We start from the raw sequence: 258,780 nt of genomic DNA, 5'->3' as shown, positions 1-258,780 counted from the left end.
TGAGACTACCCTTGGTTATACAGCTCAAGTTTGACCGAAACATCATTACGTGGTGCATGACTATGTATATATTGCTAGGATGAAAATTAAGGCAAAAGATCACAAATCAATTACCTAACTACATGTTAAGGAACTAGAAAAAGAAGAGCAAAATAACCAAAGAGAGCAGAAGCTAGGAAATAAAAATTAAAGCATAGATAAACAAAATAAGGAATGGAAAAAAATAGAAAATCGATAAAACCAGGAGTTGGTTCTTTTAAAAGATCAACAAAATTGATAAACCTTTAGCTAGTCTGAGAAAAATAAAGAAGTACAAATAACTAAAATAAGAAATGAAAGTACCAGCCTGGGCAACATAGAAAGACCCCATTTCCGCAATTTTTTATTTTGTTTGTTTAATCATCCAGGCCTTGTGGCACACATCTGTGGTCCTAGCTACTTGGAAGGCTAAGGCAGGAGGAGCACTTGAGCCCAGGAGTTCAAGGCTGCAGCATCACACCACTGCACTCCAGCCTGGGTGACAGAATGAGACTCTGTCTGGAAAGAAAGAGAGAAAGAGAGAGGAAAGGAGAGAGGGAGGGAGGGAGGGAGGGAGGGAGGAAGGCAGGCAGGAAGGAAGGAGAGAAGAAAGATTAAAATGAAACATTACTACTGACCTTACAGAAATTAAAATGATTGAAAGAAAATACTTTGGAACACTGTATGCCAACAAATTAGATAATCTAGATGAAATGGACAAATTCCTAGGACACACTTATTGCCAAAACTGTTTCAACAACATGTTTGTAACAAGAGATTGAATCAGTAACCAAAAATCTCACAACAAAAAAGAGTTCAAGGCCAGATAGCTTCACTGGTGAATTCTACCAAATACTAAAAAGACAACACCAATCTTACTTAAACTCTTTCAAAATATAGAAGAGGAGGAAAACACTTTGTGTGTTTGGGGGGGTTGGGTTTCATTTTTTGGAGGTGGAGTCTTGCTCCGTCACCCAGGCTGGAGGGCAGCGGCATCATCTTGACTCACTGCAACCTCCGCCTCCTGGGTTTAAGCGAGATTCTCTGCCTCAGTTTCCTGAGTAGTTGGGATTATAGGCGCATGTCACCACACCCGGATAATTTTTGTATTTTTAGTGGAGACAGGGTTTCATCACGTTGGCCAGGCTGGTCTCAAACTTGTGACCCCAAGTGATTCACCTGCCTCAGCCTCCCAAAGCGATGGGGTCACAGGCATGAGCCACCATGCCTGGCCAAAACAGTTTCTAACACAAGGCCAGTATTTTCTTGATGCCAAAGACAGAGATACCACAAGCAAAGAAAACTACAGACTATTTTTTGTTTGTTTGTTTGGAGACAGAGTCTCGCTCCATCACCCAGGCTGGAGTGCAGTGGCGCGATCTTGGCTCACTGCAACCTCCACCTCCCGGGTTCAAGCAATTCTCCTGCCTCAGCCTTCCAAGTAGCTGAGATTATAGACACCTACTACCACGCCTGGCAAATTTTCGTATTTTTAGTAGAGACAGGTTTTCACCATGTTGGCCAGGCTGGTCTCTAACTCCTGACCTCAGGTGATCCACCAGCCTCGACCTCTCAAAGTGCTGGGATTACAGGCATGAGCCACCACGCCCAGCCTAACTATAGACTATTTTTTATAAATATGAATGTGAAAGTTCTCAACAAAATACTAGCAAATTGAATTCAAAAGCACATTAAAAGGATTATACACAATACCCAGTGGGATTTATCTCAGAAATGCAAATGTGGCTTAAAATAAGACAATCAATCAATGTAATATACCACATCAATAGAACAAAGAGGAAAAACACATGATTATCTCAATAGATGCAGAAAAATCATTTAACAAAATCAAACATCCTTTCACAATAAGTTCATTCAGCAAAATTGGAATGAAGGGAAACTTCCTTTAATGATAAAAAACATTAATGAGAGGACGAGGCGGGTGGATCACAAGGTCAAGAGATCGAGACCATCCTGATCAACATGGTGAAACCCCGTCTCTACTAAAAACACAAAAAATTAGCTGGGCATGGTGGTGCGTGCCTGTAATCCCAGCTACTCAGGAGGCTGAGGCAGGAGAATTGCCTGAACCCAGGAGGCGGAGGTTGCAGTGAGCCGAGATCGCGCCATTGCACTCAGCCTGGGTAACAAGAGCGAAATTCCGTCTCAAAAAAAAAAAAAAATTAATGAGAAACACAGAGCTAACATCATATTCAATAATGAAGGACTGAAAGCTATTTCTTTAAGATCAGAAACAATCTAGGATGTCACTTTTTTTTTTCTTTTTCTTTTTGAGACAGAGTCTCAGCTGGGCACGGTGGCTCACGCCTGTAATCCCAGCACTTTGGGAGGCCAAGGCGGGTGGATTACCTGAGTTCGAGACCGGTCTGACGAACATGGTGAAACCCCATCTCAAGAAAAGAAAAAAAAAAAAGAAAAGAAAAAATGACAGAGTCTCACTCTGTCATCTAGGCTGGAGTGCAATGGTAAGATCTCAGCTCACTGCAACCTCTGCCTCCAGGGTTCAAGTGATTCTCCTGCCCCAACCTCCCAAGTAACTTGGATTACAGGTGCCTACCACCATGCCCAGCTAATTTCTGTATTTTTAGTATAGGCAGGGTTTCACCATATTGGTCAGGCAGGTCTCGAACTCCTGGCCTCAGGTGATCCACCAGCTTTGGCCTTCCAAAGTGCTGGGATTACAGGAGTAAGCCACCATGCCCAGCCTAAGGATGCCACTTTTACCACTTCTATTTACTACTGTATCATAAGTTTTAGCCAGAGAAACTAGGCAAGAAAAATAAATAAATAAAGGCATCTAATTTGGAAAGGAAGAAGTAAAACTGTATTTGCATATGATATGATTCTATAAATAGAAAATCTCATCGAATTCACAAAAACACTATTAGGGATAATAAATAAATCAGGCAGTGTCAGACTATAAGATCAACACACAAAAATTAGTTGTTTCTGTGCAACAGCAATTTAAAATCCAGAAAGGAAATTATGAAAATAAATCCATTTACATGTTTCAAAAAGAATAAAATCCGTTGGAATACAATTACCAAAGAGGTTAAAGCCTTATAAAATGAAAACTGGCCGGGCGCGGTGGCTCACGCCTATAATTCCAGCACTTTGGGAGGCTGGGGCAGGTGGATCACGAGGTCAAGAGATCGAGACCATCCTGGTCAACAAGGTGAAACCCCGTCTCTACTAAAAATACAAAAATTAGCTGGGCATGGTGGTGCGCGTCTGTAGTCCCAGCTACTCGGGAGGCTGAGGCAGGAGAATTGCTTGAACCCAGAAGGCGGAGGTTGTGGTGAGCCGAGATCGCGCCATTGCACTCCAGCCTGGGTAACAAGAGCGAAACTCCGTCTCAAAAAAAAGAAAAAAGAAAACTAGAAAAGAAAAAAAGAAAAAAAAAAAAAACAATAAATGAAAACTAGAAAACGTTGCTGAAATAAATTAAAGAAGACCTAAATAAATGGAAAGACATCCCTTCAATATTTATGCATTGGATGACTTAATATTGACACAGAAAAATTGCATAGAATTAGTGCCCAGAAATAACCCAACATCTATAACTGATTGATTTTTGATAAGAAAGCCAAGATCATTCAGTGGAAAAAAAGAAATAATCTTCAAAAATAATGCTGAGACAACTGGATAACTAATATGCAGAAAAAATGACATTGGACCCCTACCTCTCTCCATATACAAAAATTAACTCATAATAGATTAACAACCTAAATATTAGAGCTAAGCTATGGAACTATTAGAAGAAACCCTAGGGATTAATCTTCATGACCTCTGATTTGGCAATGAACTCTTAGATGTGACTTCAAAAGCATTAGCAACAACAAAAAAATTGATAAATTGGACTGCATAAAAATTAAAAACTTGGTGCATCAAAGGACATTATCAAGAAAGTGAAAAGATATCCTATAGGGTAGGAGAAAATTATGAAAGTTAAATATTTGATAAGGGTGTAGTATACAGCATATATAAAGAGCTTTTACAACTCAACAACAAAAAAGACAATCCAATTTTATTTATTTATTTTTTTGAGACAGAATCTTACTCTGTCACCCAGGCTGTGCAGTGGCATGATCAGAGCTCATGCAGCCTCCACCTCCTGGGCTCATGCAATCCTCCTGCTTCATCCTCCTGAGTACTGGTACTACAGGTGCACTCTACCACATGCAGCTAATTGTTTTTATTTTTAGTAGAGACAAGGTATAGCTATGTTGTTCAGGCTGGTCTCAATCCAGTTTTTAAAAAGACAAGCAACTTGAATGGCCAGTTCTCCACATAGGTTATACAAATGGCTAACAAGCATGTGAAAAGATGTTCAACATCATTAGTCATAAAGGAAACACAAATTAAAGTCACAATGAGATATTAGTACACACTCACCATGCTGCTATAATGATAATTTTTTTAAATAAAATAACAAGTCTTGGAGAGGATGTAGAAAAACAGGAACTCTAATACTTTGCTATTGGAAATGTAAAATGGTGCAGCCACTCTGGAAACAGCTGGCAGTTCCTCAAAAAGTTAAACATATAATTACCATGTGACCCATCAATTCCACTCCTTAGTATATACTCAAGAGAAATGAAAATATATATCTAGACAGAAACTTGCACACAAATGTTTATAGCAGCATTATTAATAATAACCATAAGGTGAAAATAACCCAAATGTTCACCAATGAATGATGGATAAATAGACTGTGATATGTACATTTAATGGATTATTATTCAGCCAAAATAATGATACATGCCACAACTTGGATGAAACTTAAACTAATGCTAAATAAAGTCAGACACTTGCCAGCCGTGGTGGTTCATGCCTGTAATCCCAGCACTTTGGGAGGCCGAGGTGGGTGGATCACCTGAGGTCAGGAGTTCGATACCAGCCTGGCCAACATGGTAAAACCTCATCTCTACTAAAAATACAAGAATTAGCTGGGTGTGGTGACTGACACCTATGATTTCAGCTACTTGGGAGGCTGAGGCAGGAGGATCGCTGGAACCTGGGAGGTGGAGGCTGTGGTAAGCCAAGATCATGTCACTGTACTCCAGCCTGGGTGATAGAGTGAGACTCTGTCTCAAAAAAAATAAAATAAGCCAAACACTAAAAGCTACATACTGTTATTGTTTGGTTTATTTTATATAATATATCCAGAATAGGGAAATACATGAAGCCAGGAAGCTGCTTAGTGGTTATCTGGGGAGGGGAGAGGGAGGAATGGGAAGTGATTACTTAATAGGTATGACGTATTTTGGGCGTGATGGAAAAGTTTTGAAACTAGAAAGAAGTGATGGTTGCACAACAGTGTGAATACACTGAATGCCACTGAATCATACACTTTTTTTTTTTTGTAACGCAGTTTCTCTCTTGTTGCCCAGACTGGAGTGCAGTGGCACTATCTTAGCTCACTGCAACCTCCACCTCCTGGGTTCAAGTGCTTCTCCTGCCTCAGCCCCTTAAGTAGCTGGGATTATAGGCATCCATAGACATCCACCACCATGCCTAATTTTTGTATTTTTAGTAGAGACAGGGTTTCATCATGTGGCCAGGCTATTCTAGAACTCAGGTGATCCCACCTCAGCCTCCCAAAGTGCTGGGATTACAGGCATGAGCCATTGTGCCCTGCATTTTTTTTTCTTTTTCTTTTCTTTTTCTTTCTTTTTTTTTTTTTTTGGTGTGTGAGACAATTTCGCTCTGTCGCACAGGCTGGAGTGCAGTGGCACAATGTTGGCTCACTGTAACCTCCACCTCCTTGGGTTTAAGCTTTTCTCCTGCCTCAGGCTCCCAAGTAGCTGGGATTACAGGCACACACCACCACACTCGGCTACTTTTCGTATCTTTGTGGAGACAAGTTTTCGCCATGTTGGCCAGGCTGGTCTCAAACTCCTGGCTCAAGTGATCTTCTGCCTCGGCCTCCGAAATTGCTGGGATTACAGGTGTAAACCACTGCTCTTGGCCACACTTTAAAATAATTAATTATATGTAACATGAATTTCGCCTCAATTAAAAAATTCAAAAAGAGGAAATGAAACTGTGAACAGTTACAAACTCCTCTAAGTACTACAAGTGGGATGTGTAGGGAGATGTTGAGGCTTAGCAAATGCCTGGCTCAGACTAGACAGCAGTGGGATCATCACAGAGGTGACACTGGAGCTGGGTTTTGAGGAATATGTAGGAATCCAGGAGATTGTAAGTGCAGGAAGTGAGAGAAAAGAGATTCTTTTTTAAAAAGAAGGAAAAAGAATAAGTGATGTTTCCATGCAGAGGGAGCAAATAGGCAAAGCCTTGGAGGTGTAAGTAAGCAATTCCCATACTGAGTACCAGGAAAGTTGGAGACCTAGTATATATGGAGTACAGAAATAGTAGAAAGGAAGGCAGAAGGCACATGATGAGGGTTGGCAGTCCATGCTGGTGCCTTCGGACAAGGAATTAAGCTGGATTTATTTCTTGGGGGAACAGCATTGGCAACATCTTCTTGCCTAAATTAAACTTTCTATATGTTGACCATATTTTATTGTATTCAGTTAAAAATATTCATTAATTTACTGCTTACTATGTGCCAGACACTGACCTAATGCTTATTATTAACTCACTTAATCTCATCAACAGTTGTTCTCAAGCTTCTAAACTCCATTGGAATCTCCTAGAAGTCTTAAAACACAGAAACCAGAGTTTCTGATTCAACAGGTATGATGAGGCCTGAAATTTGCTTTTTTTTTTTTTTTGAGACTGAGCTTTGCTCGTTACCCAGGCTGGAGTGCAATGGCGTGATCTCGGCTCACCGCAACCTCCGCCTCCTGGGTTCAGGCAATTCTCCTGCCTCAGCCTCCTGAGTAGCTGGGATTACAGACACGCGCCACTGTGCCCAGCTAATTTTTTATATTTTTAGTAGAGACGGGGTTTCACCACGTTGACCAGGATGGTCTCGATCTCTTGACCTTGTGATCCACCCGCCTCGGCCTCCCAAAGTGCTGGGATTACAGGCTTGAGCCTGAAATTTGATTTTTAATTCAATTATTGGGAGATGCTGAGACTGCTGGCACAAGGAATATACGTTGAGAAACACAGCTTTAAGTCAACCTTATAAGGAAGGCAGCATTATCATCACCATAGTTTCTATTTTACAGACATGGAAACAAACACATGGAAGATTAAGCCACTTGCAGTGCTGTTGGGATTAAACACTGGTAACCCTAGCATATCCCCTAGTTCAGAGGCTGTAAATAAGCAGACTTTAAGACTGGCATTTTAAATCCTTGTTTGCAACCATTATATATGTTACACACATGCCCATGCATACAGACACACAAAATCAAAACTGACATCTGAGATGAAAGAATTAGAGATATGAACTGATGCTATCGGTGTAGCAAGGGAAAGTCCATAAGGAATTCTTTAGGCCCTTCAAGGAAGTTTTATTTTGGTCCTATTCGTATGAAGCTAGGATTTAGAAATATATATATCAACACACAAAATGACTACTGAATGTATAAAGAAAATGATATGGCATAAAGCTGGACTCAGTGGCTCATGCTTGTAATACCAGCACTTTGGGAGGGTGAGGTGGCTGATCACGAGATGAGGAGTTCAAGAACAGCCTGGCTATCACGGTGAAATCCTGTCTCTACTAAAAATACAAAAATTATCCAGGCATGGTGGCGGGCACCAGTAATCCCAGCTACTCTGGAGGGTGAGGCAGGAGAATTGCTGGAACCCAGGGGGCAACGGTTGCAGTGAGCTGAGATCACACCATTGCACTTCAGCCTGGGCAACAGAACAAGACTCTGTCTCAAAAAAAGAAAAGAAAATGATATTAAGTAAAAAGGGGCAAGATTATTTTGCACATGAATAGTCAGTATCTGTTATTTAAAATTGTTGGCTGGACGCGGTGGCTCACACCTATAATCCCAGCACTTTGGGAGGCCAAGGCAGGTGGATCACGAGGTCAAGAGATCAAGACCATCCTGGTCAACATGGTGAAACCCTGTCTCTACTAAAAATACAAAAATTAGCTGGGCATGGTGGTGCGCGCCTGCAGTCCCAGCTACTCAGGAGGCTGAGGCAGGAGAATTGCTTGAACCCAGAAGGTGGAGGTTGCGGTGAGCCAAGATCATGCCATTGCACTCCAGCCTGGGTAACAAGAGCGAAACTCTGACTCAAAGAAAAAATTGTTATAAGTGATGAAAATTAATAGTATCTAGATAAGACAACTTTGCTATACATGCTGTTTTGGAGAGGCACTAAGATGAAAATGACAGTTCTTTGATATGCTCACTTTTCACAACTTGATCTACTTTGTAGCACCTTCCTGGTTTCCTCTCAATAAAGAACTTCTTTCTTTGAAAAAGTAAAAGCTAAACACAGAGTTACCATATGACCCAGCAATTGCACTCCTATGTCCAAGAGAAATGAAAACGTACACCCAAACACTTGTACACAAAGCTTATAGCAGCATTATTCACAATAGCCAAAAGGAAGAGTGAACCCAAATATTCATCAAATGAAGAATGAATGAACAAAATGTATGTCCATTCTTGTGTAACAAAGAATTTGGCCAGCCACTGTCCCTAGTTCCTGGCAGGTTTTATCTCTTTGGCTTTTTCAGATTTGTATCCTTTCCTATAATAAAACTGTAATTGTAAGTACAGAGCATTCCTGAGTTCTGTGAGTCGTTCTAGTGAATTGTTGACTTGAGGTGGGCAGTGAGAACCTCCAAATTTATATCTGGTTTTTTATAAAAAAAAATGATCAGAAATGAGAGTAGCCTGGGAACCCCCAAGCTTGTGGCTGGTGTCTGTAATGAGGGCAGTCTCGTGGAGAGTTGTGTCCTTATCCTGCCAAGCTTGGTCCAACTCTAGTTTGTCAGTGTCTGAAACCATTGGAGTTGGTGTGAGGAGAACTAAAATTGACCAAACCAGCCTGTGTGGTGTTCGCGCCAAAGGCTCGAGACAGTTAGTTGATTCGTCTCAGTTTGGCTGCTGGACCTGTACTGCATTTCCTCACCTCGAGGGCTGTCGAGTGAGACAAAGCCGTAAGCTGACTCACTAAAAGCAACAACAAAATGCAAAGCAAAGGCCTGCAGTTTATGAGGACATTGTGCTGTCTGCTTCCATGTCCCCCTTCAGTCTCTGTGTAAGCAATAAACTTGCTGCAATTGAAATGTCTAAGAGGAGCAGAGACCTCTGCCCATATTTTCCCTGGAGCCAAGCCTTTGTTTTAGCTCCTGATGCAAAACAGGTTTAACCAGCCACCTTAAGGGTGCCATTGTATCTTTGGAATGTAAAATCATTGAAATGTAAACTACTACCACTAGCCCCCTTAAACTGCTTCCTGAGCAGGATATCAAGCCCTGGATATCTATTTTATGGAGTTTTTGTTTCCTTTCTGTTTTCCCCTTTGTTTCTTTCTGCTGAGATGACGTAAATGTAAACAAGACAAAAGGTATAAAAGCTGTAACCCACAAAAATAAATTTGCTGCGTTTTGGCCATAATCTTCACGCAGCCCTCCAGACTCTACTTTTCTATGTTCTTTCTTTTCCGCGCACTCTCTCTCTCAGGTTGAACGAGACATCTACGTTGGCGGTCTTGGGGACTCCCGCGGGTCGGTAGTCCCCCGGCAGACGTGCCGGACCCCGACAAGCCTGCACTCAATGAAATATGCACTTTGTGGGGAAAAGGACTGGGGGGCGTAGAATAAATAACCTGTGATTCCTGCATGGGTGGCCACAGGGTTACCCATAGTATGGAACAGCAGCTGTGCTGTCATCAGTTATAGGAGGTCAAAGTTACCAGTGGAATTTAGAAATGATTGATTCAACTCCTGGATGCATAAGGAACTATAAACTAACAAGAAGAAAACTAAGTATACAATCCCTTGGTTATTATTATCTGTAATAGCTAAAATGACAATAAGAGACAAGCCAAGGTGATATTCTGGCCAGTCCAAGCTATAGCCTCTAGTCTCAGGGTCTTACCAAAGGAGTGTGGTGGGGAAGATCCTGATGCTAGGCTGTTAGATTCTGGCTGGCCTGAGGTATAGTCGTTATACCTCAGGCCTGAGGGCCATTTTCAAAAGGAAAATTATGCTGAAACAGCAGATAGCAAAGAGCACTAGACTGATTCTCAAGAGAATGGGGCAAGAACAGAGGGAGGAGTGAAGGACTCCTCCCAGCACAGTGGAAATCTGTAAGCAGTTGTTAAAAAAATTAAATAAAGGCCTGGGTGTGGTGGCTCACACCTGTAATCCCAACACTTTGGAAGGCTGAGGGGGTGCAGATCACCTGAGGTCAGGAGTTCGAGGTCAGCCTGGCCAACTTGGTGAAACCCTGTCTCTACTAAAAATACAAAAATTAGTTGGGCGTGGTAGAGTGTGCCCATAGTCTCAGCTACTCGGGAGAATGAGGCAGGAGAATCACCTGAACCTGGGAGGCGGAGGTTACAGTGAGCCAAGATTGTGCCACTGCACACTAGCCTGGGCAACGGAGAGAGACTATGTCTCAAAAAAATAAATGGAAATAAAGCTGACATGAATGGGGTCAAAACAACAGTCTTAGAGCAGTTGAGAGGTGGAGGTGGACCAAGGGGGCGCCCTGCTGGTGTCCCAACATGAAGGGCCGTGGACACATTATTTATCCAACCTAGTATTGAGGAATTCAAGAAACCTTACCTTGAATCAGCTGTGGCAAGAGTCCCATAACCAAATCAGTATAATGATTGATGACAAATGGAACAGGGTCCTTTAGTTCACCAATACTACCACCCCACACCCCCACAACCATTGCAGATCCAAGGCCTTATCCACAGTGAGAAAAACCATCAGGGTGGAAAAGGGGCATTTCTAGGACTCCTTACTATCGGAGCCACATACACCACAGTACCCTGCTAATGAGACCTCACTAAGACCACAATTAGGACAAAAGTGTATAGAAATCAAGGGTGGATGGGAGACAGAGTTTCGCTCTTGTTACCCAGGCTGGAGTGCAATGGCGCGATCTCGGCTCACCACAACCTCCGCCTCCTGGGTTCAGGCAATTCTCCTGTCTCAGCCTCCTGAGTAGCTGGGATTACAGGCACGCGCCACCATGCCCAGCTAATTTTTTGTATTTTTAGTAGATACGGGGTTTCACCATGTTGACCAGGATGGTCTCGATCTCTTGACCTCGTGATCCACCCGCCTCGGCCTCCCAAAGTGCTGGGATTACAGGCTTGAGCCACCGCACCCGGCCGAAATATTATGTCTTAATGGGGCACACTTTCCCTACCTTGTATTTTTTTTTTTTTTTGAGACAGAGTCTTGTTCTGTCACCAGGCGCCAGGCTGGAGTGCAGTGCAGGGTCTCGGCTCATTGCAACCTTCGCCTCTCAGGTTCAAGTGATTCTTCTGCCTCAGCCTACTGAATAGCTGGGACTACAGGTGCCAGCCACCACACCCGACTAATTTTTGTATTTTTTGTAGAGACACGGTTTCACTATATTGGCCAGGATGGTCTCAAACTCCTGACCTTGTGATCCACCCGCCTCGGCCTCCCAAAGTGCTGGGATTACAGGCGTGAGCCATGTGCCCAGCCCGTAGTATTAATACAACGAAAATCTGTTGGTGAAGTCCTAGTGGAAGCTTCAGTCAGGGATGCAAGTGTTGATGAAACTAAGGTGAAAAAAAGTTTGGATTAAAATTCATATGTTTGAACAGTTTTTATATGTGAATAGCATATCTTTGTTGACTGTAGTATGGGGATATTGTAGTATTGAATGTATGCAGGAATTTTGTAGTATTGAATGTTTATGAGGACATTGTATCTGACTGGGGAATATTTCCCCTTCCTACTATTGTAAACAGAATGCTCATAAATTCACCCTTTGGGCCCGGGTGGGGTGGCTCACGCCTGTAATCCGAGCACTTCGGAAGCCCGAGGCAGGTGGATCATGGGATCAGGAGTTTGAGACCAGCCTGGCCAAGATGGTGAAACCCCATCTCTACTAAAAATACAAAAATTAGCTAGTGGTGGCCGGCACTTGTAATCCCAGCTACTTGAGAGGCTGAGGCAGGAGGATCGCTTAAACCCAGGAGAGGGAGGTTGCAGGGAGCCGAGCCAAGATCGCACCACTGCACTCTAGGCTGAGCAACACAGCAAGACTGTCTCAAAAACAAAATCACCCTTTGGGCAATATTAAATTAATATGCTAAAATGGGAACAAATAAGATGGCCCAGGTCACACAGATTATTAATTTCAAACAAACAGTATGAAATAGAAGCTGAAGTGCCAGAAAGGACAAATTCTCTGTACAATAGCCCTGTGTGATGCATAGGCTGGGGCTTATGGCAAAAGTCTGTGAGTGCCAACCAGCAATAACTGCTGGAAATTTGGACCAGAGAATTTCCATTTTCGGGAAATTACTCATTTGCTATCAGACCTTAAGTAAAACTTCCGCTATAACTGAAAAATATAAAATAATCTTAAACATAAAATACCCATAACATTTTGGATGATGTTGGAGAAATTATCCAATGGGGAGAGAAGTGCCTACAAGAGCTCTGTAACAAAATGGAAGTTTTTTGTGCCAGAAAGTACTACTGGGGGAATGCCAGGAGATAGTCACCATATTTCCAAGCAGATAGACTTTTTCCCCTAGAATTGACTTTCGAACCATCTAAGGAGCTGCCAGATTATTTATTTATTTATTTATTTATTTTGAGATGGAGTCTTGCTCTGTCATCTAGGCTGGGGTGCAGTGATGTAATCTCAGCTCACTGTAAATTTTGCCTACCGAGTTCCAGCGATTCTCCTGCCTCAGCCTCCCGAGAAGCTGGGATTACAGGTGCACACCACCATGCCTGGCTAATTTTTGTATTTTTAGCAGAGACGGGGTTTCTCCATGTTAACCAGGTGGGTCTCGAACTCCTGACCCCACTCATTTCATGGACCCAGGTGGCCGCCTTAAGTGAGCACACTGGGAAATTCACTCACTGGTGCCAATCACCTTCCAATCCAGGAAAGCGGTTCTTCTATTGGGCATCAATAGGTCCTACTTTAATGCATCCCTCAAATTTCCATAGTGATTTTCTTAGGGAATCCCTTTAAGAGGCCAGTTTTCTATTGCTCTTCAACCTGACCGTATGACCAGGTCGGTATCCACCACCCATGAGTCAGTAAAAACCCAAATGTAGTGGCAAACAGAATGCAATTTAGCTTATAAGCTAAGTTGTTTTTACCTTCGTAGCCTTCCAAACAAGATGCTGCACATTCACCTTGGAACTGCCATTATAAACCAAGATGCTCTTTGCTGTTCATAGGACACTCTCCAGGTGGTGATAGAATCTGACAGCTACTGCCAGGCACAGTGGCTCACACCTGTAATCCCAGCACTTTGGGAAGCCAAGGCAGGCAGGAGTTCGAGACCAACCTGGTTAACATGGAGAAACCCCGCCTCCCAACTGCAGCCTTGGCAGGAGGAGGCTGTCCCACTCATCCCCTTAAGGGAGGCACCACCCCTGCCAGGCAGCGATCGTTCTACATTTTTGGTCTATGCCCCTTTTTCTACTTCTAACCTATACAACTGGAAGGCTCAAAAACCCACCTTTCTCTGAGAAACCTCAGGTCCTAACCTCACTGGTTGAGTCCATACTCCAGACTCTCCAGCCCACCTGGGATAATTGTCAACAGCTTCTCCTAACCCTTTTTACATCTAAGAAAAGGGACCATATTTGAAGGGAGGCCAGAAAGTTTTTTCCTTAGTTCAGCCAGTATGCCAGAGGAGGGAGCTTGAGACCTCCTAGAGGAAGTTTTTTCCTTCTACTCAGCCTGACTGAGACCCGAATACCTTGGGGGCCGGGAGTGGGAGGAGTAGAGCTTTGAACAGTCTCCACAGGTATCTCCTTGTGGGTATTAAAGGAGCAGCTTGAAAACCCACGAATCTGTCTAAGACAACTGAAGTTGTCCAGGGGCCCAATAAATCACCTGGAGTGTTTTTGAAATGCCTCCAGGAGGCCTACTGAATTTATGCCCGGTTTAATCCAGCAGCTTCCAAAAATAACCGTGCTATTAATTTGGCATTCGTGGCCCAGGCAGCACCTGACATTCAAAAAAAATTACAAAAACTTGAGGGATTTGCCGGGATAAATATTACCCAGCTCCTAGAAATAGCTCAGAAGGTTTTAAACAATCGAAACCATAAGAAATAGAAACAGGCTGCTCTGGCAGCTGAAAAGGCAGGCAAAAATCTTAGTGGCTACACTAAATTAAAGTTAAACACAAGCATTCCAAGTTGTCTATGAGCTGTGACAACAACTGCAATCTGATCCTGAAGGCTAATAAACTAACCCTGGGCCAAAATTTAACCCTCATGGCTCCTCATGCCGTTAAGACGTTGTGTAGCAGGAGTGGCTGTGGGAAAGGATCTCTCCAACACCTAATACAGGAGGAAGGAATTTATTTCAGCTGGGAGCAAGGTGGCATAGGTGCCTAATAGCTAAGCCCGTTTAACAAAGGGAGGTTTAGCCTTTATATAGGCTTCTACTTTAGATGTTACACGTGGAAGAATCTTAGGTTCATAATTTTAGGACTTATATGTGAAAAGGTCTCTGTTTACAGTTTCAGGAATCACATATGAAAGGGTTCCGGTTTACAGTTTTAAGACTTACATGTGAAAAGGTTTCTGGTTTGATCTTGTTTTAAGTAAAAATAGCACCTTCTGGAGAGTTTCCCCAAGGCCTAGCCTGTTGTTTTCAGGAAGGAGATTCAGGAGGCACCAGCTGGCCTGCTCTCTCTTTTATTGAGATGCACAGTGGATGACAGAGGGGGAGGGAACCCCAAATGCCTGGGTCTCCCTCCTCAGTTGCTGCACAGTGCCTCTGGTAAATAAATGTCAAATGCTCGCATATTACAGTACCAGAGTCTGCTGTTGGATCAGCCTCACCTAACTTTCTCCCTCACAAGGTGTTTAAATCCAGCCACTCTACTCCCTAATCCAAATTTAACTGTACCTGTCCATGACTGCCAAGAGCTGTTAAAGACTGGGAAAACTGGATGTTCCCCTGGAGAAGGCAGATGCCACCAAATTTACAAACGGTAGCAGCTTCCTTAAGCAGGGAGTGCAAAAAGCCGGTGCTGCCGTCACACCCACTGTGGGCCCAGGCTCTGCCAGCTGGAACTTCTGCACAAAAGGCTAAATTAATTGCCCTCACTCAGGCCCTCCAGTGGGGTAAGGACAAATGCATTAACATCTATACCTACAGCCAGTATGCTTTTGCCACTGTACATGTTCATGGAACTATTTACCAGGAGAGTGGGCTACTGAATTCTGGCCCTGCTCGAGGCCATTTGGCTTCCCCTCTAGATGGCTGTAATCCACGGCAAGGGGCATCAAAAGGAAAACACAGCCACTGCCCAAGGAAACCAAACGGCCAACTCTGCTGCCCAAGAGTCAGCCTGGCTTCCAGTCACCCCTTTAACCCTATTACCTACTGTATCTTTCCCACAGCCTAATTTACCTGATCATCCAGTCTACTCTCCAAAAGAAAAAAAAGCAAGCATCAAATCTTCAGGCTAGTAAAAACTGGGATGGATGGTGGATTCTCCCGGATTCCAAAATTTTCTCGCCCCGTGCCCTCAGTGAAGCTTTAGCTGGTCACCTCCGGGCATGCAGCCCAGAAGAAAGATAGGAAGTAAACTTCACAGAAATAAAGCCACACTGGGCGGGATACAAGTATCTCCTGGTAACGGTAAACACTTTTTCTGAATGGACTAAAATATTTGCCACCAGAAACAAAACTGCCTCTACTGTAGTTAAATTTCTTTGGTTTTTTTTTTTTTGAGACGAAGTTTCGCTCTTGTTACCCAGGCTGGAGTGAAATGGCGTGATCTGGGCTCACCACAACCTCCGCCTCCTGGGTTCAAGCAATTCCCCCGCCTCAGCCTCCTGAGTAGCTGGGACTACAGGCACGCACCATCATGCCCAGCTAATTTTTGTATTTTTAGTAGAGACAGGGTTTCACCGTGTTGACCGGGATGGTCTTGATCTCTTGACCTCGTGATCCACCCGCCTTGGCCTCCCAAAGTGCTGGGATTATGGGCGTGAGCCACTGCGCCTGGCCAAATTTCTTACTCAGTAAAATCATCCCTCAATATGGGCTGTCGTTTGCTACAAAATCTAATAATGGGTCAGCCTTCACCTTGCCCATAGCTCAATACCTCAGAGCTCTGGACAGGTAGAATGCATAAATCAAACCTTAAAAAGTACTCTTACAAAATTAATCTTGGAAACTGGTAAAGGTTAAACAAACCTCCTTCCTTTAGCCTTTCTTAAAGTTAATTTCACCTCTTACAAGGCGGGGTTTTCCCCCTTTAAAATCATGTGTGGGAGGGCTCTGCCTATCTTGCCTAAGCTAAGGAATACCCATCTAGCAGAAATATCCCAAGCTAGGTCCGGCGCGGTGGCTCACGCCTGTAATCCCAGCACTTTGGGAGGCCGAGGCGGGTGGATCACAAGGTCAAGAGATCGAGACCATCCTGGTCAACATGGTGAAACCCCGTCTCTACTAAAAATATAAAAAATTAGCCTGGCATGGTGGTGCCTGCCTGTAATCCCAGCTACTCAGGAGGCTGAGGGAGGAGAATTGCCTGAACCCAGGAGGCAGAGGTCGCAGTGAGCCGAGATAGCGTCATTGCACTCCAGCCTGGGTAACAAGAGCGAAACTCCATCTAAAAAAAAAAAACAGAAATATCCCAAGCTAATTTGTTACAGTATCTGCAGTCTCTCCAACAGGTTCAAGACATCATCCAGCCATGCATCCAGGGAGCACACCCTAATCCAGTTCCTGACCAAATTGGGCCCTGCTGCACTTTCCATCCTGGTAACCTGGTGTATGTCAAAAGCTTCCCAAAAAAGAACTCACTCCTGCTTGGAAAGGACACTCTCCTGTTCCCTTCACTAGGGGACATTGCAGGAAATGCCATCTGTCTAATTAGCAATGGGTATAATCTATCTGCTTCTCCTTTTAACCAATCTCTACTTACTGCCCTAAACCCCTCAGTCTCCTACCAGGCACCTAGCAATACCTGGCTGGCCTGTACCTCAGGCCTCCCCCGCTGCATCAATGGGACTGAACCTGAACCTCTTCAGTGCGTGTTGGTTCATGTGCTTCCCCAGGTCTATGTGTACAGTGGACCAGAAAAACAACTTCTCATCTCTCCCCACGAACTGCATTCCAGGACCCGACGAGCAGTTCCATTCCTTGTATCCCTCCTGGCCAGCATCAGCGTAGCTGGGTCAGCAACTATCGGTACTGCTGCCCTGGTCTGAGAAGAAACTGGACTAATGTCCCTATCTCAACAAGTAAATGCTAATTTAAAAAATCTCTAGTCAGCCATAAATATGTTACATATCCAGGTAAAATCCCTAACTAAAGTTGCTCTCCAGAAGCACCGTGGACAGCGTTGGGGTGAAGCTGTTTTTATGCTAACCAGTCCGGAGTCATAATGGACATTCTTCACAGGTTCAAAAGAGTTTAAATAAACGCCAGCAAAAGTGGGGGAAAAAAACCCCATGGTACCAAAGCATGTTTAACTGAATCCCATAGCTAACTATTTTGATAACTGGGCTAGCAAAACCTCTTCTTCTCCTCCTGTTAGGCTTAATCTTTGGGCCCTGTATACTAAACTGGCTCCTGGCTTTCATAAGGCAGCGTGTAAATTCTGTCAAACTTAGGGATCTCAAAAGCCACTGTAACCTCCTTGTTGTAACTGAAGAGTCAATGCTTTGACTCTCCAAAAACACAAGTGGGGAATGTAATAACCTAGCCTGTGTTATCCTAACTGACTCCATCTTGGTGGTAGGCTCCAGCTTGGCTTCCCCGTCCCTGCCTTAGCCCCCTCAGTTGCATTACTGGGTCACGCTGCACTCAAAGCTTTAAACTGTTAAGAGTGCTTCACATTGTTCACAGTATCTGTACCACTGTAACCGCATCCTGCTTCACAAGTCTGCCCGCTATTGTGAATACCTTCCTTGGTGATTGATTGTATGAAAAGTTCCCCCTGCTAACCCCCTTGATAATTGTATAAAAGTACCCTTAGCAATCCTGGGTACCTGCTGCTCCCTGGTTCTAACTTGCTTGTTCTGCTTCTGTAAAATTCCGCTTCAGCTAGGCTCTCCCTCCCCTACCTAAATCAAGGTCTAAAAGATAAGCCTCTTCCTCTGGGATGAAAGAATTTTAAGCGTTAGCCATCTCTTGGTCCCTGGCAATAAAGGACTCTCAATTTAAAACTCAGAGCATGGCATTTCTTCTATAACTCACTTAAATACAACAATATGACTATTCATTTGTATCCTTTATAATAAAAAAGTAATAGTAAGTAAGCACTTTTCTGAGTTCTGTGAGTCATTGAAGTGAATTACTCAGTCTGGGGTGGGGTCATGGGAAACCCCTGAATTTGTAGCCAAGTCAGACAAACTTGTGAATAACCTGATGATCCCACTTGCGGCTGGCATTTGAATTAAGGGCAGTCTTGGGGATGTTTTGTTTTAACTCATGGGACCTGACACTAACGCCACGTAGTTAGTGTCAGAGTTGAATTGAATCGTAAAACACTCAGCTGGTGTCAGAGAATTAGTGTCAGACACAGTAAGTGTAGCACTTACTTGAGTTCAGCAAGCTGTTCTAGTGAGTTGCCAAGCCTGAAGGAGTAGTGGGGACACCAAAATCTGCAGACAGCTGGAGTGAGGAAGGCCTGGGGACCCCTTAACTTGAGACTGCTCTCATGGAGGATGATGCCCTTTGTGGTGGAACTTGGCCAAACTCCCGGCAGTTGGTGACAGAGCTCTACTGTGGAACATTGTCCACCATAGAAAGGGAAGAAGTACTGAGACATGCTATAACTGAAAACATTATGTTAAGTGGAAAAAAACAGACGCAAAGGCCACTCAGTATATGATTCTATTTATATGAAATGTTAGAATTGGCAAAACTGTAAAGGCAGAAAACAGATGAGTGATTGCTTAGGGTTGCAGGGTGCAGTGGGTTTGAGGTAGAGAGCTAGTAGCTAAAGGGAACCAAATTTCCTTATAATGTGATAAAAACATTCTAAAATTAACTGTGGTATATTGAACTAGTTATAGATGAAATACTAGGATGTCTGAGATTTGCTTCAAAATAATCCGCTGGGGTTGGGAGGAGAACAAAAGAAATAAGACTGGTCAGAATTTGGTAATTGCTGACGCTGGGTACCTGGAGGTTGATGATACTATTCTCTCCAATGTTAAACATGTTTGAACATTTTCATAAAAGGAAAAAAATGAAAGAATCCTATGCAATGTTCTCTCACAAGAGAAGGGAATGTCACTTCCCTTAGTATGTTACCAGGTCCAGAGCCACCCCTCCCCAGCCCTCAGATGGGATTCATGAATTATTGGGGGAAAGCTGAGAGGCTGAGAGGCCATGGACTGTGGAGAGGTGGTGACCGCAGGGTCTGGTTTGAGCCAGGCAGCTCAGCCTCCTTGATGGGCCCTCATGGTCTCTCGCAACCCACACGCCATGCTGACCGTGGTGGTAGAAGTGGAGTCGGGGAAGGGATCAGGTAAGAAGCCCGCCATGTTTGTACTCTAAGGAATGCAGCCCAGGAGACTCTCTTGGAAGAGGGGAGGGCTGGGCCAGCTTGGGTTGGAAAACTGAGGCAAAGGTTGAGGGCAGGACTCAGGAATCCTAGAGCCAGTTTTCCTTATGACAGCTGATATGAAGTCCTCCTTTCTCAGGCCCTGTGGATACCTGTAGCCCCACACTCCTGGTGGAGCCCACAAACATCCATTTGCTTCAGCTTGGGACTCTGGAGACTTAGGTGGATGTGCAGTGTGCGTCGGGGGGCAGGGGGGTAAAGGGGTGGGGCGGAGGGTGCAAGGGAAGATGGGAATATCACAGTTGACCCCAGCCCTGCCCACAGGAACAAAACTTCACCTTTGACAAAGTCCTGGGCCCTGATGCTGCTCAGGTAGGGAGTTCTGGGAGGGTGATGAGAGGAGGGTGCAAGCCCTCAGGCCCCTGGATCCTGGGGTACCGACTGCCTCCAGAGCTCCTTTGCTCAGGGCACCTGAGTCAGTGAAATGTGCCTGTATCTCCCTGCAGGAGGCAAAGCAGGAGCTGCTGGCACATGTCCAATCCACACTGGGCTCTGTGGGCCGAGGGTACAGTGTGGCCCTGTTGCTCCGAGGCAGGGAAACAGAGGCACCTCGACTCTTGCCTCAGGTGAGTCCCAGAGGAGCCACCAGGGCACAGGCCGCATGTGGCACAGGGATGACCTCTCCTAGAGACTTCTGAGAATCGTCCTTCTCCACGTCAGCTCTCAGTAGGGCTCCTACAGCAAGCACCCTGTTGGCCAAGGCAGGATGTTTTGCCAGGTTCAAATTACGCAGCTATTGGGAAGTCAAAGAAGGTGGAAAGGAGCCGGGTGCAGTGGCTCACACCTGTAATCCCAGCTCTTTGGGAGGCTGAGGTGGGTGGATCACCTGAGGTCAGGAGTTTGAGACCAGCCTGGCCAACATGGCAAAAACCCATATCTACTAAAAATTTAAAAAATTAGCTGGGTGTTGTGACAGGCAACTGTAATCCCAGCTTCTTGGGAGGCTGAAGCAGGAGAACCACTTGAATCCGGGAGGCAGAGGTTGCAGTGAGCCGGGATCATGCCACTGCACTCCAGCCTGGTTGATGAGAGCAAAACTCTGCCTCAAAAAAAGAAAAGCAAAAACAACAAAAAAATTTTTTCCTTGTTGCTGATATCCTTCCAATGAAAAAAATTTTTTAATGAAAAAATAAAATAAAGGAAGGTGGGAAACTGGCGCTAATAGGTTAAGGGTTAGAGAGGGGTGGCATGAAAAGATCAAATATCCAAGGAGATCTGATTTTCACAGTTCCTGGTAATACTAATGGTAAGCTTGGAAGTTTTATTGTGGGGACTTCATCAGAATGCCCCCAAATCAAAATAGCTGCCTCAGAACATGTCGTGAATCCCCGTGCAGCAAACAGCAGGTCCCACTGAGAATATCTGCTCACTTTCCAGCTTGCTGTGAACATGAAGACTGGTGCTATTTCTATCCTGGATGCCATGTCCCCAGTCTAGTGCATGACATGGACTTCGCTCTCAGGAAATGTTGAAGGACAGATTTATGCTTTCTTAATCCTCGTTGAACGCTTCTCCACTTTAGCTGTTGCAGATGCTGTTTGAGGAAGCTCTGCCCCAAAGCTGTTCTGATCCTGTGCTTAGCACTCTTAGCCTGGTGCAGGTGAGACCTTGCAGGAAGGGAGAGAGTGGGATCTGGGAACCAGGGCCAGGGCGGTGCTGCAGAAGGAGCCAAGGTTTGTGGGGAGCCAGAAAAACATGGGTCCAGCCTCACTCTGCTGCTCACCAGCGTGGGTGTACCTCTCTGAGGTCTCCTTTGCGAAAAGGCTGAATTCTTGGTGCCCTGTTTGGTCCCCAGGAAGATCATGTGAGCTGAAGGTAGGGAAAGGCTCAGTTTGTAACATGTGTGCTTGTGTGACCCCCAGTTCAGCCCCAGAGGAAGCACCCGGGACCTGCTCTCTCCAGGGGTGGAGAACCTGTCAGTGCTGGATGTGGCCCCTCTGGGCTTGTGAGTGTTCAGGGCCCAGTGGAGTCTGAGGGTGCTTGTCTTAAGGCACGGCTGCCTCCCCCAAGCTGAGCCTTTGGGGGTCTCCACCAACTGCCACCTCAGGGGAAGGAAGCTCTGAGCTTGGGGTCATGCTTACAGGGTCAGGAGCTGCTCTCAGGATCACCCCCAACCCTCTCACTCCCTTCACCCCACTTAATACCTCTTCAATTCACACCACCTCAATTCTATTCCCAGCCCCATGTCCCGACTTTGTCATTGTCACACCGGGTGATTTTGAGCATCTCACTGAGCAGGACTTCAGTTTCTCCATCTGTAAAATGAGAGTGATCCCAACTACCCTATTAACAGGAAGGAAAATAAAATCACGAGGATGAGAAACGTTTAGAGAAGTAGACTGAACCTGGAGCCTTTGGTTGATTCCTACAGGCTATGCGGACCTCCATGGGCTCCCCATGTAGAGGTTCTGGGGGGCTGGACAGAACCCTGTTACTTAGGAGCTAAGCTCAGCCTCCCCTTCCTCTAGGGTGGTAGAAGATGCCACTGAAGTGGAGGTGTCTGACTTAAGAGCTGCCTCAGATCTGTACTTGCAGCCCACAGTGGGTGAAGGCAGGTGAGGACAGGAGAGTATTTGTCACCCCATCCCCACTAGGCATTTGGCCTGAGTCCACTCTGTCTTCCACAGGGACTGCTGTCTGCTCACTCTCACCATGTCCTGCCGAAGGCCTGACCCTCCTGAGGGTCCCAGGACCCAGGGCGTGTGGCGAGGGGTCCTACAGATCCTGCAGCTCCCAGAAGCCCCGAAAGTCTGAGGGGGCCTTCTGACTGCATTGAGGGGTGAGGTGGGGAGCTGAATTATAGATGTAAAGGCCCAGGGTCTCATCAAAGTCTCTCCTGTCCTCAACCCCATAATAAGAGCATCCCAGAACACAAATTAAGCCTCATGGTTGGCAGATGATGTGGTCAAAAGCAACTGGATAGAAAAGTTAAACCAATAAATAAAAATAAATATTTCCTAGCTTGGCCAACCTGCCAAAACCCCATCCCTACAAAAATACCAAAAAAATTAGACAGGCATGGTAGTTCACATCTGTAATCCCAGCTACTCAGGAGGCTGAGGTGGGAGGACTGCTTGAGCCCAGGAGGTTGAGGCTGCAATGAGCCATGATCGCGCTATTGCACTACAGCCTGGGCGACAGAGTGAGTCTCAAATAAATAAATAAATATCTCCAGTCACTGTTTTCTGTTTTCATATGTTGATAAGTGCACTAGGGACAGTTTTGCAAATAGCATCTTCAAGCATTTTTAGATTTTTTTTTGTCTTCTACCACTTTTTAATTTTTACATTACTAATTCCTTTTCAGCTACTTATATCTCTTCTGATCTATTAGACTGAAAACTTGGAAAGAACCTAAATACTCAAAGCCAAGACCGGAAAATTCCCAAAAAATCATATCTTCATGTTCCACATTACATCCTTTGCTCAAAAGTTATGAAAATACAAAGTAATAACAGGAAATACTTATTTCAAATCAGCTCGTGAATTTGGTAATATCATGGAAATGTTGCCAAGTTCAGAAGTGCCTGAAAACAAATTACAGTAAAACAGAAAAGAATGGGAAAATGTATCCTAAATTCCAAACTATTCTAAAGTCTTTTCTTTCTTTTATCATGTATGTTTCTTTAAAACAAAAAGCTTTATTAACATATAATTTATACACCCTAACGTTCACTCTTTTGAAATGTACAATTTAAGGGTTTTTAGTACCTTCACAGGTTGTGTGTTGATCACCACTGTCTAATTTTAGAACATTTCATCACAGAAAGGAAACCTGTTCCCATTTGCAGGCATTCCTCATCCTGCCCCCAACTCCCGACCCAAGGCCATCACTAATCCATTTGCTGTCTCTGTAGATTTGCTACTCCAGGCTTTTCATGTAAATGAAGCCATACAATATGTGGTCTTTCTCTCTGGCTTCTTTCACTCAGCATAATGTTTAGGTTTATCCACTTGGGTGAATCAGAACTTTATTATTATTATTATTTTTTTTTTTTTAAGACAGAGTTTCGCTCTTGTTACCCAGGCTGGAGTGCAATGGTGCGATCTTGGCTCACTGCAACCTCTGCCTCCTGCGTTCAAGTGATTCTCCTGCCTCAGCCTCCCAAGTAGCTGAGATTACAGGAGCCCACCACCACGCCCAGCTAATTTTTGTTTTTTCAGTAGAGACAGGGTTTCACCATATTGGCCAGGCTGGTCTCAAACTTCTGACCTCAGGTGATCTACCCGCCTCAGTCTCCCGAAGTGCTGGGATTACAGGCATGAGCCACCACGCCTGCCCATGTTTTATAATCTTTCTTTCTCTCTTTATTAGAGATGTGGTCTCACTTTGTTGCTGAGGTTGCTCTCAAACTTCTGGCCTCAAGCGATTCTCGCATTGTAGATTCCCAGGCACTGGGATTACAGGAATGCACCACTAAACCCAACTACACTTTTGGTATTTTTAAATAATGTTGCTATGAACATTCACATGTAAGTTTTTATTTGGACATGTGTTTTCAGTTATCTCCGACATATACCAAAAGTGGTATTGCTGGGTCATATGGTAAGTGTTTTAAAAGTTGTTTGTATGATGTGCGCCTGTAGTCCCAGCCACTCGGGAGGTTGAGGCAGGAGAATTGCTTGAACCCAGGAGGCGGAGGTTGCAGTGAGCCGAGATCGTGCCATTGCACTCCAGTCTGGGTAACAACAGCGAAACTCCATCTCCAAAAAAAAAAAAAAAAAAAAAAAGTTGTTTGTATGTTTGTCTTTATTGAGATAAAGTCCGCATAATATAAAATTAACCATTAATCATTTTATAATGTACAATTTAGTGACTTCTAGTTCATTCACAATGTTGTGGAACCACCTAGTTCCATCATTTGGCTATTGTGAATACTGCTGCTATGAACATTCATGTACAAGTATTTGTTGGAATACTTCTTTTCAATTCTTTTGGGTATTGACCTAGGAGTGGCATGGCTGGGCCATATGGATATGGTAAGTCTATGGTTAACTTTTGAACTACCATGCTGCTTTCTACAGCACTGCACCATTTTGTATTTCCTCCAGCAATGTACAATGGTTCCAGCTTCTCCACAATTACCAACATTTGTTATTTTCCGTGTTTTCTATTATGGGCAACCTAGTGGTTATGAAGTGGCATCTCATTTTTATTTGATTTGCATTTCTCTAATGACTAATTACATTGAACATCTATTCACGTGCTTGTTGGCCATCTCTAGATCTTCTTTGGAGAAACGTCTATTCAAATCCTTCACCCATTTTTTTTTTTTTTTTGAGACAGAGTTTCGCTCTTGTTACCCAGGCTGGAGTGAAATGGCACAATCTCAGTTCACAGCAACCTCTGCGTCGTGGGTTCAGGCAATTCTCCTGCCTCAGCCTCCTGAGTAGTTAGGATTACAGGCACGCGCCACCATGCCCAGCCAATTTTTTGTATTTTTAGTAGAGACGGGGTTTCACCATGTTGACCAGGATGGTCTCGATCACTTGACCTCGTGATCCACCCGCCTCAGCCTCCCAAAGTGCTGGGATTACAGGCGTGAGCCACTGCGCCCGGCCCCTTCACCCGTTTTTAAATTGGATTATTTGTGTTTTTCTTGTTATGAGTTCTTTATAAATTCTGTGTACTAGACCCGTATCGGATATGTGATTTGCAAACATTTTCTTCTGTTTTATAGGTTATCTTTTCCCTTTCTTTCTTTCTTTTTCTCTTCTCTCTCTCTCTCTTCTTTCTTTCCAGGTGCCTGCCACCACGTCTGGCTATCTTTTCACTTTCTTGATACCATCCTTTGATAGACCAAAGTTTAAAATTTTTATGAAGCCCAGTTTATCTGTTTTTCTAAGCAACCACTGCAAAATCCAAGGTCAGGAAGATTCACCCCTAGGTTTCCTTCTAATAGTGTTATAGCTTGATCTCTTACATTTAGGACATTGATCCATTTTGAGTTAATTTTTTGTATTAGTATGGAGTAATGGTCCAACTTCATTCTATCCATTTCTTGCAGCACCATTGGCTGAAGAGATTATTCTTTCCAATTGACTGGTCCTGGCTCTCTTGCGAAAATTCAGTTGGCCACATATGTATGAATTTATGTCAAGACTCTCAATTATATTACATTGATTTATATTGTGGGGATCGCTCCTGCAAGGCATCCTTGACAGGACCCTCGCCATCTTGAGCTTGAGCCCATACACGTTTCTCCTCTCCTGGAGGCTGTTGAGCTAAGAGGAAAAGAGGAAGTCTGGTTGCACTGATTTTATAAACATCTATCTTTGCCTCTGACATTTGCAACAGGATGGCTGAGCTCAGGCTTTGTGGTCTAACGAGACATTGTGTGGGTAGACATTGTGTGCCTCCTAGTTCCTTCTCTGCACAATAACTGTATGACTTTGTTTACCTCTGCTAACTCAATCATATTGTTTGCATATGATTCTACATGAATAGGCAAGGTTAGAATTACATTTGGAAAGGTCCAACTGTACCTTGTTAACGATCTTGCTTGCTTGACTGATTTTAGATAAACATATGTTTAGATATATGACCCCCTTTTTTGCAAACTTTATTGTCCCTTTGCTGTACACCCTATGATTAAGAGTCATACTTTCTGTACCCCTTTTCTTGTGATTTTTGTTCTTGATTTTATTTCAAGATACAATGGAATGTACGTCACTCCTTAAACACTAAAAAGTATATAACCTATGGTGTGCACAAATAAACTTGCTGCTCTGGCATTGCCTGACAGTCCTCTAGACCCCACTGTCTATCTATCTTTTCTTCCGCGCACTCCCTCTTCCAGGTTGAGAACATTTGAGTGGGGCTGAGGCTCTCCGCTGGTTGGAAGCTCCCCAGCAGATATGCCGGACCCCCACATTATATAGCCTTTATCATATTGTGAAATTTCCCTTTTATTTTTATGTTGTTGACTATTTTTAATCATGGAAACGTGTTAGTCCTTGTCAAAGGCTATCCTTATGGCAATGCCACACTGTATTAATTTAATTTAATTTTGTTTTATAGATAGGGTCTCCCTCTGTCACCTAGGCTGGACTGCAGTGATGCAATCAAGGCTCACTGTAGCCTTGAACTCTCAGGCTCAAGTGATCCTCCTGCCTCAGCCTTTCAAGTAGCTGGGACTGCAGGTGCACCACTACACCTAGCTAATTTTAAAAAATTCTTTTTTTTTTTTTTTTGGTAGAAACAAGGCTCACTATTTTGCCCAGGCTGGTCTCAAACTCCTGGGCTTAAGCTTCAAGCTATCCTCCCACCTCAGCCTTCCAAAGTATTGGGATTACAGGCATGAACCACTGGGCCCAGCCTGACACTATTTTATTTACTGTAGCTTCATAGTAAGCTTTGAAATGGGAAAGTGTAAGTCCTTCAACTTTGTTCTTTTCAACATTGCTTTGGCTATTCAGGGCTCCTTACAATTCCATAGGAATTTTAGGATTTGGCTTTTCCATTTCTAAAAAAAAAAAAAAAAAAAAAAGGCCATCATTGGGATTTTGATAGACATTGCATTGAATGTCTAGATTTGTTAGGGGAATACTGCCACCTTCATGGTATTAAGTCTTCCAAATGAACAATGAACACAGGCTGTTTTTTCATATATGTAAGTTCTCTTTAATTTATTTCAGCAGTGTTTTGCAGTTTTCAGGGTATAAGGTTTACACCTCCTTGGCTAAATTTATTTTTTAGTATTTTATTATTTTTGTGGAACTTAAACAATTTCCTTTTGGACTGTTCATTTCTAGTGTATAGAAATGCAACTATTTTTGGCTGGGCACTGTGGCTCATGCCTGCAATCCCAGTACTTTGGGAAGCCATGCTGGGAAAATCACCTGAGCCCAGGAGTTTGACACCAACCTTGGCAATATAGTGAGACCCTTTCTCTACAAACAAATAAAAAAACTAGATGGGCATGATGGTGTGTGCCTGTAGTCCCATCTACTCAGTAGGCTGACATGGGAGGATCACTTGCACCTGGGAGGTCTAGGCTGCAGTGAACCTTGATGGCATCACTGCACACCAGCCTGGGCAACAGAGCTAGATCCTATCTCAAAAAACAGAAAAAAAAAATACAACTGATTTTTGGGTGTTGATTTTGTATTCTGCAACTTTACTAAATTTGTTTATTAGTTCTCATAGTTCCTTTTGGATATGAATTTTTTAGGATTTTCTGTGTATAAAATTATATCATCTGCAAATTGAGATAACTTTATTTCTTCCTTTCTTATTTCAATTATTTTGCTTCTTTTTCTTGCCTGATTGTTCTGGCTAGAACTTTTTTTTTTTTTTTTGAGACGGAGTTTTGCTCTTGTTACCCACACTGGAGTGCAATGGCGCGATCTCGGCTCACTGCAACCTCTGCCTCCTGGGTTCAAGCAATTCTGCCTCAGCCTCCCGAGTAGCTGGGACTACAGGCGTGCGCCACCATGCCCAGCTAATTTTTGTATTTTTAGTAGAGGTGAGGTTTCACCTTGTTGACCAGGATGGTCTCGATCTCTTGACCTCGTGATCCACCTTACTCGGCCTTCCAAAGTGCTGGGATTATAGGCGTGAGCCACTGTGCCCGACCTTCTGGCTAGAACTTTTATTACAAGGCTGAATGGCAGTGGTGATGGTAGCCATACATATATTGTTCTTTTTTTTTTAATTTTAATTTTATTTATTTATTTATTTATTTTTGCATCTCTCCCTCCCATTTCACTTATATTGCTCTTGATCTGCGGGGAGAGATTTTAGTCTTTAACGATTGCTTATGATATTGGCTGTGGGTTTTTCTATATGTGCTCTTAATTATATTATGAAATTCCTTTAATTCCTATTTTGTTTAGTATTTTTCTCATGAAAGGATGTTGGATACTGTCAAAGGCTTTTCTGCATCTGTTGAAATTATCCTCAGATGTTTTTCTCTATTCTATTAACGTGATATATTATATATGATTTTTTTCATGTTGAACTACCCTTGCATTCCTGGGATAAATATCAGTTGATTATGATGTATAATTCTTCTAATATTCAGTGGATTTCATTGGCTAGTATTTTATTGAGGGCTTTTGCATCTACATTCAGAAGGATATTAGTGTGTAATTTTATTTTCTTGTGTTGTCTTTGGTTTTTGTATTGGGACAATGTATGCTGGTCTCATAGGATGAGTTAGAAAGTCTTCCTTTTTCTTCTATTTTTTGGAGCAGTTTGAGAGGATTTGGTGTTACTTTTTCTTCAACTGTTTGCTAGAATTCACCATTGAAGCCACTTGGTACTGGGTTTTTCTTTGTTGGGAGGTTTTTGATTACTGATTCAATCTCTTTACCTGGTATAGGTCTATTCAGAATTTCTCTTTCTTCTGGAGTCAGTTTTGGTCATTTATGTCTTTCTAGGAATTTGTCTATTTCATCTAGGTTCTCTAATTTGTTGATATATAATTGTTTGTGGCATTCTCTTGTAATCCTTTTTATTTCTGTAAGTTTGGTAGCGATGTCCTCACTTTTATTTCTAATGTTAGTAATATGAGTCTTCTTTCTCAGTCAATCTAGCTAAAGGTTTGTCCATTTTAAATATTTTTAAGAGAAAAGGATATGAAAACTATGTATTTGGGCACAAAAACGCAATGAGCCCTAAGAAACCATATTCTGTCAATTATGACATTCTGTAATCTAGGAACACAGAAAATTTTGTTATTAAGACATGCCAGGAGGAAAAAGAACTCTGTAAAGTCCTATTCAGTTTACTTTGTTAGGGAAAAGGATGTTTATTTGGCTCTTGTCATAGTTCTATTATGTCTACTATCCTTCTTTTTTTTTTTTTTTTGAGACGGAGTTTCGCTCTTGTTACCCAGGCTCGAGTGCAATGGCACGATCTCGGCTCACCGCAACCTCCGCCTCCTGGGTTCAGGCAATTCTCCTGCCTCAGCCTCCTGAGTAGCTGGGATTACAGGCACACACCACCATGCCCAGCTAATTTTTTGTATTTTTAGTAGAGACAGGGTTTGACGGTGTTGACCAGGATGGTCTCGATCTCTTGACCTCGTGATCCACCCGCCTCGGCCTCCCAAAGTGCTGGGATTACAGGCTTGAGCTACTGCCCCCAGCTTTGTCTACTCTCCTTCTAAGTTCAGTTTCAATTCTATCTAATTCTTGATTCGCTTCTTCAATTTTCTCTTGAGCAAGAGATGGATTAGGTATTAAGTCTAAAAAGGACTTCAATTTTTTCTTCAAAGGTATAGTCTATTATAATTTTGCCAGTTTCTCTGACAATGCTACTAGGGACTGATGAGACAGAGAAGCATCTATGCCTCTGGCTGAAAGTTGCTCCTCTGCAGCTTTGATTCCAAATCTGAATTCCTCTGACTTTGCTTTTAGAAAGTCCATATTCTGATGATGATTATCACCTTTGGCCCTTTCTGTAGAAAGAAGCAACTCAGCTTTCTTGAAATCCTCTTGTAGACATTTTTCTAATGCTAAAGTTGCAATTAGATTTTTTTCAAGTTTTTCCAGTTCAATCTTGATTTCTTCACTTTTGGATTTGGTATAAAAGACATCAGAGGTCCAATCATTCACTGCAGAGATAAAACTAGCTAGTGGGGTCTCCTTTGTTTCAAGGGCCACCACACTGTCAACCAAAGCATTCATATACCGGGAACCAGTGCTAGACTGGCAGGGGAAAACTTCACACTCTCCATGAGAAGATCTTGAAGATACTTCTGACTCGTATTCACTTGCTTTCTGCTTCTAGTCCTCTATTATCAGATAGACATCCCTGTCCCGGACTGTGTTGTGTTCCAAAAGGTGATATAAAATCTCTGTGGTCCATGGGTTCACCTCATACTGTGGAATGGGGTGATCTTCAAATTTTTTTTTTTTTTTTTTTGAGACAGAGTCTCACTTTGTCGCCAGGCGCCAGGCTGGAGTGCAGTGGCACAATCTCGGCTCACTGCAACTTCTGCCTCCCGGGTTCAAGCAATTCTCCTGCCTCAGCCTCGCGAATAGCTGGGACTACAGGCGCCCCCCAAGACGCCCAGCTAATTTTTGTATTTTCAGTAGAGGCGAGGTTTCACCATGTTGACCAAGATGGTCTCGATCTCTTGACCTCGTGATCCACCCGCCTCAGCCTCCCAAAGTGCTGGGATTACAGGCGTGAGCCACCGCGCCGGCCCCCGCTCCTGCCCATTTTAAAATATTTTTCAAGAAATCAACTTTGGTTTCATTGATTTTCTATTATTTTATATTCTCTTTTTCATTTATCTCTGTTTGGATCTCTATTCTTTTCTTTATTCTGTTAGCTTTGAGTTTATTTTTCTCTTCTTTTTTTGTTTTTTTCTAGTTTATTTTTTTGAGGTGTCTAGTTAAATTATTGGTCGCAGAGCTTCCTTTTCAATGTAGGCATTTACACTTACACATTTCTCTCTGAGCACTACTTTTACTTCATCCCGTAAGTATTGATATGCTGTGTTTTTTGTTTGTTTGTTTTTTTAAAGATGGGGTTTCACCATGATGGCCAGGCTGGTCTTGAACTCCTGACCTCAGGTGATCCACCCACCTCGGCCTCCCAAAGTGCTAGGATTACAAGCTTGAGCCACCGTGCCTGGCCGATATGTTGTGTTTTTGTTTTCATGCTTCTGAAAGTATTTTCTGATTTTCCCTGTGATTTATTTTCTGACCCAGTGGTTGGTTGATTTCTACGTATTTGTGAATTTTCCAGTTTCTCTTCTGTTACTCATTTCTAGTTTATTCCACTATGGCCAGAGAAGATACTTGGTGTGATTTTAACTTTTAAATATGATTAGGCAGGGCGCGGTGGCTCAAGCCTGTAATCGCAGCACTTTGGGAGGACGAGGCAGGTGGATTACGAGGTCAAGAGATTGAGACCATCTTGGTCAACATGGTGAAACCCCGTCTCTACTAAAGATACAAAAAATTAGCTGGGCATGGTGGTGTGTGCCTGTAATCCCAGCTACTTGGGAGGCTGAGGTAGGAGAATTGCCTGAACCCAGGAGGCGGAGGTTGCGGTGAGCCAAGATCGTGCCATTGCACTCCAGCCTGCGTAACAAGAGCGAAACTCCATCTCAAAAAATATATATATATGATTGACACTTGCTTAGTGGCCTAGCATATGGTCTACCTTGTGGAATGTTCTGTGCATTTGAGAAGAATGTGTATTCTGTTATTTTGGGATTGAGTGTTCTAAATATGTCTTTTAGGTCTAAATGATTTAGTGTTACTTAAATCCTCTACTTCCTTATTGATCATTTGTCTACTTGTTCTGCTTAGTATTGAAACTGGGAAGCTGGGTGTAGTGGCATGCACCTGTAATTTCAACTACTCAGGTGGCTGAGGCAGGAGGATTGCTTGAGCCTAGGAGTTCAAGACCAGCCTGGGCAATATAGTGAGATCTTATCTCAAAAAAAGAAAATGAAAATAAAGTAGAATACTGAAGTCTCCAATATTCTAGAACTATCTATTTTCCCTTTGTTTCTGTCAACTTTTGCTTCACATAGCTAATGTCAGGTGCATACATGTTTATGTTTATCTTTTTGATGAATTGAACCTTTTATGAATATATAATATGCTTCTTTGTCATTTGTAACAGTTTTTGACTTACAGTCTATTTGATGTGATATTTACATAGCCACCAAGGACTCTTTTAGTTGCTATTTGCATGGAATATCTTTTTCCATTTTCTTACTTTTAACTTATTTGTGTCTTTGAATCTAAAGTGGGTCATGGCTGGCCATGGCAGCTGATGCCTATAATCCCAACGCTTTGGAAGGCCAAAGTGGAAGAATCATTTGAGTCCAGAAGATTGAAACCAGCCTGGGCAACATAGTAAGATCCCATCTCTACCAAAAAATAAAAATATCTAGATATGGTGGCACACACCTGTAGTTCCAGCTACTTGGAGGCTGAGGCAGGAGGATCACTTGAGCCTGGGAGGTTGAGGCTGCAGTGAGCCTTGATCACATCACCATACTCTAGCCTGGGCAACTGAGTGAGACCTTGTCTCTTAAAAAAATAAAGAAAAATGAGCCTCTTGTAGACAACACATAGATAAATTATGGGCTTTTTAAAAAATCTATTCTTCCAAACTCTGTTATTTAATTGTGGAGTTTATTCCATTTACCTTTAAAGTAATCGCTGATAACAAGGACTTACTTCTGCCATTTTGCTATCTGGCTATATATTTTTTTTCTTAAATCTTCTAATATTGCCTTTTGTATTAATTGATTTTTTGCACTGTGCTGTATTGATTTTTTTCTCATTACCCTTTCTATATTTTTTTCCTTCTTTTTTACTTTTTCAGTTTCTTTCCTCTGACGGGATACAAGACACTCAGTTGCTTGAGTTTTAAAATGATATTTCCTTTGTCCCAGTTAATGAGCAATAAAGATTAATATGTAAATCCATTTGGCCAATTGAACAGGGGTTTTTCCCCATATTTTAAAAAGTTCTTTTTCTATTGGCCGGGGATAGTGGCGCAGGCCTATGGCCCTAGCTACTCAGGAGACTGAAGTGGGAGGATTGCTGGAGCCTGGAAGGTTGAGGCTGCAGTGAGCCGTGATCATGCCACTGCCCTCTAGCCTGGGTGACAGAGTGAGACTCTGTCTTAAAAACAAAACAAAACTGATTTTCCTTGTGGCCACCTTGGAGATTACAGTTAATATCTTAAATTTAAAACAATCTGTCTAGGCACGATGGTATACACCTGTAATCCCAGCTACTCAGGAGGCTGAGGCAGGAGGATCTTTTGAACCCAGAAGTTTGAAACCAGCGTGGACAACATAGTGAAACCTCATCTAAAAAAAAAAAGCCAGGTGCAGTGGCTCACACCTGTAATGCCAGCACTCTGGGAGAGTGAGGCGGGCAGATCATGAGGTCAGGAGATCGAGACCATCCTGGCTAACACGGTGAAACGCTGTCTATACTAATAATACAAAAAAATCAGCAGGGCGTGGTGACACGCACCTGTAGTCCCAGCTACTGGGTAGGCTGAGGCAGGAGAATCAGTTGAACCCAGGAGGCAGAGGTTGCAGTGAGCCGAGATCACACCACTGCACTCCAGCCTGGGCGACAGAGCAAGACTCTGTCTGAAAACAAACAAACAGAAAACATCTAGCAATCTAGCTTGAATTAATACCAATGTAGCCTCAATATTTATAAAGATTTTATCCCGTATATCTACATCTTTTCTTGTTATGTTGCAAATGTCACAAATTATATCCGTATACATTGTATGCCCATTATCATAGGTTTACAATTATTATTTTATGCATTTGTTTTTAAAATCATATAGGCAAAAAAACAGGAATTACAAACCAAAAATGCAATAACACAGGCTTTTATATTTACACATGTAGTTACCTTATTGTTCCTTATTTCTTTATATGGCTTCAAGTTACATCTAGCATTCTTTCATTAAAGGCTGATGGACTCTCTTTAGCATTTTTGGTAAGGCAAGTCTACTAGCGAGGAATTACTTCAGCTTTGATTTATCTGGGAGTGTCATAATTTTGCCTTCATGTTTGAAGGATACTGTTGCCAGATATATAATTCTTGATTGGCAGGGTTTTTTTTTTAAGCACTTTAAATACCATTGTATCTTGGTATCCTTTTGGGGATTGGTTCCAGGACCCCCCTGCAGATATCAACATTCACAGACATTCCAGTATCTTACATAAAATGTTGTGGGCGAGGCACAGTGGCTCATGCCTGTAATTCCAGACTTTGGGATGCCAAAGCAGAAGAAGGATTGCTTGAGCCCAGGAGTTTGAAACCAGCCTGGGCAACATAGTGAGATCGTCACTACAAAAAAATAAAAATTTTAAAAGACTGTAAAAAAAAAATAATAGCTACTTGACAGGCTGAAGCAATAGCTTGAGTCCAGGAGGTGAAAGCTTCAGTGAGCCATGATCACACCACTAGCCTGGGTGACAGAGCAAGACCTTGCCTAAAAAAAAATACTAATAAAAATAGCCAGGCGTTGGCCGGTCGTGGTGGCTCACGCCTGTAATCCCAGCACTTTGGGAGGCTGAGGCAGGTGGATCACGAGGTCAAGAGATCGAGACCATCCTGGTCAACATGGTGAAACCCCTTCTCTACTAAAAATACAAAAAATTTGCTGGGCATGGTGGCGTGTGCCTGTAACCCCAGCTACTCAGGAGGCTGAGGCAGGAGAATTGCCTGAACCCAGGAGGCGGAGGTTGCGGTGAGCTGAGATCGCACCATTGCACCCCAGCCTGGGTAACAAGAGTGAAAATCCGTCTCAAAAAAGAAAAAAAATAGCCAGGAGTTGTGGCTCATACCTGTAATCTCAGCACTTTGGGAGGCCAACACAGGCAGATCACTTGAAATCAAGAATTTGAGATCAGCCTGGCCAACATGGTGAAACCCTGTCTCTACTAAAAATACAAAAATCAGCTGTGAGTGGTGGTGCACGCCTGTAACTCCAGCTACTGGGGAGGCCGAGGCAGGAAAATTGCTCAAACCCGGGAGGCGGAGGTTGCAGTGAGCTGAGATCACGCTACTGCACTCCAGCCTGGGTGACAGAGCGAGACTCCATCTAAAAAGAAAAACAACACCACACACAAAATAAAACTAATAAAAATAAAAAATAGAATGTTATAATACCTGCCCAAAACCTACGTACATCCTCCCACATACTTTAAATCATCTCTAGATTACTTATAATTCCTAATACAATGTAAACGTTGTGTAAATTATTGGTATACTATACTGTTTAGGGAATAGTGACAAGAAAAAAATCTGCACATGCTCAGTACAGACAAAATCATTTTTCTCTCAAATATTTTTGATTCACGCTTGGTTGAATCCACAGATGCAGAGCCTATGGATATAAAGGGCCAACTTTATGTTATCTCCATGGTTTCTGGGGATAAATCTGTTTTTAGTATTATTGAAGATCCATCGCACATAATAAGCTGCTTCTCTCCTGCTGTTTTCAAGATTCTCTCTTTATCTTTGTGGGGTTTTTTGCTTTCTCTCTCTCTCTCTTTTTTTTTTTCAAAGACGGTATTCTTTATATTCACGGAAGCCTTCATTTTGTTATTTTGGTGGTTAGCCAGTGACCTAACATATAATTCCTTAAATTCCTGGGACCAAAAAATAAGTTTTGTTTTGTTTTTTAAAAAAGAAGAAAAAAGAAACAAAAAGAAGAAAGAAGAATATTAAAAAAGAAAAAAAAAGGAAGGAAGGAAAAAAGAAAAAATGCTCCATTTCCTTGCAGATTGGCTCTGTATGGAGTCACTCCTAAGCTTAGCCAGGCACCTTACAGCTCTGTTTTAGCCTTCACTTCCTGCTTGTGCTGAGCCCAAAGACCAGAGATGAAAGTTTATTGCCTTATTGGGCCTGTTCTGCACATGAGTTTTACCCTGGGTGTGCTTTCTAGGCTTTCTAGTACACATGGAAACTTTTTGAAGCCCTTATTCTCCCAAAAATATCACTTTCAAATTTTTCCCAGTTTTTCAGGGCATCAATTTTGTGCCCCAACTGTTATTTTTGCTCCAGGTAGCAGTGCCTTGTTCTTTTGTTCATCAGCAATTTTCAGGAAACAACCTCTGTGTAGCTGCTCTGCCTTGAAAGAGTTCTGAGACAGGTGAAGCAAAGAGAATTCCCTTTCATCAGTTCTTTGGGGGAAACTCCAGACAATCAAAAAGACAAACACAATTCATTGGGAACAAGATCTTCTCTGCTTCCTCCCTAACTAGGAATCCCCACCAGAAATTTGAGCTGCTGTCTTTAAGACTAGCTCTGTGCTGGGGAAGGGGTTGGAGCTAGGGTAGGTTAAAACACCGGGCCAGGCGTGGTGGCTCATGCCTGTAATCCAAGCACTTTGGGGGCCAAGGCAGGCAGATCACTTGAGGTTGGGAGTTCAAGACCAGCCTGACCAACATGGTGAAACCCCATCTTTAAAAACAAAACAAAACAAACAAACAAAAAAAGCACCATAGAGATCTCTTCCATATTTAAGTTGCCTTTCTCCTGGTTAAGCATTGGTTGCTGTAAACCTCTATCTTTCAGAGTTAAAGTAAGGTTGTTTCTGGCCATTTTTGCTAGGTGTTTTTGGGGATGGATGGATTCTTGGAGTTCTTTCACTGATGTCGTCTTCTTTTGCCCATTTTAAAATTGGGTTATTTGTCTTTTTATCGCTGAGTTGTAAGAGCTCTTTATATATTCTGGGTACAAGTTACTTGTCAGGTACACAATTTAAAATTTTTTAGCATAATGTGCTACAGCTGGAACCTGAGCAACGCCATTTTATAAAAAACAAAGCTGTTTTCCAAAAATAAGTTGTAACGGCTGCTAACCTTGGCTTCTGTAAATAAAACTGCTTACCTTTTCTTATCAGTGACTGCCAGAATTGCTGGCCTTTGCTTACCAGTAATGACCAGAATAAGCAGCCCAAGTTAATTCCATCCTGGCTCCTGCGACTTGTAATAAGTAACTAAGATCTGTGGATTCCACCACTGCCCAGAGGATGTGTAAACTAACGCTTATCTTGACCTCTGTAAACCACTTAGGTAACAATCGAAGTGACAACAAGTCCCCTAGTCCTTGGAATGTCTGGAGACTGGCACCCTCCTCTCTGCCTGGGAGGTGATTTACGGAATCCCCTGACCTTCAGAATATCTGAATCCCTTCACCCCCACCTCCGCCCCACACGCTCACCCCAGAGGTGGTTTATGGGCATAAAAGGGTCTTGTCACCCTCCTTTCGGGGCCACGGGCTGGAGAGATGTGAGTCCTCCGTGGTCGCCGGCAATCAAGACCCTGCAATCTGGCATACTTTTGTCTTGGTGTTAATTTTATAATCTCACATTTCAATACTTCAATGAGAATGTATTACTTCTTTTTTTTTTTTTTTTGAGACAGAGTCTTGCATTGTTGACTAGACTGGAATTCTGCCCTCTGGGTTCAAGCAATTCTCCTGCCTCAGCCTCCCTAGTAGCTGGAATTACAGGCGTGTGCTACTACACCCCGCAACTTTTTGTATTTTTTGCAGAGATGGGGTTTCACCATGTTGGTCAGGCTGGTCTCAAACTCCTAACCTCAAGTGATCTTCCAGCCTTGGACTCCCAAAGTGCTGGGATTACAGGCGTGAGCCATCATGCCCGGCAAGAATGCATTACTTCTGTAATTTAAAAAATAATATTAATAAAATAAAGATCTACACAATGTTGCGGGTCTGTCAAGTGATGCACAAACGTTTCTGGAAATAGTCGCCCTTTTTATCAGAGTGTAATTCTGTCCAATTTCTTTCCCCATCCACCAGAGGATATCACCTTTCTTCCTCTCTCCCTCTTGCACAGACTGCCCCCTGCTGCGGGTGTTGGCTGGTGAAGTTGTTGGTGAGGAGGCGGAGGGCTCTTTGCCCTGGATTGTCTCACGGCTCTTGGAAGGAAACAACTACGGTGGCCTACTTCTTCGTCTGGACCCTCAAGGTGGCCAGAGGAGAGTGTGGGGTTCTTTGGGAAGCTCTGAGATCTGTCCTTGGGCCTGCCTCTCCCATCACCCAACCAGCCTCAGCCCCAACCCCAGCCCGGAGAGAGAGCCTGACCCTTCAGGGAGTGTCTAGGCTGACAGAAACTGGAAAGGCAAAGCAAGGTCAACGGTGAAAGTAACTCCTCACTCTTCAGAGGCCTTACACCATTTCCCAAGCATTTTTGCACAAAAGCCTTTGATTTTTACCACAACCCCATGAGGCACATATAATTTACAAAAGAGAGACAGGCCTAATCTATAGATGAGGAGAGAGAGGATAAGAGAAGGGAAGGGAATCTCCTATTTTCAAACACGCATTAAAAATCAAGCCTTAGCTGAGCACAGTGGCTCATGTCTGCCTGCAATCCCAGCATTTTGGGAGGCTGAGGCAGGTGGATCACTTGAGGTCAGGAGTTGGAGACCAGCCTGGCCAACACGATGAAACCCTGTCTTTACTAAAAATACAAAAATTAGCTGGGCATGGTGGTAGGCACCTGTAGTCCCAGCTACTTGGGAGGCTGAGGCAGGAGAATTGCTTGAACCTGGGAGGCAGAGGTTGAAGTGAGCTGAGATCATGCCACTGTACTCCAGCCTGGGAGACAGAGCAAGACTTCATCTCAAATAAATAAATAAATAAATAAATAAATAAAGCCTCTGTGTCCCTAATGTAGATGCTAGAGAAAGAAAAGAAAAAAAAAATCAACCCTCTGAAATATGATGTCAGGGATTTGGGGGAGGTTATGGTGGGAGTATTGATCAACGGAAATGGCATGAGTTGATAACTATCAAAACTGGGTGACAGGTAGATGGCATTTCCTATACTTTGTATATGTTTGAAATTCTCCATAATAAAAGAGTAAAAATATGCCTGGCTCTCGTCCCCAAAATCAACACACATTCATTTGGCTAGCAAGTTCCCAGACCTTCCCCTGTGCTAGGCCCCTTGGAATGAGGAAGATAAGTTAGAGCAGTTCATACCCACAAGGATAAAGCAGTGAGGGCCAGACGTGTTTATCTTCAGGCCAGTTTGGTATCATGATGAAGGGCATGGGCTTTAGTTTTAGTTCTGCCACTTGCCAAGAAGTGGCTTGACCTCTGTGAGCTTCCATTTTCTCATCTGGAAAATGTCAGGGGAGGCAGGATAGATGAGAGCTTTAGCCTGATTGGAGTGTTGTGTGGATAAAAGAGGCAATCCATGAACAGCCTTAGTGAAGTGCCGTCAAGCACATGTAAAAGCCTGGTGGGGGTTAGATATTTTTATGAATAGTTCTAATAAAAACTAAACGTATTATAGGCAGTGTGCTTTGGAGTCCACAAGAAGGCGTAATTCACTTGGAGTGTCCCTTCACTAGGTAGCTCCCTGAGTTTGCTCCAGGCTGCTCTGCTGGGGGCCTCAGGAAGAAGGATGCAGGTGAAACAGGTGAGACCCACCCCGTGGGATGCAGTAGAAGACGCTCGGGCCCGCCTGGCTGGCCTGAGGCTCCTGCGTTTAGGCCTCCTTGGGGACACCCTAACGGACAGTGGGTTAAGCCAGCTGGTCAGGGCACTGTGGGAGCTACAGGTAAGCAAGGTGAGGCCTGAGGGCACCTGGGCCAGCCATGGCCAGTGCCTACCTTGAACCCTTTCTCCATAGGTGGTAAAAGGGTGGAGCCAGTGCCCAAAAAGCCAGATGCTCAAAGGAGCCAGAACTGATGCGGTGGGGCTTCCAGAACTACAGGTGTGTCTTCACATTCACCCCCTTTTTTTTTTTTGAGACAGAGTTTCACTCTTGTTACCCAGACTGGAGTGCAATGGCACGATCTCGGCTCACTGCAACCTCCGCCTCCTGGGTTCAAGCAATTCTCCTGCCTCAGCCTCCCGAGTAGCTGGGATTACAGGCGCACACCACCATGCCCGGCTAATTTTTGTATTTTTAGTAGAGACGGGGTTTCACCTTATTGACCAGGATGGTCTCAATCTCTTGACCTCGTGATCCACCGCCTTGGCCTCCCAAAGTGCTGGGATTATACGCGTGAGCCATCACGCCCGGCCTACATTCACCCTTTTAGGAGCCTCGTTTGTGTCTGCCTTCCTGTCATCTTTCCAGAGCACTTTGAGGAAGACCTCCATCCATTCATTGACTTACTGATTCCCAAACACTTATTGACCACCCACTGTGTGCTGGGCACAGTGCCACACAGGCCCTGAGAATTCCCTGTCGTCATGGAGCTTATAATCTCCTGGGAAGAAACAATTACACCACCATAATCGGTGCTCTGAAAGGCTTATAAACAAAGAGTTCTGTGGGACATCTAAGTTAGCCTTGGCAAGGAGAGAAGGAAGACTTCATGGAGGAAGCGATCCCTGAAGGAGGTCAATAAAGATGAGTGAAGAACATTGCAGGCAGAGAGAATGACAGGCAAAGACTCAGAGGCAAGAAAGTGCTTGGTCCCTTGGGGAAGTGCAAGCAGCTGATTTATTGGAGAACAGAACGTGAGGAAGAGTCAGGAGGGAATGACTGGAGAGGGCAGCAGGGGGCAGGTCATACAGGGCTTTGTAAAACAGAGACATTTGGACTTTGTCTTAAAGGTCACAGGTGAGCCACAGAAGTATTTTAAGCAGGAAAGATAACACTGTGCCCACTTTTCAGATGAGCAAACTGAGGCTTCAAGAAAAGATATGAGGCCAGGCACAGTGGCTCATGTCTGTAATCCCAGCACTTGGGGAGGCCGAGGTGAGCAGATCACCTGAGGTCAGGAATTCGAGGCCATCCTGGCCAACATGGAGAAATCCCGTCTCTACAAAAATACAAAAATTATCCCTGTGTGGTGGCACACGCTTGTAGTCCCAGCTACTCAGGAGGCTGAGGCAGGAGAGTCTCTTGAACTTGGAAAGTAGAGATTTCAGTGAACCGAAATTGTGCCATTGCACTCCAGCCTGGGCAACAAGAGTGAAACTCCACCTGAAAAAAGGAAAAGATAAGAAAGGAAAAGGAAAGATGTGAGAGGGCTGGGCATGGTGGCTCATGCCTGTAATCCCAGCGCTTCAGGAGGCTGAGGTGGGTGGATCACCTGAAGCCAGGAGTTCAAAACTAGCCTGGCCAACATGGTGAAACCCTATCTCTACTCAAAAACACAAAAATTAGCCAGGCGTGGTGGCGCATGCCTGTGGTACCAGCTACTCAGGAGGCTGAGGCAGGAGAATCACTTGAACCCAAGAGGCAGAGGTTGCAGTGAGCTGAGATTGCACCACTACACTCCAGCCTGGGTGATACAGTGAGACTCTGCCATAAAAAAGAAAAAGAAAAGATGTAAGACCTATGAGCCTGGGTCACAGGCGTAATCAGAGGCAGCAGAAGTACCTCAAGTCCTTAGACTCCTAATCTAGTCCTCTTTCCTCTCCTTAGGCTGCATGGCCTTTCTGCTCTTCTGTGATTTATCACAGCGTGGTTGAAACCCTGCCCCTGTCCAGCCTCTCCTGGTCTTTCTCTTTTTTTTCTCATAATTGCTTACAACTTGTTTTTACAGCCTTGGGCCTTGGGAGTCAGGCATGGTAGCTCCCATTTATTGAGCAAGTGCTTACTACTCAGTGCTCTCAGTGCAGCACTTCATTTCATGCTGTTACAACTTTTATCAGCTCAATTTGATAGGGAAGAACATGGAGACTAGGGTGATCACCTGCTTGAGGTCATACAGCTAAGAAGAGGAGGGACTGGGACCTGTGATCTGTGTGATTTTCAAGCCCTGATCTTAACCTACACTGTCCTGGGAGGAAAGGTGTGGAACGGTCACTCCTAATATCTTCTCTGCAGGTGACAGATTCACCAGCAAGCCAGAGCCCATGCCTCGAGGGAGAGCCCCAGGGTGGGTCTGGGACTTGGGGGTGAGCTGGGAGTGGGAGGTCTCCTCCACCTTTAGTGTGATTAATTACATTTTCCTCTAGTGGCAGGAACAATGGCATCCCTAAGGTGTGAGCTCCACCAAAAGAATCCTCTCAGGCACCCTAAGGAACAGGTAATACCTCATGTACCCCAGGAACAACTGCAAGCCATAGGGAGAGCGAAGAGCTACAGATCCCAGCTATCGTGTCCCTGCTTACCCTGCCCCAGTGTCAGGGAGAAATAGAAGCTTTTGACAAATAAGGGACCTGAGGGTGACTGGACCCCTAAGGGAGGGCCATGGGGAGGGGCTGTTTTCCTGTTGATTGGATTAAGGGTACAGGATCCTGAGGACCATTATAGCACCTCTTGGCAGAGCCACTACCTTCCCCTCCCCACCATGGCCTCCTGAGTCTCTGCCCAAGCTACAGGCTCTTCCAGGTCAGTTAGGTCCTGGATGTTGTTCTGGAAGCAGCTCTGGTGATGAGGTTCTATTGGAAAAGCTGGGCATGCACATGGACTTCTGACCGAGCCCAGCAGGTACCAGATGTGGCCCTGTAATTCTTCTTGGCCCAGGCCTGGAGGCAGAGACTGAGGGAGCAGCACAAAATTTGGATTCAAGAGAAGCTGGAGCATTTGGAACATAAGGAGGAGGTGGCAGATGACCAGGTCAAAGGCCTGGTGGCTGAAGAGAAGGTGAGGAGGGTCAACGAAGGGTTTGAGGTTCTAATTGGTCCAGGTACTGTGCTAGGGGCTGGGAATCCATCATCAATCACAACCAACTGGTTCATACCCTCTCTCACGGCCCTTACAACCTTGTCAGGGATAGATGAGGCAATTCTCAGTGCTGAGTGATGGGATGGGGTAGCTAGGGGCTTGTGGGACCAAAAAGGTATATCTGACCCAGGCTGGAGTGGATCAGAGGAGATGGCATCTAAGCTGAGCCTTAAAGAACAGGCAGAAATCAGCCAGGGGAATTCACTGGACACTGAGCTTCACAAGGGCAGTCACTGCTCATCACATCAAGGCACTCATAGATACAACTTATTTGAACAAATTAAGAAACATAACATGGATATGTGGTGGGAGTGGGTGGAGTGGGGACGTGTTCTCAGAGAAAACAAAACAGTATGAGCAAAGGTTCAGAGGGAAGCAATGGCAAAGTGGGTCTGGGAACTGCAAATTCTCCAATCTGGCTGGAGCTGAACAGGTGTGTAGTCAGAAGCAAGGCTAAAGAGACAAGTGTGTGCCACAGCTCTGGCTTTCAACTTTACCCCAAGGATAGTTGCAAACCATTGAAAGGCATGTGCCATGTCAGCTCTGACCTACACTAGCCATGAGAATTTGGGCAAATTAGGTCACTTCTCTGATTCACTGTTGCCAAATCTGTAAGATGGCAAAGCCACACATGGTTGTTATTAGATAAAATCATACACTTGAAGTATTTAGCACAGAGGCTGGCACATGGGTGGCACTCAGCAAAGAGTATGTGTTATCACTGAAGGCCTGCGAGGAGAGGCAGAGATGGCAGCAGGAACAGATGGTGCTGAGATTCCAGCTGCAGGCCCTTCACGAAGAGCAGGACATGGCAGAGCAGGACCTGGCAGCCCTCTCTGACCTGCATGTGCAGGCCACCCGAGCTCGGACACACCATGTGCTGCAGGTGAGTGGGGTTGGAGGGCAGGCCTCGAGCTGGCTCCAAGGCTGGCCAAGTGACAGACACCTCTGAATCTGGGCACAGGTATTCCAAGCCTGGCAGGGCCTGTGGGAGAAGCGGACCCTCACCGCAGAGCATCGTCACCGCAGCCTGCTGGCTGGCATCCTGGAAGATACAATCAACCTGGCCACACAGAATCAGGAGCTCCAAGCTCAGAACCAGCAGCTTCAGCAGGGTGTAGACTAGGCTCGGGGCAGTCATGCTGGACCTCTGCCCTGGGGAGAAATCTGATCAGGAACCCTTTAGAGGTAGCTTCCTCTCTCCTAATGTTTGAGGCTCATAGAAGGGAGAGAAAGGTGAGACGAAACCAAGCTGATCCTCAGTATGGATAATTAATAACATGAACCATGTCTCATTGTTCTAGTCCTTCCTAAGTGCCTAATATTAATTTATTTAGCCTCTACAGCTACCACATATAGTAGGTACCACTTGATCCTCATTTCAGGGATAAGGCAACTAAAGCTGGGAGAGGTTAAGCAACTGCCCAAGAACACTCAGCTAAGTGGCAGAGCCGGAATTCAAATTCAAGTCTGTCCATAGTCCTACACTGCACAGCAGTGGCTCACAAGCTTCTGTATGCATCAGAACCACCCAGGGAGCTTCAAAGAAAGAAAAAGATTCCCAAACACTGCTCCCTAAGATTCTACTTTAATAGGTCTGAGATAGGCCTAGGACCCCGCCCCGCCCCTGGCCTTTTTTTTAAGAAACTCACCATGTATTCTACCATAGAAGCAGGGTCTGACATTCCCCTGGCCATGATTTTAAGACAGATGACAGGCAGGAATTGTCTGTGAGGGAGCCAGAGGGAATGGAAACCAAAACCACATTAGCTTCTAGTCTAGTTCATCCTGCCAGGCCCAGGAACCTTCTGTTCCTGACTCCGTCTGCGTTCCCCAGGGCTCAAATTTTGTGCTGCAGGGAAATTTCAAAGCTCTGTGACACGGAAATGTCTCAGCTCCAAGGAGCTCTCAAAGGAAATAAAGCCACTGGCAACAGCTTGGAGAAAACTATTTTTAGTCTAAAAGTTACCCCAGAATTAAGATACTCAGGACCCCAGAGGAACAAAATTGTTTGAGGGGAGTTGTGTAAATAGAAGACACAAGACAATCCTGGCTGTGGTTGTAGGAAGCACCCTACAGCCTAGAACACTTTATTAAGACCTTATTGCTTGTGCAGTTAAAGACACACTGATTGAGCTACAGGTTTCCTGTACCCTGTCCCAGGTCACTCTGTGCAGAGCTTCCCCAGGCTGTTGGGAGCTGGGAGACTGCTAGGCAGGGGCAAGCCCCCGAGTGGGAAGCATGATGCCTCCCAGGAGCCTCAGAGTGGGTAGCGGGATTCAAGGCGGCCCTCAGGGTGAGCAGAGAGGTCAGGAGTGTAGGCTTAAGCAAGGGCCCAGGGGCTACATTCCCTGAGATGAATCAAGCCCAGCCCTCTCTGGAGTTTCCAGAACAAAGGCTAGGTGTGGGGAGCAGCACTGTGGAGAGGGCAGGAGGCATGTCTCTAGGCATTGCTGTAACTGGGGGAAGATTGTCAGAATGGCTGGGGTAATGCTTGTATAATCTGTGGCAACTGGGCCTTCCTGCATGAAAGTGGGAGGTTGAGTATCCTTTATGGAAGAGTCATGCACCAAGGCTAGGCTGGAGTAGCCAGCTCCAGTGGCTCTACTGGGGTGACCAAAGTAGGCAAGGAAAGCCACATGTTGCCCATACCCCGTCTTCATCAACCGTGTTCATGCAGGACGAGGCAGTGAGCTGCCCAACAGGGATGGGGTCATTTCTCAGGCCTAGGTATTGATGTTATCTTTATTCTTTAGTCTGGAAGAACTTGGTTGGGGATGGGGAATGGTAAGCATTTCCTTAACCAAACCCACTCTTCGCGTCTCCTGGGGTATCTTTACATTAACCTATCTCCAGAGAATAACCTGGCTGCTCTCACTTCTCCAGCTTTTCCCAAAAGGCACTTGTTACAGGGCTGCTGAGGGGAGGGAGAAGGTCACCTGGGAGGGGGGTCTGGTGGTGGCACCCAATATACAGGGTCCAGAGTCAGGGTGGAAGTAGTCAGGGACTAGCGGCTGCCATAGTACAGGTGCATGGCCAGGCCAATGAGCAATGTGGCCAGGAAGAAGGTGGCTGTGAGCTGCAGCCGCAGCAGGACTGCTGAGAGCACGGCGTTGACCACCAGTGAGCAGGACACTACAAAGAGGCGCGTGATGCTGCTGCCGTGCTTCATGACAGCGGACATGAGCAGTCCATTTAACGCCTGGCTCAGCACTACGAGTGCTGCCCATCCTGAGAAACCTTCCAGGAGGCCTGGGCCGGGGCTGCTGCCAGCATGCAGACCTAGATTCAGGAGCACACCAAAAGTGTAGAGGAAGAGGTTCTGAAGTGCCAGGGGCAGCCGCTGTCGCTTCATGAGCAGCTCTGTGTACACTGAAGACAAGCCTGAGATGAGGCAGTACAGGATGAGAAGCAGCAGGCCCAGTGGAGTGATATGCAGGGGCATGGGGCTGGCAGCAGCTGCTGGAGGGGGACTGGGAAAGGTGTTCCCAGGAACTTGAAGGCCCCCTGCTGCATAGCAGGCTCCCGCAGTCATCAGCAGCAGCAACGCTAACCCCTGACGCACAGAGAGGCGATGCCGGAGGCAGAAGCAGTAGAGCAGGGCTGTGCTTCCAATCTTGAGATTGCTCAGCACCTGGTAGGTGCTGGGGTCCATGTAACGCTGAAGATAGATCACCAGGTTGTTGTTAGCGCCATAGAGCAGGGCTGATAGTGCGAAGGGAGCAGCCTGGCGCCAGGGTGGGGCCCCCTCAGGCCATGCTTGCCAGCCCACCAGAAAGGAGAAGGCGCATAACAGTAGTTTGGTCAGTTCAGTCAGCAGCACGGCTGAGGAGGGCCGGAAGGGCACACGGCCATTCACATGGCACAGCGCCAGCAATGGGGCATGGGCACCATACATAGCAGTGGATAGGAGTAGCATCAAGGTCCAGCGGGCCTGCCTAGGACGGCCCAGGCCCTGCATACCCCCATCCTCTACACTCATACCCACATCAGACCCTGGGTGGCCAAGGGGCAGCGGGGATTACAACACATTTGGGGAAAATCAAGTTATGAAGCCAGCTCCCTGGAAGGAGGAGCTATGGAACATCGCCAGAGAGAATAACGATCAGAGTCATCTACCAATTCTGCAGGCAGGGCTTGAAAAGCAAGGGGCTGGTGGCCCTTGAAGCCACAGTCTTGGGGCCAGTCCTATGGAGTCAAGAAGGGGAAGAAGGAATCCAGGGTGCAGGCTGCGGAACTACTGTCCACACTCTGCAGGAAGGGAGGCAAAGATAAAGGTGGCAGGAAAGTTGGAGACAGCAAATGGATGACAGCTGGGGAATCCAGATAAAGTGTCTCCACTTGCAGGTCAAGCTGCTCATTCTGTCTCTTCCATGGCACCCAGAGCTAGTCAGGCCCCTTGCGTAGCGACTGCAAATAGTCCCTTAATGTCTTCTCCACATTGGGCACAGCATATGCCTGAGCTGCGTAGATGCCAGTGCAGGTGCCCACAGCAAAACCCAATACTGCTGATGCCCTCAGTTTGGCCACCACATAGCCAGCCAGGAATCCCTTGAGGAATGGGGAGGACAATAGCGAGCCATCCTGCAGAGAAAAATGCAAAAGGAAACTCAGCTAGGCTCTTCCCTGACTCTGTTCAGGGGCTACTCAAGCTGAGATTAGAGCATTCCACCACTTGCTCCTCTTCACCCTGGACAACCGCGGTATTTTCTCCAGATTTTTCCCAAGGTTCTGGGACCAGAAAAAGAACCTAGCAGTTCTGATCACACACTCTCAGAACCCTGGGGTCAGAAAGCTCCAATCATAGAACTCTACTGCCACACAAGGTCAGAGATGCCCCTAGCCCTGCTGGTTTCTCCAGCCTCATTTCCTAGCATGCTCCCTGACTACAGTAGCCAAGCGGACCTCCTTTCACCCCTCATGTTTATAATGCTACTCCTATCACAATTACATATGCTGTTCTATCTCCCTGGAATGTTCTTTTCTCCCCTCTTCACCTACTTAAACACTATTTAAGATGTTAGTTCATGTGCCATTCAGAAAAAACTGTCCTTAGGGTGACTGAAAATAGGCCTTCAATAATCATTTGCTGAATAAATCTCTACCATTCATTCAACACTTTCAACAGCGTGTTGGGCAATAAAGCCTAAGGCAGGGGTGGAGTGGGACAGTCTTTACCTGGCCCACTCCAGTGTTGACTTCGTCTTCCACGCGTCGCTGCAGGCGTTCCAGCTGGTTCTTGAGAAATGCCAGGTCCTTCAGCTTAGGCAGAGAATCCTAGCACAAGGAAGAGGCTGGCTCCAGCAGTCTGACTCAGCCCCACCCCTTGCTCAATTCCATCAGAAGCTGGGAATTGGGAGGGGATGGGATGAGCCAGAAAGACCTTTTCCTATAAAGGCTTCCTGAGATGGCAGTGGCAAAGGAAGAAAAGCATTGAAAAGCAGAGTTCAAATGGGGGCCAGGAAGGGACTGACAGATGGGATCTGAATCAGTAACTTACATCAACCTCGATAAGCATTTTATACAGCAAGCAGTATGTAGGAAAGGTAGGAAGGATACCTAGGGGACCTTTAATTAGGTGCATCAGAAAAGCATTACTGACTCTATTATGAGCTCCTTGAAAGTCGTGACCCGTCTGTCTTGGCTACTATGTCCTAGTGCCTGACATTTTGTAAATGTGTGGGTAATGCTGAGATTCTAGACCAATGGTGAGTACTGGATCGAGGCGGCTTCCTGGACAATTTGCTTGTCTTGGTTCCTGTCTGGGCTTTACCTCTTTCTTCCCAAGGCCATTCCAAACTGAATGTGAGTGACTGGATACAAGGCAGAATGACCAGAAAAAAAAAAAAAAGAGAGAGAGAGAGAGAGAGAAAATATGACTGTCGGCAAGTGTGTAAGTAAATGAATTGGGTGATTCTGATCGCATATAAGTATGAAATTCAGAGTGTATGTAAGGGAGTGTTTGAATGAGGGTGATGTGAGTGTCCGTGTGATTGGAAACATCATGTCACTGGGAAGGAAATTTCAGGGGCTAGGGAATGGGGTAAAGTGAGGAGTGTTTCAGAGTGAATGTGTTTGAGTATGTGCTAGTTATTTGGGTTCGTGATGGTTCCCAGGAGGGGACATCGGGGGGATCCACGGCTCCTCCCGCCTCGTCGAATGCTCTCCCCACACCACTCCACACTGTTAAGACAGTTGACAGGAGCCTCAGAAGAAGCAAGGGACATCCTCACTCCTGAGCCGCTCCAGAGTCGCTTCTACTAGGAACTATAAAAGTCAATGAGAGTGAAGACCACGCCCGGCTGCAGATCACCCCCAAGGCCACTTACCTTGTCATCCGCCATCTTCCCCGCCGAACTTGTTGCGCAGGCGCAGCCCCGCCTCCCTAGTGCCGACTACTCCGGCCATATTTACTGAGGGCGAAGGCACTTCCGGAGCATTTTTGTAAAGGGTGAGGTGCTTTCCTACTAACCACGCCCGCCTCTCCCAGATACTTTCACGTGACCCCGTCCATCGAGTCCCCGGCTGCGTGTGAGCTTATTCACGACCGGAGCGCGATGATCTCACTCGAGCGCGCGACGCATGTTCGCCTTGGCGGTCTTTGGGCGCCTGATGAGCTCATAGTTGCGCGGTGGTGTCAGCGGGTTCGCTGGCGTTCGTGCGCCTCCCCCAGACCCACACACGGAAACACGCACCTATTCGGAGTTCCAGACGCCTGTTTACACGCACCACCCTTCGGTGGGCGGTGCGGCTCAGGCCCGCCCCCAGGACCGGCCCGTGTCCCACCCAGTATTTGTGCGGCGCCAGCTGGCCCGGCTGCCTTCGGTGCAGAGAGGCTGGGCTTGCAGGCGCAGCAGCTCCGGAGGTCACGCTGGGCGGAGAGCGGCAGGGGTTATGCTGGGCAAGGATTACATGCTGGCCATCATTCTGGTCAACTGCGATGGTGTGCACGGACGGGCCCAGTGGGAAGACCAGGAGCTGAGGGAGGACGAGGGAATGCGAAAGGCTACTCTGGGGCTCAGAGACAGGGTGGGGGATACGTCTCTGTGTAGGGACCGGGGGAAACGAATGAACCCGATCTTTACGTGTTATGCCTTCAAGATTGGGGAGCTTGGATCTTCAGCCTAAGAACTGACCCATTTTGTGGATGGAGAGTGGATTATGATAACATGTTATTGTGAACTCACAAATATGCTCCCTTTTTTTCTAACCCGGTGTTCCTGTAGATGACTTGTGGGGGGACCAGAGTCTGGAGGGGGAGCCTGGCCTACCCCCTGGCTGGAGGAAGATCCATGATGCTGCAGGTACTTACTACTGGCATGTACCCAGCGGTAGCACCCAGTGGCAGCGCCCAACCTGGGAACTAGGAGATGCGGAGAACCCAGGCACGGTAGGTGGAGTGTGAGGAGGGGGTCTGAGCCTGTGTGTGGACCTAGGTCTGCTGCTACACTGACTAACTCCCACTCCATAGGAAACGGAGGGGATTTGGGGACTGCGGCCCCCCAAAGGGAGATCCTTCTCCAGCCTGGAGAGCTCACTGGACCGGAGGTAACAGGGGTGGCCCAGGCAAAATGAAAGGTTTGGGGTTCCATGGCATTCAAAAATGCAGCTGGACCCACGGCCTGCTTTCCAGCCTAGGGTCTTGATTCTGTCCCCTGTTTTGGGTTCTGTTGTGTTACTGACTCTGTCCCATGTTCTTAACTGTTAGTATTTTGAGTTGTATTCCTTGTTCTAAGCTCTTGTTTGTAGCTACATGTTTTTCATATTCTTGGTCCTAAGCTATCATGTTCTAGACCTTGGCCATTAAGTCCTGTGTTCTAGGGTCTCTTGTCCTAGTTTGGGGTTCTGGTCTACATATTTGACTCTGCCCCATTTTGTGACTTTTATTCTTTTTTTTTTTTTTTTTTCCTTTTGAGATGGAGTCTCACTCTGTCGCCCAGGCTGGAGTGCAGTGGTCAATTACGGCTCACTAAAACCTCTGCCTCCCGGGTTCAAGCGATTCTCCTGTGTCAGCCTCCCGAGTAGCTGGGACTACAGGCACACGTCACCACACCTGGCTAATTTTTATATTTTTAGTAGAGACGGGGTTTCACCCTGTTGGCCAGGATGCGCTCAATCTCCTGACCTCGTGATCCACCCGCCTTGGCCTCCCAAAGTGCTGGGATTACAGACATGAGCCACCGTGCCTGGCCTTGGTGACTTTTATTCTATGTCCTATGTCTGGGTCCTCTGTCCTGAATTTTCCCTCAAATTCTAAGCCACACTTTATGTTCTGGTAGACCTCACAAGTGTCTCTACTATAGGAAATGTGGTCCTCTTAACAGCTCTGCTCTGTTTCAGTAACTCTCTGTCCTGGTATGGTGAAGAATCATACATCCAGAGCATGGAGCCAGGGGCTAAGGTAGTGACTTGGGCCTCAGGGCATTGGGAGGTCCCAAGGGAAAGACCAAGGGTGGGATTGGACTGAGCACAGGTCATCAAGGATGAAGGCAGGGCGTTTGTATTGTGGCACCCGCCACCTTACTCCATCCCTATTCCTGTCCCCTCTCCCAACCCATCAGTGCTTTGCAGTTCGCTCTCTGGGCTGGGTAGAGGTACCTGAAGAGGACCTGGCACCGGGGAAGAGCAGTATTGCAGTCAATAACTGCATCCAGCAGCTGGCCCAGACCCGCAGCCGGAGCCAGCCCCCAGATGCTGCCTGGGGTGAGGTAAGTTGGCTGGGCCCCACAGTGGGTTTCACCCAGGGCCCAGCAGAGGTAGTTGTCCCTGAATTGCCTATTTCCCATGGCAGTGATCTTTATCTGAGCTCTGGACTGACCTCTGTCCTTGGTAGGGCCAGAACATGCTAATGATCCTGAAGAAGGATGCCATGAGCCTGGTGAATCCCCTGGACCACAGTCTGATCCACTGCCAGCCTCTGGTGCACATCCGTGTGTGGGGCGTGGGGAGCTCCAAGGGTCGGTGAGGACTCCTACATTCCCCCAAGCGAGAGCTACTTCTCCCTCCCTACTGCAGGCTGTGATCCCCACTGATGCTGATCCCCAGTACTTGAACCCCTGGACACAGATCCTCTGATGTGGACCCAGGACTGCCTTCCCTGCCTGGTCCAGCCCTGGTTGGGGAGGGTGGGCCCAGCTCAGCAGGGACAGATGGGGGAGAGCCCGAGAGGCTGGGCTGATTCCCTTCTGTGCTCCCACATGCTTCCGGAACAGTGACAGGTGAGTGAAAACCAGGTATCCTGAGCCCCATCCCTGACCTCCCTACTCCATCCCTGCCATATCCCTAGCCTGACTTTCCAGCCTCCTGCAGGCTCCTGCCTCTAACCAGCCTCTACCCCAGCCCCATCTCTGCCCCTGCTAGGGACTTCGCTTTTGTGGCAAGTGACAAAGACAGCTGTATGCTCAAGTGCCATGTGTTTCGCTGTGATGTTCCTGCCAAGGCCATTGCCAGTGTCCTACATGGGCTTTGTGCCCAGGTAAGGGTCAGGGGTGGGGCAGGGAATGTGGGTAAGGGATTGGGTCTGAAGCTTCCAAGGTAGTTGGAGGGGTACTGGCCCTTTTACCCTAATTTCCTTCTCTCCCTATGGGTCATGCTGGCTTCATTGTGTTTTAGATCTTGTCAGAGCGAATAGGGGTCAGTGGTGATGCCTCTTGCTGCTCCCCAGATCCCATCTCCCCTGAAGACCTGCCACGGCAAGGTATGGGGAGGGGAGTTCTGCATTGCTGCATCGGGCTGCTTCAGTGCTGCTTTGTGGTTGGGTGATTTCTGGTTATTTAGAACTTTTGTGGATAAATTTCTGAGGTGTTTGGTCTCAGGGATCCCAAGTTGTGAGTTGGAGGAGTATCTATGAGTCTTTCTTCTTACAGCACCAGCTTTGACCTGAGTCCTGGCCCCATCAGAAGGGTGGAGAAAAGGGTAATTGAGAGAACTTCCAGGCCAACTTTATGTTTATATTTCAGTGGAGTTGCTGGATGCGGTGAGCCAGGCTGCTCAGAAGTATGAGGCACTGTACATGGGGACACTGCCAGTCACCAAAGCCATGGGTGAGGACTGAGGAGGCTGCATATGGTGGGCTGTGTAAGGCAAGGGAAAGGTGAATGAGGCGGGGCTCACTACCATTTCTCAGAGTCCTCCCATGGCCTTGAATGTACCAGCCTTCCCAACTCGGATTTCTAAGCCTTGCCCCAGTTATCCTGTTCCCGTATCTCTGAATCCCAAGTCAGTGAGAGGGGCCTAGACACTCCCTGCAGACTCTTTCTTTCTTTACAACTGGGAGACATGCTGGGCATGTTCCCCTAGGCATGGATGTGCTGAACGAGGCCATTGGTGCCCTCACTGCCAGGGGGGACCGGAATGCCTGGGTCCCCACCACGCTCAGTGTGTCTGACTCTCTCATGACTGCATACCCCGTTCAGGTACAAGAAGAGGGTGAAGTTGGGGGCTTTGGAGGGGTGAGCAGGGATGCTGAGGGGTCACTGCTTGCTGCCAGAAAAGTTCAGTGGGTCTGGCCAGTGCTTGGCCCTCTAGTGACTAGGCCTGGTGTGGGCAGGCAGAGGCCAGTACAGAGGAGGAGCCATTGTGGCAGTGCCCTGTGCGCCTTGTGACATTTATTGGTGTTGGCCGCGACCCACACACCTTTGGCCTCATCGCTGACCTGGGCCGTCAGAGCTTCCAGTGCGCAGCCTTCTGGTGCCAGCCCCATGCAGGGGGACTCTCCGAAGCTGTGCAGGCTGCCTGTATGGTGAGTCAGGGGTGGGTATGGGTGGGTGGGATTGCCCTGCAGCTGCTCTCCGCTATTTCCTGGGGCTCAGGGTCAGCAGCCTCTTGAGAGATCATAAACCTGGGCTGATTCTGGTTCATTAATGTTTTGGCCCTCATGCTGTTTTTAGTAAGTTTTAATTAGTTGCCAATACTTACAGGCCAGGACATTTCACATAATAATCACTATCTTCTTTTTGTTAAAATATCAAGAGCTCTGGTACTCGGTTCACACGTATAAATGTCAACATGCAGCCAGAATTGTGCAGAAGCGGTGCTCTAAAGAGTGGACATTGTTGATCCTGTTTGTCTTATTTAGGTTTATTTCCTGGCACCTGTGGGCATTTGAATGTGGGTTGCTTACACTTTGTTAGTTCAGTTCACTCATTCATTCAACAAATTTGAGTGCTTACAGGGTCCCAGGCACCATAGTTGACCCTGAGAATTTAGTGCTATAAAGGGCACAGTACTTGCCTTCACAAAACACTTAGGATAGAGCCAAGAAAGACCAGAAATAAGTTGTACACCACTGGTTGATGGAAGAGGTGGCCCTTTTAGGGGTCAGGAAGAGCTGATAGAAAACCAAGAGTCCAAGAAGGAAGTTAGTCAGGTGAAAGGGAGTGGAGCAGGTGTGCCAAGCATGGGAGCCTTAGCTGTGAAGGTGAGAGTTATTGGTGGATGAGAGTATCTGAAAGAATCTAGTGTATCTGGCATGCAAGGGGGATGTAGTGAGAGATACCAGAGAGAATGACAGAAGCCAGGTTATGGGGAACCTCACAGGTCAGGGTGATGAGTTCATCTGGAGGCACTAGGAATCATTGAAGCTGGACAGTGAAGTCAGGTTTATGAATTAAGATGACCACTTAAGCTATAGTATGGCTAAAAGATTTGGAGGACACAAGAGAGGAGGTCGGAAGGATAATTAGGACACTTTTGAACCTTTCAGATGAGATGACTGGGGGCAGGTGCATTGGGGCTGGAGTTTGAGTTGTATACCCTTACCCTTGACTAGGGAATCTGCTTTGCCAGGGACTAGCCCACAGCAGTGAGAGATGGAAAAGAGGCAGCATAGTGGTACATGTAATTGGGAGTTCAGGATCTGCAATCAGAAAGAACTAAGTAGAATGCCATTTCTGCCTTTCTCTGGCTGTGTGACCTTGGGCAAGTCATATAGTCTCTGAATCTCAATTTCCTCATTCACAAAACAGGGATAACGCCTCATAAATAACTTAATTATACAAAGCACTTAGCAGTGTCCAGCCTCCTTAAGTGCTTGATACACGTTTTATGATTTTTGAGCTACCTGGAATGCTCTAGAAACTTCACATGTAGCCAACTACCAACCTTGTTATCAGATAGAAGATTTGGCCAGTTCTCTGTCCAGCAGAAGCTTTCAGGGAGTCTAGGGGCAGAAAGTAAGGATCCTCAAATTCCCCTTCTCCCTAGGTTCAGTACCAGAAGTGTCTTGTGGCCTCTGCAGCTCGAGGCAAGGCCTGGGGTGCCCAGGCCCGTGCCCGCCTGCGGCTCAAGCGGACCAGCTCCATGGATTCCCCGGGAGGACCCCTGCCCCTCCCCCTGCTCAAAGGAGGGGTTGGCAGTGCAGGGGCAACCCCTCGAAAGCGGGGTGTCTTCTCTTTCCTTGATGCCTTCCGGCTGAAACCCTCTCTGCTCCATATGCCCTAAACTTACCTGGGAAGGCTGGGGAAGGAGGCTCTAGGTCCATGCCTAACACTGTACCCCTTTATTCCCCAAGGCCTGTAGCCTCTCACCCCTTGGAGCCTTCTCTGCCTGTCCCTCTGATCCTTGTCCACCATCTATTTATTGCCCAATTTATTGTTTATATGGATGACTGGGAGGCACTGCCCCACAACCTAGGACCCTGGCTCCCCTTTCCTTGGGTCCTTGTGTTCCTTGCCCGTCCAACCATGGACAATTGGCTCTACCTCAGTAACACTTTATAGCAAAATCAGTGCAAATAAAAATCCCTCAGTGACCTCACTGGGTATGAGTATATTGGGCCTGGGACAGGGCTGGGGGCTAACAGCCTGTGTGAGATCAGTGTCTTTGTGTCTGTGCTTGATATTGGTGGCTCTCTGTAGTCACATGACCAATATAGGTGTGATGGAGATCTGATGTCATTCATTCAACAAACATATTTTCTAAGGACTTCTCTGTGCCAGGCACTAAGCTAGGCGCTGGGGATGTAATAAAATAGTCAGGGTCCCACCTGAGACTGTCAGACAGGGAGATGAACAAGAGTCAAAACAGATGTGATGTAATTCAACTAGGACATCTCAGAGGGTTGTAGGGTTGTGGCAACTCAAGTGAGACACTTAACCTGGCCTGAGACATTCCAGAAGGCCTCCTGAAGAACTGACATCTGAGCTAAGTACTGAAGGAAGATGAGTACTAGTGAAACTACAAGACGTGAATATGTAGATTGTGCAGGGCAATGCACAGAGGAGACTGAAGAAGTCAACCTTGCCAGATCACAGTGGGGCGTATGTGGGTAAGTACTGAAGGAAGATGAGTACTAGTGAAGCTACAAGACGTGAATATGTAGATTGTGCAGGGCAATGCACAGAGGAGACTGTAGAAGTCAACCTTGCTAGATCACAGTGGGGCATATGTGGGAGCGTCTGGTTGGTTGAACTTGCTCAAGTGAGGAGCTGGCTCCTGGACAACGACCTTTGGTGCCTTGTGACCAGGGCCCCAATACATTAGATAGAGCCTTCGAGTCTTGGGGAGTTTGGCGCAGGGTTCCCACGGCGGCTCCGCCGGTTGTGAACAACCATCCACCCTCGAGTTCCAGGCAACCCGCCTGGCCCAGGACGCGGCTCACCTGGCCCTTGTGAGCGGCCGTCCCGGAAATGACGCGCTGCCCCGCTGGCCAAGCGGAAGTGGAGATGGCGGAGCTGTACGTGAAGCCGGGTGAGCACGGCCGGTAGGCTAGGGGGCTAGGTCCTCGCCCCGGCCTAGGCTAGGGGAGGTGGCGGTGCGGGGTATGGACCCTCTGTCTCCCAGCCCCAATATAAGCTAACGGTGGAGTTCTGGGCTCGCTTCACACATCCCTCGCCTCCGTAGGCAACAAGGAGCGCGGTTGGAACGACCCGCCGCAGTTCTCCTACGGGCTGCAGACCCAGGCCGGCGGAACCAGGCGCACGCTACTCACCAAGAGGGTCGCCGCACCCCAGGATGGATCCCCCAGAGGTGTGTGGGGCCCCTGTGCTCGAAGACCGGCGGAGAATGGGCGGTGTAAGGGATAAGCCTGTCCGCAAGGCTTTTTTCTCTTCCCCGAGGACTCCTTAAGTTAAGGAGAGAGGTTTTGGGGTTCCAGTAAGTGTCTCAGGGCAGGTGCTTTTCCGAGCCGCTTCTCTGCTGCTTAGATTAATAAATGGTATATTGATTTAAAAAGACTATATTTTCATCCTAGGTAATCTCATCCAGACCCCGTGGCTTTTAATATAGTTTTTATCCTCAAGTTATTTTGTTAACCTGTATCTCTTCCCAGAAGCTCATAGTAGCATATCAGTTTGTTCATTCCGTCTTCACTTGGGTATATGATAATCGTCTCAGACTTCACAGTGATTCATTTATTTAATCACTGTTATTTACTGAGCACTTAACTATGAGTCAGGCATGGTTTGAGGGCCAACTAGGTAGCAGTGAGTAAAACAGAAGATCTCTGCTTTCAGGGAGTACACGTTGTAGCACTGGAGATGGACTGAAAGATGAAATAGTGGTGAGGGTGTACAGAGAAATAAGCAGTGATGTAATATGACTGGGTAACTAGGTGTCTGAGGGGCTGACATTTAAGCCACAGAAAGATCATGTACAAGAACATTCCAAGCAAAAGAAACGACTGCAACAGGAACAAGTTTGGCCAATTCAGAGACTGATGAAATATAGAGTGGCTGGCTACAGCATTGTGGGCTATGTACACCAGGATAAGGAGTTTGTATTTTAATCTACATAAAGTTGGAAGCCATTGAAAAGTTTAAAGTAGAGGAGAGCCACCTTTTCCCCGAGAATTTTCTAGGCCATTAAATGGACTGTGCTGTGGCCCCCAGAAAGGGACTCAGGTTTGGGACTTTCAGTTGCCCTCCATTCTTCACACCCTTTTTGCTGTAGAAGAATGATACAGGGCTTGGGTTTTTTGTTTTGTTTCGCTTGTTTTTGAGACAGAGTCTCACTCTGTGGCCCAGGCTGGAGTACAGTTGGGTGATCTGGGCTCCCTGCAACCTCCACCTCCCCAGTTCAAGGGATTCCCCTGCCTCAGCCTCCTGTGTAACTGGGATTACAGGCATGCGCCACCACACCCATCTAATTTTTATATTTTTAGTAGAGATAGGGTTTCACCAAGTTGGCCAGGCTGGTCTCGATCTTCTGACCTCTTGATCCACCCATCTCAGCCTCCCAAAGTGCTGGGAATACATGACATGTGTGAGCAACGGCGCCCGGCCCAAGACTTGGTTTCTTAAACTCAGCAGTATTGATAGGTTGTGGCCAGATAATTCTTCGTGAGGGCCTCTCCTGTGTGTTATAGGATGTTTATCAGCAACTCTGACTTCCACCGATAGATGTCAGTAGCATCCACCCAGTTGTGACAGCCAAAAGTGTTTCCAGACATTTGATATGTGGGTACTATCTTCCTAGCTTGAGAACCAGGGACTGATTTACATTCTGGAAAGATCACTGTGTCTGCTCTGTGAAGACAAGATTTTAGGGGAGTGGAAAGACAAATTACAGCTATTATGGTAATAAAGGCAAGATTTAATGATTTGCATATGGGTGGGAGTCAGGGTGTTAGGAGTTGAATGGATATGAGATGGAGAAAGTCAGTAGGAATGAGTAGATATATGAGGAACCCATATAACTAAAATGTTTTGCTTGATATAGGAAGACTAGGGGATAGTGGTTTTGGGGAGAGGAGAGTTTTTTTTTGGGTGGGGGGCTCTGCTAAGTTAGGCTATTATTTTTGGGGAAAGGTCTAGGCCAGAATTAGAGAAATAAGTCACCATTATGGGGATGGTATTTGATGTCATGGGCTTGAATAAGGCCAGGGACAGAGCCCTAGGGCTTGCTAGCATTCAAGGTTGAGTAGAGAAGGAATAAGCAAAGGAGACTGAGAAATGGCCAAAGAAGAAAACAGGAGAGGCCAGGCGCAGTGGGGTCATGCCTGTAATCCTAGCACTTTGTGAGGCCAAGGCAGGCAGATCACCTGAGGTCAGAAGTTCAAGACCAACATGGCGAAAATGTCTCTACTAAAAATACAAAAATTAGCTGTGTGTGGTGGTAGGCACCTGTAATCCCAGCTACTTGGGAGGCTGAGGCAGAGAATCTCTTAAACCTGGGAGGTGGAGGTTGCAGTGAGCTGACATTGTGCCACTGCACTCCAGCCTTGGCAACAGAGCGAGATTTCGTCTCAAAAACAAAACCAAAACCTTAAAAAAAAGAAAACAGGAGAGTGTAAAGTCATGAATCAATAGTGATGAATGCTGCTGAGATATCAAGATAGAGACAAGGAACCACTAGATTTTAAAAACATAGCAGTCACTAGTGATCATAAGAGCAGTCTCTGCAGTAGTGAGAACAGAAACTCAGCTGGAATGGTCTAAGAAGAGAATGTGAAAAGTAGAGTGACTATAAACAGCTCACTCAGATTCTGCTGTGAAGTGAATATAAGAAACGGGACAGTATCTGAAAATGGAATGTGAAGTAAGGGAGTGTTTTGATAGTAATATACTAGAGCATGTTAGTATGCTGATAGGATGATTCAGGAGAGAGGGAGAACTGATGATGTAAGAGGAGAGAATTACAGTAGGGAAGTCTAGAGAAGACAAGAGGCTAGGATACAGGGTACAGGAAAGATGGTTTTTGATAGGAGCAGGAACCTTTTCATCTATTACTAGAGGAAGAAAAGTGGCCACAAACGCAGGTGGGTTAGGAGGACTGGTGATGTGAAGATGAGAGAGTTTCTGTTTAATGACCTCTACATTCTCAGTGCAGCATCAGGCATAGTCAGAAGTAGATAGCAGGGGAAGGAAGAGAAATTCTGAAGAGTGGAAAAAATGAGGCAAAATATCCAGGCAGTGTTTGGTGCCTTTTAAAATCTAGTAAAACCATGCTGATAATAAAATATCGGCATGTTTCTGTTTTTCCTCCCAAGTGCAGGCAAGTTGGGTTTAATCAGGAAAGTGTGACAATGGGAGGAGATAAAGGAGGTAAGAATATTTATAAGGGAGTGATTTTAATGTATTGAAATCAAAGTAGCTGAGCTGGAAGGGGTAGGAAGGGATGCTCAGATTTTGGAGGTGACAGTATTGTGAACAAGGCAGGGGGATGAGAGGCTGATGTATGGTGGGAAAAAATGATAACTTGAGGTGAAGAGGTCAACTGAAACAAGAAATTACTAAATGAATTAATCATCATTGTGGATATTGATACCTAAAAGTATATTTTTGACTTTTCTCCTCCAGTCTTCTTTCTGTTAGTGGTTCCCATTACTAAAGTCAGAAACTAAGTAAGAGTCAACTTGACTTCTCTCTTCCTCACTCCCAATCCACTCCTGTTGCTACTTCCTTCTAAGTAATCTCAGACTACTCAATTCCCCTCATCTACTCTTTTACCCTAGTCCACGCTAGCATTTTCTCCTTCCTGAACTACTCAACCTCCCAACTGGTGTTCCTGCCACCACTGTTGACCTGTTTCCATCAGTTTTTCACAGAGCAGGCATGTGTAAAAATAAGTCTGGTCACATCACCCCTTGCTTTTAGAAACCTGCAGTGGCTTCCCAGTACCACTGACTTAAGACCAAACTCTCCTAAAGTCCTGCCAGGTCTGGAACCCCTGCTTGCCTCTCTAGTGATACAGCTCATACTACTTTCTTCATTGATAATTTTTAGCCATACAGGCCTCATTTCTGTCTCTTGAATAAGTCAAGACATTTCCTGCTTCTTGGGTACTGTTCTCACCTTTACCTAGTACCTGTTCCTTCAGCTCTCTTTTTTTTTTTTTTTTTTTTTTTTAAGAGTCTTGAACTGTTGCCCAGGCTGGAGTGCAGTGGCATGATTTCTGCTCACTGCAATCTTTATCTTCCAGGTTCAAGCAATTCTCCTGCCTCAGCCTCCCAAGTAGCTGAAATTACAGGCTCCCACCGCCACGCCCGGCTAATTTTTTTTTATTTTTAGTAGAGACAGGGCTTCACTATGTTGGCCAGGCTGGTCTTGAACTCCTGACCTCGTGTTCCACTCTCCTCAGCCTCCCAGAAGTGCTGGGATTGCAAGTGTGAGCCACCACAGCTGGCTCCTTTAACTCTTCATAGCTGCATCTATCCCATCCATTAGTTCTTAATTTAATAAAAACAGCTCAGTTTGTACTTTTTGCTACATACTAGTCTAGCAGCTGTATTTTTTTTTTTTTTGTAAGAGACAGGATCTTACTGTGTTGCTCAGGCTGCTCTCAAACTCTTGGGCTCAAGCTATCCTCCTGCCTTATCCTCCCAATTTGCTGGGATTAGAGGCATGTGGTACACTCAGCCTGTACCTATATTCTGAATCTTCACTGCAACCCTGTAAAGTAAGTGGCATTGTATACATCCCCATTTTAAAGAAGAGGAACCCAAACTCTGCTTGAAAGTAACTTGCTAAAAGTCACATAGCAAGTGAGCTCAGATAAACTTAAATGTACCTCAGAAGACCTTCCTTGAACACTTAGTCTAGATAGGTTCTCCCATTTTTCTTTATTACATAAACCATTTTCTTTGTAGCATGTAACATAATTTGGTAATTTTCTTGTGTTTTTTTCCTCCCTCTAGAATTAAACTCTCTAAGGTCAGAAAATTAATCTGTCTGGTTTACCTCCTCCTGAGTAGCCAGGATTACAGGTGTGTGCCACCACACTCAGATAATTTTTAAATTTTTTTGTAGAGACGAGATCTCACTATTATTCAGGTTGGTCTTGAACTCCTGAGCTCAGGCAATCCTCCTACCTTGGCCTCTCAAAGTGTTAGTATTACAGGCATGAGCCACAGCACCCACTGGTCTACTATTCTAATCTTTTAGTGCCTGGCACATTGTCTGGCATAGAGTGGGGACTTCATAAATGTGTACTTTTGAATGAATAAGTTGTCTTAGAGAGTAGGCCTTCTTAAGAGTTAAGCTTCTTACCCATTTAAGCCACGTTGCTTGATCCTGCTGTACCTTTTCAGTCCCCGCATCAGAGACTTCTCCTGGGCCTCCCCCAATGGGGCCTCCACCTCCTTCAAGTAAGGCTCCCAGGTCCCCACCTGTGGGAAGTGATCCTGCCTCTGGTGTGGAGCCAAGTTTCCCAGTTGAGTCTGAGGCTCTGATGGAAGATGTGCTGAGACCTTTGGAACAGGCATTGGAAGACTGCCGTGGCCACACAAAGGTAAGCCCTAGCACATCAGAGGTTAGAGAGGGCTCCCATCCACAGCCAAATCCAGAATGGCTCCCAGAGATAGACCCTCTGACCCAATGGACAATGGCTCCTAATCTGAGAGTTATGGACTCCTTCAGAATCTGCTAAGGCCTTCTCAGTGAAATGAACACAGGATTTCAGGAGCATTAACAAGACTTTTGAAGACCAATCAGTAGAAGGTGCTGTGGGAACAAGAGTTGAATTTAGCTCCTATTAGTGAACAACCTGATTTTCTGTACTTCCATGGCATTCAGAGCAGATGCTGCTGATTTTGTGCCCAGGAAATTTATATTGTGCCCAGTTAGGGAGAAATAAACCTCTTCTAGGTACAGTGTTTTCTTAGTTCTTAGAAAAAGAGATTTGAACAATGTCAAAAGAAAGGGAAAGTAGCATGGCAATTTCACTTTTTTGGCTCTTAGTTTTCTAATTTGTGAAGTAACACTATAAGATGAGCTTCTGAGAGTCTGAGAAGCCCCTAAAATTTTTAAATTCTAGTCACAGGAGATCCATAGATTTCATCAGCTTCTCAGTGGGGTCTCTAATCTTTGGGTAAAGAACCAGAACTCTAAAGACTAAAGTGTGGGCCAGAGAAAGCAGGTGCTTCCTATATGGTGCTGCCTTTCCCTCTCCTCCCTTCATTGGGCTGGCAGCACTGAATCGGAGGCCGTCTCTTAGAAACAGGTATGTGATGACATCAGCCGACGCCTGGCACTGCTGCAGGAACAGTGGGCTGGAGGAAAGTTGTCAATACCTGTAAAGAAGAGAATGACTCTACTGGTGCAAGGTATGGGTGGATTCTTTGGTATAGCCTAAATCCCTTGTCCTGCTGTGGTTGGCTGTGTTGGAGCAGGTGCTGAGATTATGATTGACTGGGAGGGGAGGCATGGAAGCTCTTTTACCCCAGGCTGCTTGCTTAACCCCCATCTGTCTTCAGAGCTTTCAAACCACCAGTGGGATGCAGCAGATGACATCCACCGCTCACTCATGGTTGACCATGTGACTGAGGTCAGTCAGTGGATGGTAGGAGTTAAAAGATTAATTGCGGAAAAGAGGAGTCTGTTTTCAGAGGAGGCAGCCAATGAAGAGAAATCTGCAGCCACACCTGAGAAGAATCAGACCATACCGGGCTTCCATCAGGCACCATGATCGTCGGTTCCCCAGACTCACCTGACACCATCTCCTATGCCTTGGAGGACTTCTCTTACTTGGTTCCCTCTTAGCACCAATGAGACTGTCCCACTGGGCCTGACCCACTTATGAGGGAAGAGGTCCCACCTGGGCCAGAGGGAGTTCATGTGTTACTCATAACATGCATTTCAATAAAAACATCTCAGTGGTGGGTCTTGGATAGATGAACCCTTCCTAGGCCAAGCTGGTCCCCTCTGGTGTCTTTGTGCTGCTCCCTGTGCATCTGCAAACTACTGTTTACTCTTCTCCATTCATCAGGAAGGGATCTGCTGGGTACAGCCAGACTACTGCCTACCACTTTTTCCCAAATTAAACTAAAAGCACATCCTGTGCTGGGCAGAACAGCTCTGTCTTTGGATGGTTTCATTTCAGCATGAGAACAGACTCAAATAGAACAGGGAGATTGATAAATAGGTGCTACAGAGATTAGAACCACATTGAGTGGGGTTTTTGCTGTATAAATTGAAGGAAAAAAATACCAGATTACTGAGATTTAGGATTGTAACTGACCAAACAAGCTGCTGCCTCATTTTGGGCTTCAGTGTGAACTCTAAGGTCTCCTAGAGGTGCTTGGTGGATTCTCATGCTGTGAGAAGGGAGGATACAAGGTTTTTGGTGTTGGAATAGAGGAACTGGTACTTAGAGGTGGGAAGCAGAAAAGGCATGGGGAGAGGCTGGGACAGCACCTCTTTTCCAAGAGTCCTGCTTTGGAATGGATAGGGGAGGGGCTGCTGGGGAGGCCTGGTTCCAGGAAGGCTGCTTCCTGGAAAGGCAGGAACAGCCCTTGGCAGGGGCCAGGCTACTGCTGTTTGTGGTTTGGAGGCTCATGTAACCTGCCACTGTAGTCTCTTAATTGTTGCTGGAAGTGGGCCTGGTGGGAGCTGGGAATGGACCTGGGCCCTCTGAACTTGACCAGGCCTGCAGGGCCCTCTGCTGTGTGGCTGAGATGAGAAAATCAACATTGAGGAGAACACTGGAGCCAAGGTATTTCTTTGAATGTTTACTAAGCAGCCAGAAGGCGACTTACTCCATTCCCCAGTTCCAGCCCCTGAATATAGAGGGTTTAGCGCTGGGAGAAGTACCCACAGACCGAAGAGGAAGTAGAGTTAAGGGCTTGGCAAGTTGCCCACTCCTATCCCTGGTCTATGCCTCAGAACTAAAGAGGCCTGGAACTAACAAGTCACTCCCTTCCAGATTAGATGAGGCCAGCTGGCCTTTGGATGCCCCAGGAAGAGGTGGTGGCAGCAGGGATTCCTCTGTAACTCCACACACAGGGTCATCTGCACTGGATTAGATGTCCATTTCAAATTGTGCGTCATCTGGAGAGAGAAAAGGTAGGAGCACTGGTTGCTGGTCTGAGGATCTGCAGGCTCAGCATCAGTGCAGAAACCCCTCTTGGAATTGAACCCCCACACTGTGTCACTGGGGCATTTGAAAACAGTCAAAAGGCTGGGACGATTCTTAATTCCTGCTTTCCTTACCAGGTATCTCTTCCTCTGTCTCCTGCTCCTTTAGCTCCTCCAGCTTGGAGGGTGGGGCTGTTGGAGGAGTTGTGACTCCGGGAATCTGAGGGAGGCAGCAGGGGGGTGTCCGGGCAATGGGTGAGTTCTTGCACTCCAGCAGGAACTTTCGGTCGTAGATGATCCTGGTGCCTGTCAAGGGGTTGGGACTGAGGTAAGAATCAGGAGCTTGGGTACAGAGGTGATGGGTCCCAGACTCAGGCCTTTTGGAGCCTGGAGGTGACGGGGGTGTTGAACTTTCCTGTGTATCAGAGAACATCTGCTCTGAAGCCCAGCTAGGTTCTCAGCAGACAAGCCTTCATAGTGCTTAAAATCTTCCACGCCTAACCAAGATGTGAGTATAAAGCAAGTGGGGCATCCCAGCTGGTACAGGCTATGGACTTTATGGGGCTCTATGTTTGGGGGAGCTTCAGATCTTGGCTGGAACACTAAACTTGGAGTTCTGCTACTTCATGCTCCTCCTCTACCACTCTGGAACCTCCTTGCTTTGGTTCACAATGTGAGACCTAGACCAACAGCCTCAGGTGGTTCAAGAAGTGAGAGTTGTAAAGGGTTTCACCGAGTGCTGTCACCTGGGCTATCTCCTGCAGGGAGGAACATACTGTTCTAATCCTGACCCCTCACAGGTCCTATAAGGCTCATACTAGCTCTGAGGAACTTGGCCCACATAATGTCCTCGAAGGTCCATGCCCTGTTCCTCCCTTTCGCTTCATGGTGGCAGGAATCCCTGGGTCGGGAGCCCAGCAGCTTGTGATCCCAGGCTGCTCGCCCACCAACCAACCAGACGCCACCCAGCAGCACATAAACGGAGCAACGGCCCTAAATGTTCTAGCCACCACTTCTCAAGACCCGGTGCTTCCGGCAGAGGTCACTCTCGGTTGGGGGCCCTGGCTCCTTTTCCTAGGCAGCAAAGTCGCAAGGGGTGGGAGCGTAGCTAAGACGCCAAGAACCCAGGCCACAGTGAAGGATTACAGCCCAAACACCCGGAAGCTAGGCTCTTAGCCTTGCTGCATCACTTAGAAGTTTTTGGGAACCGAGCCGCAGCTCCAAACAATCTCCCCCTAAGCTGCAAACTGTAGAGGGGCCTACAGACGAGTCCTAGGCCCGTACCTCCCTTACCCCCGCCCCTCAACAACACATGTCCGCAGTCTGCCGACCCCTGCCCGGCCCGCTGACCTCCCGGGGTAGTGGCGTATAGCGTGCCCCCCGGCGTGGTGCTGTAGCAGTCGGGCAGCTGGTCCCGGCCCCCGGGAATCGGGCAGCTAGTGGACGTTGACATAGCGAGCAGGAGGAGCAGCAACGTAACCGCCTGGCGTTGAGGTCGAGGAGCTCAGCTCTGAGTCTGAGGCGGACTCAGCCGACCACGTGCAGCCGCTGTCAACAACACTAGGCCAACGTCACGCCCAGGGCGGGCCACCGGCCCGTCACTCAATCCGACGGTCCCACCTTAACTGCTAGGAAACCAGCCCGGTTCAGAGAAAGCTGGAAATGCGTCCAAAGTCCCAGGCCCCGCACCGGTTTCCAGTTCCTGCTGGCCAACCTGCCTCTGAGTGCTGCAGCAGCTCAGTTATTTACTGTTTATAGCTGGTAGCTGGGGGCAGGTGAAGTAGGGCAAGAGTTTTTATCCTGTATTAGTTAACCCATTCCTCGCAATAGTTTTGGATAGTAAAGCACTGTGATTAGCCAAAGTCACACATCTTGTGGGAAGGGAAACTGGGATTCAAACCTGATTGCATCTGATTCCAGGACTGTGCTCTTTAGCCCAGTTGTGTACTGCTTTCCTTTTTTTTTTTTTTTTTTTTTTTTCTTTTTTGAGACGGAGTTCGCTCTTGTTACCCAGGCTGGAGTGCAATGGCGCGATCTCGGCTCACTGCAACCTCCGCCTCCTGGGTTCAAGCAATTCTCCTGCCTCAGCCTCCCGAGTAGCTGGGACTACAGGCGTGCGCCACCATGCCCAGCTAATTTTTGCATTTTTAGTAGAGACGGGGTTTCACCATGTTGACCAGGATGGTCTCGATCTCTTGACCTCGTGATCCACCCGCCTCGGCCTCCCAAAGTGCTGGGATTACAGGCGTGAGGCGTATAAGGTTATTTTATGTAGACACAGTGATATGAGAGGCTAGAATGAGGTGGTAGTGTTGGTACTTACTTAGCTGAAGACATATATACACTGAAAATCTTGAACTCATCCGGTTGTCCTCTGTTTGACTTCCTCAAAATCAGTACTGCCTCCACTCTCCTTTTCCCTCACCAAAAATTAAGTATAGACTACCTGACTACATCCATTTATCAATATTACCTCAGCTCTGGCTTCATCAGATTTCCCCTTAGCTCTAATTTCTTCACTCATTTAAAAAATATATTGCTTCTTAAACTATTTTTTGAGATAGGGTTTTGCTCTGCTGCCCAGGCTGGAGTGCAGTGATGTAATCTCGGCTCACTGCAACCTCTGCCTCCTGGGCTCAGGCCACCCTCCCACCTCAGCCTCCTGAGTCGCTGGGACTACAGGCACCTGCCACTACACCTGGCTAATTTCTGTATTTTTTGTAGAGACAAGGTTTCACTATGTTGTCCAAGCTGGTTTCAAACTACTGAGCCCAAGTAACCTGTCTGCCTCAGTCTCCCAAAGTGCTGGTATTATATTATATATTCTCAAACTTTTATGTGCATATAAATCATCCGGAGATAGTTAAAATGAGAATTCTGATACAGTATTGATCTGGGGTGAGATTTTTTTTGAGACAAGATCTCACTGTCACCCAGGCTGTAGTGTAGTGGTACATCATGGCTCTCTGCACCCTTAACCTCCTGGTCTCAAGTGACCCTCCCACTTTAGTGTCCTGAATAGCTGGGACTACAGGTGCATGCCACTGTACCTGGATAATTTTTAAATTTTTTGTAAAGATGGGGGTTCTCACTGTATTGCCCAGGCTGGTCTCAAACTCCTGGGCTCAATCGATCCCCCCACCTTGGCCTCCCAAAGTGTTGGGATTATAGGTATGAGCCACCGAGCCCAGCCAATTGTGGATTTTTTTTTCTTTTTTGCGACAGAGTTTCATTCTTCTTGCCCAGGCTGGAGTGCAATGTCATGATCTTGGCTCATGGCAACCTCCGCCTCCCATGTTCAAGTGATTCTCCTGCCTCAGCCTTCCGAGTAGCTGGGGTTACAGGCATGAACCACCACACCCAGCTCATTTTTTATTTTTAGTAGAGACAGAGTTTCTCCATATTGGTCAGGCTGGTCTCAAACTCCCGACCTCAGGTGATCTGCCCACCATGACCTCCCAAAGTGCTGGGATTACAGGCATGAGCCACTCCGCCCAGCCAACTTTTGTGGGGGTTTTTTGTTTTTTTCTTTTTTTGAGACAGAGTCTTGCTCTGTCATCCAGTCTAGAGTGCAGTGGCACAATCTTGGGTCACTGCAACCTCTGCCTCATGGGTTCAAGCGATTCTCCTACCTCAACCTCCCAAGTAGCTGGGATTACAGGCACCCACCATCACACCCGGCTAATTTTTTTGTATTTTTAGTAGCGACAGGGTTTCACTATCTTGGCCAAGTTGGTCTTGAACTCCTGACCTCAAGTGATCTGCCTGCTTTGCCCTCCCAAAGTGCTGGAATTACAGGCATCAGCCACCAGTCCTGGCTGCAATTGTGAATTTTTAAATACAGTAATGCAAATGCTTCAGGGCCTCAGAAACACACTTTAGGTAGCAAGGGTATGTATATTTTATTGTTCCCCAAAGGTTTTCTAGCATCTTACAAAGTGGTGCATGCCAAAATGAAGTCTTAGCAGTGCTGGAGGGTAAATAATCATTTATGATAACTCACCTTTTATGCAAGGTGAGGAAGTGTCTGACAGGGGTAATGGGAGAAAAGGGTGGAGGATGATGAGATTTGAGGATGGAGACTTCAGCCTAGTGAAACCAGGTGGGCAAAAGGGTGGTGGCTGTGAGGATGGAGAGAAGTGGATGCGATTCAGATATACAGAGGAAGAATAAAGTGACTGATTAAGAGTGGGGTGAGGAAAAGTGAGTTAAACTAGAATAATTCTCAGTCTTTTGGCTTGAGAGTCTTGGTGGCTAGTAGCACCAATATGATAGGGAAAATAGGAAGAGCAGCATATCTTCTATGAGGCAATGAATATGTATCCAGATGAAGCATAGTAGGAAGCTAGATATACTGGTCTGATGGGGAGAACTCTGGATTAGTGGCTCAAATTTGAGTGGTGTGAAATTCAAGAGTGTGGGGATAGGCTGGGATCGGTGGCTCACACCTATAAGTCTAGCATTTTGGGAGGCTGAGGTGGGAGGATTGCTGGAGCCCAGGAATTCAAGACCTGGGCAACACAGCAAGACCCTATCTCTATTTATAAATAAATAAATGAGTGTGGGAAGAGATCTGGGGATCTCATCTGGGGAGAAGATACAGTGTAGAAGCCTGGGCACATCAACATTTACTTATTTAAAAGGTAGTGAAGAAAAAGAATTTGCCAAAAAGAGACTGAGAAAGATGAGTCAGAAATAGAATCAGGAGAAAAGTGTCAAAGGTTTTCAAGAAGGGTCATTAGGAAGTGAGGTCTTCCTTCTACTAATCTCTATCACAAAATAATAGCCACAGTTACTACTACTGTAATGACTACTGCTTGCAGGTAACTGCTTTGGAGTCACTGTGTTCTATAAGGGCTGGAGAATATGAGAATAAGGCTGGCTTTAGAGAGAAAGCCAGATTCATCATCCATGCAACCTGGATGAAGAAACAAGAATTTAAATCAGAGGGTCAATACTAATTACTGGTTGGGCAAGGTGGCTCATGCCTGTAATCCCAGCACTCTGGGAGGCTGAGGCATGCAGATCACTTGAAGTCAGGAGTTCAAGACCACCCTGGCACACATGGAGAAACCCCATTCTACTAAAAGTACAAAAATTAGCCAAGTGTGGTGATGAGCACCTGTAATCCCAGCTACTTGGGAGGCTGAGGCAGGAGAATTGCTTGAACCCGGGAGGCGAAGGTTGCAGTGAGCCAAGATCATGCCACTGCACTCCAGCCTGGGCCACAGAGTAAGACTCTGTCTCATTAAAACAAAACAAAACAAAAAAACTAATGACCTATTAGAATATGAAAGTGTTTAAAAAAATACCTATGCCCAGTCCCCACTCCCAGAGATCTGCTTAAACCTATAAGGAAATACCAGGCCTCTGTTACCAGGCAAATTGCTTTGGATTCAAACTAATACACCATCAAGATAAAAGTAATCACAAAATAGGTTTGCAAACAGATAATTTGATTCATGATCTTCTTTTCCAAATTAGGTGCTGAAGCCCAGGGTCATACCTTTTATTGGAGGCGGTCTTAACACACTTAAGTTTTTGATACTTAAAACCACCTTTCTCTCACCCATTGCCTAAAGGAGAGGATGGAGGCCCATGAACCTGCCTGTTAGCAAATGACAAATCACTGGGGATAAACAGAAAATGCAACACTACCAGAGCCCCTCACTATAAGAAAGTGTCCACTGGGAAGACATCATAACTAGTTATATGTCTTGGTAGAAATGCTTCTTGCTAGTCAGAGAATGAGATGTTCATTCAGAAGCTGTTTTCCTACAGGCTTATTTGCCTTTTCTTGGGTTTACAATGTGGTCCAAAGGTCTTAAACAGTAGGACAGAACCACATATATAGTAAGAACTCCTCTCTCTGGTTTGAAATTATAATGTAGCCAGCCTTTCCCCTTCCTGTAAGTTAACTAAAACTGAAGATGGTCTGCTCTTGCACTAGTTTTGGAATTGGGAGGAGGACTCGGCCAGAATCTATATGAAGAGAGGGAAACCATAGTTCCAAGTCCTGAAATTTCTTACCTCTGGTTAGGAGAGGCCACCATTGGCCGTCCAACTCTCTTCTTCGGTCTGGTTAGCTGAGGTGATGGGATTTCCCCTTTGAGAGCAGGGACTGAAGGAAGCAGACTGGCCTATAAAAGGGCAAGTCAGCACACTGTAGCCATAATAGGTTTAAAGGGTCTTAAAACATCAATAATTTTATTGGTAGTGGAATTTTATTACATTGAACACAAGTTGAAATAAGTGGGTCCAGAAACCTTGATGATTTAGTTTCATTTCTTGAAAGAGCTGTTATTTTCACTGGATTTGATCTAAGCCTTAGCAGGATGTTTCTTCATGACTTGAAGGCTCACTAAGGATGTGCAAGGTTTTCTTTTTTTTTCTGAGACCGAGTTTCGTTGTTGTTACCCAGACTGGAGTGCAATGGCACGATCTCGGCTCACCACAACCTCTGCCTTCTGGGTTCAAGCAATTCTCCTGCCTCAGCCTCCCAAGTAGCTGGAACTACAGGCGCACACCACCATGCCCAGCTAATTTTTGTATTTTTAGTAGAGACGGGGTTTCACCTTGTTGACCAGGATGGTCTCAATCTCTTGACCTCGTGATCCACCCGCCTTGGCCTCCCAAAGTGCTGGGATTATAGGCGTGAGCCACCGCGCCCGGCCAGGATGTGCAAGGTTTTCTTCTGCCTCCACTAAAATCTCAATATTGGCCCCCATAATAATAGCAAGATTCATTTTTATTCCTTCTCAGAACCAATGCTAGGGGCTCTCGAACCTCAGCACTGTAAACATTCTAATGGCTTCTAATATTTCCATATCTTATATTCTCATTCCAAGAAGAAATCCTGTGTTAGAACTAGAAGACTCTTGAGTTCAATTTCAGATGAGAAAAGTGAAGCCCAGAAAGGTGAGATGATTTGCCTAAGGTCATAAAGCTTCAAATGGCAGAAATGAAAACAGAATTTAGGCTCTGACTATTGTTCCACTGTACCCACACTGTCTCTTCCCCATATCCCTTGTATATTTTGAAAGTAATTAAGTTCTTACCTGAGCTAGGTTTTATCCAAATGTTCAGGTTGGTAAAATAGCAGTAAAGTAGTGCCAGGAAGAAGCAGGCAGAGGAAGAAGAGATTTAGCAGACGAAATGAGGTTGGGAGCAGGCTACTGGGATCCAAATAGTCAGAAAGAAAGGAAGGAAGCGCTGGTAAGAGGGAAGGGAGAAGCGTATCCTAAAGAACTACTCCCAAATGCATAACTGTTGTTTTCCTCCCACTTCTCCTAGGGATTCCTCATAATTGCCTCCTTTCTCTTCATGAATTCTAGTTACTGACCTGAAATAAAATTTCTCATTTGGTTGTCCTCAAGGTACAGAATATGGACTTAAGGGTTCCTCCAGACAATTCAAATGTATTACAGACAGTTAAGATAGAATAAAACTCACCTTTTTGTCCCACTGAATAATTTATTTAATATTATTTCTCACTAGTCTATATTAATCAAGAGTAGTTTCATTAATTTCACCAATTTTAGGTGATTTTTCTTGTTGCTGTTAATGGAAAGTGGAAACAGCAAGATATGCAGGTGATCCAAGGAGTCTTTTGTGCACCCCCAATTGCCCCTCACAAAGGTCAGGGGACCTCTTAATGATACTTGATATGGCTATCAATCACTACAAAGGTAGTAGCTTCAATATAAACAACACTTTCAAAATACATTCAAAACAGAAAATAAGAAATAAGCTTAATTAAAGAAGCTTTCTTATATGTAAGATGATATAAAAGATCAAAAAAGCAGGTATATCTGACATAGAACAAACATGGTGTGTCTGATGTGGTCTTGACTTTAGGACCTGGGCAAGAAAATTAAGAATTCCTGTTGGCATGAGGGTAGAAAAGTGCTGCTAATATAGTTCTGTCCCTAGTTACTACTCTTTTTCTGTGCAACCTTCTTTGCCTTGATAGGAGTTTTGGCTTCTCTATCAGCTCCAAACATTTTCTCATTTTCTTTTTTGTACTGCCTATACAGACCAGGAAAAATTCTGCTATATTATAACACAAATAAGTTGATGACTATACTTTTCAGTGGGATAACTTTTCCTTCTCTATGCATCCAATTCTTGGTATAGCCTATGATTTGGCCAAAGCAGCCCATTCCACAGTTCCTCTGTTTAGCTTGTTAAACATATTGGCTCTCCATGCTTAGGGCCATGGAACTAAGCCCAGAATTACTCACATATTTATATATATTACTCAGCTGATTCAGTAAGACAACAGAATGACAGGTGTCACCTCCCTCTTATGTCCTAACTCAAATAAAGCTTAAAATATCTATAACTGGATAAATATTTCAGATAAAAAAGGTCAGGAAGCACAGAAGGAACCTGAAGTTGATAATTTGGGTGTTCCTACATTTATGTAGTGTCATCTGATTTAAATCCAATTGTTCTTATTGACATTCTCATGATCCATAAAGAACAAAACCTATCAGTGGCCTATCTGCTAGCTAGCTAAAGTCAGGTAAGACACATTGCCAGAGCTTGAAACGTTCTCATATATTAAAGGATATGAAAAACAACAAGGGAACAGGGAATGTTTAACACAGAATAAATAGGTAAATAGTCTTAAAAGTGCTTTTTCAAGGCAGTCTAATAAGGGACTTGTGTTAAATGTGAGAAGCCTGTTAAAAATATAGTATTAACCATCTGGTTCAATATAATGTGGATTGGGTGGTACCTGCATGACCACTGAAAGGATCACACCCCACTTCTAAACACTGTTCATCTTTTTATTGAATATTCTGGTAAATATTTCACATTAATACAGGCTACATTAAGTAGAGCCACTATATGACAAGAAATTTACTCAACTTTTTCCTTTTTATGTAAACAATTATACATGTATTTATCACCCTAAAAGGTTGAAACATGTAATCAACTAATTATCTTCTGCATACAAGTAGTATTCAGTATGTTTAGCCAAAAGCACTAAGGTCATATGATCTTAAGTTCAAAATGGCTAAACTAACCAGAGAACATAATCAGGTGGATAGGAAATCAATTTGTTCTTATACAATGGGCAATCAAATTTCCATTGCTAAAGCCTCAGAGAAAATTTCTTAGGCACATTTAAAAAAAATCCCCATGTTTCTTCCAAGGTCATAGGTTTCTCAAACAAGGCTAAAGAGTAAAGACCTTCTAACTTAGTTGACATATTTGAGATGCATGTTTCCAATATGAGGTGCCCACGTGCCAGGCCAAATCTGAAAAGGGGGAGGAAAAATTGGAATTTCTAATTAGGAATCTTTAGACATTTACAAAACGAATATATAAATGCAATGGCAATTCACTGTTTCTGCCTAGGAAGAATACACATATATGAAATAAAGTGTTTAGAGTAGCATCATCTTGATATTGAAAAATGCAATCCAGATCAAAATGGTTAGATATGACTTTTGATATTCAGTACTTGCACTATTCACAAAAGAAAAAGAATGACATGACAAATCTAAAAAATAAAAGAGCATTAAGCCCATTTTACCTGCTGGGCATCAGTGCATTCAGTTGAATTTTGGATAACTTTTATCATAGGGTTCCAAGCAGGATCTGGGTTGTGAAGTCCATTAAACAGAGGGCCTCCTGGAACATCAGCAAGCTGAGGATGAGAGGGTATTATGGTGCCTCCATACATGGAAATTGGCAGACCCTAAAACAGCAGAAAAAAAGATTTAATCATAACTATAAATTATCCCATAATACCAGCTTAGACTTATCTAATTTTCCTCATTTAAAGAACTCCAAAAGATCCTATAAATACAGTATGGCAAAGTTGAGAAAAAATAATGTTTATCTGCATCTACAAGACTTTTCAACAAAAAGGAGAGAAAAAAATTAAATCCAATATGAACTCATCAGGAAATTTCTCATCTTTGATAAAATTATATCCTCAACTTTCCCATATTTTAGTTTCATGAATAAGCTTATACTAAGAAGAAAATGGGAACTCTAAAAATTGCTGGCTGACATAAAGCTGTCAGAACAGACAAGAAAGCATCAGCCTTTTTTTTTTTTTTTTTGAGACAGAGTCTCTCTCTGGCAGTCAGGCTGGAGTGCAGTACACGATCTCAGCTCACTACAACCTCCACCTCCCGGGTGTAAGCGATTCTTCTGCCTCAGCCTCCCAAGTAGCTGGGACTACAGGCATGCGCCACTACACCTGGCTAATTTTTGTATTTTTAGTAGAGACGGATTTTCACCATGTTAGCCAGGATGATCGATCTCCTGATCTCATGATCTGCCCGCTTTGGCCTCCCAAAGTGCTGGGATTACAGGTGCGAGCCACTTTGCCTGCATAGCCAGCTTTTAAGAGGGGTAGCGGGCTCCCTCAAAGCTGTGGCACCAGAACACAAAGCAGCAAAACTTAAATCCCTCAGATGTTTTCGGGAGATGGGGACATCTTCAGGACAAATTACTATGGATGCTACCCATTCTTGAAATTGAGCAAAAGATCTGGCAAAGCCACAGAAACAAAAGGGAGCATTATTTCAATACAAAGTATCCCTTAACATGTGACTACACTGGCTGACAAAGTGTCAAACAAGTTATAGTGATGTTTGTCAACTCACTTTAGAAAAATCCACAAAACCGCTTGCCATAGGCTGATGAAAAATGTTAGAGGGGGCTACCATTCCAGAATCATCTCTCTCCATTGGTTGATGTTGAGAAAATGTGCTTGGGTCTGATAATTGTTGATGCATTGGATGGTTCCCCATCACAGACTGCGACCAACCTGATAAGCCTTCTGGAAAGAATAATTGAAAACGAAGTTTGATATTTCTTTGGATAAAACAATAAAACATTACCACTGTTATTATCAAATGTAATTAAAACCTTTACTCTGAAGAGCTCAGAGCATGTTTATCACAGTTTTGCAAGCCAAAAAAAAAAAAAAAAAACGGTTCCTGAAAAACCGGGTAAAGTCCTCTGAATACTCCACTTTACCCTGTGTTTCAAAAGATTAAGTGCTCTCTGAAAGAAATCATGATTACTTAAGAGAGAAAGGACACACGCTTTGAATCTTTTGTTTCTGGTCAACTCTATATATTACCTCAACCAGTGTTCCAGACTCTGAGATTCCATTGAACTCCTTAAAGGTATAAACACCCTTCCCTGATTGAGTGTTAAACACAAGTTTTTTTGTTTGTTTTTCTAAGGAACTAAGTTTTAATGGCAAACCTACAACTTACTTAAGATATCGTTCCAGAGAGAGAGAGCAAGGCAATTGTACCTGACACAGCATTGACACCAAATGACCAGATTCCACTGTGTCCAACGGGAGCGACAAAACTGGTCCCCACCGGCGCTTGTGCAACAGACCCTCCTTGCCGAATCCGGGCCAGTCTCTCTGTTCCAATTGGGGGAGGTATCTTTCGATCCTGACTGGCACTGCCTCCTTTTGGTTGGCCCAATGTTGGTGGGGCAGAAGTAGCTGAAAGAGGTGAAGATGATCCCGAAGAAACAGATGGAATAGGAGAGTCACCTGGTGGCAAAATATTTCTCTCATTGTTTTATTACATATAAAAACTATTAAGAATATGAGAAACCTTGTTGGAAAGATCTATTCCACACGTAGATTCTGTAAAGAAAATTTTCATTTTAAAAGAACATTTAAATAAAATATAATTTCTATAAACATTATTCTATGTTACTTCTGCCTATATATAGTAAGTATAAAACGGTAGTCTAAAAAATGTTTTCCCAGTTGAACTAAACAATGCTAGAAAGGAAGCGGGCCACATTTGCTTTTATTCTTGCTCTAAATAATCTTCTCAAAACATATATTGTCACATTTTTAAATTAACTAAAACGTGGCAGTATTTGGATAATACCTAGCATATTTTCTAGAAAACATCTGGTGACCTTCTATACTTGTTAGTCTTTTCTTTTTTCCCTTTCTATAACCCTTTTTTTCCCATAAGGAAGTAAGGTCAAATATTAGCAAAGCATTACATTATTTTGATTCACAGCTTTGTTTCTTAATGGAACTCTTGGGTGATTTGGGTAATTTTCCTTGTCAAAAAAGTCAATACTCACTGAATACCTCATGATGCGCTTTAAAAAAAAAAATTCAATTCTGTTCAATTCCACATACTTCATCTGTTCTAAACATTGAAACAAACAGAATAAAGGGGCCAGGCATGGTGGCTCATGCCTGTAATCCCAGCACTTTGGGAGGCTGAGGTGGGCGGATCACCCGAGGTTAGGAGTTCGAGACCAGCCTGGCCAATGTGGTGAATACTAAAAACACAAAAATTAGGCAGGTATGGTGGCAGGCACCTGTAATCCCAACTGCTCGGGAAGCTGAGGCAAGAGAATCGCTTGAACCTGGGAGAAGCTGCAGTGAGCCAAGATCACACCACTGTACTCCAGCCTGGGAGACAGAGTGAGACACTCTGTCTCAATCAATCAATCAAAAAAACAAAGGAATACTTTAACGTATAAAAGGCAATCCCATTTCATAAGATGTAAAAATACATAAAAAAATCACATCAAACTGACCATATAAATTTAACTTCGTTTCAGATTTAAGAAATAATTTCACAACACCACTTCCAAAGGGGTCCTTTTGTAAAACTACTTGTAATACATCTTTTTTTTTTTTTTTTTTTTTTTTTAAATAGAGACAAGGTCTCACTTTGTTGCCCAGGCTGGTCTCCAACTGCTGAGCTCAAGCAATCATCTCTCTTAGGCCTCCCAAAATGCTGGGATTACAGGTGTGAGCCATGCACACAACCTAGTACCTCTTTTCTTGATCCAAGTCCTAGGGTAAAACATTTTTAGCTTGAAAGAATAGTTTGACCATTCTCAAGTTTTCTATCTTACAAATGACTGACAGTTTTTTTACATGACCACAGAACAAACCTTGGGCATCTGTATACCATTTAGTTTACTAAATTTACATGGTGTTTTAATTGAAATAAATGATTTAATAACTTATTCAAAACTCTTTGGGAAGAGTTCCTCCAGGATTCCTACATGAGTTTGAGGCGCTTGTCCAAGGATGGGGAGAAAAATGTTGTCTGTTGAAACTAGGAGTCCCAACAGGAGCTGGCCCTTGCAGGAAAACCCTTGTTCCTGGTATGCCGGAAAAACTTGTCAGAGGAGCAGAAGAGGAAGATGGGGAGCTGCCTGATGGGTCAATGGATGGTAACCCTGAAATAAAACAGGTCCAAGACATCCAATTAGCCAAAACTTTAAAATCGAAAGCCCAAGATTTCCACCAAGGTGAGATAAGCTGTAAAAATAACCAAACAAATAAATAAAAGATAGCATGTGGCTCATTTTCATAGCCCACAGCAAAAATAATCCATCCATGTGATACCGTATGGCCAAATCCATTTTTTTCTTACATCGCAGAAGAATATTGCCAAACAGCACTGGATACAGAAAAATGGGCTCAATGTTTAAGAATGTCAGTCACCTGGAGTAATGTTCTAAATGAATCTCGAAGCTTTTAACTGGCGGAGGGGATATGAAATGAGAGTATGTTCTAACTAAGTGGCACCCAACAATAACTTCTGCATTCCCTTTTGTAGTCAATCTCAAAGTACAGCTTTTCATCTATATAACTATAGTCACTTCCTATAGAAGATGAGTAACAAAACCTACCAATATTTCCTTCTTCACGAGGAGGAAAGGCATACTACTAAAGATAATTTCAGTATTTTATCTGATAAAAAATAACAGTTGCAAACTATATCAAAGTTTCTATCTAGTTTGTATAAATCTGAACTTAGCCATCTTCTCAAATTCCATTGCTTTCTCTGGAGAATGTATTAGGAAAAGAGGACGAGGGTCTGGAAAAGGATTATGGTTTCATATTTCAGGAAAAAGTTGTCAATATCAGTATCAACTGTCAAAATTTCTTTCAAGCAGGTCTTATTTTCAGAGTTTGATTTCCCCATCATTAAAAAAATATGATTTTAAGCTATAATTCACATACCATATAATTCATCCATTTAAAGCATATTACAATTCAGTGGATTTTAGTATATTCACAGGATTATCATTCACTGGCCCCTCACCCTCATATTTCCATTTCTAAGCAATCTTTCTTTCTCTATAGATTTGCCTACTCTGGACATGTGGGTAACTTAATGCATTTCCTACTTATTTCAGACTTTCATTATTGTTGTAGGCAATGGCAGGCAATGATTACCTTATGCTTTCCTGGAAAAAAAAAAATTAAATTTTCTAGTGCTAACTAAAGTAGATGTTAGCAAAACCTAGAAGTAGTGAGAATTTTGAATATGGCTTTAAAAAGTCTATAAAGTAGGAAATGAATCATTACTTTCTTTTTTTAATGAAAATGAATAGCCTCTTTTTTTTTTTTTAAGACAGGGTCTCGCTTTGTCACTCAGGCTACAGTGCCATTGTGTGATCACAGCTAGCTGCAGCCTGGACCTCTGGGCTCAAGAGATCCTCCTGCCTAGGCCCGAGTAGCTGGGACTACAGTGTGTGCCACCACACTAAGCTATTTTTTTTTTTTTTGAGACGGAGTTTCGCTCTCATTACCCAGGCTGGAGTGCAATGGCGCGATCTCGGCTCACTGCAACCTCCGCCTCCTGGGTTCAGGCAATTCTCCTTCCTCAGCCTCCTGAGTAGCTGGGATTACAGGCACACGTCACTGTGCCCAGTTAATTTTTTTTGTATTTTTAGTAGAGACAGGGTTTCACCATGTTGACCAGGATGGTCTCGATCTCTTGACCTTGTGATCTACCCACCTTGGCCTCCCAAAGTGCTGGGATTACAGGCGTGAGCCACCGCGCCTGGCCCTTTTTTTTTTTTTTTTTTTTTTTTGAGACAGAGTCTCTCTGTCACCCACACTGGAGTGCAGTGGCGCGATCTCGGCTCACTGCAAGCTCTGCCTCCTAGGTTCCAGCGATTCTCCTGCCTCAGCCTCCTGAGTAGCTGGGACTACAGGCATGCACCACCATGCCTGATTAATTTTTGTATTTTTAGTAGAGACAGGGTTTCACTATGTTGGCCAGGCTGGTCTTGTACTCCTGACCTTGTGATCTGCCCTTACAGGAGTGAGCTGAGCCACCGCACCCAGCCCTCATTTTTTAAATTTATTTTTTTATAGAGATGGGGGTCCCACTATGCTGCCTAGGGTGGTTTTGAACTCCTGGGTTCAAATGATTCCCCCAAGCTGGCCTTCCAAAGTGCTCAAATTACAGGTGTGAGCCACGACACCTGGCCACTGCCAGTATTTTTACAGTGAAATCTGTCAGCTTTTGTAAAGATCATGATAGCTTTTTTGGAGACAGAGTCTTACCCTGTTGCCCAGGCTGGAGTGCAGTGGCATGATCTTGGCTCACTGCAACTTCTGCCACCCGGGTTCAAGTGATTCTCCTGCCTCAACCTCCTGAGTCACTGAGATTACAGGCACCACCACCACGCCCAGCTAAATTTTGCATTTTTTGGTAGAGATGGCATTTCACCATGTTGGCCAGGCTGGTTTTGAACTCCTGACTTCAAGTGATCCACCCCACTCAGCCTCCCAAAGTGCTGGGATTACAGGCATGAGCCACCGTGCCCAGCTGATTATGATAGCTTTTAAAGAACTTGAGGTGCATTTTAGGGACATAAATGTAGATGCCATATAAATGTACTTTTCAACAGCTTTACTGAGATTTAATTCATAAACCATACAATTTACTCATTTAAAGTTATACAATTCAGTAGCTTTTAGTATATTCACAGAATTGTGCATTCATGACCACAATCAATTTTAGAATATTTCCATTATCCCAAAAATAAATTCTGAAGCCAGGTGTGGTGGCTCACACCTGCAATGCCATCACTTTGGGAGGCCAAGGTAGAAAAACTGCTTGAAGCCCAGGAGGTTGGGGCTGCAGTAAACCATGATCATGCCACTGCACTCCAGCCAGGGCAACAGAGTGAGGTCCTGTCCACCACTCTTCCCCCAAAAAAAGAAACTCTGCACTCCTAAACTACCCACCTTCCAATCATCCATCCATCCTAGGTAACCACTAATCTACTTTCTATCTCTATGGACTTGCTAATCTAGATGTTTCACATAAATAGAATATAAAATAAATATTTGGTCTTTTGTGACTGGCTTCTTTCATTTAGCAAAATGTTTTCAAAGTTCATCCAAGTTATAGCATGAATCAGTACTTTATTTCTTTTTATACCAAATACAAAATATTTTGTTTTACAGATATACTACATTTTGTTTATCTGCTTGTCAGTTAATGAACAATCGTTTGTTTCTACATTTTGGCTATTATGAATAATGCTGCTATGAACATTAGTGTGCCAGTTTTTGTACAGACATATGTCTTCCCTAGGAGAAGAATTACAGGATCATATGATCACTCTTATGTTTAACTTTCTGAGGAACTGTGAAATTGTTTTCCAAAACAGATGTACCATTTCACAGTCCTATCTACAGTGTATGATGGTTTCAATTTCTCTGTATCTTTCCCCATCTTCTTAAGTATTACTTTTTTTTTTTTTTAATAGTCTCGCTCTTTCATACAGGCTGGAGTGCTGTGCCATGATTTCAGCTTACTGCAACCTCTGTCCTCTGGGTTCAAGTGATTCTTGTGCCTCAGCCTCCCAAGTACCTGGGACTATAGATGTGCACCACTACACCTGGCTAATTTTTATATTTTTAGTAGAGAAGGGGTTTCTCATGTTGGCCAGGTTGGTCACAAACTCCTGACCTCAGGTAAACCACTCGCCTCAGCTTCCCAAAGTGCTAGGATTACAGGCATGAGTCACCACGCTTGGTCAGTATTACTACTTCTTACTTGAAAACTAGGAAAGTAAACTATATTAATGAAAAGAGCATCAACCAAACAAACCATACAAGCAGTTAAGAAATGGGCTAAGCTTATTAATCTCAGGCCCTAAAAGGAAAGTCAAGGATTAATGCCCTCTATCACATCCTGGGTACTGGCAATGAGCTCTTCTTTCACCCTGGGGCTTCGCAGTCTATACTAGTTTCCCCTAATGAAAAGTCATAATAGATGCTATTTACAGAGAGGAAGAGAAAAAAAATCTAGAGAATATTTTGGACCACAGATAGTCATATGCAGGCTTCTATTTGTATTTGAAATATAACAGCTATGTTTTCCTGAAAAGAGAAGTAAATGGAAACATATCTGAAATGAAAGCTAAGGCGATGGCATATCTATAACTCACAAATAATTAGCTACAAGGTGGCATGGACTATGGGGGAGTTTTCCAAATGGAAGAGAAATGCTAAGAGGCAATAGTTCCACATTCTGGGTGAGCCGCATTTTTAATTTGTTTTTCAGAACAGTGCAGATTAGACTAAATTTTGGCTCCTAAACTATGAAAAATAGATTCTGGTTCTCCAAATATCTCCAAGCCAAAACTGATGTCAAATCTGTCTATATCTTTCTCATAAAGCCTCGGCAGCTAATTTATAATTTCGAAGTAGCAATAACTAAATCTATGTTGGTCTTTCAAAAATAATCGTATAAATGACCGGGTCTCTTCAAACAGCTATATCTAGGCCAGGTGCAGTGGCTCACGCCTATAATCCTAGCACTTTGGAAGGCCAAGGTGGGAGGATTGCCTGAGCTCAGGAGTTCTAGACCAGCCTGGGCAACATGGCGAAACCCTTTCTCTACTAAAAATATAAAAAGTTAGTTGGGCATGGTGGCACATGCCTGTAGTCCCAGATACTTGGGAGGCTGAAGCATGAGAAATGCTTGAGCTTAGGAGGTGGAGGTTGTAGTGAGCCAAGATTGCACCACTGCCCTCCAGCCTGGGCAACAGAGTGAGACCCTGTCTCAATAAATAAAATAAAATAATAAAAATAAGAAATAAAATACATAAAAAATAAACAAATAGCTATACCTAATGTAGATAACAGAGTACTATTAAACAATGTAAATTATGGACTGGTGCCTAAACACTTTTACAATTTCGATTTTTTTAATCTAAGAAATGCAAACAATCATTATGTTTTTTTTGTTTTGTTTTGTTTTGAGACAGTCTTGCTCTGTTGCCTAGGCTGGGGTCCAGAGGCACAATTTCAGCTCACTGCAACCTCTGCCTCCCAGGTTCAAGCAATTCTCCTGCCTCAGCCTACTGAGTAGCTGGGATTATAGGCATGCGCCACCAAGCCCAGCTAATTTCTATATTTTTAGTAGAGATGGGGTTTCACCATGTTGGCCAAGTTGGTGTTAAACTCCTCACCTTGTGATCCACCCACCTTGGCCTCCCAAAGTGTGGGGATTACAGGATTTTCTTTTTTTAAGTCTGTAAATTTAGAATCCTTCAAACATCCTTGGAGTCTTTTTTATTAATATGAAGAGCCACCAATTCCAAGAAAATGGACTGACACCATTGTTAAAACTTCCTTACTATGAGGCACAGAAAGATCATAGAGAGAATATAAAGCAGCTCATTATAAGCAAGTTATTTACCTCTTGCTACTTTTTTTGCCCACTTAAGGTGAGATTAGGGCATAAGAGCTCCAAAGTGAGCTGCAGCATAGTTAATAACTTACCAACTGGACTAGTAGAAACTCGCTGGGAAGGTGGTCTGAAGCCAGGTGCTTTAGAGTTGTCAGGGTGCACATTTTCCAAGTGTCCAAGCACTGAATTACCCAGGAACGCTGACTGAACAGTGAAAGAAGCATCTGCAGCAACTCGTGAGGACAGTGGACCATCTCCCCAACCCTGGTTAGCTGGCACCTGACTACTATCAAAAAGACTGCTGAAATGATTGAAAAGTGTGGCTGGGCCAAATGCAGGTGGCAAAGATTTATTTGCTGGATTTATATGCATCTGAGAACCATTCATAATGTTCACAGCTGAAGAAAGCTGCACTGCAGCTGGTGGGCCTTGAGGTGGTGTTAAAGGAACTGGATTTGTAACAAAAATAGACTGGGGATCCTGGTGTATAGTTGCATTTGGTACCACAGAGTAAAAAGAACCTCTGGGCTGCATTCGATGAGAAACTCGAGGTGCTGTTGCAGCTAACTGAGGTAAATTACTGGTGTCCTGATTATCAGCAGCAACCATTCTGGGTGATGTCAAAGTCAATGGAGCAGGTTCTGAGTTAGATGCAAAAGGCATTGATGTAGGACTTACATCAGACACATTGGATGGCTGTGCCTCCTCTTGTGTGTTACTGGAAGGAGGAGTGGGACTACTGGAGGGGTGAATTTCTGGAGCTCCTGGGGTGTTGTTGGCAGAGTTATTGCAACTATTTGCAGCTGAAGATGGGGTGCATAGGTTTGCCATGGGCTGGTCCTGTATGGACACTTTCTCTTTGGTGGGTGGCACAGCAGAGAAAGACTCCATCTTTTGTGAAGAAAGCTGTGCTTGAGAAGTACTTGTACATAAAAATGTGGTGGGTGCCTGCCCGCTAGTGACAGGTGCAGAGGAGACAGAAGGCAAGGAACTACAAGTGCTTGCCACAGAAGAGATCACTGTTGCTGGAGGACTTGTCTTAGGCACACAGGCAAACAACTGCTTTCTGACTGATGAAGGAGTCCGGGTATTAGTCATACATAGTTGCTGATTGGCACCAACTACAGAAGAGACAGTGATAGGACAACTGGCAGTAGCTAGTCCAGCAGACTCTGAGGGTAAAACAGTCCCATTCTGGTTAGGTAGACGGCTTGTGTTATGCTTCGGAGAGCTATTTGTGTTGCCAGGATTCACAGGTCTCACTGGGAATGGTCCCCATGTGTTAGGAGAAGGTGAGAAGGTTCCTCCAAACTGGGCCATGGGTAAGCGAGGATGCCGAATCTGTTGCATAGTTTGAGCAGCCAGCAGGGCAAAATGAGGGTGAGGATAAGCCAAGGGTAGAGAAACTGGGAAAGAAGAACGTACATTTGTTGGAACATTCTTATTAAGTTTATTAGTGGGCTGGAACGTAGATAATGTTGTTGCCTGTGAAGTTACAAGAGTTGGAGCACCCAAAGGAAATGCATTTTTACTTGAAGCTGCTGTGGTACCTACTCCAGATGAGAAGTTAGCATGAATAGACTTGGTGCTAGCAGGTGTTCTGATATGATTTTTAGGAATCAAGTCTTCCAATTCCTTAGCAGGGTCTTGAATAAGAGCATTGATTAGTTGAACTGCATATCTTGTTGATTCTGTACCACCCCTGGGAAAAATAAAAAAAAAAAACAGAAGACCAAAAACATTAAAAAAAAAAAAAAACAAAACTAGGTAATTTTAACCATTAAATAAAGTTCTTCATTATACCATGCCTAACAAAGGTATGCTTCTTATGATTTCTACTCAAAACTAGCAGTATACATTTTGCACAATTACCTTATAGTGATCATTCTCTCGCCATTCTTATCTTTTTGTTTATCTACATCGATATGGGCACCAGTAACATCTTGTATTGCAGTGATGTTGCATCCTCCTCTTCCCATTATCCTCGACACCACTGAGGCTGGAACAGACAATTTCTTTGACCTATAAAATGAAGAATACATACAAGCTTATGAAATTAAACGTCTCTTTATTAAAAAAGATGTCTCAGTAAGTATGTTCATGGACATTTTGTAGAATAACATTTCTCAAATGCTAAAGAGGAAATTATTAAGTTTTTATTTTAGAAACTGATCTCTTATGGTATTGAACTGAATTTAGTAAAGTTAAAAATTACATTGCCTCTGCAGTTTCAGAGAACCTAATTTAAAACAAAAATTATATTTAAATCACTCACAATCTAAGCATTCCAATCTGCCCCCAAAATATTACACATCAACTAAACTGCAATGACCATGTGTGTTGACTCTTTCTAAATTAAAATAATGAATACCATATTATTAAAATCCACACAGAATGACTATGCTAGCTTATTCATTTTAAACCAGTATCAACAGCTCATATTTAGCAATAAAAAATAAAGCCTCGGGTCAATGATGAGCTGACTTGTATTCTGAATCTAAAGTTGATTATTAATACTTTAGTTTTAGAATTATTGAGACATAAAAAAGAAATAAAAAGAGAAAGAAAGAGAAAGTCTTTACATGTGAACTATATAAAAAGCAACTTAGGTTATCCAAAAAGCCAAAATTTCTTGGGTCATATAAAATATGCTTGCAAAATATATACACTGCTTCTAATTGTGCTTTAGCATATTCTGGATTTAGTATGGCAATGCAGTTTAAAATAATAACCACATTCAAATTATTCATTAATTAATTAGGTAGCCATCTCACACGAGAAAATTTATGAAAGTTAAAAAGATGGAACTAATTTTATTTACCTTCGTACAACTTCTTTCCACCCTTCTTCTCTTTTCTGACCCCTTTTAGGGCTAGTGAGATTCAGCTTTATGTTTGGAGAGCTTAATGGCAATGACACTGACTTGTAGCTAGTTGACAAGGAATTAGGATTCACTTCACCTTCAAGTCTAAGTAGAGACAAATAGCAAGTACAATAAAAGATAAGTTTTAAGATAGAAACTCAAGAGACTATTCCTTTATAGCCAGAGTTACACTGAAATATTCGTATTAAACTTTGGCATATCAAATAATCAACAAGTCAGAAAAACAGAAATAGAGCAAAGAGAGCCCATAATTTATTTTAATATTAAAATGGATTCAGATGTCAAAAATTAGACCATAATCAATAAAAATGACATAGGTATAATCAAAGCATGTAAATATTTTCAACTTCAGACTTTGAATCCTATAAAAATGTCTAATAATCTCATTTCCTAACTAGCACATGATGAAGAGGACATGGGTGAATTTCAGTTTTGAATACTGAAGACAGATAATGTGGTAGACTTAAATTGTTTAACACAACATGTACTTGGGTAATATACTTCAAATTCTTGTGCCAGGCGTGAAGGAAAGGTGGAGGTAGAATTAACAAATCAAAAAAATTTACCGTGTCTGAGTTTTGGAAATAGCAGTACTCGTCTTTTCTTCTTGGGAATGAAGGAGCAGTGAAGGGTATTTAGAGGAGTTCACGTCCATCACAAAATTTAACTCTTGGCTTTTACCACCACTGCTACTCTCACTGTTGCAATCTGTGCTGTCCAAGTTATCTGAATCACTATTCCCACCTGTACCACCACCTCTAGGTTCTCCATTTATTTTATTTTTATCTGCCTTTTGTTGTGCTAAAGGCATATGTTGTTCTGGTAAAATTAAATGTCCTGTAGGAGGGGTTTCTTTCGTTTTGTTCTTCTTATTTTTCCGATTGGTGCTGGGAGTTGTCACCACATTGGCCCTTTTTTTCCCAAACACATTTGTAAATGTTGCAGATGTTGCAGAGATTCCAATTGTGGTGGTGGTGGTTGCACTAGGAGGTTCTATGGGAACTTCTTGCTCCACTGAAATTATTAAAAAGAATAAAAGTCACACTGAGAGTCACAGAACTCAAATTCTGACAGAATATATTTGATAATTCATAATAACTCAGTCTTTTTTTTTTCTTTTGAGATGGAGTCTCACATTGTTGCCCAGGCTGTAGTGCAGAGGTGCGATTTAGGCTCACTGCAATCTCCGCTTCCTGGCTTCAAGCAATTCTCCTGCCTCAGCATCCTGACTAGCTGGGACTACAGGCACGCACCACCATGCCCAGGTAATTTTTGTTGTATTTTCAGTAGAGACAGCATTTCACCATGTTGGCCAGGATGGTTTTGATCTCCTGACCTCGTGTCGCCTGCCTTGGCCTCCCAAAGTGCTGGGATTACAGGTGTGAGCAACGTGCCCGGCCATATTAACTCAGTCTTTAATATCATATTTTCCTTTCACCAGTATTCACTACGACATTAAGAAAATCCCCTTTTTTTTTTAGATGGAGTCTTGCTCTGTCGCCCAGGCTGGAGTGCAGTGGCACGATCTTGGTTCACTGCAACCTCTACCTCCTGGGTTCAAGCGATTCTCCTGCCTCAGCTTTCCAGATGGCTCGGACTACAGGTGCACCCCACCATGCCAAGCTAAGTTTTGTATTTTTAGTAGAGGCAGGGTTTTACCATCTTGGCCAGAGTGGTCTGAAACTCCTGACCTCATGATCTTCCTGCCTCAGCCTCCCAAAGTGCTGGGATTACAGGTGTGAGCCACTGTACCCAGCTGAAATAAATAAATCTTTACTGAGGCCAGGCACAGTGGCTCATGCCTGTAATTCCAGCACTTTGGGAGGCCAAGGCAGGTGGATTACTTGAGCTCAGGAGTTCAAGACCAACCTGGGTAACATGGCAAAATCTTGTTTCTACAAAAAAATGCAAAAATTAGCAGGGGGTAGTGGTGAGTGCCTGTGGTCCCATCTACTCGGGAGGCTGAGGCGGGAGGATCACCTAAGCCTGGGAGGCATAGATTGCAGTGAGTTGAGATTGCGCCACTGCATTCCAGCCTGGGCAGCAGAGGGAGGCTGTCTCAAAAAAAAAAAAAAAATCTTTACTGTTGTTAGCCTAATAAATATTTACTATTATTTGTTATCAGAACAAATATACACTATTATATTTTATTGTCTAAGGTGGTATAGGACATGCATACTAGCAATATTCTTAATTCTAGTCTCATAACTAACCAAAACCACAATATAGTTTGAATTTAGGACATTTTTCAAATAGTATTTTAGAATTAGAATTCAAGAAGAACAAAATTATTTGCCTACTATAAGCACTGCCAGACAGTACAATAAACAACTCTCTGAGAGTACTAAACCCATCTCTACTGACATTTCAGGCCTCTATATCCTTGAGCCTGAATCTCAGCTGAAAATAAATTGAGAAACTGTACTTCTAATCAAGGGAGGAAAAGTTAGAGAAAACCTTGAAAAATGCTGGCAAACCTCTTACTATATTGCTTTTAGTATACATGCAATGTTTTATAAGATGATTTAAATTACAACTGAATTTCTTCAAATTACGTGCTTGGTTTACAATGCAGACCACTTTTCAGATTAATAAAGTAATCAAATGTTTAGAGTTAACTAGAGCAAAAAAGACTCAAAATGAAGTTGATAAAGGAGAATTTTATCACTACTTCAGGTGGTTCGTTTCTCACCATCTTCATCATTCTCTTCATCTTCATCCTCTGGTAGTTCTGAATTCTCCTTAGGTTTGTTTTCTTCATCTTCTTCCTGTTTCCTTTTCTGTTCCTCTTTTTTCTTTTTTCTCTTTTCTTTTCTTTTCTCTCTTTTAGCGGCAAGAGCCTGCTTTCTGCTCTCTTCTCTTGACTACAAATAAAGTAGGTTTGTAATTTTAACAATAAGGCAGTAATGTAAAATAAAGAATGAAATGATATTTTTGATACACAGGAATTTCCATGGATGTTACTCGCAAAACACATTTATAAATGTCACCAAGAAAAAATAAACTGGACACCATCAAAATTAAAAACTTTTGTACTTCAAAGGAATCATCAAGAAAGTAAAAAGTTGGCTGGGTGTGGTGGCTCACACCTGTAATACCAGCACTTTGAGAGGCTGAGGCTGGTGGATCACCTGAGGTCAAGAGTTCGAGACTAGCCTGGCCAACATGGCAAAACCTCTTCTCTACTAAAAATACAAAAATTAGCTGGATGTGGTGGCACATACCTGTAGTCCCAGCTAATGGAGAGCCTGAGGCAAGAGAATCACTTGAACCTGGGGACCTGGGAGATGGAGGTTGCAGTGAGCTGAGATTGCACCACTGCATTCCAGCCTGGGAGACAGAGTGAGACTCTGTCTCAAAAAAAAAAAAAAGGAAAAAAAAAAAACAAAAGAAAGCAAGCAAAAAGTCCATGTTTAAAATGGGAAAAATATTTTTGCAAATCATACAACTGGTAAAGGACTTGTATCTACAATATATAAAAAAATCTTAACTCACTAATGAAAAGACAATCCATTTAAAAAATAGATTATGAAAACATGAAGTTATATATAGGTTGGGTATGGTGGCTCACACCTGTAATACAAGTAAGCACTTTGGGAGATTGAGGAAGGAAGAGGGAAGACTGCCTGAGCCCAGGCGTTTAAGACCAGCCTGCGCAATATAGCAAGATCCCACCTCTATAAAAAAATAAGAAAATTATCTGGGCATGGTGACCTATGCCTATAGTCCCAGCTATGTGGGAGGCACGACTGCATGTGCCCGGGAGTTTGAGGCTCCAGTGAGCTATAATCATGCTACTGCACTCAGCCTTGGCAACAGAGTAAGACCCAGTCTCTAAAAGAAAAAAAATTAATTAAAAAAAAAAAAAAGTATACACTTCAAATATACACACATTTTTATTTGTCAAACATACCTCGATAAAGCTATTTTTTTTAAATAGAAAAAGGATCTGAATAGACATTTCTCTAAAGAAAATATACAAATGACCAATAAGCACAGAAAGAGATAAATGTTCTATTAGCTATCAGGGAAAATAAAATCCAAGTTACAAGATATCCACTTCACACCCACCAGGATGGCTACAATAAAAAAGACATAATAATATCAGTGAGGGTGTGGAGAAACTGAAACGTTCATATACTGCAGGTAGGAATGTAAAATGATACAGCCACTTTGGAAAATAATCTGGCACTGCCTTAAATAGTTAAACCCAGAACTAGCACATGATTCAGTAATTCCATTCATAGGTACATACTCTGGAGAAATAAAAACATTTTCATACAAAAACCTGTATACTTATATTCATAGTAGCATTATTTATACTTGCCAAAAAGTGGAAACAACCCAATGTCCATTAACTGATAAGGAGATGAAGAAAATGTGGTCTATCTAGAGAAAAGAATTGTTTTTGTATTTGGCAATAAAAAGAAATAATGCACTCATTTGGGCTACAATATAGATGAATTTTGAAAACATTTCACTAAGTGAAAAAGCCAGACACAAAAGACCAAATATTGTATGATTTCATTTATGTGAAAAGTCCAGAACTGGCAAATCTATAGAGATAGAAAGTAGATTAGTAGTTACCTAGGACAGAGGGATTGCGGCAGGTGAATAGGAATGTGATAGCTATGGAGTGCAGGGTTTCTTTTTACGATAGTCATAATGTTCCAAAATTAATTGTGCTGATAAATGTACAATTCTGTGAATATACTAAACACCACTGAATTACATAACCTATTTTATTATTTTATTTATTTTAGAGATAAGAGTCTCACTTTGTCACCCAGGCTGTAGTGCAGTGGTGCGATGTTGGCTCACTGCAGCCTCCGCATGTATGACAGGTTCCAGTGATTCTCCTGCCTCAGCCTCCCAGGTAGCTGGGATTACAGGCATGTGCTACCATGCCTGGCTAATTTTTTTATTCTTAGTAGAGATGGGGTTTCACCATGTTAGCCAGGCTGGTCTCTTAACTCCTGACCTCAGGTGATCTCCCACTTTGGCCTCCCAAAGTGCTAGGATTACAGGTGTGTATGTAACTTTATATGGGTAAATTGTATGGTTTGTGGAGTGAATTTCACTAATGCTATTTAACAAAAATATTTATGTGGTGTCTATTTATGTGCCTAAAATGCAGCTATCATGATCTTTACAAAAGACTGATAAATCTCGCTGTAAAAATACAGATAAGAAGCTATTACAGAGATGATTCTTTCCTACTTTATAGAATTTATTTTTATTTATTTGCATTTTTTAAGTAGAGACAGGATCCCACTATGTTGCCCAGGCTGGTCTTGAACTCCTTGGTTCCAGTGATCCTGCTGCCTCAGCCTCCCAAAGTACTGGGATGACAGGCATGAGCCACAACACATGCCCAGCCTGTATTTCTTTTTCTGTGACTTGCCTATTCACATAATCATTTTTTATTATGGGTAAGTTATCTTTTTTTTCTCCTTAGTGATTATAAGCAATATTTTCTTCTCTCTTTAGCTGACTAAATTTTTTAAACCAAAATTTGCTATCAAAATTTTAGCATCTCTCAATGATCATAGTTTTTCTCTTCTTTTAATCATCAACAAAATATTTTCATGTTAAGCTATCTCTTGCATTCCTAGAATAACTCTACTTGATTGTGATGTTTTTTCTTTTTTTTGTTTTTTTCTTTTAATATAATGTCTTTTTTTTTTTTTTGAGACGGAGTTTCGCTCTTGTTACCCATGGCGCGATCTCGGCTCACCGCAACCTCCGCCTCCTGGGTTCAGGCAATTCTCCTGCCTCAGCCTCCTGAGTAGCTGGGATTACAGGCACGCGCTACCGTGCCCAGCTAATTTTTTGTATTTTTAGTAGAGATGGGGTTCCACCATGTTGACCAGGATGGTCTCGATCTCTTGACCTCGTGATCCACCCACCTTGGCCTCCCAAAGTGCTGGGATTACAGGCGTGAGCCACTGCGCCCGGCCCTTATATAATTTCTGAACTCAGTATCAACACTCTCATTTTCCAGGTAAGCAGACTAAGCCTCAGAAAGGCAAAGTTTTAGTTTGTTTTAATTTTTCCATTATACCACACATCCTAGGATACTAGATAGTCTTTAATTGGGAATCTAATAAATCACTTGTAACCCAAATCTTAAGATAAACAAATGATTTCCAATGCTTTACTAAATTTCTCTGCAGACCAATGATAAAACAACATAGGTTTTTTTTTTTTTTTAAAAAGACAGAGTCTAGCTCTGTCACCCAGGATGGAGTGCAGCAGTGCAATATTCGCTCACTGCAACCTCTTTGTCCTGGGTTCAAGCAATTCTCCTGCCTGCTGGGACTACAGGTGTGTGCCACCATGCTCAGCTAATTTTTATATTTTTAGTAGAGATAGGGTTTCATCATGTTGGCCAGGCTGGTCTTAAACTCCTAACCTCAGGTGATCCGACTGCCTTGGCCTCCCAAAGTGCTGGGATTACAGGCATAAGCCACTGCGCTCAGAGAGGGTCCCTTTTTTTTTTTGGTGCCAGGGTCTCACTCTGTCACCCAGGCTGGAGTGCAGTGCCAAAATCGTAACTCATTGCAGCCTCAACCTCCCAGGACCAAGTGATCCTCTCACTTCAGCCTCCTGAGTAATTGGGACTACAGCTGTGCACCACCATGCACAGTGAAGTTTTTAAACTTTTAGTAAAGTCAAAGTCTCACTATGGCCCATACTGGTCTCCAATCCTGAGCTCAAGCCATCCTCCCTCCTAGGCCTCCCAAAATGCTGAGATGACGGGTGTGAGGTACCACACCTAGCCATAAATTGGGATCTTGCTCAAAATCTAGTCCCTCACTTAGATTTGGGCTCAAAATATATATATTTTTGAATGACAGGTCAGAATCAAGAAATTGATGGTGGTACAAGAATCTATTACCCATTAGCTTTGCATCATATATTGTTAAGAGTATTGGTCATACAGGTGACAAGTTTATTCTAGCACATTTTCTTTTTGTCTGAGACAGTGTCTTTGTCACCCAGGCTAGAGTGCAGTGGCACAATCACAGCTCACTACGACCTCTGCCTCCTGGGTTCAAGCCATCCTCCCATCAAGGCCTCCCAAGTAGCTGGGACTCTAGGTGCCTGCCACCACGCCTGGCTAATTTTTGTTTTTTGTAGAGATGGAGTTTTGCCATGTTGCCCAGGCTGGTCTCAAACTCTGAGGCTCAAGCAATCTACCCTCCTGAGCCTCCCAAAGTGCTGGGATTACAGGCATGAGCAATGACATCTGGCAATTCCTTTTTTTTTTTTTTTTTTTTTTAAAGTAGAGAGAGAGTCTTGAACTGTTGTCTAGGCTGGACTGCAGTGGTACAATCATGGCTCACTGGAGCCTCGACCTCCTGGACTCAAAGTGATCCTTCCACTTCAGCCTCCTGAGTAGCTAGGACTGCAGGCATGCACCAGCTGTTTATTAAAAATTTTTTTTGTAGAGATGAGGTCTCACTCTGCCACCCAGGCTAGAGTGCAATGGCAGAATCACAGCTCACTGCAACCTCTGCCTCCTGGGCTCAGCCCTACCTCTCATCCTCACTATGTTGCCCAAATTGCTCTTGAATCCCTGGGCTCAAGAGATCCTCCTGCCTCAGCCTCCCAAATTGTTGGGATTACAGGTGTGAGCTACCATGCCTAGCTGTAGGCGGGAGATCCCATAAGCGTCAAGACAGGAGCAAAAGGCCTCAGCCTATTTCCATATAAATAATGAAGAAGAAAGTAACTAGAAATACAACCATAGTAGTTATTAGTTATTCATATGTGATCTTAGTTATTCATAGGTGATCTTAATTCCTTTACTAATGCCTATCAGGTAAGAAGTGTGAACCTGGGGTGACATTGTGAAATGAATGACACTAAGGCAAGATGCTTTAAGCCCTCTGTCACGCCCGCATAAGGGCTGCTGGAGGGTGCCTTGGCTGTGCCGCAGCTGTGAAAGCGTCTGCTGTTTAGCCAGCTAGGGAAGGAGATGTCCAAAATGGCCGAGACATCTCCTTCCTGGGGAAGTTTGGAGAAAACTCTGCTTCTCCAAGCTCTTGTGGTAAGGCCTGGCGGCTGTCAGGTAGGCCCGCAGACATCCAGGGGCTTAGCTGTCTCTATGTGATGCTGTGCTTCAGTGGTCACGTCCCATGTCTACTCTCACATTCTACTTCTGCACCTGGTTCCTCTGTCTATTACTATCAGTAATAGTAACATAAATCTTAAGTTTTAGTTCTTTCTTGATAAGTATGGAAAAAGTGCTGATGCATTATGCTCCTTACCTCAATTCGGGTGCCAAAAATTCCTAAGCCCCTACCTGAACAACACGTGATATACTTGACCCTATCACTGCTATTCCCTATCTACCCTGCCCCCAGTTACCAACCACCAAGGCCACGCCCTACCTATCCTGCCCCCCAGATTTGCAACTCCATAAAAGTGAGAGCGTCCCGCGGGGCCACTGCTGATCTCCCAATTTGGGTAGCAGTGGACCCCTGAGCCCAAACTCTCTTTTCTCTATCTCTGTGTCTTGTGCCTTTTATTTCTACAATTTCAGCAGAGAGCAGCTCACAGAACCCTGTAGGGCTGGACCCTACACCTAGCCTCAAAAATTTCTAAAAAGGACATTATTTTTCCCACTCACCTTTTCCAGATCAAGTTCCTTTAAAAGAATACTTGCATTCTTATTTGCTTCTGCAGCTTGCTGGTCTTTAGCCTTCACAATTGTCTCAACACACTGATGACATTTTTTCAATAGTTCCTACAGCAGACAGTAGAATTATGTAAATATATAATGAAACATAATATAAAGAGGCCAAATAAAACTTAAGCTGATGAGCACCTTTCAAGTCCAGAGGTTAAAGCTCAAACTGAAAAGTTACTAAACCAAATTAAGCTATCCTTTGAGTCCAGGCATGTATCAATCTTAAACAAAAATAAGGTACCATTTCCCTAAAAACCTGCATGTCCTTAAGAAGCCTTCTAATCAGGCTAATAGTTTAGTACCTTAGCTGTAGTCACTGTGACTATGGTCCACAGTAGAAATCTCAAAATAGTTTATCAAAAGTATTATACCCATCTATTTTGCAAATGGAGAAACAAAAGCATAAAGAGATCTGGTGACTAACCTTTCAGCATATGAAAAGAACAAGTTCCTAACTGCACACGTTGGCATATCATTCCACAAAGAACAAAAATGTGCTTCAGTAGTATATTAAACTTACCTTATCTGTAATTGTTGCTATATATCTCATGCATTCTATATCAGAAGGGAACTGATTTACTTCCTTTACCAAATATTGAACAACTTTTACATGACCCTGCAAGAAGTACAACAATCTTAGACAAGGTAGCAGGAAAATATATTATTTTTAAGAATAAAAATAAAAGAAAGTACACAACAACAAAAAATACAAAGGAATCCCTTGAAATTTGGCATATATGCTTACCAATTTAAGAATGAAAAGGTAGATTAATAATGCCAGATAGTTTACTAAATTTAAAATTAAAATTATAAAAATAAGATCAGTGTTTAGTTTATAAACAGAAAAGCATAAATACAAGAATGTGTGCTCAGGAATGCATGGTGGACTAGAAGACACTTATCCTGAATTTAATTCCACTGAAAGTAGAAAAAGGTTTTGTAGAAAAACGATTATCTCCTAGAATAAATATATTAATAAAACAAACATTGGTAATGTAAAATGTACCTCAGTGTAAAAGGGAAATAAGTCCTAAAACAAAGGATTTTTTTAAATTTCAAAGCCTCACTAACTAAACAAGATGAACTATCACATCTTTCTAAGCCTTAGGACTTGAATCTAAATAAAATACTTTCTAAATGCCATTATCAAGGGCTGAAGATCTGTAACCAATTCTAAGCATATCTTTTTTTTTTTTTTTTTTTTTGAGACAGAGTTTTGCTGTTGTTGCCCAGGCTGGAGGGCAATGGTGCAATCTTGGTTCACTGCAACCTCCGCCTCCCGGGTTCCAGCAATTCTGCTGCCTCAGCCTACGGAGTAGCTGAGATTACAGTGCCTGCCACCATACCCAGCTAATTTTTATATTTTTAGTAGAAATGGGGTTTCACCATGTCAGCCAGGCTGGTCTCAAACTCCTGACCTCAGGTGATCACCCACCTTAGCCTCCCAAAGTGCTGGGATTACAGGCATGAGCCACTATACCCAGCCAGTATATCTATTTTAATATAACCAAACTTGCATAGTTTCTCTTCCTACTAAGGTTCTAAAACATCCTCAAGAATTAGTGTGATGGAGATAAAAATCAGAGAAATGCTTGCCTCTGAGGCAGGAAAGTGACTAAAAGTGGGCAAGAAGGAACCTTCTAGGGTTACAGAAATAATTTGTATCTTTGTGGGCTATGGGTTACATGTATGTATACATTTATCAAAACTAATTAAGCCACATACCTTAAGATTCATGCACTTCACTATATGTAAATTGCACTATGCTAAACAACTGGGTATATAAACAGTGCTGAAAAAGATAGTCATGACTCTTGTCCTCATGGACCTACCAGTCTAGTTGGCTAGATAGGCATTAAAATGGCAAGTATATATTTGAAGATATAATTACAAATTGGGATAAGGAAAATCAAAACTCAACTATAAAAGAGAACCAGAGGGACCTTTTGTGGATCAGGTGTTAGGGAAGTACTCTTTGAGAAGTGACATGTAAAATTGGAGCTAACGAACAGACAAGTAGAGAGGTAAGCTAGGTGAAGAGCAAGGGAAAACATGTTAGCAAAAGAAAACCAGTGAGCAAATGCCCTGAGGCAGTTGAAAATTTAGTGCATTCTAGGCCAGTATCTAGAGAACATAGTCAGCAAAGGGGGATACTATCATAAATGATTGGCCTGGAGAGGTTGACACGAACCTGTAAAGACCTGCATAATAACTACTTTAATAAGTAGTTTATAGTTTGAGAAGCTACAGCAATGGGAAGGCTTTTAAAAATATAGCAGATAAGTGAACTTTAATATATATAAGAGGGGCTGGGCATGGTAGCTCATGCCCATATCTCAGCACTTTGGGAGGCAGAGATGGGATCACTTGAGACCAGCCTGGACAACATAGCAAGACCTCATCTCTAAAAAACATAAAAATAAAAATATCTGAGCATGGTGCTGCACACCTGTGGTCCCAGCTACTCGGGAGGCTGAGGCGGTAGGATCACCTGAGCCTGGGAGGCTGAGGCTATAGTGAGCAATGATCATGCCACTGCACTCCAGCCTAGGTGATAGAGTGAGAATCTGTTTCACACACACACACACACACACACACACACACACACACACACACAAAGATACAGTAACTTTTTATGAAAGTCTACTCCTTTTGAGGTAGAAAAAATCCATCTGCATATAATACGTTTCCTTAAATCTTCTATTTTATGAACAACATATCACAAATAGTCAAGACACCAAGTGATTTAACAACCAAGTTTGCTTATAGTGAACTACCACATAGCTCTTAGATGCAGCCACAAAAGAACAGAAAGAAGCCTGGGCCGAGTGGCTCATGCCTGTAGTCCCAGCCTTTGAGAGGCTAAGGTAGGTGGATCATTTGAGGTTGGGAGTTAGAGATCAGCCTGACTAACATGGAGAAACCCCATCTCTACTAAAAATACAAAATTAGCTGGGTGTGGTGGCACATGCCTGTAAATCCCAGCTACTCAGGAGGCTAAGGCAGGAGAATCGCTTGAACCCAAGAGGCAGAGGTTGTGGTGAGCTGAGATCATGCCACTGTACTCCAGCCTGGGCAACAAAAGCAAAACACTGTCTCAAAAATAAAAAAAAGAATGGAAAGATAACAGTGATTTTTGTATGGAAATATATTCAATTCTCCAACATCAACTTATCTTTCTCATGTGGTTTCAACTTAGAATTGGCTGGAAATTACTAAATTTGACCTTTCTTCCCCCATATCAAATTACCTTGCGAAATGCTGACATAAGGGGTGTGATTTTCCGGTTATCTGCTGCATCTACATCAGCACCTGCTTGTACTAGCAACTGCACAACATCAAAATGACCTCCATTGGATGCCAGCCAAAGTGGTGTATTTCCCTTTTTGTTACGAACATCAATGTGGGCTCCCCTGTAAACAAAGAATATTAATACAGTTTGTTTCCTGTAAGAAGAGGTTGGCTTTTTCTAGTTTTTTCTATCATCTTCCATCTTTTACAAAATAACATGCAAATAATCTTAACAATAGAGTAACATAATGTTATTAACTTTAAAAGCACTGAAATGTGAAAAGGACTATGAGAAGTTCTATGTATAATAGGAAATTACTCACCTATGAATCAGGAGTTCACAAAATTTGTAGTGACCTTTGTCTGCTGCTATTGTTAAAGCAGTGTCTCTTGAGGAAGGCACAGGGGGAGCATTAACATCTGCTCCTTTATCAAGAAGAACTCTTCCAACCTCTGCATACCCTCCAGAAGCTGCTTCCATCAAAGGGGTAAGACCAGTCTGTTTAAACCAATAAACCATGCAATTAAGTTATATAATTTCTTTTTTCCTTTTTAACTATTCCATGGACCAAAACTAAGTTATATAATTTCTTTAAAAAACTGAAGCAATTAACTTTTAAGACAATTATAATTCTGATTAGCTTTCAAAAGAGCTAAGCAATATTCAGCCTTGATTTTTACTAAACAGCAGTAAAAACTGTCAGTAAGACATGCTAGAATGAACTTAAAACATGTTATCTCATGCTAAAATAAATCCCATAATTTCTATACTTTTATGAATTTACTCAGATAATTTCTTTGTACAATGAATAGAAGCATTAAAAATAGAGATTAAGATCACTTTATAAATTTTTTGCATATGTGCCTTTGGTATATTAGTCTCTAACATTTTTTCGAAGGACATTTCCTATTGGTGCCATCCAAAATAATGTAATTTCTCTAGGACTTTTAATGGATAAGTAGCACACAATGAATACTTGTAACAGAAAAAGACAAACTGAGTAACAGGAAAAACTCATTTCTCTTTGTGTGGTTAAAAAAAAAAAACAAGAAAAAACTACATTTCCTCATTACTTAGATTAAAAGAATGCAAATGTCGCACTAAACTTTAAAAAGTAAAAGGAGCCTGGGCGCAGTGGCTCTTGCCTGTGATCCCAGCACTTTGGGAGGCTGAGATGGGCGGATCACCTGAGGTCAGGAGTTTGAGACCAGCCTGACCAACATGGAGAAATCCCATCTCTACTAAAAATACAAAATTAGCTGGGTGTGGTGGTGCATGCCTGTAATCCCAGCTACTTGGGAGGCTGAGGCAAGGAGAATTGCTTGAACCCATGAGGCAGAGGTTGCCATGAGCCAAGATCACGTCAACGCACTCCAGCCTGGGTGGGCAACAAGAGCAAAAAGATTTCCTTCTCAAAAAAATTTCAGGGAAAAAATATAGGATTTCCAGTCAAACCTTTCCAATTTGAAATGGCCATCAGATTTGCTGTTGGTTGATTATTAAAAATTCTACCCAACCTACATTTTCCCGGAGTTCTAAGAACCTTGCAGTTCTAAGCAAAGAAATTCAAGTCAATGACATACTAATTCCTATTTTCTTAGTATCAAATAGTCATGAAACTGTCAAAATCTGCCATGGTCAAATTAGATGTTAGCTGCCCAAATTTTATAACTTATGAACTGAAGTTCTGCTTGGGATTTTTACAATAATAAGCATATGCCTCATTAAAGGAGTTCTTTAAAAGTCTACAGTGTAAGAGTTAATACAAAATAATCTTACTACATTCAAAAGTTGTAAGCTATGGTATTAATAGAAAGCTACTCAAGGCTGAGGTTGGGAAAAGTACTAATTCTGTTTTCTTCACTGTCCTTAATAAAATTCATGATGGTGATGGTATGTCACTCACTACTACATAGCCTAATCCCCCAATTCTGCATTGGGGTATCAGTTTTAACTTACGACAATTTAAAATATTACATTCAATTTGAGTTAAAATGCCATATTATTTCTATTAGAAATGTATCTGAAATAGTTGACAAGTTATAAAATGCTTACCTTTGCCCTATGTTCAACATTGGCTTTTCGGTCCAGAAGCAAACTCACTACTTCTGCTCGGCCCTGGAAACAGGCCAGGGTGAGAGCCGTGTTCCGATTGGTCTCTATCTGGGCATTAATGTCTGAACCCATATCAAGCAGCAGTTTTACTGCAGGAACATGTCCATTCATTGCAGCCAACATCAGGGGAGAAATACCTAGTTTACTCCCAGTCCTAAGGGGGGAAATGTGCTTAGAAAATTAAAATATGTTGCCTATTATTTTAGAAAAGCATTAAAGATGAAAACGTTTCACTAAAAAGAGAGGTTTCTAATATCAATTAATAGATTTTCATTGTTTTGACCAATAATAAAGAATAAGAAAATTCCACAATTTAAAACATAATTTCTGGCTGGGCGCAGTGGCTCACGCCTGTAATCCCAACACTTTGGGAGGCCAAGGTGGGTGGATCACCTGAGACCGGGAGTTTGAGACCAGCCTGACCAACATGGAGAAACCCTGCCTCTACTAAAAATACAAAGTTAGCTGGGCATGGAGGCGCATGATTGTAATCCCAGCTAATCGGGAGGCCAAGGCAGGAGAATCACTTGAACCAGGGAGGTGGAGGTTGCAGTGAGCCGAGATCGTGCCATTGCACTCTAGCCTGGGCAACAAAGTGAAACTCCACCTCAAAATATAAAATAAAATAAAAAATAATAAGACATAATTTCTATTTAGGGATTATAAATTTCCAACTACATATATAAAGTATTGTTTCTGAGATCAGACAAGATTGGGTAAGTTTAGGGGGGTTGGGCCACAGAACAAAATACTTTTTGAAATGAGACCTCTTTATAAGCAGCCACATTACTGAGATAAGTTGAGATTACTTATAAACACATTATAGGTGTAATTGTTTGGCTTTGCAACTTTAGTACTATCTTAATTTAAAATGGTATCTATCTAAACGCTTAGAGGTAGACATTTAACTCCAAAGTAGTAACTTAGGAATAACTTACAAAACATGAAAAATAAAATTAACAGGTTAATACCTTGAATTAATTTCTGCCCCAGCATTAAGCAGAATCTTAATGATATTAACATATCCTCCAGATGCAGCTAGACTCAGTGGTGTATAATCAGATACATTCCTATGTTCTTTATTTGCACCTCGAGCCAGCAGCAAGTCTACCACCTACAAAGTAAAAAAAAGAAGAGTGTTTACACCAAGGGCTCAACTTACAATGAAGGAAACACAAAGAAACATGATTTATAACTTCCTTATCTAAATATATGATATTTTAATTATATTTCATTAGGCCCTAAATATTGAAATGTCAACACTAGATAAATGGATTCAATTTCAGGAATTCAGAGCTTTGAAATCCCAATTATACTGCAATAACAAGATGTTACCCTTTCTATTTGTCATTTATTGGGCAATAAATTTGCATCTCATGTGTTAGAATTGTGATTCATTCAATCCAAATAAATGTAAGGATTAAGATAATTTTTATTTGGCTTTAAGGGCAAGAAACAGATTCTTTAAAACAGCATTTGGGGCCAGGCATGGTGGCTCATCCCTGTAATCCCAGCACTTTGGGAGGCCAAGGCAGGAAGATCCCTTGAGGCCATTCAGTGCCAGCCTGGGCAACATAATGAGACCTCATCTCCACCATTCTGTTCTCCCCACTACTCCCTGCCAGAAAAGAGCATTTACATTCCCATAAAATGTAACAAAAGTATCCCTTTCCTCAGAAACTATATGGAACATGTCAAAACATGAGCAGGGCCAGGCATGCTGGCCCATAACTATAATCCCTGTACTTTGGGAAGCCAGGAGTTTGAAACCAGCCTGGGCAACATTACATGACCCCATCTCTACAAAATAGCCCTAGCTGCGTGAGAGGCTGAGGATTGCCTGAGCCCCAGAGATCGAGGTTATAGTGAGTTATGATTGTGCTGCTGGACTCTAGCCTGGGAGACAGAGACCCTGTCTCAGAAAAACAAATACACAAAATACACGCAAATTTTATTCATGTAGCTAAAATACTAATCATTTGCATATTTTAAAATACAAGCAAAATATTTACAAAATGAAAATTAAATTAACATTAACACACCTCCTGACGTCCACCAGAACATGCCAATGAAAGTGGAGTATCCTTAGTTCGTTCAGACTGTGCTTCTATATCTCCACCTTTATCCAAAAGAATTTCAACAACGCCAACATGCCCTGCTGTTGCTGCCAGGATTAGTGGTGTGAAACCTAAATCAGAAAATGAAAATCTTAAACAAATTTATGTTTCTTGTTTTATTTTAAATCCACTGTTTTCCATTCTCTAGCATTTTAGCAAAATAAAGCCTTCAGGGCAGATACTGATAACAATTTAACATAGAACTACCCTAAATCCTAATTTGTTATCGACTAAAAACCTATAAACACCTAATTAAAAAACTAAATCAGTAAAAATTATTAAGGTTTATACTCATAATTAACTTTGATGCCTCTGTATGAAATACCTTTGAATTAAGAAGGGCAACCACAATTTGCTCTTTTTCACTAATGATCCATAGTCTAATTTTTGGAGAATTATTTGGCTCTGCAGAATAATGAATCTGGATATTCCTAATTGAAATATGCTTATCTATCTTATCACTAAGATAGTCTAGGAACCATTTATCAATAATAAAAGTTACAATTGTTTTCTGATATAATTACACTCAGATTTTATTTCTGACTGACATTTACCTTTTTTGTCTCTGTGTTCAATTTTGGCATCCCGTGCAATGAGCACAGATACAAGTTCTTCATGACCACCTGCACAAGCTAGTGTTAATGCTGTGTCATGATTGCTCTCAGTCTAGGAGAAGAAAAAAATAAGTTAAAATTTTTTTTAATAGAAGTTATCAATTGAAGAGCAAACAATAATTCTTTTCACAATAAATGTAGAATGATAATTTTCCTTTCCAAAGAAAATTAGAATGTGCAAAATAAGTTTAAATAAAGCAATCTACTCACATGTGCATCAATGTCAACTGAAGGATACACAGGAGGCATAGATTGGGAAGCCACATTGCTTGTAGTCTGTGAACAGGATTCAGGTGTAAGACACTCTGTGGTCTGAGAAGAACTGTTGGAAGCAGTGGGTACTCTGGTACTTACAGCTGAAAAACAATATTCATATTGCTAAATTTCACTTTAAAGCGTAAGGTTATTTGTACACAAAAAAAACCACAGAAAACAGAAATATCCATAGCAGTAATATATAGTAATAGTAGAATCACAAGTTTTGGAATCAGACAGACCTACATTTGAACATTAGTTCCAACACTGACTTTCAGATCTTGGGCAAGTAATTTAATTTCTCTGAACCTCAATTTTCCTAATATGTAGAATGGGGATAATAATGATACCTGCCTTGGAAGGTTATAGGAAAGATCTCTTGAGACAATGCAGATAAGATGCTTAACACAGCGCCTGATATTTAATGCACATACTAAATATAAATAGTAGCTTTTTATATTGTCAGTAGGGTAGAAAAAATTTTTTCTAAAAATAAAAATAAATAAAAGGAGTTCTATATTTTAGTTTGTAAAAGTCAATTGGATAAAAATATCCTGTGTACAATTCAAAAAAAGTGGGCCGGTCACGGTGGCTCATGCCTGTAATCCCAGCACTTTGGGAGGCGGAGGGTGGGCGGATCACCTGAGGTCAGGAGTTCAAGACCAGCCTGGCCAACATGGCAAAACCCCATCTCTACTAAAAAAACAAAAAATTAGCCAGGCATGGTGGTGCATGCGTGTAATCCTAGCTACCTGGGAGGCCAAGGCAGGGGAATCGCTTGAATCCGGGAGGTGGAGGTTGCAGTGAGCTGAGATCATGCCACTGCACTCCAGCCTGGGTGACAGAGCTAGACTCGATCTCAAAAAAAAAAAAGGTGGGGGAGGGGGAGGGAGACATGTATTTCTCACATAAATAGCACGGAGAACGTGTTTTCAAAATTCAATATTTATTTTGAAAATCTGTTTGAAAATCAGTATCTGAAAGCCCAACTATTTTAAAAATGAACATTGAAGTTCTATTTGAGATCTCAAAATGTGGTTTGAAAACTGAGTTAAGGCTGGGTGCAATGGCTCATGTCTCTAATCCCAGCATTTGCTTGAAAACTGAGTTAAGGCTGGGTGCAATGGCTCATGCCTATAATCCCAGCACTTCGGGAGACTGAGGTGGGCAGATCATCTCAGGTCGGGAGATCGAGACCAGCCAGGCCAGCATGGTGAAACCCCATCTTTACTAAAAATACAAAATTAGTGGGGTGTGGTGGTGCGTGCCTGTAATCCCAGCTACTTGGGAGGCTGAGGCAGTAGAATCGTTTGAACCTGGGAGGTGGAGGTTGCAGTGAGCCGGGATCATGCCACTACATTCCAGCCTGGGTGACAGAGTGAGACACCGTCTCAAAAGAAAAGAAAAGAAAACTAAGTTAATTAAAATTATGTATTTTATCTATCATATAGATAGATATCTATCATATTTATGTTTCATAAGAGATGGAGTTTGACTATAGGGGGAAATAGGACCTATCTCAGGGATGTTGTGAGTAGTATGTGAGATACTGTATATAAAGCATTTAACACAGTGTTTGGCACATTGGGTGAGTGCCCAATAGATGTGACTATCAGATATTTTATAGGATTGTCAGTACTATCATTCACTGTATTGAAAAGTAAAAACATTACTATTCACTCAAGAAAGGAAAAACTCAGAAAAAACATGTAATCATGAATAATATACAAAAAAATCAATAAAACATCAGTGATGGCAATAATCTTACATCCGGATTAAGAGTCAGTCAAAAACATACAAGACTTAAAGAAAAATGTAAGCATTTTAAGTGTTGGAAAATATTTTCTGTCTAGAATTTTTGATATGACTAGATTCCATTCAAAGATACTATTCACAAATGTGAATGACTCAGTTTAGTAGGTTACTCATTTAATTAACTTAGCAAAGTTTAAGATTCCCAGATATGTTTCTACATGAGCTACCCCAGCTCATCCCCACCAACATATATAACCATCCTGGCAGTATAAATTCCTCCAGCTTCTGTCATCACATAAATAACATAATTTAACTATTTAGTTACAAATAGGAATAATTACTACACGTTTGTTTCACCAATAAGAATATGCAAAATAGAAACAAAGCCTTAAAAATTTTTGTCATTTTTTTCCTGGAAGAAGCAGCCAAGAAAAAATAATAGTAATAATGAAAAATTGTTGTCATTTGATAAGTTAAAAGTATATAGTATTTTGTTACACCTCCTAGAAATAGCTGATGTTTAGAAAACTGCTGGAAAAAACAAGACACTGAAGATTAATATGTTACAGAACTTTTCTAACAGTAAGACTTTGACAGTGGTCCCAAAATTAACATATACTTTAATAAAGAACTATTTTTCTATCAGTATTTTATTTATGTGATCTCGTTTCTCTTTTTTATTATGAAAAACAGGTATATAAAAATTTTTTTGAATACTTGATTAGAGTGCTATGCCAGAATGTGATGGTTATAAGAAATTTCTTTACAGAGTTGGCTTTTAAAAAGTACTGTTGTGCATTTAACAGCTTTGTTAACAAAAATGTGTTGTTACAGTAATTACTATACATTTTTGTACTACATTATCCTAGAAGCATTTTTTTTCACTCCATGTAATAATGACAATAAAAAACATTCCATAGCAAGTGATTTTAACAGGACTAATTACAAATGGAAAGTTATAAAACTAGAAAGTAGCAAGAGATTTAAAAGGTGCATGTGGAATAAAGGTTGTATTAAGAGAAAATTATACCAAGACTATGACATTTTCATAAATCCTAAAATATTTCCTACCTCTGAATGAAATATCTCTGAAAGTGCCTAAGACAGACTGTTATCACAAATTCCTATATATAATCCAAATTAAACTTATACGGTATGCTTTTTGTTTTTTTTTTTTTTTTAAAGAGACAGCGTCTCTATGTGTTACTCAGGCTGGTCTTGAACTCCTGGCTTCAAGCAATCCTCCTACGTTAGCCAACTAAGTAGCTGGGATTACAGATGCAGAGTCACTGTGTCTAACAATTTATATACTATTTTTAAAATGAGGTGGGAGAAGAACTAAGTGCAATATTCTACTTGACTTTTTATGAAGTTGAAGAAAGTTTTGTAGGCAATATAGAAGATAAATATTATTTAAAAATCTCACTGATACTAGGTCTATATAAAATACTTTGTGAGTTTTAAAGAAATTTAATTATTATAATCTGTTTTATGTATTAGTAACTTTATTAAATAGTTCCATGTAAATAAAAACCTGTGGCCGGGTGTGGTGGCTCAACATCTGTAATCCCAAAACTTTGGGAGGCCGACGTGGATGGATCATGAGGTCAAGAGTTTGAGACGAGCCTGGCCAACACAGTGAAACCCTGTCTCTACTAAAAATACCAAAAACTTAGCCAGGCATGGTAGCATGCTCCTGTAATCCCAGCTACTTGGGAGGCTGAGGCAAGGAGAATCGCTTGAACCTGGGAGGTAGAGGTTGCAGTAAGCGGAGATCACAACACTACACTCCAGCCTGGGAGGACAGTGTGAGACTCTGTATCCAAAAAATATATATATATATACTTACATGTACGTCAAGTCTTAATATAAAAATAATAAAAATGATTAATGGAATTTCAAAATCTAAGGAAACAACAATACTTAAGGATAAATCAGAACTTTATAAGTTGACACATATACATGCGTATTACATCTTAGGTTAAATTTGGCTGAACTGCGTTTGAATCTTGGTACTTACTAGCAACTTAATTTCCCTAAGCTTCAGTTTTTCTTTTTTTTTGAGACAGAGTTTTGCTCTGTTGCCCAGGCTGAAGTGCAGTGGTGTGATCTTGGCTCACTGCAACCTCCGCCTCTTGGGTTCAAGCAATTCTTCTGCTTCAGCCTCCCGAGTAGCTGGGATTTCATGCACCACCATGCCTGTATTTTTGTATTTTTAGTAGAGATGGGGTTTCACCATAATAGCCAGGCTGGTCTCAAATTCCTGATCTCAAGTGATCCACCTGCCTCTGCCTGCCAAGGTTTTGGGATTACAGGTGTAAGCCACCATGCCTGGCCAGCTTCAGTTTTTCCACAGAAAAATAGAGGTAGGAAAAGGACTTACCTAAAGTATTATATTTAGCCCATGAGATAAAGTATATTTAGCATTTAACACAGAAGTTGGTGCACAGTAAATGCTCAATACATGTAAACATTGATATTAAGTTGATTTTTAACCAATCTTCTTTCTATATTAGAAAGGAAAATTTTGGCCAGGCACGGTGGCTCACACCTGTAAAACCAGCACTTTGAGAGGCCAATGCAGGTGGATCACTTAAGGTCAGGAATTTGAGACCAGCCTGGTCAACATGGTGAAACCCCGTCTCTACTAAAAATACAAAAAATTAGCCATGTGTGGTGGCAGGTGCCTGTAATCCCAGCTACTCAGGAGGCTGAGGCAGAACTGTTTGAACCCAGGAGGTGGAGGTTGCAGTGAGCCGAGATAGAGCCAATACACTCCAGCCTGGACAACTGAGCGAGACTCTGTCTCAAAAAAAAAAAAACCAAAAAAAAAAAAAAAAAAAAAAAGAAAATTTTACTAAATATTTCCAGTACTGCTCAATGGTAAAAGCTATTTTGAATTTCTTTAAAAAACTTTATATTCCTAGACATTTGAACTTTGAGAATCACTTGCTATTATGGTAACTGCTAAAAACCCAATGCTCACTTTCAGAAGGACATGAGGAACCATGCTCCTCCTAATCAAGAGTTTATATAGTCTGTTTGGAACTATATCATGTATGACACCTATCAAACAACACACTAAAGGGCTAAGTTAGCTAATCAAGTCACAAAATTAATAACTTATATATGTAAACAACTCATTATGACAACAAATATTTTTAAAGAATAGCAATAAGGAAATAATACTCCTATATTTAATAAGTGAAATGTATTGTTATCATACATAGGTATTCTCTAAAGTAGAATTTTAAGATGTACAGTATTCTCTCCTTTACTACTATGAGGGGTAAGAACTAAAGTAAAATTAATTTTACCTTTGTCCTACTCTATAATCTTACTAATATGATAATATCTTTTACAATCGTAGAATTAGGTATTAACCTAATTCACCCTTGCCTAATTTCTTTTACCTTCAACTAAGAAAATTAAGACAAATCTGGACTTAGAAAAATATAATATTTAAATTTTAAAACAGGTCCATCATGTTGGATAAAGAAAATATAATTATTGCCATATCGTTCAAAACACATAACCTTCATAAAAATGGAAATTTTTACATAAAGATAATTTTGTACTTGTTGGCTGATTTAAAAGTTAAAACATTAATAAAAGAATATTGTACAATGTGGTAGGTATTAATGTCTAACACAAATTAAATTTTGTTTATATTAATATTATATATAATTAAAAGATAATTTCTAAGCCAATTTTCTAAGTTTCATGCAAACTTTGTAAAAGATTAATTCAACAAATACTTTAGTGAAATAAAATGTGATGTTCCTTAACACCTACAAGTTCCCTTTAGAGCTGTTTCTACATTATTTTTTAAAAAGTTCTAACATAACTGAACTGATCAGTAAGACAGGTTTCATAACTGCAAACTGTAATAAGGAACATTATAATGCTAGTTATAGAACCCTACATCTTAAAAATGTTACTCCTAGTTTACCCATTTCATCATTATTCATAATCATACTTCACATTCCAAAATCTGTTTTTACCCAGATTATAAATGCAAATGAACTACAAGAGTTTATTCATAATTTATAACTTTCAATGCTAATACAAAATTAATTGTGTCTACCAGCTGAAGATATAAAAACCCAAATTAAAGAACAAAGAGCCTAACTCCTTAAAACATTTCCCAGCATTTTAATTATCTTTAAGGAAACTAAGACATTCCTCCTCTGCACAATGATACTTATTACATATCAGAGGAGCCTCAAAGGCAATATCACAATTCTATAACCACTGGAAGTCATACACATGCCCAATAAAATTCCTGATTTCAGTAATCTTATTCCACATTTAAAAAGACTCAGTAAAGATCAGGAAGCCTAAAGGCTCACAAAAGAAGAAAGGAAACTGAAATAGGATAATTGGGTTGGGAGAAGGGGAGGAGAATATGACAAGAGGCAACAGACAACAGTAAGGAAAAAAATGTTGCAATCAAGAGACAGAGGACTGGCCTGCCTTTGAATATCACTCCAGCTACATCTTAGTTCTTGGTCTTCATCCACTGTCAACAGCCATTCTGGCTGCATTTCTGAACTGGGCTCTCATGGAGGTGATACATTCACCAGCCATCTTTAGGAAGGTAAATGATTAATTGCACTGTTTTCCCACTGCTGCAAGGACAATGAAAGGGAAAGTAAACTTGTGCACCTCATTTCATATCTAGTTGTAATTTTCCACACAACAATAAACAGAAACATATACTTCAAGGTTATCAGGCCTTTCTTTTCTCTCTCTCTTTGTGTGTGTGTGTGTGTGTGTGTGTGTGTGTGTGTGTTTGTGTGTGTGTGAGAGAGATGTGGCTGTGTGCTTTCATTAAGAGACAATGTAAAAATTCCAATCTTCAAATCATCACGTGACAATAATTTTAATGTACCTTAATCTTCTAACCACAAATATTATAACATGGAAAACTTGGTTTTCTCTGGACATCCCATTTAATTGGAAATATTTAAGTTAATCTAATAAAATTATAAATAAAAAAGCAGTGTGATTTAAAATTTCCAGACATGAAATTTTTAATTTTAATCTTATGTGAATACCTCTAAAGCCTACAAAGCAATTCCACTTTGAGACCTCCTTACCCAAGTCACAGCACAGGGTGGTTTCAATATCAAAGGTTTAAAATAAAGGATTATGGCAATTTTATTTATTTGCCTTTGCAATATGACAAAAAAGAAGAGGGGAAACACACTTTTGTGTGTTAGTGCTACTGAACTTAATTAGTTAATTCACTTCCAAAAGACCTCAAAAAATGAGTAATTTTACAAAAATAATTCTAAAATGGAAAAATACAAAGTCTGTGTTTTTGGAGGGGTATATAAAGAAGTTGAGCACACAGATTGCAGAGAAATTATTACAGATATATTTCTTAACCCACCTGCTATCAGGTCATCAAGAGTGTCGGTAAGCGTCTGAGCTGGAGTTGCAACCATTAGTCCATCTGGTTCTTGAACTAACAGCCCCTGATCATGTCCAGTAATAGCAATCTGAGGCTGTCCTACAATCTGCTGATTACCTGATACTTTCTGAAGTTCAAGAGAATTTGTTCCATTAGAACCTAAGTCACTGGAAAAGTTACACTGTGGAGATGATAAAGGCTGGACTGGGACAAAATCAATCTGTTCTGCCGATGGTGGAGATTGTTGCTCATCATCAACATCATTATCTTTAAATAAGATTGTGTCAACCTGAGGTAACTCTGAAAAGTGATCCTCTGGGAGACTACCATCTCCTTCCCCTTCTGGGAAGACTCCTCTATGAGAGCACTGCTGGTGTAGAGACACTGTGTCTTTCTGACCTTTGGTTTCCAAGTATTCTTTGGTAAATTGCTGCTGTGTTTTCATCTGCAGCTGCCTTTCCACTTTCTGCAGTTCTTTTAATATTTTCTTCTTCTTCTGGACTTGTTCTTCTCTGTTCTTTTTAAGTTCTTCTATCTTATCTTTGTTCAGAGGTTCACCTTGAATTAACTCCAGTGACTTAAGCTGTGCTTTTTCAATAGCACTAATTCTTTGTCCCAGTTCATTCAGCTTGCCTTCAGTCTCCTCTACTATGCACTCCAAAGGCTGGTATGGGTGAAAAGATGGCAGTAGGTCCTGATCTGCTACCTGGAGGGAACTGGGCTTCTGCTTGGATGTACCTAAGCACATGAAAAATGTTTGAAAAAGTGCCATGCTAAAAAAAAAAAAGAAAGAAAGAAAAAAAGAAGAAAAAAGAAAACCAGCCTCCCCTCCCACACACAGACCTCCCTCCCAAAACCCTTATAACTAATGTTATAGAATGAACATTCAGAGTCACACCAGGGTTAGGCAGGTTAAAGCCTATACTCATCTATTTCATACCACAGCACAAACTAGGATGCTGCTAATTCAAAAACTGTGAAGTTTTAAAAATCTACTCTTTAGGATAGGAAAATTTTAGAAATTAAGTCAGGGGCAGGGAAAAGGAAAACAAAGAGGCAAGAACCTCAAAATTCTGCTGATTAGATTGGACTTTTTAAAGAACACAAAATCTAAAGCAGTATCAAAATCATGTTGAAAATACCAGAAATGTTAACTACCCATTTAGAACAATCGTTCTTTTAGCAATATTAACTCTGCAAGCAATGCAAAATTAATGCAAAAGACCAAAACTTACAGATTAAAATAGGGAAACGTGTTTTGCAAATAGTCAAAATATTTTTCTTCTTATATTGAAATATAATGTGAAATCAGTTTTTTTAAGACATGTCTTTCTAAAATTCTCCATTAAATATACCTTTGACAGGTTTGTACCAGAACACTGTTAAACTTACTATGCAAAGGACAACTTTCATTTAAATGAACACTTCAAGTAAATTCTATCTATGAGAGAAACAATAAATGATCCTAGGAGAAAAATCAGACTTCCCATTTAGGGTTACTCATACTGACAGTATATGTTAACAAACAATGGCAATGTGTATTATTTTAAGGTTTTAAATTACACTTAAGCTACATCCTTCCTAACAAATCAGCTAAAAAATAACTATCAATATTAATAATCCTAACACATGGACATAAAATGAAGGACACAAATTTTTTGATGTATGATACCTACTCTGAGGCAAATCCAAGGCTTAATTTTGTTTAGAAGAAGTAGGACTATTCAGCAACAAAAAGGAAAAAACTTACTGATTCATGCTACAACATGGATGAACCTCAAAAACATTATATTAAGTAAGAGAAGCCAGACACAAAAGACCACATATTGTGCAATTCCACTTATATCACATCTACAGAGAAAAGGCAAATCCATAGACAGGGACAGTAGTGGTTGCCTGAGGTTATAACAGTGAGAATGAGAATCAATTGAAAACAGGCATAAGAGATCTTTTTGGGGAGATGGAAAAGTTCTAAAACTAGATAGTGACGATGGTTACACAACTCAATAAATCTAAAATTCATTGCATTGTACATTTAAAACAAGTGAACTTTATGGTATGTAAATTAAATATAAAGCTGTTTGAAAAAAGGAAAGAGCTGGGTTAAAAAAGTAATCTATTATTTTGAATGTAGTCAGTATATATAAAAAATATAGGTAATTTGGGAATTTTTAAAATAAAATCATCCATTGTATTCAAAATGATTCTCAAGTCCAAAGGAAAAAAGGTCATTCAGAGATATAAAATGTTCTGAATTGCAAGCGGGTGACAAAACTACTGAAGAAAAAAAAAATTAGAGCTTCATCTACTTTTCTTGCTAGAATAGAGATCGCAAAACTGCAGGTAGCTCAAACATATGCAACATGTGTCATTACTAAAAAAGTCTCAGCTTTTCCCCTATATACTGTCTTTAATAGATGACCACAATTTCAATACCACTGCAATCACTTTCAGAGGCGTATTCCTTAAATTGCAAAGCATATTGTCTATATTCAATTATATATATATATATATATATATATAAAGAGATGGGGTCTTGTATGTTGCTCAGGCTGGTCTTGAACTCCTGGCCTCAAGTAATTCTCCAGCCTCAGCCTTTCTCAATTTATATTTCTATCTGAGCAAAATGATAGAAAAAGACTATTCTTTCAGAGCAAAAACTATTAGATTTGTGAGTTAATTTTATTACTACTTTCCTAACACCATGTAGGAGTCCCTGTTTTGATTTACAGTATTTGTTTAAAGTGCCTAATGACAAGGAAGGCAAATGGTAACAAATAGCAATGTACAAATCCACAACAATAAGGAAATATTTAGTCATGTAATAAATTCAATGACATCACTCGAGTACATTTAGAAGTTCTACAAAGACTGAATGGTCCTTTAAACATCCATTAGTTTCAAAATGCCCTTGTATAGCTTAAGTAATTTATATTTAATATTCAGGAAAACTAGGTAAGAGTCTAACACTAACCAGACTGGTTAGTAATTGTATTATGACCTTGCTGGACATTAACAGATTTAAAATCTTTATAAATAGTATAATCCAAAATAAGAGAAGAATTTTGAGGACAGTAACAGATAGGAGTGGCCCTATCTTGTTAACAAATAATATGCAAGAAGCATGGAACACAAGATTACTAAGAGTAACTTATTTAACTGAATAGACAAACTATAAGCCTAGAATGTATGTAGCATTAAAAATGGAAGATGGCAAAAATGATGCATAAAAAGTGGTTCCTCTCTAAATAGCCATTGGCTGAGTGTCTGTAACCATGGAGTTAGTGGAATTACCTAGATACACGTCAAAGCACTAACAGAAGCTATAACATCAAGAATAAAACAGATTGGTGAAAAAGATAATGTCACCTAATTTCTCCTAGAAGCTAAAGCAGTATCTTCACTTTCTGGGTAGAGATTATGACAAGTATTCTTTTAGCAACAAAATTTTCAATGGTTAGTAAGCAGTATTATAAGATACTAGAATATAGAAAGAGTTCTATCTCCTTCAAACATCTTACAATGTCAGATACAAAGAAATCTATTCACTATTCAGAAATATAGGTGGCCAGGTGCAGTGGCTTACACCTGTAATCCCTGCACTTTGGAGACCGAGGCAGGTGGATCACCTGAGGTTGGAAGTTCGAGACCAGCCAGACCAACATGGAGAAACCCCATCTCTACTAAAAATACAAAATTAGCTTGGCACGGTGGTGCATGACTACAGTCTCAGCTACTTGGGAGGCTGAGACAGGAGAATTGCTTAACCTGGAAGACAGAGGTTGCGGTGAGCTGAGACTGCACCTATTGCACTCCAGCCTGGGCAACAAGAGCAAAACTCCATCTCAAAAAAGAAAAAAATATATAGGTAAAGTCACCATTTCATCTTTTTGGTTTGGTTTCTGTCCTATTCCTTTGCCTCTCGCTTTCCCTCCATTAACAAAACTAGAAAAGGTCTGTAGTAGTAGATGCCATGATCTAATGACAGCTTAAACATGAACTTTATTTTTTTATTGGCAGAGAGGGAATGAGGTGGACATATATTTGCAAAATATTTAGTTTTTTATTGGAATGAGCGTAATTCTATCAATCATTTTTGTGTCTAAAATAATTAGTGCATTGTACAATAGAAAAATAATGGTCAATGGAAAAAATACATGATATATAAAAGGATCTAGACTAGATTCCATATTTCCTTACTTGGTTTTATCTATAAAACTTAAAACCTTGTTCTGCAATTCCCTTGCTTACATCATCACACAACACCCTAGTAGAATAATTTTTAAACAGCATTCCCAACTAGGTCTCAAAGAGAAAAGCAGGTTGAAAAAGTACACTGAATATAACACAGTGCATCAAATGTAGTAGAGTGTTTATTATCCACTGGAATTTGTTTTGATAAATAGATGTATAATGTGTCCTGGGCATCAATATAAAATGTTTCTGTGAGCCTGATTCTTTTCTTTTCTTTGAGACAGAGTTTTGCTCTGTTGCCAGGCTGCAGTGCAATGGTGTGATCTTGGCTTACTGCAACCTTCATCTCCTAGGTTCTAATGATTCTCCTGCCTCAGCCTTCCGAGTAGCTGGGATTACAGTCATGTGCCACCAGGCCCAGATAATTTTTGTATTTTTAGTAGAGACGGGGTTTCACCATGTTGGCCAGGCTGGTCTCGAACTCCTGGCCTCAGGTAATCCACCTGCCTCTGCCTCCCAAAGTGTTGAGATTACAGGCATGAGCCACCGTGCCTGGCCAGCCTCATTCTTTAATACCCAGTACTCCCTCCACCCTTTCTTTTTCTTTCCTTCTTTCCACTTTTACTACATGCCCAAGCAGGCCATAGCACCAATAGCATTATGAGCACCAGCTCACACTCCTTTCCTTATTTAAGAAAAGACTGGCCCTCTAGCTCACCGCAGACAACCCTTTTCCCTCTCCCCGCCGCCTTATGTGCCCACCTTAACTGAGAAAAAGTTTAAATGTTTAGACAATCAAGTCTAGTTCAGATTATATGGCCCAAACCCAGCCAATGGGGAAAGGGCACAAGAGCAGGATTTGCATCAAGAATTAAAAAACCTGTGCTCCCCTTTGTTCTATGTGCTGCTCTCATGGTGATATGAGGGGTACCCCTCTGTACAGAAGTAAATTTGTTTTGCTAAGAAATCCTTTGCCTTAGTGCTCATTTTCCTTACAACTCCGAGCTTTATCTATAACAATTTCTTATTGTGGTCATAGTCAAAAATGAAAACCACTAACCTAGAATTGACTCATTTTTCCTTTATGTCTAAATATTTGTCTCAAAATTTCCCAAACTAACAGGACACATTATACAGCTTTAACACAGCAATCTCTTAATCAAGGGTGTCCAAAGAAACAGCATCTGTGTTACATGTTAAGAGATTAATTCAATCTTCTTCCTTTTACTATAAGAAGTTATAGTAAAAGAAATTACCAAATTTGGGTATGTGTAAATCCATATAGGAATGATTATATAATGAAAAGTGACTAAAGAATATTAGCAGTAAAGTTTCCAGAGGAATACTCAATACTATTCATTGTATACACAATTTTTCTATATGTTTAATGATTTGATAGAAAAATATAAGAACTTTTCATGTCACCTACTCCAAAAAACAACTCTAGCATATAAAAGCGGCATGCTAATTTAATTCTTACTTCACATTTACACTCGGGTATCCTATCTCTTTTCCAACATTCTGGAATGCTACTTCTTAATTATTTTTAAACATATCTCTTTAATCACAATGTCTATCTTAAAAATTCTTAGGAATTTTCTTCTGCCTTCAAAATAATCTATATTCTTAGTCCAGCACTCATTAATTTATTCAATAAGTACTTGAACATCTATACAGCAAAGCATGGTGAACCATATAAAGATGAGCAACATAAACCCGCCCTTAAGGAGCTTACAGTCTAAGAAGGGAGATGATGTTCCAAATAAATTCTTATATAGGAACTGTACGAAGATTTTCATCAAAGCATTGTTAGCAGAGGTGAGAAAATAGAGGCAATCTGGATGTTCATCACTGGGAGAAAGGACACATAAAACATGGAAGATACACAGGGTAAAGCACTATGCTATAGGTATAAGCTATCTAGAGATAGACATGTGGATAAATCTTAAAAACAGTGTTGAGTAAACAAAGGTAAAAAACAATTTGGTGAGATTAGCTCCTTTGCTTCTTGGAAATCCACAGCCAACAGTGATATGACCCTGTCTGGTAGTGAACCTACCCCGATACATGACTTCTGCACAAAAAACACGACCAAACATCAAAGCTAAATCAATGTTTATAAAGTTTTATGATAAAAGTAGGCGGAAACGAGCTGCACAAACCTCAGCGTATTTTAAATCTGTCGCTGTCATCATTAACATTATGTGATATATAAAAGTTAAAATTTACTTTTGTAAATAAAGTTTTTGGTTTGTTTAAAAAAAAATGGGATCTGTACCAGAATACTATTTATGTAAATTAAAAATACAAAGTAATGGCTGAATGCGGTGATTCACACCTGTAATCCTAGCACTTTGGGAGGCCGAAGTGGGCAGATCACTTGAGCTCAGGACTTTGAGACCAGCCTGGGCAACATGTCAAAACCCTGTCTCTACCAAAAACACAAAAAATTAGCCAAGTGGAGTGGCAGGGCGCCTGTAGTCCCAACTACTTGCAAAACTGAGGCAGGAGGATTGCTTGAACCTCGGAGGTTGGGGCTGAGGTTGAAGGAGTGAGCTGAGATCACACCACTGTACTCCAGCCTGGGTGATAAAGTGAGACCCTACCTCAAAAAAAAAAAAAAAAATACACACACACACACACACACACACACACACACACACACAAAGTAAAAAACAAACATAGAAAATAACCTCGTCCCCTCGCCATCAACACAGTGGTATGTAAGTGTTCAATTGAAAGGTAGTCACACATCTCTCACTTTAGAAATGATTTTTTAGAAAAGCTAGAAATGATTAAGCTTAGTGAGGAAGGCATGTTGAAAGCTGAGATAGGCCAAAAGCTAGGCCCCTTGTGCCAAAATTTAGTCAATTTGTGAATGCAAAACAAAATTTCTTTAAGGAAATTAAAAGTGGTATTCCAGTGAACACCCAAATGATGAAAGTCAAACAGCCTAATTGCTGATATGGAGAAAGTTTTAGTGGTCTGGAGAGAAGATGAAACCAGCCACAGCATTCTCTTAAGCCAAAGCCTAACCCAGAGCAAGGCCCTGACTCTTTTCAATTCTGTGAAGGCTGAGAGAGGTAAGAAGCTGCAGAAGAAAAGTTTGAAGCTAGGAGTAGTTAGTTCATGAGATTTAAGAAAAGAAGTCATATATACATATAAAATAAATATTTTATAATAATTTGTTAAGAATAAAAGAATATATACATTAAACACATTAAAATGATTACCTATAGGGGAAGCAAGGAAATGGAAAAAGAAATAAAAGGAATAAATGAAGCAAGAGAGAAGTCATGGTGATAAAGCACCAGAAATTGAGTATGATTAACTCAATCCTCTACACTTGAGGTCCCAAGGGGAGGGGAACAAGCAAAGTGACAAGAACTGGAAGGAAGATCCAATGAAGTACTCTAGAAGTTCAAAGAAATTACTTCGCAGGAGGGCTTGAGGTATACACAAAAGATGTGTTTTGTTTATCCTGATATAATTTTAAATGCTTTGCAGCAGATTAATTCTAAGTTACACAACTTGCAGATCAAAATGAATCTTCTCTTACAACCTCTGTAGAACCAGTTATAAGAAGGCAAAGGATTTACATTACTAATGTATTCTTTCCCATCTGAATATTTGTAACTGGAGATAATAAAGTTAAATAATGCTAGAAAACTGAGCATGTTACTCTGATGAGTTTCATATTTTGTTTACAGACATGATTCTGAGGCCTCTGTTAGATGCCACCTAGAATCTTGAATCCTTGAAAACCAACAACAGGCAAGTGAAATAAAGTTGTCTAAATCATTTGGAGAATATAAAGCAAGATGGACAGAGCCTGTACAACTAGTACATATGGGGCATGAAAAAAAGAGTATCTGAGTAGAACATATATCAAACACCTGGGTAAGATTTATGGGTACAAATACATTTTTTAAAGGATGAGGATATGAATAATAAGATTTATTGAAAACAGACAGGAGTAAAATGTTATAAGAACTTGAAAAGATGATTGCTGGAAGATGGAAGAGGAAAAGAGAGACCTAGAGAATAACTCTTTGCCCATCCCTAATCACATACACTACACAGCAGTAATATAAGGACTTAGAGAAAACAAAAACAAAAGAGTCAAACAGCAATTTCATCACTCAAGGGAGCTTTTTCAGAGACATAAAAGAGAAGCTTTACGAAGAAAAAGAAGCTTTAAGTATAAAAAAAATTATGTCTTTAATTATGTAAGATAGGTTTTCCTATCTTGGTAATTGAGTGTGCGCTTTTCCATAAATGATTTTTCCTAATTTACAGCAACATAATATTCTATCATATGTGTGGTTTATACTAACATGACATTAACCCAATGCATTATCACAGTTTGATCCTGCATAAACAAGTGTTAGATTGGTAATGCCATTTGATTGCTAGCAATAGCAAGTCCCCGAGTGTCTAAACACAATGTTAATTAGGGATAACCCTAGTAATTTAGTAAAATGAAAGATTCCTTAGAAAGGTAGTTCATGTTTACAGTATTTAGTAAGTAATAAAACAACAAAATGCAGAAAATAACTAAATAGTCCAAGATATTTCAGTAAGCAAAAATACGGTTACTCACTAGAGTAAAAATCTTAAAAATCACTAACTAAACATCTCAGATTACTTACATATTAAATCTAAATTTAAAATTTTTTAAATTTATTTCCTCTTGGCATACATTCTGTCCAGCTTATTTCTCAACTGTTTTGTGTATCTACATTAGTTATTTATTTATTTTTTGAGACTGTCATCCACGCTGGAGTGCAGTGGTACAATCACAGCTCATTGCTACCTAGACTTCCTGGGTGCAAGTGATCTTTCTGCCTCAGCTTCCAGAGTAGCTGGGACTATAGGCACAGGTAACCATGCCTAGCTAATTTCTAATTTTTTTGTTTATAGAGACAGGTTCTCTCTATGCTGGGCAAGCTGGTTGATCATTCTGCCTCGGCCTCCCAAAGCACTGGGATTACAAGTATAAGCCACCGTGCATAGCCTAACTTTTTTCTTTTTCCTTTTTTTTTTTTTTTTTTGGAGACAGGTTCTTACTCTGTGGCCCACACTGGGGTGCAGTGGCACACTCATGACTCACTGCAGCCTTGGCCTCCCAAGCTCAAGTGATCTTCTCACTAGAGTCACCCTAGCAGCAGGGACTATAGGCATGTGCCACCATGTCTGGTTAATTTCTGTACTTTTTTGTAGAGATAGGGTTTTGACAAGTTGTCCAGGCTGGTCTCAAACTCCTGGGCTCAAGTAATCTGCCCACATGGGTCTGCTAAAGTGCTGGGATTATAGGTGTAAAAGCCACTGTGCCTGGCCCTAATTTTTTTTTTTTTTCTGAGACAGAGTCTAACTGTCACTCTGGCTGACTGCAACCTCTGCCTCTTGGGTTCAAGTGATTCTCATGCCTCAGCCTCCTCAGTAGCTGGAAGTACAAGCACGCACCACCATACCTGGCTAATTTTTGTATTTTTAGTAGAGACAGGGTTTTGTCATTTTGGCCAGCCTGGTCTCAAACTCCTGTCCTCAAGTGATTCACCTGCTTCAGCCTCCCAAAGTGTTGAGATTACAGGTGTGAGCCATCACATGCGGCCTATATTTTCTAAATAATTCTTTTCTTATTTAATTTTTTTTTTGAGACAGAATTTTACACTTGTTGCCCAGGCTGGAGTGCAATGGCAGGACCTTGGCTCACTGCAACCTCTGCCTCCTGGGTTCAAGCCATTCTCCTGCTTCAACCTCCAAAGTAGCTGGGATTACAGGCACCCACCACCATGCCCAGCTAATTTTTTGTATTTCTAGTAGAGACAGAGTTTCACCATGTTGGTCAGGCTGGTGTTGAACTCCTGACCTCACATGATCCACCCACCTCAACCTCCCAAAGTGCTGGGATTACAGACGTGAGCCACCGTGCCTGGCCAATAATTATTATTTAGTATTTCCAAAGCCAAAGTTACTATAGTCCTCTACAGGGTGTAGCCAAATAACAAAAACCAAAACCAAACAACAACAAAAACAGAGGCATTTAGCTTTAAATATTTGACTGAAGGTTAAATATCTGCTGATTATGATATTTAGAAATGCATGTTTTAAAATTATTAACATTAAAAAGAGCAGGAAAATTTTGAATAGCTAAGTGTTCCATGAAAAACTGCTAGAATTAGCTTACATCAGAGAACTACAGATATTTCATCTCTGAAATTAATAGTTTAGCCTTGACGAAGGCCCCTGATACTTTAAATTACTAAAATTGGTATAATTTGAAAGAAGCTTCTGCTTGCTGCTATAATAGTCAACCCAAACCAACTTTTCATAAATCATAGTGTTACAGGTATTAATATACACTTCATACCTCATTGTTATTTCAGTATCCAGGACTTGATCATATTCTAAATGAACTATGTTCGTAAGTTTGTTTTTATATAGTTTTAAACATCCTACGTATTAACTATTTTCTTTATTTCAGAGAACTCAGATATTACAACTATACATAATTATCAAGTGAAGGTACATTTATCCATGAAGGTACTTTTCACTTACAAATGTAAAGCAGAAAAACATCAGAACTCATAAACTTGAGTTTTTTAAGTAGAATACTCTCCTTAATAGTCATTTGGATATTACTTATATATATATTTTATTTTGATGGTTATTTGTCCAGGTTCACATAGTGACAGATGATAATCTACTATATTCAGCATTGCATGAATGAAACTGAATGTAATTCTTAAACTTCTCACTCATTATCTGAATCAATGCTATAAAGACTTACCTAGATAGCAAATATACATTTTCATTCTTCATATACTAATGGATAGGTAAAGAGTTGTCAAATGAAAAATGAATGTCTGATAAACTTGGTTACTTTAATATAATCAAGAACTTGGCTTGTTTCTTAAGTATTTTCATCTATGTGAGATGAAAGCTATATCTATCAGTATGTTAACAGGAAAATAATAAAAAGTCATTTTTCCTAACACTTAACGTCTTTTTGGTTTTAGATAGTAAGACTATCTGCATTTGTCAGAATTATCTAACTGAATTAGCCATGGGTACACAGGAACTCTGTACCATGAGTACATTTCTGGATTTATCAATTAGGTGAAAAAATGCCCATTTTAAGAAAAATAATTCAATAACTAACCTTTTTGGACTCCTAAAAGGGCAGGAGAGTTCTCCTGTGAAGTTCTGTCAGGTTCCTGGGGAGGTACAACCATGGCAAGCGTATGCATTGGTACACGTGGAACCTAAAAAGTCAACTCAGAAAAAAATCATCTCAGACCAAAGAATAAGAGAAAAGCTCATAAATGAAACAGATATCCTGTTTTAGGGTATCTTCGTATACCACCAAATGGTATACCACCAAAAGCTTTTTTAAAAAAAGCTTTCCCCAAGCAATAATTTTTGAGACTATTGATCAGACAGTTAAGCAATCTACAAGTAGTCAATGATTTTAGGCTAAACAGAAATAATATAACTTCCTTGCTGAATAGAACAGCTTTCTGGTTCCAATTATAGCTAGGTGTACAATTCACATATTCACTATCCAGTAGCCAGTTTAGCCTTGTTCAAATTCTACATGGATCAAAAGAAAACAAAAATCTAATATATTTTTTCAATTGGGGTATGCTAGCAGTTCTCAGGATGACTTCGTAGAAAAGAATTTAGGATTTCACCAACTTAATATTCTTAGCAAAATCTCTCTATTTTCTCCATAATTTAAGATAGGTTTAAAAGTTACTTTAATGAATTTTTAGTGCTTATGTTACCCTATACTTTCATGGTTAACAAAAGTCACTATCTCTAGGATAATTAATACTACCTTGGGAGGTATTAAGAAAATGCTTTCTCGGCTAGGCATGGTGGCTCATGCCTGTAATCCCAGCACTTTTGGAGGCTGAGGTGGGTGGACTGCCTGAGCTCAGGAGTTTGACCATTGGAAACATGGTGAAACCCTGCCTCTCCTAAAATACAAAAAAATTAGCTGGGCATGGTGGTGCGCACCTGTAGTCCCAGCTACCTGGTAGGCTGAGGCATGAGAATTACTTAAGCCTGGGAGGCAGAGGTTACAGTGAGCTGAAATCGTGCCACTGCACTCCAGCCTGGGCGACAAACCAAGACTCCATCCCAAAAAAGAAAAAGCTTTCTCTTGATTCTCTTGTTAAAAAACAAGCAAAAAAACCTGAAAAACCTAGTTGAAATAACAACTTGAAATAGTTATATTTATATTTGATATTAAGAGGTTTTTAAAAACCACTATTTTCAATAAATAAGGCAATAAAAAATTTCAGTGTACCTTTAAAGAACACAAATCCTAAACAATTTAGAATCATGATTTTCACAATATGTAACAAAAAATAAAAATCAGCCCATTTTTGCTTAAAACCGATTTTAAACAAAAACTTCTAATCACTTTGAAGAATATTTATATTAACAAATAAGCTCCATTTTACTTTACCTGAGACTGATCTTGAGAAGGTGGGGTGAGCTGAGACACATCTGTGGTGGGAACTGATAGAACATTATTTGGATAATCCAACAGATAAGAAACTACGTTAGTATGGCCACCCTTTGCAGCTTCAATGAGCATTGTTGAACCATCCTGAGAAAGAATTGCCATGACAATTAATTCTTTGTAGTTTCTTAGCAGCTTATATAAAATCAACTCATTTGTATTAAATATTAAGCACTAAGATAGATCAAACATATTTTATAACTATATAGGTATTATTTATTTACTAATATATATAAATTATTTCCTATAAAAATATATATTGTGTGTGTGTGTGTGTGCGCGCGCGCGTGTGTGTGTTTATTTTTTTTTCCCCCAGCGATGGGGTCTCCTTATGTTGGGCACAAGTGATCCACCCACCTCAGTCTTCCAAAGTGCTGCGGTTATAGGCATGAGCCACTGTGCACAGCTTATTTATTTATTTTTAAGTGGACTACCTTGAGTCGATGAGTAGGGTCAGCCCCATGAGCCAAGAGTAGCTCAACAACTGCCAGGTGGCCTCCTGCACATGCCAGCGACACTACTGTATGATCATTATTGGCTGTAGCCCTGTTAACATTGGCACCTTTGAAGAAAAATAAATAAAAATCTTAGCAAAGATTGAAATCAAGCCAGTTCACACTCTATATCATTTAAAAATTTTTCGTGAAGTATAATGTAGATACAAAAAAGTATATAAATCATAAGTGTATAGTTTGAAATTTTTTCACAAAATCAACACACCTGTGTAACCAGCACCCAAGAGCAAGAAACAGAACATTACCCACATACCAGAAGCCCCATCTTGTGCTCTCTTTCAGTCACTACCCAGCCTCCCAATGGTAACCACTACCCTGACTTCCAAACTGGTTTTACTTTTTGAACTTTATATGAATGGAATCATACAATGCACTCTTTTGCGTCTGGCTTCTTTCACTCAACATTATATTTGTGAGATTCATCCACAATGTTGCACGAAGCTGAAGTTCGTTCATTCAATATCACTTTTAAAATGGAAAATCTAGAAGACTAAGATTAATAAATATATATAGGTTAATGTAAGTATCAAATAACACCCCTATATATAAATCAAAATGTTTGAAAGACATTTTTGATCTACTTCTAGAAAGTGGCAATATAGCCAGGTCTCAAAGTGGAGAAAACAGATGTTCGTAAACAATGTTTAAGAAACAGGTCATTCTTTATATTGTGTATTTTAAGAGTCGAGGGATCTTGATATGGAGAGAAGACAGAATATTATCCAGATATGTTATTTGAAAGGCTACTTCAAAAGTTATCAATAGCTTTGTATATGACCTGGAAAATGTGTAATTACAAAGTCTCAATTTCTTAGCTTCTTTTTTGATAAATTATTTTTGACCCCTGGAAAAAATAACCTTAGTTCAGCTACCTTTAACAATTTCAAAAGATCTCAACTAGAAAGTTAAGACTATAGAAATATTCATTCTTCCTTGTTTCATTCTACCTATTTTATTTAAGAGAAAAATAAGCCGGGCGCAGTGGCTCACACCTATAATCCCAGCATTTTGGGAGGCCGAGGTGGGTAGATCACGAGGTCAAGAAATCGAGACCATCCTGGTCAACAAGGTGAAACCCCGTCTCTACTAAATATACAAAAATTAGCTGGGCATGGTGGTGCGCGTCTGTAGTCCCAGCTACTCGGTAGGCTGAGGCAGGAGAATTGCTTGAACCCAGGAGGCGGAGGTTGCGATGAGCCGAGATCACGCCATTGCACTCCAGTCTGGGTAACAACAGCGAAACTCCGTCTCAAAAGAAAAAAAAAAAAAAAAAAGTCAATGGGTAAAACTACTACTGTTGATTTGTCTAATTTTCAGAAAATATTCAGCTGAATCTAATCCTAACTTACATAAAAGTACCTTCTGGGAAAGGTAAAGCACAGCAATAAACATCCTGAGATTAGCAACATGAAATTATCTTAGATGACAGGATTATTTAACCTAGAAAGGATATAATCAATGTGTTCCTATTCCTGACAAGCCTTGATTATATTCTTAGCAGGTTGTTGTTGGGTATAATTAGGATTCTCTTTAGTAAAGAAGCATAAGGCACTTTGGGAGGCCAAGGCGGGTGGATCACGAAGTCAAGAGGTTGAGACCATCGTGGTCAACATGGTGAAACCCCGTCTCTACTAAAAATACAAAAAATTAGCTGGGCATGGTAGCGCGTGCCTGTAATCCCAGCTACTCAGGAGGCTGAGGCAGAATTGCCTGAACTCAGGAGGCGGAGCTTGCAGTGAGCCGAGATCGCGCCATTGCACTCCAGCCTGGGTAACAAGAGTGAAACTGTGTCTCAAAAAAAAAAGAAGAAGCATAAGAGAACTCCAGAGATTATCCATCTACTTATTTCTGTGTGGTTGAGGTAAATAGCTTTTACAGACTATATTATATAAATTTATGCTTTACTTGGTGGCAAAAATGCAGTATGAATAAAATAAACCTAGTTTTATCAAATTTAGAAGAAACCACATACATTTAAAATGATAAGATCTGGCCAGGTGCGGTAGCTCATGCCTGTAATCCCAGCACTTTGGGAGGCCGAGACAGGCAGATCACCTGAGGCCAGGAGTTTGAGACCAGCCTGACGAACATGGTGAAACCCTGTCTCTACTAAAAATACAAAATTAGCCGAGTGTGGTGGTGCGTGCCTGTAATCCCAGCTACTGTGGAGGCTGAGGCAAGAGAACCACTTGAACCCAGGAGGTAGAGGTTGCAGTGAGCCAAGATAGTACCATTACACTCAAGCCTGGGAAAAAAGAGTGAAACTCCATCTCAAAATAAAATAAAATAAAATGATAAAATCTTACCCTGTATTTTTAATGTCACTAAATGTCAGAAATCTATTAGAATATAAATATGATTTTATCTTAATAACATAACACTACCTGAGTGAATCTTCGTTACATTTTTATCATCCTATCCCAGGATGTTTCATCAGCTGCCACAGTATTTCTGACACCATATGAAGAGTTATGCTAAACCAAATGAAACTGCTGACATTACCATTTTTGATTCATAATATGACAATTATATATGGTTAAACTAACACTGGTTCCACAGCATTTTACTTTTCTGCAGTAAACAGTCTTAAACTAGTTCTTCATCCATCAGTTGAAATTTTTTGCCTAAATATATAATTCTAATAATAGAATTTCTAAGGGAATATAAAAATTATAAATAAGAACCTTACAAACTCAGTTAATTCAACTGTACCACAAATAAGTACCACAGTAGCAGGTTTCCTCTCTGTCCTCCACCCACATCTCCAGGAGAACAGACTTATCATAAAGCTGCTGAATATCCACCTAATCATAGTTGGACATTTTACATCTGGCTTTTCTAACTTTTAGGGAGCAACCACATGTTGTTTGGTTAATGAAAACTTAAAATTCAAAACTAATAAAGAAAATTCCCAGTAAGCAACTCACAAACTCCATGCTTACTAAATAAAATACAACAATAAAAGACAAGAATACTTTACTGTATGTAAAGTAGCCATAACATAAATTGCAACAGTTTAGGATTTTTTTTCCCATAAACTGTAGCCTCTTGGAAATGATAACTTGTTCTTTCTTTACCTTTGCTAATAAGAAACTGCACAGTGCACAAATGACCAGCTCTTGCAGCTTTCATCAAAGGTGTTCTTCCACCTTCAGATTCATGTTCCTGTTAAAGAAATGGAAAAAATAATCCATCAATACCAACTGTCTAACCAACTATTTTAAAAACTTAGTACTGATAAAATGAGAAATAATAAGTATTTAATATACTTACTCAATGTAGACACTTATACCACCTACCTCAATTCCCCCAATACACAGGATTTTCAGGCCACACTAGATAATGTAACTTTTTAAGGGCAAGTTCAGTTTTCCACAGCAAATAATAACCGTTAAAGACAATGTTTAGTTTGGTTCCCAAAGAGAAATCACTCCATTTTTCTAATTCTAAGTTTTAAAAGATGTTTCCTATTTATCTGGACTATGAAAAAGGAACCTCAGTCCTGTGAAGTGATTAGAAGAATCTTGATCTTATAGCAGAAGTCAATAAAAGCTCTATAAAAGGATGCAAATGAATCCCTGAGGAAAAAGCACTATGGTATTTTAGGAGTAAAAGAAAAATAAAGAAGAAAAATACACCAATGGGTAGATTTTCGTTTTAAGTAGAAATTAAACACATGAATAGTCAAAGGCAAAAGATACAAATCCTAATAGCAGAAAGACTGTTCTTTCTAGGAAGTCTGCCAGCAAGAGGAATGAATGATAAAACAGCTTCTAACCATGCATGCCTCATATCAAATGCCACTAAAAAGAGCTTGCTTATATGGTGAGTAATACTATTTGTTGGGAGAATTATGAACTCATTACATTCATCTAAGTATTAAAATGTAGCTTATAAATTGCTTCTTCGAAAAGTTCTCTTACCTATCCCTTTTTTCACTATGTATGTAAACACAAATTTCTATAGTTCTGGTTCTCTTTTGTTACTAGGAAAAACCTGATAGAGACTGGTGGTTAAGTTAAGGCTTTATTTCAGCTATGTTCTTCTAATTAACTCTGAAAATCTAATTAAATCTGAAAATTCTTTAATTACCATGATCAATTTAAAAAACATGCTCTCCCAATAGAATACAATTTAGTTTATTTACATGTTAACTAATCTATAAAAGGCAAGTAACAATGAGAAATGAGTAGACTGTCAACCCAATGGAAACTTCACAGAAAAGTGATAGGAATTCCTCCCTAAAATAGGTTTAAAAAATATCTTCCTAGTGTAGTAATAACCTGCTTAAAAAACTACCTTATGCTTTGACTTTTTAATTGTTATACATGTTAAATAAGAATCTTCTGGCCGAGGCAGGTGGATCACGAGGTCAAGAGATCGAGACCATCCTGGTAAACATGGTGAAACCCCGTCTCTACTAAAAATACAAAAAATTAGCTGGGCATGGTGATGCGTGCCTGTAATCCCAGCAACTCAGGAGGCTGAGACAGGAGAATTGCCTGAACCCAGGAAGTGGAGGTTGCGGTGAGCCAAGATTGCGCCATTGTACTCCAGCCTGGGTAACAAGAGCAAAACTCCATCTCAAAAAAAAAAAAAGAATCTTTTAACTCTAGGTTATAGAAAAATGAATAATTATAGATAATGCCAAAATAAATTGGCTTTAGAATAGATCTTGAACTCATATTCAAATTTAAGTAAATCTAACATTCTGGCAATTTGCCTAAAATAAAACAGAATACATATGACAAAGACCTCATTCAGAAAGACCTAGAAAATTGTTTGTCCAGTTTTTCTATCTAATTTATTTCTGAACTATCATTACAAGCAACCACATCCTGGAAATAAATTCCCCATTTAGCAACTTGTTTTTCCCTTCCTGCCTCACAACTGTTGCACATACTGATACTGGTCTCTCTTCTCTGTAATGCTTTTTCTCCACTAACTCATTTTCATCCTTTACATCTCAAGTTAAGTGTTATTTCCTCAAGGAAGACTTCCCTGAACTTCCTGATAACTCTTCCTATTATGGACATATATTTCTATAAACCAGTCCTTCATAAACTGCAATTACATTTTAGTCTGTGTAAGATAATTAGCTAACCTGTCTTCTCCACTAAATGGTAAGCTCCATGAGAGCAATGATCTTGTCTTTTCTGGCTCGCCACTGTACACATAATGCCTAAAACAATGGAGTGATTAAATACTGTTTAATCATGCAGGAAACTAAGCATAACTGAACTCTCAAATCTTCCCTCTCATAGCACTGAGGTTTGAAGTTTTTATTATTTTCTACTAGGTAAATAAGAGAAAGGAAAGTCAATTAAACAAGAAATTAAGAGTAGTAGTTAAACCTGAGAGTAAGACATTGATTATGCTATTATTAGAGTAAGACATTGATTATGTTATTATTAGAACATAGTTGGGTAATATTAATGTCACTTATCCTTTCTTTACCCTTTTGCTTTTGCGATTTCTTAAGCCTGGCCGTGACACATATCAACATAATTAGGTCCCATGAGTAAAGGCAAAGACAAACTATTTCAAAGCTTTCAGCCCTGATTTAGAATAAACTTTTAAAAATACCTGTTAATTCTGTATATTTAAATTATTATCATAGTTGTTAAAAGACAAGAAATCAGAAAGTACAGTCTCAATATCCTCACACCAAGTCGTTTCAAAATTCAACATATTAATTCCCTAAATAAAAGGAGTGAAAAGCTATCTATTTTATTTCCTCTCTATAAATAAATATACATTAGTTTTGAATAATATAATTACATTTGAAAAAAATAGTTGACGAAACAATGCCACAACTCTGAATTCACAACATTTTATGTGTTAAAATGAATAATGTATATCCCACAACACACAATATTTGCCCCAAAATATCTGACTACTAAATCCTTCTTTTAAAATGGGAATCAGGCTACTCTGGGCACACTCCCTGTGGGTTAAGCCCTGCTCTGAAGCAAAAAAAAGAAAAAAACAAACAAAAAATGTGTGTGTGTGTATATACATATATATGGAAAATCCCCATTATATACATATATGTATGAACATGTATAGGAATACACGGATTCCCATTATTATACACATACAATACACATATATTCCCATTATTGATTCCCATTATATACATATGATAGGAATATATCTGTATAACAGGAATACATATATATAATGAGAACACATATATGTGTATGTACATAATGGGAATCAATGTATATATGTATATAATGTAATCAAATTTGTATATATCGTATTACTTATGAACATTGAATTTAGTCATATAGCTAATTGTTCAATAACAATAAAATTTTAGGATACAAATTGTTTCTGATTTTTTCCCTTCATAAACACAGAAAACTATTTTCCAAGGCTACAAACTTAAATATTGTACAGTTTAATATTTTTCTGTTCCTGAGAATAGCTAAAATAATAGAGAAATTACCTATTTCTTGAACATTTGGTAAAATTGTCAACCTTTCCTTGTCACTTGGCATTAGATTTGTCTCCTGCAAACAGCATTTGCTACATTTCGATTCTGACTCTAATTCAGAAGTCTCTTCCCTTAACAATTGAGTTAAATTGGTTTATATTTGTTCTGTTACTATTCTATTTTTCTTTTAAAAAAAAAAAGCTTTATTCAGTACCTTTTCCTTCTGAACAACGAAAAAGACTCTGGCATGGCTGTTAAACTAACACATCCTTCTGAATTTCCTGCTATTGTTTTCTAGAATTTTAGTACTACTTTGGTTTTAAACATTAAAATTCGGGTTTTTAAACTCAAACATTTGTATTTGTGTTTTATCAATTTCTTTGCTTACCGTAGTTTCTTGTATCCCACGCCTTCCTCCAGGACTCACTTTTCTTCTTCTTGATGTATGTATCTTTTGGCAGGGGTCTAATAGTGGTAAACTTATTTATTCTTTGTAGATTTGAAAATGTTTACTTTTTCCTTTTCTAGAATAAGACTTAAGCACAGAATTCTGTATTGTGTTATTTTATCTTGGTATTTTGAGGATATTACTTCCCATCATCTTCTGTAATTTATTATTGATGAGAATGTCAAAAATTTGATGATTGTTCCTTTACAGGTAATGTGTTTTTTCCTCTGATAGCTTTTAAGACATTTTTCATCATCCTTAAAGTCCCAGAGTTTCATCTGTTCTGCTTAGTGATGGATATGATTCTTCACTCAAGGATTCATGTCTAGCTACAATGTTAGAAAATTCTCCACCATTATCTCTTCAAACATTTCCTCTCCTCTCCATTTCTATCCTCTCATTCAGGAACTTCTAATAGATATATGGTAGAGCTTCTTACTCTATTCTCTTTCTCTCAGTTTCTTTTTCATATTTTCTATCTATTATATTTTACTGTTTTGTTTTATCACTCACTTACTCATTCACTAGTTTATTCAGCTGTGTCTAATATGCTGTTTTATCCTATATATTGAGGTTTCCCCAAAAAAATGTTCCTTTATTAATCCACCTGTTCTTAATACATAATTATCAGCTTTTGCTTTATTAACTCATATTGTTTTATGGCTTTTGGTCATAGTTTAAATAAACATGTTTAAAATTCTCAAGATTAAAGTTTATTTCAATTTCCTTGCGTGTCTATTTTATTTTGCTTTTTGTTTGTTTGCTTATATTTTGGCTATCTTTCTTGATACAAGCTTTGCTCTTCAGCTTTGTTATTTTTTATTTGAGAAAACCCATTTTGATGGGAGTTGTTTTGTTTTGGTTTCTTTCCATCCACAAATGTACCCATTCTCATCAGTTGTTTTGGAAGTTGCCTCAGTCTGGCTCTTGGAGTCCAATTCAGAGGTAGATCTTTTGCTTCTGAACACTTAAAGGTTCTTGTCCCATAGAGATATTTCACTTCTGTTCCCTAAGTCAAGAATGTTGTCCTCCAAGTTTTCAGTTTCACAGTTGTGTCTGCTTCTTCCCTCTACTAACAATCATTTGCTAATTTCTTTTTTCCCCTTCTTTCAGTTTTTTTGGTTTGTTTTGTTTTTTACATACAACCTGGATGTGACAATTTGCTAATTTCTAACCATAACCCTAAATAGTTGCTCAAAGTTTTTTTTTAAATCAATTTTAGTTCACAAGTAGGGCAGTAAGATCCCAGTTCTTGCTTTATCCATGTAGACTGGATCTATTGACCTACTACTACATGTGAAATGCATTCATTCTCTATTCCCCTGTACATGTTGAAATCTCAGCCCCGACTGTGTATTTTTTTTAGCCCTTAATTCTCTTTAAGACTACAGCTTAAACTGTGGATCCATGCTTCATTTCTAGTCCATGAAGATCTTTAATCTTGTTTATGGGCACAACCACATAGTTTTAGATTCATTTTTCTATATACTAACAATGACTTTATTTTCTTGACTAGAAGTCGTTTGTACATATATTTAAACAACCTGGAGAGAGCTGAAAAGAACTCATTCAATACACAATAACATAGAAAGAGAGAACGTTGCTTAAAAAGAAATGTATTAGGAATTGTGTGTATTCCATAGGTAGTTTCAGATTTTTAACAAATTGACAAAATTTCCTAGTTTTAAGCAGTAAAAGTTAACAATATATATGCTATTCCTTAATTTAAAAGTTTGTAATTAAAAAGTAGAAGGTAAGGTCACATTTAAAGTTTATTAAGATAAGGTAATTACTAACAGTTGAAATATATTGGTAAGTGGATTACTAGCGCTCATAAGCCCCCTAAAAATGTATCTATGAAAAATATACTACAAGTCTGGGCAAGATAGCTAGACTCTGTTTCTGAAAAAAATTTAAAAATTGGCCAGGCATTGTGGTGCATATCTGTAGTCCCAGCTACTAAGGAGGCTGAGGCAGGGGGATGCCATGAGCCCAGGAATTCAAAGCTGCAGTGAGCTATAATCACACTATTGTACTCTGGCCTGAGCAAAAGGGTAAGACCATCTCCAAAAAAAAACCCAAAGGTTCTGATGAATGAGCACTATAAGAAAAAAATGTGGAATTTCTTTCTATTTGGCTTTAGATAGCAAAATTTTATTTTAAATTAAGTTTATTTTAGTTAAAAATAAGTTAATTTCCCTTAAAAAAAAAAAATCACAGCCACAGTGCAACCAAGACATATATTTAAGAATTGCAACTATACCACAAGGCAATGTCTTTTGGAGTTGGAGGGAGGGCATTCTCTAGAGAAAATGACCAAAATCATAGAGAAAAGGAGGGAGACTGTTGGATACTGTATGTACTAGAGGATTCCGATACTCCTCCATGGGGAGTATGTTCTTTCAACCCACTAGAGTATATTAATCATTACCTTAGTGATCTACTATTACAGATTGGATTCATATCCCTCAGGAGAACTGACATGGCAAAAAGGTTAAAAGGTACTGTTCCTAAGGCTTGTGTTTAGCACATTTTCTAAAAATCACAAGTAACAGAAAAACAAGTTTATTCAATTTGGATGAAGGAAGAATGACTGATTATAAACAAAAGAACAGAACTCAGCAATGATGCTTAATAATCTGTATAGCCTCTAGCAATGTCTCAAAGTGTAAAATATGGAGAACTGGTTGTGAGAATCTACTGAGATATTAGTTCAAATGCAGACTCCCTCCCCATTTCAGATCTATGGAATCTGAACCTGTAAACATGGGGCTGCAAAACTAATTTTTTAAAAAATCCTAAGTTTTGAGACTTGCAGCTAGAAAGACTGACAATTACATTTCCTCTAATAAATTCAGGGAAAAAGAATTACTTTTATCTGAAATAACACTCAGTTTTATATTCTTGATAGGTGCCTGTAATACCATGCAAACTGAGTAGAAGCTCACACATTTACACCATATTTTGTGAAACAAACTTACTTATTTCCTTCAAAATATAATTAATAAACCCTGTCTGGACAGTACAGTGAGACCTCATCTCTACAAACATAAAAAGAATAATTAGTTGGGCATGGTGGCACACGCCTGCAGTCCCAACTACTTCGGAGGCTGATGAAGGAAGATCATTTGAGCTCGGGATGGGGAGGTTGCAGTGAACTGAGAGAGTGCCACTGCATTCCAGCCTGAGCAACAGAGTAAAACCCTGTCTCAAAGAAAAGAAATAAAAAAACCTAAACAGAATAAATAAAACAACTTTGTATGTAACAAGCCAATGATAAAGACACTTAAAAAGCATCATGATTAAGAGGGATTTAGTAGTAAGAAATTTAGATGGCCTAAGTTATTTGTGATCCAATCACAATTCATTCCTAACTTTAAAATTAAAAACTGCTCCTGACTTTAAATAAATCTCTTTGGATTATCATGGATATTAAACTTTTTTGACTTTTAAAACCACTGGGTATAAGCTTCACATATTTTTTTCAAAAGAAACGTTTCCTATGAAAAAATATCCACCTTTGCTGGGTGCAGTGGCTCACACCTATAATCCCAGCACTTTGGGAGGCCGAGGAGGGCAGATTGCGAGGTCAGTTCGAGATCAGCCTGACTAACATGGTGAAACCCCATCTCTACTAAAAATACAAAAATTAGCTGGGCGTGGTGGCACATGCCTGTGATCCCAGCTACTCAGGAGGCTGAGGCAGGAGAATTACCCAAACCTGGGAGGCAGAGGTTGCAGTGAGCCAAGATTGTGCCACTGCACTCCAGCCTGGGCAACAGAGTGAGACTTCGCCTCAAACAAAACAAAACAAAATACCCACCTTCTAAAAAACCAATTTCAGAATGAGATAATAGGAGACAATTTTAAGAAGAAAATTTTAAACTTCTAGTTTATAGAAATTAGGGCATAAGAAATATGGTAAATGTTTCACTAAACTCAATTTTTTAATTTGAGGATTATTTTTAAAACAATCCAACATATTAATATCACTCTAAGTCTGAATTTCAGATTTTTGATGAACAAAGTTGAATCAAAAAACTTTATTACTGAGACTTTCTCTGCAGTATACTAACTCTCCCAGTAAAGGAGAATGCAAAGGAACTATCTGAATAAGAAAATCTATTTTCACCTAAGAGATTTTTTTTTTTTTTTTTTTAGGAATACCACTTAGAAAGAAGACTAAGGAAACAAACTACCAGTAATACAAATCTCTTTTTATTGGGACTTCATAATCTTTTTAAATTGAAGATTTCCTTTGTCACCCAGCAGGGTCCTGGAACTTCTTGGCTGGAATCAGATATCCAGAGTTCTGGTTACCTATAACATCTATTCTTTATGTAGTAGCTTACAAGCATCAAAGGCCACCCTCACCTGATGCTTGGCCGGATCTATGCCCTCCAAAATAGTCTTCATGTCCTCCTGCTTGTCCTGCGAAAGGAAAAAGAAGAACTCACGGATCTTATTCCAAAAATGAAAATCACATTTGGCCATGAAGACCTTGTGACTCATACTTGAGATGCTGCGCTTTGTTAACTCAGGATCTTCAACTAAAAAGACTCTCATCTGTAGAGACCATAATATCAGGAGCAGAGGATAAATTTTTTAAGAGGATGATAATATGGTTTTTTACAAAAAAAAAAAAAACTTTAACATAAACCTTAATATATGTAGAAATATTTTTGCAGAATTATTTAAATTCATGCCTTTGTCTCAAAATACAACTAAAGCCACAAAAACTGAGCAACATTAAAAAATATCTAACCAAGGAAAATAATGAAATCAAGAGATCTGGGAATATCAGAAGCTGGGAAGACAGAGGAAAACACTGTAAGATAAATAGTTCAACAGCTTTTCCCCTCATTATAAATGTAATTAGGGTTTACACTTTTCAACTAAAACAAAAACCTTCAAAGAACTTGAGTGAAGGAATGTTTATATTTTCTCTAGATCTAGACTCTTAACAAAAGAGAGAAACTATCCAAAGGTGAGACCGGGATACAACTTATAAAACAGTAATAAGCTTTTCAGTCATTGACCAGGATCAACTAATTCTCCAAATAAAGAAATGTGGCCTAGAGAAGGATTCAATGTAAGTCATTCCAATTTCCCACCTACATGATGCTCTTACCCTAGGAGAGTGCATGCTCTTATGGTATATACTCAGTAAGAAAGTATCTTGAGACAACTGTATGATTTGGAAAAGCTAACTGTTAAGGCTCACTTCCTCTTCCCTGCCATCCCACCTCATATTTCAATAAATAGCCAGCCCCATTTAAATACGAATAATAAGCACAAAGTATCCAATGTGGAACCTATCAAGAAGTTCCTACAAAACAAACAATAAAATTTTAGTAAAATATTCCCCATTATCTTCAAATAAATTAAAGAGAATGGGGATCATTACTTAAATAGCTGAACAAAGTGATATAACAAAAGACTGGAAAGTGAGCTAGAAGAATAGAAGAAACTAAATACAGGGTGAGCATCACTAACCCAAAAACTTGAAATCTGAAATGCTCCTAAATCAGAAACTTTTTGACTGACATGACATTGTAAAGAAATGCTCATGGATCATTTCAGATTTTGGATTTACAGATTAGGAATGCTCAGTGGGTATATATTCTGCAAATATTCCAAAATCCAAAAAAAAAATCCGAAATCCAAAACACTTCTGGTCTCAAGCTTTACAGATAAGGGACCTGTAACAGTGAAGCCATGAAAACCACATTAGCAGTAGAAACAGGCCAGTCATGGTGGCTCACACTTGTAATCCCAGCAACTTGGAAAGGCCAAGGTGGGCAGATCACTTGAGACCAGAAGTTCAGGACTAGCCTGGGCAACATGGTGAAACCCTGTCTCTACAAAAAATAAAAATAAAAAATTAGCTGGGTGTGGTAGTGTGTGCCTATAGTTCCAACCATTCAGGAGGCTGAAGTGGGAGGATTGCTTGAGCCTGAGAGGTCAAGGCTGTAGTGAGCTGTGATCATGCCACTGCACTCCAGCCTGAGGGACAGAGCAAGACCCCATCTCTTTTAACAAGAAGGAAAAAAAAAAAAAAAAAAGCAAATACAAGTATACAGAAAAAAAAGTGACCTGGATAACAGGCTTACGAAATAACTGGGCCAGGCGCGGTGGCTCAAGCCTGTGATCCCAGCACTTTGGGAGGCCGAGGCGGGTGGATCACGAGGTCAAGAGATCGAGACCTTCCTGGTCAACATGGTGGGTGAAACTCCGTCTCTACTAAAAATACAAAAATTAGCTGGGCATGGTGGCGCGCGCCTGTAGTCCCAGCTACTCAGGAGGCTGAGGCAGGAAAATTGCCTGAACCCAGGAGGCGGAGGTTGCAGTGAGCTGAGATCGCGCCATTGCACTCCAGTCTGGGTAACAAGAGCAAAACTTCGTCTCAAATAAAAAAAAAAAAAAAAAAAAAGAACGCAGAAGAAAAGGACAAAGAAATGTAATAGACATAAAGACAATACAAATACAAATAAGGGAGATGAGGGAGACCATACATATGAATAGTAAATATCTTAAAGGACATTAACAAAATAGAAAAATAAATAGTCAAAAACACAGCAGAAAAAAACCTTCTGTTAACAAAAGAAAGTATCACCCCACAGTGACCACTAAAAAAATAAAAATTAAAAAAATAAAAGACAATGACAGCTTATTAAAGACTATGACTTACTAAAATCTTCAGACAGAAAGTATTCAGTTTCCCAAGAAAAATTAATATAGGATAATTAACACAAGATATATCCTGATGAAATCACAGACGTTTAAGTATAAGGAAAGAATCTTACAATAATCCAGACAGAAAAAGGAGTCACTTACATATAATGGGGAATAATCTAGCAGGCTTTGGCAATATTCAGTACCAGAAGACACTAATATAGTGGGTTTAAAATTTTGAGGGGAAAGAACAAGTGATTCAATAATTTCATACATGAGCTACATTCATTTATAAATACAATATACATATTCTAAAATATGCAAGCACCTATTAACTCCTTTTTTGAGGGGGAGAATAAATTCAAATGAAAATACCAATACTAGCCAGCCAACAGATAAGTCACGTTGAGAACTCAGGAATCATGAAGCTATACAGTAAGAAAGACTAGTAATGTACAAACTGAATCCACTTAAATATTATATATACATATATACACATATATATATTTAAAGTTAAATAACTATGAGAAATAGGGTCACAAATCAGAATGTAAATGTATAACCAGAAGAATATTAAAATAAGTGATGAAAATTCTGTGGTGGAAGATATATTACTCTCCGTGTCCTTCAGAATGAAGTCAATAGATACTGACTAAATATCTGATTTTTAAAACTCTATTTGTAAATGGTGTCTTCACACACTTCCAGAAAGTAATTTTATTCCTGTGTTTTCTATAGTTCACCAAAGCTTTGGAAACAATTAATAGGGCTAATTGTAGTACACTATGTTGTTGTTGTTGGTTTTGAAATAGGGTCTCCCTCTATTGCGCCAGCTGGAGTGCAGTAATGGTATCTCAGTTTACTACAACCTCTGTCTCCTGGGCTCAAACAATCCACCTTAGCCTCCTGAGTAGCTGGGAATACAGGCACACACAACCACACCCTGATAATTTTTGTATTTTTTTTTTTTTTTTTTTTTGGGTAGAGAAGGGGTTTCACCATGTTGGCCAGGCTGGTCTTAAACTCCTGGGCTCAAGCAATCTGCCCACCTTGGCCTCTCAAAGAGCTGGGATTACAGACATGAGCTACTGCACCAGGCAAGAAGATTTTTGTAGATAATGCAAACATAGGAACTGTGATCAGAAATTAGAAAATTAAACCGTTTTAAAAAAGAAAAAAAGGAGGGAGGGAGGGAAAAAGGGAGGGGATAAAGATTTACATTTGTGAGAATGTGGGAGAGTCAGGAGGGGTCAATGGTTAACAGAGATGTAGACTGGTTCAGCATTTTTGAACAGTTTGACAACAGTTATCAAAATTTGAGATGTGGACCTTCCTAAACAATAAAATTTTAGTCAAATATTTCCTTATAACCAGCAATTTCACTTCAAGGAATTTATCCCTATTATATATATTCACAAGAGTAGCAAGGATACATACATATGCCTAGCAATATTTACTGCAGCACCATTTGTAATATTTAAAAACTGTTAATTCAGGTGTTTATGAGTAGATAGTTAATAAATTATACAGAACACTGGGTACCTATAAAAAAGAATGAGAAATCTACTGGAACACAGAAAGATGTTATATCATATATATGCATTTTGGGTATACAGAAATGTCTAGAAAGATATACAACATATTCTTTAATTTTTTTAAAAAACCTTATAAAAGAGGACTTAGTCTACATTTTCTTCTTACAAGATTTAATATAGATAGTAAACTGATCCTGAAGATATTTTTCTTTCTATTAAGGGAGGTCCATATCAAACCTTATTTTAAAAGAAATAAGTTCCAGGAAGAAAAACTACAGAATACCAATGTATCTATGTCCAAATTACCTAGTTTCCAATTGCTTAACTATTTTCCAAAAATGACCAATATAGTTCACTCAGTCAGCAGAATATAGTCCAAAGAAAGCAATAAAGGTCAGAGAGCTTACTTTATGGTTAGGGAAGAAAGTCAGTGATAAAATACTGGTTTTTTTTTTCTGAGACGGAGTCTCGCCCCGTCACCCAAATGCAATGGCGTGATCTGGGCTCACTGCAACCTCCGCCTCCTGGGTTCAAACGATTCTCCTGCCTCAGCCTCCCAAGTCGCTGGGATTATAGGTACATGCCACTATGCCCGGCTAACTTTTTGTATCTTTAGTAGAGATGGGGTTTCACCATGTTGGCCAGATTGGTCTCGAACTCCTGACCTCGTGATCTGCCCACCTCATCTTCCCAAAGTGCTGGGATTACAGGTGTGAGCCACCATGCCCAGCCCTACTACACTTTAGAATGAAAAGTCTTAAAACTTCTTGGTTTCATCTCAGGAAACAATACAAGAAAACAGAATTGCTGCATTAAAATATTTTAAAACCATAATCAATATCTGAATTGATTCTAATGCAGAATATTCTAAAGAATGGGAAACATTAATTTTTAATCTCCTTTAAAAACATACTATCAAAAACAATAAAATTATGGCAAAAGGTAAGCTTTATAATCTCACAAAGCACACAGGTTGGTCCAGATTGTGTTCCAAAGACTGACTTGTACATTCTTATTTAAAACTGAGGGTAAAAAGAATTTCCAAAAACTAAAGCTTCTCAAACAGCCAACAAAAGAAATCTTTTAAAGAATTAGAACATACGGCCAGGCGCAGTGGCTCATGCCTGTAATCTCAGCACTTTGGGATGCTGAGGTGGGTGTATCACCTGAGGTCAGGTTTAAGACCAGCCTAGCCAACACTATGAAACTCTGTCTCTACTAAAAATACAACAATTAACCAGGCGTGGTGGCGCACACCTGTAATCCTAGCTACTCTTGAGGCTAAGGCAGGACAGGTGGAGACTGCAGTGAGCTGAGATGGTGCCACTATACTCCAGCCTGAGCGATAGAGCCAGACTCCACATTAAAAAAAAAAAAATTAGTACACTTAAACATCAAGAACACACCTATAAGATGCCAGACATGAAATACATCTCCACTGCATGTGATGGGAGTGGACAGTCCTCTATCTGTAAACTGCTGGAGAAAATAATTATAGCCCAAAACAGGTATCAGAAGATAGCAGCAAAGAATGGAGGACAAGTAAGATGGTACTGCCTTGTAAGTTAAAGTTAATAAGAAATACCAGTCACTTTTTCTCGGGACTCAGGGACTAATCTGCCTGCTTTACTCTCTGAGGTTTCCCTGTTTTGGACTAGAACTTTTTCTTTCCTCTGGCCTACGATAAAGTCTGAAATTATAAAATTTATTCATAGATTTTATTTTTTTTACTGTGACAAATTTTACTCACAAATATTCATAGGTTTTAAATATAAAAATTATTCTTTCCTATACTCTTCACATTTTCTTTCTCTCTTAAAATTTTTTTTTCCTTTATAGCAATGTGAGAACAAAAAAAAAAAATCTTTTTTTTGGCTGAGAGTGGTAGCTCACACCTATAATCCCAGCATTTTGGGAGGCCAAGGTGGGTGGATCACAAGGTCAGGAGTTCAAGACCAGCCTGGCCAACACAGTGAAACCCTGTCTCTACTAAAAATACAAAAAATTAGCTGGGCGTAGTGGCATGCATCTGTAGTCCCAGCTACTCGGGAGGCTGAGGCAGCAGAATCACTTGAACCTGGAGGCAGAGGTTGCAGTGAGCTGAGATCATGCCATTGCACTCCAGCCAGGGTGACAGAGTGAGACTTGGTCTCAAAAAAAAATTTTTTTTTAAGAGAAGGGTCTCACTATGTTGCCCAGGCTGGCATTCAGTGGCTATTCACAGGCATGATCATTGTGCAATACAGCAATGAACTCCTGGGCTCATGCAATCCTACCGACTACTCAGCCTCCTTAGTATCTAGGACTACATGACCAGCATTTCCACATTTTATATGAAGAACAGTATTGCTTTTTATAATGAGGAAAAGAAATAGTATTAAAATTAATATATCAGTCCATAGATAGCAAAAGCATGGAATAGGCTATATATTTTTAAAATTTAAAATCAGCCAAGCAGGGTGGCTCACGCCTGTAATCCCAGAACTCTGGGAGGCCGAGGTGGGTGGATCACCTGAGGCCAGGAGTTCAAGACCAGTCTGTCCAACATGATAAAACTCCATCTCTACAAAAAAATACAAAAATGAGCCAGGCATGGTAGTACACAACTGAGGCAGAAGAATTGCTTAAACCCAAAAGGCAGAGGTTGCAGTGAACCAAGATTGTGCCACTGCACTCCAGCCTGGGCGACAGACTCTGTCTCAAACAAACAAACAAAAAAAACTTAAATATATAAAATAATTCAAAATAAGAAAAAGTAAAAAGTTATACATATAAAGTTATTAAATCTAATAGAATTCTTAATAGTGAAAAACAAAAAGCAAAAGTTCCATAATTAATGAATGAGTATGGTTCATCAATCTGATGAAATATGATGAAAGAGTTATAAATATAAACTATATAGTAATATGGTAAAGATTATAATAGAACATAGTGAAAAAATAGAAAACAACTGTATTATATACTGTGTCTATAATTTTGTGTGAATATGAATATAAAAAGATTGTAAAATAAAAAATAATGTTAGAACAATAGTATTACTTCTGTATTAAATAATTAAGATATGTATTTATCTGAGCCTTTTTTTTTTGAGATGGAGTGTCACTCTTGTTGCCGAGGCTGGAGTGTAATGGCACAATCTTGGCTCACTGTAACCTCTGCCTCCCAAATAGCTGAGATTACAGCCACCACGTCTGGCTAATTTTTTTGTATTTTTAGTAGAGACGGGATTTCACAATGTTGGCCAGGTTGGTCTCGAACTCCTGACCTCAAGTGATCCACTCGCCTCAGCCTCCCAAAGTTCTGGGATTACAGTCGTGAGCCACCACGCCCAGCCTGAGCCATATTTTAATCTTACATTTTGAATGTAAGTAAATATGGTAGTTCAAATAGTTGTATTTGTTCAATTAATATAGTTTTTCTAAGGCACTAAATAACACTCTATTTTAACTAATTCCAGAAGATGGTAAAAATAAAACATTTAGGCCAGGCGCAGTGGCTCACACCTGTAATCCCAGCACTTTGGGATGCCGAGGTGGGCGGATCACAAACTCAAGAGATCAAGACCATTGTGGCCAACATAGTGAAACCCCATCTCTACTAAAACATACAAAAATAGCTGAGTGTGGTGGCATGAGCCTGTAGTCCCAGCTATTTGGGAGGCTGAAGCAGGAGAATTGCTTGAACCCAGGAGGCGGAGATTGTAGTGAGCCGAAATTGAGCCATTGCACTCCATCTTGGCGTCTGGCAACAGAACAAAATTCTGTCTTAAAAAAAAAAAAAAAACCATTTAAAAATATAACATATTTTTAACTCAGTCACAATCAGTATGGTTTTGTTATACATTAGAGTACATTTACCAGATCCTCTTTTTTTTTCCTATTTTTTTTTTTTTTTAAAGACGTGGTTTCACCATGTTGGTCAGGCTGGTCTTGAACTCCCGACCTCAGGTGATCTGCCCACCTTGGCCTCCAAAGTGCTTGGATTGCAGGTGTGAGCCACTATGCCTGGACTATTTTTTTTTTTTTTTTTTTTTTTTAGATGGCGTTTTCACTCTTGTTCCCAGGCTGGAGGGCAATGGTGCAATCTAGACTCACTGCAACCTCCACCTCCTGGGTTCAAGTGATTCTCCTGCCTCAGCCTCCCAAGTATCTGGGATTACAGGCATGTGCCATCACACCTGACTAATTTTTCTGTAATAGTAGAAACAGGGTTTTACCACGTTAGTCAGGCTGGTCTGGAACTGCTGACCTCATGTAGATCCACCTCAGCCTCCCAAAGTGCTGGGAATACAGGCATGAGCCACTGCACCTGATCCTTTTTAATTTTTGAGCAGAACTCCCAACAGGTTAAGAGAGTGGCTTTGTTGTAGAAAACACAAGGAAGAAAGAATCCAGAAAAGAATTCAGAGGATAAGGGTATTAAATTTTGCTTATATTATGGAAGCTTTTAAGTTTCTTTATTTTGAATGAAGAAAGAACTTCAATTCCTAATTTTTATAATGACCCAAAGCAACTCTTAAAAAAGGAAAAAGATACAGAAAGAAGTCAAAAGACTAAGACATACTTAACATATCCTGCTGTTGTAATTCTCAGACAAAAAGCATACCTCCCAAAAATTGTAACTGATAGGGCAGGTCCTAATTAATAAGAATGAATGATAGTGTTATCATTATACTATTTAGTATTATTAGAAATGATAATAAATAGCAAAATCATACTATACATTTATTTTGGTCAATAATTATTTTCCAACAATGTCCTAAGGTATCCAAGTAAACTGAATACCCGATTGGAAATGATTTAAAAGGCAATACTTTCAGAGTTTTTTCTAAATAAACGAAACTAAGAAATCTAATTCTCTATAACATTTACAGCTATGTATGTCACACATAGGTTTTTAATACGTAAGAGAATTCTGGGAAAAACTCTAGAAAGCAGTTTAAAGTACTCTCACAAAATCAAAGCTAGACAAAGGACACATTTCAGCAAGGGAGTATTATTTACAGATAGATTATTACAAATACGAACTTCCCATCTAATTTGAAATTTTGAAAAGCCAAAACTGAAAACATAAAAACAATAGAATTTGTAGTAATGTACTAGGGGGATGATTAACAACAGTAGCTTTGTTTTTAAATGTCTAATCAGAGAAACAACGGAAATAACTCAAAGTGGTGATAGATGTACTAATTACTCTGATTATTGATCATTACACATTATATACATCATTGAAATATCGCTCTGTACCCCATTAATATGTTCAATTATCATGTGTCAATTAAAATAATAAGAAATCACTCAAAATACTTGACTTGTTACTCTATTCTGTAAACACATCATTGAATTTATGATATGTCTAACAAAGGGCAGTTTAAAAAGCAGAGGAATGTCAAATGGGGATGGAGTAAAAGGAAGAAACACTAATAATTTTACCTAGGAAAAGAAACATTATGCCCTATTCAACACTAAGTATTTTCAAATACATGTAATACATACAGTAACTAGAACAGGTAGCCAACCTTTTTTTTTTTAAGTTATTGTATACAAAGTATGTAAACTATTGATCTTTACTAGTGTTTTGTAAACATTAAGTATGAATGGATATTGACATTCATGCAAAAAAATTTGAAATTTAAAATATCTTACTAAATCAGCCCCTGCTTGAAGTAAAACATCTGCAACATCCGTATGTCCATTTTCACAAGCATAGGTTAAGGCTGTGTCTCCTGTTGCTGTTGTAGCATGCACATTAGCGCCTAGCAAACAAAAAAGCATACATTTACTTTGTGAACTGTAAAATTTTATTAGATAGTCCAATTTTGCAATCTAGTGAAACTGAAGGATTCAAAAAAGAAAATATGAAAATGCATTTTAAAATATCAAAATGCATTTAAGTATACTAGTATTCCTTTAAATATGCTTTATAAAAATACTTCGAGCCACACAGAAAATAACTAAACCAAGTAATTTTAAAACACACTAATTTGCCCATACACCACTAGTAAGTATACCCTAAGGAATAAAAGACCTACAAAACCAACAAATATTAAGCATTTTTCAGAAATTACATTGGTGGTACTTCTTGTTTGTATTTAGAGACAGTTCTATGGATATTGCAGTATAAATCAAATGAGCAATTATTTTGTGAGAACAGAAATTTTGGGCATGGTTAAGAGAAAATACAGATACAAGATTTTTTTTTTTTTTCTTTTTGAGACATAGTCTCACTCTGTTGCCCAGGCTGGAGTGCAGTGGCATGATCTCTCAGCTCACTGCAACTTCTGCCTCCTGGGTTCAAGTAATTCTTGTGGCTCTCAGCCTCTCGAGTAGCTGGGATCATAGGCACAAGCCACCATGCCTGGCTAATTTTTGTATTTGTAGCAGAGACGGGGTTTCACCATGTTGGCCAGGCTGGTCTTGAACTCCCAACCTCAGGTGAGATATAAGATTGTTGAACTTAAGTAAAAATCTTGTTCTGGCCAGGCCTGGTGGCTCACACCTGTAATCCTTGCACTTTGGGAGGCTGAGGCGGGTGGATCACTTGAGCCCAGGAGTTTGAGATTAACCTGGGCAACATGGTGAAACCCTGTCTCAACCGGAAAAAAAAAAAAAAAAAAAAAAAGGCACATGCCTGTAGTCCCAGCCACTTGGGAGGCTGAGGTGGGAGAATCACTTGAGCCCAGTAGGTAAAGATTACAGTGAGCTCAGATCATACCACTGCACTCCAGCCTGGGCAACAGAGCAAGACTCAGTCTCAAAAACAATACAAAACGAAACCTTGTGGTTCTGAATTGGAAGTACGGAGGTTGTCCCTTAGCATCCTTCAAAGGTAACCAATGAATTCCTGAAATATTTAATATGTAAGAAAAATATATATTTTCCAGCCCTGACCAACTACAGTCTAGACACAATGGTAGTAGACTAAGCAGAAATAGCATCTCTAGCTTAGATCATGGTCTCTAAGTACTATTTACTACTAAATGAAATTAGAGTTTCTTAGAAAAATGACTGATCCCAAGGCGGGAGCAGGAACTGTTTAAGATGAGCCTGGAAAATCCTTGCCATATCAGGAAGGAAGAAAACTATCAGAGACTACAATGAGGTCATGACAAAAGGATTTAGGTGCTAACCTTATTGATCAAAGATATTCAGACTGTCCCATCTTCTGACGATTTTTGCATCAAAAGAATAATGACAGTGATGAAGTAAAAGCCATCTTATATATTCAAGTCCAAAAGTTCAAAATGATATTCAAATAAAAAAACAAAACAATAGGGCCAGACATAGTGGCTCATACTTGTAATCCCAGTGCTTTGGGAGGCCAAAGTGAGAGGACTGCTTGAGGCCAAGACTTCAAGATCAGCCTATGCAACAAGCAAGACCCCACCTCTACAAAAAAATAAAAAAGTAAATTAGCCAGGCACGGTGGTGCATGTCTATAGTCCCAGCTACTTGAGAGGCTGAGGCAGGAAGATCCCCTGAGTCCAGGAGCTTGACGTTTCAGTAAGCCATGATCACACCACTGCATTCCAGCCTGGGTAACAGATCAAGAGTCTGTTTCAAAACAAAACTAAACAAAAAAACACTTCACTGACCACCTTTGAAAGATGCTAAGGGGCTGCCTCATCACTTCAGAAACTGGTAGATTAAAGGGGGGAAAAAAGACAAACATTTTTCTTCCCATTCCTATGTGATAATTTGTACTTAATTTAAGGGCAAATCATTGAGGGGAAGTTTCTCTTTATAGATATTCAAGGAAGAAATAAAAAGATGGAATAAAAGAACTTAGAATATCACCTCTTTGTAACCCCTAATGAATTAATGGATCTAAGCAATGCTCATCAATGGCTAATAATATCACAAAAAGAGAGACAACTATATGCTTATTACCTCCTGAAAAAAGTATACAAATACTACCTATGAAGTAGTCCCATTAAAAAACAAAAAAGTCAAACCTGAATACAATAAAGTCTCTAGATCTAACTACTAATATATAGAAAATCCAAAGGATAGAAAAACAAGTTAAACAAAATCATGGGGACATCATCAGCAAAATCCATACTCTGGGAAGCCTAAAGGACAAACATTCCATTTCTTCAACCAAAAATTCCAAGAGAAAAGATAAGAAAATGAAATGTAGCCCATTGATTAAAAGAGACTTAAGAGACATAATGATTAATAGTGATTGTATGAATCTTATTTGAATCCTAATTCAAAAAAGTCACTAAATATACACATATAGATTTATAAAACTATCAGAGAAATATGAAAATGGCTTGGATATTTGCTAAGGAACTCACTAAAATTTTTTAGGTAGGAAAATTGCATTGTGGTTATTTTTTAAATTATCTTTTAAATACTGAATATTAACACTTTATAAAAGAACATTTTTAATCATTAATTTCTAATTTTTAAAAATAAAAAGTTAAAAATGTTTCCTTAAATAAAAATAATTTTATAAGAATGGGAATGTGGAGGAAGTACAGATGAAATAAGATTGGCCATGAATTAGACATTCCTATTAAAACACTAACTGGGTGATGGATTTTTAGGATCTCAAATACTACTGCATTCTCTATATGTTTGAAAAATGCCATAACAAAAAGTTGTTAAATTCGTTTTAATTTTATAGCCCTTATATGAGTTTTCTTTAGTGCCACACTATAAGAAGAGCTTCACGTAAATAAATCACACTGAAAACTGGGGAGAAAAAAACACCTTTAGGTAGTGATCACATAAAAGTGATTCTCAAACCCTGGGATAGTTCTTCGAGCTACCTACTTCAAATAAGCAAAAGGAGCTAAATCAATGGTAATGCGGTAGAAAAAACAATGTCAAGATTTCTAAGTTTCAATGATGGCTCTGTCCCTATTAGCTTGGTTACCTTAAATAAAGGGAGTTAGTTATATAACATCACTGTGCATCAGTTCCCTCATCTATAAGAATGTGTTTAATATTACTCACTACACAGGAACCAGTGGCAATTAACAGAGATAACAAAAGCTGAGCAAAATGTCTGGTATTCGAGAATTTCTTAATAAACACTTATTCCTTCTTTTAAAAACAATAGTATGACTTTAGCTTAAGAGAGGGATGAGGGAAGAATGGACAAAGATAACCAGTAGCAGAGAAAGACACTTGAATAGGACACAGTTACTAAAAATGATAGGGGAAAAATGACTGAATATATACACTAACTAGAGTGATTAGCAGTATTTGATTCAGGAAAGAAGTCAGCTTTTATGATTGGTTTGTCCAAATCATAATCATCCAAACCATTCACAATCTGGTTTAAGGCCAGGAGTGGTAGTTCGCACCTGTAACTCTAGCACTTTGAGAGGCTGAGGCAGAAGGACTGCTTGAGCCCAGGAGTTTGAGACCAGCTTTGGCAACATGGCAAAACCCCGTCTCTACAAAATATATAAAACTTAGCCAGGCATGCTGGTAACATGCCTATAGTCCCAGCTACTTGGGAGGTGGAGGCTGAAGGATCACTTGAGCCCAGGAGGCTAAGGTTGCAGTGGAACATATTCACACCACTATACTCCAGCCTGGGTGACAAAGCACAACCCTGTCGTTAAAAAAAGAGAAATCTGGTTTAACAAATTATTTTGATAATAATTCAAAGAAAAAACTGAGGTTGGGCTATATTAAAATTAATGTTAACAATGAAAGCCCAAAAGGATAAATAAAATTTTGCTAAATATTTTATTTTCTTTTACATATTAACTTTTCTATATATTAAATTTTAAACAATATATCAGATCTGGAAGAAGAGAAAAATCCTACTGATACTTTCAAAGAATATATTTACATCTGTTGGGACTAATTTTTTTTTAATATGTTCTATAAAACTACAAATATTCTTTTTTTTGTTTTTTTTTGAGATGGAGTTTTGCTTCTTGCCCAGCTGGAGTGCAATGGCACGATCTCGGCTCACTGCAAACTCTGCCTCCCAGGTTCAAGCAATTCTCCTGTCTCAGCCTCCCAATTAGCTGGGACTACAGGCACCTGCCACCATGCCTGGCTAATTTATTTTGTATTTTTAGTAGAGATGGGGTTTCACTATGTTGGCCAGGCTGGTCTTGAACTCCTGACCCCATGATCTGCCCGCCTTGGCCTCCCAAAGTGCTGGCATTACAGGCGTGAGCCACCACGCCCAGCCAAAACTATAAATATTCTATGTAAAAGTACTTACTGTTTACCGCAGCTTAACAATTAATAAGGCAAAAATATTTTTTAAATTAGTATTCTGCAAAAAAAATTAATTCCCTCTTTTTTCAAATGACTTAAAAAATGTCAAGAAATGAACAGACTTAAAAGGTACCAAATTATACCCTCAATAATGTCATCATCCCCACCTCCTCTTATTAACAGAGACCAGGAGAAACTAACATCTCCCTTCCACAAGCCACGAACAATTAAATGGAGAAAGATGGTGAAAAAGATGCCTTATGTTGGTAACAGCATGAAATCTTTTTAAAAATGAGTTTTAAAGACTAAGGAGTATAAGACCAGTTAAATTACAGAGCTCTCTTTCAACTCATAGAAATGAAACAGTTAACTGTTAATTGTTAAAGTTAAGAAAGCAATGTAAATCTTTTTCTAAAAGGTATTTTAAATTTTTATTTGTTTTATTTTTAACTGACAAATAATAATTGTATATATTGATGGGGTACAATGTGATGTTATGATATATGTATATACTGTGTAATGATTAGATCAAGCTAATAAACATTCATCACCTCACATATTTATTTGTAGTGAGAACATTTAAATCTACTCTTTCAGCAATTTTGAGATATACATTACTGTCAACTATAGTAGTGACCTTGCTAGGCAATATATCATTAAAACTTACTCCACCTATCTAAGTGAAACTCTGTACCCTTTGAGCAACGATTCCCCTTTCCTTGTGTATCCTCCTCCCACCCTCATTCCCACACTCTGGTAATCTATAAGCACAATGTTTTTAGATTCCACATATAAGTAAACTATTATTTGTATTTGTCTTTCTGAGCAATACGGCATTTTAAAGCCACATACCAGAAGCCAGCAAATATTTAACCAACTCCAGGTGTCCCTCCTGAGATGCCTCCATCAGAGGTGTGGAGCAGCCAAGTTCTATATCAGCTCCTGCCTTAATCAGAAAGTCTGCAACTTCAGAAAATCCTCCACAGCAAGCCAAAGTAAGAGCAGTTTCTTGAGTTTCTTCTGTCTGGGCATTTATATTTGCTCCTAGGAAAGTATAAAAATAGATAAAACTAGTTGCAAGAGACTTATAATAAAGATACTATTTTTCTGAATTGCGATAATCATCTCTGTCTTCTCTATTTCTATGGCCCTCCAGAGCATTCAGAAATTAACATCAATGCAAAATACATCTATCTATCTATTTATCTATCTATCTATCTATCTATCTATGCACTAGTTGCAGTGAACTAACCCAGTACTAACATGAAACATCTAAAGAAAACTGACTTTTCCAAAAGAAATAAAACTTCTTTACCTTGTGCTAAGAGTAGTGCCACCATCTCTTCATGTCCTTCCCGAGCAGCTTCCATCAAGGGAGTGTATCCTTCATCATTAACTTCTTCAAGATTTGCTCCCCTTTCAATAAGTAGAGCTGCCAATTCAACATGTCCTCCACAGGCAGCTAGCGTCAACGGAGATTCAAATGAATCTGCAGGCATGTTCACTTGAGCACCACTATCCAAAAGCAAACGTGCCACCTCTACATGTCCATCCTGCAGATTTTCAGAAGTAAAGCAAGGAGATAAATTTTTTGTTTTGAGATTTTTTAAGTGGGAGAGAAGAAAGCAAGAGATTGGAAAACAAGAGGAAGAAAAAAGACAAGATTAGAAGATTTAGCATAGACAGCATATATATTATCATGCTCATCTGAGCCTTATCAAAAGATCACCAATATTGTTTTAAAATATTTTTTAAATTATTTTCATCAGCTTTTGAGCAAGCCCAAAATTCTCCAAAAGAATGAGAGACTTAGTGACATTAACAGTCACACATCCAAATAATTTTAAATTTCCCTATTTTTTGAAGTTCAAAAAACTGAAATCTATAGTCAACAGGACCTCAAAATAACCAGGTTATACTACTGCCAGGTCAGCTATAGCCATGTACTCAAATTCAGGTTTCATATTCAAATGTAGAAACTGTATGAGATCTATTTCAGAAACAAAGCCATGGCAAAAAATAACACAACCAATTATGTGAAGTCATTACCACTTGAGATTATGTCACCAATATAAACATCTCTGGGTTGACACCATCCTATATTTCTCCTAATTACAATGCCTTGTTGCAATGAGGTAAAGATGTAAAAATAAAGATTCATTTGGAAAAAATTTTTACCATAGCCTATCTGCATAGATAGTAAGGCAATTAACAATAAAATATTCTCATGGTGGGTATAAATTCTACTTATCACCATAAATATCCTTTAATTTCAAATTCTTAATGTCAAGATTTATGTAGGTCTTTTTTTTTTTTTTTTGAGACGGAGTTTCGCTCTTGTTACCCAGGCTGGAGTGCAATGGCGTGATCTCAGCTCACCACAACCTCCACCTCCTGGGTTCAAGCAATTCTCCTGCCTCAGCCTCCTGAGTAGCTAGGATTACAGACACGCGCCATCATGCCCAGCTAATTTTTTTTTTTGTATTTTTAGTAGAGACGGGGTTTCACCATGTTGACCAGGATGGTCTCGATCTCTTGACCTCGTAATCCACCTGCCTCGGCCTCCCAAAGTGCTGGGATTACAGGTGTAAGCCACCGCACCGGGTGCTTATGTAGGTCTTATTGCTTGTTGTGGCATATAAAGTCAGAGGCTATGTTGTACTATATTTAAAAAATGACCAAAATGTTGCTAAGAAAAAATAAATACTGAGTAGAAAAATAAGGTTTAGTAGTTCTTTTATTAAAGAAATAAGGCTGGGCATGGTGGCTCACACCTGTAACCCCACCGCTTTGGGAAGCGGAGGCAGGCAGATAGCTTGAGCCCAGATGTTCGAGGCCACCCTGGGCAACAGGGTGTAACCACGTTTCTACAAAAAATACAAAAATTAGTTAAGCTAACGGTGTGCACCTGTAGCCACAGCTACTTGGGAGGCTGAGGCAGGAGGACTGTTTGAGACCAGGAGGCAGAGGTTGCAGTGAGCCAAGATCACGCCACTGTACTCCAGCCTGAGTGACAGAGACCCTGTCTCAAAACCAAAAAAGAATTAAATAAAGAAACCTTAATTGTTAAATTTCGATATCCATCAAGACTTTTATTATACTTAACTAAATGACTAGCCCAGCTTTAATCACTTTTGATATAATGCCAAAAATAGATGACTTCACATTAAAATTTTAGTTTTACTAATACTACAAATACATGTAAAATAAAATATTTTTACCAAATTACTGTACTGAGTTATTTGGTAGTTGAAATGTATTTCTAATTGAAAAGAAAACAAGGATTTTTAAGTGTCTACAGATCACGGAATTGCTATTGTGCCTATCTCCTCTAGGCTCTCAATAAATAGTTTTACTTGAATTTACTTGAATTCTTTTTTTATTTAAAGAAAGAGTCTTGTTCTGTCACCCAGGCTGGAGTGCAGCAGTGTGATCTCAGCTCACTGCAACCTCCACCTCCCAGATTCAAGTGATTCTCGTGTCTCAGCCTCCCAAGCAGCTGAGACTACAGGTACACAGCACCATGCCTGGCTAAGTTTTATATTTTTAGTAGAGATGGGATTTCACCATGTTGGCCAGGCTAGTCTTGAACTCCTGGCCTAAAGTGATCCATCCGCCTCAGCCTCTCAAAGTGCCAGGATTACAGGCATGAGCCACTACATGCAGCTGAAGTTTGAAGATTTTTTTATAGATTCTGCTAACATATTTTCGGTACATATATTAAGAGAGGAATTGTTAAAAAAAAAAAAAAAAAGTAAATAAATAAATACAACTCTTTTCTTAAAGCCTAGGCAACATCGTGAGATATCATCTCTACAAAAATTTTAAAGCTGGGCACGGTGACATGTCCCTCTAGTCTCAGGTACTTGGGAAGCTGAGGTGAGAGGACTGCTTGAGTACAGGGAGTACAGGTTGTAGTTAGCCATGACAGTGCCACTGTGCTCTAGCCTGGGTAACAGAGTGAGAGTCTGTCTTCAAAAAAGAGAGAGAGATAGAGAAAGAGAGAGATCAACAGAAAAACCACCCAATCAACCGACAGAATCATATGAGATATAACATAGTGTGAGATACACATGGGAGGTTTGGGAAGCTGAGGCACAAAAATCACTTGATTGCTGGTGGGAGTATAAATTGGTTGAATCTCGGAGGCGGAGGTTGCAGTGAGCTAAGGTCATACCACCGCACTCCAGCCTGGGCAACAGAGCGATATTCTATCTCAAAAAAAAAATAGACAGAGATAATAAGTGGCTGCTGCATTAAGCCACTATGTTTTGAGTGATTTGTTACACAGCAATAGTCAACAAAATAGAAATTAACATATGTAATGATGAGCTTATTTAATCACATCTGAAAAATACATTTGTATTTCCAGGTAATTTTCTTGCCATTAAATCTGTCTTAAATATTTATCAGAATGCATTGAGTTTCTCTGTATTTGCACTCTCTTTTAGATGTGCATATATGCATAATATATGTGTTTACAGAAGTAGAAAAAAGATTTCTGGATTGACAGCACTAAAGGTGATTATTATTCTCTGTGATGCAAAAGGTTTGTATTAAAAATATTCTAGATTATCCTTAAAAAAAAAGTTAAATGTTTCATAGGCTATCCATATAGTTTGAGTCAATATATTTTGAAGTTAATTTGCTATATATGATTTTAATATGAAACTATAAAAACACTAGAACTATGTCTACTATCTCCAAAATTAAAGTTTTATCAATAACAACCCTAAGGCCAAATACTTTACTGTTCTCTTCCAAAAGCAGAGGCATTCAAGCATTAACTGTGTTTAATTTAGCGTCGAGTTAAGAAATTATACAAACCCAACATCAATTAATAACTCTCAAAGGCTTAAACACATATGAAAATAAAATCTCTTCCCATAAAATCTCGAGTGGGTGTAATTTTAAATTACCATGCAGGCCTCCATTAAGGCAGTGTGCATCTCATCTGTTTTGTGTTCTTGATCTGCACCAGCTTCAAGTAGAAAGCGAACCATATCCAAATGGCCTTGAAAAGAGAAATAGAAATTTTAAAATAATTGACTATTGGTTTAATTCTTAAGTATTGAAGCATGGATTCTTTTTCTTCAGATATCTATCCAAGAATTTGACAACTTATTTTGCATTCGATAAATAAATCAGTTAACAGTTTAACCAAGCCCATTCAAAGCAATATAGGCTTTTTTCAAGGTCTTATTATCTAGGCTTTAAAGACTGAATTAGTCTAAGGCACGTAATTCAAGGTAAGTAAAGCAACAATGCTTTTACCTTGGTTGAATATACATTAATTATTTAGCTAATGAAAACACTGAGATCAAATAGAAAGCCAAGTAAAGTATCTTTGGATCATATATTCCAGAAAAACAGCTTTAAAGTAACCACATAAACTCACTGTGGCAATAAGCAGGCACAGAAAACTCTATTTAAAATAATTTCAATCCTCTTGATACAGTGAATAAATAAAAAGCCTTGATAGTCAATAAGAAAAAGACAAACCCTCCAGTAGAATAATGGGTGAAGGATATGAAATGATAATTCAAGAAAGAAATGCAAGTGAATATTCAACTGATGAAAACTACCTTCCTATTAAAGATATGCAAATTAATATGAGACACTATTTTTTTTCCTATCAAAATGGCAAATATTAAAAAGAATGATAATACCCAGTGTTGGTAGGGGTGTAGGGTGGGATAAAGGGCACTCTCAAACATTGCTGGTGGGAGTATAAATTGGTTGAACCTTTCTAGAAGGCAATTTGGCAAATATGTATCAAAAGCCTTAAAAATGTCCATACCCTTTGACCCAGCAATTCCACTTCCAGGAATTTATCCTAAGGAAATAATCAGAGATTAGGCAAAAATGTCTGCACAAGAATGTTATCACAGTGTTTTTAATAATACTGAAAACCTGGAAACAATTCAAGTGTCCAACAATAGGCAATTATGTGCATCTACCTGATGTATTTGGCAGAGACTGCTAGTTCCCTATCCAATATCCATTCTTATATTCTTTCTCTTTTTTAAAGACGGGGTCTCTATTGACCAGGCTATAGTGCAGTGGCATGATTGTAGCTGACTGCAGCCTCGAACTCCAAGACTCAAGGGATCATCCCACCTAAGCCACCCGAGTAGCTAGGGCTGATCCAGGCCTCAAGAGACCATCCTGCCTCAGCCTCTCAAAGTGCTGTGATTACAGGTGTCAGCTACTGCACCCAGCATTCTCTTATTGTTTTTTAATAACAGAACTCCAATTTCATCCGGACAACTTACTGACTAGAAGACTATATTTCTTTGTCCCTCTTACAGCTATGTGTAGCCAATGAGATTTAAGTGGTAGTTATAAGGCTGCACACCTAGGAAGACTCTTTAAAGGAAGCTTACTAAATTAAGAGGCACTCCTTATTTTGCCCTTATCAACTTTTTCATTCCTAGAATGCGAACTGCTGGTGTCCTAGCGATCATCTTGGTTTATAGGTTTATTGTAACCTTGAGGATACAAACCACATTATAGGATAGTAGAGAAAAAAACCAGAATTATGAGCTCTTGATGACAATGGAACTGCCATACTAGCGCTAAACAGCTTACCCTTCTAATTCTCTTTTGTTCAAATCATTATTAATTTAGAATCTGTGATATATGCAACCAATTTTAATCCTAAATGAAATAATAAAATGGCACATGATCATCAAAAGTTATAGTGGACAAATATTTATTGAGGCCAGGCATGGTGGCTTATACTTATAATCCTAACACTTTGGGAGTGTGGGGTAGAAAGATTGTTTGAGGCCTGGAGGTTCAGACCAGCCTGGGCAATAGAGTGAGACTTCCATCTCTACAAAAAAATAAAAATAAAATTAGCTGGGTATGGTGACATGATCCTGTAATCCTAGCTATATAGGAGGCTGAGGCAGGAGGACTGCTTGAACCCAGGAGTTTGAGGCTACAGTGAGCTCTCACAGTGCCACTGCACTCCATCCTAGGCAATAGAGCAAAACCCTATCTCTAGAAATAATAAAAAATAGGCCAGCTGCAGTAGCTCATGCCTATAATCCCAGCACTTTGGGAGACCGAGGTGGATGAATCACCTGCAGTCAGGAGTTCAAGATCAGCCTGACCAATATGATGAAACCCTGTCTCTACTAAAAATACAAAAATTAGCCAAGCATGGTGGCATGCGCCCATAATCCCAGCTACTCGGGAGGCTGAGACAGGAGAATTGTTTGAACCCAGGAGGCAGAGGTTGCAGTGAGCTGAGATCACGCCATTGTACTCCAGCCTAGGCAATAAGCATGAAACTCCATCTCAAAAAAATAAAAATAAAAAATAAAGAATATTTATTGAGATGAAAAAGTCTATGATATACTGCTAAATAAAAGAAGTAGACTATAAAACTGTTAGAGTATAACTTTTGTTTAAAATATATGTTTGTATATAAATATACTTAAAAACACACTGGAAATATGTACACTAAAATATTGTGTGCATGCTTCTTTATCTTTAGATGGTAGCATTACATGTCATTTTAAATTTCTTTTCTTTAGTTGGGTGTGGTGATGCATGCCTGTAATCCCAGCTCTTTGGGAGGCTGAGGTAGAAGGATCACTTGAGGTCAGGAATTCAAGACCAGCCTGGTCAACATAGTGAAACAGCTTTAAAGTAACCATAAACTAAAAATGCAAAAATTAACTAGGCATGGTGGCACATGCCTGTAGTCCCAGCTACCTGGGAGGCCAAGGCACGAGAATCACATGAGCCCAGAAGGCAGAGGTTGAAGTGAGCTGAGATTGCCCCACTGCACTCCAGCCTGAGTGGCAGAGTCACACTCTGTCTCAAAGGAAAGAAAAAAGAAAAATTTCTTTTCTTTGTGTTATTCTGTGTTTTCAGGTTTTCAGTATTGTGTGTATTACTTTGGCATGTACTATTTTTTAAATAAACACTGGAAAAAGCATATAAAACAAAACTTATTAAATAATGGAAACCCTCTAAATCTATGCTAAGTGTTTGGGTTAACTTCACAGTTAACCCAGTAAATATGAATTAAAATAATAAACATACTGGAAAACTATATTATAGGCAATACAGGCTAAAATAGACTTTCTATATAATCTCTTTTAAACTAGGTAATTTTATAGCACAGTGAAAACATAAGCAATATAAAGTTAACTCAAATATTAAAAGTGGTTATGAAAAACATTTTAAATATTCATGCATATGTTAAGTACCTTTATAGCATGCAAGCGTAAGAGCACTTTCTTTGAATTCATTAGAATGGGTGTTGATGCCTGCACCATGATCCAAAAGAACTCTCGCAACTTCCACATGACCTGCACTGGCTGCTTCCATTAAGGGAGTATGTCCATTTTCATTATGATCTTCTATATTTGCACCTTCATTAAGGAGCACTTTAACGATGTCAACAAATCCTCCAGCACAGGCGTAAGTTAGTGCAGTGTTTCCTAAAAAGAACAAAGAGAAATATAATACATAAGCAGAATACATATTAAAAAAATAAAAGATTAAAAAAAGAAAAACATAATAAAAAGAAATATAAAATCAGAACAGATACAATTATGATTATACAAATGTGCTAGGTATACCTCTTCAATTCCCTTACACAAATCACTACAACTACTATCTCAACTTTTTCTCATTATCATTGGTTAGAAGCATCACCTTAATTTTCTTTTTCTTTTTGTTTTTGTTTCACCTTGCTGGTCAGGGTGGTTTCAAACCCCTGACCTCAGGTGATCCACCCACCTCGGCCTCCCAAAGTGCTGGGATTACAGGTGTGAGCCACTACACCCGGATCTTTTTTTTTTTTTTTTAAGACAGAGTCTAGCTCTGCCATCCAGGCTGAAGTGCAATGGTGCGATCTTGGCTCATTGCAACCTCTGCCTCCCGATTTCAACCGCCCACCACCAGGCCTCAAACTCCTGACTTCAGGTGTTCCACCTGCCTCAAGCTCCCAAAGCGTTGTGATTACAGGCATGAGCCACCTCAACCAGCCCATTTTCTTACTAATTAAAAGATTTTCTTACTAATTAAAAGATGTTCGATGGCTCACAACTGTAATCCCAGCACTTTAGGAGGCCAAGGTGGGAGGACTGCTTGACCCCCAGGAGTTTGAGACCAGTCTGGGCAACACAGTAGCTCTACTAAAAAGAACTGAGCCAGGCATGGTGTCATACACCTGTAGTCCCAGCTACGCTGGAGGCAGGAGATGGGAGGATCACTCGAGCTCAGGAGTTTAAGGCTACAGTGAGCTACGATCACACTACTGCACTCTTACATGGGAAACAGAGCAAGACCTTGTCTCCAAAAAAAAAAAAAGAAATATTATGCAACCTTTAAAAAAAAAAAGAAACTTTTTTAACTTTGTTAAAAAGTTAATAGAATAGAAAATAAGTAAAGTCAAACAAAATTGCACATAGGGTATAATTTCAACTGCATAACTTTATACATCAAAAATACTGGAAGGGACTAAACAAACAGTAATAGCAGTGATTTCTGTGCCACAGAGATTATGGGAGTAATCTTTTATTCTTCCTACTTCTCTGCATTTCTCAAATGTTCTTCCAATGAACATATATTATTTTCGTTATTGACAAAAAAATTAAGTAAATCAATCTGGTGGTTCACCAACATGCTCTAAAATTAACTGTTTTCTTTTATGTAAATATAAGAGATATTTTCTATATTTAATTAATACAGAAAGAACCACTTTCAAGGGTTCCAACTATAGTATGTACAAAGCTGCTCAGTTCAAATAAATGATGGGTGAGGGATCTAGGTTGTATGCTCTTTATGAGACAACTGCCTGACTATCTGAGGTGAAATAGTTTCATTCCAAAAACATCCCCCCCACACCTATGTGTGGAAAAATTCTCTTCCAATTGTCCTTGGTGTCAAAAAGGTTGAGGACTGTTGCTATACAAGAATACCTTGGCAAGGCTTGGTGACTCACATCTGTAATCCCAGCACTTTGGGGGGCCAAGGCGGGCAGATCACGTGAGATCAGGAGTTCAAGACCAGCCTGGCCAACATGGTGAAACCCTATCTCTACTAAAAAAGTTACAAAAAATTAGCCAGGTGTGATGGTGTGCACCTATAATCCCAGCTACTTGGGAAGCTGAGGCAGGAGAATCTCTTGAACTCAGGAGGCAAAGGTTACAGTGAGCAGAGATAGCATCACTGCAATCGAGCCTGGGTGCAGAGAAAGACTCCATCTCAAAAAAAAAAAAAAGATTATCTTAATTAGTAAATGTATTCAGCACACTCAACATGTAAAAACCTATAGGGTAAACACTCAGGTTTATCTATAATCTAAAGTGTTTTGTATTGAAGATAAAGAATTATAAGAAACACAGTTTATAATTTTGCCTCCATATATATTATTTACGTAAGGCATGTAACATGTTGTTATAAGACACATATATAGTAAAATGGTTACTACAGCAGAACAAATTAACATATTCTTCTCACATAGTTATCCAATTTTGCCCCCTATGGCAAGAGCAGCATAATCTACTCATTTAGCAAAAATCCTGAATATAATACACTATTCTTAATTATAGTCCTCATGTTGTACATCAGATTTTTTGACTTATTCTTTCTATATATTCACTACTTTGTTTCCTTTGACCTACTTCTTCCATTTCTTCTCCCCACCCCTGACATGGTAACCAATGTCTTATCTCTATATATTCAACCCTTTTTGTACATTTTCAATATTCCACATGTAAGTGACATCATGCATATATACATCCACAAGACTGTGGGGGGAAAAAAGTGAAATCATACAATAATTTTCTTTCTGTGTCTGGCTTATTTCAGTAGCATAATGTCCTTCAGGTCCATCCATGTTGTGGCTAACGGCAGGATCTCTTCCTTTTTTTTAAGTCTGAATAATGTTTCTTTATGTTTATACCACAAAAACTCAATCTTGACTAAAGAGAATCTAAGTGTTTTAAGGACTTTTGAGGATATCAGATTAATTTGTATTTTACTCAAAGATTCCACATAAGGGCTAAGATTTTTCTGTAGGTTTACACTGGTTTTTCTTAGAAATCTATTTTTTCTCTCTCTCAGGTAACAATTAATTATGTCAATTTTTTTCTCCCAACTAATACATCATTTTCTACATACCTGTTGCAGACTGGGAGTTGACATCTGCATCATGAAGAAGTAATAATTTCACAATGTCTAAGTAACCTCCACTGGAAGCTGCCATCAGGGGAGTTATGTCTCCTTTATTCCCTCTATCTTCAACATTAGCATGCATAGCAAGCAATACCTTTAAAACACATACACACACAGAGAAATTGTAAATTCTTACTATACAATAGTATTTCTAGATAATATACTGAATCTATTAAGATATTCTTCTAGAATAGGGGTGACGAAAAATCAATAATGACCTTATGAAAAAATATACCAATTTTCACTGCTCAACATGCCTGGTTACATGCTATATTTTACAATATCATTACACGTTAAAGTAGGCAATCTTATTAGCCATCCTATCCTATTATAAAATGTGATTGCTCTTATCAAAGTATGTTATGTTTGAGGTTATCTAGAGCTAAAGAACAAAAAAACTATACTCACAAGACAGAAACTGGTAAAAACCTGGTTAATTTCCAGTACTGCTCTAACACAGAAGAAAAAAAAATTAAAAGAATTGGGGTAACCTGAATGTGGTAAAAATAATGACTACTTTCCATTATAGTTGTATATTATTTATAAGGACAAATTTAAAATTATTATTTCTAAGGACAAATTTAAAATTATTATTTCCATTTGTTTCTTATTAGGATTAGCTTTGAGTAAGTGGCAGAAAAATGAACCATGTAACCATTTCTACTTTACCTACTGCAAAAAGGGAAGTGGGGTGGGGGAAGAGAAGACTCTGGCCTCTAATTATAATCTATCTTATAAGTGACAAAAATAAATAAAACATCAAAACCATTACACAATTTTAATCGCTAAAGATTATTTCTGCTTACTTGTGCTAATTCATAATACCCTGCTGAACAAGCCAAACACAGCAGGCTTTCTCCTTCTTCTGTATGTTCATTTACACTTCTGCCTTCATCTAGCAATTTACGAACAGCATTAACATCCCCATCGGAACAAGCTTCTGCTAGACTGCGACTGGAAACAAAACCATTCAACAATTAACCAAAACAAAAAGACTCAGGAGTCCTATGATAAATCATATTAAATATAAAGAATTACTCACACACAGAAAAATGTTAATATAGTAAGAGATAAAATTATACGAACATATTATTTGCTGAGTATCTTTTCTACAACTTCAATTATTCATGTTTATCAACCAAGCCAGAAAGCCAGTGAGTGAATCTGAAACCAGCTGTCATTTTTATCTTTTAAACTCTCCTAACATAACAAATTTTAAATGAAGTTTTTTAAAGCATTTGACCAAGCATGTCCAACTCATGGCCTAGGACAGCTTTGACAGCAGCCCAACACAAATTCGTAAACTTTCTTTAAAACATAAAATTCTTTCGCAATTTTTTTCTTTTTGTTCATCAGCTAATATCATTGTTTGTATTTTGTTTTGTTTTGAGACAGAGTCTCACTCTGTCACTCAGGCAGGAATGCAGTGGTGCAATCTTGGCTCACTGCAACCTCCGCCTCCCAGGTTCAAGTGATTCTTGTGTCTTAGCCTCCCGAGTAGCTGGGATTACACGTGTGTGCCACCACACCCGGCTAATTTTTATATTTTTGGTAGAGATGAGTTTTCGCCATGTTGGCCAGGCTGGTGTCGAAATCCTGGTCTCAAGTGATCCTTGAGACCAGGCACAGAAATGTGCCATCATGCCTGGCTTTTTTGAGACAGAGTTTTACTCTCGTTACCCAGGCGGGAGTGCAATGGCGCGATCTCGGCTCACCGCAACCTCCGCTTCCTGGGTTCAGGCAATTCTCCTGCCTCAGCCTCCTGAGCAGCTGGGATTACAGGCACATGCCACCATGCCCAGCTAATTTTCTGTATTTTTAGTAGAGACGGGGTTTCACCATGTTGACCAGGATGGTCTCGATCTCTTGACCTCGTGATCCACCCACCTCGGCCTCCCAAAGTGCTGGGATTACAGGCTTGAGCCACTGTGCCCGGCCCATGCCTGGTTTTTAGTGTTTGTATTTTATGTATGGCTCAAGACAATTCTTCTTCCAATGTAGCCCAGGGAAGCCAAAAAATTGGATACCCCTGTATTAGATACACAAGTTTTTAAACTCTACTTCTATAATGATTCCCAAAAGACATGTTGGGATATAATCCTATAGCTGAAATTTTTATTTAGTAATAGTGAAGGTGAAAACCTCTTTTACCACAGAATGACTAACTAGACAACTGAGTCTCAAACTTTAATGTGCATACGATTTACTCATATTTTTTGTTAAAATGCAGATTCTGATTCAGTGGATCTGGAGTAGGGCCCAAGATTCTGCATATCTCATTAGGTCTGAGGTAATACTGATACTGCTAGCCCATGGACCATATATGAGTAGCAAGCAACTAGGCTACTGCATTAGTAACTCATTTCATGTATCAATATCAAGCAGTCACAGAAGTCAGTTTAGAGTTTACTATAATAACCTTTGGAATAAGTAACTTCCTTATAACTGAAAAACCAGATCTTATTCAGTTTGGATTTCTCATAGATTAGGGTTATACGTTCCACAGAATGCTCAATGAATAAGAGCTGAATGAAGAAACAATAATATCCACTTTTATAGCTACATAATATATATACATTTATATATCCACTTAAAATATAATATCCATTCAGTTAAAGTTTATAAGCTACACCAAAAGATATATTTAACCAAAACCGGCTACTTCCCCAAAATCTACTCAAGAAAACGTTTAACACCCAAAAGTCATTAAACACATACGTGTCCACTTGTCCTGCATTGTGGCTGTTTTCTATTTTCATCCGTGTCAGTGCAGCAGCAGCTTCATCCAGTGCACAACTAACTGAGGATGTCAGTCTCCGGAGTACCTCAGGATCTGCAAAAGCTTTACCATCAGCAGTTGACAATTTGCCAATCCCTTCAGTGTGCATCAATCAATCAGGTAGTGCAGGACAAAAAAAAAAGTATAAAAGTGCAAATTGTAATTATATTTCTAAACACTATTATCTAGGGAAAAGAAATGGTACAGAATCCATAGGTTAGGTTGACAAAAGAAAATAAGGTTGATCATTTCAATTCTGCCGCTAATATCAAAGGCCGTGGCATAACCACCTATGTTTCAGTCTTTCTACCTTTATAATGCATATAATATTAATTTATCCTCTACCTAACTCAACATGTAACTTTGTATGATGCTAATTGTATCAAATAAATGAGATTTCTTTCAAAGTACACAGTCACACCATAAGCACTCTGGTATAGGATATCTGTCTATACTATTTTCAGTAGTATTTTCAGAAGGAGGAACAAACAATTCAATTGTTTCTTCCTCTGGTCAAATATCCACTGACAACCATCTTCTGGGGCAACATTTTAAATTAAATTCATTTTTACAAATAAAATTAAAATTAAAAAATTATATACACAACATCCAATGAATTTATATCATTTACAAAGAGCTACCAACACAATTTACTAATAACAAAATGAATGCAAATTTAAATGGTGAGGTATTTTTCATTTATAAAATTGACAAAACAACGTCTGAAGTGTGAGGTCCTCTCAAAAATTGTTGATAGGAATAAATACAAACACAAACTTGAAGAACTAATTTAACAACAGTTGTAGAAATTTTATTTCACTTATTTATTTTTTGAGACAGTCTTGCTCTGTCACTCAGGCTGGACTACAGTGGCACAATCTCAGCTCACTGCAACCTTCACCTCGCAGATTCAAGCGATTTTCCTGTCCTCAGCTTCCTGAGTAGCTGGGATTAAAGGTATGCGCCACCATGCCTAGTTAATTTTTGTATTTTTTTTTAGTAAAGATTAGTTTTCACCATGTTGGCCAGGCTGGTCTCAAACACCTGCCTCAGCCTCCCAAAGTTCTGGGATTATAGGCGTGGGCCACCATGCCCAGCAGGTTACCAAAATTTTAAATGCAAATATATTCTTACCCAATGATACCACTTTCTAAAAATCTGTCCTAAAGAGATACTTGCACAAGTAAGAAAAGTTACAGATATATAAGGCTACAAACTATAGCATTATTTGTGATATTGAAAAACTTGACATAAGCTAAAATTGGTAAAATTAATTATGGTACATCCAAGCAACAGACTATTATTGTACCCTTTAATAAAAAAAAGAAAGATCAACATAAACTGTCATGGAAGGATGCCCACAATAAATTATGTGAAAAAACAAGTTGTATTTTGTGTATTATGATCCTACTTCATTTTTAACAATCACGTATATTTAAACATGCAGGTGTATTTATATTACCACAAGGGGAAAAGTCCAGCAGTATATGTAAACCTTGACAGACAAAGGCAAGGTTTTATTATCTACTTAATATATTTAACATTGCTTTAGCTATTTTATAATACATATTACATTTATAATTTAGAAAAGAATTTTTTAAAGTTCTTGATATGGCCTAATTCTTAATTTTCTCTAAGAATTTCAAAGAATTAAAGAAAAAAATATTTTCAACTTTATTTTGTTTAAGTTAAAATAGTGTCAAGAATTCTATCTTCCTGGGCTGGGAGCAATGGCTCATGCCTATAAATCATAGTTTTCATCTTCAATATGAAATATGGTCATGCACTGCATAACAATGTTTGGGTTAAAGACAGACTGTATGTATAATCGTGGTCCCCAAAGATGATAACGGAGCTGAAAAATTCCTATTGCATAGTGATGTCCTGCCATCATAGCACATGCATTTGTGGTGATGCCAGTGTAAACAAACCTACCGTACTGCCAGTTGCATAAAGTGTGGGACATACAATTACGTACAGTATCATGTATAGGAGTTGATAATAAACAACTGTTACCGATTTATGCACTTACTATATACATAATGCTACACAAAAAAAAACAATAGAAATACATACTTTTTATCATTATTTTAGAATGTACTTCTGCTTATTAAAATAAAAAAAGAGTGGCTGGTCACAGTGGCTCATGCCTGTAATCCCAGCACCTTAGGATGCCAAGGCGGAAGGATCATGAGATCAGGAGTTCAAGACCAACCTGGCCAACACAGTAAAACCCCATCTCTACTAAAAATACAAAAAATTAGCCAGGCATGGTGGCAGGCGCCTGTAATCCTAGCTACTTGGGAGGCAAAGACAGGAGAAGAGCTTGAACCCAGGAGGCAGAGGCTGCAGAGAGCCAAGACTGTACCACTGCATACCAGAGTGCGAGACTCCATCTCAAAAAAAAAAAAAGTTAAAAAAGTTAACTATAAAACTTACCTGTTAGCAATTACATTATAAAATAAAAATGTGGGAGAAAAATTTAATGAATTTATGACTTCTTTATCTGTACTAATTTAGGAAGCTGCATGTTCATTACTTGAGTATTCACTGTAATCTATGTTTAACTTGATTTTAAATAGCTAATTTTTTTTTTTTGAGACAAAGTCTTGCACTGTCACCCAAGCCAAAGCGCAATGATGCAATCTCAGCTCAGGCAAGTCCTTCAGGAGGTATTCCAGGGCCAGGCACAGTGACTCACACCTGTAATCCCAGCACTTTGGGAGGCCAAAGCAGGTGGATTGCCTGAGGCCAGGAGTTTGAGACCAGCCTGGCCAACATCGTGAAATCCCATCTCTACTACAAATGCAAAATTTAGCCGGACATGGTGGGGCATGCCTGTAGTCCCAGCTACTCGGGAGGCTGAGGCAGGAGAATTGCTTGAACCCAGTAGTCAGAGGTTGCACTCCAGCCTGGGTGACAGAGCAAGACTCTGTCTCAAAAAAAAATTAGCTATTTAAAATGAAGTTAAGCATAGATTAAAGTGAATACACAAGTAATCACATGCAGCTCCCCAAATCAGTACAGATAAAGAGTCAGAAATTGATTATTTTATTTATTTTATTTTGAGATGGAGTCTCGCTCAGTAGCCCAGGCTGGAGTGCAGCAGCACAATATTGGCTCACTTCAACCTCCACCTTCCAGGTCCCAGTTCAAGCAATTCTCTTGCCTCAGCCTCCCGAGTAACTGGGATTATAGGTACACCACCATGCCCAGCTAATTTTTGTATTTTTAGTACAGACAGGGTTTCACCATGTTGATCAGGCTCGTTTTGAATTCCTGACCTTATGATCCACCTGCCTCAGCATTCCAAAGCGGTGGGATTACAGGCATGAGCCACCGCGCCCAACCAACACATTTTAATTTTATAATGTAATTACTAACAGGTAACTTTTCCTTGACAACTAGCTAATTATCATTTGTGGGGCTTTTTTGAGATAGAGTCTCGCTCTGTTGCTCAGGATGGAGTGCAATGGTGCGATCTTGGTTCACTGCAACCTCCACCTCCCAGGTTCAAGCAGTTCCCCTGCCTCAGCCTCCTGAGTAGCTGGGACTACAAGCACATGCTGCCACACCTGGCTAATTTTTTGTATTTTAGTAGAGACAGGGTTTCACCATGTTGCCCAGGATGGTCTCGAACTCTAGAGCTCAGGCAATCCGCCTGCCTCAGCCTTCCAAAGTGCTGGGATTATAGGCATGAGCCACCGTACCCAGCTGCTGATTATCTTCATACCTTAAAAATATAAGAGTTGAACCCAGAAATCCAAAATGTGAACATTTTCTTTGGGAAATAAAAAGTAAAATAAATTTTAGAGATTTTAAATTTTGTACAATGTTATAGAATTTTGGGATAACCCCATGTAACTCTGTAAAGAGATCTAGACCTGACCAGGTGCGGTGGCTCACGCCTGTAATCCCAGTACTTTGGGAGGCTGAGGCAGGTGATCAGGAGGTCAGGAGTTTGAGACCAGCCTGGCCAATATGGTGAAACCCCATCTCTACTAAAAATTTAAAAATTAGCCAGACGTGGTAGTGCATGCCTGTAGACCCGGTTACTCAGGAGGCTGAGGCAGAAGAATTGCTTGAACCCAGGAGGTGGAGGTTGTAGTGAGCTGAGATTGTGCCATTTGCACTCCAGCCTGGACAACAGAGTGAGACTACGTCTCAAAGAAAACAAAAATCCTGAGAGATCTAGACTTTTAAAGAGACGAAAAAGAGAAAACAAAAAGTAAAGTACCTGCTGCTTCTAGCAATGCTTCTAGCCGTGCCTGTGTCTCTGGATCCACAGTGCGTAAGTCTGCTCCTTCTGCAGTACTTGATAAGAATATCTCTGATGTTGTTTTAAGTACTGGATTATCCAGATCTTCTTGGTCCAAAATAAATGATTCAACCTGTTAATGAAATAAAGATGCAATATCCATGAAACTGATATCAATGTGATTAGAATAACTACAATTTAAGGTATATGACTTCTTAACTGGAACTTAAATATAAGCAGAAAAATTATGGGAGTACGGGAATGGACTTTGAAGGACACTGTGACAGTCTTGTTTACCTTCAGACATGACTGCAAGTATAACACAGATACTAAAGTTTCCAACTAAAATTTCCTCAAAAGCACTGTATCTTCTGTGACTAATACAGAGCATGTGTGTATTTTCTGTGACTAATATAGAGCATAAAAAGCAGTATTTAGGCAGTCACAGTGGCCCATGCCTGTGATCCTAGCACTTTGGGAGGCCCAGATGGGCAGATTGCTTGAGCTAAGGAGTTTGAGACCAGCCTGAGCAACCAGCCAAAATCCTGTCTCTATTAAAAAAAAAAAATTAATACTGAAAAAAAGAAAAGCAGGGGCTGGGCACAGTGGCTCATGCCTGTAATCCTAGCACTTTGGGAGGCCAATGCAGGGACTTACCTGAGGTCAGGAGTTGGAGACCATTCTGGCTAACATGGTAAACCTAATCTCTACTAAAAAGACAAAAATTAGCTGGGTTTGGTGGCAGGTGCCTATAATCCCAGCTACTCCAGAGGCTGAGGCAAGAGAATCACCTGAACCCAGGAGAAGACGAAGGTTGCAGTGAGCCAAGATCATGCCACTGCACTACAGCCTGGGCAACAGCGCAAAAACTCCATCTCAAAAATAAAAAAGCATTTACTTTTTATTGAAACAAGTACATAAACATAACCCTGAGAAAAATCTACATAGACTAGATAGAAAAAAAAATTGATAGCATAGATAGGATATTAGGAGAAAGTTTTCCTCTTTTCTAAATAATTTATTCAATTCTGACTCTGAAATAAAGGAAAATAAGAACTAACCCACTGACAAATACCTGGAGTCCTTTAGACAGGAACACTCCATGAGGTTAGAAACTCTAGTTTGTTTATGGTGCTATACTTTGGGCCTACGAATTCCTAGCACATAGTATGAACTTAATACATGCTTGTTGAATGAATGGTATAAGCAAAAATCAACTTACAAAAATAAACAAGTAACCCTCCAATTTAAAATCAAATTAATTCAAAATGAATTTTCTTAAATATATACAACCCTTCTGGGAAGCAACTTGGAAATGTGTATCAAAATACCTTAAAAAGCTCATTAACAAATTATTGGAAAGCCAGACAAAAATTAATGTGCAAGTTTGTTCACTGCAGCATTAACTGAAATTCCAAAAATGAGGAAAAATTAACTACAATACAGAATTTGGTAAATACATGTTGTACATTCACATGATGGACTACTATCCAGTCATTAAAAACAGTTTTTGTGACCATTGGCTCAGCTGTGAGAAAAAATAAAAAATTTTTAAAAATGTTTTTGAAGCATATTTAATGGCATATGAGAATATTCATAAAATAAGTGAAATGCACAAGATTCAAAACATTATGATTCTTATTTTACTAAAAGTATATGTGTATATATGTAAATACGAACATGAGTAATATGTATATTATTTACATATTACATAAAAGGACCACAGTATCTGGACTACATTATTTGGCATATCTAGCTAGTTAGTTGGTCATCAGTTTTCACTGGACACCAAATAAATATATCCTAATAAAGACAGTAAAGTTAAAATAATTCACATTTATTTTATTATCTAATGATGTACTATAATTTTACAAAATGAATCTTTAAGTTCAGACCTAAAATAAGCTGTACTGTAACACAACTTCTTTAATATGTAACTACAGACAAAGATGCCATTCTAGATCTAATGAATAAATGCAGGCAACCAGTTGTCAAATGACCTTGAAAGGCAACTGCTCATACAACAGCTTAATGCAAGGCCAAGAAATTAGGAGACAGTTGCAGAATACATACCTGCCAGCTGGGAGGAGAGGTAAAAACATCATTCCAGTAATGGTATTTAGATATTACCATTCCTATTTTATAAATATGATATATCTCATGCAACATTTTAAAAAGCCAAGTTAAGGATTTCCAGTAGTCTCTCATTCATTTATCCTATATTTACTAAAGGCACATTTTAAAAATGTACATATATATATAAAAAAGTATATATATATATATATCACTATGATAACACAAAAATGTGGTAGAAGAAATAAGAAAGACTCCAACAACTATTACAAAAGGCCCCAAAGAAAAATAAATGATATAACCTTATGCAGTAATGAGGGACAAATCACTTCCAGCCCTAGTAATCTGTGAAGACTGCAATAGCAGCAGCATTTGAACTAGGCTTTGAAGGATGCACAGAATTGCAACAGGTGGTCAGACACAGGGGCAGAGGTGGGAAGTATATTTCAGATAGAGGGAGAAAATAAAAAATGGGCTTGGAGGCTGGGTGTGGTGGCTTATGTCTATAATCCTACACTTTGGGAAGCCAAGGCGGACAGATCACTTGAGGTCAGGAGTTCGAGACCAGCCTGGCCAACATGGCGAAACCCTGTCACTACTAAAAATACAAAATTATCCAGGTATGGTGGAATATGATTGTAATTCCAGCTATTTGGGAGGCTAAGGCACAAGAATTGTTGAACTCAGGAGGCAGAGGTTGCAGTAAGCTGAGACTGCATCACTGCACTCCAGCCTGGGTGACACGGTGAGACTGCTTCCAAAAAAATGGGGGAGAGGGGGTGGGCCTTGGAAATGAATGGTCCACTCAAAAAAATTAAGTTACGAGCCGAGCACAGTGGCTCATGCCTATAAACCTAGCACTTTGGGAGGCCAAGGTGGGGAGATCATTTGAGGCCAGGAATTCAAGACCAGCCTGGGAACCTAGTGAGACCTTATCTCTATAAAAAATTTTTTTTTAATTAGTCTAGCATCATGGCATAAAACTAGTCCCAGCTACTCAGGAGGCTGAGGTAGGAGGATCACTTGAGCCCAGGAGTTCAAGGTTACACTGAGCTATAATTGTACCACTGCACTCCACCTGGATGACATAGCAAGACACTGTCTCAAAGAAAAAAAAAATTAATATAAGGTCCTTCTGCATTGCTGGTGGAAATATAGTGGTGCAGCCACTGTGGAAAGTTTTGACAGTTCTTTAAAAGTTAAACATAGAATTACCATATGACCCAATAATTTTACTTCTTAGGTATATACCTAGGAGAATTAAAAATATACATGTTCATACAAAAACTTAAACACAAATGTTCATACTGCATTCTTTATAACAGCCAAAAAGTAGAAACAACCCAAATATCCATTGTAAATGAATGGATAAACAAAATGTGATATATATCTATGCAACTGAATATTAAGCAGCCATCAAACGGAGTAAGTACACAATATAGATGAACCTTGCAAACATCATTTTTAGTGAAAGAAGGCAGACATGAAAGCTCCCATTATATGATCCCATTTATATGAAATGTCTAGCATAGGCAAAGCCATAAAGCCAATAGGTTGCCTAGGGAGTGGAGAAGGGAAGAACTGGAGTTACTGTAAATGAGTCTGAAGTTTCTTTTTGGATTGATGAAAATGTTCTGGCATTAAATAGTAGTGATTGCCTCACAACCTTAATAGATTTGAGTAGACCATGTAAAAGGTGACAGACTGTTCATTGCCTGACTGATCTCCACTAGTAAAAAGAGAAAGAATCAGTAGTAATGACCTCCTGGGTGTCAATAATGTTGGTCTCACATGTATAAGACGGCACATTCCTAAGTGCTTGGGAAGAATCAATTTCAGAGGAAAAATACAAAATGGTGATGTGTCCCTTGCTTCAGAGGCTTATAACTTCTCTTTGAAAAATATAATGCATAAGACCATTTACTGCATTAATTCTATGTCTTACAGTAGATGTAAACTCAAGTTTCAATTAGGCAACAAGACATAATGGAGAGAATATTACAATGGAGATCAGGAGAATTAGGTTCAAGTACCAGTTCTATCAGGCATTGTGTGTAAATTCAGACACAATACTCAACCTTTCTGACATTCAATTTTTCCTCAATAAACAAAGATACTCTCTGCCCTGCCTACCTTATCGTGCTATTGAATTCAGGAGGTAATGAAGGTAAAAGCATTTTGAAACAATAAACTACCATATAAATATAATTCCTAGAATATGATTCTGTGTAATTACAATTCTTTTGTCCTGTCCCTCACCACACTGTCTATTTTCTCTATCTTTTCAAAGTGGAAGACTGATACTGAGAAACTAACATGATACATTTTATCAGTGTTCACTTGAACTTTTGAGTGTGGTTTTAGGCATTTCATATCTAAGAGTTGACCCACATGGTCAAATTTTAAATATACACAATTCTTGTGGGGGAAAAAAAAACCCAGAATGAGTTATAGTTAATATAAAACCACACAGATAAATGATATGAATACATTTGTGTCAATCAGATTTCCCAAAATGCACTACTGCTTCCTTTGTCCTACCCTCTCTATAACTTTATAAATGTCTGTCTCAATGTGGAATTAATAAAACAACAAAATATCCCATTATGCCTATTATTTTGGAAATATTTGAGAGATTACTTTTGGGAGTTCACAAATATCTTACCTAATAACTCTGCTGAAATATATTCTTACAATTCAGATTGCATTAGGATTACTTCGAAATATAGCTGGCTGGGTGCATGTGGCCCATGCCTGTAATCCCAACACTTTGGGAGACTGAGGGTGGAGGACTGCTTGTGCCCAGGAGTTCAAGATCAGCCTGGGCAACATAGTGAGCCCTTGTATCTACCAAAAATAATTTTTAAAAATTAGGCAGGCATGGTGGCTGTGTGCCTGTGGTCCCAGCTACTCAGGAAACTGAGGTTAGAGGATCGCCTGAGCCCAGGAGGTTGAACCATGATCACACCATTGCTTACACTTCAACTTGGGCCCTGGGCGACAGAGTGAGACTCTGTCAAAGAAAAAAGAAAAAAAAAAAGATGGCAACCATTTATAGCTACATAGAGATGTATTAAATATGTCAAATTCTGTATACATTCTGTATACTTAATATAAATAGTTTGGTGACAGAGTACAGAAACCATGTCTATATATAACAGATAAGACCAAAATAATAGCATATCTAATGAAATTAGTCTTCAAATGCAAATGAATATAAAAGCCTTATACTTTCTTACATATAGCTAAAACATCACAGCAATGTTCTTATTGCCTAATGATATTGTTACATAGCTCATCTCTATTCAGTAGCTACATTCAGCAGCAAATAAAACATCCAGCTATGGTAATATGATTTTTTACCAAAGGCAAGAAAGTTTCTTTTAAGTCCTAAACACTGAAGAATCTTTTTTCCTACTTGCTGATTGGGTACAAAAATAAAGGGTGGAAGAAAAATAGTAGTCGGGAATATGGCCCATCGAAAACTACCTGTTTTTCCCTCATATCTCCTAAAATACTAAAGGCAAAAATCTTTGTCTTCCTCGTCAAAAGGTTATTTTTCCTTCCCACCTAAAAAAAAGGAGTGTGGGTTTTAGTTTCAACTAAAACAAACAGAAGTGAGGAATAGGGAGAAGGGGAACAAGCATTTTGTCCCATTTTTATTCCATTTTGACATTTCAGAAATGAACCACTGGATGGCAACAGTTACCAAGGGAGATTACCACAGACTCAGCTATTATCACCACAGACTCAGCTATTATCACCAGACTGAAGTTAGTCACTATGGCCAAAGTCTAATTTGAAAAATCATTTAGTAATCCAGCTGTGATTTAACCAAAACTCACTTCCACTTTAAATCAATTTCTAAGTAGCGCTATAATTAAATAATACTTCCAATAACAGTAATATGCTTTAAATCTTATACTGTAATAATAAAATCATAAAGTCTATTATATTGGTCAATAACTGTTAACTTCTTCCAGCCTGTATTTCTAGAAATAATAATTGCTAGCTAACAGAAAAAAATGTTATTAATAGTAAAATATAATATTCTATCATAAAACATGCCCATTACATATTTTTGTTTATATATTCTGTGGTCATACAATGCAGGGAACAAAAAAACAACACCCAAGCTCTTTTTTTTTTTTCATTTCAAAAAATTTATTAATTTTGATTCAAGCTCTTAAATATAAATGAAAAATACATTATTTTCCACAGAGCCCTTGGAACTGGATTAGAAAATTTTCATTTTAACACGTTAAACAAATTTGTATTTTAAAGTTAGAGAGTCAAATGTTAGCAACCACAAATTTCATTTCAGGTATCCTTTAAGAATATTCTAGGCCAGGTGTGGTAGCTCATGCCCGTAATCCCTGCACTTTGGGAGGCTGAGGTGAGTGGGTCACCTGAGGTCGGGAGTTTGAGACCAGCCTGGCCAACATGGCGAAACTTCATCTTTACTAAAAATACAAAAAAATTTGCCAGATGTGGTGGCGCCTGCCGGTAGTCCCCTAGCTACTCAGGAGGCTGACGAACGAGAATCACTTGAACCCAGGCAGCAGAGGTTGAGTGAGCCTAGATTGTACCACTGCACTCCAACCTGGGCAACAGAGCAAGACTCCATGTCAATAAAAATAAAAATAATATTCTAGTCTGTCTGGTTAATTAAAAAACAAAACAAAGAATCATCACTCTCATGAATTTCAACTGGAGCTATGAAAAAGTTCAAGGAAAGACTAAACCTTTATTTCACACCACCTCTCCTCACCAACCTTCAAAAATGAAGCTTCCAGCTGGGTCAGTGGCTCACACCTTGGCATTTTGGGAGGCTGAGGCCTGGACAACATGGCAAACCCTGTCTCTACCAAAAACAAAAAGTAGACGGGTACGGGGGGTGTGTAGTCCCAGATACTTGGGGGCCTGAGGCAGGAGGGTCCCTGGAGCCTGGGAGGCAGAAGTTGCAGTGAGCCAAGATCATACCACTGTACTCCAGCCTGGGCAGCAGAGCGAGACTCTGTCACCAAAAAAAAAAAAGCTCCTTTAAGAAATTCAGATTTGATCATTTAAAACAGGAAAATAAAACATTTTAAACATCCAAAATACACATTTTTAAAACATGTACTCGCTAGTCCTCTTCTTCTTTCTTATGTATATTTGAATAGGCCAACAAATCTTATCCTTCCCCCACCCAATATGAGCCCTCTACTTTAAGTCAGGATCAGCACCATTTTGGAACGCTTATTGTTGATCTCTACTCATAACACCAAAAAGGATGGGCCAGTGTTCCAAGAGGTAATTACTGAAGGACATAACAATTCCTTTTTGCAAAATACACAGTACTCCAAAATTCCAGAAGTAGCAACTACCATAACCATGCCCTAAGATCCACTCAAAGGAAGAAAGTAATACTGCTGTAATTTAGGACCAAATAATGACAAATTTAGAAGTGAGTTTTTTTTACAAAGAGCTAATATACTCAGCAACAACATCTTGAAATACTGGAATAAAAAGGCTACGTTCATTAACATAAAAGCTTTTCAAGGTTCTTTCTAAAAGGAAAACTTTATTCCCAGTCTCGGACTCACAATCCCTTCTTCTCAAAAAAACAGAAAAGAGGCCAGAGGCAAGGGCTCATGGCTGTAATTCCAGCACTTAGTGAGGCTAAGGTGGGCAGACTGCTTGAGCGCAGGAGTTAGAAACTAGCCTGGGCAACAGGGTAAAACCCGTCTCTACAAAAAATACAAAAATTGATGGGCATGATGCTGCGCACCTATAGTCCCAGCTACCTGGGAGGCAGAGGCGGCTGGATCACTTGAGCTGGAGAAGGTGGAGGCTGCATGAGCCATGATCATGCCACTGCACTCCAACCTGGGCAAAAGTGCAAGACCCTGTCTTAATAAAAAATAATAACAATTTAAAAAAATCATATATTGGGTTTTCTGAAATTGGTTAGCTTCACATAGCACAAGAAAGAACCATCATGCTTTTCCTAATTCTAAGTTAGAGCTGAAGAAAATTATCACCACTTTGCACAAACACAAAAACTTCATTTTCAAACTATAGCTTTAATGCAGAATCTATTATTTTTTGAAGTCTGTAACTGAAAACAGGAGAAGGAAAAGTCTTTTTAAAAATCTACCATAAGCTGGGCATGGTGGCTCAGGTCTGTGATCCCAGCACTTCGGGAGGCCAAAGTAGGTAGATCATAAGGTCAGTATATCTAGACCATCCTGGCCAACATGGTGAAACCCCCATCTCTACCAGAAATACAAAAATTAGCCGGGCATGGTGGTGCATGCCTGTAATCCCAGCTACTCGGGAGGCTGAGGCAGGAGAATCGTTTGAACCAGGGAGTTAGAGGCTGTGGTGAGCTGAGATGGCACCACTGCACGCCAGCCTGGCGACAGAGGGAAATTCCATCTCAAAAAAAAAAAAATCTACTATTTAGTGCCTTTAAAAACCTAAAAGACTACCATTAATAAAATGTCTCATGTGTATCATTCTTTTCCATGTATCATTTTATTTAACTGCCTTAACTACTTAAATGTTAACTGACTTGCTCAAGATTACATAACCATGTGAGGATCTGAAGCCATGTGTTTCAGATAACAAAGCTTACACCCTTTTCACTACACCAAACTGGATGAAGTGAATCTTCTAAACAGAGTATAACTAAAAGAAGTACTAATCAGTGTAGTGAACAGAAAATCTGCAGCTGTCCTAACAATCATATTGTCAGAAAATAACTCTAGAATTTAAATTAAATGTAGCAGATTATCAAGCCCAGTAACTCTAATGTCAGTTCAATTACGTCACTCCTTTGGCCAAAATCCTTCCCATTTCTTAGGTAAAAGATTCAAATTTCTTGGTAAGGTATACATAGTTATTTAGAATTTGGCTTTGTCTATCTTTCCAACTATATTCTTGTTGCATTCTATTTGGTTTTTATATTCTAGCCATACCAAATTGCTGTGGTTCTTTGAACATATCATCTCTACAAAAAATAAAATTAAAAATAGCCAGACATACTAGCATGCACTGGTGGTAGTCAGAGCTACTTGAGAGGCTGGGACAGAAGGATCACTTGAACTCAGGAGTTCAAGGCTACAGTGAACCAAGACTGAGCCACTGAGTGTGTGTGTGTGTGTGTGTGTGTGTGTGTGTGTGTGTGTATGTGTGTGATACCCCCCCATATATATATATATGCATGCTATTATTCTAGATGCCAAAGCAGTGGAAGTATATATACCAGGGTATATAGTAGTTTGACATATTCAAAGAAGTACAGCAATTTGGAATGGCTAGAATATAAAAAGCAAATAGAGTATAAGGATATAGTTGGAAAGCTAGATAAAGCCAAATCCTAAATAACTATGTTTGCCATACCAAGGAATTTGGATCCTTCACCTAAGAAATGGGAAAGATTTTGGCCAAAGGAGTGACAAAAGGGCAAGAAAGCATGGGAAAGAGCGCTAAAGAGGGGGCCAAATGTGCTTTGTAATAAAGCCACTCATGATAGTTGTTAACCAACTCCCGTGAGAAGCCCTAACGACTCAGTCACCTCTTATTAGGCCCAACCTCCTAACACTGTTGCACTAGGAACTAAGTTTCCAACACATGAACTTTGGGGGACACATTCAAATCACAGTGGGGTCCAAGGGGAAATGATGAGTTCAGTTTTAGAATTAATGAGGCTGAAATGTTTATGGAATATACATAGAGTAGGTATTAATAGTTGGGAAGGTCTCTCAAACGAAATGTAATAGAAGTGAGAGGGATCACACCCGTAATCCCAGTACTTTGGGAGGCTGAGGCAGGTGGATCAAAAAGGTCAGGAGATCAAGATCATCCTGGCTAACATGGTGAAACCCTGTCTCTACTAAAAATACAAAAATTAGCCGGGCGTGGCAGCTTGCGCCTGTAGTCCCAGGTACTCAGGAAACTGAGGCAGGAGAATAGCTTGAACCCAGGAGGCAGAGGTTGCAGTGAGCCAAGATCACAAGAACATAATAAGGAGCAGTTGTGGTTTTGCTTCAAAATAAGCACAAGAACAATCTTATGCTGATGGACTATGCATCCTTCCATTTTAAATTATTGCTCCTTTAAACCTGCCACTTAGAGCCCATCAATCTCCTGAAGTTAAGACACTCAAATATCAATCTTTAGAGTAACCATCCAAAACTAACACAGGGCAATGATCCACACATTGAATTTGGTATCCTGGACTGTCACGGCGCCATGAGAAAATTAAATGAAGTGATGCAATTAAAGTGCACAATGCCTAGAACACTCAAATACAATTTATCAATATCTAAAAGGAGTTCAGAAGGACAAATATAATTTGAATAAGTAGGCTGGGCATGGTGGCTCATGCTTGTAATCCCAGCACTTTGGAAGGCCAAGGCAGGAGGATCACTTAAGGCCAGGAGTTCCAGATCAGCCTAGGTATTGAGACCTCACCTGTACCAAAAAATATTTAAAAATTAGCTGAGTGTGGCAGCAGATTCCTGTAGTCACAGCTGCGGGCATGGGGGGATGGAAGGGGAGGTTTGAGGTGAAAGGATTGCTTGAATCCAGGAGGTTGAGTTTGCAGTGGGCCATGATCACGCCACTGCACTCCAGCCTGGATGAAAGAGTGAGAACACGTTTCAAAAATTAAACTATAATTTACCTTGTGTTTTCATTTCCAGAAATGTTCATATTCCTGAAAAGACCAATGTTTTTAAGGGAAGGGAACATAGTTTTTCATCTTTGGAGTTCCAAAGCCTAGCACAGAGCTTGACCAATAGCAGGCTCTAAATAAATAATTGTGAATAAATAAATCCACTCTAGGCCAGGCACAGTAGCTCACACCTATAATTCCAGCATTTTGAGAGGCACAGGCAGGCAGATCACCTGAGGTCAGGAGTTCGAGACCAGCCTTCCCAACATGGTGAAATCCCGTCTCTACTAAAAAATACAAAATATTAGCTGGGCATGGTGGTGGGTGCCTGTAATCCCAGCTACTCAGGAGGCTGAGGCAGGAGAATTGCTTGAACCTGGGAGGCAGAGGTTGCAGTGGGCCGAGATCATACCACTGCACTCCACCAGGGTGACAAGAGCAAAACTTTATCTCAAATAAATAAATAATAAATAAATAAATCCACTCTAAAATACCAATCAGAATTCTTAAATTACCAAGGAGTCTAACCTTTAAAGGACCTACTTCTACTATGCAAAATGTGAGTTCATGAAGAAGTCCTACCCCAAATTAACCAGAATTTTCTTCTGTAGAGAATGAGTGAGTAATTTCAACAAGGAGATAATATACAATAGTCCCTATTATACTATAACATCATCATATTATTCTAAATTCTGTTGAGGGGTTGGTAAATAGGTCAAATCCATGATTTTAAGTATAGCCTCAAATACTAAACTAAAAGAAAATAAACTTTTCTTTTTCTTTTTTTTGAGACAGGGTTTCCCTCCATTGCCAGGCTAGAGTCCAGTGGCACAATCTCAGTTCACCGCAACCTCCGCCTCCCAGGTTCAAGTGATTCTCCTGCCTTACCCTCTCGAATAGTTGGATTACAGGTGTCCACCACCACGCCCAGCTAATTTTTGCATTTTTAGTCAAGACAGCATTTCACTCTGTTGGCCAGGATGGTCTGAATCTCCTGACCTTGTTATCTGCCTGCCTCGGCCTCCCAAAGTGCTGAGATTACAGGCGTGAGCCACTGTGCCTGGCCAAGAAAAGAAACTTTTCAATGCTAACCTGTCAGTTAAGTCCCAAGTAAAACAGGTACCAAAATATAATACAGACTCTTATTGTTCCTTGAGTCAAAATAATTAGTAACTTAACAAAACTAGAAGCATTAGAGCAAGTGAAAAGACTGATAATACTGGTGTGGGAGTCAAACTGTACATTACTTAAACACTGAATTTACACCTCCTTAAACAGGTGTTACAAGATGCAAAAACTCGGCTGGGCACAGTGGCTCACACCTGTAATCCCAGCACTTTGGGAGGCTGAGGCGGGCAGATCACCTGAGGTCAGGAGTACAAGACCTGCCTGGCTAACATGGCGAAACCTCGTCTCTACTAAAAATAGAAAAATTAGCTGAGTATGGTCGCTGACACCTGTAATCCCAGCTACTTGGGAGGCTGAGGCAGGAGAATCACAACCCAAGAGGCGGAGGTTGCAGTGAGCCGAGATCACACCATTCCACTCCAGCCTGGGCGACAAGAGCAAAACTCCATCTCAAAAAAAAAAAAAAAAAAGATTAAAAATTCTAATCACCATGTTTTATATTTTATTCCAACTATCCATTTGTTTATTGCCCTGGAAAAAGAAATTCTGTCTATATTCTTCTTGGAGACTAGTCCACTCAGATGACAACTACCCAAACCAACCATCTCCTTCTTCTTGATTTTATCTCCTCTCAAACATATACCCAGGCTTTGCAAGAAAGAGGATGAATGGGGAAAAAAAATAGAAAAACAAACACTGATACCAAAACTTGCTCTCCTAGCAGTCTGGCAAAACACAAGTTTAAATTACATGAATTTCTCCCATATAGAGAGACAGAAATTTCAAGAGCTAGAATGTTTTGGCGAGGGGAAGGAGGGGTTGAATCATTTATTACCACAAATTCCGTATCATATTAAAAACCTCCTACTATACCTCTCCTAAAGACCACATCAACAGAACGAGAATATAACCAATAACCCAAAATAACCAAACAACCATGAAAAATAACAAAGTCAGAAGATTTACACTTTTCCATTTCAAAACTTAACTTCAAAAAGCTATAGTAATCAAGACAGTGTGTAACTGGCATAGAGAGACATATAGATCAATGAATAGACTAGACAGTCCAGAAATAAACCCTCACATGTCATCTACTGATTTTTGAAAAGGGTGCCAAGATAATTCAATGGGTATAGAAATAGTCTTTTCAACAAATTATGCTAAAAAATCTATACAAGTCTCAGATGAAAACAGGCATAAATCATAAATCTTTGTAATCTTGGATTACCCAATGGTTTCTCAGACATGACAACACAAGCACAAGCAAAAAAAAAAAAAAAAAACAAAGATAATATAAGGCAGGGCACGGTGGCTCACACCTGTAATCCTAGCACTTTGGGAGGCTGAGGTGAGCGAATCACAAGGTTAAGAGATCAAGACCATCCTGGCCAACATGGTAAAACCCTGTCTCTACTAAAAATACAAAAATTAGTCAGGCATGGTGGCATGTGCCTGTAGTCCCAGCTACTCGGGAGGCTCAGGCAGGAAGATCACTTGAACCTGGAAGGCGGAGGTTGCAGTGAGTCAAGATTGCACCACTGCGCTACATCTCAAAAATAAGTAAATAAATAAATTGGGCATTATCAAAATTTTAAAACTTTAAATGACACAATCAAGAAAGTGAAGACAAGACCAGGTGCAGTGGCTCATGCCTGTAATCCCAGCACTTTAAAAGGCCAAGGCGAGAGGACTGCTTGAGGCCAGGAGCTTGAGACCAGCCTGGGTAACTTTGTGAGACCTTGTCTGTACAAAAAGTAAAAAATTAGCTGGGCATGGTGGTATCCACCTGTAGTCCCAGCTACTTGGAAGGCGTAGGGGGAGAACTGCTTGAGCCTGAGAGGTTGAGAGACTACAGCGAGCCATGATGGCACCACTGTATTCCAGCCTGGCCAACAGAGGGAGACCCTGTCTAAAAAAAGAGAGAAGATAGGCAGGAGGATCACTTGAGCATAGGAGGCTATGTCTGTAATCCCAGCACTTTGGGAGGCTGAGGCAGGTGGATCATGAGGTCAAGAGATCGAGATCATCCTGGCCAACACAGTGAAACCCTGCCTCTACTAAAAATACAAAAATTAGCTGTGTGTAGTGGCAGGAGCCTGTAGTCCCGGCTACTAGGAGACTGAGGCAGTAGAATTGCCTGAATCCGGGAGGTGGAGCTTGCAGTGAGCCGAGATTGTGCCACTGCACTTTAGCCTGAAGACAGAGCAAGTCTTCATCTCAAAAAAAAAAAAAAAAAAAAAAAAACAATGAAGGACTAACACTTCCTAATTTCAAAACTTACTACAAGGCTACAGCAATCAAGACAATGGTAGCAAAGGGACAGACATAGAGACCAATGGAATAGATCAGAGAGTCAAGAAAGTAAACCCACCTACATATAGTCAAGTGATTTTAAACAAGGGTGCCAAGACCATTCAATGAGAAAATAATGGTCTATAACAAATGGTGCCAAAAAACTGGATATCCACAAGCAAAGTATGAAATTGGACCTCCACCTTACACCATATACAAAAATTAACTCAAAATTTATCAAAGGTGGCTGGACGCAGTGGCTCAGGCCTGTAATCCCAGCACCTTGGGAGGCAGAGGCAGGGGGATCACTTTAGGTCAGGAGTTCAAGACCAGCCTGGTCAACTTAGTGAAACCCCATCCCTACTAAAAATACAAAAACTATCCAGGAATGGTGGCATGCACCTGTAATCCCAGCTACTTGGGAGGCTGAGGCAGGAGAATCGCTTGAACCTGGGAGGTGGAGGTTACAGTGACCGGAGATTGCATCACTGCACTCCAGCCTAGGTGACAGAGCAAGACTCCATCTTAAAAAAAAAAAAAAAAAAGTATCAAAGGCATAAATTTAAAAGCTTAGACTATAAAACTCATAGAAAAAAACACAGGAAAAAAATCATTATGACATTGGATATAGCAATAATTTCATGACATCATAAGCATACAACAAAAGAAAAAAATAAATTAGGCTTCATCAAAATTAGAAACTTTTGTTCATGAAAGGACACTACAGCAATAGAATGAAAAAGCAAGCCACAGAATGACAGCAAATATTTGTTAATTATGTATCTGATAAGGGATTAATATCCAGAATATATATAGAATTCCTACAACTAAATAATAAAAAACAATTTTTTTTTTTTTTTGAGACTCTTGTCACCCAGGCTGGAGTACAGTGGCAGTCACAGCTCATTGCAGCCTTGACCTTCCAGTCCCAAGTGATCCTCCCACCTCAACCTCTTGAGTCGCTGGAACTACAGGCATGTGCCATCACACCTGGCTAATTTTTTTTACTTTCTGTAGAGACACGGTTCCTACATTGCCCAGGCTGGTTTTTAACTCCTGGGCTCAGGTGATACTCCTGCCTCCCAAAGTACTGCATTACAGGCATGAGCCACTGTGCCTAACTGGCAATAACAATTCGTTTTTAATGTACAAAGGATTTGAAAAGACATTTCTCCAAAGATGCATAGATGGCCAATAAGCCATCTTACACGAAAAGATGCTTAACACTACTAATCATTAGGGAAATACAAATCAAAACCACAATGAGATATCACTTCATACCAATTGGAATGGCTATTACAAAAAACAAACATAAATAACCGTTGGCTAGAATATGGAGAAATTAGAACCCTTCCTCATGCACTGCTGCTAGGAATGTCAAATGATATAGTTGCTCAAAAAGTTAAAAATAGAATTACCATATAATCCAGCAATTCCGTTTCTGGGTATAAACCTAAAAGAACTGAATGCAGTCCTCAAAGAGATATTTGTATAGCTATATTCATAACAGCATTATTCATAATAGTCCAAAGGTGGAAGCAATGCAAGTGTCCATCAATAGATGAACAGATAGGCCGGGCACAGTGGCACATACCTGTAATCCCAGCACTTTGGGAGGAAGAGGCGGGTGGATCACATGAGGTCAGGAGTTTGAGACGAGCCTGGCTGGCCAACATGGCAAAACCCCGTCTCTACTAAAAATACAAAAATTAGCCGGGCATGGTGGCACACTCCCGTAGTCCCAGCTACTCAGGAGGCTGAGGCAGGAGAATCGCTTGAACCCAGGAGGTGGAGGTTGCAGTGAGCCGAGATGGTGCTACTACACTCCAGCCTGGGCAACAGAGCAAGACTTCATCTCCAAAATACAAAACAAACAGAAAAAAAAAAAAAAAAGATGAACAGATAAATAAAATATGGGGAGTGTGTGTACACACACACACGCAATTGAATATTATTTAACTTAAAAAGAATAAAAATTTTACACAGGCAACAACTGGATCAACCCTGAAGACATTATGCTAAGTGAACAAAGCCAGTCACAGAAGGACAATTACTGCAGGATTCCAATTATATGAGTAGTAAAATTCATAGAGACAAAATGTAGAATGGTAGTTGCTAGGTGTTGGGGGAAGGAAGAATGGGAGAATTATTGTTCAGCACATACAGAGTTTCAGTTTGGAAGATGAAAAAGTTCTGGCGACAGTTAGCGGTGAAGGTTGCATAACAATGTAAATACACTTAATGCCACTGAACTGTACATATCAGTGTACAGTGGTTAAAGTATAAGTGTGTTTAAATGATAAAGTTTATGTTATATATACATATTTTATCACAATTTTAAAACAAAAAAAATCATTAAAATGATAGATTTTATGTTACGAATATTTTACCAAAATCTAAAAAACAAACTCGTTCTCAGTCTAACTATTCTCATTGGAAACTTTTAAGAATATCAAACTTACCTTGGCAACTTAATAAACTGTTCAATTCTTTGGTTCTTAGGGGTAATCTCCAGGGGGTATACTTGCCTTTCTCTTTTCAAAATTGCATACTAATACAGGTGAATCAATCACTAGGATACAGTGGGATATCTACATTTAAAAAAAATCCTTTCTACTACTGAAAACAGTATCTATTTAGTAAGGGGAAATTTTTGTGAGAATGGAAGTGTATGTAGCAGAGGAAGAGCAAATGTGCTCTTTCACAAATAGTTGCTAAATTTCATTCCAACAAATAAAAAAGAGTTTTATATACAAATTTTCTTCCTGGTTTAGGTAAACTTGACAGGAAGAAAGATAAACTAGTCAATCATCATAAGTCAATTGATCTTTACTCACTGGAACCATGTACTACTGTCTTTAACTATCAATAGAAAAGCACAGATTACAATTTCTACAAAATAATTAGAATATAACAATATTATGAAACAAATATTTCCCATATTGGCAAAGGTGCAAAGTTGGGCATATGCCTTTCTATTTCAGTGGTTTTATTTCTTACTCCTTTTCAAATGAGTAATGAAAGGCCTGAGCTTTCCAGTTAAGTTCATTACAAAATTTCTTTAGAATAGTGCTCCTCCTATACTATAGTGGTACACTCTCTTATGCTGATCTACATGACAGTAATTTAATTAAATAATCTAAAACTTTTCTGGCTGGGCACGGCAGCTCATGCCTGTGATCTCAGCCCTTTGGGAGGTAGCAGTAGGAGGATCACTTGAGCCCAGGAGTTTGAGACCAGCTGGACAACATAATGAGATCTTGTAACTACCAAAAAAAAAAAAAACACACACAATAGCCAGGTGTGGCTGCAGGATCCCAGCTACTCAAGAGGCTGAGGCAAAAGAATGCTTGAACCCGGGAGGCAGAGGGTGCAGTGAGCTATCACGCCACTGCACTCCAGCCTGAGCAAGAGAGCGAGACTCCATCTCAAAAAACAGTAACAACAAAAAAAACAGCCAAAAAAAACTTTTCCAACAAGGTTAACTCTGGATTATAAACTAGTTTAAAACACGCATTTCTAAGCAACTAATCAAACTCATTGGTATAATATATCAGAAGAAAGTTAGGAGAATCTAGAAGGTAAGATAACTAGAATGGGAATCAGATGGCCTATTTTCCAGTCTTGACTGCTACACATTAACTGTGTGAGCCTGGGCAAGTCATTTATTTAGCTCAGCAGTTCCCAGACTTCTGAGGGTTTTATCCAGGATCCTGACTGAAGTTTCCAGTTGATATTGTGTCAAGTACAGATATTTTTAAAATTCATTTTGTAAAAGTAGGAACAGCATTTGTCAAAATAGAAAAAAGTGGAAAAAATAGCTTCAATAGAAATTCACTACATCCTGCTTATTTTCTCCATTTTACTTTACATCTGTGAAAACTTCAACAGGAACTATTTAAGAAACAGCATTTGGTAACCAAAAACTGCATATTTCTTAATTTGAAGAAGCAAAATAATAACAGTATGGGCTCTGAATTCAGTATCACATTCAAATCCCGCATGTACCAGTCACCAGCCATGTAACATTTTAACCATTTTTTTTGTTTTTTAGATTCATTACTTCATTTCTCTGAGCCTACACTTATTCATCTATAAAAATGTAGATAATACCTACCTCAAAGAGGTGATGAAACGATTAAATAAAATAACGAAAGTATCTAGTACGGTACTGGCATATAATAAGCATTCAATAAATGGTAGCAGTTACCTAAAAATGAGATGAGATAGGATTATCACCAAGATTCTATGACTCTATAGACAAGCAACAGGAGAGGGAAATATGATCAATAAGGTCTGTGAAGACAGATACATTGAAACAGTTCAGTTATAGTGGGTTTAAAAAAAGAATTGATTTCATTTCTTACAACTTTAGTTCTGATAAATTTGGCCAAAACAACAAATGGTAAACTTGTCATTAATTTTGTTTACTTGCTAATTCAAGGTTAAAACTGTTTAAAATTGTTTTGCTTTTCTTTAAAGCAACATGTTTTATTTATGTTAGTGATGATCAAATCAGAAGGCCAGAAGTGATTTTGAGTTCATCTAATCAGCATTCTACGAACAGACTCAGAAAGGAATGTGCTTAAACTCACCTTCATGCTTCATTCATAACATGATTTATCACTTTAATTTTTTTAAAAAGTCTAAATCTCTCTCAAATTTACCATTTAAAAATTTCACCTGAGTAGCATGTTACTGTCTGTGTTACAATAAGGAAAATACACATAGTTGTATTTTCTTTTTTTTTCTTACATAGTTGTATTTTCATAAAGAAGTTCTGAAAGGCTATATAAACATTAAAAGTATAAAGAGCAAGATATGTGGGAGCAGGGGTGATACTGAGACTTCACTGTATCTGCCCTTATATTACTTTGACTTATGAACTATATGAATGTTATTTAGTGAAAATGTACTAAGTAATAACAACAACAAAAACCTCTCATACTTAGTTTCCCAAAAAGTTTTCTTCCACCCATACTCTGCATCAACCATACCATTCACATAAATATACTTATCAATGCATCATTTCATACATAAAGTCTTAAGGCTTTACATAATGAAGCTTGTGAAAGGTTGGTATCTGTGCAATATACAAAAAATTGTTACTTATAATAATTGTTGTTACTTATAGTAATAACATATAACTTTTTCTTCAATAAACATTTCTAAAGTCTCCAAAATTTGCCCACTAGAATACAAAGTTATATTTCCTATGTTATCACTACAAATGATTATTTATGGAATAAATGATTTCCACCTTGAACAAACTGGAAGTCCCCAAAAGTTTTTTTGTTTTGTTTTTTTGGTTTTTTTTTGAGATGGAGTCCCACTCTGTCGCCAGGCTGGAGTGCAATGGCACGATCGGCTCACTGCAGTCTCCACCTCCCGGGTTCAAGCAATTTCCCTGCCTCAGCCTCCCAAGTAGCTGGGACTACAGGCATACACCACCATGCCCGGCTAATTTTTTATATTTTAGTAGAAACAGGGTTTCACCATGTTGGCCAGGATGGTCTTCATCTCCTGATCTTGTGATCCACCCACCTCAGCCTCTCAAAGTGCTGCGATTACAGGTGTGAGCCACCGCGCCCGGCCCCCATAAAAGTTTTTTAAAATTTCATTTCATGGACAACTGAACTTTTTGAAAAATAATGTATTTCAAGTGAAAGTTTTCCAAAATGATAAATTTACCACAGAAAATTTACAGCAGTGCGTGCTAGTTTTATAGTGAACCTTTTGGTACTTTATTTCTGTTTCTCCCTTGTTCAGGTTATAAGTGTAAGCCCTGAGATGCTATTAAAAGCAGTGACTCACCTTGTTTACCTGAAGTTTGAATACAGAGTGTTTAACAAAACTACCATTCCCTAAAAGACTGGCCTCTAGACAAGTGGTTCTCAACCAGGAGTGACTTTCATCCCCAGGAGACATTTGGCAACATCTGAACAATTTGTGGCTATCATAATTGGGTGGGTTCTACTGGCATCTAATGGGTAGAGGCCAGGGATACTCCTAATATACAGGAGAGCCCCTTGCAACAAAGAATTTTCTTTCGCAAAATGTCTATATGTTGCTCGAGAAACCCTGCTCTAGATTACAGATCATATTAGCCAAGTATGGTGGCGCACACCTATAGTCCCCTGCAGTCCTGACTAGTTAGGAGGCTGAAGCAGAAGGATTGCTTGAGCCCAGGAGTTGGAGACCGTAGAGAGTTATGACCATGCCACTGCACAACAGCTAGCCTAGGCAAAAAAGCGAGACCCCCATCTCTCAATAAACATAATAGTTAAAAAAAAAAAAAACTTTAATTAAACATTTACAAATAGATTATATATAGATCATAAGCAATCTTAAAGGATACGACCCATCTCCTTACCTACTGGAGAAAATCAGGATGGGATTTCTGTATAGCTTTTGCTTTTAACATTAAAAAAATTTTTTCAGGAAAAAGGAATCCCTATAAATCTTGTGCTATATTTTCAGAGCTAAATACAATTTCTGTGTGCCCTTATATAACTGTAAATACACCTCAAGAAAAAACCTGTGTGACATAAAGCTATGCTTTTTGTCTTTAATATGTCTTTAAAGTATGTGTATATGAACATATATACACATGTACATAGAAATATAGGCCTAGAAAATTTACTAAAAGAAAAATTTTAATATTGGTTACCTAGAAGGGTAGAATTTGAAGGGTTAATGGGAGTGGGAAGAAGTACTTTTACTTTTCACCTTTTATCTACTATCTATATTGTTGAGTTTTTCAACAAGAGTCTATTACTTTTGCAATAATTTTAATTTAAAAAAAAATTTTTGAGATGGAGTCTTGTCCTGTCACCCAGACTGGAGTGCAGTGGTGTGATCTCAGCTCACTGCAGCCTCCATCTCCTGGGTTCAAGCTATTCTCCTGCCTCCGCCTCCCAAGTAGCTGGGATTACAGGCGCATGCCACCATGCCCAACTAATTTTTGTATTTTTAGTAGAGATAGGCTTTCACCATGTTGGCCAGGCTGGTCTCAAACTCCTGACCTCTGCCTCAACCTCCCAAAATGCTGAGGTGATCCACCCACCTCAACCTCCCAAAATGCTGAGATTATATAGGCCTGAGCCACTGTGCCTGGCCACTTTTGTAATAATTTTAAAAGGAGGCTGTCACACATATACATATACATACATTCATTCTTATGATAAAAATTAAAAATCATATCTCTCACACAATCTTTTTTTTTTTAATTGTACCTTAGGTTCTGGGGTACATGTGCAGATCATGCAGGGTTGTTGCATAGGTACATACATGGCAAGGTGGTTTGCTGCCTCCATTCCCCCATCATCTATATCTGGCATTTCTTCCCCCCAACCCTTCTCACCCCCTGCTGTCCCTCCCCTAGCCCACACCAACTGACTCCAGTATGTGATGCTCCCCTCCCTGTGTCCATGTGTTCTCATTGTTCAACACCTGCCTATAAGTGAGAACATGCAGTCACACAATCTTTTCTTTAGAAATTGTATTTTTCTTTCGATTTGCTAAAAAAAAATTAAAAGACCACAATTCTAAAATTAACATTTAAAAATTGGTTTTTCAGTTAGGCACAGTGGCTTATGACTGTAATCGCTGCATTTTGGGAGTCCAAGGCAGGAGGATCACTTGAGGCCAGGAGTTCAAGACAAGCCTGGGCAACATTTTTTTTTTTAATTAGCTGGGAGTGATGGAGTACACCTGTAGTTAGACCTAGCTACTTGAGAGACCGAGGTGGTAGGATTGTTTGAGCCCAGCAGTTCAAGATTGCAGTGAGCTATGATCGTGCCACTGTATCCAGCCTATGTGACAAATAGAAAGCCCATCTCTAAAAATAAATAAATAAATAAAAATAGGCTGGGTGTAGTGGCTCACACCTATAATCCTAATCTCAAAAAAAAGAAGTAAATAAATAAAAAGTAAAAATAAAAACCATTTTTTTAAAGTGGTTTTTAAGAAATTTTTAACCCAACTTCTATTCTGAACATGGATGTATTTCTCAGTAAGATTCATTCCAGTGCTGACTCTTCTAATCAAGTCCATAGATAGCTAAGAAATATGCCAAGAATGTCTGAAAATATACAAAACAGGTATTTACCCCAATGTAAATACAATGTAAATAACAAGAGGGCCAGGCACGGTGGCTCACGCCTATAATCCCAGCACTTTGGCAGACCGAGGCGGGCAGATCACCTGAGATCAGGAGTTCGAGACCAGCCTGGCCAACATGGTGAAACCCCATCTCTACTAAAAATAAAAAATACAAAACAATTAGCCAGGCGTGGTTGCAGGCACCTGTAATTCCAGCTACTCGGGAGACTGAGGCAAGACAATTTCTTGAACCCGGGAGATGGAGGCTGCAGTGAGCCAAGATCGCACCATTGCACTCCAGTCTGGGCAATAAGAGCAAAACTCTATCTCAAAAAAATAAATAAATAAATAAACAAACAAAATAATAAGAGCCAAAGACCAAAATGGTGGCATTCCCTAACAAAGCACAATTCTAATATTAAAAATTTACTGAAAAATGGCTGGGCACACTGGCTCATGCCTGTAATCCCAGCACTTTGGGAGGCCGAGTAGGATCACTTGAGGTCAGGAGCTCAAGACCAACCTGGCCAACATGGTGAAACCCTGTCTCTACTAAAAATACAATAATTAGCTGGGCATGGTGGCATACACCTGTAATCCCACTACTCTGGAGGGAGAGGCAGAAGAATCGCTTGAACCCAGGAAGTGGAGGTTGCAGTGAGCTGAGATCGTGCCAGCCTGGGCAATGGTGCCAGACTCCATCTCAACAACAACAACAAAAAAAGTACTGAAAGACATGAGTCCCTTTCTCTAACCAAAAGTTCCTTTGCTTGGCCAGCAAGAAAGAGCAGCTTGTTTTTTCTCTGCTCTTGGCTCTGATATTAAATATAAAATAGGTCCTTAGAGTGTCTACTCCTCTGTACACAAAATGTAGAAGACCGGCTAATTCTAGAGCAAAAACACTAGGTCTCCGAATTTCTTATTTCTCACCTAATCCTGCTCCATTTGAGGAACAAGACAAACTTCATTCCCAAACTACATACCAATTCATCATCTTTCTGGATGTCTAGGTACTTACCTTTAAAATTTTAATTTTTTTAATTTTTTTTTTTAGACAGAGTCTCGCTCTATCACTCCAGCTGGAGTGCAGTGGGGCGATCTTAGCTCACTGCAACCTCTGCCTCCTGGGTTCAAGTGATTCTCCGGCCTTAGCCTCCCAAGTAGTTGGAATTACAGACACCCACCACCAAGCCCGACTAATTTTTTGTTTTAATAGAGACAGACTTTTGCCACGTTGGCCAGGCTGGTCTCTAACTCCTGACCTCAGGTGATTCACCAACCTTGGCCTCCCAAAGTGCAGGAATTACAGGTGTGAGCCACCATGCCCAGTGGTTTAAAAATATTTAGGAAAAATGAAGGCCAGGCATGGTAGCTCCTGCTTGTAATCCCAGCACTTTGGGAGGCCAAGGTGGGAGGGTCACTTGAGGCCAGGAGTTCGAGACCAGCATGGCCAACGTTGACAGAACCCCATCTCTACCAAAAATACAAAAATTACCTGGGCGTGGTGGTGGACGCCTGTAATCCCAGCTACTCGGGAGGCTGAGGCAGGAGAATCACTTCAACCCAGGAAGCAGAGGTTGCAGTGAGCCAAGATCACACCACTACACTCCAGCCTGGGTGATAAAGTGAGACCCTGTCTCAAAAAAATAAATAAAAATAAACAAAATATTTAGGAAAGATAAAACTGAGGATTTTAGTATTATTCATCAAATGCCAGTTTCATGAGTATTTTTTGAAGAACACTGTTACCTTTTCACACTGAAAATTCAAAGGCAATAATATAGAAGAAGACAGCTCATCTTGTCAAACAGAAAAAGAAGAGACAAATTTTTTGCTTGGCCGAAACAGATCATTTCATTTACAAAGGCACAGACTATACTCTGCCACACATACTACAGAGACTAGACACTCCAAGAATTTCCTCTCTATGTGATATGGGAGAAACAGGACCAAAAAAAATTTCCTATCTACAAGATTAAGAAAGCATCTATACACACACTAAGCACCATCTTAGATTAGGCTAAGGGGGGTATCCTAGAAACTTCCATTCCAAAAATGAGATCTATATGTACTCTTAACATTTAAATCCTTTTAGGCACAGAAAACATGAGTAAACAGGAGAATATGGTGTTCTTCTAACATCAGCCATCACTAAACGGGTGTAGGAATCGTCAATACACGACTTCTACAATAATCTTCAGAAACACAAAAGGTATGGATTCTGCCCATAGCTTTAACCACATGGTAATGAAGACTCCAAATAAAATTTTACACACACACACACACATAAATATACACACACACACACACACATAAATATACACACACACACACACACACACACAGAGAGAGAGAGAGAGAGAGAGAAATTTATGACTTTGGGGACACACTAGTACTTTACCTGTGAAGAAATTTAAAATACTACTTATATAAAAGCAAACTGGCAGGGTGCCGTAGCTCACGCCTGTAATCTCAGCACTATGGGAGGCTGAGGTGGGTGGATCACCTGAGGTCAGGAGTTCAAGACCAGACTGACCAATATGGTGAAACCCTGTCTCTACTAAAAATACAAAAATTAGCCGGGCGTGGTGGCAGGCGCCTGTAGTTCTAGCCACTCTGGAGGCTGAGAAGGAGAATTGCTTGAACCTGGGAGGCAGAAGTTACAGTGAGGCGAGATTGTGCCACTACTAACTACACTCCAGCCTGGGTGACAGAGATTCCATCTCAAAAAAAAAAAAAAGCACACACGAATGGGTGCCAGGTACAGTGGCATGTGCCTGTAGTCCCAACTAATTAGGAAGCTGAGGTAAGAGGACCACTTGAGCCCAGAAGATTGAGGCTAGCCTGGACAACATAGCAAAACGCTGTATTAAAAAAAAAAAAAAAAGGCCGGGCATGGTGGATGACACCTGTAATCCCAGCACTCTGGGAGGCTGAGGCAGATGATCACCTGAGGTCGTTAGAGACCAGCCTTGCCAACATGGTGAAACCCCATCTCTACTAAAAATACAAAAAAAAAAAAAATTAGCCAGGCATGGTGTCAGGCACCTGGAATCCCAGTTACTCAGCAGGCTGAGGCAGGAGAGTTGCTTGAACCCAGGAGGCAGAGGTTGCAGTGAGCCAAGATCACACCGCTGCACTCCAGCCTGAGTGACAAGAGGGAAAGTCTCAAAAAGAAAAAAATAATTAAATTTTAAAAAGGCAAATGAGTGACCTTTCACCTCACCTATGACAATTACGTAAAAATGGTCAAGAAAATCAAGGACGCCCTCCTTCTATCACATTCAAACCAAAGCAAAGTCTTTCGGATTCTCATTTACAAGTTTCAAAGAAAGATAAGCTCCAATCTTTAGTCTAAGGATATCCCCTACACTTCATTTACCAGCTAAAAAGTACTGTGTTTTAGCTTAATCTCTCACATTTCAGGGAAAGGATAAGCCTTCCACGAGACCAAGAGTAGGGATGCTCCAGAGTTTCTTCCACAACTGCCTACTCAAACAAAACATTTTCCCTCACCTTGGCTTAGAAGTTATTTCCCTTACAGTAAAATCCAAAGATACAGACATTCAAGGGTCTACCTGCCTTACAACCCACACATTGTTCTTCCCAAAGCAAAATGTCAGAGTCAGAATGTACTAAGGTTTTAAATCCTAAATAAAACCCTGTTCGGACCTAGAATACTAAGACATGTACTAACTGCATTCTGCAACTCACAAATAATTTCTCCTTATTCCTCTCAAATCCAAGAGCCAGAATTGAAAGTACACACAGAGAAATTCCTGTGTTTTAACAACAAGACCAGAGGTTAAAATAACTGGTCACAGGTGACCTCAGAACCAAAATAGAAGAAATAATCTGAGCACTTAAAACAATCCCGGTACAGTACTCTACGCAAGCCACAGCCAAGAGAAATACATATACACATAAAATGCCACCCCTTCAGATCACAAGGTCAGGAGATGGAAACCATCCTGGCGAACATGGTGAAACCCTGTCTCTACTAAAAATACAAAAAATTAGCCGGGTGTGGTGGCAGACGCCTGTAATCCCAGCTACTCGAGAGGCTGAGGCATGGGACTCTCCTGAACCTGGGAGGCGGAGGTTACAGTGAGCCACGATCGCGCCACTGCACTCCAGCCTGGTGACAGAGCAAGACTCCGTCTTAAAAAAAAAAAAAAGAAAATACTGCCCCTTTTCCCCCAGAGCCCAAAAGATAATGCCTACCGTCCTAGGTTGCTCAGACCTAAAAATGTGTACACATAAGAGTACATACAGAAGGGTTAAAGAAATTAAGGACTTCACTGCCAAGGAAGAAGTGTCTGGCCAGGTGCGGTGGCTCACACGTGTAATCTCAGCACTCTGGGAGGCCGAGGCGGATGGATCACCTGAGGTCAGGAGTTTGAGACCAGCCTGACCAACATGGTGAAACCCCATCTCTATTAAAAATACAAAATTAGCCGGGCATGGTGGTGCACGCCTGAGGCTGAGGCAAGAGAATCGCTTGAACCCGAGAGGCAGAGGTTGTAGTGAGCTGAGATCGCGCTATTGTACTCCAGCCTGGGCAACAAAAGCAAAACTCCTTCTCAAACAAAAACAAAAACAAAAAAGGTGTCCAGAGGTTGCTTCAGCTTCTCCAAGCCTAAAACCTCTGAGTTCAGCTACCCGGCTATTCCGAAGCTCAGAGATGCCCTGGAACTTAACTTCCTTTTCCTGTCTGACTTCACAAAAGGTCCCAGAAGGAGTCACGTGATTTTTCAGGGTAAAAGCCGAGAGATCCCTAATACTCACCTGTCTCAAACTGAAGAGGAAAAATAAGAACCCTCCTTAAGCACACAGGTAAGACACACACACAAGGCAGAAGGCAAATAAACATACCCCTCAACTCTGAAGAAAGGATCAGAAGAGAAACGATCTTTGCGTCAGCTCTGTCTGTTTGTCTCTCTCAGTACCAAGGGCAGGGACTCTGGCAAGACCCCGCCCTCCCCCCAACTCCAAAGCAGGGTGGGCGGGAGGCAGCCTGAGGAGTTCCCGTTCCCGCGCGAAGCTCAGAGACCAAAGGACTCCCTATTGTGGGTCCACGGATGGTGACGGGAACCCGTCCCGCTCGAACTGAAGAGCAAGCCGAGGGCTCACTAGGCCCTCACCGCGGCCACCGCCGCCATGGAGCCGACGGCTGTCACAGAAGGACTCCCCCAGGGAAGAAGGAGGGTGGCCCCAGCCCAGAGCCGACCTAAAGAGCATTAATGCCTCACACTGTGTGGGAGGCGAGGGTCCCGGAGCCTTACCTCGGACACTTCGTCCTCGTCACTACCAGAGGCACCACCTCCACCCCCGGTCCTCAGCACTGCAGCCGCCAACTTGAAATCCAGCGCCGAGTCCCCTCCGCCTGCACCGCCGCCGCCGCCGACTCCCGGCGCCGGCCCGGCCTCCCCAAAGAGCCTCACGGTGCGGATCCCCAGACCGACCCCTCCCGGCGGAGGCGGCTCCGAGGCCCCAGCTGGGGCGGATCGCGGAGCCACAGCGTCCAGGTCCTCCTCAAAGGAGGTGCCGCCGCCTCCGCCATCAGTCAGCATGGTTCGCACGCGGAGCCGGTGCCGAGCCACTCGCGGCCACCGCCGCCGCTGATTCCCGAGAACTAGAAGAGCAGCAGGAGGAAGAAGCGTCTCCTTTACCCCGTCCCAGCAGCGCCACTAACTTCTCACTGCCTAACCTGCTGCCTCCCGCCCCCTCGACTCGCCACTGGCTGCAACTTCCTGACGGCTGCAGATCATTGGCCAAAGTGACCCGTCGCTCAGGCTCTTCGTCACGCGCCGCTCGCTGGCTCGCTGCCGCCAAGCTGCGTTGACCCGCGCAGGCCTAGGCGGTTGCTAACACCCGCCTCCCACCCCTCACGAGCCGACTTCCGGTCTTTTCCTATGTCTATTGGCCAAACCCTCTGATTATCACGTCACGACCTTAAAGTGGATTAGTTGGCCTTGTGATCAGTCACAGTGACCCCAAACAATGGGAGAATTCATTGGCGCCATAAGTGTCGGTCACTTCGTCGCGGGACGTCGCGCGGTACAATTGGTCAGTGAGAGTACCATTTATCCCGCCCTCATCTGAGGTGACGGGAAAGGGCCGGGAAATTTCCACTTCTGAATAAAATGACTGCTGAAGTGACGACCCGCAAGAATTGGTCAAATTTGGAGTAGACTTCACCCTACGCTTGGTGAAACGTGTATGTCAAGGATGCAAGAGGCGCAGAAGTAACGCGGCTCCTACCTGTCGGTCTCCACTGGGCGCGGAGACTACGGCCAGAGAGTAGCTGTACCGGGATTGGGGAAACGAAGCCATCAGTCTTAGCGAGGCTCCACCTTCCTGCCATTGCCGGGTTGGAGGAGCAAAGCGTCAGTCACTAGAGCGGTCACCACCTCTGGGACAGGTGAAGATGCGTAGTCTGTTCGCCTCTGGCTGTTTGGGGGTGGAACAGGGGACAGGGAGCGGTGAGGGGACAGTCGAGGAGCAGGGCCGATCCCGCTTCGCGCCTCCCGCCTTTCCGAGTTGAGCCCAGCGCGCGGGTCTGAGGAGATCGGGGAGTTGCTTGGGATGGCCGCCTTGAGGCGACTCGACCCGCCCGCGTGCCTGGACGTGGCCACGCGCCGCAGTTATACAGCCTTCAGGCGGGATCGCCCCGCGGGGCTGCGTTCTCCTGCTTGCGGACAACTATGGGGCTGAGGGCTGGACAGCGCCTTGCCTCAGTACCAGGAACTGTCCCACGTAGGAAGGTGGGAATGCTGCGAACAGCGCGCGGAATCCGACCTCAGGGTGGAACCTGGTGGTGAAGAGTGCGTGCTCCGGGGCAGTTTCAAGTTCTGATTGCTGCCACTTATTTGCTAGCTGACTTCAGCGCGTTTGCTGTTTTATTTTTGTGACTTTCAACTCGCTCCTCTGTGTAATGGGAGTAATAGTACCTTCCTCGTTGCGATGTTATGAATAAATTAGATGATAACATGGCGCTTAGCAAAGTCCCAAACTTACAGAAAAGACTCACTTTTGCTAGTTATTGCCTCCTTTTCCTTCAGGAACTCTCTGCTCGCCCCTGGGTTCTGCCAGCGCAAGTAATTCTAGTTCTAATCAGATCTGTATGGTGCAAAACAAGGCTAGCTGCGGTGGTCTTCCCTCTTCTAAGCTCTCCTTCCTCCCTCCCTATATCCATCTCTCTTTTCTTTATCTTCTTTGTCAATAAAGAGGGGGTTTTAAAAATGCCCAGGTTCTATACCGGGTGCGGTGGCTTACGCCTGTAATACCAGCACTTTGGGAGGCGGAGATGGGCGGATCACTTGAGGTCAGGAGTTCGAGACTAGCCTGGCCAACATGGTGAAAGCTTGCCTCTACTACAAGCGCAAAAATTAGCCGGACGTGGTGGTGCGTGCCTGTAATCCCAGCTACTCAGAACAAAGGGCTACTGGAGACCACAGTGCAGAAGGTGGCCCGAGTGAAGGCCCCCAACAAGTCTCTGCCCTCAGCCGTGTACTGCATCGAGGATAAGATGGCCATCGATGACAAGTACAGCCGGCGGGAGGAGTACCGAGGCTTCACCCAGGACTTCAAGGAGAAGGATGGCTACAAACCCGATGTTAAAATTGAGTACGTGGATGAGACAGGCCGGAAACTCACACCCAAGGAGGCCTTCCGGCAGCTGTCCCACCGTTTCCACGGCAAGGGCTCAGGCAAGATGAAGACAGAGCGGCGGATGAAGAAGCTGGACGAGGAGGCGCTCCTGAAGAAGTTGAGCTCCAGTGACACGCCCTTGGGCACCGTGGCTTTGCTCCAGGAGAAGCAGAAGGCCCAGAAGACCCCCTACATTGTGCTCAGCGGCAGCGGCAAGAGCATGAATGCGAACACCATCACAAAGTGACGGCGTCTTCCACCCCCCACCCCACCTCAACCTTGGTATTAAATAAAGCTCCCTCCTTATTTTTTCAAAAAAAAAAAGGGGGAGGCTGAGGCAGGAGAATCGCTTGAACCCAGGTGGCAGAGGTTGCAGTGAGCCGAGATCATGCCACTACACTCCAAATTGAGCAACAGAGCAAGACTGTGTCTCAAAAAAAAAATTAGCCCAGCGTGCCCAGCATGGTGGTGTACGCCTGCAATCCCAGCAACTCGGGAGGCTGAGGTGGGAGGATCGCTTGAGCCTGGAATGCGGAGGTTGCAATGAGCTGAAATTGTGCCACTGAACTCCAGCTTGAGCAACAAAGCAGTGTCCTGTCTCAAAAAAAAAAAAAAAAAAAAAAGCTTAGTTTCAACTAATCCTTTGATCAGAGACCACCAAAAAAGGAAAAAAAGAAGTCTGGTGGTTTGTATGGAAAATGTCCTATGACCCAGAGAATGTCCATATGATAACAGAATTTGGCACCAAAAAAAATTGGACAGGTACATTGGCTCATGCCTTTAATCCCAGCACTTTGGGAGGCCAAGGCGGTAGGATCACAAGTTCAGGAGATTGAAACCATCCTGGCCAACATGGTAAAACCCCATCTCTACTAAAAATAAAAAAATTAGCTGGGTGTGGTGGCGTGTGCCTATAATACCAGCTACTCAAGAGGCTGAGGCACGAGGATCACTTGAACCCAGGAGGCGGAGGTTGCAGTGAGCTGAGATGGTGCCACTGCACTCCATCCTGGTGACAGAGCGAGACTCTGTCTCAAAAAATAAAAATAATAAAAAATTGTCATTTTTCTTCTCTTTTACAGCTTTAACAAGGGCTTTATACATCTCGATTGTGCAATATTTAATATTTCATTATCCTTAAACTGGGAGCTGAAAATTCCATAAGAATATAATGATTTTTTAAATGATTTTAAAAACTGATTCTTCCAAACATTTATTTTAAAAACATTTTGAAGATCAGAAACATTTCTTTGGCTTGGTAATTGCTCATTTTGACATTTCACATGTAAAGGTTAGTGTTTTCAATGAGCAGAAAATGTTAAATTAAATTTCTTCCTAGACAATAATTAAGTTGTAGAAAATGTTAAAAAAAAAAAAAAGTCTTGTACCTATTCTAGAGAACTATTTTGATGTAAATGCTTTGTACACTGGCTTTAGTTAGCATTTGTGAAATTCAATTAGCCTATATCGTCAGTGCTGTGAAGTTTTCAAGGCATGTGTGACTAGGTCACAACCCAAACTAATAACACCAACAAAAGAAACCTAGAACTGCCCAACCCACTTCAAAGCTGGATTATCCAGAATTGGTATGGATACATACCAATTAGGCAAAAACAGGTATTGACTGGTACAGCATTACAAAGGAACTACTTGTCATTCTTACTACTGATACAAAAATAATTTCTGATGCAACTCCCTGAACAAACTCATTAAATTCTTTAAACAAATTCAGTGACTCTCAAGGACCCAGGGAAAGGAAATCTGGATATATACATTTTTCTCAATTTATTTGAGAGAAAAGAAAGTACTCTTTATTCAGTGCCTAGCAACCAACCCTGAGTATAGCTAAAGAAATGTGATTTAGCAATAATCTTTGTTTCACCAGGACCTTTACCTGAGATACTTGTCAGTAGTTTGTCAGTATGGGAATTAGGAATTCCAAGTCTCCTAGATTTTGGGGACTGCTATATAGGTCTCTACTAAATGTGATTTAATGGCTGGGTGCAGTGGCTCATACCTGTAATCCCAGCACTTTGGGAGGCCAAGGCAGGTAGATCACCTGAGGTCAGGAGTTCAAGACCAGCCTGGCCAACATGATGAAACCCCATGTCTACTAAAAATACAAAAAATTAGTCAGGTGTGGTGATAGGGGCCTGTAATCCCAGCTACTCGTGAGGCTTAGGCAGGATAATCGCTTGCACCTGGGAGGCAGAGGCTGCAGTGAGCCGAGATCACATAATGGCACTTCAGCCTGGGAAACAAGAGTGAAATTCTGTCTCAAAAGTGATTTAATAGTGCCATATATACTACTTTCCTATGGTTTTAAAATTTGAAAACTCGGGCCGGGCGCGGTGGCTCACGCCTGTAATCCCAGCACTTTGGGAGGCTGAGGTGGGTGGATCACGAGGTCAAGAGATCGAGACCATCCTGGTCAACATGGTGAAACCCCGTCTCTACTAAAAATACAAAAAATTAGCTGGGCCTGGTGGCATGTGCCTGTAATCCCAGCAACTCAGGAGGCTGAGGCAGGAGAATTGCCTGAACCCAAGAGGCGGAGGTTGCAGTGAGCTGAGATCGCACCATTGCTCCCCAGCCTGGGTAACAAGAGCGAAACTCCATCTCAATTTAAATAAATAAATAAATAAAATTTGAAAACTCAGGCCAGGTGTGGTGGCTCAGGCCTGTAATCCCAGCACTTTGGGAGGCCAAGGTGGGCAGATCACTTGAGGTCAGGAGTTCAAGACCAGCCTGGCCAACATGGTGAAACCCCATCTCTACTAAAAACACAAAAAATTAGTCAGGTGTGGTGATAGGGGCCTGTAATCCCAGCTACTCATGAGGCTTAGGCAGGATAATCGCTTGCACCTGGGAGGCAGAGGTTGCAGTGAGCTGAGATCACATAATAGCACTTCAGCCTGGGCAACAAGAGTGAAACTCTGTCTCAAAAGTGATTTAATAGTGCCATATATACTACATTCCTATGGTTTTAAATTTGAAAACTCAGGCCAGGTGTGGTGGCTCAGGCCTCTAATCCCAGCACTTTGGGAGGTCAAGGTGGACAGATCACTTGAGGTCAGGAGTTCAAGACCAGCCTAACATGGTGCAACCCCATCTCTACTAAAAATACAAAAATTAGCTGGGGGTGTTGGTGCACACCTGTAATCCCAGCTACTCAGGAGGCTGAAGCAGGAGAATCACCAGGCAGAGGCTGCAGTGAGCCAAGATCACACCACTGCACTCCAGCCTAGGCAACAGAGCGAGACTCTGCCTCAAATAAATAAATACAAAAATCCCTCAGGCGTGATGGTGCCGGCCTGCAATCCCAGCTACTAGGAGGCTGAAGCAGGAGAATCACTCGAACGGGGACATGGAGGTTGCAGTGAGCCATGATCATGCCACCGCACTCCAGCCTAGGCGACAGAAAAAGACTCCATCTCAAAAAAGAAAAAAAAATCACACTCAGTGTATTCAATGTAAAATATCAATAAGTATTATTGTGAGTTAGTGTGTAATCTTGATTTTGATAAACCTTAAGATGGTATTTACTACTAAAGTAATACACTGATTTTTCAAAATCTGGATGACTTGGCTGCCCCAAATTTTACTTTAAAATGTGTTTATTAGAATATAATGTCTTCCCACAGAAATGCAGTGAAAATTTGCTCAGTGGCAGTATCATAGCCAGAGGCATGATTATTACTAATTGATATTAGTAATCCGATACCCTGCCATGATGACTTGAAATATAGTCAGCATTGGCAATTTCTGAGTCTCTATGGAATAAAGCAAAAAAGAAAAAAAAAAGATAGTGGGAATATTTAGTCTACTTATAATGTGTTTCAAAGCACTCTGTTTTGACCATCTTTCAGATTGAGAAGGAGAAAAAAAAAATAGAAACTGTATAGCAAAAGGATTTTTATTTTGTTATTTTATTTTTTGAGGCAGGGTCTCACTCTCACCGGGGTGGGAGTGCAGTGGTGCCATCACCTGCTCACTCCAGCCTCAACCTCTCTGGCTCAAGTGATCCTCCCACCTTAGCTTCCCAAACAGCTGCGACCACAGGAGTGGGGCACCATGCCTGGCTATTTTTTTTTTCTTAGTTATTTGTGGAGACGGGGTCTCCCTATGTTGCTCAGGCTGCTGGCCTCTAACCCCTGGGCTCAAGCAGTCCTCCCACCTTGGCCTCCCACAGTGCTGTAATTATAGGTGTGAGCCACTGCGCCCAGCTAGGCCAAGGGTTTCTAAAACTTCTGAGATAATAAGAGGCTTCAAATCCCATGAGCCTGACAAACTAAATTACAGACACAGGGGCTTTAGCTACATGAAGTTCTTTCACATGCAACTTGCATTTTCTCAAGACATTTAATTTTTATATGCCAGTCCATCTCAGTTCAGCCCATCTATATAAGGAAAGAAGTAAACCAACATATTTGTTGCACTTGGAGGTCATTTAACCTTTATAATGATCCTATTCAGATTTTACCCATTTTATAGATGAGAAAGTTGAAACTTCAAAATTATTAAATAACTTGCCCAAGGTTATAAGGCCAGTATATAGAAAAGCTGGGATTTGAATTTATTGCGGCTTGATCCCAAAACCCACACTCTTTCCACACTCTATCACATTGCTTTATAGCACCCTCCAAGGCAGAGGAAATTCATCAATCAGGTAAACATGCTTCAACCATTATATCCTTCTGATAAACCTGCTAATCAGCACCCTAGGTGAAGTTATCCCTGACTACCATCAAATATATCTTCCTCCCTTATAATAGTTGGAAACATTTAAAACTTGTCTTCTGGTTTCTCCAACTATATTGTCAGTTTCTTAGACCATGTAATTTCACCCTAAAAAATCTAATGGTTTGCAGAAATTAGCCAGATATGGTGGTGGGTGCCTGTAATCCCAGCTACTCGGAAGGCTAAGGCAGGAGAATTGCTTGAGCCCAGGAGATGGAGGTTGCAGTCAGCAGAGATCATGCCACTGCACTCTAGCCTAGGCAACAGAGTGAGACTGTGTCTCAAAGAAAAAAAAAAAAAAAAAAAGAATAGTTAATACATTCACATGGTTCAGGACAAAACAATTTGACACAGCAGGCGTATGGAAAAAAAGAATAAAATGAATATAAAATGAGGAAAAGGGTCTTTTTACTTTGCCCACTAAATACCTAGACCCCCTCTCATATACAAACCATGTTACTAGGTTTTTAAATATTCTTCTCAGGCCAGGAGCAGTGGCTCACACTTGTAATCCCAGCACTTTGAGAGGCCAACACAGGAGGATTGCTTGAGCCCAAAAGTTTGAGATCAGCCTGGGCAAAATACCAAGACCCCCATCTTTACAAAACTGAAAATAAATACATAAATTTGGTTCAATAGGCCACCCACCATAGTTATTGAAGAGCAAAATTATCAAGATAAAAATTGTTAGAGGACGATTACAAACTTTTTTTGTTTTACCTGAATTGTGTAGATTGGGCTAGAACAAGGAGATACTGGCATGTAGGAAACAAGCAGTCTTGCTGCAGCTATTTGCCCAGGTGTGAGATAATGAAGACCTGGCTCACACCTGTAATCCCAGCACTTCGGGGGAACAAGCAGGAGGATCACTTGAGCCCAGGAGACTGAGACCAGACTAGGAAACAATGTAAGACTCCCTATCTCTACCAAAAATTAAAAAAAAAAAAAAAAAAAAGCCAAGCATGGAGGTGTGTACCTGTAGTCCCAGTTACTTAGGAGGTGAGGTTGGAGGATTGCTTGAGCCCAGGAGGTCAAGGCTGCAGTGAACTATGATTGTACCACTACTCGCCAGCCTGGAGTGAGACTTTGTCTCGACAACAACAATAACAACAAAAAGAATCAGTATAACCTTTGCACCTGATTATGTGGGAAACAAAAGAGTATAGGAACAAAAGTTACTCCAGATTTATACACACTTTCTGAAGATAAATGTGACATTATGCATCAAGATCCTTTCTTTAAAGTTTTATTTCCACCTATTAGAATGGCTAAACTCCAAATAAGTGGCAATACCAATTACTGGCAAGAAGGCAGAGCAGCAAGAACTCATTCATTGCTGGTGAGAATGCAAAACAGTATAGCCACTTTGGAAGAAAGTTTGAAAGTTTATTCAAAGCTAAACTTGTCTTAGGCCAAGCACAATGGCTCATGCCTGTAATCCCAGCACTTTGCAAAACTGAGACAGGTGAATCACTTGAGGTCAGCAGTTCAAAACCAGCCTGGCCAACATAGTGAAACCCTATCTCTACTAAAATAATAATAAAAATAATAAAATAATACGAAACTTAGCCAGGCATGGTTGTGGGTGCTCTAATACCAGCTACTTTTGAGGCTGAGGCAGGAGAATCCCTAGAACCTGGGAGGCAGAGGTTGCAGTGAACTGAGATCATGCCACTGCACTCCAGCCTGGGCAACAGAGTAAGACTCCATCTCAAAAAAAAAAAAAAAAACCAAACAACAGCAAAGCTAAACATAATGGATTTACCCTATGTGTTTGGTTTCAGGCACATGAACCTAAGTTCAAGAACTAGGTAGAACATTACTTGGTGAGTCAGCCAGAAACCTTTAAACCTTCAACTGGACAGAAGCACAGATAGATTTACTGTAACTCTGTAACTGGAACCTTTTATTTTTTTTTCGAGACAGGGTTTTGCTCTGTTACCCAGGCTGGAGTGCAGTGGTGTAGCGTCACTACAGCCTTAGCCTCCCGACCTCAAGCCATCCTCCCACCTCAACCTCCCAAGTAGCTGGAACTACAGGCATGCACACCACCATGCCCAGCTAATTTTTGTTTTGTTTTGTTTTGCTTTTTGTATTTTTGTAGAGACAGGGTTTTTGCCATGTTACCCAGGCTGGTCTCAAACTCCTGGGCTCCAGCGATCCAACTGCCTTGGCCTCCCAAAGTGCTGGGATTGTAGGTGCGAGCCACCATATCTGGCCCAAATTCTTAAAAGACATCATGCCGTAGCTTTGCTTTTTGCAAAAGTTGAACATCTCTCTGCAAAATTGTCATGTTGATGGCAATGAAGATTAATCCGCTCTTCCCCCAGGTGCATTCTTGAATATTTTTGTGTATTGTTTATACTGAAAATATGAATTCTGGCAGCAATTCTGTGAGCTTTCACACCTCAGTACTAATTAAAAGGACAAGCCAAGAATCACACTGAGAAACAAATACCAGCAAGTGTGTAGTTCAGCCCAGATGCCCTGGTCTGCAGTTGTACAAGCTCTTTGACAAGAATAAGTTCTAAGAACCAACAATCAATAGGTTACTTCGAGAAATCCAGAACTCTACTGTGTGCATTACAGTGAACCCTCTGCTTCTGCTATCCCACACTTGGTAAACCTGAAGCTTGTGACCCCAAACATCCTCTTTCACATGTCCTCTTACTACTACAACTTAGGCAGCCACACCCACCTTCTCTAGAAGCTCTCCTTGGCTGGTACCATGTCCTTTTGCCGCAGACTTTAAAAGATCCCAGAATTGGTAAAAGTTTTGCACCTTACGGTCTAAGCACTTTTCCTGATGACAGAACAGCTAGATAGCAAACCCAGCAGCAAGAATCCACTTATTTTATAGGTTATGGTGGCCTGGCATTTAGTGAATCAGCACTTTGGAGTCCGAAGAACCCTTGAAGGGTCTTGTTTTTCACAATCGCTTTTCTTTTCCACTTTTTTTTTTTTTTTTTTTGAGACGGAGTTTCATTCTTCCTGCCAGACTGGAGTGCAATGTCGTGATCTCGGCTCACTGCAATCTCTGCCTCCCAGGTTCAAGCAATTCTCCTGCCTCAGCCTTCCAAGTAGCTGGGATTACAGGCATGTGTCACCACACCCAGCTAATTTTGTATTTTTAGTAGAGATGGGGTTTCACCATGTTGACCAGGTTGGTCTGGAACTCCTGACTTAAGGCAATCCACCTGCCTCAGCCTCCCAAAATGCTAGGATTATAGGCGATAGCCACTGCGCCCAGCCTCACGATCCTTTTTTAATAGAGGAGTAACTTGAGGAGTGGGCCTTAGGGTCAATATCGCCCAATAAAATCTCTGAAGTGATTTTATATAACCCATCCATTATCCTCTGATATTTCCTGTGAGAACCTGAAGTACTTCCTTGCTTACCACAATGAGGAAGGAGGAGACCCAGGACTGCAATTCAAAGAGCAATTTGGGCTCATAAGTGAGGACTGAGTCACTCTGAAGGCTGATCTTGGAGACTCTTGTGGAGTGTTTGAACTCAACTCAGTTTGCCACACCCCTTTTTCATCAAGGCAGGCCCATAAATCAGGAGACACAGCATGGCATTCACCTGCAGGGCAAGTCACAGTGCCACCTACCAGGTGTTCTTTCCCAAGGAAGTATCTATGGTCCCAAAAGGACACCTGTAGAAAGTCTACGCCAGACATGAGTCTAACAGAAGCTCATGGAAGCTATTAAGAAATATAGTGGTCAGGACTCTGCTCTTAAACTTTTCACCTAGAAGCCCTTCTTAGTCCCTGGCATTGACAACACTGGTGTCAAGGGGAAAAAAAAAAAAAAAACAAAAACAGCCAAAGTTGTACTTCTCCAGCAGAGATTTAGTTAATGCAAAAGGTTCGTCAGTTAAAAAGAATTGCCTCACCATTACAGAGTTTGTAGGACACATGGGCAGGCCTGTCTGTGGCCTCTGGAGTTTGGTTAAACTGTCCCAATGCCTCCACCCATAAGCTGGCATCATTTTTAATCAAGATTGAGCCATACTAGAGAGTCCAAAGAAAACAGCAATACTTTTCCGTATACCAGGGATTCCAAATGAATGTTAAAATTCCTGGAGAGTGACTGAAGGGCTTAGAAATATCTTAAAACCCTTCAAAGCACTGGTTGACCACTATTCGGAACCTGGTAATCTTTATGCTTAGCAATTACTCTCACAAGTTCCCTGTTGCACTCTATATACCATTAGCAGTAGTGTAATTGATACAATCTTTAGGGAAATAAGTTCAGAGGTGGCTTCATTTTACTTTTTTAAGACAGAGTCTCTTTCACCCAGGCTGGAGTACAGTGGCATGATCTCAGCTCACTGCAACCTCCATCTCCTGGGTTCAAGCAATTCTCCTGTCTCAGCCTCCCAAGTAGCTGGGATAACAGACATGTGCCACCACTCTCGGCTAATTTTTGTATTTTTAGTAGAGACAGGGTTTCACCATGTTTGGCAGTCTGGTCTGGAACTCCTGACTTCAAGTGATACACTCACCTTGGCCCCTCAAAGTACTGGAATTACAGGCATGAGCCACTATGCCCAGCCCTTCATTTTTTTTTTTTTTTAGTGCACATATCCTTTGATTTAGCAAATCCATTTCCAATTCTGGGGGGAAAGTGGCACAGAAACACTCACACATTAGCTTTAAAAATATGTTTACAAGGATATTAATTAAAACCTTACTTGTCAGGGCCAGGCACAGTGGTTCACTCCTATAATCCTAGCACTTCGGGAGACTGAGGCGAGCAGATCACGTGAGGTCAGGAGTTCAAGACCAGCCTGTCCAATATGGTGAAAACCCATCTCTACTTAAAAAAAAAAAATACAAAGTCTAGGCAGGATGGGTCATGCCTGTAATCCCAGCACTTTGGGAGACCAAGGCGGGTGGATCACTGAGGTCAGGAGTTTGACACCAGCCTGGCCAACATGATGAAACCTAGTCTACTAAAAAATACAAAAATTAGCCGGGCGTGGTGACAGACACCTATAATCCCAGCTCTGGGTGACAGAGCAAGACTCTGTCTCAAAAACAAACAAAAATTATCCAGGGGTGGTGGTGCACAGCTGTAGTCCCAGCTACTTGGGAGGCTGAGGCATGAGAATCACTTGAGGCTGGAAAGTGGAGGTTACAGTGTGCGAGATCATGCCACTGCACTCCAGCATGGGCAAAACTGAGTGAGACTCCGTCTCAAAAACAAACAAACAACAAAAAAGAAAAACTTACTTGCCCATCAATGAGGAAGTGGTTAAGTAAGCTGTGGTTCAATTATAACATGACCTACAATATATTTGTTAAGAAGAATGAAGAGGCCCAGCACGGTGGCTCATGCCTGTAATCCCAGCACTTTGGGAGGCCGAAGCAGGTGGATCACAAGATCAGGAGATCAAGACCATCTTGGCCAACATGAAACCTCGACTCTATAAAAATACAAAAATAAGCCTGGCATGGTGGCATGCGCCTGTAGTCCCAGCTACTCAGGAGGCTAAGGTGAGAGAATCGCTTGAACCTGGGAGGCAGAGGTTGCAGTGAGCCGAGATCGCGCCACTGCACTCCAGCCTGGGCGACAGAGTGAGACTCTGTCTCAAAAAAAAAAAAAAAAAAGAATGAAGAAAATCAGAAGGTTGAATGTGCGTGGTACACTGCCAAGTGGGGAAAAAATTGCAATTTGAGTTTTTCAGTAGAAATATTTTATTTGTGCATATATTGTTTAAATTTGTTTACAATGAATATGGAAAGCCTTTGTAACAAACAACTATTTTCCAAAAGCATCCCAGTTATTACCTTAAAACCAAATTTTAGAGAGTTGGCAGATTTTTTTTTTGTTTTTAAAATTTTTTGTTGTTATTAATATGTTTATCCAACAAATTAAGAAGAAAAATAAAATTTTAAAAGTTTAGAATGTACTTTTTTGGGTGAAATCTAAGGAGTTACATTTAACTCAGAGAAATGTGAACTTAGGGAGGAAATATTTTACTTCAACATACACACAGGCATGGGTATATTACCACAATTTTGTTGTTGTTGAGACACAGTCTTGCTGTGACGCCCAGGCTGGAGTGCAGTGGCGCAATCTTGGCTCACTGCAGCCTCTGATTCCCAGGTTTAAGAGATTCTCCTCTTGCCTTAGCCTCTGGAATAGCTGGGATTACAGGTGTGCGTCATCACACCTGGCTTTTTTTTTTTTTTTTTTTTTGTATTTTTAGTAGAGACAGGGTTTCGCCACATTGGCCAGGTTGGTCTCAAACTCCTGACCTCAAGTATTCCACTCACTTCAGCCTCCCAAAGTGCTGGGATTACAGGTGTGAGCCACCATCCCTGGCCAATTCTCCCCTTTCCCCACCCCTGACCAGACGGAGTCTAGCTTTATCACCCAGACTGGAGACTGGAGTGCAGTGGCTCTCAGTTCACTGCAACCTCCACCTCCTGGGTTCAAGGAATTCTCGTGCCTCAGCTTCCCTAGTAGCTGGGATTACAGGCATGCACTACTACACCTGGCTAACTGTTATGTTATGCTATGCTATGCTATGCTATGCTATGCTATGCTATGTTATGTTATGTTATGTTATGTTATGTTATGTTATGTTATTGTGAGACAGAGTCTTACTCTGTCACCCGGTCTGGAGTGCAGTGGCTTAATCTCAGCTCATTGCAACCCCTGCCTCCAGGTTCAGGCCATTCTTCTGCCTCAACCTCCCAAGTAACTAGGACTATAGGTACACGCCACCATGCCCAGCTAATTTTGTATTTTTAGTAGAGATGAGGTTTCACCATGTTGGCCAGGCTGGTCTTGAACTCCAAACCTAAGGTGATCCACCCACCTCAGCCTCTCAATGTGCTGGGATTACAGGTGTGAGCCACTATGCCTGGCTAACTTTTGTGTTTTTAATAAAAATGGGGTTTCATCATGTTGGCCAGGCTGGTCCCAAACTCCTGACCTCAGATGATCCACCCATAGGCGTGAGCCACCACACCCAGCCATATTGCCACAATTCTGAGTATGGTCTATAGATTTCTACAGCCCTTAAGACCTTTTTGGGGGAATCCATGAAGTCAAAACTATTTTCATTACAATTCTAATATATTATCTTTCACTATATTGACTTTTGCACTGATGTACAAAAGCAATGGGGGATAAAAATTTGCTGGTACTGCTGGGTGTGGCAGTGAATGCCCATAGTCCCTGTTACTCAAGAGGCCAAGGCAGGAGAATTGCTTGAGCCCAGGATTTTAAGGCTACAGTGAGCTATGATCTCACCACTACAATCCAGCCTGGGCTACAGGGTGAGTTCCTATTTCTAAAACACACACAAAAATTGCTGGTACCTCAGCACAGTATTAGGCAATGGTATCAAACTGTACTAGCAGTAAATGTATTCTTCCCCACTGGGCACTCAAAACAGGGAAAAGGCCAGTTTGATTAAGAATCCTTGATGAAGCAGTAAAAATTTATTTTATTAAAACTTGACCCTTGAGTACAAGTGTTTTTAATAGTCTATGTGAGGAAATTAGAAGCATACACAGAGCACTTCTGTTGAATATAAAAGTATGTTGGTCATCTCAAGGAGAACAGCTATTTTGGTTGCAAGCTGCACTGACCTTTTTTGCTTTCATGGAACACCATTATTACTTGAAAATAGCACTCATAGGCAAATCTTGGTAATTCAGAGTGGATATTTGGCGGACATTCTCTGGAGCCTGTCACTTGAAGGAAAACACCTGACAATATTTTCAATGATAAAATTCAAACCTTTGAGCAAAACCGAGAATTTTGGAAAATTGTATATATTCCTGGTTGACACATTCCTAAAAGTTTTAAAGACTTTGTTGATGAGATAGATCATGGTATTAATAAATGTGCTTTTATGTTATATAATAAAAATGTGTCTATATTTGAAAGATCTGCACAGTTCAGTGAACCAATGTTTTCCAAATGACCAATGATGCTACAAAATCATATAGGTGTAAAAGATCCATTGAAAGTACATTAGACCAGGCATGCTGGCTCACACCTGTAATCCCAACACTTTGGGAGGCTGAGGTGGGTGGATCACTTGAGGTCAGCAGTTCAAGACCAGACTGGCCAACACGGTGAAACCACATCTCTATTAAAAATACAAAAATTAGACAGGCATGGTGGCAAGCACCTGTAGTCCCAGCTACTCAGGAGGCTAAGGCATGATGATTGCTTGAACCCAGGAGGCAGAGGTTGCAGTGAGCCAAGATCACACCACTGCACTCCAGCTTGGGTAACAGAGAAGACTCTTTTTTTTTTTTTTTTTTTGAGATGGAGTTTTGCTCTTGTTGCTCAGGTTTAAGTGCAATGGCACAATTTTGGCTCACCACAACCTCCACCTCCCGGGTTTAATCGATTCTTCTACCTCAGCCTCCGGAGTAGCTAGGATTACAGGCGTGAGCCACCATGCCCAGCTAATATTGTATTTTTAGTAGAGGCAGGGTTTCTCCATGTTGGTTAGGCTGATTTTGAACTCCCAACCTCAGGTGATCCGCCCACCTCAGACTCCCAAAGTGCTGGGATTACAGGCGTCAGCCACCAAGCTCGGCTTGAGACTCTGTCTTAAAAACAAAAACCAAAAAAAAGTACATGATAGGCCAGGTACGGTGGTTCATTCCTATAATCCCACCACTTTGGGAAGCTAAGCAGGAGGACTGTTTGTGCTCACGAGTTCCAGACCACCCTGGGCAACATAAGGAGACCCTGTCTCTACAAATAATTTTTTTAAATTGGGGCCAGGCACAGTGGCTTATGCCTATAATCCTGTACTTTGGGAGGCCATGGCTGGAGGATCACTTGAGCCCAGGAGTTCAAGATCAGCCTAGGCAACATGGCAAAACCCAGTCTCTACTAAAAACCCTAACTCCTGAGCTCACCCACCTCGGCCTCCCAAAGTGCTAGGATTACGGGCATAAGCCACCTCACCTGGCCAGAAGACATTTTTTAATTCCCAGTTTTAACTTCTGACACGGTAAATATTGATAGATACAACCCACATACATATACAAGAGCTCTTTGGGTATTTAATAACTTTAAAAGGTATAAAGGAATTCTGAGACCAAAAGACTTCAGAGCTGCTGCAGTACTATATAGCAGTTCTGTTGGAGGCGGAAGAATGGAGATGATGTATGGAGACTCTGCTGGGTTTGCTGTCATTTTCCACTTAGCCAACTCTCATTTTTTAGCCCAGCAGTCAAAGCTTGGAGCTAGAGCTTTGTACTGTGCTCTGGATGTTTCTGATGTGAATCTGTGAAGGGGAAAATTTACTTGTTTCCCTCTTCCTCCCTCTCTACATCTCCAGGTAGGACTTGGGGATGCACAGGGCAAAGAGAGAGAAACTAGAATAGGGCAGGTGGGACTGAAGGACCTTCCCAGCCATAAGGAGTTTATTCAGAAACTTTGAAGTTAGATGGTTAGGACAAGCTATTAGGACCACAGCCTGTCCACTCTGGTTCAATATCAGGAACTGATGTGACTCAGGGAAATGATCAAAGCCTTTCAGTGACCTTTAAAAACCAACCAATTCTTCTAGGCCACAGTGCAACATGGTTAATTAGATTAAGTCAACATGGAAATAAATAAAGCTTAAAGAAAAAAAATGTAAACTCCAATAGTAACAATCTCTACTTTACCATTTACCTCCCCTTCCACCTCCACATTCACCTATTCCTTTCTCTCCTACCATCCATACCCTCCCTGTGGCCTGAGCCCTGTCTTTCCATAGGCGATTACTGATTGACTAAAAATGTTGTCACTTGGATGGAGAATTTAGGAGTAAGACACTTCACCATGATTTGTTTCCCCTCTATGTCGTTTTTCACCATGATTTGAGTCCTCTCTATGCCATCATACCCTCTGGCTATGATGATCTGGTATGGTCTTTAGCAAGCAACTCCCCTCTCTCCTCTAGACTCTTAGTTTCTATATTTTTAAAATGATATTTCCTTTCAGCTCTGTGATCCTATGGTTATCAATAATCAGAAGACATGTCCAGGTTGGAACTAACATCTCGGAAATAAATGTAATGTCATTGAAAATAGCAGAGGAAGCCAGGCACAGTGGCTTACACCTATAATCCCAGCACTTTGGGAGGCTGAGGCACGCGGATTACTTGAGCTCAGGAGTTTGAGACCAGCCTGGCCAACATGGCAAAACTCCATCTCTACAAAAGATATAAAAATTAAACAAGCATAGTTGCAATCGCTTGTAGTCCCAGCAACTTGGGAAGCTGGGGTGGGCAGATCACCTGAACCCAGGAAGCAGAGGTTGCAGTGAGCTGAGATCCTACCACTGCACTCGAGCCTGGGTGATGCAGCAAGACTCTGTCTCAAAAATAAACAAATAAAGAGAAAATAGCAGAGGATCTAGTAAAGGAACATGGTCTAGTTTGCATCACTGCACATTATCCCCTTTGTACATGGATATATTAATGGGAGGTGAACAAACATGTCTCTGAAAACAACCTAGAGAAACCTCCCAAGGCCATGATTCTTCCCTTGGGTTCACTTACCTAATAGGTTCCTGGAATTGGTAGTGGAAAATTCCCCAGTTACTGCCCAGCAGTGGTAATTCCTTTGGTTTTAGAGGCCCTAGAGGTTTTCAACATCCCTGTTGTAACTGTGCTGATAGGCTCTGACCCCTACCATTCTTTTTATTTTTTAACAGCTTTATTTATTATTATTATTATTATTATTATTATTTTTAGAGACAGAGCTTGCTCTATTGCCCAGGATGGAGTGCAGTGGTACAACCATAGCTCCCTGCAGCATGAAATTCCTGGGCTCAAGCAGTCCTCCTACCTTGGCCTCCCAAAATTCTGGGATCACAGGCATGAGCCACTGCATTACCACCTTAATAGCTTTCTTAAAATATAACTCACATATCACAGAATTCACTCAGAGTGTTCAAGTCAATAACTTTTATTATATGCAGAGCTGTGTAACCACATCTAGTTTTTGTTTTTTTTTAACTTTTAGAGATGGGATCTTGCTTTGTTGCCCAGGCTGGAGTACAGTGGCTGTTCACATACGAGATCATAGCACACTGTGGCCTCTAACTCCTGGCCTCAGCTTCCTAAATAGCAGGGAATACAGGTGCATGCCACCATGCCTTGCTTAACACATCTACTTTAGAACATTTTCATCACTCCTAAAAAGAAGTCCTGTACCCCATAGCCATTATCCCTAGCACCCAGCCCTAAGCAATCACTAATTCATTTTATGACTATAGATTTGCCTATTATGGATATTTCATATAAGTGGAATCATACAATATGTGATCCTTTGTAATTGGCTTCATTAACTTAGAATGATGTTTTCAAGGTTTATTCTTGTTGTAGCATGTATGGTTGCTTCATTTCATTTTATGACCAAATAATATTCCACTGTATGGATATAACACATTATCCACTCATCAGTTTGGGTTGGTGACTCATTTGGGTTATTTCCACTTTCTGGCTATCATAAATAATGCTGCTATGAACATTTGTGTATGTCTTTATGTGGACATAAGTTTTCAATTCTCTTGGGTCCCTTATCAGTTTTATATTTGGAATAATATTTTCTCCTATTCTGTGGGTTGTCTCTTCACTTTCTAGGCAGTGTCATTTGGTGCACAGTTTTTTATTTTGATGATGTCCGTTTTATTTTTTTTTCTTTTGTTGCTTGTGCTTTTGGTATCATATCTAAGAAACCATTGCCAAATCCAAGGTCATAAAGATTTATACCTAAGTTTTCTCCTAAGAAGTTTTAGCTCTTACATTTAGGTTGTCGATCCATTTTGAGTTAAGTTTTTTTTTTTTTTTTGAGACAGAGTTTCACTGTTATTACCCAGGCTGGAGTGCAATGGCGCAATCTCGGCTCACCGCAACCTCCGCCTCCTGGGTTCAGGCAATTCTCCTGCCTCAGCCTCCTGAGTAGCTGGGATTACAGGCACGCGCCACCATGCCCAGCTAATTTTTTGTATTTTTAGTGGAGACGGGGTTTCACCATGATGACCAGGATGGTCTCGATCTCTTGACCTCGTGATCCACCCTCCTCGGCCTCCCAAAGTGCTGGGATTACAGGCTTGAGCCACCGTGCCTGGCCTGAGTTAATTTTTATGTATGATGTGAAGTAGGTGTTCAGCTTCATTCTTTTGTGTGTGGATATCTAGTTTTCTCAGCACCATGTATCAAAAAGACTATTCTTTCAGTCAGGCATGGTGGCTCATGCCTGTAATCCCAGGAGGCATGAGACGGGCAGATCACTTGAGGTAAGGAGTCTGAGACTAGCCTGGCCAACATGGTGAAACCCTGTCTCTACTAAAAATACAAAAATTAGCCAAGTGTGCTGGTGCCCGCCTGTAGCCCCAGCTACTTGGGAGGCTGAGGTGGGAGGATTGCTTGAACCTGGGAGGCAGAGGTTGCAGTGAGCCAAGATCATGCCACTGTACTCCAGCCTGGGCAACAGAGTGAGACTCCATCTCAAAAAAAGAAAGAAAGAAAAGAAAGGAAAAAGAAAGGTCGAGTGTGGTGGCTCACACCTATAATCCCAGCACTTTAGGAGGTGGAGGCAGGTGGATCACGAGGTCACGAGTTCAAGACCAGCCTGGCCAACATAGTGAAACCCCGTCTCTGCTTTAAAAAACTACAAAAATTAGCTGGGCATATGGTGCGCGCCTGTAGTCCCAGCTACACGGGAGGCTGAGACAGGAGAATCACTTGACCCAGGAGGCAGAGGTTGTGCTGAGCCAAGATCGTGCCATTGCATTCCAGCCTGGGCAACAGAGCGAGACTCCATCTCAAAAAAAAAATAATAATAATTAAAATTAAAAGAAAATGAAAAAAGACTATTCTTTCACCATTGAATTGTCTTGGTAACCTTATCAAAAATTAATTGACCGTAAGTGTGAGCGTTTGTTTCTGGACTGTCAATTCTACTTATCTACATGTCTATCCTTATGACAGTACCACACACTGTCTTATTATAGCTTTGTAGTAAGTCCTGAAATCAGAAAGTGTGAGTCTTCGAACTTGGTTCTTCATTTTCAAGGTTGTTTTGGTTATTCTGGGTTGGCCCCTACATTCTTACCCCAAGTGGTAAGGCTCCCTTACCCACACTGCTTTTTCCAAGGCATTCATTATGGTAATCTATAAACCCTAATCCTCACCCTCTCCAACCTCATTCTGCAATATTCTTTCTATCACTCCTCCACTCTAGTGAGATAGTCCTTCTTTCAGTTTCTCAAACATTCCAAAGTCTTTCCTGCCTGTTGGTCTATGAACTTATATTCCCTTTGCCAAGAATGTTTCCCTCCAACCCCCACTTCTTCCCTCCTTTTATCAAGGCTGACTTCTTTTCTTTTCTTTTTTTTTTCATTGAGACAGAGTCTCACTCTGTTGCCCAGGCTGGAGGACAGTGCAGCAGTCTAATCATGGCTCACTGCAGCCTCAAACTCTTAGGCTTGAGACATCCTTCCATCTCACCCTCCCTCATAACTGGGACTACAGGCATGTACCACTACCCCCAGCTTAAACGTATTTTTCTACTAGAATGTCTCCATTCTAGTAGGGGAGACAGAAGCATACAGGAGAGCAGAGATCCTATCTTAGTTAACACTGAATTCCTACTACCTGGCATATAATAGTTATTTAATATGCATTTGTCGAATGGATGAACGAATGAAAGACCAATCAATTCCTGGACAGCCCTTTAGTAGGATTCAGCACCAGGAAGAGAGGAAAGAGGCAATGAACTTGGCCCTCAAACCAGGATTGCTTTCCTTGTAGTCACCTTCTCTCATTTTGTGCCAATCAGCAGTTCCTCCCTCCTTTCATTCAAATAATTATCCCAAACTCTCCTCCTAATGAATGTGTATGTACATTGGAGAAGTAGATACAGACATATTTCTGCCTTCCCCAATCTCTGCTCTGGATTGACTTCAGGGGGAAAAAAAAGCCAAAGCTGTCTCTGACAATAGTATATATGGACAAGTACACCCTCAGATCCATTTGCAGAGACAAAAATCTAGAGTATTGGGAAGCATGAGACACCAAACAAGGGTACAGAAGAATACAGAACTAAGAAGGTAAGAATTCAGAACTTCAGGGAGAATCAGAATCTCAGGCAGAGAGCCTGGGAATTCACATCACAACCTTTGATTTTAATGCTAGCAAAAGTTTGAGAACCATTGTCCCACAGCTACAGACTGGTGAGGAAAGGCCTAGGTTACTGATATGAAGGGATTTTTCCCTGGGGCTTGGAAGGGAAGAGCTCCCAAGTCCTTAGTAATCCTATATACAGCCCCAAGTCTTTCATCTAAAGATCTTAAAGAATGTTATGGGCATCAATTAACCTTTCCGGCACCGTAGACTGAAAACCCAGGCTTTTGGCCCTATTTTAGTGACAAAAACTCAAGCCAAGAAAGAAATATCTTGGCTCATATGACCTTAATTGAACAAGCTAAGGAGACAAGAGGTATGCATCACCATGCCTAGCTTATTTTTTATTATTTTTGTAGAGATAGAGTCTCACCATCTTGTCCAGGCTAGTCTCAAACTCCTGGGTTCAAGCAGTCCTCCCACCTTGGCCTCCCATAGTGCTGAGATTACAGGCATGAGTCACTGCTCCTGGTCGACAGTGGTTCTTAATCTGGGAACTGTAGTGCACTTACATTTATGTGTATGTGTGTCACTCCTTGACTATAGGCAGATGATGCTTTCACTTCTTTTCACGCAAGTCTTAGCTTAACAGCAATCCCCTCAGAGAGGTCTTCCCTGAACACCCATCTTAAGTAATGTTTTCTATCATATCCTATTTAAATTTCTTCAGAGTACTTGTCATTATCTGAAATTATCTTGATTTTTCTTTCTTCATGAAATCAGAAAACTATCTGACAGTACATGTTGATGTTCAATAAGTGTTTGTTGAATGCTTAAATAAGTCTAAATGAAGATGTTTTCAACAACATGTAGATGCTGTTGAAATTAGTAAAATATACATTTATTTTCAAAGTCTAAATTTAGGGTGGGCACAATGACTCATCCCTGTAATCCCAGCACTTTGGAAGGCCAAGGCAGGAGGATTGCTTGAGTTCAGGAGTTCGAGACCATCCTGGACAATGCAGAGAGACCCGTTCCCTACAAATAATTTTAAAAATTAACCAGGCATGGTGGTGTGCACCTGTAGACCCAGCTGCACTGTAGCCCCTTGGTCCCTATAACCCTGTAGTCCCTCAGCCTTGGGAGGCTGAGACAAGAGGATCGCTAGAACCTGGGAGATTGAGGCTGGAGTGAGCTATGATTGCACCACTGCACTCCAGTCTGGGCAACAGAGCAAGACCCTATCTCAAAAAATAAATTTAATAAAATCAGTAAATAGATAGAAAGAAAGAAAAACCCTAACATGATAGTCTAAGTATAAATTGATTGAGAGAAATACATGCCTAAAGTATCATTTGGCTGGGCACAGTGCCTCATCCCATAATCATAGCACTTTAGGAGGCTGAGACAGGGACTGCTTGAGCCCAGGAGCTTGAAACCATTCTGAGCAACATAACAAGACCCTATCTCTAAAAAAATTCTGCCAGGCGCAGTGGCTCAAGCCTGTAATCCTAGCAATTTGGGAGGTCAAAGTGGGTGGATCATGAAGTTAGGAGTTTGAGACCAGCCTGACCAACATGGTGAAATCCCATCTCTACTAAAAATACAAAAATTAGCCGGGTGTGGTGACGTGCACCTGTAATCCCAGCTACTGAGAAGGCTGAGGCAGAAGAATTGCTTGAACCCAGGAGGTTGCAGTGAGCCGAGATTATGCCACTGCACTCCATCCAGCCTTGGTGACAAAGCGAGACTCCATCTCAAAAAAAATAAAATTATTTGCCGGGCACGTTGGCTCACGCCTGTAATCTGAGCACTTTGGGGAGCTGAGGCGGGTAGATCACCTGAGGTCAGGATTTGGAGACCAGCCTGGCTAACATGATGAAACCCCATCTCTACTAAAAATACAAAAAAAAAAATTAGACGGGTGTGGTGGGGGGGGTGCCTGTAGTCCCAGCTACTCAGGAGACTGAGGCAGGATAATCACTTGAACCCGGGAGGCAGAGGTTGCAGTGAACCGAGATCGTGCCACTGCATTAAGCCTGGGCAACAAGAGTGAAACTCCACCTCAAAAAAAGAGAAATTCTTCACTTGATCTTAGCCAAAAGGCCGAGAAGCGATAAAAGAGAAATTCTTAAGTAATTTTTTTAAAAGTATCGTTTAAATTTAGACTTTATTTTGAGAGAGGATCTCTCTCTGTCACTCAGGCTGGAGTGCAGTGGTGCAATCACAGCTCACTATAGCTTCAAACTCCTGGGCTCAAGTTATCCTCCCACCTTAGTGCATCCCTAACCCCATGCTTACCCCCACTCTGAGTAGCTGGGACTACAGGATGTGCTACCATGTCCAGCTAATTTTTTATGTTTTATTTTGTAGAGACAGGGTCTCACTATGTTTCCCAAGCTGGTCTTGAACTCCTGAGGGCTCAAGTGATCCTCCCTCCTCAGGTACCCGGAATGCTGAGATTATGGGAATGAGGCACTGTGCTCAGCCAGGGTTTTTCTTTGCAACATTTAAAAAATGGTTGGCACGATTTCCATTTCTGACATTGTATAGATTATAATATCTGAACAATCTTCCCAAAAAGCAACTAAAATGATAGGTTAAATGTAATTTTTAACTTTAAGATTCATCATGAGATGACACAAAAGTGAAGAGTTAGAATGACCTCAAGACAAACTAACCAAAAACAATTTTCCTTGAAACATTTTCTTAACTTCTGGTTTTGATTCCATGTCACTGGCCACTCCTCAGTCTTCTCGTTTCCTGGTTGTTCCTCTACCTCCTAACCTTTTAACAGTTAAGTGTTCTAAGACTTGGTCCTTGGATCTCTTCTCTTTTGTACTCCCTTGGCAATCTTATATCGTCTGTGTTTTCAATATAATTTGTACTATAATAAAATTATAAATTTAATCTCTCACTCAGATTTCCTCCTGTACTTCAGATTTGCCTCTCCAGCAGCCTATTTGACATCTTTCCTTGATTGTCTACAAGGCATCATATGGCCAGGCACAGTGGCTCATGCCTGTAATCCCAACACTTTGGGAGGCCGAGACTGATGGATTGCTTGAGATCAGGAATTCGAGACTAGCCTGGCCAACATGGTGAAACCTCATCTCTACTAAAAATACAAATAAATACAGGCATCATAATGTCCAAATACGAACTCAAGTCAATGGCAATTTCATTCTTCCTGTTGCTGAGGACCAAAACACTGGAGTCATCTTTGACCTCCCTTTTTCTCATATCCCAAGCAAGTAGGGGTAGGAAAGTGGAAAAGAAAAAGAAAGGACAAGAATAGCTCAATCCATCTAAAACAAGGTAAGAAAAGGAGAAAAGAGAAACAGAAAAATAGGAAATAAAAACCAAATAAAACAAAATCAAATGTATTAGTAATTAAATGTAAATGTACTCAATTTTCTAGCTAAAGGATGGATTGTCAAATGGCATTTAAAAACAAAAAACCGACCAAGCGTGGTGGCTCACGCCTGTAATCCCAGCACTTTGGGAGGCCAAAGTGGGCGGGTCATGAGGTCAGGAGATTGAGACCATCCTAGCCAACATGGTGAAACCCTATCTCTACTAAAAATACAAAAATTAGCTGGGCACAGTGGCGCATGCCTGTAATCCCAGCTACTCGGGAGGCTGAGGCAGGACCATCACTTGAACCAGGGAGTTGGCGATTGCTGTCAGCCGAGATAGCTCCACTGCACTCCAGCCTGATGATAGAGTGAAACTCTATGTCAAAAACAAAAACAAAAAAACTGTTGCCAGGCATGGTGGCTGGCACGTGCAATCCCAGCACTTTTAAGAGGCCAAAGCAGGAGGATTGCTTGAGCCAGGAGGTTGTTACCAGCCTGGGCAACATAGTGAGACCCCAAATCTACAAAAATTTTTAAAAAGTAGCATGTACCTGTTCTCCCAGCTACTCAGGTGGGAGGATCACTTGAGCTGAGGAGTTCAAGGCTGCAGTGAACCATATTTGTGCCAGTGCACTCCAGGCTGGGTAACAGGTGAGACCGTATCTCAAAAAAAAAAAAAAAAAATTAGCCAGGCGCAGTGGCACATGCCTGTAATATAAGCTACTTGGGAGGCTGAGGCAGGAGAATTGCTTGAACCCGGGAGGCAGAGGTTGCAGTGAGCCGAGATCTCGTCGTTGCACTCCAGCATGGGCAACAAAAGTGAAACTCTGTCTCAAAAACACTAATTAATTAATTCATTTTAAAAAACAAACAAAAAACTCTGGGGCCAGTGCAGTGGTTCACACCTACAATCCCATCACTTTGGGAGGCCAAGGTAGGAGGATCACTTGAGGCCAGGAGTTTGAGACCAGACTGGGCAACATAGTGAGACCGTGGACCCTTCTGTAAAAATCAAAAAATAAAAATAAGCAAGGCAGCCTGGCATGATGGCTCATACCTGTAATCCCAGTACTGTGGGAAGCTGAGGCGGGCAGATGGCCTGAACTCAGGAGTTTGAAACCATCCTGGGCCACACGGTGAAACCTTGTCTCTACTAAAACACCAAAATATTAGCCAGGCATGGTGGTGTGCACCTGTAATCTCGGCTACTCAGGAAGCTAAGGCGGGAGAATCTCTTGAGCCCGGGAGGTGGAGGTTGCAGTGAGCCGAGATGGCACTGTTGCACTCCAGCTTGGGCGACAGAGTGAGACGCTGTCTTGAAATAAATAAATAAAAATAAGCAGGGCATGGAGTTGTGTACTTGTAGTCCTAGCTACTCAGGAGACTGAGGCAGGAAGATCTCTTCAGCCTAGGAGGTTGAGGCCACAGTGAGCCAACATTGTGCCACTATACTCCAGCCTGGGTGACGTGAGACCTTGCCTCTAAAAGTTGTTTTATGTAAATTAAAATAAAAATAAATACAAAAAAGCTAAATCTGGCCACATGGTGATTACAAAATATACATGTAAAATATAAGAACACAGAAAGGCTAAAATTCAAAGAATATAAATATATAATATAGGTAAATTCGAATCACAAGAAAGCTAATTTAACTATATTTCTGGGCCGGGCACGGTGGCTCAAGCCTGTAATCCCAGCACTTTGGGAGGCCAAGGCGGGTGGATCATGAGGTTAAGAGATCAAGACCATCCTGGTCAACATGGTGAAACCCCGTCTCTGCTAAAAATACAAAAAATTAGCTGGGCATGGTGGCGTGTGCCTGTAATCCCAGCTACTCGGGAGGCTGAGGCAGGAGAATTGCCTGAACCCAGGAGGCGGAAGTTGTGGTGAGCCGAGATCGAGCCATTGCACTCCAGCCTGGGTAACAAGAATGAAACTCCCATCTCAAAAAAAAACTATATTTCTAGCAGACAAAATAACTTTTAAGTAGAACGAATTACTAATCACTACAAAATAAAATTATTACAAAATAATAAAAGGATCAATTAACCAGGAAGATATAACAATTCTAAACTAGAAGCACCTCAGTAACACAGCATTTAAAAATACATAAAAGCAAAACTTGACAGATCTTCAAGAGATAATGACAAATTTATTATCGTAATAGATTTATTAAAATACCTTTCCCAGTACTAGATAGTTCAAACAGGCCAAAGAAAGTCATGCCATATATAGAACATCTCGAACAGCACAATTAGTTGTCTGGCCTAATAGAAATAGAAAATTGGAGAATAAGCATTATTTTCAGGTATACATGGAATATTACAAAAATTAACAACCTTCCAGGCCATAAAGTTAGCCTCACAAGTGTCTAAATGCAATTAACTTAGAAATCAGTTACAAAAAGATAAAGGGAAAAAAAGTATGTTTGGAAATTTTTTAAATGCACTTTTCAACAACTTGTGGATCAAAGGAGAAATCAGAAAATACTTAGAAGAAATAAATGGTAATGAGAATATTATGTATCAAAACCTGTAAGATACAAGTGGTGCTTAGGAGGAAATTCATAGCAGTATTGTTTACATTAGGAAACAAATAAGGCTCAAAATAAAGAGGTAAGAAATTGGAAAAACAACAATAAACACAAAGAAAATAGAAAGAAGGAAATAAGAGAGAAATTAATGAAGTAGAGAAACATTCAGTAGAGAAGATCAACAAAGGCAAAAGTTAGTTATTTAAAAAGACTAATAGCCTAACTTGCAAGAGTAACCAAGAATCAAAAAAAGAGAAATTAGAAAACCATAACTAAATGTGCTACAGATATTAAGCAGGTAAGAGTTATAATAACTTTTTGTCAATAAATATGAAAAATTAGATAAAATGAATAGATTCCCAGAAAAATACAATTCACCAAAAATGGCTGAAGAAGAAATAAACAGCCTGAAAAATTAAAGAATTTGAACCAACTTAAACTTTCCGCAAAGCAACCTCCAGGCCCCAATGGCTTCACCGGTGAATTATTTGAGTCAATAGAAAACTGGATAATTGAACTGTGGTAGAATTATACAATGGAGTGCTTCTTAGCAATGAAAACAAACTACAACTACATGCATCAACATTATTTTTTAGTTTTTATTTATTTTTTTTGGAGATAGAGTCTTACTCTGTCACTCAGGCTGGAGTGCAGTGGTATGATCTTGGCTCACTGCAACTTCTGTCTCCTGGTTCAAGCGATACTCCTGTCTCAGCTTCCCGAGTAGCTGGCATCACAGGCACATGCCACCATGCCCAGCTAATATTTGTATTTTTAGTAGATATGGGTTTTCGCCATGTTGGCCAGGCTGGTCTCAAACTCCTGACCTCATGTGATCTGCCCGCCTTGGCCTCCCAAAGTGCTGGGATTACAGGTGTAAACTCCACCATGCCTGGCCCAATATTTTTTTTGTCTTGCTTCTTTTTTTTTTGGAAATTACTGCAGTATGTCTTGCTTCTTTTTAAAAAAAAAAATTTTTTTTTGGAGACAGGTTCTTGCTCTGTTGCTGAGTCTGGAGTGCAGTGGCATGATCATGGCTCACCACAGCCTCAACCTCCTGGGCTCAAGCAATCCTCCAGGCTCAAGCGATCCTCCTGCCTTGGCTTCCTGAGTAGCTGGGACCACAGGTGTGCACCACCACACCTAGCTAATTTTTTTTTGTTATTGTTTTTGTGTGAAAACGAGGTTTCACTATGTTGTTCATGCTGCTCTCCAACTCCTGGGCTCAAGCAATACTCCCACCTCAGCCTCCCAATATGTGTAAAAAACAATTTCAAACAGAAGAATAATTATTCTGGAAAGACTGTCTTTTTCTGTTTGCAAGCTGAAAAGAGTTCCCTGATAGTCCTTAAATTCTGTAAAAGAGAATCTGTGAGGACAGAAAGTTCAAAATGGGAAACACTTCGTGGCTCAGGACCTTTTAATGAGTAGAGAGTGTATAGGACCTGATCCGTCCTTCTGGCTCACCAGCCTTTCCTAAGCACACAGCAAACATGCTTGCTTCCGGCCACTCTCCACCCTCAGGTCAGGAGGTAACTGAGGTCTTGGCAGCTGCCCTTCAGTCCTGCCCCAAACCAACTGAGCATCTGGAAGTTAAACCAAAGGCCAGCAATGCCCTGACTTCGTGAGTAAGCTCCTGTGAACTGAGAGAAGACACGGTGAGGCCAAAACAAGTGCTCATGGGACATACTACTGCAAAGAACAGAGCAAAAAGAGTGATAAGAGATAAGGAAAGCCCAGGAAATCTTGTTTAGGGCCAGCCAGTGAATTCCCCTTTCTCTCTCCAGTCCCCCAAATTTCCCATTGCTCTTAGTGTCAGAGGCTTTTAGACTCGGGCTTGGAGAAGCATGAAGAGGAGGGTGTTCTATGGCCCAAAAGAGAGTTTGTTTTTGTTGTAATTGCTGTTTTTTTTTTTTTGAGATAGAGTCTCGCTCTGTGGCCAAGGTTGGAGTGCAGTGGCACAATCTCAGCTCACTGCAACCTCCGCCTCCCGGATTCAAACAATTCTCTGGCCTCAGCCTCCTGAGTGGCTGGGACTATAGGCGCATGCCACCATGCCCTGCTAATTTTTTGTAGAGACAGGGTTTCACCGTGTTAGCTAGGATTGTCTCTATCTCCTGACCTCGTGATCTGCCCGCCTCGGCCTCCCAAAGTGCTGAGATTACAGGCATGAGCCACCATGCCCAGCCTCATTTTTGGTTTTGTTTTTGTTTTGAGACGGAGTTTCTCTGTCGCCCAGGCTGGAGTGCAGTGGTGCAATCTCAGCTCACTGCAACCTCCAAACCTCTCCCTCCCCAGTTCAAGTGATTCTCCTGCCTCAGCCTCTTACAGGCATGTACCACCATGCCCAGCTAATTCTTGTATTTTTAGTAGAAAGGGGGTTTCACTATGTTGGGCAGGCTGGTTTCAAACTCCTGACCTCGGATACTCTGCCCACATCCACCTCTCAAAGTGCTGGGATTACAGGCATGAGCCACTGTACCCAGCCCCAAAAGAGAGTTCAGCTTATTAAGGGCAACCAGTTCCAGGCTTTTGTACATGCTGTGGCCTCTGCTTAGAATGTTTCCCCTTCATCTTGTTCTGGCTTGCTCCCTTTAAAAAAAAAAAAAAAAATTAGAGACAGGATCTTACTGTGTTGCCCAGGCTGGAGTGCAGTGGCTATTCACAGGCATGATCATTGCATACTACAGCTTGAACTCCTGGACTCAAAGAATCCTCTTGGCTCAGCCTCCCTAGTAGCTGGGACTACAATTGTGTGCCACTGTGCCCAGTTACCTGGCTAGCTTCTATTCCTTCTTTGGATTTCAAATTATGGACCATTTCCTCTTAGAAGTGAAACTCCCACCACCCAGCCACCACCACCCCACCTTCATCAACTCTTACCACTCCACCTTACTGCTCTCCAAGAAGAGGTTAGAAGCCCTGCTCCCATGGCCTGTTCTTCCTTTATCAGAACTATCCCCATTCTAACAGTTGTCTATTTATTTGTCTACTTTCCCACTGGGATTTAAGCTTCCTGAGGCAAGGGACCATGGATGTCTTACTACTGTATCTCTAGTACCAAGATATGCATGATAGGTCCTCAGAAAATGCTTGATATATAGATGAATAAAATGAAGGAATGGCAGAGAGGACAATTGGCTCCACATGTCTAGAGTGTGGTTCTCAGCAGCCTAAGGGAGGAGCCTTCCAGGCAAGGGAAAGGAGCACCAGGCTTTCTCCCTTCCTCTCCTTCCAGCTCCTTCCCATTTCTTTTGCCATGGCACCACCCACCCCCAACCAACACCCATCGCCACCTCCCATTTGGTGAGAGTTTGAGCTCCCTCTACTGACCAAACTTCAGAACCACAGGTAGCCAAGCCCAGGCACTCTTGCCAGTTATTCTTCGCTAGGAAAAGACCCTTCTACACCCCAGCACTCTGAATCTAGGATCCCTAAGGGACTGGAGTAAGGAGAAAACAGGGCTTGTCAACACACTGGAGAGTTCCAAGGTCTGAGCCCACACCTCCCATCCTCAACATCAGCAGCACTTCACTCAAACCCTCACCTCATGCTGTTTCCTGGGGTCTCCACTCCCAGACTCCTACTCCAGCTAATTCACGGAAATGTTGATTTCTGGAGCCTTTGGCCGATACATCAGCTCTGACTGTGGAAGACAGATCCCAAGACGGATTGAGGATACACAGAAAAACAGATAATGAGAGATAACGTAGAGGAAGGGACCCACTGACCGACTATAAACCCACAGTGAGACAAAGATCAGAGTTGAGAAAGACAGCCCACTTGAGTTGAAGCCTCAGCCCTTTCCACCCATATCAAGGGCCCATGTCCTATGAAGAAAGATTTCCCTCACCCCTTCAGTCTGCCTATGTCCATACACAGCTAAGGGAAGTGACTGTTGACCAGATCTTCAGGCTTAATGGGGATATTATTTAGGGACAGCTCCTGGACAAGAATACTCTCCCAAGCCCTGCCACATTCCCCCAAGAGGACCCAGTCCAGAGCTCACATCTTCACTGTCATTTCCACTGAACGAGTGCTCTGACTCCAGTCCCTTCTCAGGGATGCTTCTTTCCTCCTCTGGCATCAGCTCATCCAGCCAGAGGAGTTCCTGTGGTGAGAAGACCCTCTCCAGGGCCTTTCGGACCCCCACAAGGCCCAACAACTGCAGGAATAGAAACACAGCCCAGGCCTGTCAGCAACAGCAATAGGAACATTAACAATAGAAACAAGTATTGAGGCTCAAGCCTGTAATCCCAGCACTTTGGGAGGCCAAGGAGGGTGGATTACGAGGTCAAGAGATCGAGACCATCCTGGTCAACATGGTGAAACCCCGTCTCTACTAAAAATACAAAATATTAGCTGGGCACGGTGGAGCGTGCCTGTAATCCCAGCTACTCAGGAGGCTGAGGCAGGAGAATTGCCTGAACCCAGGAGGCAGAGGTTGCGGTGAGCCGAGATCGCGCCATTGCACTCCAGCCTGGGTAACAAGAGCGAAACTCCGTCTCAAAAAAAAGAAAGAAAGAAAGAAAGAAAGAAACCTGTATCAAGCATTTCCTATGTGCTAGGCATTGTGTATCAGTTTCACTGAATGCTAACACATTCTTATGAGGTAGATAGAATAATTATTCCCATTGTACAGAGAAGGAAGCTGAGGCCCCGAGTGATTAGTTACTTCCCAGAGGTCACACGTCTGGGATGTAGTAAGCAGATTGGTTCTACTGCAAAGCCTATGATTCTTAACTTCCTCACTAAGAACAAGGCTAGAAGCCACCTATGTTATCACCTCACTGAGTCACAAAAGTGTCACGATTTCCTCTCCCAAGACCTCAGATTTCTTCTGTGTTTTATATTCCTACGTGTGGTTGATCACTCCAAAGAGGTTGGGAAAAGGGGTGACTCAGGTGTCTCAGGACTAGCCCAAACCTAGGTATCACTCTGCCATCTTTTTCTTTGTCTTAGTATTCCCAACCAGGGAGAGCCACAGCGAGTGAGAGGGGAGATTCTTCCTCTTGCGGAGGCCTTGGCCACCCTTCCAGACTCAAAGTCCCCCATGACCCTCTAGGACACAGCCCAACCCTGCCTCAGGTTACCATGAGGGGGAAGATGATGGCTGCAGGGGTAGACTTGATTATCCAAAGCAACCCCAGACAGGCCAGCTGGATGGCTGTGAAGAGGTGGACCCTGGTCAGAGGCACATGCCGTAAGAGTAGCAGGTCTGGCTGGTGTTTTGCTGGCATCAACAACAGCTTTACTCTCTTAGTGAACTAGGGGAACAAGAGGAAAAAGAAAGCAAGGCACTCAGGTAGCCTGACAGGAGGGTGTCACTGATAGCTATCTTAGCCCAGCACAGGGAGCAGGGGTAGGAGCATGGCAGCCGAGTCCCTGAGCCCAGGAGAGACAGAAAAAAGACGATAAGAGGGGAATTGGCAAGTGTAGGCAGGAGATGCCAGCATAAAAGAAAAAAGGAGTGGGGTTGCTAATTAATTTTTTTTTTTTTTTGGCTAGGTGATTTTAATGGGCTCACCTGAATGCTGCTAAGTGCTGCCACCCCCATGTACAGGAAGATGCCATAGAGCACAGGCATTGGGACGAACTGGTAGAAAGAAGCAGAGAATTGGCAAAGTTTACCTCTGCCAACCTCCCAGATTCCCTACGATGCCTAGATGCCCTAGATGCCTCTAGCATCTAGCATCCAGGTCTGCCCAGGTCTTGCCTTTCCTTTCACACTTTGCATACCTAATCTTGTTGAATCCTCAAATCAATCAGATGAAGCAAATGTTATTATTGCCTTCATTTTACAGATGGGGAAATTGAATTTCAGAGGGACTAAGTAACTTTGTCCATTACCTGGCCTCCCACTCCAATCTTACCTATCACATTTCCCTCTGTTCTTTATGCTCCTACTATACTAACCTCCTTTCCTTCCCTCAACATGCCCGTTTGTTCCTACCCCTTGCAAAGCCTTTTGTTTTGCTGTTCCCTCCACCTAAAAGGCTCTTCTCCCAAACTTTCTCATGACCAGTTTCTTCTTGCTACTCATGCCTCATCTCATGATACCCCCCATGGGTCTTCACTGACTTTTTGACTTCAGGCCCAATCTTAAGTAGCCCCTGGCACTCTTAATCATCTTATCCTCTCTTATTTTTCATAGATGTGATCACTATCTAAAGTTATCCTATTTTCTTGTTTTATTTTATTTTTTGAGACAGAGTCTCACTCTTTCACCCACGCTGGAGTGAAGTGGTGTGATCTCGCATCACTGCAACCTCCACCCACCAGGTTCAAGCAATTCTCGTGTCTCAGCCTCCCAAGTAGCTGGGATTATAGGCACTTGCCACCATGCCCAGCTAACTTTTATATTTTTAGTAGAGCCGAGGTTTTGCCATGTTGGCCAGGCTGGTCTCAAACTCCTGACCTCAGGTGATATACCCGCTTTGGCCTCCCAAAGTGCTGGGATTACAGGCGTGAGCCACCATGCCTGGCTCTTGTTTTAATTTTTTAAATCTTTCTCCTTTCACCATATTGCAAGGTTGGAAAAATGATGTCTTTTGGCCACCATTGTGTCCCCAGTACCTATAACAGTGCTTGGCATATGGGTTTTTGTTTGTTTTTTTTGTGTGTGTGTGTGTTTGTTTTTTGCTTTTTGAGACAGGATCTCACTCTGTTATCCAGGCTGGAGTACAGTGTCACAAACATGGCTTATTGCAGCCTAGAACACCTGGGCTCAAGTAATGCTGCCACCTTAGCCTCCCAAGTAGCTGGGACTACAGGTGCACACCACCACGCCCAGCTAATTTTTGTATTTTTTGTAGAGACAGAGTTTTGCCATGTTGCACAGGCTGGTCTCAAACTCCTGAGCTCAAACAGTCTGCCTACCTCGGCCTTCCAAAGTGCTGGGATTACAGGTGTGAGCCACTGCACCTGGCCTAGCATATGGTTTATACTCTAAATGTCTATGAATGAGAGTCACCCAGTTAGTAAGTGGCTGATCCGGTTCATCTGGCTCTTTCCCTACTCCACTGTCACCCAGCTTTCATGACCTTTCCCTTCCCTAACCTCTTGTTGTCCTGCCAGTGACTCTTGTCTGACATTCTTCACACCTTCCTTGACTGCTTTGCTACCTTGGCTCATTGAACCTTTCTGCTATTACTTGTTACTTAATTTTCCCTTGTATGTATGTTGCTGGTAGGGGCTTGGTTCCATGTTTCTTTTCAATATTCCCCTAAGCCCCACTTCTCCCAGGTGCCTAGCAGTCTTGCATATGGCACATATTCTATATACCTCTGGTGAAGGAGAAGTGAAGGCTTTTTGCCTCAAAGTTTTTCTGGGGTATGACAGTCACACCTTTTTTTTTTTTTTTTTTGAGACAGTCTTGCTCTTGTCATCCAGTGATCACCACTCACTGCACTCTCAAATTCCTGGGCTCAAGTGATCCTTCCACCTCAGGCACGCACCACCATGCCCAGCTACTTTTTAAAAGTTTTTGTTTGTTTGTTTGCTTGTTTTTAAGACGGGGTTTCACCACGTTGGTCAGGCTGGTCTTGAACTCCTGACCTCAGGTGATCCACCCGCCTTGGCCTCCAAAGTGCTTGGATTACAGGTGTAAGCCACCACGCCCGGCCCTTTTTTTAGTTTTTGCAGAGGCAGGGTCTCCTTATGTTGCCCACTCTCAAACTCCTGCACTCAAGTGATCCTCCCACCTTAGCCTCCCAAAGTGCTGGGGTTACAGGTATGAGCCACCACACCTGGCCTGATCATACTCTTAGTCTCAGGTTTGTTGGGAGGCTAGAGCAAGGATAGCACTTAGACCCTAGGGGATGGTGGTGGCACACTCACACCTTGCTCCTCTGGATAGAAAGCCCACTGGATAAGAGTTTGGGTTCTCAGACAGATCTGAAAAACCGGCACTTCTGATGGGCTCTTGCAAGTTACTTTGCCTCTTTAACCTTCAGCTGCCTCATTTGTAAAGTACATATTCCTCTCAGGATTGATGTGAGGATTAAATGAGACCACGTATGGAGAAAACTTAACAGAGGGCCTGGCACACTATAAGTGTTCAACTACTGTCAGTTCTTGCTGTGCTTCCTATTATTACTGCACTGACCCTGATCCTTGCTTGTCTAACAAAGGTACCTTGAGCACAGGTGCCAGGAAGATGGAGACTCCTGTAAGGATGAACACCACCAGGCCTGTCAGCCTCTGCTCCCTGTAGGAAGAGGGAGGAGTTAGCTGGGGTCTAGGAGAGTGAGAGCCCCTGGGGTACACAGACTGGAGATCCTGGCTGAACACCAGTATGGACCCTGGCAGCAAGAGGAAACTAGAGGAATACCCCAGTAGGTCACCTGGAGCGATGGGCCCTTAACTTGATGTGAAACATTGGTGGAGAGGAAGGGGCAGAGCACTTCAAGGTGAGAATCCCAGACCTCTCCATCAATTTAAGTTCATAATTGCTCCTCATTTTTATTTTGATGGAAAATTAGCAATTTTTACACTGCCATAAAGACTTACATTTCACAATTTATAAAGTTGATTTCATATACTTTAGATACTTGGACTGTTTTCAACAGTTCCAAAATTGCTTTTAGGGTGGACTCCTTTGTAACTTCTACATTGAGTGAGGATTCTTAGGTGGCACCTGACCCTCCACTTCAGCCCTGGCTGCCTCTAGCTTTGCATGGATGATGCTCCTCTTGAGGCCCCTCCCCGTCCCCAAGGCTGAGGGAAGAGAGGGGAAGATCTGACTCACCCATCTCAGAGCCCAGAACACACTCATTCTGCCACTGCAGTCCTTGTGGGACACCAGCTTAGAATTTAAGCTGCCCAAATAACTCTTTCATGTTCCCCATTGCCCTACCTTGCTACCCACCTCTTACTCTGCTTCCTAAATACTGCCCTCACCTGATACCCAGGAAGTTGGGGAGCTCCCCGGGAGCACAGGCTCTGCTCTCTCTCCGAAGACTGTCCATGTGAGCCAAGGAGATGACAGTGGCTGAGACATACCAAGGCAGTCCAAGCGCTGATGTGAGTAACATCAGCATAGCCACACAGAAGAGGTCCAGGTGGAAGCCAGCTCCCTTCTGCAGGTAGTGGTGGGGGCAATGAGGATGAAGCTAGCCCAGGCCCGGGCTCTCTGTCCTCTGAGGTAGGAGATGGGGAGCCTAGACCCTCCCCTGGAGCTTCGGTTCCTTGGTCTAGGGCCTTACCTTCAGTCTGTATTCTACGCGGTTGAGGATGACTGCTGTGATCTGCTGGTCCATGAAGATGAGGATAGACAGCAGTAGGGCAGGCAGGGCAGCTGCCACACTCCACCACCAGTGGTTGGCTCCAAAAGGTGACACCAGCCAGCCACGCCCAGGGAGTGTGGGCTGGGGGAGAGCATTTCATGGACAGGTTGGAGAGGGTCTCCCAAGAGCATTTCACCTGCACACCTCAACCTTGACATTCTTCCACTATCTGCCCCCACCCCAAGACATTAGATGCTAGTGAGGTATGTGTGCACAGGTGGTTCAAAGCATCCTAGTGCCTTAAAAGACAGCGGAATGAAGGAAACCAGCCCTGAGGTCAGGCTGGAACCAGGGGCTCTGGACTTTGGTTCAGCGTCCCTCCCTCCCTGGAAGAGAAGAAGGTAGCAGATATGGCCTGCATACACTTCTTGATGTACTCCTTAGAGATCTCTCTCCCCCTCTCCAGGGTGGGGCAACTCAGGCTCAGACCTGCCTTGATCTGGGGCAGGGACAGGGCTGGGTGTGTCAGCGTCAACTCTGATTACAAGCGGATGTGTGGGGGAAGGGGCCCTAGTTGCTGCCCTAGTTGGAGTGCCCCGCTCCCCTGTCTTGGAGGACTTTGGAGAGGTGGTCTCCAAATGCACAGACAAAGACTAGAAGTCAGTGCTAAGCTTTGTCCTGCACACTGTCATGCCCTGGAAAGGGAGTTCCAGCTTTCCTGGATCAGAGCAGGCAATAAGGGGTGTGAAGAAGAGAGTGAGGAGTAGTGGGGTGGGCAGGGCCACACCAAGGGTAGGACGAACCCATAGCAACAATATCTAACATTTATTGAAGATTTGGTATATGCTAAGCACATGGTGAGTGCTTTCCACCATGATCTTCTGTAAACCTCAAAACAATCTATAGGGTAGCAACTATTGTCATTTTATTATTTCCATTTTATAGATGAAGAAATTGAGCAAATATGCATTAACTTGCCTAATGCATAGCTGGGAAGTGGAAGAACTGGAACTCAAACCCAGAGCTGGCTGACCAGAACCCATTCTCTTAACCCATACCCTGTAATAATAGCTACTATGTATTCTCTGTACTCACGTGTCTGCTGCAATGCCTCATTTAATCCTCACAGCAACCCTGTGAGGCCATTATTATTACTATCTCTAGCTTATGAGTGAAGAAAAAACCTTAGCTAAGAGAAGTGTGGGATTTATGCATTTTCCTTCCCCGTAGTCTGCTGGCCCTGCTTTCCCCTCTGGTCCCCCAAACTTCTTCCCTTGCTCTCACCTTGAACTCTCTGGGCACCATGAGCTTTGGTGTGGCTAGGCCCAGGAAAGCATCAAGGCCACAGCCCAGCAGGATGGCCAGGACGGAGGAGAAGTCGCTGAGCCCTCTGCGTACCTGGCACACAGTGGACACTCAGTCAGGTCCAGGCCTGCCATCCCCATTTTTCCATACCACTTCCCTTTCACAGATAGGACCCAAAGCCTAGAGTCAGGCCTCTCCCACAGAAAGGTGACACTCACCACAGAGGGGAAGAAGCGGCTGGTCTTTACACACTTGAGGGCCATAGCAAAGAAGAAGGAAGTAAGGAAGAGGAGGAGGGAGAAGAAGGCAATGTCTGGGACTGTATGACAGCCAGGGCCACGAGGGTGGCCTCCCTGCCGTATGCACTCAGGTGGCGGCAGCAAGGACGCATTGATCAGGCCTAGGTCCTGTAGAGAGGAGGGTCAGGAATGCAGTTATAGGCAACGGAGTAAATGTCCTGCTCTCTTGGACCCACCTCAAGGGAGGAGGGACTCAGAGATTCCAAGGGTCCAGGATGGGAAGTTCCCAGCTGTAGGAAATGGCTAATCCTCACAGACCTATGAAAATTTCCTTAGCCTATGTAGGAAGAGCTAGGAACCACTGACTGCCTTGGCCTCCACCCTTTCCTTCCTAGAACCTCCAGGAGCAGTCCCTCACCATGCTTAAGATGTCATCTCTGTCTTTTGGCCTTGTCCTTGTCCATTGAGACTCATTTCCTGGGAAGCAGAGAATAATTCAGGTGTATGTTCCCTCCCCTGGGGACCTTCTCCAGCCCCATAAAATTCTAATCTGATGGGTCCAGCTGAACCAGAGTTCTTAATTTCGACTCATCTGTCTGCTGACTCCATCATTACCAAGTGTGTACTTCTCAGGACATTGTCTCATGCCCTTGTCCTCTCAAGTTCTTTTCCCATCTGCATCCCTGGTACCAAGCACAAGACCTGGCCACAGCAGATGCTCAGCAAATGATGGCTGAATGGAGGAGTAAACAAATCTGTGTGTTTCCACCAGGGCTAGAACTGGTCTTGTTCATGCCTAGCACTGATAGAAGAACATGTAGAGAGGCCACTTCTGAACAGTGTGGTGTTGCCTTCCATGTGGAAGGATATATGCAAGTGTAATACTCCAAGCCTCTCTCCACCTGGCCGGCCACTTTCACCAAGAAGACCAGTGATTTATTTGACTGGTGATTTCCGGAGATGAAGCTGGGCATACCTGGCCGTGCCCCTTTCTCTCCCCTCTCTCAAGTATAAGCTGCCTGTTGACATGTTTAGCTTTGCTCCTCTGGGGCAAGATAGTCTCAACCCAATGCTTCCATGACTGGTGGGTAAGTCAATCTAATTTTGGCTTCATCATTAGGAAGCCCATTCACCCATAGATATAACCCATGTATCAGTGTTGTCAGAAAGGAAGATGACATTGGGCCTTCTGTTGTCTTATTTCTCAACTGATTCAGAACCAGAGTGGAAATAGTACCGCCGGTTATTAGGTGAGTAAGTACACAGCATTTTGCTGAACTTAATCAGGGGGGATAGTAAGGGTGCAACACCTCCCCTTCCCTACATCCTTCTTCACCTGGCCAAGGTCCCTGTTTCCCTTACCCACCTCCTGGGCCTGGGTATTGGCAGAGGCACCCATAGGCAGAGGATCCAGGCTTCTGGATAGGATAGGTATGGGTCAAGTTCAGCATTTTGCCCACAGCATCATAAATGAAGATGAGGCTGATGAGGGCACAGAAACCTTCCTCAGTGAAGCGGGTGAAGTAGCGTACCAGCACGCTGGCCTCTGTGGCCACCAGCACCAGGCAAAAGGTAGCCACCCAGATGCCCACCCATAGGCGGAAGGGCAGGTAGTCCAGGCTGTAATCTCTGTGGTGATGAGAGACAGGCAAGGCTTAGCAGGGCTTTCTGCTTCCCACCAAACCCAGGTCAGGTGTCCCTCAACCCAAGCAGGTAGCTCCCACCCTCTCCTATTCACCCAACCAGGAACAGGCTGACCATGGCACTAGTGGGAGTCTGGCGATGGTGGGGAGCTCTCCTACCTGCTGAAAGAGAAGAGCAGGCGCTCAAAGACCAGCACTGGCCCGGTGCTGCTCAGGATGGTGAGGGGCTGGCCTGCCATCAGGCAGAAGGCAGCTCCAGCTACTGCTGTGCCCAGGAAACTTTCCATCACTCCCTGGAAGCCAACAGGGACTCAGCACAGAACCCTGGAGTCTTCAGGACGGGACCCCAAGCTTTGGGAGAGCCTCCTTAACTAACCCATAGTCCCAGGGGAAGGGACGGACTGGGGGCCACCAAAGCTTGTGCCTGCCCCCTTCACAGAATCCTACCCACCTGGGCACCATCAGTGGCATCTCCCAGCAGACCCCCGAAAGTAATGGCATTAGTGACAGTGGCCAGGTAAATGTAGAGTACAGCTGAGAAGCACTGGAGATGCAGGGCGTCCAAGAAATCGCTGGGGTACCACGGAGCCTTCCTGCGCACGTCCTGAATAAGGCCCCCAAACAGCCTCCCGCCCGAGGGTCGTCAGTGATCCAGGTTTTCACACTCCCCACCCTCATCCCTGTTACTTTCCCTGTGGCTGGGTGAGCCCCTCCCACAGTGAGCAGACACCTCCTGTTTCCCTGTGACTCCTCCCCTCCCCCAGGTCCCTACCCTTGCTTCCTCCCAGCTCCCCTCACCTGCCAGTCCGCTGCAACTCAGGGCTGGGGGCGTGCGGGTCAAGGCGGTGCCGGTCCTCAGCCGAGGTCAGGCACGGGGCTTCCGGACCTTTGATCTCTCGCTGTTGCGGGGGAAGCCTGAGGAGGAAGGAGGGAAAGGCCAGGTTGCCTGAGGCTCTCCGCCAGTCCGCGACTCAGTCCAGAGCTCGTGGCGCCCTGCCCCCTGGCGGCACGTGTCTCTGCCGGCGAGGGAACCATGGCGACACACGGGCCTCAAGAAGATCCAGGTCAAATTGCGACCTGTGAAAGCCAGACTCAGGCAGGGAAGGTCTTTGTTCAGGTCTCTTAGCGAGAGGTTAGTCCAGCAGAACTCAGAGTTAGGTCTGCCTGACTCTAAATCCAAAGACAGGTCCCTATTTCTTTCCTGGGACTCCGTCCCTCCTCAGCAATGGAACTAGACCCAGGGCCTATGGGCAGGAATCTGTATGGGATGATGGCTCCCAGGTACCTTTTGTACTGAGATGGCAGACATTTGGGCGGGGGAATCCGGGCTGTTGGGTCCCACCGACCTGGGGGAAGCACTGTCACCTCCTCTAGGAAGGCATCTAGGGCTGTCAGAACGTCATGAAGGTTGCTGGCTCGACGAACTGACCACTGGAATTGCTGGGGATGGGGGCACAGAATGGGTGGTAAGTGCAAATCTGGTCTCTTACATGCATTTTCGTAGTCTCAAAAAAACTAGACACAAGTCACATAAGCAGACAAGTCATTCACATTTTCATTTATGCATGCATTAATTAATTCATTCATTCAGTGGGTATCTATTGAGTGTCTATAGTGTGCCAGCATTCAGCCAGTAATGGGGTTGCACTAGGAGCCAAGGAGACTTCAGTCTCAATGCTCACTCTGCCTCATTGATGTACTTAGGCAGACATACAGAGTCCACACACACACACTCACGTGAGCCTATGCATGCATGCGTGCATGTGTACACACACAGCTATACATGCATACACACACCCCTGCCCAGCTCACCGGGTCACTGAGGAGGACAGCTGCTGCCCGGGCCATTTCATGGTAGCCTTTTCCCAGCATAGGGGGGCCCAGGAGAAGGCAGAAAAACCTGAGGGGGGAACCAGGCCCCAGAGATTCACAAGCTGCTTTCCCACAGGGCAGCCCTGGCCTCTGACGCTTAGCTCTGACCTGTCAGCTCCCATACACACACATATTTGCCTGCCTACCCTGCAGTCCTGACTACTACTTCTTCCCCAGACCCCTGAGTACCATCTTCCCCACAGCCTCGGAGAATGAACTGAGATCCTCCTTCCCTTTCCCAGTAAAGACCCTCCTAGGCTCCATGATCCCTGACTCCCACTCAGTAGCCTCACCTGCTTGGGAGGGACACCTCGGTAAGGGACCCCAATACCACAGGGTCCCGCAGTCGAACAAAGGCTCCCAGTGGCTGCTCTAGGAAGCCCAGCTCCCCTGCCAGCACAGTCCCTGCCTCAGCCCCTGGAGGCAGCTTCTGTCTCAGAGGGTTCTGACGCTGGGTGGGGGTTCAAGGAGATACAGAGTATGAAAGGTTATTTGGGGAGGGTAAGATTTCAACGGATAAGAAATCCAGTAGAAAGTAGACTTCTGTTAATTCCTAACTCCTCTCCCAGCCGCTAGAGAGGGAGCCCAAGGAAGGGCCACAAACCTGTTCCCTCAGGGGGGCTTCCTCCTCGTCAGAAGCCTTTCCTGGATGAGTAGAGCCTACAAAACAGGATTCTGCAGTGACTAAGAGCACAGGCTTTGGGGGTAGATCCACTAGGACTCCCTCACCAGTTTTGCCACTGACAAGCTGTAAGAATTTCAGTACAGCCTCCTCCACTCTGAGCCTCAGTTTTCTCATCGCTAAAATGTGGATAACTGTGGTGCTACTTACAGGGCGGTTGTGAAGATCAAATGAGATGCTGTGTGTCAAGTCCTTGGCATAGCGCCTGCCACGCACATCCTCCACAGAACTCTCTTATTCTAGCCCCTGAATCTTCTCCCCACAACATTACCACCAGTTTCTTCTTGCTCTCGAATACTGGGTTGGGGTCTGAACTAATCCTGGGCTACTTCTAGCCCTGGAAGGTTCAGGGGTGATCTGAGACCCTGCCACACCAGGGTCTTGGCAGGGTCTTGGAGAGCCCACACCAGGGAGGGGCTCTCACCCCAGCAGGGCCTGGTGCCTGTGGTCTGGTTGTAGTGCTGGGGTCTCTGCAGCAGCAAGGCCTGCAACTGTCCTCTCAGCTCTGGGCTCAGCGACTCCACCCTGGTCACCTGCTCTGGAGAATGGATAGAATGGATAGGGGGTGTCATCTCCCTCCTGAGTGTTCCCTTCCCCCACACACTTCCCCTTCTCCCTCTGCCCAGACCCCTTTCCCTTCTGGGAGTCTAGGAATGCCAGGGCCAGTGAACTTGTTCCTCCACCCTGCTTTGCCATGTCCATGCTGTGACAAGGGTAGACAATCCTAGGAGGGGTGGGGGTGGGTTTTAGAAGATTCCAAGACTTTGGAGGGGAAATCCTGGGGAAAAGGCATGGCTACCCAGGCTCTTCCTGCAAGGGCTCTTCGCCTACCCACGAGCTCCAGGAGGCTCTGAGCTGGGCAGTCCAGCAGTACAAGACCCTCGGCCAGCAGGCTGCGGAGCTTCTGGAGGCTGGGCAGTGCCAGGGTGGGCACGTGGGGGGCACTCCACCGGCCTGCAGCCACTTCCAATTTCTCCTCAAACAGTACCCACCTGCAATGGGGGTGGGTAGACAGTGTTATTGGGGGCATTTCTCCCATGTCCAGGAGCCGGGATGCAGAGGAGCTAGGGAAGGGAAGGCAATGAGGGCATCCTGGGCCCAGTGGTGTGAAGTATCCCCCGACCCCTAGCAATCACCCATCATCTTGGGTCTTAGGGATCTCAAAACTAGACTACAGAAGAGGCTGAGCATCACGGAAGGTAAGACCCTGAAATAAGGGAACACAGCTGGGAAAATCCTAATTTGGGGCAGCCCCACAAGAAGAGCTGGGGGGCATGTAGGAGGCTGTAGCTGGGGAAGGGGAAGGATCCCACAGAACTGGCTTGCATCCCACTTACCTGCCTGTCTCTCTCCACTCCAGTGCCTGGGGCCAGCCCAGTAGCTCATTCAGCTGGATGAAGAGCAGAGGGTCTTTGGGTACCCCCAGTTCCTTGCTCTCTGTGTCTGAGGGGCCATCAGGGCTGGGGCTGGGGCTGGGACCAAGGTCACTGTCCAGCTCCCCTGCAGAAACATTTGTAGGAGCACTGGAAGCTTCAAACCCCTCCTGGCCGGGCAGCTTCATTTCCGTGAGGCTGGCACAGAATCTCAGAAGCAGTACAGTCCTGGGTTCTGAAGCCAGGGGCCCTCTGGCTGGTTGTGTTTATAATGCATCCCCCACTGCAGCACAACACAAACAGAACAAGGCCTGCTGACGCCAGAGCCTGCCAGTCACCTACTCCCCTACTTGCTTGCCCCACCCCTTGCTGGCATAAAGAGTACTTGTAAGACTAGCCTGGCCTTTCCCAGGCTCTCCAGAAATGCCCAACCTGGGGCCAAAATGTGTATGTACATTTCCTGTGGTATCAGGTCTGATCCCACTGTGTTTTGTGTAAAGAAATGGAAGTAAATGATTAGCCTGGGTCTGAGGACTGGTACCCCAGATTTTGCTATCCCCTAACTTGTATCAAATAAAAACATCAAACACCCAGGACTGTTTTTGGTGTCACCACCATACCCATTTGGACAAACAGGCACCTAATAAATAATTGGGTCTATGGAAGCCAGACAGGGTAAGGGAGATAGCAGGCAGAGGCTCTTCTCATTAAATGGGATAATGATGGAAGACCTCGTGCCTGAGTCTTTCTTTTCTTTTCCTTCCTTCCTTTCTCTTTTTCTTTCTTTCTTTCTTTTTTCTTTCTTTCTTTTTGACAGGGTCTCGCTCTGTCACCCAGTCTGGAGTGGAGTGGCACAATCACAGCTCACTGTACCTTTGACCTCCTAGGCTTAAGTGATTCTCCCACCCCAGCCTCCCAGGTAGCTGGGACTATGGGTGCACACCACTACGCTAATAAGTATATATATATTTCTGTTTGAGATGGAGTCTCACTCTGTTGCCCAGACTGGAGTGCAATGGCACCATCTGGGCTCACTGTAACTTCCACCTCCCGGGTTCAAGTGATTCTCCTGCCTCAGCTTCCGAGTAGCTGGAATTACAGACACCAGGCTAATTTTTATATTTTTAGTAGAGACAGGGTTTCACCACATTGGCCAGGCTGGTCTCAAATTCCTGACCTCAGGTAATCTACCTGCCTCAGCCTCCCAAAGTGCTGGGATTACAGGTGTGAGACACTGCGCCTGGCCACCTGGCTAATGAGTCTCAAATTCTTTTGTCCAACAACACCTAAGAATTCCCCAATTTAGCTGTGTCCCTGGGATCTGCCCTTGTAACTCAACCTTCCAGTGAGGATGGAGGAGCCTGCTAGCGGGGTGTGAGTGAAGCAGTTCCTGGAGCTAAATGAGCAAAGGAAAAAAATGTGGTCCATTATTAGTAAATCTTGTTGACTCTATTTTCAGAATATACCCATAATCTAACCACATCTCCCCTCCTCCAGCACTGCTACCCTGATCCAAACAACCATAATTTCTCACCTGAATTATTTCAGTAACTTTCCAGCCTTTTGCAATAATCCCCCTGCTTCCACTCTTCCTTCCTTGCCCAACGCCCATCCTCCACACTGCAGCATACACGTCCTTAAAAAAGGCAGTCGAGCCACATAACTCTTCGGTTCAATACTCTCCTAACACATTCCCATTACTCCTAGAAGAAAAACATCAAACTCCTTGTCATGGCCTGCAAGATTCACAGCCTGGCCCCAGCCCACCTCTCTGACTGCATCTCCCACCAGTTTCCCCTTGCTCACTCCTTTTTAACCACACTGGCCTTCGTCTGTTCTGCAAAACCTGTTCCTGAGGGTCTTTGCAGGATCTATTTTCTCTGCAAGGAAGGATTTTCCCCCAGATCCTCACATGACAATCTGTCACCTACGTCTCATCTCAGACGTTAGCTACTCCAGAAAACCTTCTTTTTCCATCCTGTCCTAAGTTTTTCTCTTGGGTCACTCTCCATCACATTTCTGTTTTAGTTTCTTCCTAGAAGTTACCACTACTAGTAACTGCCTCATTTATGTATTTGTTTATCGTTTATTGCCTGACTCTCTGCACATGCACTCACACGCTGAAATGCACAGTCGGTGGAGCAGGTATCTGTCTTCGCCAGTGCCTGGCACATAGTAGCTCTCAGTATTTGTTCAATGAGAACACACAAAGGACAGGGCTGAGAAAAGAGCCGCGTTTCTCCTGGAGGCCACACGAGGGCGCTGCTTCCCACAGACCAGATTGCTAGGGCCGCTCCCTTAGGCCAAGTGGCCGCGTTTGGGGCGCCGAGATGGCGAGATGGCAGGGAGAGATCCTAGATCCTCTGCGGAATGGCCTGGAGGGATGGGGAGGTGGGGGAAGCACAACAGGATGGGGAAGGGAGTGCCAATCAGGCTCATCTGAATGTAGGTCAGGCAAGCCCCACACACTGAATACTAAGAATTCATCCCCTGAGAAAGGGGACCCAGGCTGGTCCTCTCACCAACCTCATGTCTGGTCCAGGGAGGTCCCTGGGCAGGAATTAGAAGAGCATGTCACTATACTTCCAGTTGGAGAGGGGTGCTGAGTCTGAGTGGGGTAGTGGTTTCAGTCCCAGGAGGAATAGAAACTGGCCTAGGGCCTGAATGGACTTGGAACCCCTGTGACCATTCCCTTCAAGAATGTGCCCCAACCTTAGGAACAAGTGACTCAAAGGAGCCTGAGGGGGATGGGAGCAAGGATTTGGCGTGAATACCTCCCCTACATGCACATACACACGTTCCCTTCCCACCCAACTCCTGCCAAAGTTCAGAGTGTGTATCCTTGCCCTTTCTGTGTGGCCCCAGCTACCCTGGCTCCCAGGGCTGCCTGGAGTAGTGGGCCACCATGCTGCCACCCTTCCCAGGTCCCACTTCCACCTCTGGGCCTGAGTTCCCTGAGCTGGGCAGGCTGGTGAGGGTTTGCCTGTGGATACCAGTGGTCTCACAGACAGGGCCCAGGGAAGGTGTGCTGTGTGGGGTGAGCAGCCCTGGGTGTGAGTGCTGGAAAAAACCCTGGCCTAGGAGTTCAAAGACTGGGTTCTTGTCCTGGCTTAGTCACAGACTTATTGGGTGTCCTTGAGCACGACACTTACCTTCTCCAAGACTCCATTTTCTTACATGTAAATGGAGACAATTGGGGTAGATTATTTCCAAGGTTCAAAGCATACTTTCATGCCATACACTGGACCTTAAGGGAGAGGCAGTAGCCCCAGGAATAGTTGCCTGGCTGTAAATCCTGGCTTGCTCACTTTTGGCAAGTGGAAAAGAGGTTTATCTTTGCTGAATCTAAACTTTCTTTCTTTCTTCATTTCTTTTTTTTGACACAGGGTCTTCCTCTGTCAACCAGGTTGGCGTGCAGTAGCAATCATAGCTCGCTGCAACCTCAAACTCCTGAGCTCAAGTGACCCTGCTGCCTCAGTCTCCTAAGTAGCTGGGACTACAAGCATGTGCCACCAAGTCTGGCTAATTTTTAAATATTTTGTAGAGGCAGGGGCTCATATGTTGCCCAAGCTGATCTCAAATTCTTGGATGCAAGCAGTGGCTTCCAACAGTGTTAGGATCACAGGCATGAGCCTCCATGCCCAGCCCCTTACAAGATTTTTAGCACTTTAAAAAAACAAAACAAAATCTTATTGACTGGGCATGATGGTTCACACCTGTAATCCCAGCATGTTGGGAGGCTGAGGCAGGCGGATCACTTGAGCTCAGGAGGTCGAGACCAGCCTGAGCAATATGGCAAAATCCCATCTCTACAAAAAATACAAAAAACTAGCTGGGCATGTTGGCGCATGCATGTGCTCCTAGCCACTCGGGGGGCTGTGGTGGAAGGAGAGCTTGAGCCTGAAAGAGGTTTTGGCTACAGTGAGCCCAGATCGTGCCACTGTACTCCAGCCTGAGCAATAGAGTGAGACCCTGTCTCAAAACAAAACAGAAACAAACTTACTGTTTAACTCATTTTAAAATAAATACATAAATAAATGTAAATTAAAATGATTTATTAATGTGAGTCTAATTATAGATTCACAAGAAATTGCAGATCTCCAGCTTTCATCCAACTTCCTCTGGTGATAACTTCTTTCATTACAGTAGTACAACATAAAAACCAGAACAATGACGTAGGTACTATATTAAATAGACTCAGGCCCTAATCCGATTTCACCAATTTCTGTATGCACTCATTTGTGTGTGCCTGTGTGTAGTTTTATAAAATTTTATCACATTTACAGGTATACTTACAACAAACAGGGCAAATTGTTCAATCTCCTTAAGCCCAATTTATAAAACTGGGGTGATAATACTAACTTCCTCAGAGGAATGTTGTGAGAATTAGAGATAATGTGTATAAAGTGCTTAGAGTCTGAACTCGGTGGCTCACACCTGTAATCCCAGCACATTGGGCGGCTGAGGCAGGCAGATCACCTGAGGTCAGGAGTTCAAGACCAGCCTGGCCAACGTGGTGAAACCCCATCTCTACTAAAAATACAAAAATTAACCAGGTGTGGTGGTACATGCCTGTAGTCCCAGCTATTCAGGAGGTTGAGGCAGAAGAATCACTTGACTGAGGAGGTGGAGGTTGCAGTGAGCCAAGATCATGCCACTGCCCTCCAGCCTGGGCGACAAGAACAAGACTCAAAAAAAAAAAGTTCTGGCCAGGCATGGTGGCTCACACCTGCAATCCCAGTACTTTGGGAGGCCGAGGCAGGCGGATCACAAAATCAAGAGATTGAGACCATCCTAGCCAACATGGTGAAACCTTGTCTGTACTAAAAAATACAAAAATTAACTGGGCATGGTGGTGCGCAACTGTAGTTCCAGCTACTTGGGAGGCTGAGGCAAGAGCATTGCTTGAACCCAGGAGGTGGAGGTTGCAGTGAGCTGAGATTGTGCCACTGCACTCCAGCCTGGCACCTGGCGACAGAGCAAGACTCTGTTTAAAAAAAAAAAGTGCTTAGAGCAATGCCTAAAATATAATGAGCACTCAATACATTTAAGCTTTTTTTTTTTTGCTTTTTTTAAGACTGGGTCTTGCTTTGTTGACCAGTCTAGGGTATAGTGTTGCAAACACAGCTTACTGCAGTCTCTACCACTTGGGCTCAAGCTCTTCCCACCACAGCCTCCCAAAGTGCTAGAATTACAAGTGTGAGCCACCATGCCCAGTGACTTTCTTAAGAAAAAGCATGTTTTGAAAAGTAACTTAAAATACACAAATATTTCATGTTTGTTACAGAAGAAAAAAACAGAAAATGCCCATAGGAGAAAAATGCTTACAAAACATAAAATAATGTTTTTCATCATGCCCTTACCCAGAAATAACCACTGTTAATAGTTTTACTCACACCAAAAATTTAAAGTATATTTCATTATCCCTGTTTTACTCTAAGAACACTGAGTCTCAGAAACATTAAGCAGTTTGCCATGGTCCCTGAGCCTGTGAGCCAGGAGCTGAGGTTTAACGCACACTCCTGCCTGCAGGAGCTCCCTACTGGGGAAAGCAAAAGGCACATGAGAATTACCAACTCAAGGTAGACTGGGACACCAAGCTGCTGCCAGGTACTAAGCACTTGCTGTGTTCCAGCTACTGCCTTAGCCCTGCACAGATTATCTCAGTGAGATCATCCTAATAGTGAAGCCCTCTGAGGTAAGTATCATTCCTACTTCTTTTTTTTTTTTTTTTTTGAGACAGAGTCACGGTCTGTCGCCCAGGCTGGAGTGCAGTGGCGTGAACTTGGCTCATGGCAACCTTTGCCTCCTAGGTTCAAGCGATTCTTCTGCCTCAGCCTCCTGAGTAGTTGGGATTACAGGCGTGCGCCACCATACCCAGCTAATTTTTATATTTTTATTAGAGACAGGTTGGTCAGGCTGGTTTCAAACTCCTGACCTTGTGATTTGCCTGCCTCAGCCACAGTGCTGGGATTACAGGCATAAGCCACCACTCCCAGCCGTCATTCCTACTTCTGAAGGAGGAAACTGAGGCTCAAAGAGGTATCCTGCCCAAAGCAGAGCTAGGGGCCAGTGCACCCAGGGTTCAAAACAGGGTTAGTCTGATGCCTCTGCCTAAGCTTCAGAGCCTCTGCTCCGAGGGATGCAGACAGCATGCTAGGGGAGTGTATGCCGTGTGATAGGAGTCTCTCCACTTTTAGCTTTGGACTTCTATGACCATAGAGCTAGGGTGCCCTTCCCTGACCCCTTCTTAACCAAGGCCACCAAGATCCAACCAAGACTTGGAGTGGGCTCTGATAGCTGGAACCTTCAGCTCCTCACAGTGCCCACACTCCTTCACAAAGGTGAAGGCCGTTGAAGGAAAAGAGAATGAGGTGTCAGAGACATCAAGTCTGCAGGAAGAGACCCCCTGAGCCCACCATCATCTGCTCTGACTCAGGCCTTCCAGGACCCTCCAACCTAGACTTCCAGACTCAGAAAGTACTGGTAAGGAAACTGCAGGTGCATGACATTTGAGTTTCACATTCATAATTTATGCTCCCCCTACTTCCAGAAAAGATTTGAAGGCGGCTTAAAACAAAAGACATAGATAACAAGTAAATATTTAAAGAATGGGCTGGGTGAGGTGGTTCATGCCTGTAATTCTAGCACTTTGAGGGGGCTGAGGCATGAAGATCACTTGCCACCAGGAGTTTGAGACCAGCCTGGCCAACAGCAGGACTCCGCCTCTACCAAAAACAAACAACAACAAACCTCACACCTGTAATCCCAGCACTTTGGGAGGCCAAGGAAGGAGGATCACTTGAGTTCAGGAGTTGGAGAGCAGCCCAGACAACATAGTGATATGTTATCTCTACTAAAAAATAAAAACAATTAATTGGGCATGGTTATGCACCTATAGTCCCAGCTATTCGGGAGGCTGAGGTGGGATGATCACTTGAACCTGGGAGGTCAAGGCCACAGTGAGTTGTGGTTGTACCACTGCACTCCAGTCTGGATGACAGAGTAAGACCCTATCCTAAAAAAATAATAATAATCTTCAAAATGCTGGGTTAAGGATACCACTGCAACTGAGTCCCAAAACTTAGCTGTGAGCTTTCTGGCAGTTGAGGCAAAAATGGAACACATGAGTTCCACACCTGTTATTATTTAATAATAAAAATAAGTATCTATACCAGATAGTCATGATAGTCAAGACTACATTACAAGAGGAATGTATTACATGGGACCTTATATGGAATAGTATCTGGAAGAGCACTTTTACAAAGGATATATAGAAAAGCTTTTTTTTGTTTTTCTTTTAGACAGAGTCTTGCTCTGTAGCCCAGTCTGGAAGTGCAGTGACACGATCATGGCTCACACCAGCCTCAACTTCCACCTCCTGAGCTTAAGCAATCCTCCTACCTCAGCATAGTTGGGACTACAGGCACATGCCACCACGCCCAGCTAATTTTTGTCTTTTTTTGTAGAGACAAGGTCCCATTATATTGCCCAGACTACTCTCGAACTCCTGGTTAAAGTGATCCTCCCACCTCAGCCTCGCAAAGTATTGAGATTATAGGAATGAGCCACTGCATCCAGCCATAGAAAGGCTTTTCTTTTTTTTTCTCTCTTTTTTTAGATGGAGTTTCACTCTTGTTACCCAGGCTGGAGTGCAATGGCAAGATCTCGGCTCACCGCAACCTCCGCCTCCTGGGTTCAAGCAATTCTCCTGCCTCAGCCTCCTGAGTAGCTCGGATTACAGGCACACGCCACCATGCCCAGCTAATTTTTTGTATTTTTAGTAGAGACGGGGTTTCACCATGTTGACCAAGATGGTCTTGATCGCTTGACCTCGCGATCCACCCACCTCGGCCTCCCAAAGTGCTGGGATTACAGGCGTGAGCCACCGCGCCCTGCCAGAAAGGCTTTTCATGAGTATCTCTTGTGTCAGTAGTTCTCAATCCTTTCAGAATCAATGTTTCCTTTTTTTAATGACAAATATATTGTTAACATTCCTTTACTATCCTGAAATGAAGTTTAAAGATAATATATTATGTGTGCATTTACTCTAAAGAAATTAATACTGGCCAGGTGTGGTGGCTCCCACCATTAATCCCAACAATTTGGGAGGCCAAGGTGGGAGAATTGTTTGAGCCCAGGAGTTTCAGACCAGCCTAGGCACACAGTGAGACCTCATCTCTACAAAAAATTAAAAATTAGCTGAGTGTGGTGGTGCCTGCCTGTAGTCCTAGCTACTTAGGAGGCTGAGGCAGGAGGATCGCTTGAACCCAGGAGGTCGAGACTGCAGTGAGCCATGATGGTGCTACTGCATCCCAGCCTGGGCAACAGAGTGAGACCCTCTCTCTACAAAATAAAAAATAAAAATTAATTAATTAATTAATATAAAAGATAAAATTATTTTTTAAATAACATTATTTCAATTGGCAAATGCCTGCTCACAACTACTCAGATATCCTAATGAAGTAGCCCATTGATTCCAACCACACAGACTCACCTTGAATGTCGCCGCTATAAGTACTGACTGATAACAGGTGCATTGTACTGGTAGCTCAGATATCACCAAAATGAACAACTCACACTAATTTCATTCCTGGAAGTCAGTGCAAAAACTCTGTGTAATTTATATTTTGTGTAAATTAAAGATGATTATAGGCTCAAGTTATCATAATCAAGCTTTTTACCGTTATAAGTGTTTGGTAGGACACTCAAAAGCAGTCAGGTAATTTCCTGACCCCTTTTTCTCCCAAATGCCTGAGGACTGGTCAGTCAGTGGCAACTAAATTCCTGGAATGTCCACTAAGGGGCAGTATCTCTTTCTTTGTGAACCATTGTCTTAGACCAACCCTTGGTTATGAAAATGAGCAAATAAATGGGTAATGTGAAATTGTTAAATTGCAGCTCTGTGATTGCATTTCTAAGAGGAACTGAACTTGTACATTCCTGGTACAGAATGTGATGTGACCACATTCCAAGGTTAAGCACCGGAAAAGTTAACAGGAGCTCTGACCTATTTATATTGGGCTTTTCATTTTGCCAAGCACTTCAGAGATGCTATCTCCTTCAGTTGTCACAGGAACCTCCTAAGTAAATTGTTCTTGTCCCCACTTATAGATGAAGAAGGTGAGACACAGAGAGAAAGTTTATCACACCAGACACTGTTGATTGTTATAAAATTGTCTGCCCAAGTTTTTAATTTTTATTTTTTTTATTTTAAGACAGTGTCTCACTCTGTCTCCCAGGCTGTAGTGCAGTGCTGCGATCTTGGCCCATCGCAACCTCCGCCTCCCAGTTTCAAGTGATTCTCCTGCCTCATCCTCCTGAGTAGCTGGAATAACAGGCGCCCGCCACCACGCTTGGCTAATTTTTGTATTTTTCGTAGAGATGTGATTTCGCCATGTTGGCCAAACTGGTGTGGAACTCCTGACCTCAGGTGATTCGCCCACCTCAGCCTCCCAAAGTGCTGGGATTACAGGTGTGAGCCACTGTGCTCAGCCTCCTCAAGTCTTCTTTCAGCAAACAATTCATGATGGACATCACTGACCAGTGCCTGAATGCAGGGTAATTGTTTCAAGTTCTCATTTTTCACATAAGGAAACTGAGGCTTTACGAGAGAGGTGGGTTGTGTACTGAGGGAGGAATCACTTCCTCTCTATGCTGGCAGACAGCCATCTGTGTTAGGGAATGGCTGTAAGTGCAAAGTCCTGGGTCTGGAGATGTTAATCATTCAGAGTCACAAAAATGGGCCCCAAAATAGAGAAGGATGGTTTGGGATCCAGCACATTATAAATATTCCTTCCTCAACATCTTCTGGAGATGACAAGGATTCCTGAAACCCTCTCATCTCCAAAAGCCTCTCCCTGTCTCATCCATTCCTATCCATCCTATTCAAATGGATCCTAGCCCCAAACAATCAGACAGCAGAGCCTGTCTATCCCTGAGTGTGCATGAAGCACGCTACTTCCAGGTGCCCCATCAGCATAAGGAGGTACACAGGGACTCCAAAAGGCACGCCTGAGTTCTAATCTAATCCAGTTGTATGCCCCAAACTGCTTGATTAACTGACTCACATGGGGTGAGAGAAGCTAGCCTGGGGCAAGGAGCAAGGACCCCTCATCCTGCTTTTCCAAGTTTGGGTAACTCTGGGCTCATGGTCAGATCTACCCTCAATGGAGGTGCCCTTCTTTACCCCTCTCCCCAACCCAGCAGAGCTCAGGGGCTGTGCAGGAGTCACTTCTGGTCAGAGGGCAATGAGCAGGCAGTTGAATTCTCTCCCTCAGGGGGCAAATACTTCCCTCTGAGCTCTAAGCCTGAGTTGCTTTTTTGGGTTGAGGTTTCCAAAACTCTGGGGGGCCTTGCAGATCTAGCATCTCTTCAATAAGCATGGCCAGCTCCCAGAAGGGACCACTTCATCTCTGAGGATGGCTAGCTCATGATAAACCAACATTTTATTCAAATTCCCACTTAAAAAGAAAAAGGAAAGAAAGCAAAGGAAAGAATTTGGTCATAATAACAGCTGTCATTGAGTAAGTACCTACTATGTGCCAGGCATTATATTCTGCTTTACACACATGATCGGATTGAATCATCACAAGAGCCCTATAATAATAACTACTATTATGATTCCCATTTTTCAGATGAGCAAACTGTAGGTAAGAGAAATTGAATAACATGTTCAAAGTTAGAAAGGAAAAAAAAAGAACCAAAATTTGAACCCCCAAGTATCTGACTCCCAAGAGTATCCATTTCACTAGCTGCCCTGCTATCCTTACCTAATTCTCCTTCCAGCCTAGTGAGGCAGAGATTCTTATCATTATCCCTCAGGACAGATGAAGGACTGAACCTCAGTAAAACTGATAATGTTGCAGAAGCATAGAGAGGGCGGCTGTCGTCTCATCCATTTGAGTGTTGAGTTTAGGAGAGCACAAGCCCAAGTGAACTAGTAGGTTATGAATTGAGGCTGAGGCACTTACTAGCTGGGTGACCTTGGGATGTTACCTTTTTAAGCTTCAATCCTTTTTTTTTTTTTTTGAGACGGAGTTTCACTCTTGTTACCCAGGCTGGAGAGCAATGGCGCTATCTGGGCTCACTGCAGCCTCCACCTTCCGGGTCCAAGGGATTTTCCTGCCTCAGCCTCCGGAGTAGCTGGGATTACAGGCATGCACCATCATGCCTGGCTACTTTTTTTTTTTTTTTTGTATTTTTAGTAGAGATGGGGTTTCTCCATTGGTCAGGCTGATCTCGAACTCCCAACCTCAGGTGATCAGCCTGCTTTGGCCTCCCAAAGTGCTGGGATTACAGGTGTGAGCCACCATGCCCAGCACTTCAATCCTTTAAAATGCAAATGATGATAACAGAGTCTAGTTTTAGGAACATTGTGAGGATCAAGCAAGATAATGCATGTGCAGTGTTGAGCACCAGAGAACTGTCACTACTGAAAGCTCCTCTGCCTCGGAGGTTCAGATTTTTTTCAGATGTTTGGAGTGTTATCCTGATTAATCATGTACACCAGTGCTTCTGAATGTGGCTGAGGTCAGAATTATCAGCCTGAAGTACACATATTCAGGCCCCACCCCAGGAGATTTTTATTTAGGAGGACTAGGGTAAAGCCGAGGGATCTTTATTTTTAATAAATTCCCATGGCTGGGCACTATGGCACATGCCTATAAGCCCAGCACTCTGGGAGGCCGAGGCAGGAGGATCACTTGAGCCCAGGAGTTCAAGGCTGCAGTGAGTTAAGATCGCATCACTACTCTCCAGCCTTGGCAACAGAGTGAGACCCTGTCTCAAAAAAGGTAATAATAATAATAATTTCCAGGTTTGGGGGAACCAATCTAGTAGTATAGACATCTCAAGCACCATGGAGAAGGAAATCTGATTGGTTCTCTTCAAGTCTCCTTCTCTCCTTTCTTGTCCCCATTAACACCCTTTTCTTCCAGGTCCTCCACACTGGTGAGCAAGTGCTGTCTCCAGATCAAGAACTCTGGCCCTAGCAATGAGTCAGCAGCACTCGGAGTCCCATGGAGCCTGCCTTTCCAGAGGCCCAGGAACCCGACCTGGGCTGGGAAGCAGGATGCCAGGGTTTCTGCTCTGCACTTGTCCCCTTCTGACTCACTGGTGGCCCAGGGCTAATCAGTCTCCAAGCCTCAGTTTGCTCATGGTCAATAGACAGTCAATAAAAGCAGGCTTATCCATCTGAACTCTGCTTTCTTAGGACTGTGTTCCTGGCACTTGACAACCTGACATCAAGAGAGCAGGTGGGGGAGACCTGAGCAGGAGGAGGGGGCGATACGGAGGAATCCTACATGACAGTGCTTGCTCATTGACACCTCATTAGATTCTTGCAATAATGGGGAATAAAATCTAGTGTCTATAACATCCTCTTTTATCTGTTGCTAGCCTTTGTTCCAATATCATCCCACATCTCTTCTTTCTCGGCCTTCTTGCTGTTCCTTGAATGCTCCAAGCTTTTTTCCACTTCAGAGTCTTTGCACTATTTGCATGGCTTGGAATGCTTTTGTCATGGACAATCCCAAGTCTGGTTTCTTCTTCTCATCCAGGTCTCAACTTACATGTCACCTGCTCAGAGAAGGCTTTGCTAATCAGTCATCGAATCTAAAGTGTCATCCTGGGCACTGGAACATATCATCCTACAGCACATCATCAAGTATTTTAACGTTCATCTTAGCAGTTATCACTATAGGATATGTTTTTCCTTGTTTATTTTCTTAATGTGCTGTCTGTCTACTATAGAATATAAGTTCTGTGAAAGCAGGTCCTGGGCTGTCTTATTTATTTTATGTCTCCAGTGCGCCCCCCCCAAATATTCAGTTAATGTTGGTGGAATAACTTAGTTAATGAGGTTGCCTCAGCATGAATTGTGATTCCATTTCTTTACTCAGAGACATCCAAGGTTCTGAGAGGGGAAGTGACTGTCCCAAATTCAATTCAAGCTTTTTATCTTTTTTTCTTTTCAGGCCCTTCCCATAAAACCTGACACACAAACCTAGCTGGGGTGAGGCTCCAGGTGTGATGAAAGTTTGGAGTTGCCCCATGAATGGGTCTGAGGCTGATGTGGGGGTGAGAAGGCGGAAGGACAGAGCATTCAAAGGGAGACAGGCAGGCTGGGACAGGAGAGCAGGGTGTGAATCTGGCGAGGGTGGGGGAAAGGGGGTGATTTGACCATGTGTCAGGAAGTGTTTCTCTCCACCCTTCCCTGGGGAGAGCCTTGACCCCAAAGTGGCTTTGTTTTGGGGAAGTAGGTATCTAGGCAGCTGCTGAGGGAGGGCAAAGGCATGGCCTGGGCGGTGACCATGCACTGAGGTCCTAGGCCCGATACTGATCACCCAAAAGGATAATCTAACAGTGGCTCTTAGCCAAATAGGTGACAGGTGAGCTTCCATCTGAAACCAGCCCAGCTATACCATGGAGCCTCAGACCTGGCCTGGGGGAAGGTAAGGGATCTGGGGAAGGGAGAGAAAAGAGGCCTCTAAGGAAATAGAATGGTCAAGTGCCTAGTGATTATTATTAACAGCAACAATAATAATGGGTCACATTTACTGAGAGCTTATACCGTGCCTGGCACTATGCTACTTTTATGTGTTCCCACATTCATTTCTCAAAAAGCTTCCAACGAAGTAGTTATTATTTTTTTCCATTTGAGAGATGTCAAAACTGAGGCTCAGTGAAATTTTCTTGTCCAAGGTCACACAGTAAATAGCAAAGGCAGGATTCAAACTCAGATCTGTAGGATTCCAGTGCACTATGGAAACCTAGGCCTGGGTTGCTGGGGGCAAGTTAAGAGGGCAGGGCCAGATTGACCCCTGCAAAGGTGGGGATAGGGACAGTGGGATAGACTGCGTATAAATAGCAGGCCTGTTTTTATCCCTACACACAGGCAGAATCAGGCAAGAGCTCTATCTGGCACAATTTGAGGGCTCTGAAAGCCAACCCAGCCCTGTGTCAAACAAGTCTCTCCCCAGCACGTCCCTGGAAACTGAAATACCTACTGAGAGACTCATTTCTTTGGATCAGGATAGTGACTCCAGAAGACCCCTGTAAAAGCACAGGGGTTGAAAGAGAAACACTCCGTGCCTGTGAAACAGCAATCTAGGGTAGCCAGCTGGGTCCTATGGGAGGGAGGCTCATTGTTTATGTTGAGGAAAAAGGTGGCAGTCAAAGGCAAGGAAAAGAATAAGGCTTGTTTCACAACCTGTGTCTCTCCAATCTCAGAAGCCTGGGAATTATAATCCATACTTCAAAAATCCTAATGTCCCTGGGGGAAAGATGGGAGGACGCCACTCCAGGCTCTGGGAGAGTACTAACTTCCTTTGCTTTTGCTGGATTGATACCAAGTGCCTGCAACTTCAACTCTGGTTATCTCGGGTTCATGATACAGCTGGCATTCATGCGTCTAAATCTTACATGATAAATGAATTAATTATTATTTGATGCTTGCTATGTTGATAGGCCAAAAGGTGGGCTTCTAAAACTTAGAGGGTGACAGGGATGGAGACCCTTGGTAGAGAGCTGAGACGACCCAAGATGCCAGGCCCCAGACAGGACTCAGCTCGCAGTCACAAGGCTGCAGCGCGACAGGCGTTTGGGGAAAGGTAGGAACCGCTCCCCGCCACCTGCCAGTCAGCAGCCTTACCCACAGTCAGGCCGCGGCTGCCTCGGCCTGGTCCCAAAAAATGTGAGCGCCGCCCCCTCCTCCCGCCCGGTCCGCCGCCGTGGCGGGGTCGGGGGCTGCGCTGCAGGCGCCGCGAGCCTGGCGAGCTTCCCAGCACGGGAGGAGGGAGGGGGCGGCGCCGGGCAGGGCGGGGCTTCGGCGCCTCCCGGAGCCTTATTCCCGGCCGCGCGCCGGGCAGCGCTCATTTCGCCGAAGGAACTACGGTGTCCAAGCTTCTGGCTGGCCTGACCTAGGCGCGCGGGGTCTGGCGAACGCGGCGGGCGGAGTGAGCAAGACAGACACTAAACGAGAGCGAGCTGCGCGCGGGTCGCGGCCAGGCTTGCACGCAGAGGCGGGCGGCGAACGGTGCCCAGAGGAATCTCCTGAGCTCCGCCGCCCAGCTCCGGTGCCAGCGCCCAGTGGCCGCCGCCTCCAAAGTGATTGGTGCCTCGCCGCCTCCACTCGGTGCGGGACCATGAAGCTGCCGCCGTCGGTGGTGCTGAAGCTCTTTCTGGCTGCAGGTAAGAGGACTGCTGACGCCCCCGGAGATCGGGGGGATGGGGGCGCTGTGCTGGGGGCACCGGGGAAGGTCGCCGCAGCGCCCCCGGCACGGGCCACTTGGTGGGGCCCTTGCGCTCTGGCGGAGGGGCGTGGGCATCGATGCGTGTTAGTCGGGGGTCTGGGCGGGTGTCTGATGCGGCCTGGCCCCTCGCCTGCAGTTCTCTCGGCGCTGGTGACTGGCGATAGCCTGGAGCGGCTTCGGAGAGGGCTAGCTGCTGGAACCAGCAACCCGGACCCTCCCACTGGATCCACGGACCAGCTGCTGCCCCTAGGAGGCGGCCGGGACTGGAAAGTCCGTGACTTGCAAGAGGCAGATCTGGACCTTTTGAGAGGTGGGTGTGGAGGCCGTCCATCCTCGGACCCTGGTGGGCTCTTGAAAAATAAACAGATCCAAGATTCTTGCTGTTTGGCCAATACTGTGGGTTGGGGATATTCATGGAGAACCTTGGGGAAAAGCTGATGGGCCTGACGGACACTGGGGGATCCTGGAATATAGGTCCCACTCTCTGTCTTGCCATTGGCCTGGCCTGCTAGATTGCTGCCCTTCTGGGTACTTTGGGGCAAATTGAAAAAGGCAAGTTGTCTTGAGTTTGTTACATTCTTCTTAGGTAAGCTGGGAGATAGGAACAAGGAATGGTTGAGATGCTTTCCCTAGAGTTACTATGTAAAAATGGGTGCCAATTCTAATTCCCTCATCAAAATGACTATTATGTATAAAATAGAGGTAACCGATGAGGAGATGCCCAGGCACATCTATAGAAAATGTGCAATGTTAGCCTCCTCCATCCACCTGTCACCAGATTGGGGAAACAGAAGGGAATGAGAAGCTCTTGGCTGCCGTAGGTGAGGCGGTGAATGGTGAGCACTGGGCCTCTAGGGGGCTGTGTTAAAGTGCTGGGTATCTATGAATGCTACGGGAAACTTGAAGGCTTCCTGAGCACCTTGCATTCCTGAGGAGACTGCAAATGGGAGAGCTGTGTAAGATCCTCCAACCAGCCTCTTTGGCTGTGGGCAAGTACAGGCACAGGGCAGAGTCCAGAGCCTGCCAGCTTTCCTGCCTCCAGACCTGAAGAGATTCTCCAGGGTAGAGCAGGGACTCTGAATGACTATATTTGGTTGGACAGATGCCCACCTGTTCTAGCTCCTCCTGCTCCTCAGCTGCCTTTCTCCCTCCTTCCCAGGAGCTTCCCTTGGGTACTCTCTCTACTTTGTATAAATCAAGCACGTGCTCCAAAACTGAGCCTTGGGCTTCCATGCTTCATCCTCCCCTAGTGGCCCTCTGGGGTTGCCCATGACCTGAACAGCCTGAACTCTTCTGGCCCTCTCCTAGGCTGGGCAGGGCTGGGCTGTGACTCACCCCACCCCCACCCCACACCCACACGACTGCTCCTCATACCTCTGCAGACCTGACTCACTGCTCCTTCTCCACGGCAGGAGCCTGGCTGTCACCCTGCATCTTTTCCCACCCCTTTCTGATTGGCGTGGCCCTCCTGCTTTGCTCTCCTGGAAGCTCTGGTCCCTGGGTTCCTCTGACCACCTGCATCACCTTCTGAGCTCTGAGGTGGCCTGGGACTGGATGAGAGGAAATAAGGGACTGTGGGGTTGCTGGCATCTACTTCTCTAACCTTCTCTTGGCTCTGCTGGGCAAGGACTATTTTTCAAGTCTGGGGATCCTATCACTTAAAATAAATGACTGCTACCATTTATTAAATGCCTACTGTGTTCTAGGCACTTGATATGTTATCCTGGTTAATTTAACACTTACAGCAACCTTTTGAGATAGTTATTCTTCTATCCACATTTGCCTGAGAACCTGAGGTTCAGAGAGGTTAAGTGACTTGCCCACAGTCATATGGCTGAAATTGGAGCACAGGTCTATGGACTTCAGAGCCCATTCATGCCTGGCTCAGCATCTCAGGTGCTCCAGACTTGAGGGAAGGAGGAGATGGGGTGGTGTGAGGCAGCTTGATGTGATGAGGAAGGACATTGGAATGGAGTCCAGAGACCACAGTTCTAATCCCAATTCTGCGTGACCTTGAGTAAATCACTCTGCCTGCCATGATATTCTTTTTTTTTTTTTTTTTTTGAGACAGTCTCACTCTGTCACCCAGGTTGGAATGCAATGGCACGATCTCAGCTCACTGCAATCTCAGCCTCCCGGGTTCAAGCGATTCCCCTGCCTCAGCCTCCCTAGTAGTTGAGATTACAGGCATGCACCACTATGCCCAGCTAAATTTTTGTATTCTTAGTAGAGATGAGATTTTGCCATGTTGGCCAAGCTGGTCTTGAACTCTTGACCTCAGGTCATCTGCCTGCCTCAGTCTCCCAAAGTGTTAGGATTACAGGCGTGAGCCACCATGCCTGGCGTCATGTTATTCTTTGAAGTCACTTCCAGCTTGAGACTCTAAGTCTCTAGTCTAATGTATCATGCTCACTCTTCTGCTAGACTGATGGCTGTAGCCATGGATGTGGGCACCTTTTTCCTGATGGGGGATAAGAGGGTGGGATTGGGCTGATGGGTATAGTCCATGGTCAGTCCCAGCTGGATGTCTGGGTGAGGTTGTTTTTCCCCCAGTCTGTCTGAAGCATGGAAAGAAGGGGAAGTCATCATTGTTCCAGTTCCTTCTGGACAGTTCCTCACTTTCCATTTTTCTATTCCTTGTACACCCTGTACCCCCCAACCCAGAGAGCTATAAACAGGACATTGTGGGTTAAATATGAGTGGATCTTTGAGAAAGTGGATGAGCTGTAAATGGCATAGAGGTTAAATATTTTGCTTGAAGTTGCAAAAGCAAGGCCCTGACTGGGGCTGGTCTGCTTGCTGTTCCTGAGCCAGGCTCTGCCCTGGGCTCACAGTACTAAGGGATGCTCCGGAGGGGACCACCTGAACACATGAACAGTGTTCTTATTTTAGGAGCTCTTCAACCCCAAAATCTCTAGGTACTTTCTCTAGAAGCAATTTTTGAATGTGACGCTGTTTTTCTGCAAGTGGGTCACTGAGTACAGCATCAGGAAATGAGGCCTATTTAAGGCCAAAATAGAACGAAGTGGGCATGGGGGAGTAGGAGATGGGGGTGTAAGGTGGACAGTGGAATGGAGGTGAGGTTGGTAGAATTGCTCAGTGAGCTGCAGTTACTCAACAAAAGCATTGTAAGAATGAGGCTCTTAGGCTGAGATTATGAATGCCTTCCTTGGGACCCACCCTAGCTTCTACTTCCTACTAAGGTTCCCTCTTTCTGGTGGTTCTGCCCAATCTTCCTGCTCTTCCTTCTGCCTCTTGGGAGGCACTGAGCTAAGGGGACCTCCCAGATCTCTGACTTCAGGTGGGATCAAAGAGTATATACTCCTTTTAAGCACTATGCTGTTCTGATCTTCTTCCCAAAGGATCAGACTTTAACAGCGTGCTTTTCTCCTACAGTCACTTTATCCTCCAAGCCACAAGCACTGGCCACACCAAGCAAGGAGGAGCACGGGAAAAGAAAGAAGAAGAGCAAGGGGTTAGGGAAGAAGAGAGACCCATGTCTTCGGAAATACAAGGACTTCTGCATCCATGGAGAATGCAAATATGTGAAGGAGCTCCGGGCTCCCTCCTGCATGTAAGTGCCCCTTCCCCAGGGCTGAATCTCATCGGCACACTTTGTCAGCCTCGTGGCTGTTCCTTGTTGTCACTGTTCCTTGAATTCATAATTTTACCCAGTTTCTTGTCAACCTCTGGGCGGAAGTTGGGAGGAGGGGAAATATATTTTTAGTCAGCGGAAGCCCCCTCCCCGCTATAGGATGCAATTTCCTGTGTTATGGTTTTGTGACACACTTTAATCCTTGGGGACATTTCCTGCTTGCCCAGAAGTGAGCATGCGGCTAGGACAGCTGGCACCTGAAGGCAGGCTCTTTATTCTTGCCTGATGCCCTACTCTGGGAGGGAGAAGCCAGGAGGAAACATGGCAGAGTGGGCTTCCTGTGAATAGAGCTCCTGCAGGAAGGTGGGAGGCACATTTGGATGCATGTTGTGTAGGTATGTGTGTATTTGGGTTTGTGTGCATGTCAGTGTGCAAATGTGGGTTGATTGTAAGGCATGGCAGGACTGTACAGAGAGGGATCATCATGGGGGACAGATTGAGGCCTCTTTCTTCTTTCTTATCCCAGCAAGGGCCAGGAGGTGGGGGACATGGAGAGTACTGGCCTTTGGCCATGGTGTGGGAGAACAATTCCTTTGTGCAGGATTCATAGGAAATGGAACCTGGCCCAGCAGGCATCAGCCCCGGTCAGGCAATATCACCCCTTCCCTGGGGTATGGGTGTGGGCGGAGGGGCTATGGGTTCCTTAGCCTCTCTCCTAAGCCAAACACCCAGCAAACGGCTGCCTTGGCAACCCCTCAGGGATGACAGCACTGCCATGTTCTCTGGCAGGCATAATGTTGCCACTGTGCCTGAGGCCAACACCCCACGTCAGGCTGCAAACATCCGTTCCCTTCCCTGTGGGGAGGCAGGCTCTGGGGACCTTAGGGGGAGACTCTGGGCAGGGCCAAGAGACTGTTGTGTTCACATTGCCTCCAGCTTGTCAAGAAGGTGGCCTGCCTGGCGTCCCTTCTACTGGTGATTGGTGCAGATCCCTTGGCTTTTTAAAGTTCCCTTATTTTGTCTGACACACATAGCAGAGCTGCCCTGTATTTGGCAGTTGGCAGGCAGACCCATCACTCCCCATCATGTCCACGGTCCCTTTTGCATTCTTTCCTATAACATCCTTGTCAGGAGCTTGGTATTAGAGGGGATTGTTTAAGAGAGCCCCCATATATTCTTCCCAAGGTCTTGAAACAGGATGGGAAATGTTGGTCTTAAATTTGTAAAATGGCATCATTAGTTCAGGGTAAAGAAAGTAACTCTGGGTAGTCAAGGTAGATTGAGGCCAGGAATCTATCTGTGCCAGTTTGGTCCTGGGCATTTTGGTAGGTGGATATGGGACTTGCACTGCGTGGTTGAGAGGCCTTATAAAACTGCCTTCTCGGAGCTCTGGACTCGAGTGACCACCTAAACCCAGAGAACTTGAGATGAGTGCCCAGGCCACCTTCCCAGTGGTCCCTAGGGATAGTGATAATTATAATGATGTCATCTCTCCTTTGTCCCAGAGCTTCAGTGTTTATATATGAGTTGAGCCCAACAGGTATGTTGAGCTCCTATTTGGTGGCAGACACTACTTTAGGGGCTGGGGAGATACAGTTTCCTGGGATTTTCAAAAGCCCTCTGCTGAGTAGGCAGGACTTGGTACCTCTACTTGAAAGATGATGAAACTAGAGCCAGAAAATAGGAAGTAATTTGCCTGAGGTCAATAGCTAAATAAGTAGATGGAAACAAGACAGAGTTTCAGGTACTTGACTGGTAGTCCAGTGTGCTTTTTCTGCCCTCAGGCTGCATTGGGTGTTGGCTTTCCTCTTTCTTTTCTTTTTCTTTTTTCTTTTTTAATTGAGACAAAGTCTTGCTCTGTTGCCAGGCTGGAGTGCAGTGGCACGATCTTGGCTCACTGCAACCTCCACCTCCCGGGTTCAAGTGATTCTCCTGACTTA

General features: G+C 42.1%; 8 protein-coding genes, 2 non-coding genes and 3 pseudogenes across 26 annotated transcripts in view; 6 read left to right on the top strand and 7 right to left on the bottom strand.

The window, feature by feature from the left end:
• Nucleotides 1–29,785: 29,785 nt before the first annotated feature.
• Nucleotides 29,786–30,402, bottom strand: LOC100895414 (HAUS augmin-like complex subunit 1 pseudogene; annotated as a pseudogene).
• A 2,617-nt stretch (nt 30,403–33,019) lies between these two features.
• Nucleotides 33,020–33,146, bottom strand: LOC118151952 (small nucleolar RNA SNORA27). The gene has a single exon (XR_004740344.1). It is a non-coding gene; the product is annotated as a small nucleolar RNA SNORA27 (small nucleolar RNA).
• An 11,751-nt stretch (nt 33,147–44,897) lies between these two features.
• On the bottom strand, nt 44,898–47,243 carry SLC35A4 (solute carrier family 35 member A4). Its single transcript, XM_054252550.2, has one exon. It carries the CDS (start codon nt 46,827–46,829, stop codon nt 45,855–45,857), a length of 975 nt encoding a protein of 324 aa, XP_054108525.1. The 5' UTR covers nt 46,830–47,243; the 3' UTR covers nt 44,898–45,854.
• On the bottom strand, nt 44,898–49,207 carry LOC100895344 (SLC35A4 upstream open reading frame protein). The gene is made up of 3 exons (XM_017968216.4): nt 49,177–49,207; nt 48,026–48,124; nt 44,898–47,431 (listed from the first exon to the last, which is right to left on the bottom strand). The coding sequence occupies exons 1-3, from the start codon at nt 49,189–49,191 to the stop codon at nt 47,234–47,236; spliced, it is 312 nt and encodes a 103-aa protein (XP_017823705.3). The 5' UTR covers nt 49,192–49,207; the 3' UTR covers nt 44,898–47,233.
• A 132-nt stretch (nt 49,208–49,339) lies between these two features.
• On the top strand, nt 49,340–55,603 carry APBB3 (amyloid beta precursor protein binding family B member 3). 5 transcript variants are annotated; one of them, XM_003732215.6, is made up of 13 exons: nt 49,413–49,790; nt 50,074–50,237; nt 50,319–50,395; nt 51,188–51,248; nt 51,409–51,555; nt 51,681–51,808; nt 52,060–52,065; nt 52,208–52,322; nt 52,460–52,544; nt 52,807–52,890; nt 53,147–53,262; nt 53,397–53,588; nt 55,052–55,603. In XM_003732215.6, the coding sequence occupies exons 1-13, from the start codon at nt 49,742–49,744 to the stop codon at nt 55,286–55,288; spliced, it is 1,461 nt and encodes a 486-aa protein (XP_003732263.1). In that variant the 5' UTR covers nt 49,413–49,741; the 3' UTR covers nt 55,289–55,603. The 5 variants fall into 5 exon arrangements, with proteins under 5 accessions (XP_035141967.1, XP_003732263.1, XP_002744283.1 ...); XM_002744237.6 differs by having other exon boundaries at nt 52,187–52,322; XM_035286076.3 differs by lacking the exon at nt 52,060–52,065 and having other exon boundaries at nt 49,340–49,876.
• Nucleotides 55,604–56,501: 898 nt separating this feature from the next.
• Nucleotides 56,502–63,415, top strand: SRA1 (steroid receptor RNA activator 1). Of its 2 annotated transcripts, none has more exons than XM_002744265.6 (5): nt 56,502–56,536; nt 56,690–56,815; nt 61,815–62,014; nt 62,720–62,828; nt 62,979–63,415. In XM_002744265.6, exons 1-5 carry the CDS (start codon nt 56,512–56,514, stop codon nt 63,188–63,190), a joined length of 672 nt encoding a protein of 223 aa, XP_002744311.2. In that variant the 5' UTR covers nt 56,502–56,511; the 3' UTR covers nt 63,191–63,415. The 2 variants fall into 2 exon arrangements, with proteins under 2 accessions (XP_002744311.2, XP_078217055.1); XM_078360929.1 differs by having other exon boundaries at nt 56,690–56,860.
• Nucleotides 63,416–64,315: 900 nt separating this feature from the next.
• EIF4EBP3 (eukaryotic translation initiation factor 4E binding protein 3) lies at nt 64,316–66,090 on the bottom strand. Its single transcript, NM_001205007.1, has 3 exons — nt 65,929–66,090; nt 64,714–64,884; nt 64,316–64,551 (listed from the first exon to the last, which is right to left on the bottom strand). The coding sequence occupies exons 1-3, from the start codon at nt 66,029–66,031 to the stop codon at nt 64,523–64,525; spliced, it is 303 nt and encodes a 100-aa protein (NP_001191936.1). The 5' UTR covers nt 66,032–66,090; the 3' UTR covers nt 64,316–64,522.
• Nucleotides 66,091–70,604: 4,514 nt separating this feature from the next.
• On the bottom strand, nt 70,605–194,959 carry ANKHD1 (ankyrin repeat and KH domain containing 1). Of its 11 annotated transcripts, XR_013527904.1 has the most exons (36): nt 194,542–194,959; nt 166,975–167,128; nt 162,677–162,833; nt 160,765–160,912; nt 159,905–160,052; nt 156,982–157,215; nt 153,673–153,767; nt 150,069–150,306; nt 149,606–149,797; nt 144,206–144,315; nt 134,725–134,781; nt 126,538–126,625; nt 123,380–123,507; nt 122,889–123,032; nt 121,575–121,677; nt 110,195–110,953; nt 102,997–103,142; nt 102,727–102,838; nt 102,098–102,243; nt 101,027–101,169; nt 99,996–100,209; nt 98,263–98,438; nt 97,899–98,061; nt 95,169–95,264; nt 94,589–94,705; nt 88,643–88,814; nt 86,517–86,964; nt 85,888–86,034; nt 84,939–85,088; nt 83,159–84,768; nt 77,620–77,796; nt 75,872–76,123; nt 75,210–75,385; nt 74,126–74,290; nt 71,637–71,753; nt 70,605–70,718 (listed from the first exon to the last, which is right to left on the bottom strand). XR_013527904.1 is itself a non-coding variant. In XM_008985836.5 (35 exons), the coding sequence occupies exons 1-35, from the start codon at nt 194,827–194,829 to the stop codon at nt 73,788–73,790; spliced, it is 7,713 nt and encodes a 2,570-aa protein (XP_008984084.1). In that variant the 5' UTR covers nt 194,830–194,959; the 3' UTR covers nt 73,353–73,787. The 11 variants fall into 11 exon arrangements, 8 of the variants coding, with proteins under 8 accessions (XP_008984084.1, XP_078208822.1, XP_008984086.1 ...); XM_008985836.5 differs by lacking the exons at nt 70,605–70,718; nt 71,637–71,753 and adding an exon at nt 73,353–73,847; XM_078352696.1 differs by lacking the exons at nt 70,605–70,718; nt 71,637–71,753 and adding an exon at nt 73,353–73,847 and having other exon boundaries at nt 75,210–75,382.
• LOC118151936 (small nucleolar RNA SNORD45) lies at nt 85,533–85,609 on the top strand. Its single transcript, XR_004740328.1, has one exon. It is a non-coding gene; the product is annotated as a small nucleolar RNA SNORD45 (small nucleolar RNA).
• A 430-nt stretch (nt 194,960–195,389) lies between the features above and the next one.
• Nucleotides 195,390–197,977, top strand: LOC118150243 (U4/U6.U5 tri-snRNP-associated protein 1 pseudogene; annotated as a pseudogene). The gene has a single exon (XR_013531147.1). The product of XR_013531147.1 is annotated as a U4/U6.U5 tri-snRNP-associated protein 1 pseudogene (transcript).
• A 2,587-nt stretch (nt 197,978–200,564) lies between these two features.
• Nucleotides 200,565–200,689, top strand: LOC118151762 (U4 spliceosomal RNA; annotated as a pseudogene).
• A 21,264-nt stretch (nt 200,690–221,953) lies between these two features.
• Nucleotides 221,954–238,185, bottom strand: SLC4A9 (solute carrier family 4 member 9). The gene is made up of 22 exons (XM_035286050.3): nt 237,956–238,185; nt 237,450–237,682; nt 237,043–237,156; nt 236,541–236,596; nt 236,230–236,387; nt 235,877–235,964; nt 235,350–235,504; nt 234,863–234,979; nt 234,516–234,690; nt 234,224–234,357; nt 233,788–234,050; nt 232,840–232,898; nt 232,401–232,589; nt 232,162–232,275; nt 230,857–231,018; nt 230,552–230,730; nt 229,787–229,859; nt 227,178–227,246; nt 226,744–226,917; nt 225,660–225,815; nt 225,198–225,296; nt 221,954–224,242 (listed from the first exon to the last, which is right to left on the bottom strand). Exons 1-21 carry the CDS (start codon nt 238,177–238,179, stop codon nt 225,243–225,245), a joined length of 2,946 nt encoding a protein of 981 aa, XP_035141941.3. The 5' UTR covers nt 238,180–238,185; the 3' UTR covers nt 221,954–224,242; nt 225,198–225,242.
• Nucleotides 238,186–252,862: 14,677 nt separating this feature from the next.
• HBEGF (heparin binding EGF like growth factor) overlaps nt 252,863–258,780 on the top strand; it is a 13,475-nt gene continuing 7,557 nt past the window's right edge. Inside the window, exons 1-3 of the mRNA XM_002806593.5 lie at nt 252,863–253,183; nt 253,382–253,555; nt 256,642–256,819. Of these exons, the coding sequence (XP_002806639.1) occupies nt 253,138–253,183; nt 253,382–253,555; nt 256,642–256,819 (398 nt within the window). The 5' untranslated portion in view covers nt 252,863–253,137. The remainder of the gene's footprint in view (nt 253,184–253,381; nt 253,556–256,641; nt 256,820–258,780) is intronic.

The sequence above is a fragment of the Callithrix jacchus genome, chromosome 2, assembly GCF_049354715.1.
Source record: "Callithrix jacchus isolate 240 chromosome 2, calJac240_pri, whole genome shotgun sequence".
NCBI lineage: Eukaryota > Metazoa > Chordata > Mammalia > Primates > Cebidae > Callithrix > Callithrix jacchus.
This window is presented reverse-complemented; position numbering and strand designations above follow the sequence as displayed.

Coding starts and splice junctions, on each gene's coding strand:
- EIF4EBP3 (NM_001205007.1), bottom strand. CDS start 66,031: ATGTCAACGTCCACTAGCTGCCCGATTCCCGGGGGCCGGGACCAGCTG. Junction 64,885..65,928: donor ATACGCCACTACCCCGGGAG/GTCAGCGGGCCG, acceptor ACCCCTTGACAG/GCACCAGGATCATCTACGAC. Junction 64,552..64,713: donor GACAGAGGAAGAGATACCTG/GTAAGGAAAGCA, acceptor TTCTCTCTCCAG/ATGACGCACAATTTGAAATG.
- ANKHD1 (XM_008985836.5), bottom strand. CDS start 194,829: ATGCTGACTGATGGCGGAGGCGGCGGCACCTCCTTTGAGGAGGACCTG. Junction 134,782..144,205: donor TTCAAGCAGGGGCTGATTTA/GTAAGATATTTT, acceptor TTCCTTTCGCAG/GACAAGCAGGAGGACATGAA. Junction 102,244..102,726: donor TGAACACAGAGACAAAAAAG/GTAAATGTCAGT, acceptor TTTCTGATTTAG/GTTTCACACCACTAATCCTG.
- SRA1 (XM_078360929.1), top strand. CDS start 56,512: ATGGCGGAGCTGTACGTGAAGCCGG. Junction 56,861..61,814: donor ACCGGCGGAGAATGGGCGGT/GTAAGGGATAAG, acceptor GTACCTTTTCAG/TCCCCGCATCAGAGACTTCT. Junction 62,829..62,978: donor AATGACTCTACTGGTGCAAG/GTATGGGTGGAT, acceptor ATCTGTCTTCAG/AGCTTTCAAACCACCAGTGG.
- SLC4A9 (XM_035286050.3), bottom strand. CDS start 238,179: ATGAAGCTGCCCGGCCAGGAGGGGTTTGAAGCTTCCAGTGCTCCTACA. Junction 235,965..236,229: donor GAGGTGTCCCTCCCAAGCAG/GTGAGGCTACTG, acceptor TTCCCCCCTCAG/GTTTTTCTGCCTTCTCCTGG. Junction 227,247..229,786: donor TCCTGGCACCTGTGCTCAAG/GTACCTTTGTTA, acceptor TCTTTCTACCAG/TTCGTCCCAATGCCTGTGCT.
- LOC100895344 (XM_017968216.4), bottom strand. Junction 47,432..48,025: donor TCAACACTGGAGTGGGCCAG/GTAAAGACTGTC, acceptor TTTTCTCTGCAG/GATGGCTCGCTATTGTCCTC.
- SLC35A4 (XM_054252550.2), bottom strand. CDS start 46,829: ATGAGTGTAGAGGATGGGGGTATGCAGGGCCTGGGCCGTCCTAGGCAG.
- APBB3 (XM_035286076.3), top strand. CDS start 49,405: ATGATCTCACTCGAGCGCGCGACGCATGTTCGCCTTGGCGGTCTTTGG. Junction 51,809..52,207: donor GTGGGGAGCTCCAAGGGTCG/GTGAGGACTCCT, acceptor TGCCCCTGCTAG/GGACTTCGCTTTTGTGGCAA. Junction 52,545..52,806: donor TGAAGACCTGCCACGGCAAG/GTATGGGGAGGG, acceptor TTTATATTTCAG/TGGAGTTGCTGGATGCGGTG.